Here is a 288,358-nt window from a genome sequence, read left to right as displayed (position 1 = left end):
GCATTCCCAGATTTGTAATTTCCTCATACAAATGCCTCCTTTTCTCTTGCTCCCTGAAAATGTGAGCAGTGGTGGTGGTGTGAGTACCATACACCTCCATGACTGCAAGCGTGCCAAAGGACTGCCAGTGTGCTGGAAGTTTCTTTTTTTCATAAAACGTGCAGGGGGTCATGCAGTGTGAGCTCAGTTGTGGTGTACCTCGGTCCCTGTCACTAGATGGGGCTCTGGGGAGGCTCTTCCTGGCCTCGCCACTTTCGTGGGGGCTGCAATTACTGTGACTTGCAGCTCTGCAATGTGTTTTATTAATCCATTGGCCAGACATGAACAAAGGAGCAATATCTGCACAGGTGGAAGGTGTTCCTCCCTAAGAAATGGGCTGCTTCATGCACCCAGCCTGTGTCCAACCTCCCCCTGCCTCTCCCCAGCCTTCTCCTTGGCCTCCCCACGCGTCTGAGGGCAGCCAAAATGGCAGCCTGCCCCAGGGCCGCTCGGCAGGCTGCAGGAAGTGGGAGATGGAGACAAACTACAAAGGGAAATTCCTAAGAGGCTGGGAGTTTGGCAGCGAGGACCGGAGTATCCTGACTTGGCTTGTGGGAATTAAGGGATGATCTCGGCTGAAGCTTGTGCTGTCAGACCTGCCCCTGTCAGCGTGGGTGCCTGGCACAGCCATCCCAGCGGGAAGCTCTGTTCCTGGGTCATTCCTGCTTTCTCCCATCTTTTATGCTCAAGCTGAAAAGAGGGTTTTGTGAGTGTTTGCTTCCGCTAGCAGACAACATGTATGCGAAGACGCATGTGTGGTACTAAATCAATCAGAAGATGTTACACGCTCCTCCCAGTGGATTACAAAATGAGAGCGGCCTCTCAGCAGTTTGCACATACGTTTTATCAAACCCCATCTGTCACTGAAACTTGGTGTCCCAGGTAGTCGCTCAGATGAACAGTGACATCAGTTTACAAGTTGCATCACGCTAAATTTTATTTAACGACTGTTTACTTACTTTTCAATGCCATTATATAAAGTCAGTTAGCAGCTGGTTTTGTCAGATCACTTTTGTGTGTGTGTGTGTGAAAAAATACCATTTCAGTTCTTATTCAAAGCCTCTCAGGTCTCTGGAAGAAATAGAAAGTGATGAAAAATAATTAAAATTATTAAACATAATGTTTGCCAGATCAAAGCAAATTGAATAAGCACAATGCGCCATCCCTAATTATTTAAAAGTAGATACTGTTCTCTACCTTTATGAAACCAAAATAATTCTTACAATTTGAGCAGGTATATTTAATTGACATAATGCAGAAAACCATTTTATGCACAAATCCATGCTTACGGACATTATTTCAAGGACTTATCCACATGAAATAACTACCTTGTTTTAAGGGCAGATCAAAGACAAAGGATTATCTTTGTCATCTACACAACTATTAATTCAAAAAAGCAAAAATACATTTATTTGTATCTGTGCATTTTATTCCCTGTTGTGTCTTCTTGACAGGGGAAGGCTTAATGGTGTGTTAGTAGTAAATAAAAAGCCTAAGGGTAACAAGCAGAAGAGACTGTGGTTTGACACATGTAAGTTGCTGTTTGTAAGTTAAGAGAAATGTATCTTCACTCGTATGCTAAAGAATCATATGCTGTTTTATGAGGGAAATCGCTGATGTTTTTATTCTGACTTGCACTTGTCCCGTAGGACAAAATAGATGCATCATAGCAGTGCTGTGGACTGCCTTTGTGTTAAAACATCACAGCAGCATGTGATAAGTTTTGCCACTATTTTGTAACCAATTACTACCAAGTATTGACAAATCTTGTCAAGCTATTTGGCATACATCCAAATTTGGCAGTACAGCAAGTAGAAGACGGCATTTTCAATGTGGTTTGAATTTTGCTGGTGTAAAATGTGGACAATTCAACAATTTTAGAAATGGAGAGTGATCCTAGCTATGCAGACATTATTCTGTTCGTTGTATAATACCCTCTGAGATGAAGAAAAAATAATTTACAGGGGTTTTCCATACAAGGGGGTTGCAGTTTCTTCAGTTCCCAGGAGATGGCATACATCTTTTGGAAAAAAATGTCTGCTCACTTCCTAAAGGAACAGCGAGGTGTAGGAGGAAATACATCAATGCGCCATTCAGTCCTGCGATTTCCACTTGAAAATTGAAAGTCAGTTGGCAAACCCCTTGGGATTTAGGAGAGATGGAATGGGGATTGCCATCCACAGAAGAGAATTTGTATGAATAGCTCAGCAGGAGGAGGGCGAAGAATCCCCACCCAGCAACCGCATTTTCTTTGTGGCATAATATATGTAAGACTATAATACAATGCCCTCCTACTTTCATCTTTCTATATTGCCACTCATCAGCATTACAAAGAATGTAGCTATTAAAAGAACTGCCTCTTGGCACCCAAAAGCCATAGCACTGTATTTTCTACAACAAAAAAACTCAAGCCTCTATTATTTGTTTTGCTACATTTGCAGCAGTCTCCCCATTAAGCTTGCTTCTCACAGCTCCCTGATCTCATTCCCTGTTGGATCTAGATCAGACACACCAGAGGTCAGGCTGACTTTCAAACCTTCTTGCGGGCTGGCAGGCATAGAAAAGTGTAACAGTAATAAGGATTAAGAAGTTCTCAGATGGGCCTACCAAAGTGGAAAGCCCCTCCCTTCCCCAGACTTGCCACCCTCTGAAATGCTTGGCATAAATACCAGAGCCAGAGTTATCGAGAGAGTGCGTATTAATTCCTGGTTACGCAGGTTGGTGCTTTGAAGCATGGGTAACAATACTGAAGCTCCTGTAAATACCCTCTGTGACACTTCAGTGAGATTTTCAGAGGTCCCGCAACTTGTTAGTGGAAGAGAATTGCTACCAGTTTCTTTTGGTTACCCCAAACTTTGGAAGAGTGATCTGAGGCCATGAAAGGCCATCTGACGTAGGTCCCATTACTGGTACACCAGTGAGAAAGTGTTTGTGGTAAATGTGAACTGTTATGTCATGAGTCATGATACACTGACTGCACATTCAAAGTTACATTATTAATAATAATAATAATTATTATTATTATTATTATTTTAAAAAGTTAAAAATTGCTGAAAGTGAGGTAATGTGAACCGGCAGCAATGGCTGTAAGAACCCAAATCCAACCTATTAGCAGTCACCTCCTACCTGCTGACAGCCAAGACATAAGTAGCCACAGTGGAGATAGCAGTGCACTATGTCAGTCACTGAAGAAAGCTACATCAAGAAGAAAAAAACAGAAATACTTAAGAACTGGTTGCCCCACTACCACAACCAGCATCTTCACCACATCTTGCTGGCAAGGGATTAGCTTGACTACAAGTGGAGTCAGGTCTAATTTCATCACAGAGGACACTTGAGGCTCCTCACCTGTGTGTTTCAGAGCAACATACAAGGGCACAGGCCTGCTGATTCTTCAGGTCCAGACTGTTACATTGCAGGCAACCCGGGCACTGCTCAGGGGACACAAATTGAACTCTCAGTGGTCGCTGCCACAGTTTTATGTGCTCCAGGTGATATGACTGGTGATGGGTGGTTGCACCACCCCATTCTACCCATAAGCACCAGGGCTGGAGCCACGTCCATGATCACATTATAAAGGCCCCTTAGGAGCATGCTTGGCTCCAGTTCTCTTTAATATGTTACTGCTGCCATTCATGGAGACAGACTTCCAGCTAAAGCCTTGATTGTTCAGAAAAAGGTTGCCTTGGGTCACTGCCAGGATTCCCCACCTCTTCGAGTCTTCATCCAGCTGCGAGCAGTGACTCTGGAGACTGAATTCAAATGCACCAAGACTCCAACAGGTAACCTGTCTTGCCGATGTAGAAAGCCCCCCAACTCAGGGCATGCCATGCTAGTTGTGGTGTTGTTGGGATGTGCATTTTGCATACCCAACTTGCCAGGAAAATGTTCCCTGCTGTGCATGGGCATGTCAGACTCCCACCAGATGGGTGTGCTGATAGTAGCTCATGTGCTCCAGTGTCTGGCCACCAGTTGTCAGAGATAACGTGGCCCTTCTGAGACACGCTGGTAAATCTTAAAACCACCTGACAGCACTCTCCTCTTAGCCTGCTTTTTTCCACCATGTTTGACACAAGAGAGGTGGTGTGGGTTTCAGACTTTGGGGGTTGCAGAGGACAGAGATGAGGCTATGCCAGCTCCACTAAAATAAAAGTAAGCAACACAGCTGGCAGCAGGTAGGTTGTTATTTTTGAAGATCCTGGGGGAAGTTTGAAGTGCACTTATCTTGATTTTAGCTGATAGTTTTAAAAGAGCTCCCTGGATTTGCTGTAGTCAGCTGTTTGCTTATTCTACCAGATAAATATAATACACTGCTCTTCAAGAAATGAAAGGTTAAATTTGGATGCCATCCACAGGAAATGGGAGCTTAAGGGTGAGCATGTATTTTGAAATACGGATGTTACAATTCCCTTTCTTGCTTGCAAAACAAACCCTGGGCCTATACCATGTCACTTTAATGATTTATTAGCCCATCTTTAAAAATCACTTATTCAGTTCCTCCCAATGGCTCTCTGCTACAGACGAGGCTCAGCAGCCTGCTCATTTCTCATGCTGCAAAGATTATTGCTTTTACCGATGGCCAGACTGTGGCTGCCCAGGAGCAGGTGTGAGAGGGAGGGGAGACAGGGAAGCTCAGAGCCTCCATCTCCTCGGGCACCTATTCAACAAGCAGCAGTCCTGATTGTGCTTGCTGAAAAAGAGCAGGTGAGCCCCGACACTGGTGGCACCTCACAGTTCAGATGGAGTGAATGCGTTTCCCTCCAGCACTGCCTGCTGGGATGGTTTGGAGATGCTTGTGCTGCATCTTGAGGCGTGTTAGTGAGTAACAGCTGCTCAAAACACTGCTCCCTGGACTTTCTGACCCTCTTCCTTTTTTCACAGAAAGAGAATTTCTGCCTTTTTTTTTAAATTTCTGCTAATTCGAAAGGGATGAGTCTTTCAAAAGTATCTACATAGTCTGGCCCATTGCTCAGGTCCCCTGACACCTGGAGATGGACTTCAGACACCCAGCGCTGCACAGGGGCTGCCCACTCTTTGAGCTCCGAAAATCAGACTTGTGAAGCACTCTTAACCTGAGAGGCTCTGAACCAGCAGGCAAAATGCAGCTGCAGGAGTTTTGCCATCTTAGTTACTGAGAACAGGAGCAGATTTAAGTACAGACACACATGCAGAAGCGTGAGTGGGAAGAATAAGTGAAAACAAGATCAAGGGCATGCAGATATGGAATTATCAAAGCATTGTTTAATGATTTAAGGTTTACTCTGAACAATACCAAAATTGAACAATACCAAAGTTGGGAAGTTTCTCATTTTTTTGAGACTAAAATAGTATATCATAATTTGTTTGACCAATGCAAAATCTAAACCATCCTTAAAGTATGGCTTCAAAAATAAACTTATCTGCCAGAATGCTGCCTTTTTTTTTTTCTTTTTTTCTTTTTCTTTTTTTTTTTTTTCTGTGAGATTTACTGTTCTTTAGAGCTGATGTATACGAAGGGGGACCTTTCGTTGGTTATGATAAATGGCTTATCTCTAACTTCACTGAAGCTATGGTATATTGCTCCAGTTTTTGAATATCTGACCTAAAGGGCTAGAAAAAACTTCAGGAGACCAGTGCTGAAACCTGCTTCTAACTGCAGATACTGCAGCAGTTTTTCTAAGGACTAGGAAATGTTCAAGGTTATAGGTATTAAGCTTGGAAAATGATGAGCACACTTCCAAAGACAGACTAGATTCCCTCCCCCACAACCTGAAACTCTTCTCATTGAAATGCATGTATATTTTTCCATGACTTATCCTTATTCTTTTTTTAAAGAAAGAAGTTGCTCAGTTTAGATGTTGAATACTGTTTTTCCCCTTTGAAATGGAATCATGTTACAGAGAATTAAAAACTTTCAGTGTCTTTGGAAAGGGCCTCAGTGCCTCTCAGGATTGAATTGACAATGATTAACATCATCATTTCAATGATTGCCAATTTACCCATCTCACAGATACCCTAAAGGTTTTGTTCTGTCCTGTAACCACAGCTGAACACTAAAAATGCTTTCCACTGTAGAAACAGCTATCTGAAGATCATTTTCATTTCTCTTTTTCACGTGCAACTGTTTACTCCATTCTCAGCCTTAGGTTGAAAAATATTTGTAAAAGCAGAAATGAAAGCAGTTGCAAAAAAAGAAAGTCATTATTTCAATTTGGTTAAAATTGAAACTTTTAGAGTTAACTCTGGCTATGGTAAGCAGCACCAGCCAATCTCTGGGGCAGAGTGGTGACTAAGAAGATGCACTGCACAGTGTCACCAGGAGACTATTGGCTGCTATTCAGAGGGAACATCTGCCAAAGCTTGAGATGATCAAAGTAAAGGTAGTCTGATAGAAAACCAATTCTATTAATGAATCGTTAAAGACCAAGCAGGGAAAAGTCACAGTTTTGTCCTGGCACAGTTCCTGCACCATACAACTTCTTTGCGAATTGTTTTATGTTTCTTCTGCAGTCTAAATGTTTTGATTACCAAGGCAGTGTTTCCCCATGAGGCGTATCTTAAAGAGATGCGGTGCCTGTACCAAGTGGGATGAGATGATAAAATGTAAGAATCTGGAACATGAGAAGGTTGAAGCTCAGCTGTGAAAATGTTTATTGGATAAACGTTTACTGTGCTGCATGCTTATATTTATTTTTCTTTCGAATCTTTGAGTATTGCTTCAGTGAGACAATTAATTCTTTTTGGAGAATATGACATGGTTAATTAAACAGGTGAGAGAAACTAGTTTCTCAACTGTCTGGAGATTCAAAGATGCAGTTGCAATTTACAAAGAATATATTAGAGTTGTCGACATCATATGAATCCTGGCTTGTCTGAGAATGATAAACACATGAGTGGTGTAGAAAATGCCATTTAGAAACTAGAGATCATGCTCACTGAGGCCGGTCCTCTGCTGTGCTAGGTGTCTGCACTACATTCGGCTTTTAGTGAAGTGATTATGCTTAATCCTAAAACCTCTTAAGGATTTTGTCATTTTTCTGTCCAAGGGGTGCCTGCTCCAAAAACCACTACACTGATGGTTAAGAACCAGATTCTGAATCCCATAGCCATTGCATAGCCATTTGTTCTTGTGCCCAAGTCGTTCTTAGCTTCAGAAGCCCATCTTTAGCCCTAATGTTAATCCTTTTGATATATTTATGAAGAGCAACTGCGTTCTCTGAGTCTTCACATTGCCAGCCCAAGCAAGGCAAGCCCATGAAGGGCTGTGCAGTGGCACACTGCATGGCTGTTGCATGGGCTGGAGCCCACCCAGCTCTGCTCCCCTTCACTCTCCTTTCCCACCCACCAGCAGGCACCAACAGAGGCTTGGAGATGTGCTAAAGAAGGCAGCAAACCTAAGCCCTCATAAGCATGGCTTGAGAAAGCAGAACTTTGACAACATTCGGACTGTGATATAGAAGGTAAACCCAGAAAATGTTGCAGAAATTGCAGAATTGAGGCTGTAAAAATGAGTCCAACCTTTCCGAGACACAGACTGCTACTTCCTCTATTTTTGCCTTGCACCTAGGATGATGTGGCCTTGACCAGCTGGTCTCTCAGTGCTCCTGCAATCTAAACATTAGGCATTAATAGTTTTGAATAGCAAAGAGTTGTAAACCGCAGTATATACTGTTATACTAAGGAAGTTAGTGCAGTTGGCTTTATTTACAGCAGGAGGGACTTAAACATGACAAAAAAGGCACCGATTTGGGTAGAGAAGGAGCTTGAGAATGCCCTGGCACTGACCCCTCTTTACTACTTCAAGCAGTAAGACGGGCTCTCCTTTGCCTCTCGTTACTGACTGCAGACTTTCATGGCTTTCCACATGGAGACATCAGGCAACTATGTGTAAATTCTTTATATTTGACTATTGTTCTAATGAATCTTTTATTTTACTGGTTTTAACATATTATCTGTAAACAACCACTACTGTTTGGCCAACTGTTCTGTTTGTTTAAGGTTACTTAAGTCTCAGTTATCTGTGGAATGCTCCTATATTCCTTTGGGCAGTCAGTACATAACTCACAATTATCTAATTTTGGGAGGGGGGCGGGAATCTCAGATCACTTTTATGAGTCTTTTACGGAGCTGTTAAGTACTATCAGGCATACATATATACATATTCACTTCAACCCCACCACATCTGCAGTTGTGGTTGAAAGTAAGAGGTTCTCTCTATAGCAACCAGCGCGTGTTCGTTTCTTTTTTTTTTTTTTTTTTTTGAATACCAAGAGCCAGATTTTGCTCTCAGGTCCACAGCAGTTTTGTTTTTCTGATTGTTTTATTCTTGAGAGTGAATAAAGTCCTGCTATTTTTCCACTACACGTGTCTCAAGAACGATCTGATTTGGGCAACTTTCTAAACAAACATTTGCTGATTTACTTCTTGATTAGAAATTATTAGTGGATCTTCAGGAAGGGACATGCTTCAATTAGATCTGGATAGAATTAGCAACGATGACACATTTACAGCAGTAAAGTCTTTCTAAAGAGCCTTTAGAACTAATTCCAAATGCATACATGACTTTTAATTGGATAATTATTGCCTGTTGACTTTCTTCCAGCTTTGTCCTGTAAGGCAATGTGTGTCAAGATTTCAGAGTCACTTGCATATCTATGTATTCCTATTTTTCATCTGTATGTGTAAACAACTATTTGCCCATGCAAAAGGGATCCTTAGATGTGCAAATACCTTATCTTCTGCATAAATATTTTTTGCAAGCAAATGTGTTTACAAGAGTGACTACATGAAATATAGATATGTTTGAAATGGAATGAAATACAATTAAATACAGATCTGTTTACATGAATGGTTACATACACAAAAAGAGGGCCTTTAACTCTGAAATTGGGGGCTTCTGTCTTGTATCATCTCTCAAGTTGACTGTATTTCTTTATATATGTAAAGCTACCTCACTAATAAAGCCGTTTTACCAGTGAACCCAGCAGATTAACAACAAAGCATCTATGCATGTGCTTAACTTTAGTGGAGCTAAGGACCCAAGCAAAGGTAAGCACATGCTTCAGTGCTTTTCTGAATTGGATTCACATTTCGATCCAGTACTATATTTTTCCAGGCTTCCTAATTTCCTGCTCTGCAAGAGAATCAAAAGTCAATGGAAAGAGTTTACAGTGGATGCAGTGTTAAGTGTTGTCAAGTATGTTTTGTAGCCACATTTCTTTTGTAGTCCAAGCTGATCTGAGAAATTCAAACCCACACTATGCACTGTACCATTGCCATAGTTAAGGAAATAGTGATCCCATTGATCTGCAGATTACCTTGCAGTTCTCCAAAAATGAAGTGACATTTACCTCTCCAGGAAAATGTATACATTGGCTTTTGAATGCTATTTGACAGCACAAATATTTATGTTTAACTGACCAACTTAATAATGAGGAATCACATTATTCAAGAATAATCAATGTTCTGCTGGAGGTCCAGGGTGCTGAGAGCTATTTCTGAAGAACACTACATCTGTCCTCGTTTCAAACCAGGACAGATAGTTACTGTAGAGCGATACCACACCTGATTTGTTATGCAGTGTTGTGTTGTTAAAGGCCTTGTCATCAAACTCCTTTTGCCTAGCCCCATGCAGAAACCGCATCTCCCTGATGTTGATGTATCAGAAGGCAACTCATGCTTTTCTTCATAGATAGTCCTTCCCATAGGTTATGTATGCACAAGGCAACTGCTGTCTTCTGGAAGTCTCTTGGGAAATGAAGAAGGGCAGTGGTAGAGGGGGGGAGAGGCTCTGTGTATGCTTCCCATTCCCCACTTCCACTAGGCCTTGGGCCTAGAAACTGGAATTTATCAGGGGGTGGCTCTACTGGACTAGGTAGGGCTGAAAATTTTATGTAAACTTGGAAAGAATCAAGAACATCCAATTGGCTTTATATTATGTGATACTGACTTCAACAGCACTTGAAATTAGAAGTCAAGTCTCATAACACTGTTCCATACAAAAAACAAAAGGCCTCTGGTTAGAAATATTGGTTAGAAAAATTGGTTAGAAAATTTTCCATTTAGATAAAAACTTTGTGTTTATTGTTATACCATACTGTTTTCCACCTTTGCTGCCCCTCATCCTTTTGCTGATTCATATGCAATGACTGCAAACTTTGTGCTAAAAAGATTACTTTATTTGTAACATTTATTTGTATTTAATTTGTATTTTTATATGTATTTAATTTTTATTTTTTTTGAAAATATTTCTATTTTAAGTTTGGTTTAGACCTAGCAAAATGTTTGCACATTTGGACCCCCTTTTTACATGTGCAAAGCTTTCTGTACTAAATTATTTAATTCCCTGTATACTTCCAACCCCCCCGCCCCCAAATACCACTTAGTGAAAAACAGCCACAAAGATAAACCCTGCTCAATGTGGACAGGGCCTTTGGATCGAGCAAGAAATAGGATAAGAGACTGTATGACTGTGAACAGATGAAATCATGTGACGGGCTTTATTGCTGGTGAAATCTGTTTCCACTTGCTGCCACCCACTAATTTGACAATAGATTGCATCATGTGGTTGCAGCAACTGAGAAGACTAGCAACCATTTTAAACTGCTTTCCTTAAAGGGGAAAACACTGTATAAAAACAGTGGAACAGAAAGAACAGAAAGAACAACTTGGTGTTGTGAACGTATTTTAAATCTTAGATAAATGCAGTAATTCATACTGCATTATATTAAATTTAATGTAAGCCAACTCTGCAATGAGGACCTAAGTATTAGCCAAAATTTGTTTATTGAGAGATTATTCTTAGTGGACAAAAACAGCTAGGAGATTTGTTAGAGTAATTTAGCTCATGCTAGAATTGCAGTTACTACCTAAGTGTTATATGGAAAATGCACAGCATTTTTAAAGCAGAAAAATAAATAATAATGAACCCTTAGCTTAAAAATGCAATTCTCTCTGAGTTCTTTTCTTGTGAAGTAAAATCTACATTTCAAAGGAATATTTTCTTACATATGGAAATGCTTATTTTCTAGCTACTGAAGATCTGCCAGGAAATATTAGAGAATATCATGTTCAGAGTTTTAGAAGGCAAATTGCTTCTGCATACACTGTATCTAGCAGACAAGCTTTATGGTGCTTCTTACCTGTCTGTCATAACATCATCAGGTTTTCCAAAGCACCTGAAGCCCTTGCAACTTAAGAATTGTAGCAGTGTACCTTCACACGACACATGTATTTAGCAATGCTAAGCTGATGAGCAAGTAAATACAAACAACAGATTTATATGCTTTAAACCCAATTATTAAATGTTCCTTGATGGAGGAAATAAACAACTTTGAAATGAAATAGTTGTGTCAGCAAAGAAGACAGATTTTAAAGAGCACTTATCAAAGTACCTACAACATGGCTATGCACCTTTAAAAATCAGTTTCAGCTGTACTTTATTGTCTTAATTTATATCCCAGGAAAGCAGGGAGGGCCACCTTAGCTGTGGAAGATTTGGCTTTTTGGATATAAACACCGACTTTAAAACATCTCAGCAGCATTTTCAAATTGTCATAGTGAGCAGAAACATACATGTTGTTAGCCAGATGGGAAATTTCATGTGCTTTTCTTAAACCAGTTAATTTTCTTGTTCAATGCAGAGAAGCCAAAAGCTTCTCTTGAATTGAGTTGAGGTCTGGGGCAGACTTTCAAATGTTTTTTCTGTCAAATTCTATGCACCCAGAAAGCCTTAGTCTTCTATTGATTTGTTTGCTTTTCTGTTAGAGAGAAAGCAGTGCATTTGTGGCAGTTTATTCTTACTCTGGCCTAAACTCTTCTGGTATTCTGACAGAAAAAAAAAAAAAAAAAATGTGTCTGAAACTTCCAGGAGAATTTGCAAAACTATTTTGGAGGTAGAAACTGAGCTCCATTTAGTTTTCTCTATAGAGACAAGTTTTAACTAATCAAGGAAGAGCTGTAGAAATGTCCCATGGTCATATCTTTGAGGAAGTTTCCATCACGACTGTGTTTACCATTTATTCTTTCTCCTCCTTATTTTAACAAATAATGGAAGAAAATAGCTCTCCTAACTCCATTTGTTTGTTTCTTGGCTTCTTTAATTCCCAGTACATTTTTCTACTTGTTTTTGATTGCCTCCAATCGCAGAGTGAAGATCAGTTTTATTTGGTCAGCATAATGCAAATAAATTGCTGCTGTTGTTTACTGCTAAATGCCTGCAAAGGAAAAAACAACCACCCCTCTCTCCCTTACTGGCTGTGAGCAGGACATTTGCTAACCAGCAAGGGGCGCCCTGAAACTCACTGCAAAGGTACAGGGGAGAACTGTTGAAGATAGTAATGAAGTAAAGCAGGTAAAGACTGCTTTTTACAGGAGAAGAAAAATGAATTAAAAAAAAAAAAAGTGTTGAGTGAACTTTAAAAAGTTCATGCACTGGAGGGAAGGAACATCTCCCAGAGGGACCTTGACAGGCTTGAAGAGTGAGCTCATCTGACTCTCATGCAGTTGACTAAGGCAAAGTGCAAGGTCCTACACATGGGTTGGGGTGACCCCCAATAATCAATACAGACTGAGTGATGAATTGATTGAGAGCAGCCCTGCAGAGAAGGACTTGTGGGTATTGGTGGGCATGAGCCAGTGGTGTTTGCTTGCAGCCCAGAAAAACAACCATATCTTGGGCTGCATCAAAAGAAGTGTGACCAACAGGCTGAAGGAGGTGATTCTCCCCCTCTACTCTGCTCTTATGAGACTCCACCTGGAGTACTGTATTCAGCTCTGGGGCCCTAAAAACAAGAAGGAAATGGAAGTATTAGAATGAATCCAGAGGAGGGCCACAAAGATGATCAAAGGGCTGTAGCACCTCTCCTATGAAGACAGGCTGAGAGAGATGGGGATGTTCGGTCTAGAGAAGAGATGAGGTTGAGAGGGTAGTGAGGCACTGGCACAGGCTGCCCACAGAAGCTGTGGATGCCCCATCCCTGGAGGTGCTCAAGGCCAGGCTGGATGGGGCTTTGGGCAACCTGGTCTGGTGGGAGGTGTCTCTGCCCATGGCAGGGGGGTGGAACCAGGTGGTCTTTAAGGTCCCTTCCAACCCAAACCATTCTGTGATTCTATAAAATTGTTCTTGCATATAGACCAGGGAGAAGAGTCGAGAGAACTACCAAGTACAATTTGAAAATGAATTTAATCAAAACCATGCTCTGTGGGACAACAGACGTTAAAATGCATGTGGTAGTCATGCTTAAATTTTGAAAGTAGATTTTAGCAAAATTCAGAACACCAAAGTCTCACGATACCTAATAGTGGGGAAAAAACACAGCTTTTGGAAGAAAAAAAAAATGAGGAAACCAAATTTGGAATTTGGAAACCAAAATTTTGAGAAATCTTAATCTTTTCAAAAATAAAAAAGTATATATATAAAAAAAAAAAAAAAAAAAAAACTGTGCTTTATTTCAAAATAAATAAAAACAGAATTGCTGCTTGAAAGGAGCCAACACATTTTGTAGCTTAACAGAGTAATAAAAGAAAACAAACAACAACAAAAATAAACCATTTCCAAACTGCTGTTACTACATGGTCTCTTGAGGCTTTTTGAACCAATGAAATATAATTGGAAGGGGGCAGAAGAGCGGGGATTTCCCACTGCAACTGAAATTACTTGTGTTCACAAAGAGGAATTTTGGTCATCTTACAGAAATGCCACCACGCCAAATAACTTTAAGCAGTGATTGACAGTGCGGTGATATCTTTACTTGCAGTGTACCACTTCGTGTGCTTCCACAATGCTACAGGTTTTGATAGCAACGATTAGTACACCTGTAATTCCAAGTGACAACCATGCTCAGCTTGGCTTTCAGCCAGCGTAGGAAAATAAAGGGTGAATTTCAGTGTGGTAAAAGATGCATGAAAAACTGGGGAACAAAATGAGATGCTAACTTCCTTTTAACATATACAGCCTGCAACTGACTGTTTAAGAAATAGAGGTTTTGCGTATCCTATCCTGAGATCACTGTGCGCCAGGTTGAATGGCACTGCTGATCAAGAGATGACTGTGACCCAGTTTTACTACTGGTAAGCTAACCTCAAAAGGTTCAGCAGATCTTTTCGGTTCACAGAAGGATCAAGTTACCTATATGCTTAGGCAGCCTTTGGTCAATTCTCCTGCAAGCCAACAGAACTACTGCTCAGCTTGTGTAGAAGGATTTTTAGGACTAGGAACTAATGTTTTCCCCAATTCCTAAGTTGAAAATAATGTGAATGCTGTCCTGTTTTTAAGGTAACTCCAGGATGGAGGATGGATTTGAAGACATAACTAACTTTCTTTAAAACTCCTGGGGGAGGTTTGGAAAGAAGTTTTAAAGAAAGTTAGTTATGTCTTCAAATCACTACAAAAGTCCTTGCAAGGGAAATTTTAGAGATTCTTTTAAAGTGCAAAATTGGTTCCATTTATTCCCTCAATTGTCTTCCACGATGAGCACAGGCAAGTGCATCTTATGCCTGTTTTTTCCTTGTTTTTTCATCTTTTGTAGGTCTTTATATTCAACAGTTTATGAGATACAGTGATCCAACACTATTAATACAGTAGGTCAAGGATGCAGCTAGAGCTTGAAAATGTCAGTTTGGATTTCTGCTCTGACAAGGACTTTACATATAGTCTTGCTGACTGTGTCTCTTCTGGAAAGTTTTTTCAGTTGCTAGCAAAGCAGTTGTGTTTCCTTGGGTTTGTATGTTTTGTCTTCTTGGGGCACATGAGCCAACAGACATGTCAGAGAGGTGCTTCCTTCTGCCATCTCTGCACAGGGCTGTCATGGGGCTATCACTGGGAAGTGCTGCACTGCACTGCGAGGACTCTTTGTTCCTCCCAGGAATTGCAGCACTTTTAGGTCTGGTTCCCCCAGTTCCTTTTATTCAGATTCTTAATTCAACCAGATATCAAACCCTTTTGTTAATTGAAAAGCCACAAAAAATATAAAAATATCCTAGTCAGTGTATATAGATGTTTAGATGCTGTTGCAATGCTAACTGTAGTTCTTAAGGACTCAGCTTACCTTTTCACTCCCTTGATTGATGTCTTGCACAGGCAATAGCAAAGAATGATTTAGCTATTCTCTGTGCAGGTGGGAGGTAACAGCAGAAAGTATGATGGTCACACAAAAAAGATGGTGGAAATGTCTGACCAGTAGGTTAGATGTTAGTGGGCTCAAAACCTTAATCTTGTGACAGCTGATCATTGTTTAAGAGGTTATGAGTATTTATAAAGCAGAAACACTTTATTAGATGGAGGCAGAAGGGTATAGGAAGTTTAAGCACAAAGGCACCAAAACCTCTCCAAATCCTGTGTGGCTGATGGTGATGAGAAAAGCTGACACTAACTGCTTGCCCCTGCTGGACAGAAGGCTGCTTTATGAATATGCAGTATGGGGCCAATAACTGTTCTGAACTTTTATTAATCTCACTAAGCAACTACATAATCACAGGACTGCTGTTTATTTACTGCTTCTTGTTTTACTCATTATATTTCAATTTTAAGGGAAGCAGATCTTGACTGAATACCAAAATGAGTCTCTCTTGCTCAACAAACATGTAAAATAAAAATAAAAACAAACAACAAAGTTCTGGTTGTTTTGATTTGCATCACAGATTGTTGCAAAGGTACACATAACACTTCTTATCAATCACTAGTGATGTACAGAAAGGACAGTGTTACAGCTCATGCCATCTCATGCCATCGTTCAGGAGAAAGCGCACAATGCTGGAACCTGGAAGATGCTAGAAACAAGAAGTCATCTACACAGTATAACTGATGGCACATCATCCTTTAGAAACTTGTTTTTTAATATTTTAAAGAAGTTTGTCATGGTATTGTATGAGTTGGGTGACACCTTAGTTCATGTGAAGATGTTTGAATTCACTTTCTCTGTTCTTCTTCCCATAAAAGCCCTCAATATTCCATTAGTTCTCTCTGAGAAAACCCTGAGTACTGTGGGCCTTGAAAAGCAGCATTAAATACATTTGCAGTAATAATTCTAGTGTTTCTCTTTCACTTTTAAGTTTGCTTTGACATTTTCCAATGTATTTTTTCTGTGTCCAGGTATTGGTTAGTGTATTTTTTATTGTACCGTTTCAGGCAACTACTCAAGGACAAGCTGCTTTGCATGGACCATTACTCTGCACTCACAAAGTTGGGGAAAAAAAGCATTTCTAAACCTCACTAGGGCTCTCAGACACAAAACTGATAATGACTTTAGTCCCAAGCCTCTTAGTTGAGGAGTAAGATTAGAGAAATCCCACAGAAGTAAGAGTGCAGTTGTGGGATTGTTAATGAAAAACTGCTTGTCGAGGGACAGGTAATGCCTACACAGGAGTGTCTACATGAGCATGGTAGCAGTAGGCCTGTGCTGTGCAGGTCTTGTGTTGCTGGAAGAACTGGTCTAACCCGACTGACAGAAGTTCAGGATTTTATCATCTGGCTTCAAAATGAAGAGTGCACGCAGGCACAACCTATAAAATTTTGTAGTATAAACATTAAAAAAAAAAATCTCAATTCTGCGTCTGGAAGATCACATTTCTGTAAAATAGTGATGTTTACCTGTCTTGAAGATTATCACATTGAAAGCTATGATTTGTTCAGAGAGCAATGTAATGGGGCTGGATAAGTACCATCCATAAACAGAGGCTTACTTTTAAAAACACTTTTCTTCTGAGAAGTAATGGCTGCTTAGTTTAGAGTTTCCAGCAGCTCTGAACAGCTGGCGTTGCTTTGCTTATAGCAGGCAGGACTTCTTTCTCTTAAGAGGCAAAGGACTCATCGTATTGCTTTGTAAAGAGAAAGAGGAGGGGCAGATGATTACTATTATTATTTGCAAGATTGTAAGAAGGGGAGGTTAAAAACCTTAAGATGCTTCAGATCTTACCCTTTTCTTTTTACAAGGTTGCCTGCATAAAGCCTTGTTTAAATCAATGGGCTTGAAAAAGGAGTAAAATAACTGTAAATCTAGTCATGTTTTGGGCAATGTTAAACAAACAGTACATTACAGCCTCAAAGTTCAGGAAAGGCACCAAGTCATCTTCCTGCTTGTGGTTCCTGGGCTGCTTTAAACCCATCTGTGCCCTGCTTACAAGAATTAGAGTTGATAGGAATGACTGCTGCATTTATGAGGGGTATGCAACCCGTAGTATAGAGAACATAGAACAGTGCAACCATTCCCTCTTCTGTCTCAACATGCCCCCATTCCTACCAATGCTGTGGGCTGTTGCAACAGAAGCCTCTATATCAGGCATAAAGATGAGCTTTTGAATACTTCTGTGAAATAGATATGCACACTATCCATTTCTTTTTGTTTGTTTGTTTCCTCTAACTGGGAGAATTATCCCAGAATTATTCCTTTTTGCGGCTCCTGTTTTGGGCATTTGGGCAGCATGCAGATTTCCCTGGTTGTATTATTTTGCCTATGAAATGTCGCAGTTAACTATAGTGACAATGGCAAGGCTGCATGTCATGGTACCTGTTGACCTGCAAAAGGTAGGATTTCTTTACGTTATATTAAAAACCATCATCAGGAATCAAGCTGCAGTTTTGTTGTATTTACTTGAACTTTCCTTAATGTTTCAGCTCTACAGTGGGTTCTTTTGATAAACAGTAAGTTAATCACCATGATACAACAATATTACCATGAGAATCCCACAGAAAGCAGAAATCTTTCCTTGCAGAATATTTTTCCTCTGACTCATTCTAGCATTTTTTCCTAATACATACCTGAAACTCAACACCTCTCATTATACACCTGAGAAGCGTAGATCTCCTAAAGAAGGTTGTCCCATTATTTAAAAATTAAGTGCGCATTAATTGAAAACAATGTCTCAGACTAGAAATAACTTATGCACTTACAATTTACAAGAGGTTATCTCAACACCTGTTTTTCTGTTAGTAATAAAAAAAAAAAAAGTCTTGTTGTTACCATAGAAACTGTCATATCTCTACCTACACTTCTCAAAGAAACACACCAATATATTCATTTGTTTTGTCTCTCCCTGCTCACCCTCCTACCCTCCCAACCCACCCAGTACTTGAAAGTAATCCTGGATCCTGTTAACAAATGGGGGAAGAAATGAAGCATCCTTAAGTGACAGTGTATTGTCATCAAGCCTGAAAATATGTAGGCAAAATAGTAGAGACACCTCACTGGGCAAAGTTGTTCTGAAGTTTAAACAAAGGTCCCTATCCTGCCAGCTACTTTCTGGTTGTCAAATCCCACTGCACACATGAATTTGCTTTAGGTTGAAATCAATTTATCCTTGCAATGACCATTTCAGCAAGATAACTGGAAAGAAAGGAAGATTTTCTTTCCTCTTTTTTTTTTTTTTTTTTTTTTTTTTTTTTTTTTTTTTTCAGAAGTACTGTTTTGGAAGGAATTTATAGTTGCTATTAACAGGTGAGATCAATAGTTCACATCACTGCTTTTAAATTTGATGCTCAAATGTCACATTAGTCAATTTTTCGTTATTTCCTTTCTGATATTGTTTCCACCTTCATTAGAGCAAAGTTCTCCCATCAAAACCTCTCTGTGCAGTGGAAGGAAATGATTTCAGCTGAGACAAGGAGGCACTTAAATCTGATCCCTGCTATATTTTTATTAATTCTGTAGTTTTTCTTGTCACTTGGATACCGTGTTGAAGGAAGGGAAAATGCTTAAGTTGTTGCTATGTAGAGTGTAAAGGAAGACATTTACAGTGGAACCATCAAGTAAATAGATATAGTTAAAGCTTTAAACATAACCTTTTTTTTCTCTCTCTCTCTTTTTTTTTTTTTTTTTTTTGACTCTTACTTTTAAAAACACATGTAGCCTCTACCCGTTCTGGCTATCCATGAACTGCTTTTTGTAACCCTTGGATTCTGTCCTGTAAAATGCTGAGATGCTTATGTCAATTTAAACATTTTTGAAGTGAGCAAAGGTAGAGAATTTTTATTTTGAGGATCTGCTTCCTCATACATTGAATCAGAGAGTCATGATTAAGGATAGAATTAAATTATATTCAGGACTCAGTAAACTCTAAGGGTTCTAACAAGTTTTAACTTTAAAAACTAAATAAAAATTGCATTACAGCATAAAAACATTCTCCATCAAATCTGGCTGAGCACTACAAATGGGTTATTTTATTTATTAATGTATTAATTTAAGCATATGAAATTCATAAATATTTCTCTCCATTATTGTACAGGAGGATTGCGTATTTTGGTATAGTAAGAAATGCAACATTGACCATATATAAACTCAAATGCCAGAGGAGGAAAAATTATGGTGTTTCTATTACAGAGTTCTGCAACTGGAGTTTTGAGGAGACTGCTGAGGTGGAGACCTGAAAGGAATCTTTTTCATCTCAGCCATCAATGACAGAGGGAAAAAGACAGCTCGCAAACCCTGCCTGCGTGACCTTGGTCTGTCTGTCCAGAAGGCCTTCAGGGATGTACAAGTAGGTACATATTATAGACCTTTGCAACTGGTAAAATGGATTTATGTGAAATTACTGAGGAAATTCAGTTGAGTGTGGTAGCCCCAAGAATATTTGTTTCTCACCAAGCCTTGGAGTACTTGAGAACTATGGGAAAGGAGAAGGATACAAAACGGCTGAGCATACAGCTGCACGAGACTGGCTATGTTGGATGGTAGGATTTTTTTTGCTCTAGGGATTTGCTTGGCACAGATAAATTATAGGCCAAATCCTCAGCTCCTTACATAACCAGAACTCCAAATGAGGGTTCTAAAAGACTTTGTGCTTAAGTAAAGACTGAGAGCAACCTGAGAGCCAAGGCCCAAATTAACAGGTCTCAGCTATTACTAGAGTCAGCGTTGCAGCACCTCACAGCAAGTACTGCCCTAGGATCTTCCTAGGGTGCACAGCTGACAATTGACTCCAGCCAGGGAGTGGGAAGGTTTCTAGGCTGCCTAGAAACTTTCTCAAACCCTGACTCTTCTTTGGATTTAGGACACAGTTTGCAGCCTGCGGTTTCATACTTCTGTATGACTAGCATTCGATACTTCAAAGTTTCCGAGTTTCATACACCTAAATTGGAGGAGACAGTGGCAGCCTTCAGTGCAAGGGACTGCAGGACTGGGTTTTACGTCAGACAGTGCTTGAACTCACAAATTCCACCATAAGTAATGTCCCCTACCTATCTGACTGTGACAATAACAAGATTGAGATAGTTTCCACGTCCCTATAACACGTGGAATGCAGGGCTCCATGATCCAGAAAGAGTAGGCATGACTTCTGCGTTGTCCTGAGGTGTGACTCCTGGACCTAGGTCAGGATAACTGGCAAGCAAACAAACAAACAAGCTGAGACCGAGTGAATTGTTTTGCTCAATTTTAAATGGGAAAAGGGCTTTTGATTTCAGTCCTCTCAGAAACAAATGACATTTTGAGCAAGAAAATTCAAAGCATTCCTTTAAGAAATTGTTGAGATTAAATGCCTTTGACTTTTCTTGCATTCCTTTTAGAATGGTCAATTATATAAAACTGGTATGAGTCAGTATGCATTTTGATGTCATTGAGTTTGTAGCACTTGCAGAAAAGCATTAATTAGATTTATTTTTTTCCTGAGCTTCCCTGAAAGTATATGCTTAAGAATTTAACTATTTGGCTGGTATGTTGGACTCCAAAACTCTCCCAAACTCAAACCTACACCCAGTGGAAACACTCAGGTTCCACCTAATTTCATGCTTCAACCATGCAAAACCATTAAGTTTGCTATAGCGTTTCAGCACAAAACCATAAATCATCCTGAGAGTGCTTGAAGGGCTGCAGAATTAGTGACCCTATTCTCAAGTTTTGAAATCACAATGGAACAGCAAAGTAGGTTTCATCTTAGACATTTTGTTCAGATTTCTTTAGACATTACCCACACTTTTACTGTCTCTTTGCATCTTCCAGTATTTAAGAGAACAAGCTTTCAGCAAACAAATGCTACGAATAAAAATTAGGCATACACTGTATGAAAGGGGCTGTTCATAATCTGTCAGAAAGTGAGTAGTTTAAAACTACTCTCATATAGTAATCCCAGGCTTGTACTGTAATTTATGACATCTCAGTAGGAGAAAAGATAAAAATTCTGAAAGAGAATCTCCCCCTGAAAAAGGAAAAAAAAAAAAAAAAAAGGAAGATCTCTTTCAGAAAGATTGAATGATTTAATATGAGAGAAAGAGAGAAAGACAGACTGGAAACACCAGGGTCTGCTCTATCATCAGTGTCGTAATGCAGTCAGGAGAGAGAGTTGCTGAGTCTGGTGTGGTGGGACATGTATTCCGAGCAGCTGAAGAGCTATTTCAGTATATTTGTCTCTGGGGATCGCATATTTAATACATTAAAATACGTTACTCTGAGTGTACGTGCATTTCAAATATGAGTCACGTTTGTTTCAATACATGCGTGGCATCTCCATGTAACGTGAGCATCAGCAGACAGGCAGCAAATACATTTTTGAATGTACATGTGTTTGGACATTGTTTAGACACCTTCAGAAACGGAGTATCCAAGTCTCCAAAATATTCTGTTCTATCCCACAAGGAACAGATTAGAGCTGTTAGCTGAATCTGTTCACAGTGAAAACATACAGAGTGGATGCCCAGTTGTAAAGACAGAAAGCCTGATTCATTCCTATTAAGCAGAGTTATGGAAGAAATCCATGTTGCTGTCCGCGTGTGGATAGCAACCATTCACATATCCCAGCCATCTCACGCTTTGACTGATGGGGAAAAAACATTTTAAGCATGCTGTAACTCCAAGTTGTTGCAATGCAGACAAGCCTCTGAACTTTTTACATGCAACCTTTCTGAGCTGCGGACAGAAGACTGTCTTTGCAGCCTCCTAATTGAACCAGGTGGGGAAAGATTCTTCCAGTCAAGTAGTATTTGCCTTAACCAGGAAAAATTACTGTTTGCTTGTTTTTGTATTTAACCAAAGGCAAATTGTTGTTAACAGATGCTGGCTGCCTGTAGCAAGGCAGCTTGAGAATATGCTAGTAAATATTCTTGACAACAAACTTTTTTACATAGTCAAGAGAAGAAGCCTTTAGTACAGCCAAAATAGCCACAAAATTCAGTTGACATGCTCAGATGTAAGTCATCTTCTGTTTCTTTAAAAGCAAAGAAACCACACAGTAAAAAAAGCTAAGTAAACAGAACTGCAAGAATCTTTCACAGTGTGCATTCGGCTAAATAATGCATTTTTCTTGATAAGGCTTAACAGCGGAAAACTCTTGCACAAGATTTCATCATTGCTACGTATTTCATACATTCAATTTAGTTGCATAAGATGAAAAAATCATATCAGCAATTCCTGTTAAACAAAAGTTTTCTAGTTAACAAAAACAAACTACATATACGTTAGAAGGAATATACCTTTTGTGCTGTACTGGTATGCAAGTTTCTTACCTGTAGAATTTTATTTTTTTTTTGTGACCAGCCACATAATCAGTGTCTGAATACTGCTCTACACTCAGTATAAAATACTGTGACCTTGATTTTAGGACTGCACGCGTGCTTAATCGTGGGAATACTCCTATGGAAACTGAGGAAAGCAGGAGAAAAGATAGGCAAGTCTGTACAGTGCTAATGTAAATTAAATGAATTTCTGCAAACATAAGAAACTCTGATTTTCATAGCAATTAACTTAAGCATTACTAGCACTGTGTCTAGGCATTCAGATATGCATTTAAGAGACTTTCTGGTAGCAAAATGTTTCATGTTTGCAATGTATGTTCACTGAGTTAAAAAATGCTGCTGTCTCTTGGTGAGACTCACATTCCTAAATCCCTTCAGGTTTAAGGGTACAGGCACTTGAAATTCATCACTGTACCTTTTAAACTGGAGACGGAATTTAAAATATCCAGCTTAACTACTTGATCCTAAACATGTGTCAGGGAAGGTACCTACACTTTCTTCCAAATTCAGTTGTGTAATTTCAAGTTTGCAATAATGGAGAACTGCTGTAGTGGATGTAAAAAAAAAAAAAATCTACATTGCCAACTAATACTTTTGAGACATGGAAGCAGTGTCTGTAGTCTTGTGCAAAAGGCTATCTGATTAGTGAGGAATAGAAAATGGGTGCATGATACTAAACGATTTCTCAAGAGGCTGATCCAAGGTAAAGGGAAGAAATAGCACAGTGTGATGAGTCATTAACAAATGTTTTAGCAGAGGTGAAAACTGCATTATGCCAGCACTTTGTTACCAAGAGGGGTGCATCTTCATTTTGTGCTTATTCTGCAATGTTAGTGGAAAAATATTTCCACTACAGGGGCAGTGAGCATATGTAATGCAAACATTTTGACAGTGAATGTAAACAGCTTTCCTGCATTTTAAACCATTAAATCAAGGACACAAATTTCCATGGTTTGCAGATTGCAATCTTCGCTGACTATAGGGAAGATGGTGTTGCATCTGTTTTGTGTTTATAATTGCACGTTGTGTTGTGCCACTGTGACTGAATTTTAATAAACATGTTGTTTTTTTAATTGTCATGGACACTAGGGTCTCCCATATAGCTACGATGCCAAGAATCAATAATAAGTTCCATAGGAATGTTTTTAGAGAAATAAACACTCATTGGGATGACTTTAATTTTGCTCTTGCTTGGTTGTGAGATGGAAAAGTCCAGCAGCCTGACTCCCGCTTGATTTGCGACTTCTTGCATTTCAATTTCAGCCGATTGGCTTAAGCCGAACATTTTTGGCTCCATTCCTAAACAGGAGGCTCTGGGGAGCCCTTGCTCTAAGCCAGCCATAACGAGGTGTCTGTTGTTATTCCCGTCGATAGAATATAACCCCCCCCCCACCGCTTTCTTCTCCATCCCTCCACACTGTCCCAAAATAGTTCTGCAGGGCAATGAAGGCGCATGTCAGGATGGGCCCCGTGTGTGCAGCAGTGGTGCCCCAGGGAAAGAAACAGCCGCAGACTTGTGGGGCAGGCGGCTGGCTTTCTGTGGAGGAGGAAAAGCTAGAGCCAGTGATTTGTGAAAGAGGTAATGTGACTCTCTCAGCTTAGAGGAAAAGTTTTCTTTTCTAATAAATTATTTCTCCCCCTGGTTAGTAAATCATTTCCCCTTCCTAATGCATTTAATTTGCTATTCCCTTTAATTATTGCTTGTCCAGGTGGATCTTAAAGGCTGCAACTTAAAAGAAGTCTCTTAAGCCTAGCAAAAAGTCACCCCCTGCCACATCATTAACTGAAAGACAATCATAGTCTGCCTTGCCTTATAAAAATAAAGAGAGGGGTCAAAATGCTGCAGTAAGTGTTTTTCTAAAGGTAAAGTCTTGCATTAATAGGAAGGACTTTGGTGGGTTTTGTATCAGGCCCATCGGCCCCTTCTTGAATGACATGACCGTGTGTTAATGACAGCTTGCGTCCCTCCGACAATGCATTTTCAGGGAGATGCACGAGACAGTATTTTCTTAGTCAGAGGAGAATTGTCTTTGCATTGTCATTAGTTGCCTATAGCTTGGACCAGTTACAATACATTAGAGCATAACCCTCACTTCCCACAGGAAGGAACAAATTGGGAACCTGCTTTTTAAGGACAAAAGAAGACGCTGTGTTTTTTTCCATCCTGTACCTAAGAGTGCTGAGCTGTGTTTACCTTACAGCCCTGCCTCTGTCTCAGCTTGTGGCTGGCTGACTTGTACATGGAGATTTATTTCTGAATCAGCTGCCTAGCGCTGTAGCCTGCCTGTTGAATACACAGCCTCACAGCTGGCCTGGTCTGATATTTTGAAGTAATTTCCAGTAGCTTATGATGTGTTCCCTGGATGTTTATATCTTAGGGGAAGGAGAAAAAGGGTGAATCCAGAGGGAAGCAACCCTCATCTCTTTTTGAGATGTGGTTTGCAAACTGAGACAGCCCCAAGTCCCACAGTTGCCTGATCACAGATCTCAGGAGTCTGCACTGCAAAACAAAAATTTCTTCAGCAGAGAAAGCAGCTGTTCGGTGTTTTGGAACAACATGGATCTATCGCCGAAGTGTCTCAGTGCCAGAAGTGTCTGTGTGCTGAGCCAGCTTTGCTGCTGCAGGGGAAGGTGTCTCTGGGTGAAATCAATAAGGATCAAACTCACTCCTGGTCAGTGAAGGAACTCACTCACTGCACTTCTGGTCAGTGTAGGATCAGTGTTCCCAGAGGCTGCACTGCATCTGTCCCCAGTGTCCAGGAAGCCCTCACATTTTTTGAGACATCCAGCATGGAAAGGATCTCAGTAATCATTCACTGTGAAAAAGAATAGCTGTTTGAGCATATGCTTTAGCTAGAAAAAGAAGCACATAAAGTCTTGCTTTTATTCACGTGTATTAGGATTCTATACTTTTCTTGCACTTAGATGCACAGTTTTAGAAAATCAGCATTTTGGTTAACTCCTATGTTAAGGATACAATTTTGTCTGCCTGTCCTTGCTAATTAGAACATTATGGAATGAGCTAGTTAACCAGCCTCATGTAGATTTCTTTAGTCACTAGATTCAGTGTTGCCTTCTGCCCCTCTTCTTTATTTTGTCTTTCAAATCACTCATGCGAATGAGATTTAAAATTGACTTAATGAAAAATTTGTCTCCTATGTTAACCAAAGCTGTCTGAAAATTTATTAAGAGGAAGTGCAATTTTGCAAAGTTTTCATGGAAATGGGAATGAAAATCAATTCCTAAGCACAGCTAGGTTCATCAGTAAGGATATGCACCTGTAGGTGCACGTATCACTGCATCCACTTAAGTGGTCCAAGCTGAAGTGACAAGGCCAGGTGGACATCATGTTCCAGCCCTTGCTGTCTGCAGAAGCTGCTGTAGGAGGACCACTGCAGCCCAGGCAAGCTGTGTGTATCGCCAGCCAGCCTGGTGCTGCATCAGGCCCAAAGTCCAGCAGGCAGCAGAGGTGGCAGGCAGCCTACAAGTGCTCGCAGAAGCACAGAATTTGGGCCAACTTCAGCAGTCCTGCTTCCAGGAAACAGGAGACAGAAATAGTGAAAAATGCATCCTTCTTTAAATAAAAATATCCTGTACAGATTACTTACACTGGATGTAGCTAGGCTTTCAGGTAGGATCAGAGTGTGCTTCTGCCTTTGTGTGTCTGCTGAGACACAAAACTAAATGGATCTTTTCACTGGGACAATGGTTGCTGATAAAGAACTTGCTATCAAATGTTATAAATGCGGCAGAATGCTCCTGTCTGTGGAATGTGCTCATCTGTTCTGCTGCATAAATCGTCCCTGTTACCATAAAATACGAGCATGTCACAAGATTTAATGTACTTATCCTTAAAATACCAGTATGCAACAAATCCCTCATTTCTGTGTGGGAAACTGGTCTGTATCATGAGGCGGTTGCCCTGCTTGTGGCTCTCAAGGCTAGGAAGCCTGGCCCACCCTCACTCTGTGGCCTCTTAAAGCGTCTTCATAGTCTTCTAGTTGCATCTTCAGATCTGCCATTAATGCTGGGCTCCCAGCAGACTCCCAGCAAGATCCTTCCTGCATCTGCTTATGCAGCGCCTCTGTTTCCCATGCATCCTGCTTTCCTCCAGAAGGAAACGCTATGTCATTATCCACAAGGCCATGGAATAAAAGGGGAAACAGAAAGCGATTACATGGGTCAGGCCTGGGAGTACAGTCTCTTGGCCTCCACCATTTCTCCCTCCTCAGCTAATTGTGCTTATATCTGTCAGCATTAATAGAGCAAGGCAGCAAGCATCTGGTATTATAGGCTTGGCTATCCTGAAAGCAGAAACCCTGGCAGTCCCTACAGGTTCCTTTTATTTCCCTGGCAAATCATCTGGAGGCCTGGACACTCTCTGAACAAAGCCTACACAACCAGTATGGCCTACAGCATTCGGATCTTGCCCTTGGGGTGCTTAGTCAGGGCTGTTCAGTCAGGTTGAGATGCACAGCACCAAACGACACAATTTAATCCCAGGGAGAACCAAACTGTCTCAGTTCTCCTCCTCACGTGGGCTGGGAGACATGCGCAGGACCCCCATGGACCAATGGCACTTCATGCTCCTGTGATCATCTGGAAGCCCTACAGGATGGGCAGAGAGCAAGGACGGTGTCTGCTGATCCATCCTGCTACCCCCACACCAAATACCAGGCAGATGCCTACAGAAAAAGCTGAAGAAGCCTTTCCAGGCGTGCCTCAAAGCAGAGGCAGGAGCAGAGTTCAGGTAAAATGCTCAGGTAAACAAAAATCAAACAGTGAGATAGCCAGATCGAACTGCAAGGAAAAGTCTACCACCAAAACCATTTTGCTTAATCCCAAGCACACTCTGTTGCTGCCCTGGTTGTGGAGAACTGCCATGGCTACTTTTTTGAGGTCAGCAATCCAACATTTATCCCTTCCTGAGGCCTGCCAAAATCCAGCCCTCAGTTGCTGTTTTTGTTCTTGCTTTGTACCTTTAAGCTACACCCATACAATAAAAAAAGGGAAAGCAAAACTAAAAGTCAGCCTTGGATTATCCTGCTGTTAGGTTGTTGAGGATTTTTAAAGCTCACAGTTTCCTTGAGGGGAAAGAAGTTGTGTCAAAATACATCAGGCCTTCTGATGTGGGGCAGGCCTTGCTGAGTTCACTTGCTCGCTGTTTAAACATTCGTTTGCAAATTAAACCTCTTCTAATGAGAAATATCACATTCATTAACTGGTAAACATCTGTTTAGAATATAGTGTCCTCCTTTGTTCTAGAAAGTGGCCTCACAAGAGAAGCTATCTTTAATGCCGGTGATTGTTAGCTGCAGTAAAAGTCTCTATTCTTACAATATTTAAAAAGAATTGATGTTTGCATAACAAATTACAGAAATTCGGACTGTGAATGCACACATCTGCAGTATGTCCTCAAGGCACTAACCTTACCCAAGAACACAAAGTCCTTGTTATGATATGCAAACTAATGAATCAGCTGAAGGAAGCATTTATATTTTGACAGTGTTTTAACTTTCTCTGACTCAAATTAGCTGCGACTGTGGCTGTTGCTCGGCAAGATTCTGTGAACTTTCTAGCTAAAATTAGCCTTTCCAGTGCTGGATGTTATCACAGAGAAAGTAATTTGCTGGAAAAGGAATAATTGATCTGAAACTATCTCTTTCACATTTTGGTATTTGGAAGAAACAAGTAGCAGATTGTCACTGTCTTTTTCATTCTTGCCCGTGATATGTTAAAACTGTACTGGTGTTAGCAGGTTTAAATATAAAATTAAACCATGTTCAGGTAACAACTCTGACTGTGTGTGGATAGGCTGTGCTCTTACACAGTATGGATTTTTTGTATATTAGTCCACAAACACTTAAAAAACCTCCATACCTAAAATCTTCCATATACATCTTGTTTATTAACTTTTCCTTAAAGTATGTAGTGTTGGTTGATGTTGACCATCCTGTCAGGAAGAACTTATAAAAGCCCCGAAAGTCAGTTTATCAACACTTCTAACATTTATTAATCACTGTATTGGGCATTTTGTGTAGTGGTTCCTTAGTGCTTTAAATTTCATCTTTAGATTTATTTTATTTTTCTTTATTTTTTTTATTATTTTCTTTAAACTTTCAAACCTCAAGGTCCTTCTGTCCTCTGCTAGACATCTGCTCCAGAATTCGAAAAGCATTTAATCAGCTGTAAATGGCTCTTCTTTTTTCTTTTAATTTTTTTTTTTTAAACAGGATTTGGCCTTCAACATTGGTTTGGCAAGCCCAAAGCTTTACTCCCTATCAGATTTGAAGGAAAAAAGTAGGAAGCAGTGGTCTTTGTCTTGTGACACACAGAAGTTTGGATTTGAGCTTGTACAGCTGTTTCCAACCTGCAGAAAAACCTGAGTTGCAGCATGTTCTCTGGAAACGTGGATTTAACACACTCCTGCGTGTGACTTTATTCCACCTGCCCGAGACCGAAGTTTTTTGCACTGTGACCTGTTTTGGGACCTGTACTGCCTGGCATAACAACCTGAGAACTGAGTGATGTGCTGTGGAGACACAGCCCTCTGAAATGTCTATATCATAGCATGAGCCCAGGTGGCTGGTCCCCCCACCATGAGAAGAGGACCATGCCCTGGGCCCTTTGCATGTTTAAGACTCATGGAAAACTCTCGTCTAGCTCTCCTGGAGGTATTATTTACAAGAACAGTTCGTATTCTTACTCAAAGATTACACAAACACTGCTGACAAGGTCAGTGTCAAGATGGATTAGCTGGCGTGTAAAGGCCAATCGCGTAAATAAAGCTCCCCAGGAGTAGTATTAACTTGCCTTGTAGTGCATTTATTTATTTAGCAGCTTTTTTCATCTCTTAATTTTATGAATCAGTTGTTTTATTTGTTTATGCCGGTTTCTACTCCTTATCTTTCTTTACCCTTCCTCTATCTCTGCAGTGTGCTAGAAGGTGGTGGTGCTAAGGGATATTTCTTCTGCCTTGTTCATGTGTGCTTCTGTTCTACCCGTTGCTTGTGCATGCTGTGGAGAATGGTGGCCTTTTTAACATTTGCATATCCAATAAATAAGTTGTGGTAAATTTGCAAAACACTGCCTAGAGATTGAATGATGAGCATGTTTACTCGCATGGACGTACATACACATGCAACCCTACCTTTACAAAGCTACCCCTACCTATACAATTATTTTTCTGTACTATAGTATGGAATTTCTGCAAGGGATCAGGATATGACTATAGTGTTAAGCTATTCACTCGCCATTTCTTTGTTAAAGCAGTTCAGCTCATGAAACCACGGCTCAGATCTCTGCAGTGGAAGCAAACACAATGCATATACAGATGTTTATTCTCATCCATTATAAAAGTATTCCATTGTTCATTTCTCACTTCATCACACTCACCTGTGCAGGTAGGAGGCTCTGCTGCTGCGGCTGGGAGAGGTTGTCCTCGCTCCCACTTCACTGCTGCTGCTGGCATCACTCATGCTCACTGGGGCTGGACCTGAGGCTGGCTCCTCTACTGCATCATTCCCCATATTTTCTTGATTTGTAGTGTCCTGTGTCGGTGTTCACAACACTGAATTCTCTTTGCTCCTTACTTGCTTGTTTCTGGTTTTCTTTTCTTTGTTTCTGGGTAACAACCACTCTATGCTAAGTGTACAACACAGAAGAAAAAGTCCCTGCCCCAGAGAATCTGTCATGCAACATTATTCCCATCTTAACTCCTTAAATAATTGTATTCATCTCTGTCTTTCTCACCTCTGTTTCACTGTGTAACATATCTCATGGCTTCTGTGGCTGCATTTGAAAGAGACTATATATGTCAAAAAATAAATTGAATATCTCTCATGCTAACAAAGCATATATTAAAGAACTGTATAAAAATTCTGTTCTTTCTCATCCTAGTGAACCATGGTAACTATAGCCGATATTTTCACTTTAGTTGCCTTACACTGGTTTTTGAAATGTATGTTTAAACTTCTATATAAATGGTGTACCACAGAGGAAGCTCAGTGTCTACAGTTTTGTGGGTACCTAGAACTTCCTCAGATAAAACCCTAGAAGTGTTTTTTTGATAAGATTTTGGTGCTAAACTAGGCATTTTCAACCCCAGCTGTCCAAAATCCATGAGTCATAGAAATCTGGAGATTGGATGAAGAGTTTTGAGATCAAAAGCAACTTGAACAAAAGCTGGCTGGTTTTCAATGTTTCACTTTGTTTTCTGATGCTCCAGTCTTTGAAGTTTTATTTCCAAGATTTTTTTTTTCACAACCAGGAGGGACAGCAAGTCCTTTATTGTCAAATAAGAGCTTGACAATGTCACGTGAATCCAGCTATGGCTTTTATTATTTTATCGTGTTTGTTTGCAATACTTAAGACTCCTCTGAGAGTTAGTAACAAGGGACTTAACTTTGAAAATTTTAGCATCTGCATCTGATTACATCTTTGCAGGACTTCTTCTTAAGGGTCTGAACTTTGAAATAGCTTCACATTAACTAGCACTGTGATTCTTCTGAAATAGGGCTCTAGGTTTAATTCTTCTTTTATACAACTCAGGTCTTGTGTTTCACAAAAGCAGCGTCACAGAAATGTGAGCTTGGAGGAGGCAGTCTTAGTCCACAAATTAGGTTCTTGGCTGTAAGATTTCATTGTTATCTTACTAGGTGAGAGTTATTTGGTGTCACGAAGGAGTACTTTCTTTAGTGCAGAATTTGGTTCTCTTCTGTTCCCTTGTGGGATTATCACTTTTTACTGTATTCTCTGGTATGCGTGACACTGTAGCTATGGTGCATGGTTTCAGCTGCTAAATCTGTGTGAATCAGCATGGACTAAAAGTTTGTCTTCAGCACATGAGATTCTTTAGTGTGCCATGTCATCTTCAGAGAAATAAACTGCCGCAATATCTAAGCTGCTTTGCATTTATTTTGCATTAAGACATTACCTCATTTCTGATTGTGTAAATTCAGATGGTTTCTGAACAGCAGAAGTAGTTTAGATGCTTACATTTTGGAAAGGTAAATGCTTATGTTTTAAATGTAAAACCCAAGCAACCTTTTAGGAGATCTCAGGGTTCTGCTTCCCTCTCTTTAACCTATACTAGCTCTGCTACCCTACAATAATCTCGGTTGCCTGTGCTCCTATGACTGTTTTGCAAAGGCTGCAAAATTCAATAATTCAGCCAATATTTCAATATAATCGATATGAATCGTCATCAATGGCTTTTATGAAGATGTATGTTTTACCAGTAATGCTGGCTTAACCATTCTTGTTTCCCACTCCATATTGTTTGCTACACCCCAGGAAAAAAAGAAAAAGAAAAAGAAAAAGAAAAAGAAAAAGAAAAAGAAAAAGAAAAAGAAAAAGAAAAAGAAAAAGAAAAAGAAAAAGAAAAAGAAAAAGAAAAAGAAAAAGAAAAAAAAGAGAAGAGAAGAGAAGAGGAGAGAAGAGGAGAGAAGAGGAGAGAAGAGAAGAGAAGAGAAGAGAAGAGAAGAGAAGAGAAGAGAAGAGAAGAGAAGAGAAGAGAAGAGAAGAGAAGAGAAGAGAAGAGAAGAGAAGAGAAGAGAAGAGAAGAGAAGAGAAGAGAAGAGAAGAGAAGAGAAGAGAAGAGAAGAGAAGAGAAGAGAAAAGAGAAGAGAAGAGAAGAGAAGAGAAGAGAAGAGAAGAGAAGAGAAGAGAAGAGAAGAGAAGAGAAGAGAAGAGAAGAGAAGAGAAGAGAAAAAGTAAAACCTATATGCTTATTTATTTATATGTTACTTACCTGTCAATTATTTTTTAGTCATCTGTGTTTAACCATTTATTTATACATTTGTAACCTGGGACAACTGAGCGGTGTAAGTGACCGCAAAGTCTGACAAAGCGAAGGGGCAGAGAAGAGCCAGTCACTAACAGCTGGAGATGGTTGATCTTTCACTTGGTGCTGCTTCTGGAAGAGTGATGAGAAGGCTTCAGAGTGTGCCTCCATATACATTTTATTGGCATGGGAATGTTGTTGTAGATGTTGCCTGTCCCGTTTTTCCCATAGGCTCCTGCTCTTCTGTTGCGATTTATCGCTCTCTGATGTGCGCCAATAAAACCGTAGGACTGTGCCATAAAACAGTGAAGGAAATGAGAGAACTTGAGGTTTTTGGAGGCTAATTTTTAATGATGAGTTTACAGCACAGCCTCTCAGACCGTTGCGTCAGCACAATCAGAAAAACAAAACAGAACAGTGAACTGCGGAGTGGGGGATGCAGGAGTGTGCAGGAGCAGATCCCATACACCAGCCTCAAAGGCAAAGAAAAGAAACGCAGAACCACATCCCATCTCCTGATTCAGGAGCATTGGCAGTTTTGTCCTGTACCTTTAAGGTATGAAATACATGAGCACCAAAAAAGCCCCTGTTTCTGTAAAGCAGTTAATTAAACTAGTCATATTTAATTGCTTTGGTAAAATAGCTAATAATTTAAACTTCTGGTTGCACATCAAAGACACCCCTTCATAGGAGACACACAAAATACACTCAGTTGGCACTTGGCATTGCTAATTTTTCAGGAGCAATGGGGAATTTTAGATGCAGAAGTGTCATTGATTTTCAATGGAGTTTAAACCACCAAATCGTGTAGATTCTTGAAAATTTTTACCCTTATTAATTTTCTTTGGTAAGTTAAAAAGCCCGCAAGCCACGAGCAGTTGTACAAAGAAAATGCTTACTGCACTGGATGCTTAGTCATAAGGATTTAGCATTAGGACTCTTCCTGTGTCTGCGTGTGTGTGGCTTTACCACACATAAATTATCCAGTTTTCCTTTTTCCTCTTACTTGGGGAAAAATATACGGAAATTTCAAAGGCAAGAGAATCATCTGAAAGGTGAACCCATTCCTTTTATTCACATTTTTGATTCGGGCAGGAAGATAGCCCCAGAACCAGCCCCAGTAAAAGAACTGCTTTATGCAAAACCAAAGAAAAGCAAAATAAAGCTATCAAGTTGTAAAAGCAGTGGAGCTGCAACTCCTTAGCATTCAAGCAACTATCTCTAGAAGGGAAGCAGATTATGCGGTATCATATTGCAAAAGGGCTGTTCGACCCTGTTGCGCTTACTCGGAGCTACATATTTACTTTTGTCACTGTATAGCAGCGATTGCATTATATCCTTCCTGCCAGGACACGAGGAGAAACAGAAGGTTAAGTGAAAACGGGGGAGGGGAATAGAAAGAGGGAGAAGCAGCAGTAAAAAGGCTGAGAAGGGAGAAAAGAACAGCTGAAGAGAAAAGAAAAAGTTCCTCACCAAGGCACGAAAAACTCCCAGAGTAACACAGAGAAGTAAGGGATCAGGCACGGCACATATGGGATTACTAACGCAATTGTATTTCATCTCTGATACGGCTGAAAGCAAGACTGTTTGGTCGTAAGAAAATAGATGCATTTTATTAAGCGTACATAAAAGTGGGAGGCACAGAGTCTGGCACCAGCATAGCCTAAAGGAATTTCCATGATTTGTGCCATGAATGCTGAATGGGAGACTTGTAAAAAGCACCTTTCTCTTAAGGATAGCCTGCTGGAATTTGTAAACATAGCCAAAAAAACAACAACAACAAACCAACACTGAATTAAAATACTAGAAAGTGGTGGAAATAGCAAAGCCTTGTTCTCTGGATAGAAAAAACTGCAACCAAACTCTTTTACTTTAGAGGGACCTGAGCAGTCCAGAGGCTGTGGAGGTCACTTGGAGCAATGGCTTTTAAAGTGATTAAAGTTAAAGGGGGACCATATGACATGACAAAGAGGAGGGGAGTGTCTCAAGATGGTGGTCAGTAACAAAAATGGCAGGAGCAGGAAGCAAAGAGGTCTGGTTTTGTAACTCTGGGTTTCCAAACTCAAGGGTTCATTTGGGGAGGGCGGGGGGGGCTGATGAGGGACACAACCCCACTGGCAAGCCTCCTTGCCTCTCCCGCCCTGTGAGCTGATGCCAGAGCTCTGGACAATGTAAAAACTATTTTCCCTTTGCTGGAGAAAGGGCTAGAAGGAATATTCAACCCATTAACAGAATGTCTTGGCTTGAGTAGAAATGGCATTTTTCTCAAAAATGTGTTAGCTAACTCATTTAACCACTATATTATATATTCTACTTCAGGCTGAGCAAGTAATGTTTTAATATGTGTTAGGCTGTGTACGTGAGCCCTAGGACTGAGCCAACTAAACCATATTAAAGTACAATTTGTCCTGTCAATAACAGGAGCCTAAAACCTGTTAGCTAACACACTTAAGGAAAGAGAAAGAAAACAAAACTCCTTTTATTCCCGTCTATCAGCATCTCTAGCAGTGAAAGAGGTTTGTTGATCTCAAGATGGTCTCAACATGGGAAACAGTGGAAGGCAGCCAAATGGGTACATTAAGTTACAACTGTCTATAAAAATATTGGTTTATAGCAGCACAGAAGCTTTTGAGTCTGGCTCTTCCAAATTAGCTGCATGAGGAGGTTAGGGATCTCTGCTAAGTAGAAGGGACACTTCAAAAGAAAACCCTGACTCTTGCTTGCGAAGTGCAAGTCCATAATAATTTTGAGGGTACTATAGTGATGGGGAGAGAGACGTTGTGGCATTGCTTTGGCACTGAGAAAATAAGAGTAACTTCAATGAACACAGGCAGACTCAGTCTTGTGCAATGGAGAAGAATAGCATCCTGGAGCTGTAGCATTATTGTATGTTGGGTAATCAGATTTTCCACTGTCTCTACAAGATAAATATGAACCAGAGAAAGAAGCTCTGCCTGATTCTGTTCTGCTCTGATTTGCTGTAGGGGTGGCATATTCGATGAGCGTTGCAGAGGTGTGCATAGCCCTTTTTGAACCACAGCAGTCCCTGGCATGGGAAGATGGCTTTACTGGGTCTGATCCTCTGAACTGGTGTCCTTCCATACCGAATTACACCTTTTAATCGCACTGAGAGAGCGCCCACTATTCATCAGTGTAGGTCTGGCCCGTATATTTATAAACTACAATGAGCATGCACAACATTTTATGTAACAAAAGGATCTTACAGCATAACCCAGACTGAACAAAGAAAAGGATCACAATTAACAATGCAAGGAAAGAGGAAGAATGAAGGGAAGAATGAGAAACCATGATGAAATTACTCTATACACATCAACCTTTACTTCCTTTTATTATAACGCCTTTATTTAAACAATGATCAAATAGTGAATACTTACAGATTTATGAATACTAAGTTTGCCTATGGAGCATCAGCAGACTGAGGAATTGTCATAAGAACAGTTATGGAAAGCAACAGCAGACTTTTCACTGAGAAATCCCCCCTATTCCCTTGCTTTGTAATTGTCACCTGTAATAAATTCACCTCACTTGCCCCTCCTAAGCAGCAAACAAGCAGGGATTAAGTTCTTTGGCCTCATTTTCTCTTGTTCTGTATCTCAGGTGATTGTTTTCAAGTAGGTAAAGCCCTACCACATTTGTATTGGCATAAAATAATAGCAAAAGAGACCGACTTCAAGTAAACAGGTGCTTCAAAGAAGTGTACAGAAGGAAAATTCCCGCTCCCTTCTTTATTTTTATACTCATGGCTAAAGCACAGCTAGGGAGTGGAGAACCTCCAGCATGGCCAAGTGAGAGAAAAGGTGCAAGTGATGCTGCCAACAGGAGATCCAGAGTGAAAGATGAACTAAAAGGTCAAGGAGGAAAAGAAAAGATGGACAAAGTACAGGGTTGGAATCCATAGCTAAGGGAAAGCACAAAGGGAAGAGGTCATGGAAAAATCATGCTAGGGAAAGAGTGTTAGAAATTGTTTATAAGGTGTAGACAAAAGCCCTGTCTGGAGGTTCCCAGCCCCAAATCCTCTGCTTTCATGGCTGGCTGCCGTGACCAGACTGACAAAAAGTGGCCCTTTTAGAATGAATGGTGTTATCAAGACCTTACACGTAATCCTAGCGTTGCTAATGGGGGAGGGCACACAGGTCCTTCAGCGTTGCTTCCTCCTCCTCCCTCCCTGATTGATCACAATTAACATACTTTGCGATGCATGCCAAAAGCTCATGCGATACTAAAATCTTAATTTTTTTTCTGGAAATGTATATAAAATGGGGAGGTGTTAAGAAACTCTTGCAAAAGGGAACTGCAATAAAGCATATAACATGGTAAAGATGGGTGATGGAGAGGAGAGTGGCAAGCAAGCTGTGCCTCACCACTGGGGGTTATCCGTAGTCCAGGTGTAGGAAGGGGCAAAGACTCTGTGCCCCTCGGTCAGGATTTGGGCATGGGACCTCCTCTGGATTCCTGTGTGCTTTTTCTGTTGTCTGTGGTCACTGAAATAGGTGTAGGAAAACACAAAACATTTTGATTTTTTCCTCCTCACTTGTGATTTAGGACTGAAGCCTAGATCTTGCAGTCCATGACATGCTTGCTTCATATTTGTTTCATAGGCAGAGGTTTGGCCACTCAAAATTGTGTTGGTTATGTGAGACACTTGGGCAATAAACTGAGTGAGGCTCCCTATGTAGTCATCCCTAGCACATGCTTTTGCCTCATCCCATTGTTCAGTTCATGTAACTTCACCTCCTGCATAGTCAATAACTGTGCACATGGGTCTTCACATCCAAATGGATGATATTAGACCTGTTAATTTATCATTTCTGTAGTGACTTTGATAAACATGTAGAGTTCCATCAACTCACTCTTCTCTGGAAAGCAGGGTTCTTGCCTTTAGGATTTATCCTGAAGACATAAAAACAAGGGTTGCTCTTATCAGCATGCTGATGACAGCACACAATAATTGTCATGGCAGAAACGTCCCAGGCAGCTGTCATACCAGCATCACCTCAGCAGTTAGCACTGTCCACTTGGGAAAGCCTCAACTTCCATGGCCCCTTGTGCATTTATCTCCTGGTCAGCCCTTCTGCCATCAGGTCCTGATCTTGGAGGGAGACGCAAAGAAATGTCAGACTCAGACTTGTCGCTGTCACTTACGACACATCCCGCATGCAGCATGCTTCCAGTAATAATACTGAGAGGCTGTTTTCATGCCTGAGCTGGCTCTGGATCAAGAGAGATGCTTAGCATTGCTTCGGTGGGTAGTGTTCAAGCCCTGGGCAAACAGAGTGACTCTGCAATTGCTGCTGCAGCCCACCCTCCATCCTCAGTACAGGTCGCTACATACATTATGTCCTGGCACACGTAGGTAGGTATCTGTGTATTGGCTTCGGTTTGTTCTCTTGATCTAATTACCACCAAGCACCTCATTCACGGCAGGGAAAAATAAATATATAATCTTATACTAATGGAATCTCTTGTGGACAGTGTAAATTGTCTTGCTTAGCCAGACTTTCTTGAAATTTTGAAATGAATGCTTCTGTATAATCCATCTTAAAAAGTAGCCCTCACAATATTGTGTTAGCAAAGTGATAATATTTTATAAAGATGTCAAAATAAAGAAAATATTTCTCCTGTTCAAGAATACTGTGGTTAGTCTGAATATCTGTGAGGAGACAATTACACCTGAATGTCTATAAAAGAAAAAAGCCAGACGCCAACACCTTCCTTTACTGCACCTTTGTCAAGATACACAATTCTAAATGTTTTCTAAAACTGTATTTCTTAGCTTGCTTTTGACTACAAGCAAAACCTCTCTGTTGATTTGTCATCTGGTATAGTAAAAAACCAGAATCAAATAGCATGTCAGGTGATGCTGACTTGTGTGTCTCTAGATGGGTGAATAAGTCATGTTTAGACCTTAGGCTCATGTCTGAGTTCAATCTGGAAGGCAAGTCGGGGATATCATTTGAATTTGGTGTTTAAAATCTTGACAGCTTTATAGGAATTTAGTATCTAGTGTCTATATCTAATATTGCAGAGGATATGGATCCTTACAATCAGGGTCAGTCATGACATAATTTGTGCTCACGATGCCTCTGTAACTATCAGCCCGTAACTCATCAAAACGGCCAAGGTAATTATCAAGAGTTACAAACTTAGTTGTCACCAGGGGTATCCTTAATGCAGCTGAGAAGAGTTGGAGCAGACATAGCTAAGTTATCTTTTCGTACCCTTTACATTCTCAGACTGTCAAAGGCTTTTTTCGTCCCTGCATAATTTAAAGCAGCCTCAGAGCACACACATTCTCTCCCTTTGGGTCAGGAGTAAAGAGAAAGTAGCTTGAAACTCTTTAGAGGCAAAATTCCTTCTGCTGTCTGGTTGGACAGCTTCGACAAGCAGGAGAGGTGGCTTGGAATACTCTATGGGATAACACCACACCTCCTGTAACAAGAGACCTGGTCAATGTCTTCTACTACACACAGTCTTGTTAAGCTACTAGAAACACATTATGTTGGCATATTCTGTGACTATTTTGTGGTTGTTGTAAATAGCCATCAACCTACACCACCTTGGCCTGAGTCAGTCAAAATGCTACAATTTCCCAGCTGTACCCGGGAGGGCCTATTTGCTGAGTTAATCTATATGATGGGTGAATGGAAGGATGAGGCTGGTTGCCTTTCTGTAGGCAGTGAAGAGCTGCTTGTGTTTGGGACCCTCATTCTCTTTCACGTGGCAAACATAAATATGATGCCACCATCTTGGTATTGGCCATCTTTATATAGGTCAAGAGTTGTCAATGCACAAAAGATGTCCTCAAAAAAACTTTATTGGTTTTGGTGTTGTTGTCTTTTGTTTGTTTGTTTGTTTTGAGACTCTGGGCACTGGCAGAAAAGTCAAAATCATTAATATAGTCTGTAAGAGGGCTCCCAGGTCTCCAGATGTTCAGTGGTGGTTGAGTCTTGCTTCTGTAGGTCTTCAGATTCTCTCCTAATTCCGTGCATGAGCTGCTGTTGTTATTGCTGTTGTACACTCCCTGTGAACATAGCACCTGAGAAGAATTGTGGGCAATAAGGAAGTTTATTATGACATTTCACTATCAGAATAATTGTTTAGCCATAAAGCTACATTATTTGAGCTGAAAGAATCAGGCATAACAAAAGCACTTTTTTCACTTCTTTTTTTCACAAAGCTTGGCTGGAGAATAGGTGGTTGGACTGGCAATTAGCACCATGAACAGAGTAAGTGGGAATGATTTTACTTCCATAATGCAGATGTATATAAGTTTTCTAGATGTCTTTTTTTTTTTTTTTTTTGGAAGGGGTGTTATCAGTTCCATGCAACATCCTTCCTTAAAGAGAAAGCGTCTTCCTCTAGGCCTCGTTTAGGAAGATACGTGGGTTGGACCTGTCTTAAAATAAGAAAATTACAGAACCCCTTTGCTTCTAGCAAATTCAGTGGGTGAAGTTCATTCTGAGGTCTCTTCAGGAGAAAAAAAAAAAAAAAAAAAAAAAGGCAGTATTTCACTGCCCTTGGTTTGACAAAATATATGCCTCCAGTCACCACAGGGCTCATTAGAGTGAAGGTAAAAATCCAACCAAGAACTTAGTTGACCGAGCTGGCTTCTTATTTGGAGTTTCTTTTCCAGTAAATTGTTGGGGGCTTTTTGGTAATTCAACAGTAAAATCACAATCAGCAGAAGTGCAAAGCTAAGATCATAATTTTAGCACATGTATCTAAAAAAAAAAAAAAGTGTAATTTTTTATATTTTTATCTTCCATTTTACTATTCAGACACATGGCACCAAGTAAAATCCTGGGCTTGAGGTGATTGCAGAGCTGACCTATGACTCCAACCTGAGGTTGTAATCGTGTTTTATATCCTGCCCGATCCAATTCATCAGATGTTACTGTCAGAGATAAAGGATAGCTTACTGGTTAAGGCACAGAACTGGATCATCTGGATTTAGTTCTCTGCTTTGCCATTGTTCAAAGAAAGCTCATCTGTCCAAAAATCTGGGAGGGATGTTACTCCTCTTTTAGTAACCCTTGCCTCCACTGATTTTTAAAATACAAGTTACACATCTTGGAGGATTTCAATCTTGAGCTTTTAGAAGCAATTCATCTCCTGTGAGGGTAAGGATTATAACTTCTCCCTCTCTCACAATGAGGAATAAGAATTAACTAGTCTGTGGAATGCCTACAGTGCCTGACAGTGATGGGCTTAGGGTGATTTCTCTCTAGTTAAAAAATGAGGTAGAAACTGGTATAAGTAAATAATCTGAGTACCGGGTTGATTTTCAATGGAAAAAGTTGTGGAAACATGAAATCTGAAAGAACTGTTCTGTATGGACTTGGAAAGACTTCATGGCAGCTTTTTAGAAACAAGTATTGCATTAGTGTGTGTGCAAGTTTCCCTCATCTGCAACAGCTTTTGTCCATTTTGGCTTTTGTCGTAGTGCTGCTCTCACGTGTGCTGGAGGTAACTACATTTCAGTAATGCTGAAGTGTACAGGAGGAGCCTCTGAGTTGGACAGCCGGCAGTACACAACCACACAGCATCATAACATCTGGGGGAGGCATCTTCTGTTTAAAACCTGCAGATAGCTGCCTTGTCCTCTTACCTGGGGTCCACAAGTGGTACTCTCCATTCCTTGGGGTAAAAGCATACAGCAGGAGCTCAAGCCTCAGCCCAGCGCTTGCAGATAGTCCTCCCAAGAATAGAATAGGGCAGCCCTTACCACATTGCTGCTGCCAAGCAAGATGACACACCACAGACACAAGCCTCATCATCTAGTTTAAAGACAGGTCTTCTAACCTGAAGTCTGGCTTAAAACTGTTCCCTGGTGTACTGGGCTTCAGCTGGAGGTACTTTAACAGTAGTAAAAACCGTACCACTTTCAAAACAACTTCACAGAAATACAGCAGGATCAATCTGCAGGTATATATTTTCTAGTATTTTAATGATGCATGCCTTTTGAATACACAGGAACAACGACTCCCTCCATTTAGGAGCCATTGCAATTGCTTATTATATTTTTGGTGGTATTGGAAACTGAAGTTCTAGTACTGCCCCTGTTTGGTATCATGATAAAAAAGAAAAATTTCTCATAATAGTTATTTTCTGAAAACTAATTGCATAATGTTGTCTGCTAACTGTCCTTCCATCTGTACATACATATTTAACACCACAGTAAAATATAATAATCACATATGTCTTTTCTGTGCTACTCTGATACAGAAAGCAGTCCTGAACCCTGTGGGTTGCATTTTAAATATCTATTTCAAAAAGAAAAACAATTCAGAGTTCCTTTGGTGACACATTGCACGAGTTAGATGTCACGACTGCATTTATTGCTTGCCAATACATTTTCAATTTACAAAATTGTTGAAGATACAGAAGTAAGAGAAATAGAGCAATAATTTACGGTAAGCACTAAAATGAGCTGCTTATGTACAGCTTCCCATTGGGCAAAAGCATAAACAGGGAGCTTCCCCTTGTTTCTAAAGGATTAAAAAAAATGAAAGGATGCTGGATACTGGTTTGCAGAGCAGCCACTAATAGGGACCTGACTCAGGGGCCAGCTAGCAGGATATGGTACCTTTTCCTTCCAGTTTACTGACTTGAAGTGAGCTCAGGTTGTTGGTAAAAATCATAGTAGTGCCATCTAACCTGTGCCCAGTGGCCTTTAGGTGCTGGCGTTGGTTGGCCACCAATTTCTTACAATGCTGGAACCACCTGAAGTGGCACCTTGTGGCTATGGAAGCAGAGACTCCAAACTTTTGGTACAAACTTTTGGGTACACAAACAAAATCTCAGTCTCCCCCTACCACAAGGTGAGGAGATGGAGCAGAGCTGACACTACACTGCTGGCTTTACTACCACCTGTTTTGCGCAGAGACAGGAATTTGGTTTCAGGAACTGCCCTTCAGCATCTTCTACTGACAGATCTCCTGGAGCACCCCCTAATGAAGATATGCGTTTCACAGCCTTCCTCATGTAAGAGCTGGTTCCTGGGCACTGCCACATCCCTCCTATCCCCTCTCCAATTTCTTCCTGGTCTTTCAGAACCTATTCTCCACATATTCCTGATTTATTGAGGCACTTAATGCTTTGAATAGAGTATGAATTAACATTTCCGCGTCTGACACTGAACTTATCTAGATTTTCTCTAGTGCACTGTGCTTTTTTGTTTCACCCCATCCTTTCATGAGCCTGTTCCCCTTTTGAACTCAGGGCTTTTGGGTTTCATCGGGCGGTCTGCTGGTGGCATAGGAGGTGCTGACAGTGCTGCAGGGACTGCAGCCAGGAACGGGGCCGGCACACTAGCAGCACCCACTGGGAGCCAGCCCCTGCCTTAATACTAAACTGGCAAGCCTAAAACATCCAGAGGGCATAGAAATGCTTTTAAGCTGTATGAAAAACACTGCAGGAATGAAGAGCTCAATCTGATCATTTTAGTAGTTTATTTTAAATAATACTGGGCTTGTAGCTGTTGAAATTCCTTACGCAATTCTTCTTCCAAGGTTAACAAATTCTCCAATTCTGATGTCTTTTATTTATTTTTATTTTATTTTATTTTATTTTATTTTATTTTATTTTATTTTGTTTTATTTTATTTTATTTTATTTTATTTTATTTTTTCTTATTTTTCTTATTTTTTCTTATTTTATTTTTTCTTATTTTTTCTTATTTTTCCCAGGGCTTTGTAATAGAGAAATTATACTCACACCAACTTGGAGTCCTAAGTTCAGTTAGTAGCAAGTACCATAATCTCACCCCAAAGACCAGCATGCTGACTATGCTGAAGAAGGCACTCAGAATACCTGAGAAATAAATTACAATTGCTATCCTGTTTAACAAAGATGATTTTTCATTTCCCAAGTTGCTCAGTCTTTTGAAGTGATACATCATAAAAGCAGAGCAAAGGTAAAGCTTTTCAGTGTCTTCTTACTGATAAATCTACCTGCCAAGATGCAGACTGGCTGGAAAAGCTGCAAAAATTAGATTCCTCCCTCGCAACCCCCCCCCCCCTTTTTTTTTTCAGTGTCTTTTATAACTTTTCATTTTTATGGCTGAAGAAAAAATAGTTTCATGCCTCATTATCTCTCTCTCCCATCTCTCCCTCTTATCCAAACTTTTGAAACATACTCTAAAGTAATCCAAGAATTCAGTAGTGATTTGAAATCTTATGATAGCCACGAATAATTAAGAATACCCATTCTGCCACTATTCAGGAATTTCATCTATTTTTTTTCAATAAGGACAGAGTAGGCAGAAACTGAATAATACATAAAGTAAACAAGGAGTCAAGGCTGATTAGGGAAGCAGGCATCAAGTTTCATTTCCCAAGGACATTACATTTGTAAAATTAGTATCTCACAAATATTTTGAAATGTCTTCAAACTGGGAAACCTATAAAAGAAATTCTCTCTTTTTTTGTTGTTGTTGTAGAGTTAATACTTCTGGGTATGAATTATTCAAGATTTCTTTAATGCTTGAAAAGATAAAGAATATCTTTTTAGCTTTGCAGATATGGGGCAGCAGAACATCTACTGCTACAGAAATAAAAACTTACCTGACCTGTTTCTTACTGTTTTCAAAATCTGTGCAGTGCCAACACATACTTTGTATAAAAATCATTCAGATATGTATTTTGCTAATTCACTTTCTAGGAGATATTATATCATTATGCAGAATATAATAGAAAACACTTAGTAGATGCCATTTTAAAACATCTGGGAAATTTAATAGTGAACTTAAATGGAATTTAATGTAAAACTGTGGTTTTTTTTGTTTTGTTTTGTTTTTCTAGACACATCAAAACACTGTGGAACAGATTTAATTCTTTGTTGCTTTCTTTAGCTTCTTACAGCAATTTTCGGTGGAAGATGTGTTTTCTGAAAGCTCATTTTTAAAATTTATCTTATCTTTTAATATTGATGCTAAAGATAATGTTAAGTTAAACAATAGTTGCTCAATTTCTAAGGATAATTACTTCAGGCAGTGTAATGGTACAAATTTGGTACTAGTGTGTTCTGTATTAAGTATAAAGACTTGGATCTCAGAGAATGTGTGCAGCTGGCAGCATAGGATTAAGGATGCAATGTACTCTAAAGGATCATGCAAGAAACAGAATCAGAAAAGGAACTGAATAATGACTGTGGTTTTATTTTATAAAGATTCATGCAAACAATGGCTGTTGGCTTAACTTTGAATACCTGTTTGGGGTGTCTTGGAAGCTTTAGATGTTTCTCTAAAACTCAAAACCAAACAAAGTTTGTGTTGGTTGCAGTTGGGTTATGGTCTCAGTATCACTGTGAAAGGCTAATTATCAGACATTATGCATTATTTCAGTGTATATATGCTCAGAGTGACCCTTTTTATATATCCAGTCTGAATTTCAAGGCATTAGTGAAAGGAAGAAGCCAAGGTAGTCTGAAAACACGATGACATCTCTGACCAGATGTCATCTAGGCTTACCGTTGGCAACAAATATACTGTTATAATATATACAAGTTATAAATCTCTCTGAACATGTGCAGCAGAGAGATAGATAAATACAATGCTTTCTACTTCTTAGAGGCACGGACTTCACTCTTCAGATGAAAGTCACTGCAGACATATGGCAGCAGGAGTCAATGAATGAGGAGCAGCAGACAGAAGTCTGGGCTTCTACTCCCAGCTCCACCTCTGATTCCTTTTCTGGCCTCAAATGAGTCATTTTGCATCCTGAGATATTTTCCTTAGCTATTATATAAGCATTGCTGATATTCAGATATGTGTTTGAAGTACCTCAAGGTCTCAGGACAAAAGCATGAAGTTCTATTGAAATTGCAATGTATTAAATGCCTTTTTTTTTTTTTTCTTGAACACTAAAGAAAGCCTAGAATCCACAGGTATAAATTTTAAAAAATAAAAATATAGAGAAATATAAAAATATTAAAAATAAATAAATAAATAAAAATATGAATGTTTTTTGTTATAGTAAAATCAAACACATGCTACAAATATAAGCGTGCATTGAAAATGTATAGCTTCTGCAGCATGCCAACTCTGACTCACAATGAACCAAGAGCTGCAGAGGTTTGATGCATTTTGGCACAAAGTTCCTCTGAGATACGAGTGGTGCTGCACATTCTACATGTGTAACAAGTTGATTATAATTACAAAAATGAAAGCTAGCCTTCCAGTCTGCATGGGTTGTTATGCTAGGCTTATGTGAAGTTCTCCACATTGGCTTTAGGATTTTGCTGAAAATATCACTTACACAATTCACATCTAATTTCAGGTAAAACAAGAAGAATGTCAAGATTTCTGTATGAAGAGTCTTAATTTTAAATAATAAATAAGTTTCACATTCAGGACAGAGTTGTAATTCAGAAGGGTTTTCTAATAAAAATTACATCTCTTCAGCAGCTGTGGTTTCTGGAGAGCTCTCTGAACTCCTGATAGCACATGGCTAGCACACAAGTCAGGAACAGGGACAATGCGAATGCTAAATAGATAGGATGGATATTGGGAATAGTTTAGACTAAAGCTGAGGTAGAGACAAAGATGAAAAAAACATAGAAGAGGCAGAAGAGAACTGAGCAAAGGGTAACAGGAGATATGGTAAGTGTGGAGACAGGGGAAGAAGAAATGAGAAACACATCTCATTCTTGCATAGTGTAATCCTATGCAGGATGGTGTTACCCATAATTAAGTTATTATCTTAGAGTCACAGTTGGAATTCAGGTAGTTCCTTAGGGTTGGGGCTGCCTTAAAGAAACCGCAAGTGCCTCATCATCTTGATGATGCTTTGTCATTAACTTCAACAGGTGACGTGAGGTGAGACACTGATGGTGACTGAAGTCCCACTTAGAACAGTGATGGGCAGCCCAGAGGGAAAGGTTCACAGGCCTTTTTCTGTGGATCACTCAGGGTCTGGACTGTGACTTAAGAGTGGAATAATAAATAAAGATTTCACAGCACATTTTTGGATAGTTTTACACATGGCTGTTGGTTCATGTTATTTGTATAGTTACACTCAGGTCCTTGTTTTAGAATACTGTTCTTGTGGGTAAGATCAATAGCAACTTATTAACATATAAAAATTCAATTTTTCATGCAGGCTGACCACAGAATTCTCTCCAGAGTGAAACAAAAATGTTATGTTTTGCTACAGTGTAAAACAGATGATAGTTTCCTAATCCAGCAAATTATAAAGTTTATAGAGCTATCATGAAGATGGAGAAGTATACATGAATATGTAAACTGGCTATCAGGCATAGAATAAACCATATTTTGTCTTCTAGTAAACACTTAAGCCTCAAACCATCCGATTATCACTAACAGGCAAAAATGTGAAGTTCTTGACAAGGTAGTAAAAGCATCTGGCAGAGGACAGAGATTTTTAATTTTTAATTTAAAGACTAACTATCCTTCTCACTAAAAATATCTTGAAACAATCGGGTGATCTTCAACACTCCAGATGGGTTAAATTTGTCACTGAAAGCTTTTACCAGCCTGCACTGTTCTGTCATGACTCCCTGCTCAATATGAATAGCATGGATGAAAAATGTGTGGTTTATTGGTTCACATATAAAATGTGTAAATAAGGGAGCAGAGAGGAATGTGTGTGTGTGTGTTTTTATCAAACTTCCTTTGTTCCACACAGAAAGTTTTTATTCTTGGATAGGGCATGCAGCCCTAGTGGAGTAAAATAATGTCTAGCATTCATTTCCCAGGAACCTGATGATTTCCTTATTTGCTGTGTTACCTATGAAGGGGCCAGTTCTGCTTGTTTATCAATTTAAGGAATGCATTAAGAGTAAGTTAATATTCAGTACTTCCAGAAATCTTGGATGAGGGAGAATGTCATTACTCCTCAAGCTTTAATTGTATACAGGTCAAGATCAGGCTTCATGTAAATAACAGTGGCATAAGTAGGTCCCTGGTGATTTTATTATCTCTTAGCCTCCTGTTAATTTCCATCCTGAAGTCAAACCTGTACTTTCGTGAACACCCAGGAAACACCTTTTTTATTCTATCCACTGATTGCTTTCAATGCTTTGGACAGGTCTGAAGTCGGTGCTTATATTACTTTTACTGAAAAACCATTAGAATGAAAGACTTTAATTTAAAAGTAAGAAATATGAACTAAGTATATTTTTAAATTACCATATACATTTAGAATGTGCCACACTTTAAGAAAGGCTTTTTCAGACTACAGAGTGTATTTTTAAACATAGGTTAGACATTGAAATCTATCTTTTGGCCCTGAACAAAATTGCTAAGCATCTGTGTCTTCTGTTGCTTTTATTCAGTAAGGTGAGCTGTACTGAGGCTTAGCTAATGTCACTTGGATGTCCAACCAGTGGCTTAGGAACTGAACTTGTAGCATCTGGGTCCAGCTGTGATAGCAAGACCTCCACAGTAATTTGTTCAGAACACTGTGGCTCTTACAGCTTTAGGGGAAAAGCGGTGCACTGCACCCAAGCCCATAGCATCAAGCAGACCTTGGAGGGCTGCATGTCAGTAGTAGAGACTGAACTTTGCTGTGTCTAGGAGGAAGGTAATAAGCCTAGTACAAATGCATATTTTGGCTGGGTAAAAGGGATGCTTTCTGCCTGAATGAGAGTGCTTCTTCATGGTTATTATACACAGACGTCGTAAAGCCTTGATCCAAAGGTATCAAATTCAGGTATCTTTCACTTGTGGATCAGGTTCTTAGAAGGAAGTAAGTTCTTCCTCTGCCTAAATATTTCACTCAAAAACGTGTGTGCTTAAGGGTGCTTGCTCCCTGCCTGATTGCCTCTTTCTCACTCTGCACTCTTCATTTAAGGACAAAGTGCTTACATCTCTTGGGTGCTATAGGAATTAGGCACCAGGACACCTTCAAAAGCTTATCCTTCAGTCTCCTGAGATGCTCTGTGCTCCTGGGGTGAATTCCTGAGCACTGTGCAAGTACTGTAGGTACCCTTCCCTGCTGCCCATGGTCCAATGCCTGGGAAGCTGGGAGGGAGGTTCAGCGTGGCCATCTCCCATGGGCTTCCCATCCTAGAAAGGCATCACCACTGCAGAGATGGGCAGGCTTTTTCTCTACATGAACTTTTGAAAGTCTAGTCTCCTCTTAACATCAAAGGACTACTGCACTTGGTTATTGAAGCATGGGGAAAAGAGTATAGTTAAAAAAGAGGAATCATTATGGCTAGGATTTTGGGTTTGAACTCATCTAGGTTAATTTTAAAAGCCAAACCAAACAACACAACAGAGAGTGAAAATAGACTTGTTCCTATAGCTGCTTGAAGAATGTGCAAGAAAAACAGAGGGAAAAAAAAGCCTTCCAAAGCCTTCCATTTCCTAGCTCTGCCTTTCTGTGACCCCGACTAAGACCTGTTTGTAGTCCCCAGGTCAAATCCTTAGCATTAAGAGATAAACTTTCATGGCGTACATCACGACTGACACCAGAGGGAGGAGATGGAGGGAGACAGGAAAGCATATAGTCACTGCCTGAGGCCCCTGCCACTGCAGAAGAAATCTCCACATAAATTATGGCCATAACCTTGGGAAAATTTTGCTTTTGTTGTCCCAAAGGGTTTGGTATTTTGTTAAACAAATAGGAATTAAGTGCATACGTTTTTTAATATCCTAGGAATTCAGTGTACATGCTGCAATGACACGGCAGTGGGAATATTGTCAACTTTAGCATGCTGGAACTCCACCTGCAGAGAGGACAATAGGAAGTCCAGACCCTCTAACATCTGCTGTAGGACAGGGTGATGATGTTATGAATCATGATGGGTACTAACTTCCTGCCTGCTAAACCCACACCAAAATCCACTTCATCTGTGGTATGAAAAGGTGTCTACATAATGGATTGTGTAATTTCTGCTATTTCTGGCTCTAGCGTGGGCTAGTATGTCTTTGGAAATTACCTTTGTTACGCAGTATACCAGTCATAATGTTGACTCTACTGTATCCTGAGCAAATATGAAATCAGACGATATTGTTTCCTCACTTTGAAGTTTGCAATCAGCTCTGTAGCTTTTAGGGACAAGCAGTCCTTCTACATTTTGTAAAAGTGCCTTCTTTAAAGAGATTAGAGATTGGAGCTGCAGATTGTAGCTACTGCTGCTGAAGAAATAATTATAAGTAATTAGTATGGGAATTCTACTCAAGGAAGAACTGAAAATAACTACTTTACCATCTACAACATATTAATATTAAATAGCTATGCAGTTTTAAATAAAAATAAATACCTGGATAATATAATACAATGCATATACACATTTCTTCTTCTTTACTTTTCAGTGATTTTTTTTTTTATGGAAATTACCAAGTGTGAGAGACTTATCATACCAAGTTTTCTACTTTTTAAAAATAAAGTAAAAACAAGCTGTATGAGAATAGTGAGACTTCTTCCTATTGCTCTTTCCATTGTCTTCACATTCACTGGTATAGCATAGGGAGCCCTTAGGAATGCATTTAATTAGTGCCATCTTTTTTTCTAGTAGTTAACTTGGTAAAACTAGTTGAAAATCATGAAATTCTGCCTTGTAAATTATCATTAACAATGTGTTTTAGTTTTGTTTGGCAGCTGAAATTTTAATGAAATGTTCTGCTGAAATTCTGAGATTCAGTCAAGTTTTAACAAGCTGTAGCTAGCAGAAAATTGCATTATATTTATGTATTTGTCATTAGAATTCTTGATAAATGTTGCAAAGATTCTCCCTATGAGCTGTTTTTCACTCTCTAGCTGATATTAAATACTTGCCACCACACCTGCATTTTTGATGGTGATTTGTCACATGGTATTGCTTCTGTTCCTAGAGAGGATGATCGCAACCTTCATCTGGTTTCTTCTTGAAGCCTTGCAAGAAATACATTTCAAAATTAGTCTTCAGCATATACGTGCATAAAATCTTCCATGAAGTACTAGTACTCCTTTCTTGCATGAATGTTTATGACATGGAGTCATGAAGACTTTTCAGCATGGGAGAAATGGAAATGGATACACGTTTTAACACCGAACAAAATTTAATAGAAAAAGTTTGTGTTGTTCACCCAACTGTGTATTGTTTTAGTTGACATTTATCCAGGAAAGCCACTCAGAAGTTTTAGAAAAGCGTGTAGACAAGGCTCCTATGATCCACAGTGGCTTTCCCAAGCCAGACAGCCTGGGAAGATGGAAACATTGAGACTGGTGGACACCTCATCTTAGAGCATATGAAGGTGCAGTTGTAGATTTGAAGGGGCAAAAACTGACTTTTCCTGTCTTTTGTGTGTATTCCAAAGTCTTAAGATGACAGGATCCTGATTTGCTTGCAAGCCTGGTTATGGTTGTTCTTTAAGGGTTAAATGAACCCTGGAGCATTTCTGGCATGCAGTACTGTTTGTCAACAGGTATTCCTTCAAGAATTCAGTGTGGTGACATCATGGAGGCTCCACATGTGCCAGCCTCTCTGGCCAATTGCTGTTACAGTAAATGGGAACAGATCAGTGGTTTTGTGCATCTAATTGTCCAAAACAAGTACAAAAAGATATTCAAGTGACTCCATGTCTGGATATGATCTTGACCCATCTTCTCTGCTGATCCCTGGGAATATCACACTTATTCAAGCTTTTCTAGTGTAACTAATCTCAGCCCACTGTGCTTAACTCATAGCAAGGACTCAGGGGTGTGGGTAAAGCTGGTAGTAAAAAAAAAAAGCTGGGAGCCCAGAGGAAACACACTCTGTGATCTCTGTGACCACAGCCACCCTGTCACCATATAGTCCCAAAGTTAAATCAACAACTACTGGGATGGCTGTTCCCAGGGTAGACTGCTGGGAGAGCAGACGAGCGTCACGCCTGCAGTGTCCTTTTGCATGAGCATCTGAAGATACTCTCTGACCCTGTCCTGCAAGCTTTATCAATGCATGAACCCAATTAAACATTCATCCACATGTTTTGTGTATGTGGCAGCCATACACACATTGCAGTTCTCCTGCAGTTAAGAAGGAGAGGGTTGGGTCTGTTTTTTTTTATTTATTTTTTTTTTTATTTTTTTTTTAGTCTGATTGTGGGGGGGAGAGTGGGATTTGCAAGATAAGGATGCTATTTTAAAGCTCTTCTCCAGTAATGATGATAATGAATGACGTAAGCCATTCCTTAAGATTGATGATTAATCCTAATGAATATGTTGCATACATATGTTTCACAGCTGTCATTAGGCTTCCATTTTCACCACTCTTCTCCTCTCCCCACTGCCACCCATGCCTGCAATCTGCAAACTCTTATTCCCTGTAGGTATTTTGATAGAGAAACAGACAGGTAACGATCCCGGTGTCAGACTGTAAGCCATGCAACTGTCAGTTCATATTGTGTCTGACAGTCATTGACAGCTTGCTTCTTCAATTTTACTAAGATTAATATTCTTCACATGTTTTATTTATATTTACTGATCTTGCTGCAGTGAATTTTTAAAGATACATTTTCATGTTAAAAATCCCCGCTTAAAATAAAATCTACATGTTCTTTAAAATTTAGATTTACATTTCATCGATATTGCTTGATGAATTTTTATGCGTTGCTAATAGCCTCATCAGATGTACGATGCTTTATTCACACACTGGTCAATATGGCTTACTCTCATAAACCCCCAGGATCACTATCCGGGGAACCCTCTCCTCCTCGGAAATGCATCTGCACATGGCTAGCTTGGCACAAGGCAGTAGCTCCACAGAAGAGGACTACTCAGATGCATAAAATTATTCAACTGTGCAAGCATTTGAAAGATTCAATTTCTGTCAGAGTACCATTGTCACTAGAGTAATGCTATTGAGCTTAAAGATATTCGCATGAGTAAATGATTGCAAGATTAGCCTTTGAACTCTCTGGTGAAACTCTTATACTGTTCTGTCCATGTTGGCTGATCTCTCTAGATGCTTGAGTTGAACTAGCACCACACTGGGATTTTGGAATTGCAAATACTTGAGCCAAAAGAATTTAAAGGCAAAAGATAGAAATAGTCAGAAATTGGGGAAAAAATATCTAATTTTATTACTATTTTATGTAAATAGCATCATATATATGTGTGTGTAAATAGAAATTAGTCTATTTTGTATATGATAATCATATATATCATTTATATGTATATAAATATATATTATTAAATTATTTGATAAAGACAGAAGCTGAATCTTAGTTTCTCTACTATGTCTCTTTAAAAAGTGCTAGACCAGTCCTCCAGTCCTTAGTTGAGGATTTTTATTGGTTGTCCTATCTGAGTGAAGGCTGACTTATTTGACCCAATTTAGGGAAATCCAGACCCTCATGTTGGACACCTTTGTATGTTTATGAATTGGAAGTTTTCCACTTCAAGACTCCTCTTAACCTCTCTGATCTTTCAAATTGAATGTCTCTTAACTTCACAGATAAATTAGCCAATTCCGACCTCATCGAGCCTTGACATGACCGTGGTGTTTTATCTTTTTTCTTCCTTTCTCTCCAAATCTGCATCATTGTGTTGTGTATTTTTTCTTTTTCTTTTTTTTTTTTTTTCCTATTGCCATGGCGATGCAGCTAAGTACACAGAGAGGTGCAACAAGCCAAATGCATGCTAAAAGTTTGAACAAAGGCAGAAATTGCGAACTAAACAGCTGGCATTGTTGATATGGATCCTGCAGGGATATCGGGGGTTTTCCCCTTTTTATCTTTTCCCCTTACAAAATGGTTACAGGTGAAAATCCAAACAGTAAGATGCAAGCTGACACATCACAGTTTGTAAATCAGGTATAGCAGGGGAAATCAGCATCAAATAATATTGCAGGAACATGAAAATGTGAGACGGTGTAGAGCTGTAGCAGCTTCTAATGAAAATACGGGTGATGCAGCACTTCTGAAAATAGCCCTGCCCCAGACGTTGGCAAGGAGGCTTGCTGTTCATGGGGAAATGGTGGCACAAACAATCAAGGGCACGGAACAAGCCCTCACAGAATCAGTGCGCAGCTCCCTCCATTCAGCCTGGTAACACTCTCCATATTATCAGGTGTGAAATGAATAATAATTTGCCCCTCAGTGACACTTCAAGACAGCTTCTCAAAGGAGCAATTTTTTCCTAATAATAATAATAAAGCAGTTAAACCAGATTCCTGTGATTGTTCCTAAAAGAAAAGGAAATGACCCACATCACCCATTGGCATGGCAGATGAATGGGCAGTAGCTTTTATACTTTTCTGGCTTGAGTATCATTCATATTTAATTCATTAATTATTTTTTTAAGGGAGAAAAGGTTTGTCTTATTTTCAGCGAAAGGAATGCTGATTGTTCTCCTAGGGATATTATGAGAATGTCAGGGAAAGCCATAAATATTTTATAAAGACTGATAATAGAGTTTTCTGTGCTAAGGAAAAGTCAATGGTTTTTGAAAAGGGATACATAATGATTTTCTGGCTAACTGCAAAAATGAGATGACAGTAATTTTAATATTAGTTAATAAATATTGACATTAGTATTTCAATGAGTGTAATCAGGCTTTGGTTGGATATTGGAAAGTCCTGATTTGTTCAACAGTATTATTAGAAAAGCTTGCCTATTTCCACTGCAGCTATTATACAATCTCTGCAGAAAGCCTCAATAACTCCTCAGAATAAATCCAGTAAGACTACGCAGGAATTACCATGTGATCTCTGCATCATATTGTGATCTCATCTATTTTGCCATCTGACTTAAAAACAACATTGCACAATAGGTTACATGTTTGTAGTATTCACATGTAAAATCAACCTTTATTGCAAGATGGTGTGGTTAAAATGACTACATCCAGCATATAGGTAATCCGATGTATTCAGCATAGTTTACGTTGTTGTATTTTGCAGTTATTCAGAAACTTATTGTTTAGGAATAATTAAAAAAAAAGGGGGGGGGGGGGGGGGGGGGCTAGAAAATATCCAAGGGTCACACAGAGTCTGAAATGTCAACTATTACTCATGTTGGTAGCCTATTGCAGAGTCTGTCAGAAAGTCATTATTCCGTGATGCATTTTGAGTTTTCAAATGCTTTTAGTCCCAAAGTTACCACCCTCCCTCCCACCAAAGCCAAAATTCAAAATGGGTTTCAGAACTGCTACATTTCTGGTGAAGGACACCCTTGGGATACCTGGTATTCGATGAACTAAAAATGACATCATTCTTGTTGGCTTTAGGATTGATAATTACTGTCTTCTGAGGACACTAAGCACTGAATCGTGGGAGAAGAACCAGAGTGAACTGAACCTTGGTTAGAAGTTCATTAACAGACGTGTCTGTAACAAACACATTGGATTCAAGAACTGTTGTTTTTTTTTGGTGGTGGTGTTTGTTTTTTTTGTTGTTGTTGTTGTTGTTGTTTGTTTCTTTTTCTTTTTTCATCAGGAAATTCTCAATCAGAGACACTGTTTCCTCAAAAAACAGTCCCAGTCTAAGCAATGTATTTTTTAGGGAGCAGTGCATCCTTGTCCCTGGATGCCCACTCTTGCTTCTGCTCTTCAAAAGCTTCTGCTATGCTGGCACAGCTGCCCACTGAGCTGCACTGAGCAGCAGATCTGTCTGAACAGTCTTCAATTGGATTAATTCCTGTTCAATTTTTGTTCAAAATAAATAGTGAGAGTAGGAGAAACTGAAGCTGGATGGTGCAAGAAACAGTGTCCCAATGCATGCTGCCATCCTCACCTTGGACTTGGTGATGTGTTTCCAGACTCTGCCCTCTTGCTGGCCCTGGTGCTCCCCTGACCTCCCTGTGACTCACTTTCAAGTCTCAAACCAGCTGAAAAGTAACCCAGCAAAAAAATGATGAGTTGTTTAAATTGGCTCAGGAAGGAGTCAGATAAGCAGCAGCACTAATGCACTCCTGTGCATCATCAGTATGGGGCATGGCCCAGGGAAGGGGTAGGGCTGTAGCTTGTTTGATCACTTAAACTGCCTGGAAACTGCACCCAAGGTGTCTTGCAAGGGTGTTACGCAGCAAGAGGAGCAACTCCTGAAGTACAATGTTTAGTTCTGGCTGATTTTAAAACCTCATGTAAAATAGTTGTGGGTTTTTTTCTTTTTTTTTTTTTCTTCCTTTTTTTTTTTTTTCTTTTTTAAGGGAGGGGATTTGTAACCCTTTCTTTTATAAATACACATGCACATACACGCAATATAAATTAATCTGGCAAATGTGCTGATTTATAAAGTGAGGGGAGTGCAAGGGAGAGGAAAACTACATAATCTCTTTCAGCCAGTAATATCAATGTCAAGCCTGCTTTCCTGCTTTCCCCTTGCTTGCTTCTTGGGGATGAAGATGTTAGATGATTTTGAGGGAGTGACTGGGACTTTATTATGAACTCTTTTCCAGTTTAAATGAGAGAGATGTAAGGATTTTAAGACTTTTTTTTTTTTTTTTTTTTAACTCCTATATATGATTTTACCCACTGAAGTTTAACAGCTGTTGCAAGGAAGAATAAAACATACTTTTTCCCACTGCATCTTCTGGTTCCACCAGATGAACTGAGTTTCTTTGGCATTAATTCTTAAAAATTAAAAAAAAATAAAAAATAAAAAATCCCAAATGCTAGGCAGATGAATTTTTGCCTGATATAATTCTGCTGGTTTAAAACTACATTAAAACAAAGGTTGGATTTGGCCAAACCTTTCAACTGCTCATGACCCCATTATTTTCTGTCTCCCTTTTCTCCCTTCTTAACTATTTGTCCCATTGTTTCACCAGATTTACTGGCTGGCAATGGCAAGGATTGCTCTTTTGCCCCTGTGCTCCTGTTTTAAAAATAACAAGGCAGGGGGATGGGGAGGAGAAGGAAACCCCAGAAGGGTGTGTTTGTTTGTTTGGTTTCCCTGCAGGTTGCTAGTGCTAATAGGGTGTCTTTTTAGTAAATATGGGAATACAAGACTATCCATTCAGCTCCACAGCACTGCACGTGCATCCCTGCAACCAGACCATCCAGTTGCCCTTTCAGCTGTCAGTCTCACTTTTATTAGATTTGTTTTTCTTTAAGCGATAGCTTATGGTGGGTTTCAGTTATGGCAAACCCATCTACCAACCGATTTTCCACCTTGGGTTCAGGGTTGGTATTCAGGGTTTATATCACCAGGAGATATATCACCAGTGCTGACTGGGATTGAATCTGACCCCATATTTACATCCAAACAGCACATAAACCAGCTGTAAAAATGCAGGAAAACAGAAACAACACCTTCTTGCACACCCTCTGCTGTGCTGTGATCATGTTCATGCTGCAACTGGTGCCCAAGCCATTTTAAACCCCAATTTTAAAGAATTTGAAGCAAATCTATTAAATGTCAGTCTTTGCTGAACCTGTCGGGAAGGATTTCTGCCCCAGACGGGAACTTTCCAAAAGATTTTGCATGGCCATTGGAAAGTTATGCAAGGTCAGAAAATATAAATAAAGAAAAGCAAAGAAAGGCAAAGAAACAAAGAAACAAGCGAGCAAGCAAGCCAACAAACAAAAATCAACCAAAACGAAACAGAAAGGGGAATGAAGAGCTACAGGCCAAGACTAGGGGATAGTAGGCCTCACTTCAGCCATGCAGGATCAGCCCCCTGGCGTGAGGCAGGAGGGAGTTGTGTGGGGCTGAGCTGGGGGTACCCCCTTAGCCCTAGGAGCTCAGACTCCAGTTTCTGAGAGTTTCCAATCCTGACTTCATTTTAGGCTACTAGTTTAAAAAAAATTAAAAAGAAAAAAAAAAGAAAAGAAAGGAAGAAAAAAAAAAAAAAGAACACTGTGCACTGTGGTTCAAGAGCAACCTCTGGGGAAAACAGGGGGACAGATGGACCTTCAAACCCGTGGGCTGGAACCCATCCTCCCATCACAGGCCCGTCCCTTTTTTCCACAAACATTAGTCACAAAAGCCAGGCTAAGCGAAACACCAAGGACACTCTGATCCATCGGTGCCTTTTTCAAAGTTCAGTGCACTGATGTGTTGAGGGTAGCTGGTAGAAGGCTGTGATTCCTGTCTTTGCCCTGGCTGATTTCTGGGGTGCTCCCAGCTCCCCTTCCTTGCAGCCTCCTTTTCCCTCAAATTGCGCCTCAGGCATCTATCCCAGTTCCTAGCTTCCCCCTTGTTAGTTGAATTGCAAACTATGTTCAGCTCTGCCCACTGAGTTAGTGAAAATTTTTCTGCCTGGTTGAGAGCTGTACTTTTGGAGGCCTCTGTTTGTAAATTCTGAGCAAGCGAATTGGAAAGGAAATATTAAAGTTTACTGGCTGTGGCAGAGAAATCAGATCAGCCACAAGTGACTTAAAGATTTCTCAATGAAACTTGATAAACACAAAACCTAATTTTCCACTAAAATTATTCAGTTGTGTGCTCTAAAAAGGTTTTGCGGAAAGTCTAAAAAATCACAGAATCATAGAAAAAATATCTATCTAAAAACATCTCCATAAAAAATTATCTCAAAACACAAAGAAACAGTCAAATAATTTAAAACCTGTGAGCTTAACTTCAAAGTGCCATAACCGTTTTGCAAGCTGAAGGCCTTCTGGAGCCAGCACAAACCCAAACCCCTGGGATGTTGAAAACTAAAGCTCCAGGTCTGAGGACTTTGCTGCTTGTGTGCTGCATCACAAACAATACCTTATGCTGGGGAAATAGCACTCCTGCTCTGTCCCAGGAAGCCTGGAGTGTATGGTGGCAGCAGGACATGAAGAAGCTGGAGCAGGAGCTGTATCTCCATCATTTCCTTGCTGCCTCTTGTGGAAGGCATGTTCCTTGGCGCTGTTTGCAATATTTCTATTTCTCCTGGAGTGATTTGATGAGCAACTTAGCAGTGCTGCCAGCAGCCTCTTCTCCCCCTTCCCTTGCCACTACTTCATGTTGTCCTTGGCATTGTTTGCCCAGCCACGTGGTGAACTGGGAGAGGGAACTGAATCCCTGGGAAAACAGCCATTGCTTCTTATATTTCCTATTTATTTTTCTATTTTTTCTTTTCTGGCTTCTTCTCCCAGGGGTTGTGTACCCCTTCCATCCTACCACACTGCCAGGACAGTACAGCAGGAGGGACACAGCAGAACTAATTGCCAGCAAAGGACAGTGCAGAGGGCAGCTCGAGCATCCTGTGGCCCACAGAGAGCCAGATCAGAGCTTCACTCAATTTAGAGACCCGCTGCCTGCTATGGCTATTAAATATATATTAATCAGTATGTCTGCAACCACATGTTCCCATCTGAACTGTCCCTAATTTACACTGCTGTTTTGACTTGCTTTGCACAGCTGTGAATACAAGGTAGAAGGCAGTGGAAAATGAAGCACAGAATAGCAAAGTATGTTATAAACAATGTCTGTGAGCTTAATTTAAATGTAGCTTATGTTATTAATGATATATTGTTTTGCTTTCTTAGAAACAAGTGGTAACGGAGTAAATTGACACTGTTAGCAAAACAACAAAAGAAATCCCTGGGGGCATTTAGAAGCTGTTTGAACCAGATTTACCAAATAATGTGAGTGTATTCTTCCCTGTTTGTGTGTTAAAGCATACACTCAAAGATATAAGCAATAGTAACAGGGCACGTGAAGCCACACGTCTGTGAGGTGCTGCGTGCTCGTGCTCTTCTTACTCATCCATCACTTCTCAGGGTACTCCCATGTGCCTGCTGCTTGGATGTTACCACTTTCAAAGGAATTATTGCAGACAAGAGGCTTCACTCTTTGCTTTATTGGCAGCTTAAGGCACTCAAGTACTGCAAGGATTAAGTCTCATGTTTTGAAGAACACCTTTCTGTTTCATGTGCTTGGGAAAGCCAGTGGTTATGAGAAGCATATGGACAGGTGTGTGACTGGCTTAAAAAAATGAAAGATTTTTCAGTATGACTTAGTGTTTATTTTATTTTTATATGTTTTGACTTGTATTTAACTCTCAGCCAAATCATTTTTCTTGTAGATATTCCAAGAAAGGTGCAAGGTTTTCTAAATTTCACTCTAATCCAATGTCTCCTCTCAGTGGTCCATTCCTCAGATATAACACTGCCTGTCACTACAGAACATAATGGACAAGTGCTTCCTAATATACCATATACCAAAGTATTTTCCAATTCAACGAATGAATAACATTTTCCAAACAAATACGCTAATTTTATGTATATAGCTTTTTGATAGGATGCCACAATTGAAAATTACCACACAATTCTTAAAACCCATGTTATTAATCTCATAATGAAAACATGTGAACTGCTCCATACTTCAATGTAGAAATAACTTTTTTTTTTTTTTTTTTTTTTTACTTTTTACTAAATGCAGGTAGCAGATTGTTTTGGCCTATTGGAAACAATTAAATCAAAGTCCATGGGGCTTTCTACAGCTGTATTTAATAGAGAAGGGCAGACTCCTTCCTGCTGGTTAAATTGCTTGCTGCAATGCACAGCTATTTTTATTTTTGTGTGAAAGTGAGGTTTTGAAACCTTAAAAATAGATGATGAGTTTGGCAGGGCAAAAAATACTTGGTTGTAAGTCAGCACAAATGTAGTGTGTGGTATTTACTCTGGGGTGTGTATCCGAATTTCTATTTTGATTCAGGAATTTACCCTGATAGATTAATCTATGTTTAGTTAGAGAAGCAACTCAAGCTACCTGTTTCAACAGTGAATTTGCATTAAATAAGATGGGTAAGAGGAAAGCTGAATACCCCATTTGCACATTAAAAGCTGATCATTAATCCTATATTTTAACTCTACAACTGTCAGGAGCCATTATTTCCCAGAGAGCCTGACAGTTCAAGGGATAAACTGGAGTGGGTCCCATTATAAGGGTCTATGAATAGACGTCAGAATAGTTTGTGCATCAAACCCCAAAGGCTATTAAATGTGATACTTTAAGAATCAATTTGTAGCTAAATTAGAGTGGAGGGATGTGAATCCTAGGACAGGTTTTAATAAAGCAGAAGATGTAACATACAGAGAGGCATCTCAAATACAACTAGGCAGATGTAAAGGTTTAAAAAAATGTATATGTATTATTAACCATAAAAAATGCATTGATTTTGAGCCTAGTTCTTGGAAAATTGTGCCACAGTTCACCACAGCAAAGAGATCAAGCAAGGAGGGGTGCTGAAATGATGCTTTCAAAATTATGTTTTCAAGTGACTCCAGAGTAGATCAATACGAGAGCTGATAGTTCACCAGCCTCTGAGACAAGCCAATGAATGCACTGAAAAAAAAAAAAAAGGAAAAAAAAAAAAAAGAGGACCAAAGAGCTGTCTTTGTACAAAAAAATTAGTTCCTAGCAGGATATCCTGCTGAGTTTTATCTGAGTTCATTAGGCTTTAAGACTGAGTTCTGCTAATTCCACATGAAAAGTTCCAGACATTTGCAAAACCAAATAAAATGCGATGCTGTACTTAAGCTTGTTAATAAGTTTAAGTTAACACTAAAACCTGCTTAAATGGGCTGTCAAGAAACAAGGCTGTACAAGCAGCACCATACTGCACCATTGAGCAAGCCAAAAGGAAATCACGTAACCTGTGCTGTTCTTGTAAGCCTTTAAAGCACCATGCTAGACTGACCCCCCCAAAATAAATCTTAGAGAAAGAACATGCTTCCCATTATTTTACTTCGTTCTTCCCCAAAGGACCTTAAATGAAGTTGGGAAATCAGGCCGAATATATATATATATAATGACAAGTGTGGAAAGATTGACAACCTCACTGTATCAGGAACAATTTTTAGCTGTTATCCCACATTTGTTTCATTAATTCATTTCTCTTAAATGCTTTATATCCGAGAGTCCTTGAAACAGGATGTGCTTTAAAAATTGTATGTTTTTCTGTGTGCCCTGAAAGTTAATCGTTGTTTATTATTCAAAGCAGGCTACTGAAATAAGACCTCATAAAACTGAAATCATGGTTCATTTCCATTGCTGAAAGTGGAACTCATCCCTTCCTACAGCTGGAAGAGGTGAAGGTAAAGAAAAGTTCACAGTAGAAAGACCTCCCCTGTTGTTCTGCTTAGAGCTAGCTGAGACATGAATGGCAACTCCGTAAAGCCCCACTTGGTACTTCACCAATTATCCCAGATTTTAATGTTCTGTGTGGGATAGTGGAAAGCTCCACACCATGGGTCGACCATAATGTCTAGTAAATGATTGGCTCTGATAACTTTGTATTAGTTATTCCTGACTTTTTCGTATTGTCAAATGCAATTAACTATTAACCACTGCACGGTCCATCAACAGTTGATTATTCTGGACTGGAGGCAAGCTGTCCATAGGCACATGCATTTCCACAAATGTGCCTGTGTGAATGTATAAACACACAGCACACATTACAGCAACCATGTTCTTTATAGTCCTCTTAAGTCATGTAGACAAAACACTAGATAAAATGCCACTGCTAAGGATGTCTGATCACTCAGCCCCTTATAATGTGTGCTCTAATCTTTAATTGCACAGCCACGTACTAACTTTAAGACAAAATATCATTTAAGTTTCAGGAACTAGCAGCAATTCAATATTTTGTTACTTTTGAATTTCAGTTTGTTATCCCATGCCTAGTTAGCTGTATACTATCCAGACACGTCTCTCAAAAAGAAGAATAATTAAACTCCTCTTGAGATTTTCCATGGTGGCCAGTTCTGTAATAACTGAATTCTTCAAGAACACAAAACTAATCTACTTCCCTCTTAGCAGTTGCTGTTGGAACTCACCCCAACCTTACGGCTGTGAGTTCTCACTATAGTGAATTTTGGCTGTGCCCCTGTAATCCATACTAGAATAATATATTCTAGCATGCAATAGTGAGGACACTGTAACTGAGGATGCAGCATATGTGGTGCAGTCAGCGCTACCAGCTGTGAGAAACCTGAGCATCCTCGGCTACAGCAGAATCTTCTCAGAATTTAGCAACTAAAATTGAACAAGTAGTGATGGAGCATGTGCAAACTGTGATTTTTCACAGGCTTATAACACAGCCAAATGTATAACGAGAATAGCAAAAGGCAAAGCCCTTGCATAGGGAGCCTCTTCAGATTTTTCAGGCTCTGGCTTCAAATTGTGACGGTGCTAGAACAATTCCAAGAGAAGATCCTGAATGTTTAAAGATGGGCAAAACATCCTAGTTTCTGTTAACCTTGGTCACAGAAACAGCTAAATATATTTGGCTGAAAAATTGATTAAAATTTTAGCACAAATCAGACACCCTGCATGCAAATTACAGCAGAATGGCTAAACTCTTAATAAAATTCAGCTGTCTGCAAAGAGAGGCTTATAAAGGCAAAGTGTCAGGCAATTTGGCACTGTGCATATATACAAATGCAAAAATCTCTTTACACGTAAAGTTGTGCATGTGATAATGAATGTGTATCTGCTATGTGGGTGTGAAAGTGCTTGTGTAAATACACTTGAGCATCAAAAGTTTTGCCCCGCTGAAGATTATTGCCCGTTGATAGCCGCTGTGTGTAATTGGGGATCAGCTATGCAAGCACACAAACTGGCTGCTCCTGAGCCACTCGGAAACAACACGAACACCGACTTCAGTGAGAAAGGGGTGGTTGAAATTATAATCTTTTTAAAGGAGAATAGGTTCAGAAATCATGTCCTAGTTTTGTTAAATGATTGCAAAAGTGATTTCATTTGATTGAGAAATTATAAATATTCCCATTAACACATCATTCTTCTTTAGGCCCATAAATCCAGGTATATAAAAACAAGCTTGTGATTATAACCCACAAAGAAGTTTTTTTCTTTTCTGTAGAGAGCCAAGAGTGATCAGCACAAGGTGAGATGACACAACCCAGCAGCGGTGCCAGCAGGAAAGTTCACTGTGGCGTGCCCAAAGTGCAAGAATATCTGCACTAGCTGCATGTGCACAAAGGTTTGGATTTGCCTAAAGCCAGCCCTGAACAGAAGGGAAAACAATGAGAGAGTGTATGGGTAGGCACCTACCCCAGCACCCAGGTCTGCCTGCTAGAGAGGTTTTGGTTTCATGGCAGGAACGCAAATAAAGCACAACGCTAAATAATTAAAGCTTGGCGTTAAAGGGCAAGTCATTTATTGTTATCAGGAGGGTATTTTTTTGTGCATCACAGGCAAAGCTTATTTTGCAAGATTTTTAAATATTTTCCTAAGAGCAAACATAATCTCTCCTAGCATTTGCAAAACTTACGTTACCCCGGGTAAAAAAATACCCAACAACACTGAGCACATCAGCTTATCTGAAACCTAATACTGTTATTGTAAGGTTTTGTATAGCTCACTTCCTGTCTTTATACTTACACAACAGGATATTTAAATTACAAAGACAATGAAGAAACCCAGCGAAACACTCCTGATATTAAAAATATTCCAGTTGGTTTTCGTGCCCTAATTCCACGCAGAACTAACGGGCAAACACAAGGCCACTTCGAGAGCCGTGCTGGCTAAACACACCGCAGGTTTTGCAGCCAGCCAGCAGGCAGGTTCACAGTTTGTCAGCCGTCCCACTATGCTGTGAAAAACGTGCAACTTGCTACTCCAATGGCAGCCACACGCCTGCCGCTGTTAGCAGTCTGTCCCTGCTTCCATTGTTAACTTGGTCTTCGGGGTTTAATATCTCACCTGTATCATATTGCATCAGGGTGAAGCTCAACACACAGGTGTGTCTGGGTATTGCTCTCCTATTTTTTTAACAACAAAATTAAATTTTATCCATCAGCACTGAGGAATATATATATATATATACGTATATATAAATACATTATTTGCTTTTTCAGGCAGTTTATTCCATCCATAATCTGAACAGAAACAAAACATTTCACTGAAAAAGCCCCATGCTGTCCATTAAATCTTTTGGTTCCTATTCAGTTTGTATTGAGGGGGATATTCTTATCTTAGACATCGTTACCTAAGTAGGCACTTCGCGACTTGCACTTTCCTGATCTACCACCTTGGAGTACTGATGGAAGCCAAACTAACCCATACTGGATCACCACTGGGGCCTGTTCTTTTCTCTGGCATGTCTTTGGGACAGACCTTTGTTCCATTCAAAGGATATTTCTCCTCCTTTAGCTGTGTGACCACCTCTCTCTGATTGCACAGCCAACTCAAGGCAGGTGCAAAACTGTTTCAGTAGAGATTGGTGCATGAATATTATCCTTGCTACGCACAATGTCAGGTAAAAACACTAAAGCATGATTCCAAGCACAGGAACAGTGCACAAAGCGTGCCACTCTTTGCTCAGGCTGGATCAGTAGAAGCCTCCGAGTATGCCATTAAACAAATGCCAGTCATGAGCATAGCTGCCTAAAGGCACTGACCCATTTTACAGCTGCAAAAATTGAGGCACTGAGAGAAAACGTGGCTTATTCTACATCAGTCTGAAAGTGAGAAAATCCCAGTACATACAGCTTCAACCAGAGCCAGGCTCAGCACAGTGCCTGTCTAGCAGAGGGCAGATGTGCTATTCTTGAAGCCTCTTGCTAAATCTCTGTGCTCCTCCTTCATCCCTGCTGCTGTCTCTCTCTCATCTCCTCCAGCTATGACTAATGGTGTCACATGGCAATAATTCCCTGGGCAGCGTTTTGGGTCCAAATGAGACATTCTGAGTCCACGCTGGGGCCTATGGGATAGAGCTGTGGCACAATCCATACAATGCCTGGGGAAAGGGCTCTCCTTATTCATCTGCTTGGCGTTGGATTCAGATGGGCCCAAGCTGTGCAGTGTGAAAAAGGGAAAAAGTCTTGCAAATGCTTGGTAAATTCTGAGCATCCACTAGTGCACAGCTCACGTGAAGTGCAATGTAGATGAATAGACGGAGTTTTAACCATGGTTTGCATTACTGATGAAAAAAATGCGCTAGTGTGTGGATGAATGTAATTCATTCATGGGTTTATGGGCCCAAAGGTCAGGGAGTGGAGGACTCTGCAGCAGCTTTGATGGCTGCATTCTTCCATTCATATCTCTGATTAAGTTCAAGTGTAAAACTCACAGAATTTCCTATTAACTACACATCTGAGAAAGCTGCTGAATGCACTTACGTGAGTCCAGATAAGCCAAAACTTTAGGTTACATAAACTAGTGACACATCCACTTGCTTTTGATACAGTGGCAGAAGCACAGCAGGATTTTATGTGTGCTAAATAAATGGCATGAGATGAACTAATGCCATTTTGGGAAATTTTCCACTTTTCATTTGGAAGTCATGAGAATCTGGAAAACCACTTTTTTTTTTTTTTTTTTTTTTTTTTTTTTAAATATGGTGGGAGATTATTAAATGAGAATGTTGGTTTCAGCCTCTTGCATGCAGATCTTACAGGGTCTGGAAGTCACCAGTGAACTTTAGAGAGAATCTTATCCTTAATATGGGCTAAACACATGTGGTAGTCAAGGGGAAAACACTTGGCTAATGACCAAGCAAATACTTCCTTTTAAAAAATTTGAAGGGAGCAAGTGAAAAATGAGATCATTCATGCAAATATCCCATTCACTGGCTTTTTTTTTTTTTTTTTTTTTTTTTTTTTTTTTTTTATAGCAAGATTCTGTCTACTATGCCTGCCCTGCAGCAGAGCGTTGTGGACTCTGAGTAGAAAACTCTTGAGAGAAAAGCCAGTATGGTTACATGCTCTTTACAGAAGCACTCGTGCTCCCTTTCTCTCAAGTGGATCGGGACACACTAAGGTTAGGAGTGTTTCGAGATGCTGCTTTTGCTCTGCTGTGTTGCCTCTTCCATGAGGCAGAGGTGAGAACAGAGCAGGTTTCAGGAGCCGATGTAGAGTGGCATGGCAGGCAGGGGTCTGCTAAAACAGATAGCTTTTTTGGGGTCCCCATACAACTCCCCACTGCCCAGCTGAGACCTCAGCTGCCTCCAGCTCTTAGGCAGACCTTGGGCTCGTTGTCATCTACTCACATCAAGCTCTGCATCCAGCTTTCTTCCACTAACCTCGCACAGACCTTGCACCAGGACAGTCACAGTGGTTGGGGCTACATGGCGAGAGCACAGACAGAAAGTTTCTTCCCTCTCTTCACAGCCCCTTCACCCCTTCTTTCTCTTCATGTCACCTCTCCTACAGACTTCAAGAGGAAAGATGCGTGGATTAGGCAAATTCTACCTAGGGAAGCCTTCCAGGAGTTAAGCACCAAATGGTGTACCCAGCTTTCTTCAATTCTGTAAAACAAACAAACAAACAAACAAAAGAACAAGTTTAGCTTTTAGTCACTATGCAGGCAAACCAAATGGAGGTGCCAGTACACATTCATATGCATCCTTCTTCTCTTGAGAGACAAAACATTGGCTTGGGCGTTACTGTCAGCATCATTCTGTGAGCACTTTTGGCAGTGTTGTTACCAAACTTATTTTTCAGTATATTACTTTTATTACACCAAGTCCCATCAAAATAAATAGGATCCTGAACTCCTTAGACGTTAGAGGGATTTGGCATGAAATGTTCTAATGTCTCAAGGGGAAATATCTGAGATATCACATGGCAACCTACTGCAGAGCAATAAAAGTATGGCTAGTGGTATGGCTTGTATTACAAGAACCTTGTTGTACTGGTGTTGTAAAGAGAAGATCTATCTACTGCATTTGACTTTATTAAGTATAATCCTTTTAATATATGAAGCTCCTAGGAGTGAACAGGATGGTCGCACCATTGATATCAATGGGATCCTCTGCAATAAAACCAGTACTCAGGAATCCTTTGTGCAGCAGAGGGAATCCAAGAGTTGCTGGCACACATGATAATTCCTTTATTTGGGTGAGATCATTGCTTGTGTCAGAGGAGCAAAAGAAAGTGTAAATAGAAGGAAAGAAAATGAGGCATCACTCAAAAAGAACAACATTCAAAATGAAGAAATATCTTCCAAATACCTTGTTGCTCTCCTTGGGAAGTGAGATAGGTATTCTGGCATAAAAGTGCTTCTTTTTCCCAAAGAAGGCACCCACACAGGGAACTGCTTCAGAACAGGTTTGGTTATTCTGCAAACAATTACGATAGCAAAAGCCTTGCCCGTCAGCTTCCTCGGGGAGGAGGGGGAGGAGGTCTTGCTACATCAGGAGCCTTTTGTTGGCCTGATACAGCTGTATTCCCTGCCACACTGGTGTTCAGCAGGGTCTCTGGGATGAAATGGAAATCCAAATAGCGCTTTCTGTCGACTTAAAAGTTTGTTCTGGGTTGAACAGAATTTGTGTACTTAATGGACAATCGTATATTGTAGTTTAACACTCGGCCTTTTCTGTGCTCGTTTGAAAACACCGGGGGAAAAAGCAAAGGGGATTACACTGTAGGAAACAGAGAAGCAAAAGTGCATGTTGAAATCCTGAGTATGCCACGTATTACTAAAATATCTTCAAATCCTCACCACAGAAGTTTCTAAAAACCTAGCAGCCTCTAAGTAAGGCCTTTGTTGACATGAGTGCCTCACTTGTTACTGAATGCTCCGGGTTTATTAGCTTTGGAGTTTAACAGAGGAAAAAGGCAAATGCCTCTCAAAGTCTGTAGCAGACTGACTTCCATAACTCACTTCTGCCTTTCCAACCAAATGGAAACAACAAAGTTGAAGTCTTCTGCAGTTTCTGTTAGAAGTGAGGATAATCCGATGCTAATCGTTTTTTGGTTAATAATCTTTATGTTTGTTTCAGCCTCTTGCTCTCAGGCAAAGAATTCACTCAGTTGATTTGTGGATCCAAATGTGGAAAAAAGAGTCATGAATTTTGTATGATTTATGGGTAAATTAGAAAAGTGGCCAATTTGGCATAAAATTGTACAGGCAAGAAAAATGGTCTATCAGCAATGAAAGAAATAGTGGGAAGGTTTTGGAAGAGTTCCCATTCTCAAAATAATTTTCCCCAGAATTGTACATCTTTATTATGACTTACAGTGTTGTAAACTATTGCATCTTCAGATGTAATCACAGAACTGTTACTGGTTTTTAATTTATGCTATTTCAGAAATACAGGCTGCAGCACACAATTTTAAGCATAGCAGATATACAACTACATCTTAACTACCCACCTTAATCTGGTATTTCATGATTTGAATTTAAGAGGTAGGTAGTAATACACTAAAAATAGGCAAATGCCACACTTTTCTGATCGGAAGGAGAACGAAAGTGTGGAAAAAAAAAGGCTTGGGAGCCTCTGAATCTCGGGTTTTTGTCTGACTCATTGAAAAGTTAGAGGGCACAGGCAAACTTTTTCTCCAGCCTGTGAATAGACCTTTGTGGACAGACTTCTGTATCGGTTGCAGCATCTGTGCAGTGAGATAATAAAATCTGGGATTTGGACTCAAAAGGATCTCTATTTCTTGTTTGCAGGTTTTCACGTGATTGCAGCAAAATAAATATCTGATGGTGGTTAAGTCTTGCTGTTTCTTCTATTGCTCGTCATTGGAGGTCCACATCCTAGTTCTTATGGCATATTATGTTACAGACAACCAACTAACTTCCTCTTAAACATGTTACTTCTACACTGTTGCTCATGATATTGATGGCTATTTTAACCTTTGCAGTTCTCTAATTACTGAATCCTTAAAATAGTACGTCAGGTAAAATATTCTCTTTGTGAAGTTCCTTTTTCCTTGCATGCCTGAGTTGAAAAACCATATAAACCGAGATTGTTCAAACACTTAGGCCACTGCACAGAACGTCAAGGGAAAATTTGTCAGCGAGGACAAGTGACTGGTTTGTTCCACTTTTACTTTTGAGGGATTTTTTACTCAGCAGAAGACAGTGCATCAATGAATTTGCCGTGCTGCTACGCAAATTGTTCAAAGCATTTCCATTACTGAACTCCAGGAATGAATGTTTTTGAAACTTTTATTTATTTATTTATTCCTTTTATTCATGTTTGTGAAGGTCTTCCCAATAGCACTTTGTGTTACAGCTAGCAACCAGTTTCTTTGGTTTGCTCGAGGGGTGCGTTCGGTGTATCAGAGGCCGTTTTTAGCTGTGGCACCCCTTTGTCTGGTCCAGTCTGAGAGGCGCTCAGACAGGCCAGTACTATCAGTTATGCTTGGAGGAGCAGAAGAGGGTCGGGGGGAGGGGACAAAAACTCAGAAACAGCCCATTTCTCCTCTCCGAGGGCGTGCGGCACGCCAACAGCCAGGTTCAGCCTGCTAGAAAATGCAGCGTTGCAATCGGTAGACAGCATGAAAAAGCCCAGGCCACCAAAATATGCCCTCCCAAAGATATCTTAAAAATCTCTGTAAAAGTGGCATCCTTATTGAATTTGTCTTCCTTGAAATTAATTCGACATCGTGGCCTAGTTCTTTTTATTTCTGAACCTATTATGGGCCACATCTGTGGAATCCTGTATCAGCTATGCTGAAACCAGCTGCTGCCGAGATTCTTTCAGTTAACTCGAAATTAAGAACAGGTTTGTGGGTTCCCTACCTGCTGTGAAGCCGTGATGTAGTTTATAAAATTACATATGGGTGAGAAAATCTGACTGCCAGGGCTGGAAAAGTTGGTACTATATACAGCGTGTAGCCTGAACCTAAAATAACCATGTATGCTGGGGCTGTACGTACTCTGCAGCATTAACTTGTTCTGCTCTCTTCCTCAATGTCATTATAAAAGCAATGTCAAATAGCTTGATGTAAGAAAATGTGGTTTTGAGAGGAGCAGAGCACAAAAATCAAAATCAGGCTATATCCTAGCAACTGTGTTGATGGTAGGGGCAAGTATGAAAGGCATTAGAGTTAAAAATGCTGCGTCTTCAAGAAAGTTCTCTGGATTATTTCTGCCGTAAGGAAAAGTTTTTCATGTGCCATAAATAAGATGGCGGAGACAAATGCAGGTCATATTTATCATTAGAGTAATTCCACTAATAGCAATGGGGCAACTTGTGTGATGAGTAAAAGGTAGAGAGGATACGACCACAACCTGACACCCCATCCAGTTTGTCATCAGATATGCCCAAGTCTCTTATTGTGGTTATGTGCTAATAGATTCCTCAGATCCAGAAATACGTTCAGCTCTTCAAATGGAAAACTATTTTGCAGCCTGTTTGCTGGATCAGTGCATGACCAAATTAATGGGGCACAAGAGCTTGACCTTACTCCATGCAGACCAAGTACATTAGGGCGCAAATCTTTGTTGGAGCATGGTGCATTCCCACAGGACAAACTTCAGGATTGGCCTCGCACCGTGCAGCAGACAAATTTTTGCAGTGCGCGTGAGAGAAGTTGATGCATTTTATCAGAGTGTATACATATTATTGATCAAAACCATTTTGTTTTAGGGGGAAATTTGTGCCCCCCACAGAAATTCTGAAAGCACATGAGTGGTAGAATGGCCGATTTTAACTGGAATCAGAAATTTGATTTTCTAGTTAAAAAACATCTCTGGGAGCGTTTCTGTGCACTGTTCTGCAGATGTACATGGGTATTAGTGGCATCTGTGCCCTCTAGTTTGCAAGTTCTACACATGCTCTCTATATTTCCAAATGTACTAAGAAAAAGCCTGTTTTAGAGCACAGAAGATTAGTGCAAGATTATTTGTTGTCAGACTTTTTTTTTTTTTTTTTTTTTTTTTTTTTTTAACCCAAGCAAGCAGACTTTGAAAGCAAAATCTCTGGTTTAGATTAAAATAAAATATATTGCTTTATTGGCAGAACTGGAGAACTAACTAAAGCTAAGGGCTGCGTTTAGAAGGGATGGTTGAGAGAGAAATATGAAGGGCGACACCAAGAAAAATGCTAGTCTGAGTCCTGAGATGGAGGGGCAGAATCCTTAAAAAAATCCCAAGAGCCTCAAGCCATCCTGGATTTGCATTATTTCCATACATCCTCTACATTTCAGATAGGTTTGTGGCAACAAAAAATACTTGCCAGCACAAAAGCTCTGAGCAAGCACCCAGTGAAAACTAAAACTGACTCCTCTAGTTACATTTCACTGAAAATATCTGTGTATGTGACACGCACACACACACATATAAAATGTAATTCAAACTTGGCTTGTTTGCCTGCCTTGAAGTATTTATACATGCTTTCAACTTTGCTTTTAGAGACACGGCCTTTATTCCTCGCTATTCTATTATGGTGTTTCTCAGGAACCTTTCTTATCTAAACTTCCACCAATCATTCCTAAGGCTAAGTTATGCAGACAAGTCATTGCACAGATTTTCATCAAAATGCCATTTTCCTTAACTTGAGAAAGCCGAGTCCCAAACGCTGAACAAATAATTTATTAGGCTATAGCAAAAGTAAATAAATGCTTTCCTGCTCCAAGTATTTCATTAGCCAGAATTATTATACATACGAGTCTATAAATAGCAAAACGCGTATTGAGCCATTAATATCACTGACATTCTCATACAAAATACTGTAATTTAAAGAATTTGAAACAGGAGGACATCTCCTGGAAGATTTCTGGCAAAGATAAAGTGGGTAAACAATGTCTGCAAACAGATTAATCACCCAGGGTAATGGCATGTTAATAACGGTTCGAAAATTAAGGATGTCTCCTCCACCTGAAATGTCTAATGCCATCGAGGATGTCAGGCCAAAGACATTCTGCGCGTCTTCTCGGCATATGAATTCTTACCCCCCTGTTCCAGGTTTGCTTTCAAAACTCAGAAGTGCTGGGATCAGCAGAAGAAATGTGAGAAAATCTCCTATTTAAAATTACATGGACAGAGGAACTCTGCTAGTGGCTTTCCGTGAAATTAATATACCGCTTGATTGTTTGTAAAGTCTCTGCATCTTCTGAATTTTTAATTGCCTTTCCATTAAAGTGGAATGCCCCTCACTTGCTGGGCTTCAGATGGGCTCTCCCGTCCCTTCGCCCCTGTAGCCCCACTATCCTTTTAATGGGAGCAAGGGGTGCAAGACTGGGCCGTATGGAAGCAAATATGGAAAATATTAAGCATTTTCAGGACTCTGTCAAGCAATACAGCAAGCACAGTGTTGAGTGTGCTCACAATTTACTGTCTAACAAAGAGAACCTACACAGACTATGAAAGAAAAGGGGTAGGTCATGAAAATCGCATTTCTGTGTAGAGGAGTTTGGAAGTCTCATGCACCTTTCATTGCTCTAACTTGTCAATTTTCACCATATGGAAATTATTAGCCTAATACTGTAGTTCTAAATACTGCCCAGGAATGCTGATTTATAATGGATTTTTTACTCTTTGTGTAAAGAAATGCTGAACTACTATATAAACTGTGATTAGGGGATCCGCGCTCTCATGTTGTATGCGTGTGCCCAGGGTGAATTCTTGAAGCTCGCAGCGGTGACTTCTGCTTTGGTCTCCACGTGGGTGCATCCACAATGAGCAAACACAGTTGTCCCAAAGGTTTGGGGCAACCGAGGCCAGAATTTGGCCTGGATTGCAAAAGTGTGTAGGAAAGATGCTGATGTATACATAAGGAACAAAATCCAGGCGATCCAGATATATTATTTACCATTGTGGCATTAAAAACACTGCCTTAAGGTAATGAAGGTGCTTTGGAAGAATAGGCAAAGGGCATTTTTTGGGGGGTGCCCTCTCTGTATTTTGACCAGCTGCTACTCATGTCCAGTAATTTTTATTTTTTTTTTCTGTGAATTAGAAGTAAACGTGATTGTCCCAAATACATCCCACTCAGGCATTCATGCTGAAAGCAGCAACAATTGTCAATGACCTTTAACACGCCTGCTATTCAAATTAGTGCAGATCATTAATCACACATAGCTTACATTTTATGATTCGTGTATCCTTCATTACCAACTTTCCCTCTCGCTTGCTTTCCCCCCCCACCACCCTCTCCCCTTTTCTTTATTCCGAGGGCTCTGGCAAGCCGTGCTGCAAACGGCCGAGCTCGGAGCCCCCCCTTTCCCTCCTCCCGGTCTTGTTTTGCTGTTTCTTGGTGTTCTTTCTTTTCTTTTTTTTTTTTTTTTTATTATTTTTTTTTATTTTTTGCAAGCGGTGCCGGAGCAGCTCACGTCCCGGAGCGCAAGACGGAGCCCGGAGGGAGGCCGGGGGGGGCGCGGGGGTCCGGCACTAGGGGTGTGTGGGGGGGATAAAGTGGGGAGCCTCCTCCAATGTGCTCCGTGTCAATTCGACGTCGTCGCACGTTACGAGACAAAGAAAGGAAAAAAAAAAAAGAGGAAAAAAGAGAAAAAAAAAATAAAGAAAAAAAAAAAAAGGAGAAAAAAAGGGGAAAAAAAGGGAAAAAAAAAAAAAAAAGGAAAAAAAAAAAATCCTCCCCACCCTTGATGTCTAGGAGCAAGCTTTAGCAGATTAAATTCGGGTTTTCCAGCCGTAGACTAAACATATTCCGGTCGCCTATGGCACACATATTTGGCGTGATTAAGGCGAGCTTCGCAAATACACAGGGAAATAGGGCTTGAACTTTTTTTTTTTTTTTTTTTTTTTTTTTTTTTCAGGCGCAGGACCGGGTTTACGTGTGGCGGTGGTGGTGTTGTGCTGTTTGTTGTTTGTTGTGTTTTTTTTTTTTTTTTGGGGGGGGGAGCCATATGGCAGATTGATTCGGTCGGAGGGCTTTCAACTTCCCCAGCGCGGCCGCTGAACGGTATCAAGGCTTTGATGTCTCTCGGCTGAGGACTTTTTGGCGTTGCGATGGGTCCGTAAATGTTGCAGCAGCGCCATTCGCTCCCCACCCCACCCCCCAAGAAAAAAAAATAATGAAAAGAATGAAAAAGAAATAAAAAGAAAAAGAAAAAAAAAGAGAAAGGAAAAGAGAAAAGAAATAATAAAAAAGGGGGAAAAAAAAAGAAAGTGAAAAAAGAAAAAAGGGGAAAAAAAGGAAAAAATGAAAAAAAATGAAAAAAATGAAAAAGAAGGGGAAAAAAGGAGGAAAAATGGGGGGGAAAGGGGAAAAGCAAAGTTTCTCTTGGCAATGCATCTGGGGCAGCCCCGCACCTTGCCGGGCGGAGGGAGGGCCGTGGGAAGCGGGGCAGCGGCAGCCCCCCCCCGGCGCCCCCCTCTCCCCCCCGGCACGGGCGCGGGCGGTGCGCGGGGGCGGTCCGCGGGCGCGGGGCGCGGCGGGGGCCGGCGGGGGCCGGCGGGGGCCGGGGGCCGCCCCCGTGGAGCCGCTCGGCGGATCATGTGCAGCTCCTCGCCGCCGCCGCTCGCATGCGGCGCTCGGCTTCACCTTCAGGGCGGCGGGGGGGCTTCCCCGCGGAGGAAAGCGGCCGAGGAAGAGGTGAGGGAGGGTACCCGGGGGTGGGGGGCAGCGCCCTTGGGGGAAAAGTTCGCCCTCCCCCCCCTCCCAGCTAGCACGCATGGGATTGGGGTGTCCGTCCCCCCCCCATCCCTGCTTGCAGCCCCTCGGGTCCAAAATGGGAACTTTTGGGGTGTCGGGGACCGGTGTGGCCGCTGGGGGGGGCAGGGGGCTCCGGGGGGGCTTTGCACGCTCGGGAGGGGGGCGCTGAGCGCCGTGTTAGCCCGTTAAGAGACAAAGAGCAAATTGCCTTCCTTGAAAGTAAAACGCTGCAGCTAATGAAGGTGGGTGATGGGGCTCCGAGCCCGAGGAGCCGCTTAAATTATTGAGTGTTTTCTTCGCCTTTCTTACTCTTATTATTATTATTTTCCCGATGGTGCCGGCTCGGCGTGCGCGTAAAAACGCCTCGTATTGCGCCCTTGTTCCCGAGTTGCTCGCAGTTGCTGGCAGATAAGTGAGTGCTCCCCATTAAAGAAGTGCACAGTTTATCAAAGGAAGTTGGGGGTGGGTGGGGAGAGAAAACAATTCTTCTCGCATAGACAGCGAGAAGGGCTCGAAGGACGGTGTCCCCGGAGCGATCCTTTCCAGGAGAAGGGAGAAAACAGCCCGGGTGGGGTGGGGGGAGTTGGATGTGGATGGCAAAAAAAAAAAAAAAAAGGGTGTGGGGGGGTGGCTGGAGAGGCAAGAAGAATAGAAATAATGCAGTTCCAGACATTTTGTGCTATAAAAGCTTTCCTCCTCCTCCTCCTCGTCCTCCCTCCCCCCGCTCCTATCTTCGGTGCTCATTAGCATCCGGCGGAGTTGCGAGCCTAATGCGAATTAAGCACCCGGGCAAGTTTAGGGAAAGTTTTCTATGGGGAAACTTTGTTCCGGGCGACCAAGGTGGGGGATTAAAGCGGGCGGGTACGTGTGCGGAGGCTTGTGGGGAATGACAGCCAGCCGAACCGTGTCTTTTTTTTTTTTTTTTTTTTTCAATTATTATTATTATTCTATTTTTTTGCTCGAAAAAGCAGCAAACCCCCGCAATTAACTGCCGTAGCCGAACCGTGTCCTCGAAGCTGAGGAAGTGCCGGGTCGGAGCCGGCACCGTTTATTTCTCAGGAGCCTTTACTAAAGCTGCCGGCAGCGGGCAGGGATCTTCGGGGCAATGCGCATTGTGCGTCCCGAGCCCGGTCCCCGCGTTGCGGCTATGGGCGCTCGACGTGCCAATGTAAAATTTGCTCGGGCTACTTTGGAAAACATTAATTCTGCTCTTTATTTAATCCAGATGCACGGCTCCCCTCCCCGCCCCCCCCCCCCTTTTGCTGCCTTATTGTTGGTTTACGTTTTCTGAAAAGGCGACTGGTGTAACCTGTGGAATTTGAAATGCAAATAAAAGCCTGTGGGAGTTGAGGCAGAACAAATCAGCATTTATAAAGTGAAAAAGATTTAATGTCTTTGAAAGCACTGCGAGATTTTTTTATTTATTTATTTATTTATTTTTTACAAGAACCGAATCGTGACGTCAGGTCGTTTGGGAAAGATTTTTTTTTTTTTTCATTATTTATTTTTTAATGTCTGAAACCCGGGTATGCGGAGTGCTTACAGGAAAAACAGATTACAAGATTAACATCTGTTAACATGATCGTTTATCTCCAGCCAAAAATAGGTCAGGCCTTTCTTAAGGAAACGCGATTGCCGGCCGCATGATTAAATAATGAAATTAGGCTGATGAGTTCATAAATTAACGCGGGTCGGCAGCATCTATAACCTGACCTGTGACAAAAACATGCAATTCGGGGGGAAGGGGGGGGCGAGGGGGAGCAGCGTAAGGTCAAAGTCCCTTTTTGGGGAGAGACTCGACTCTTTCCTTCTCCTCCTCCTCCTCCTCTTCCTCCCCGCCCCGGACTGCCTCCCCCCCCGGGGAGCCCAAGTTCCCTCGGCGGGGAGGGGCGCTGGGGGTGTCACGGCCGGGGGGGCGGAGGCAGCCCGGAGAGGGGGGGGGACAAGGAAAGGGGGGGGGGACACCGCCCGGTCCCCGCCCGCCCGCGGTCCCCACCCCGCCGGGGCGGCTCCCGAGAGCCCCGAGCCCGCCCCCGGCCCCGCCCGGTCCCGCTGGGGGGGATTTGGGGGCAGGATTTTTTTGGGGGGGGGGGTTGTCCGGGCGTGGCGAGGTGCGGTGTTGCCTTCAGCCCCCGGCGCATCCTCCGCCCCGGCCTCGTGATTTGCATCCAGGCTCCCTGAAAACGGGGGTGGTGCTTTTTTATTTTATATATATATATGTGTGTGTGTATATATATATATATATATTACATTATTTGTTTTGGGGAAGAGAGCGCAGAAGTACCCCAGCCGATTTCCCCCCCCCGGGCCCGTAGCGAAGGTCCCCCCCGCGCGTTGGCGCTGTGCCACCGGCTGTATTTCACGCTCGCTGCGCTAAATGAGTTAGCAGCGAGAGGGTTTTTCATTAACTCGGCTTGGCAACCACCCTTTGGTTGCCCCCCTCCCCCCCCCAAAAAAAAGCAGAGTTTTAGGTGCAGGTGTGTGCGTGCATGCGGGGATGTGGGTGCTGCACTGAGGCAGGTGTGTGAACACGTATGTGTGTGGGGTTGGGGATCACAGCTGTGCTCCCCCCGTGCAGCTCCCCAAGACCCTCAGGCTTGCTGTTGCCGGGGGATAGCATGTCAGGAATAACTCTATTGCAAGAGGTCTTGGGTGTTTTTTGGGAAAAGCAGCATTTGGAGCAAGGTTTTCATCAAGGTGGGGAGTATTTGGGGAGTTTTGCTCATGCAATGAGCTGGCATGGAAGAGCGGTGAGTGCTGCCACTTTGTTTTCCACCAATGCATCCTTTGGCTCTCTCTACAAACCCAATGTTGGCTGTCCCCTCCCTGCACACCTGGACCTGCCAAGGATGATCACTGGGATTTTAGGGAGCTTTCTGCCCCGTGACGCTGGCGGCCAAAGTTGTGCGGGAGCACCTGTGGCATGAGGAGCCCTATGGTTGGGTTGTTCAAGGGGACATCTTCAGTCTCACAGGATAAAACCTCCGTAGCCATTGCGAATGAGCTCCATGTCGCCAAGTGATTTTGTGGAGGGCTCGTTGGCTTTGTGTGATGGGCACCGCGTATGCCATTACCAGTGCCTGGTGTAAAATACTGCTCAGATCTCTCTGATAATTCTTGTCTGGGCCTCATTGTCAAGCCTCCAGTACCTTTAAAGCCCAGTGACATAGGAGGGGTACCTAGTTAGTATTGTGTGGCCTGCGTGAACAATAGGGTATTATTTACCACCACCACCACCCCCCGAGGCCCCCAAACTGTTAGTTGAATATGTAGGGATAATACAAAAAGAGGGGAAAAAAAAAAAAAAAAAAGGAAATATTATATTAAGTAGCAGTGGGAATAACATTGTTTTAAAGCAAGGAATGATGTAACAGGTTATCCAAAACATGCTTAAAGAAGGGAGTGGTGTTTGTGAACATGGCTCCTATCTAGGCGCAGCATGACCTCCTCAATTGCTGGCCGCGACTAAAACAATATGCATCCAGAGCTGCATGCAGTCCCTCCGTAAATATGTACAGCTATTTCTCTGCACATCACAGAAAAGAAAACAGTTTACATCACCAAGATGAAAGCTACCTATTGTTACTTGCCAGTGACCTCAGTAACAGTGTTGCTGGCTGGGATGGAGCGAGGAGGTGACATTTAACTTTTGGAGATTAAAGTTTTCCTGTGACAGTGACTAATGTCTTTGCTTTAAAAATTAGTCTCATTGTATGTTTTTATAGTTGGTCATAGTATCGTGCTGTCACTGAGATTTAATAATGCCAATTATCAACACAAAAGTACCCATCGGAGAGGTGAAAAGGGTTGTGCCATCCTCTGAACCGCTGCCTGTCCAACTGCCCTTCTAAGTGCAGTCACCCTTCGTTTTAGCACACAAAGATGTTTAAGACTTAATGTTTTACATGTCTGCTTAGGAAGCAGGGACGTTTTCTTCAACTGACTGAAAATATGCATACGCTTTAAAATGCACCTTGATGTGGGTGCTTGTGTAGCTGATGCCACAGGGGACAGCCCGGAACAGCGTAGCTGTATGAATGATATAGTCATGAACTTCTGCAAACTTTGGGTGGTCTACTTATTTGGGTCTGTTTTTAAGGGCTTTACGTGCAGGTGACTTCAAGAGCTACCTGTTGTTACCTGTGATATTGCCTGGTGGGTTTTACATTGAGATCCTATCTAGCGAAAGGCAGATTCTATATTTAGCGTGGTCCAAATCCAGTCAAATCAGTAACAACTTTGAAAGACCTCTCTTCTGAAAATGCTTAAATTCATGCTTAGCCAAGTACTTCTGTGACTTCTTTGGGAGTACATACTGTCTGCAGAAAGAGCAAACGCGTAAGATTTGTGAGACCGGTGACAAAGTCTGCGCATGAATACTCAAACTGGAAAGCTGGGTTTGACTGTCTTGTTTCTTAAAGTCATCAAAATAGAAAGCTGAAATACAAAGTGATTGCATTTTACAGGAAGTAACTTGTCTGAGCTCGCTAAATTTACAAGTAAAATGTGCCGGTTTAAATTTTTGAGACACAAGTATGACTTTGTAGATACACACCTTTTAAGCCTGAATGGGCACTGGATTTCGGCTCAGAAAGAGAAGTTGAGGAAATGGACTGCTGTTTTTCCTGATTATGTGGTGTTCCTCTGTTGGGTAAGAGTGTGTACAACCTTTCCATAAATTGACTTGCTGCTTGTGGGTGCAGTGCTGTCCCCTAATGAGCATGCTTGCCACTCCCTTTGACTACTGGGAGTTGCATGAGGGTTTCTCAGGGTGGAATTACAGTTTCTGTGTTTCAATAGCAGAGCCTGAAATCCTTAAGAATATTGATGCTTAATCAACTAAAACTTACTTTGGTGTTCTTTTTTTCTTATTACTCTTTCTCTGTAGCCATAAACTTCATCTGGATAATTAATCACAGCATTGCAAAAAAAGCAGCCAAAAAAAAAAAAAGTCACATTTATTTGATTAGATATCTGCAACATAAATATTTGAACCTTGGAGCAACATTGCTTTTTTGAAAGCAGACATCTTACATGCTGCGAATGTTTATACGTTTCAGTGCTAGGATAAAGCTGTTATGACTCAGTCACTTAAGGCAAAATTCTGATTTTCAGTTACCCACTGTAACTGCACAGTAACTCTGGGGGGGCATCATCTGCACAGAGCTTTGGAGTTAGGACGTAACGAATAGCAGCTTACTTGTTTGTAACTTGTACATGAGAAGTAAGTGAGACTTCCTTTCCTTTTCCAGCAGAAGTGATTCTAGTAAATATTATGGTAGGGAGCCTGCGTTAAAACATGCTAGTGGGTTATGGTCCAGGTAGTTACCATTGCCATAGCTTTCATTAGGATGATGACTTCATTGCAAATGTTTACTTTCATTACCCAACTGTTAGTCAGCAAATGTTCTGTCTCTTGATCTGCTGAACCTGCTTTGCTATTTGAAGCTGTTGAGCTTTGTGTTGTGTTTTCTTTTTCTTTTTTTTTTTTTTTTTGATGCAATGATTGCTCAACGTTGATTATTCATTTTTTGATGTTGTTTACATCTTGGTTATCTGTAGAGCCGCATCAGTGCTGTTACATGTTTCATGTTAGCAGTTTCTCTTTGCATTCCAGAAACTGTATTACGGCAACACTTCTTATGCAAACAGACTCAGGGAATTAAGCATATGTTCCAAGATTAAATTAGTGCATGGATGGACAGTGCTTGTATCCCTTCAGTTGCAGCCAAACTATTTATTGCCTAATAAGTTCTAGCAGGTATTTTATAGCAGTAGCACTTGGCTGCTGTGAGATAATACGTTTGTTTACTGCTCCTGAGTCGTGTGCTAATGTTGTGAATAGCATGTGGTGCAGGGGCACTGGGAAGGCGGCTATTTATGCGGTAATGAAGTCACATGTTCAGGTTTGTTAATGAAGACGGTGCGCTGAGCTGCTGCAGACCTTACGGTATGGAAGCAGAGGCTTTTACTGGGGATTCACAGTTGCTTACGTTTGGATGACTATTAAAATTCCCTTTTGCTAATTGTTCATTGAAATGATTGATTCTGGAAAGGAGTTAAATTCGTATTAGCAGGATATTGTGTAGCTTAATACTTGTTCCACAAAATCCATGTTTCATTATAGGCAGTGGCAGAAGCCATAGGCCAGGCATTGCTGTTGCACAACCGTCATAAAGCCAAGGTAACTTTAGAGTTGGGCTGAATTTACAGGGCTGTATGTGGGGATGAATTTAGCACACAGCACTTAGCTCCTAATTAAAGCTTATAGCATTACATCAGTAATCAGGGCACTCTTAGAATCTCTAAGAAATTACTTTTTTCTTTGTCTGCTCTTCTCCATTTTCTTGCTTACTGTCTCGCCATCCAACGTTGGGAGCTTGCCTCCCCATGCTATGGCTGTCATATTTACGTCTCGGAGGAAATGTGTTCCAGCAGTCTACTCCAAATTGCAAAGCAGGATAATTTTGTGGCTCCCCAAATCTTTAAGGACAGTTTCTAAAATGATCTAGCTTTTAATCTTCTTTTCAAAGTAAAATAGAAACTACAAAGCACATGTAATTACAATTTGTGGCTATTCTTAGCATCCTGACATGTTTAGTTTATACTGAAATGATAAAAACAAATACTCAGCACCCGAGGTAGGCAGACAATTTTCAAACCCAACAGCATCCGCTTCATCTACACTGTATGTTATTTCATACATTTGCTTTTTTTTTTTTTGTCTTCTGTTTTGTTTTGTTTGTTTGTTTGTTTGATTTGTTTGTTTTTGGTTGGTTGGGAGTCTAACAAAACTGTCTCAGTACATTACAGAGGGGTGCAGAGAAAATGAGAGCTCTGTGCATCAGGTAGTTCCGGTTTGGAGTGTTTTGCTGAAAATCAGATCATATGTCAGTGAGTTTTAATGTATTCCAAACACACACATGCTTTTCTTTTTAAGCAGGTAGAATAAAGGAAGAACAGTGAGTTGGCTTGCTGCTATTTTTATGCTGTGCGGAAACGCTCGTGTTGGTTTGTTGCAGTGATAAAGCTGCCTCAGTAGTATTTTTTATTTATTTTTTTTAAGTTTTTAACAAGATGGTGATCAGTCAAGTGGCATTCATTTTCAGGAAATAGACTGGTAGAAACAGAGGTGCTCACAAGTGCTTTAGTCATAACTGCAGTCTAGTTTTAAAATAATGTTTATTCATTAACAATAGGTTGGGGAAAGAAACTATTTTTTTTAAAGGACAGTGTGTGTTCAGTCACCATGTGGTAGTATTTAACCCGTATTGTGTGAACTGGCAACAAGTCGCATTTATGCTCTGACTTGTTTTAGCATTTAGACTGTTCTTTTTCTCAGATCTAGTACAATAAATGATGCATTTAAAGTTGTGCAATGTAACTATGTCTTTTGCTATTTTGCCTCGTTGTTATAATGATACCAGGTTCATGAGTAAGCGATTTTTTTTTCCTCCTGAAATAACTTCTTAAGAAATAGTTGAGCTCTGAATGTTGAAATGATTTGCGGGAAGTGTTACGAACAATAGCCCGTGGCATGACATGCTGTAAAGAATTGCGGGGCGAAGTGTTACTCTGCTGGCTGAAACTAGAGCTGCTCCTTTGATAGCTGAGGATGTGCTTGGAAAGACTTTTTTTTTTTTTTTTCTCCTTCCCTCCCCCTCCGTACAGTCTCACAGAAGTTGCTTATTTGCCAGTTTTAGTAGATACACTCTGTCTTCTCTTGCAGTAGACTGTGAGGCATCCACATTGGTGTGCTGGTACCAGTATTGGCAGCCACAAGTATGATAAAACCATGAATCAGGCAGCTGAAGGATTGACTTAAACCGTGCAATTAGGGAAATGAGGTCATTTATTTTCCCTTTGGATTTCAAGCCCCTAGTGGTTGTCTTTTCAAACTTTCTTTCTCTGTGCAGTCATAGGTATGGACATTTTGGGGGCTTCAGGAGCTGAGGCTCTACTGGGAAGCACCGAGATATGCAGTTAGCCACGCTTGGTGTGTCGTGTGAGAACTTCCAAAACTCATTGGTGCTCATTGATGAGATACCAGTTGCTCACCATCTGTCTCCTAAACCCACTTCTTTTAACCTTGGAATACAAAAATATTTCAACGGGGTTATTCACTTGTTTGTGCAAAGTGTTTATAATAGTACCAAAAAACTGCTAAGCTTCTTCCAGTTTCAATGTGGTGTTTGAATACCAATTTATAACAATTAGAAATGTCTAACGTTGTAATTTACAGAAGTTGAAGGGAGCATTAAACACTACCCTTCCAACATTAAATGTAGCTTTTCTTCCAGTATGTAGCTGCTTGCATGAAACCAAGGGTCTGTCTTCCAGATTGTTGTGCTATCACGTTGACGTATCCTTGAGTAAACTACCAGTCTTGTAAATTATCACGTCAGCTCCTTTGTGACATCCTGTGTATAACTGTACCTTTAGCTGATTAACACAATACTTTCTTGATACTGTTTTAAACAACTCTGTGAAAGCTTATTTTAAGAACATTTTAGAGAAGTATTTTCATCAATGCTGAGAAATGCTGCAAGAAATCTATAAATACATACTTCAATTAGGCTTGCTCTGTTTGTCTTTTTCTTCCTTTTTCCCCAGCTGAATTTTACCTCTGTAATGAATGCTGTGATCTTCAATGCATAATTTATATTGACATTAATAATGATACTTGGAGAATCTTCTAATGTCGGTTTGAGAAAACATTACAGTTTATGTTGTTAACCCTCATCCCATTAAATCTGAACTGATTTTAGTAGAAAGAGCAATGGCTATTGATGATAGGAGGAAATAATTCACTTCTTCTCCTTGTAGCAAGCATATTAGAGAGTTCGTGTTATCGTGAGTGGTACATACCAGGTGTCAAGTGACATGCCAGGCACACAGCTTTGCTTCTGAATGACTCCTTCCAATTAGAAAGTAATGGCTTTAAAGGGATAAAGCTGGTAATTGGAGTCTCTCAGTGCTCCAATGCTGGTACGTGTGCAAATGTTGTTCTTTATCTACTTTTTTTCATGATTTAAAAAAGTTTTGGTAACCTTGGGTAAATTTAGAGGGGAAAATACTATGTGGAAATTGTGGGATTAATGGTTTAGCAGTTGGGATTAAAAATAGTCTTAGCAAATTACCCTGTTGATACTGAAGCCAGAATCTGTTAATGGGGTTACAAGCAGATTGGTTTATCAGTCATTTATTTTCTAGGTTGATTAGGGATTATAGGTTGCCATGTATTTCTATCACAAAAGTAAGCAGTGCAAAAGGCTAGGATTTCTAATGTTTCATTTCAGTTTCACATGCTTAAAAGTCAAGTGTCTGGAGCTCGAAAGTGTCTTCTGGAGTGTGTTGCCCAGGTTTTGGTGTTCTGAAGTGGGTTTCCAAGGCGCCTGGGTGTTGTAAAGTGGTGGCTTGGCTTGTTCAGGGTCTGAAAAACAAAGCTAAGACACTAAGGCAGTTGGTGAAGCTTGCAGGCTACTAAGAGCTAGACTTGAAAAACAGTAAATTTAATAAATTAATTGTTTGTTGTTATGTTTCTTGCTGCTTCAATGAAGAACCTACAGCACTTTATAAGTCATGATAATATATGTGATGTAGGAAGATGAGGTGTGATCGTGGGATAGTTAAGTTGTGGACACCCTGTAGTGATCACTAGCCTTCCCCCTTTTTGAACAGCTATAAAGTTAAGATTAGTCCCTCTTTGGAGTTATGCAAAAGCTGCCTGGACGTGGTCCTGGGAAACCTGCTCTGGTCTTGCTTGAGCAGGGAGCTGGACCAGATGGTGTCCAGAGATCCCTGCCAGCCTCAGCCATTCTGAGATGGCACAGAGGCCTCTCATGGCACGGGAGCTGCAGTGTGCAATAGATTGATGACTTTTTTTCTGTCCTATTCTAACTTGCAAACAAACTGCTTTCATGTGTAACAAGATGTTCTAGCTGCCACCTGTATGTTGCAGGTCACATGTTCGTCTCTGAGCTAAGCAGAGAATTGCAAACCAGAGGATTCCCTCAGAAATTACCTAAAAAATAAATGCTGTGATGGAGTCCTTTAGATATTAATCTTATCAGTGCTATCTAGCTTGGGAGGTTCTGTGGCCTTTACACCCTCTGCTATAGTGTCCTGATGTTAAGTTTGAGATAACCTAGTGACATTTATTAGCTTTACAATATTTGCTGAGTGAAATGCAGTCAAATGACAGATGAAGACGACTTCTATATCTTTATACCTAGATCTTGGGCACTGGAGAAGATTGGTGGCGAGGCTTGCCAAGGCTTGCATCTCCGTCCTGAAGAGAAAGGCAGATGGTTATTCTCTTAATATGGCTCTTTTGGGTCTGTGTGAGTATTGTGCTCACAGAGGGTGGGAGATTGGAGAGAAAGCATGGTGGACATGGTCAAGGATGAGGAGTCCAGGGCAATGGCAGGGTCAAGAAGTTTGTCAGAAGTTTGCTTCAAGGCCTCTTGTCTTCCAGGTCCTTGTGCAGATCAGCATTGTTTAGTCTGCAGCATGTAGGGATTTCCAGCATTCCTACTGGTAGGGTTGGAAACATGGCCATCCAGGCTGGTATTTCCTCTACACCAGGAAGAAAACATGACTCAGGAGAGACTCTGCCCTTTGTCCTACCCATGGAGGACACACTCTGTCTTAAACACTTTTCAGCATTTAAGAAAAAAGGACATGGTGATCAGAAGTACAAGTCTGACAGCAAAGATGCTAGACATGAAACAGATTGGTGTTGTTCTTACAAAACCATTTCAGTCTGCTTTGTTGAGTATACTTTATGCTTTGGAGAAGAGAACAGTAGGGCTGAGATCCCACTTTGTCATTCTAATATCCAAACTGAAGTTTTCGGTTTTAATTTTCTCAGTAATCTGTTTTAAAAAATAAGATACATATAATAGGCACAGGGGTATATGAATGTAAAAAAAAAGTATGAGAAGTAATTTTGCAGAGTAATAAAAATGCTCTTTACGCAGTCACCCCTGCTTTCTTTGTGTGACATGGGAGTCTGATGGGTTTTAACTGGTAAAACTTAGTTTTCTCATGGAGTCTTACAGCCGCTCAGAGAACTTTGCTGAGTAATCGATGCATGAAGTTACTTCTTGTGGGATTCTACCCACAAGGTTATACCTTGCGTTTGGGACAGCAGAGCTGTGTGAGGATTAGCTGGTTGACTTGTAAAGATCTCTCAGCCATTTCACAACTGGCATCAGTGTTGCTCTCTGTAGAGAAACTGGAGGTGGTATGGGCAGCATCTGCTCTAAGAGCCTAAGGAAAACAGAAAACCAGGCTGTGAGGAGCTGAACACAACCTTGAAGGAAAAGGGGTATACAACAAGAATGCACAGAAATAAGAGGGGTGGGGAGGGGAGAAAAGGCAGAGGGAAGGGTGTTTCAGGAGGATCCATGGATGTCCAGGAAGACCGGAATGGTAGAGAACCACTCTCTTCCATGCCTTGGGACACTTGGTTTCTGTAGATGAGTTTCGGTATTATTTGTTTCCTCAGAAATCTCCATATCAGGAATCTGGATTTATTTGTGTTACAGTAGTAAAAGTATTACTGCCCCTTGGTGATGTTTTTCCTTTGTAAGCAGAGAGGATAAGGTGTCGACTGGAGCTCCTCCAGTCCAGAATCACTGGATGTCACTGCCTGGGATGACTTAAAATGGTCTGACTGAAATCTTTATTTCCCTTGGCACTGGCCTGCCTGGTTGCCTCCACCATCCCACAGCAGCATGGGAAGGAGGCAGGGCATGTGAAGAGCTGTGTAGATGTCTGGTGTTTGTGCAGTGCCTAGCACTGGGTGGTCCTGCTCTGTCGCCAGGGGTCCTGGGAAGAATTACAGTGCAAATAATTGTAGGGGGGTAAAGAGAGGAGATCTTAAGCAGAAGAGGAGGTGGTTGGCCAAGCATGTGTGCCTGCCTATGTGAGAAGTAGCTGGAGTTTTCTTTTGCACAGCTACTTTAAGGGACTTAGGACTTGGTTCCCATTGCACTGCTCACCTCCTGCCTCTCTGTCGCCCAGATCCGCTTTGCTCTGTGATCCCTGTCTACTGGCTGCTGTGCACTTCTGAACTTGATCTGGTGCCGACATTTAGAACCAGAACATGGCAGGGACTTGGGATGAGTGGGTGGATGTGGCACGCTGAGCATGTGAGGTTTTTGGGGGAGGAATATGAAGCGGAGCAGGTTTGTGTTCAGGATGAGGACAGGAGCAATCCGAGTGTTGCAAGGGGACCATGAGAAGAATGGGGCTATGCTGGGAACGTGGGGTGTTGGCTGGGAGGGTGGCAGACAGGCTGCTGACAGGCACCCAAGCCTAATCGATATTTGGCGCTGGCAGCAAACTTCCTAAAGAGAAGAAACCAAGAAATTCCTGAGAACGAAGAGAATTTGTTGGAACTAGCTAGGTTTGTGAAAGATGCGTGCCAGCAAAATCAGCCATTAAAAAGATATATATGTATTGAAGTCTGTTGTTCATACCTCGTCTTTTTTGTGAATACTCATGAATCTGATGAAAGTGCACATTTTCTAGACATGTCCTTTACTGCTATGACTTTAACTCTGATTACTTTTACAAAGAATGTGCTGGATATAATGTTTCTGATCTGTTAGAAAGGAGTAATAACCTAATGTTTTGAGCATTTTAAAGGGGTTAAAATGAAGACACACAGCGGTTTCTTCTTCCAAGCTTCTCTAGTTTTGATAGCTCTTCTTGCTAACAGTCATCCTATAAATCAAACCACAGCATGATGATCAGGTAAAGGTGTGTGGAAACATGCCAGGCATTTGTTTTTATCTGACACAAACTCGGTGGTTTAGGCTTACAAAAGATGATGATTTGTCAGGGCATTATAATTATAACTATTGTCATGTGGTGGCACCCAGTAGCAGTGATTATCTGTTTCTGTTGTTCCCGGGATGTGTACAAACACACAGTAAGAATCAGTCCCTGGACTCGATTGTATCTTATTTGTGTACATGTGGTTGTATGGATCCATTAACGGGTCATTAAAATTCTTCAAAGCATATCTGCTGTCAAGTTAAATGCTAATAAATGTCAGTTAATTATCATAGCCCTCTTCACAATAATAAGTTATTAGAATTAAATTTACTGTGCGTTTTACTAGAGAAAGGGGAAGCCAACTTCAGCATTTGATCCCCAGCTGGCATTTGAATGCGTATCCACAATATGTGGCAATAATTTGCCAACAGTCTTTCTGGTAGTGATCGCTGCTGCCTGTGTGTTCATGCTCTGGAAACGCTGTCTGCATTTTTCCTCTCCTCCGAAAACCTGGCTGGTGTCTGTGCAGGGACCATGGGCCACATCCAGTCCTTCCCAAAGCTTCCAGGAAAACTCTGCGGGTGCCCAGAAATGGAGGTAATGCCAGCATGCCTGGGTTGTCCAGAGGTTAGGGACCAGGAAAAACAAAGGTGGTTCGTCTGTACGCTAGCCCGCTTTGTATCAGTGGGGTAGTAGTGACAAAATGACAGAGAAAGTCCCATAAAAAGAGAGCAACCAGGAAGGAGAAAGTTTAGCATGACACCTAGCATGGATATCTTCATATGGGTGTAGTGCTTGCCCGTGGGGTAAGGTATTGTTTATGCAGTTTTCCCCTCAGTGCAAAGATGCTCTGCTTTCTCAAACTGCAGTGTCAACACTTTGGTTTTGGTCATGCAGCTTATTAGTAAGGGCTGTATGGCACAGTGAATATGCACAGATACAAAGCTCACATTTATGTGTTTTCTGAGCAGTGCAGTGCAGCTGGGAGTAAAGTGGTACCGTATCTCATGGACATGTAAATGGCTTTATAGTTTCTTGGGTATGCTGGTTAGAAAATGATACAAATCCCTTCGCTTTAGGAACTTGTATCATTTTGGCCCCTGGAGACTAACATTTTGAATTTCACTGGGATTTCCTCCCCTAGCGTCAGCCACATTAATTTAAATTTATGTCAGCATACGTGAAACCAAAGGTTGATATTCAGTGTGCTAAATATGCGCTGTGACATAGAAAGTGTAGCAGGATGGAAGGAAAATCAGCTAACAGAGAAATGCTAATGGAGCATCTCCCGTGCCTCTGTGCTTTACTTAAACCCTTGATCTGCCTGAGTCATGTTTAGTCCTAGCACAGGTAGGTACAGCCTACACCGACTCCCTCTGGGTCACAGAACAGGGTCGTTTGTCTCATTTTCTGACTGCTTTTCTCTGTAACCCAACCTGCCGTGTAGGCTGGTGATGAATTCATCGCTTTTGTGTAGTCTCATACGCTCCTGTGTGTGTGCACACAGACACACACATGCACTGCTACAAAATAAAATCTTCAAAGCCCTCACTGAATAATCTTTCCTGACATCACTGAGCGCTTATTACTCATCTGAGGAGTCTCACTGACCTCAGAGACACTTTCTCATGAATAAGAGTTTACCAGTGTTAGCAATGGTTTCCCAGTCTGGCCCCACTGACTGGTGTTATTACTCATTCTAAGCGTGGCATTTCTTTTGGAGACAAAACCAGGTGCTGGTGGTACCAGGTAATGATTTGAAAAATGTGAAATTGTTGTTTTCACTTCTGTTATTGATGCTGGCAACCTATTTTAAACCAGGCAAACGTAGTACCTATAGCCCCGTAGGTAAAAATGCCTCCTTGGTAGCGCAGCATCATGTAGAACACTTCATCTTTGTGACAGCACATTGTGATGCGTTTTTATCCCCCTGCCTCCTGTTCATCCTGGTGGACTCGATTCACTGTGGAGAATTGCCATCGCTACCCACTGAAGGGGAGATTTCGGGGGTGCAAGTCTGGCTAAGTTGGTGCTCTGCATGTATGGGACATGCACATGTGAGTCCCGTGAATGTCTTTGTTTAAACTACAGGTCCATTGTTAGGGGAAAAGTGGCACATGGCTTGGTAAGTAAGGGGAAAATGAAGGCAATGTTATTGTTATGACATCTTTAGGCTGATACAGAGGTTCTGTTTTCTTTACTTCCTCAAATATGCCAAAAGATGCCTGGCTAAGTATTGTTTAAGAAAATACACTTTCTTGACAGAATAACAGTGGGTGATACATTTAATGGCAAAGGCAAGAATGCAACTTAATTAATAGTGACTTAAGAATCCAGCAGTTTTTCAGTATTTCTGCTTTTCTTATCTTCATAAAGAGCAAAAGATCCCCTCTCCCTCCCCTCCCTTCTGGTTTTGCGGAAGTAGGTTGTTACTAATCCTCTATACTTCTGAGGTTATACATTAGCAAGGACCGTATTATTAACCCTTGCATGTTCATTGTTTGGAATATAGGCATATACTGTGCTTACACACATGGAAAAAAAGGTCACAAGATTTATTTTGAAGCTATAAAGGTGGATGTGTGGTGCTGGCAATAACCAGAATGTACCCTAAGGCATCCTTACATTGCCAGTTGGGATTTGAGCTTTTATACAAGTAAATTTTATTGTCTAGGTTAAAAGCCAAATTCATTGAACCAAATTAATCTCTGGTTCATTTCCAGTGTTGGCAGAGTTTAACCAGGGACAAATGTAGCTGTTTGGTTAAACATTAAAGGATATTATTGATTTGATATTTTAAACTAATATTAGAGTAAGCTCAAAATTTAAATATGTTTTGAAGTTTTTCTGTGGGGTTGCTGTGCTGCCAATATTAAAATGGATTTACTTTTTTTTTTTTTTTTAATCAACATACTTGCCAAGAGTACAAAGCTTGTAATTTAACACCCGTCCTTGATCTGCCAAGCTGATCCATCTAGGCAGATGCTAGTGGCCACTTGGAAACATACTGAACCGGTGGCAAAGAGTTGCTCGTGTGGGTCAGTCTGTACAACTGGGGGGTTAGTTTCAGAGGAAATTAATGACTCACTGTTGCCCAATTTTAGAACTCAAATAATTGCTCCATTTAATTATGAGGAGAAACTCTGCCTTTCTTTGAAATGTTTATAACAAGGATAAAAACCCAGGTATTGTACCTTACATTTCAGGGGAAACAATTTGGCTGTTAACTGCACGGCGATGCTATGTTTGCATATCAACATAACCCAGCCATTAGTTTACAGATTCAGAATCCTCCTGGAAATGCCACAAGTCCACAGTGCCCCGGGTGCTACGCTTAGCAGTTGAAGCTCAGATGTACTTTCCAGATCTATGAAGTGTCTGAACTTTTGCAGCTCCCCGCTGGCTGTGTTTTTCCAGGGCACTCAGGCGCTTGGTGCTCTTCCCCAAGTCAGCTGTAATTCATGCTTGGTCAGAAGAGTCTCAGGCAGCCCAAACGATAGCATTGCAATTATCCTCAGAAACACTGTCAGCTTCAAAACGGCAGCTGCCGGAGCGGTTTATGCAAGTTAAAGGCGTGGTTATGTCCATGATGCTGGTCGGGGCTCAGGTCTGGGCTGGGGACCTGCGGGCTGGGAATGTGCTCCTGCAACAGCTGTGGAGTTAGGAAAACGAGTCACCGGCAGGAGTGGGTTTTGTTGTCTGTTTTTCTAAAAGCAATGAGGAGAAAGTGAGGAAAAAAAGATTCAGGAAAGCTAAAATGTTGACATGAGTAAATGAGACAAGCAATGATTTAAATGACTTCCCTGCTAACCACCTAGGTAAGATTTTTCCCCTTCCTCCTTGTGTCCCATCGTGGCAGCACAAGGCGTTGAGCAGGGAAACACATTGCTGTCAATTCACCCCATTCTCCTCCTGAGCTCTTGTGCTGCAACCCCTATACGGATGTCTTTTGGCCAAAAATTCCCCTCTGGTATCATTTTAGGAAGCGTGTTTTGACAGAGTCGGCTTGCATATGCTCTTAGAGGCAGTCACTGCAGGTGTCACTGCAGATAAGACTCTTCTCTGGTGTGCAGTTGGAAGACTCGAAGACAAAGAAATCAGGGAGAATTACTTTTTTTAAGAAGAGCAACTACTCTTCTTCCTGAAAACAGCATAAATGTTAGGAAATGATGTATCAATGTTGGCTTTACCTCTGGGGAGTCTATTTGTTTTAATGACATGTTTGTTTTAGATGGTTCCAGGTGAAGGAAAATGTATTTGCTAATACAAAAGGTTTTGGTTAATCCGAAATGGTGGTTTAACGTCTGCAAAGAACTGCTCAGTGTAGTGTCGGGTACACTTGTTTTACCCAAACCTTGCTACTTTTTCATTGATGGGGGGCTTTATTTAGCTCAGTGGTCTGAGTAGGAATGTGCAAATGCTAAGCTCATAGGCAAGGCTAATATACTCACTAGATCACTTTAGAGACACATGAACAGGAAATATTCCTCATTATGTAAAAGGAGAAAATGTTCTGGGACTGAAAGTAAAATTCAAACACCAAAGTCATCTTCAGAGAATAATAAAAAATACACCCTCTTGCCCAGTCAAAAGTAGAAGTGTGTGGTTTTTGTTTGTCTGTTTGTATTTTTTTCTAACCACTATGGTGTATGCGCTTGGGCACAGAAATGATGCCTTGCCATGGCTGTTGGTGGACAGATGACCTTCCCAGAGGTCCTGGGCTGGGTTGCTTCTTCAGCCTGTTCTAGTCGTCCTTTCAGGAAAGAGATTGTATGAAATAGCTGAATCTATATTAAGAGATTTTTGTTTGTTTGTTTTTTCCTAATCTATCCACATTGTTTCTTTTGTGGTTTTGACACTCATGCCTGTGAAGACTGTATCTGCTGAGAGATTTTGTTAACACACAAGGTGTCCTATGTAATTTCACAAGGGGGAGGAGGAAAGGATTTGGCTGAGGTGTAGCAATTAGCAAGTATGCTCAAGTGTGGTAAGGCCAAGTTGATGCAATTACCAGGGTACAGTGCTGTGCTTGTTACTCTTCCTCTGGTTACTGACACTGGGACTCCGGTGGCATTGGCCGATGAGGCATCCCGTGATGTAGCAGGGCATCTGTGTGTATGAGCCAGCTCATACAGTTCATTATCTTACCAATTCAATAATTTGGAGCTGTATTACAGCATAACAAAAGGAGTTTGCCTACCTCTTCAGATTAGCAAGATCTGTCTTTTAAGACAGGATTAAAATGTAATTACTCTGTATTTATAAAACAATTGCTTGGATTGGTGTATGCTAGGTAGTTTATATAAACTTTCCTTTAAGATTGTTTCTAGTTACTTCATTTCTAAAAGCTATTAGTTGGCTGAGAAATTGGTGGGTGTTTTAAAATATAAATTGAATATAGGAGTATGGCTTTTTTTTTTTACTCTGTGTACAGGATTATTTTACTCTCTGCAGTGGTGGAACCTAGAAGGCATTTGAAGTGACTCAAAATTAGTTTATTTTGGTGCAGGCTGTTCTTAAATTGTGTCTATGGCTTGCATGCCTCATACTATGAGGATTTCTTACCCATCCGTGCAAGCCAGTGGGTCAAGCTCCTTGGGCAACCAAATCCCATGTAAGAGAACCACTATTCCTCACTGTGTTGTGTCTTTGTCACAGCATCTCACAGCGGGGGACAGATTAGGGAGTGGTGATATGGGGACCTTCTTGCCATACCTCCTAGGAAGGAGGAGAAGGCAGGGGTATGGTGTTGAAGTGGTGGCTCACCTCTGCTGGATGTGTTCAGGCGGTTTTGTTTGAGTTGAGAGCTTTGAAGTCTTCTGATGGAAACACTTCCTCCTCGCCCCCTGTCTTCACTGTCAGGTGGCTGGGTTTTTCTACCTACACTTTACCAGAAGTGTAGGTTTAGCTGCCATGCTTTACAAGAAGAAAATGTTTCCTGTTGAAAACAGAAGTTATGTACAGAAACATGTTTGATTTCTCAATTCTGAGTCTCTGTTCTCTATCAGAAAAAAAGTTGGGGTTTTTGGTTGTGTTTTTTTTTTTTTTTTTCTTGTTCCACTCATTTAGTTTTACAGAAAAAAGATTCAAATTACATTATTGAAGACCATGTAAAACATTTGAAATAATTTTCTTGGCAAGCAGAGAGAATCTTAGTGAGTTGGGAGGTGGCAAAGGAAGAGGAGCTAAAAAGTAATGGTGCAGTGAAATCAGACCTCAACATTTTTTCTGCCAAAACTCAGACAGCAATTTCATTTCAACTGTAGAATGACATGATAGTTGCCCCCGTTGCAACATCTGAATAACTGTGAGGAAACACCTGAGTATCTCTTGTTTGCTGACTGTGTCTTGTTGACTTCATGGAGTGACACATGCTTGTTCTTCAGTTCAGGCCTAAATGCCCACAGCTGCCCTTGCTTTCCTCCATCAGCAGGTGGTTATTTGTATGGATTACAAGGGAAGTGGTAACAGCTTTGTGTTTCTTGGTGTTCTCATTCTGCCTCCTAGGAAGCTTTAAGGAAATACGTATAGCTGTCAGGAATGTAAAAGACACAGAGTCTTCTTGAAGAAGAGATACTTGTATAGCTGATGAAATTGCAGCCTTTGGGTGCTGTGGAGAAATGAATTGAAGTCATTATGACATTATGGCAGAGAGTGCCTGATCTGCCAAACTGTCAGTTTTTGATGGACACGGTGTCTAGTGACATGATGTTGCACGAACGCCAGCCGGTTTCTCGTTCTGTCAGCATGGTGGTGATCTGCCAAGGGATTGTTACTCACTCAAACTATTGCAAATGCAAAACGCTGCCGATCAATACTATAGATGGACAATTTGTGTTTGGTGATTATCAAACCTCTATTGGTCTTTCAGTCGTGTGTGTGTTACATGGGGAAACAAGTGGTTGAAAGGACCAAAGTATTGGTAGCAGGTAATATTTGTAAATTAAACTATAAGCATTCTCAGCACTTTGTAACTTCCAAGATTACAAATAGTTTCCTGACAGCTTTCCAGCGTCAGTTTCATTTGGGAGAGAACTCACTGATACCCTAAAATTGAGAGGAAGAGAAATCAATAAAAGTATTGAAAAGTGTTGATTTTTATATATTTGGTGTGTTGTGTGTTTGTTTAACGCAGCACTTAGTGAGCATCCCAAAGAAATGATTTTACAACACTGCTGTGACTAAATGCCTCCCAAATGAGTCTGGAAGCAGGTTCTGAAAGTGGAGATGCAGCAAAAACAAAGGGAAAACTTGAAAGAGTGAACACTGACATTATGCAAGATAGCAGAAGAGAAATGTTTCAATAATGGTTACAAGCATTCATACAAAGGGAAAAAATAACACAAAACATTCCCACTTAATAGTATTGATTTTACATTTGAAAAATGAACTGCAGCTTATTGCTTCCAAGTCGTAGAGAATGCCATCCACAGATACAGGGAGAAGTATGATGGAGAAGTTTTTGCTATGTGCTTAGACAAAGTAATGCTGGAAGGATTAAAGGACTTTTCAGGTGAGGTCATCCTCTAATGCTTGTTGGGAAAGCACAGGCATCTTGTCGTGTTGGTTGAATATATTTTGAGCGTGAATCACAGAATTTCTAGGTTAAGATTGTTTAAAAAGAAGACCAAAGCTCTGGTCTTCTGTTGGCATCCTTTTGTACAATTCTTTGAAAGGGAGTGTGCTTTTTATTTCACTGTGACAATTCCTTGTTTTTCATGTGTGTTGGTTTACCATTGCTAGAACAATGCTCAAATTACTTATTCAGACAAAAACTGTAAAATCTGGATGACCTAATTAAGGATGTCTAAATTGGCAGTCCTGTGTCCTGGTATTAAGGTATTCCCTTACTCAAAAGAGCTGAGTACTTAGAAATCCCATTGCAGTCAACGGGAATTGCAGTAATAAGCACTTTGAAAAGCAGGCTCTCCTTGTTAAGCACTTAAACATGACGGTTTATAGAGATACCTGAGACTTGAAAAGTGTTTGCCTAAATTAGTAACCTAGTTAATATCTCCAGAGCCAATTAACTGTTCAGAAAATATTTGCACATCATTTTGAAAACTTCAGCTTTAATGTTAAATAACTTTAAATACTGTTATGCGTTTTTATTTTTTTACTTAGAGCAGATGAATAGAATTTGATAAAGTGTTTTAGTACTGCCATCTGAAAGAAATCTTGAAGTATCACACTGAAATCTCTGATTTCAGTTTTTGTTAAATTTACTGTGACATGATTCTACTAACACTTAATATGTATGAGTAGCTTTGAAAATATGAGCAGCCCCACTGGACTTAATCAGATTATTTATGTGTGTGAAGCTACTCAGTTGCGTAAGTGTTTGCAGAATTGGGGCTTGTGTAAAGTTTCAGTTAATGACTTAAGTTTCTTTTTTGTTCAGTTGTCTAATAGCTTTTAAAAAATGTCTGAAAAGCCTGCATTTACAGCACAGCCCACTCTCTGCATTCCGTTTCAGAAAGGAAAATCATTTTAAGGTCAACTTTTGTTTCTGTAGAAGGGAAAAAAAAGCAATGTGGAAATAGAAGAGATTTTGGCTTTCTGCATGTTTCGTCATTGTCACAATGGATTCATTCATAAACCTTTGCGAAGACGTGTTCTGATATTTTTTCTCTAATTGTAAAATGTAGGTGCAAGTTTTCCTGGAGAATAACAACACAAAAGCCTTAATTTAGAGTTGTAATTATGAAATGCTGACTTGACCATTCAGAGCAGTAAATGGTTTTATATGGAATGAGGAGATGGATGAGGCTTTCGCTAATGCAGGGCACTTCAGGACACTGTAATTTATGTGCATCAGATATTTGTATTCAGGCAGTATACAACAGAACATGTGGAAATGGTATGACTACATCTTTTAGAAAAGTATATTCATGAAATAGCAGTTTTAAAATAGATCCTGTAATACTGTGTTAGCGTGTGGACAAACCATGAGGTTCAGAACATCCTAGATTTCCTCAGACAATGTAAAATGCTTTGTTGCTATTAAATTTTAAACACTGCATGTCATTTAAAATAGACATTCTAGGTAATATCTGGAAGTTTAATGGTTTCAGGTGTTTTTTGGCTTGCTCTTCAGACAAAATGGGGCACTTTCAAGCAGCAGTTAAAAGTGTGCTAAAACCTTCCACACTAAAAGATGGACAAAATGTTACTTCCTTCAAAAAGTCGCTCTGTAACACCCCTTCCCTCTCCTTTTTTCATTCCTTCTCTGTACAAGAGAGATTTTTTTTTTCCCTTTCTAGGTGTGCATTCTTAAGTACTTTACGCTAAACTGGCTGATTACTCCTAATAAAAATAAAATAAAATAAAAGGGCATTTGAGAAGATACATAAAAACACAGCTGGTATTTCCAAGGGAACCTCCAAAATTAGCTGCCTAACTCTCCTTGGCTACTTTGAAATTTTTAATTTACAATTCTCATTTTTGTCTAATTGTTGTACACCTGAATACAAGTAAATACATGAAATATGCTGTGTTATAAAACTGACGATATCTCTTTCATGTCAAATGGAGAAAGAAAAGCGAGTTTTCCTTAATAAAAAGGACCAGACTGAGGTGAGACTTTATTTTACCAATATTTTATGGTGAACCTGCATAATAATAATTTGTGGAGTTAGAGTGATGCTTAAGTAAAAATATCAGGCTGGGTCACAAAAGATGTAGAAGAAAGAAATGTCTTCATGTGGCTGGATGCAAGAATGAGCTGACCTCTCAAAGACATTTGATCTAGGGAACTCACTGTACCGAGATGTTATCAGAGTAAAACATTACGTCTCAGACTAAGTAATGAAGAGGTTACGACATATGCCTTATGGCATAAGAGAACTACTAAGAGCATGAAGTTAGAAAGACAACTTTTCAAACAAGGATGCTGTAGCCTGCTTCTGTATTACTTTGCATCTCTACAGTTGGGGACATCATCTCGTGTTGCTGTTCCTGTGTTGTTGTGATGATGCTATTTTTACAAAAAGTTTTTTACATTTTTTTTTTTTTTTGTGAATCATTGCTATAGAGGCTCAAATTTTGACAAACTATACTCATGATGGTGCATGCTCTGTTAATCTTAGTGACAGATACAAACAATGTATGCCAAAAAATGTCTCTGTATTCCAATGAAATGTATTTAAAACAAATAAACAAAAAAACACACCAGCATAGCAGTTAAGTTCTAGATCAGCCAAAGTAAAGCCACAGAGTGCTTGCAATTTTTCTGGCTCCACTAGTTTAGATGAATGGTGAACTGGCAGCACTTGCCCTTGATTACTGTCTGTCTTAGAAATGTTTTGTATATGAGAGTCAGTTCGTATTAGAAATAAACACTGTATTTTTAGGAAGGCAACTAATTTACTCTGCAATCTGTATCTCATGCGCTTCATTTCAAGAACAATGTTATTAAACCAGCAATTCCTTGCAGATCTACTCTAGAGACCAAATCTGAGGTGTGGATTGATCTCGTGTGTTGTTTGTGGTGGGTTTTTTTGTTTTGTTTTTGTTTTTCCTTCAGTGATGAAATGAGCATCAGCAGCAAGCAGATTTGCTGCACATTGTTTCTCCATTCATGGAAAAGCTGAATTCAATACTATCAAGCCAGTTTCCTGTTTAAACGGCTGGTTTTTTTTGTTTGTTTTTTTTTTTTTTTTTCCTCTCTTCTCGTTTTTGCCCAGAACTGGAATTAAGATGAAGCAAGAACCAACTATTTCTTCCTGACCTTGACACATGTTTGCTTTTCTTGGCCAGATGAAAAAATGTTAGAACAAACTTGATGCGAAGGCACTAACAGAATAATTAAAACCTTGTATATAGTTTATCAGTTGTTGGTTATGTTTCTTCAGATAAGTGATTTGGTAAAAATAATTATAATGCTCTGAGGAAATCTGCCTGTGGGCGCTAGAATTGTTGGGTGAAGAGCTCTGGTTTTGTGCGTGTTTGTATTTCATCATCGTGGAGAATCTCCCTGGAAAGATTTTATTGTGCTGAATGAATGAGACCAACTTTTGGCTTCAGTCTTTGTTCTCCGTTGTTTTGTGAGGTACTTTAAGAGGAGTGCCTTCAATGCCTGAACAGCTGCATTTCTTCCTTTAGGGCTTTCACCAGTGAAGAACAATAACAATAACGTGGAGATAACTTAATTATAAAATGCGTAGATGTTGTTTCGCTTATTTGAACAATAGGCTGGAGACATGGGAATATGAACCAGTGAAGCAATAAACATTCCTCTAATAAGGAAGCATTTACAAATGAAGTAGCTTTTAATTTCTGTATTTCTGTGCTATGCCGAAGATATGTTGTGGTTTTATGCCTTGGCATTCAATATGTTTATGTCACAAAGGGCTATGGTAGTAGTTTAAATATTTTTGGGTTGCAGAGACCTTATAAGGAAATGTAAGGTGATACAAGCTGCTCTTTCAGTTGCACTTTCCAATTATTTAATGCATACGGAAACATAGTTCACTTTAGGTTTGTGAAAGCCATTAATCTAATAATATCAATAAGAAAAGCGAGTCTTCATGAAGTCACCCGCTGTGCAGTTAAAACTAAGCTGGAATATAAATTGATGTTTTTGCAATCCAAGGAGTTGTAATGCAGTATCACATAGCCTAGCAACAGCTCAGTATTGGCATAACTCACTGCCGTAATGAGCTGCTAACACATAGGTGTGGCAGTAAAGTGTATAAACTATTGCAAGCAAATCCCAGAATTTGCATGTGTTGCTTTCATTTACAATGCTAATAGAGATGACAAACATTATTAACTTATGGTAATTAAAGTGCACGTCTGTAACTTTATGACATCTCTACAGTTTGTTGTATTTTAGGTTGCAGGAAACATTATAAACTCCGAAAAAGCTGTGAAGAAAGGTTAATAGAAGTTACTGAGTATAATTCGAGATTTAAATGGGGAAGACTATAAAAGTATTCCTGTTTTTCTTATTCAGTTATTTCCATATATTTCATGGTTCCTAAACTATTTTTTTCAAGGGTATATCTGTGTTTGTGTATATTCTTGGTTAGGAGAAATGCTTAAAAATGACTGCTTAGATGTGTGTAGACAATAGATGTGTCTGACTCTTTTTTTAATGATTTAAAGTTGTTATTCAGTTAAATTAGACCTCATGGCACTGATACACATCTGGTCATTACTTTCTTTTGGCAGGATTTCCCTACCAGTTTGCCTTCATTAACAGCTACCAAGTGACTCTTAGAAAATAATTAAAATTTCATATGATGGTATTTCTAATATGATGGCTGTATTGTTGCTGGAAAGTGAAATCAAATGCTTGTAAGCCACAAAATCTCTACAGATGAGTTTCACTGTATCAAACAGAGAAACTTCTGGTCTTGCAGTGAAAGCTCTGGAGGTCGCTGTGTGGCGGTAAATACACTAATAGTGTCCTCTGTTTCTTCCTAGCAGTACACCATTCACTCAAGAAATTGGATGGTGTTGGGTATTGAAGCCTTTTAAAATTTACATCTTTTCAAATCATGTTGCTTAAGCAAGTAAAATCCATGTGATTTATTATGTATGTCTTTTTCCTTGATTTTTCCTCCTCCCCTTCAGCTAGAAGACACTTGACTTGGGTTTGTCACTGAATCCACCTGATTGAGATGCAACTAGTTTGTCTCTGTTATGTAGCTGCAGTGGTATCTGGCTTGCAGCAATGAAGCGGTCAGTGCTGCTGTGCGATGGGAAGCTGTGACACAGACACACACCAGGTAGCATTCACAGTAGGAGGAGGCGTGCTTGCTTTTCAGAGCAGTTTTTTATGTTCCGGGGAACCGGTGCTGTTTGTCTTCCCAGGTTGGAAGTGGTGGTGTCAGCTTTCCTGGAGACTGTTGACCTCTCCCATATGTTCATAAAAAAGAGGGAAATGGAGCCAGCTTCACCTTGGGTAGGTGTACTCCCACCATGCCGCCAGAGATGCTTGGCGTGTGCTGGGTGGTTGCAGCGCTTGCTGTTTTGCAACTCGCTGTTAAAGATAAGGCTTGGCCTGAAATTCTGCGGTCACATAAAAGCAACTTCCCCACCCTTAAACTGGAGGTGGCTGGGTTGTAAGATCTGAGCGCAGGGAGTCCTACAGCCTAATCTTGTGCAGCAGCAGATGGGTTAAGATTTGGTATTAATAGCCATGAGAACATCAGAAGGTCTGAACTGGCTCAGGATGAAGGTTCACGTTCTGCAGCATCCTCCCTTAGACGGTGCTCTGTGTCCAATGCTTGGGAAAAAGCATGAGATAATGGGACGACCCTTTGGTGACAAGCCCTCCTGGGGTACTCTAACAATTTTGACCAGTTTTCAGTTTAGTGACTTCCTAAGCTAAAGGTTGTGTCTGTCTTTTTGAAGAAGTGGAGCCCTCAATAGGATTCTCTTGCATGAAGTTGTTCATTTCCTTCTGTTCATCGTTTGAACCAGTCAGGTGGTGGTGATGCTAAGCAAATTGAGAGCTTTCTTAAAATCTTAGGTGTCTTGCTTTCCAGCTGATTTTCATTATATTATATTTTCATATAGTAGACTTGGTCTGGGTTTAAAAAGAAGTTTTGCCCTCTGCTGATGCGAAAGGAAGCAATTCCAGAAGTGTGAGGAAGATAAAATGGCAGCCTGGTACTTAAAAGCGAAGGGCTGACATCTCCTTTCTTGTGTGGGCCTAAGCGTGCAGTGACTGCACTGAAGTCAGTGCAGTAAATCCGGATTGACACCCATGTGACTCAGATCGGAGTTTGACTCATAGCTTGTAACAAAAACAGCTTTCAGTGTGCCTAAACCTCCTGTGAGCTGGCGATCTTTCTTGCTAGCCCTGAGGTGAGAGGTCCTTGTGGAATAAAAGAGCTATATAAAACTGTCAGGAAGAGGATCCCAGAGAAGACTTCCCCCGTGCAAGAGGTACCAGTGCTGCCCCAGGGCTACCCCTTGAATGTGTTCCTGTGAGAAGCCTTTTGTAGGCACATTTGAGTGAGATAATGGGTGTAGCTAGGGGACTGCCACTTGTTGGCTGTAGACCTGAAGTACCTGGCTGTTGCAAGCAGCTGCTGAAGGGCTGGAGCAGTTTTTGGGCTGGCCAGACACTGCTCCATAGGCTGGTCCTCAGGCCACACAGTCATCTCGGAGGCACAAAGGTAGCAGCATGAGATCAGCACTCATTTGTACCTCACGTCTATAGTTAGCAGCCTCATCTGCACAAGTTTGAAATTGTTGATAATGCTAGTGAATAAGATGGTGAAATAGATGCTAGTCCAAGGTAATATTGCTAGCGAATAAAACGATCAAATAGATGCTAGTCCAGGCCTTTCTTTTTTAACATCATTGGTGCATCTCAGTGAGTTGGCCTGCTGACGTGTCTTTCACAAGATACATAGTAATTTGGATCAAAACAACCCAATCCTTTCACTCTCACTGGCTGCGGCACTAGCAGATACCTACAAGAATACCTACGAGGCACTAGCTGTACCTATGAGAAACCAGTTTTGCAAATGACAAACCCAGTGAGACACTGTGGGGCTTATCTTAGTGTTACCCTTAGTGCTGTCCTATCTTCTGATGGTATTATCACCATCTATTCTATTTATATTCCAGGTTATAGTTTATGAGAGAGATTCTGAGAAGAGATCAAGTTATATTTATTATCTTTCAAGGTTTTGCGATGTCTGTGCTGCATTCACACTGCAAGGCACCTGGCAGATATGACAAAGGACTCGTGCCTTGTAGGAGGAGTGGCTGGGGCCAGGGAGAATGTGACACTGGATGTCTGTCATTGAGAATCCTTAATTTTTCCTGGTTATACAAACTCTTCAAATTAAGATATTTTTAACACTGTATTTTATCTTTACTGTTCTTAATTTTGTTAAGTGTAGTCAAAAGCATTAAGGAAGAAAATATTTATGAACTTATATTGAACTTACATTCAATACCTAAATCAAGTACTTTTTTTTTTCTTTTCTTTCTTTTTCCCCAAACAGAGATAAAATAGTTTGTATTCTTAGGCTTTTTTTTTGACACAAATCTTATGAAGTAAGTGGGAGCTATGTATGCTTTGTACATCTGACCTCTACTGAATGAATACATGGAGGGATTATTCTGTCACCCAGCATTAGATGCTTATAGGAGAGCTGCTGTAGCCTTCTCAGGAGAGTTTTAAGGGTGAAATGGATGAAGAAGGGGATACCATGTCTGTCTACTTCAGTTGTCATGTTTCTACTTACGATTTTGTCAATAGAAGGGATGGAGATTGTTTCCCAAAGGTGTTTTTTCTGCAGACTGGTGACTGCAAAACAAAAGATGTAAGCATCCAAAACACAGTGGTAAATTCTTATGCTTCACGGTTGTCGGAAGAAGCTTGAGACTTGACTGAGTGTACTGTAACAGCTCAAAAAGCAAATAAAAGAATCCACAGCTATATTATATTTAAAAACCTCTCCTAAGTCTTTGGATATCTCATGATTTGAGTGCTTGACTCATGAGGTTTAGTGCTTTGAGTCGGCAGTACTATAATCACAATCTTTATTGTACTTTATGTGCAGGTTTTAAATATACCTTGTTTTCTGGATAGTGTTTTTAAGTGACACCTTGTCTTCATTTGTTAATTGAATTAATCACATGTGGGAAGTTCAGGAGGTACTCAAAAGCCTATCAGTAGAGAAGTGTAATAGAATGAGGAATGAAATATAGCATTTAGTAGTAAAGCTGTATTTTAAGAGTGTGATGTCAGAACAAATTGCCCTACTTGATTAAAAGCCTGATACATGTTAAGAAGCTTCTTTATGTTTAGAAAATAAATTATATTAGATAAGGTACTATACTTGTGACTCTGTACATAGTAGCAATAATGGTACATGTATTTTTCCATCAAGAATGTGTTCTGTTTTACTTTTTAGCATTAGTTAAGTTTTAAGACTAACTTTTTATTGGAAAAAAAAAAAGTTTTTTCTTGCAAGGAAATCTTCTCTTCAGATTATAAGCAGTGACTTTGATAAAAGTACCCATTACCTAAGGAAGTAAATACGGGAGTGCTTATCTAAACCTGCTAAAATCCAAAATCCTCTACAAAGTATTAGCAAACAATGTAGCTGACTATTGTAGACTTGCCAAAATTAGATTACATCTACCTAAAAATGTGCTTTTAGTCAGGCATTTTCTGTAGTTTTGCTTGGTATTTCTACTGATATAAAAACCTCTTCATTTCAGTGGAGATTGCCCCCTTTTTATTTGTATGCTCTGTGTTCAGCACTGAAAGTAAAGTAGCCATGGAGTACTAAAGATTATGTATGGCTATAAATGGTTTGTTCTGATAGTAAGAAGTGTCAAGTAACTGTAGTGCAAGCAGTCATTTATATACAGAGCAAGTATAATACTGTGCTGTTACATCACAATTATTTAGCACTCTCTAAGGCGTGCATGTATATTAAGAAGGAATAGGTGAGTAATAAATGTGACACGCAGAGAAGTGGAAGCGATCAAAAGATATGTAGCAGAAAGTAGGAGGATGGTCTGTGCGTATGTGGCTAAGGCAAACTGCATTTGTGTGTGAGGAACAGAATCCCCAAACATCCCACAATGAGTCAGTCGTGCAGTAATCCACGCTTATTTGTTGTGTAACAGGTTTAAGGATTTAGCAGCGTGGCTCAAATTCTACTCTCGGAGTTGAAGTCACAGTTACACCGTACTTCTTGGATGGAAAATCGATGCATCTAAGCATTGCCTGAAAGAGTAAAGGAGTATTTGTACTTGCAGAACAGTGAAATGTGTAATATGAATCAGCGTGTACGTGCTGGAGTAAACTTGTTTTGGAAAGCCTTTAGATCAGAGCTGTAGTCCTAGTTATAGAAAGAGACAAACACCTTTAAGAAGAATACCTCACTGATGTGAGACTCGCTGCTGGGCATCTTAGGTCTTAATTTAATATCCTGCAAAACCCACCTTTTTTCCAGTTGCCTGTGATTTGAGGAAGTGGAGAGAAAAGCGTTTCCTTTGGTGCAGGGCACTTGTTTGTTATGATGCTTCTTGCTTGTTGTTGTTGTAAATGGGTGATACTGGCTGGAAACTTATGTCTTAGGCAATGAAGTGAGATGTTTGAGTTCCCTGCAAGAGATGGCTAGTAGGGTGCTTCAGGAAAGCATCAGTTGCTTCACGTCAGCCTGGGTGCCTTAGGAGAGCCTGAGAAGAGCCATTGAAGTTTGGCAGAGAGAGCCATGTAAGCATGGAGGGAAGAACTAAGAGCAATGACTCTTGATTTATGCTTTGCTCGTTTCTTTAGTACCTGATGATCAATGGAGGCTCAATAAGAGACAAATTCCGGGTAGACAACAGAGGGGATTAGTTTACTTTTGGGGGTCACGGGAATGAATCTTTGTTTTTCTGCTTTTAGCTGTGCCTGTTGATGAAAGAGAGTCTTTGCCTCTTTGAAAGATGAAGCTTGACTTTATAGCGATGATTTGCTCTTCAAAATTATTTGAAGTAAGAACACTTGGCACTGTATAAAAGTGTATAAAACAGTACGTATAAAAGATTTCAAGTCCCTGCCTTGAGGAATATACACACCAATTAAAACATGTAATATATGCTGTACGTATTACGCATTCGTGGAAATAAACAACACTGAGTGATGGATTTCATTTTGGAAAATAATTTTGAATCATTTATGGAAAATGTTTTTAAGGACAAATAAAAAATAATGGGAAAACTGGTTCTAAGTGCAGTGTTGAAACACAGTCATACAAGGGGAAAGGATACAAAAGATACATTAGGGAAAATGAATCACTGCCCAGGCAAAAGAAAATAGGGTAGAACTGTGGAGGTCCCTGAAGGAGATGAATGACACTTGAACTTGAGATGAATGGCACAAGACATTTGACCCGGGTTTTGGCATCCTTTGATATTTGGGAGGGTATGATGCTGTTAGTACCAGTGTTACTTGAATAGACCAGAGAGGACCAAGTTATGAGCTAGGTGGCTGGAGACTGTGCTGTAGTAGCTGAAGGCAGAAATGCCTGGAGAATGGGTGTCTTCTAGGGAAGAGGACAGAAGGGACAAGAAGGATTCCAGAGGCCCTGTATGTTCAGAAGAGGTACAGCAAGGCAGTGATGAATGCACGGAGTGGTAATGCATTACTGTCCTAAACAATTGTAGAGGAGGAGCAAAGGGGAGATGTTTAGTGAGTTTTTAAATACTGAGTTTGAAATGGCTGGCAGGGCATTCACAGGGAGACAGCACCCACAGAGAGGAGTCTGTGAAAGGGGAAAGGAGGGAGGAAGGGGAAAGGCGAAAGGAAGGAGGCTGCGTGCCTGGAGGCTGTGACTGTGGAGGCTGAAATGACCTTGCAAACGGATAGCCAGTGAGCCAGGACTGAAGCTGTGTAAGAGAGGGAGAGCCCAAATGGAAGAATTAGTCACAAAGGGCCCAAACAGGTTTGAGAGAGAGAAGAGGAGGAGGAGGTACTTTTGGGAGAAGCAGAAGTGCTAAGGAGAACTGAGAAAGCAGAGGCTGAAGGCTGAGCAGACAGAAAGAGAGAGGTGGGGAAAAGTGACCTTTAAACTATGTCAGCAGGATGGTGGTGGCTTGGGAGAGGTAAAGAGCATGGAAGCTGCATGCAGATGATCCAGAAGGGATTTGACAGCCTGGCCAGGCAGGCGGTGCACGTGGATAGCTCAGGCTTGGAGGCATTGCAGGTGATGAAGGCCGGGTGGAGCTGGGTGGGAGAGGGGAATTAAGGAGGTCAGTGCCACCAAAATTTGGTGTTTGCACACGAGGGAGATGGTGTGGGCATACACTGAGGTGGAAGGTGAAGTGAAGCATGTGTAGGGATAACATTAGGTTGACTTCTTCTCTGTCACAGAGGGTGTTTGTGGCTGTGTGTTAAGTAGCCGCAGTTGTTTGAAAGGATAAAGTCTAACTATAATATCTAGAGATGCAAACAAATTCATGTTTTGTGTGCCTTAGGGTGTGTGCGGTTCATGTTTGTTTTACCAGTCGATAGATCTGTCTTGGAAGTTGTAGTGTATCTAAAAGTAAGCAAACTAGTAACAGCCTGTGCAGTAGACCTTTTTTTTTTTTTTTTTTCTTCCCTGCAGTCTTGTTTGCTTGCTATATTTTGAGTGATAATTTCAGATTTATTTATTTATTTATTTATTGTTTCTTCTCTCTGGTAGTTCCTCAGCATTTGCACACAAAGGTTTCATGAGACTTTCTAAGTTGGGGGTGGTTTTTGTTCCTTTGCTTTTCTCTGATGTTAGGGCACTGGTCTGCCTTCCTGTTCATACTGCTGAAGAAAAATCTGGCCAGAGAAGGCTAGCAATGAGCTCAGGGTTGGTTAAGGGGATGGATGTCCATCTGGGCCCTTTTCTTTTATGTAGGATGCAACATGAATCACTTAGTGCACTTGGGTAAATCATCTGTCTGGATTTTGGGGGAAATTACACGTGTTGTATGTGAGGGATTGGCCCAGTGATTCATAGTCTTCGGTTAAATGGCAAGGTAAGGGGAGGTATCTGTACCTATTTATGTAAGGAAGGCGGAGTAGCCCTGAACAGAGTTGTCAGGGTTTATCTTATGATATCCACAATGTACTGACCTGCCAAAATCTGAAGCATGCCTTACATTGTGCAGTAATGAGAGCAAAGTTAACAGGGTTGGTAAAATGGGCCTTGAAATCATATTTATAAGCAATGCATGGAATCTGTTTGTCTCTGTGTGATACATTGCAGTGATGTTCCACAGAGATAGTTCAGCACTTCAGACCAAAATAAGCCTGGCCAACTGACAGCTGAAAGATTTGATTTTGGGTTCAGTTTCTCTTCTCCTGGCTGGGGGCTTTGAAATCCAGAAAAAGTCATCTCGTGCTTTGTATTCATTTGGCATACGGGGCTATTGCTTTCTTCCCATTGTGTTTAAAAAATGAAATAGTAAAAAGAGGGGAAAAATAGTTACCCTGCTGTGTAAGTCAACTCATGTTTTATGGTAACATCGCTTTTGTTATGCTAGCTGTACCTGTTTCCTTTCCTGTGCTGACAGTGACAGGCCAGTGCAAGGCTCAGTGTATGTCACAGTTGGATTTATCACATACATAATGGAAGTAGATCTTAACAATGAGAACTACAGAAAACTCTCTAAAATGAATTTATGGAGTAGAGAAACAACAGCAGACATCTTCTGGTCTTTAAAACTGCTGGTGAACTTAACAACTTGTGAGCTCTCACTTAAACTACCAGCAATCTTCTGGCTTATTACCAAGTCTTAAATAAGCTCATCATCACAAATTGTGGATTAAGTGATCTTCAGTGGTACTGCGTATGTTAGTGAAAAGAAAATGAAATCAAAATATTTCCAAGGCACTGGATATCTGAAGGCAGATTTGCCTTCAGTGCTGTCCTGTTCTGCATTGGGGGTGGTTTTGCTGAGCCAAAGCTGTGTGCAGTTTCAGTAACGCACTGGGTCCCGAGTCTCATCTGGTATGAGCCAGACTCCAGCTTCACTGGTTTGGGATCTCTAATGGCAGTGTCTGTGTCCTGGCGTGGGCATAGCCTGCGTGCTTGACATTCAGAAATGTTGCGGAGAATGGAAAAACTGTGATTGAACGTCTTGATTACCTGCTTAAGTTCTTAAATGTTTAAGAAAGCTTCCTAAAATAGAGCTAGTCCATTCTGTTCAGTGCTTTGCAAGAGCTTACAGGAAAATACTATCTATAAAATAAAGTAACCCAACAACTGAAAATGAGTTTTCTATGTTGTGTGTTTTGTGAGCTTTGTGTCACTTTTCAGTGCTAAACTGTGCTACCTCCAAAGGTAATGTTTAACAGAATGCTTTTATGGCTTACTTCATATAATTATCCCTCCTTGTATTTCAGGGCACAGTTCTTCTCCTTCCCCTGCCCCCCATTTCTCTGTACTCTTGTGTTGTTTTTGTGGGTGTTTTTGGTTTTTATTTATTTTTATTTTTATTTTTTTAAGCTCTCTTGAAAATGGGACTTTGAAAAGAGATAATACTCTGCAGGGGGAAAAAGTAAGCAAACAACTTACTGGTGTTCAGAATTATTATTCTTTTATTACACTAAGGCTTTAATAGTTAATCAAATAACAGTGCTGTAATTCTAAATCTGTTAACAGGTTAACGCTTGGCAACACTTATATTTATAAGGTAATGATTTTACTGTAGTAATTTGAGCAGTAGGATATATTAGGTATAAGAGAAACCGATTTATTACCTTGAATTTCTTAATTCTCCACGCAGCCTATTTCATAGCCATGTACCGTAGAAATAATCTTTACCTCCCATTGACCTGCTGAACACCTAGCTGTATCTAATAAATTTGCTTTGTACTAAAAACACAGCTTTTTGCATTCAAGGTCTGCTATGGATAAGCCATTCCAGTGCTGTATGCATGTTCTAAAGCACTGAAGTTTGTGCCTTGGTGTAATTGTGAGAGGGAGGAATTGGGGCACTTAGGACAAGGTTCTTCATGTACTTTTGCTGGGGTAGGAAATCCACAATTCAGCATGTTTACTTTTAATTACACACATGTTTTTCTTGCATTCAGGACTTGATTTACACAGCACGAAGGCATTCCAATTTTAGCTAATGGTATGGCTTCTCATTTGATATAAATTGATCTCATGGCACCGTGTGTGCTTCCAGCAGCCGGGGATGTGGTTTGTATGGGGCTTGCATTGATGGGACAGATGAAAGAGGGTGAAAGGAGGTGTGTGTGTGGTGTACCAGCAGGTTATGCCAGCTGATGATCCAGTCCCCATTCTTCTGCAGATAATGCAAATATAATAAAGTAAATATTTTCTTGTCACGATGCTGCAAATAAAAGCAGATATATATTTATTTTATTTTTTTTACCCCCCCGTTTTAAGATAGAAACTGAGCAGAACATAATGGAGCATATTGGCAGGAAAATGCCCTGCCTATACAGTTGGAAATCAGCCCCCATGCTGCAGATTTAAAATGGCCATGTTGCAACTCCCTGCAAATTGGTTTGCGGTGGAAACCCTAACAAGATCATTAAATATAAAAGCACTGTTGGATGCTGGGAAGGTACTGTGCTGCACATACATGTGTGCATCTCCATGGACGTGCATGAATGGACAGCATCAATGCCATCGATTTGAATAAGGAGGTAATATACGGTATTGAGGTGACTTTGCTTGTATTTGGAAATGCCTTGCGTTTATTTTGATGCTGTCAGAATTGTGAACGTTTCTTCAACTTTTTCATTTTTAGTACTTGAAAATGCTAAGACGCTAAAGTAACTCACTTGGTGTATGTGGCCAAATAAGAGAACATTATTGTTAAATTAAAGTACAATGGATTCATTAATTTTTATTTTTATTTTGTTAAAATTTGCTCTAATTTAAAACGAGGCTCGTATTCAGAATTAGCAATGGTATTGCAGCATGTCGAAATAAAAGCTTTTGACTTTCCAACATATATCATTAATGACCCTAGGAAAAGAAAAAATCACATCTGCACTAGTTCAGTTCTTGGCTTTTCTAGGGCTGATCAATAATCACATTGTGTATTCATTCCCCCCAGCCCCCTACCCTGCAAGGTCAACTTTAACTACTAGTCTTTATATTTCAGAAAAAGGACATAGACTGCCTTATACATTAATAGTATTGGTCTCAGTGTTTCCTTTGGATCTAATTTACTGTTACCCCATCAAAAGTCAGTAACATTTTTCCTTCATTTTTACTTTTTACTTTTTTTTTATTTTATTATTATTATTTTTTTATTCCTTATCTGCCATTTTTCAGGGGAGCTTTTCACCTCTCCCTACCTTCTGGTGTTGTGTTGAGATACCTAGGTAGGAATTTGAGGATGCTGAAGTTTGCTATGGTTTTGCTATTTAAATGGATCCCTTCTTCATTGTATTATTGAATGTGACCATAACAATGGGAGGACAACAATTTAAGGGCTTCTTGTCTGGATGGTAACACAGCTGCTGCAATAAAGTCTTGTTATGGTTGACCAGTCACATTTGGACAGTTATTTCTAATTAGAAGTTCTTATTTATGTTGCATTACAAAACAGTTTGAAACAAACTGATAGATATTTGAATGAAGTTGGTTCATTTTCTCCTCCTTGCCTTGCAAGATTAATGTTGCTTTTTTGTTTTGTCCTGCAGCCAGAGTAACTAGTCTTGAAAGAATCTTGCCTTTAAAATAAGCTTTTTATTTTGGACTAGAATGTGGTGGTCTTCTACAACTGCTTTAAAATAAAGGGTTATTGTGGGTGGTTGTGTCAGTGTTACATATCACCACTAGATTAAGCCTTGTGATGGTGGCATTTTGTGATTTCTGCGTTGTTGTTTTCGTTCCATGAAAGTACTGCTGATACTGGTTCCCTTTTATTCATTTCTTCATATTAGAGTGGAAATGTAGTTTGTTCATAATGGATTATTGATTGGTCTGAGAACAGCAGAAGCCCCAAGGCCTTGTCATCAATGGTACTTACTCTCCCAATAGTGAATGCATCACTTCATGCAGCTATTCGCAAACCCAGTCTGTAGGATATAAGCCCGTAATTGTTAATCTTGTACAGCGCCGTTTTTAGGGAGAGGAACTCTTCATTGTCATTATGGGATTTTCCCCCTCAATTTGTTCAGAGAATGGCCCCTTTGTTTTGCTAGCAAGATAAAGCTTGTGCTGGATGTTAATGATATATTTTAATTCCTTGCTCGTAATACTACAGTGTAACTAATAAAGCGCGTTGCTTTGTCTCCAGAAGACAAACATGCACAGTACACTAAAACACAAAATATGTACTGAGTGGGTGACAGCTCTGTGTTTCTCCACAAACCCCGGAGCAGTGCAGAGCAATCCCTCCCCTGCCCCCCGCGCTCCTGAACTGCTTCTGTAGGACCAACCAAAAAACTGGGTTATGCTGTTCCTATTGTCTTGCTGGCTTGGTTTCGAGAGAGGTCACCTCCCTGCAGATGTCTACCTCGAGCTTTTTCAGCCTTGGTGTTTTTTTTTATCTCTATTCCAGTGGATTCGTTCCCCTGCTAAGGGTGCGGCACTGGTTCAGAAAGGCCGGACTCTGCTTTCGCAGCCCTGGCTGCCGGTTTGGAGCCTGCTGCAAAATGTCATTAGCTCATGGAGGGAGAAAGACACGAAAACATATGATGCAGTCAGAGAAGCTCAAAATAATGTTTGACTGTTCAAATGGCAAACTTCTCAAGCGGGAGCAGCTTCCTCCGCTGCAGAGGAAGGCTGGTTTAAAATGATTAAACAAAAAGTATTGCAAAATGCTGCTTAAGGATTTTCTAAAACATCAGCTGAAATAAATTTAGGCTAATAGAAATTCTGCATTTTTCCAGGAGCTTTTGATTTTTCCTTTCCAGTCCTCGTGTCAGTTTTGGCAGGCTTAAACAAACTTCAGGAGGTCTGTTGTTAAGATGTCTGTTTGTAATAATTGAGTACATTTGAAAATTAGAGAATCTTCTTCCATAACTGGCTCTGGATTTTCTGATAACTTTTTTTTTTTTTTTTTTTTCCTTCTGGATTAGTTTGGATTACTGCCAAAAAAATCAGTTCTGAGCTACGTTGTGTTTACCTAAGAACAAGTTTATTCTCTAGGTCAGTGGACACTGGGATTTTCTGTAAACTTAAGGGTGGGCTGATTATTTCAAGACAATGGTAGATATAAAGGTATATAAAAGGCAGTTACCAGCTCAATGTTGGCAGTTACCAACTATAGACAAGTGATTGGTCCATAAGAGTCATCTCTGTAGGATGGGAGCCTAAATGGGGATGTCAGGATCAGATCTTTGGTAAGGCTGTGGACCAGTGACTCTGGGTGTTGAGAGAAGGAGCCACGTCCCCTCACAAAGAGAGGAAGAGGGCACTCAGATACTCTAAGGAGTACATTTGTGGAGAGCAGTGGCTCTGAAGCTTGAAGAGAAGATATGGAGGGGGAGAAAGGTGTCTGCAATTCAGTGAGTGTGAAGGCTTGCAAGGCAGCTGTAAAACCTTTCATCCGCTCTTTTTCTCCACTTAGCTGTCTTCTAGTGCCTTACTGTGAACAGCAAAGTTTCTCTGATTTGGGGGCAATCCGAACCTCCTCAAATCTGGCAAGAGTTGGTCTCCAGGCTGCCGTTCTTTGAAAGATACAACTTTCTCAAATTCACCTAGATGTCTGCCTGCAATATCATTGCATCATCTAAAAAGAATTTCAGCAAGATATTTTCTTCCACAAGATCACACCTCACAATGATGTGTGTGTTTTTTTTTAAGTCACTGTTCCTTTTGGCAGAGGAGCATGATGGAGTGATTGGAGTGCATATTCAAGCCTCTTGGAGATGAGAAGAGCAATATTTCTACAGTGCATTTATGCACTGTAGATGTGACTTGAAATATTTACACCCAAACAGAAAGCATTTGATTTCAAAATATACATGTTGCTATTTGAAAAGGTCTGTGAGGCTTCCTAAATTGTATATTCTTGTTTATTACCTATTGAAAAGTTCTCTCATCCTGCCACTCCAGCCCATGCAATATCATTTTTAAAGTCAAGTTAAATTGAGGAAAAACAAAGAGTTTATAGTTTTTTGAATGCTGGAATGGGAATAATTTTATCCAAAGTTTTTTTTCCATCTACACCGAACAAGATATTTTTATGCAAGTATATGACAGAAATGAATTTGCAGTTACGTTTTCAGTGTGGTATCTCTTGTGTTGTATTTTTTCTGAGTGGCACAGAAAGGCTTTAAGAGGGGTCTGTGTAGCCAGCTGTGGGGGCACAGCCTATCTCATCCTCTTCCAGAACGTACAAGTGACATAAAGAGTAGAGTATCAGGTATTGCAGAGTGCTCCCATTTTATTTAAACCACTGCTCCCTGCACTTTTAGCTGTGTGCCTCACTTTACAAGTAATGTGAAGGTCTTGCAGCAGCCACAAGGGCAATACAGCTGAGTATACCTGCTGCAGTGCTGGCAGGGTCTAATGGTCTCTTGGGGAAGCTGTGGGTGATACCGGGGCTCCCTTGTGGCAGTAGGTTGGCTTTGGCCAAATGCCTTTTCCCTCAAGCCAAAAACTCTTTCCAAGGTCGTTTTTTAAAATCGGAGCTTGTTAGACATTTTGGTGCCTACATGTTTGAAATAGAATCGATTTACATTTCCTTACGGCTTGTGCCTGTAGGGATCTCCATACCTTGGCAGCCTGAGAGAAATCTGCAGGCTTGATGCAACTCTGCTCTGAATTGTGTGTGACAACCTAAAGCTGAGGAACTGCAGGCTGAACTTGGACCACAGTGATGAAAGGTTATCAGTTACCACCTGAAATTACTTCATGCATTTTTAGTAGCCTTAGGGTAGCTGGAGGTGGCCGGATTCCATGTGTGCTGAAAGAGCATTATCTCAGAATACTTCCAAATTCGTAATTATGTCCAAATATCTTTATCACTGCAGTCAGCCAGAAATAAAGGAGGAAAAAAAAAAAAAAGACATTGCAAAATTTACTTGTTGCAAAGGACTAAATAGTGTGGTTTGGTTTACGAGGTGACATCTGTCATCTCTTGTGCCATTTTTGATGTTGTTGAAACAATTGTCTGATAACGAAGGTGGAAGTTACTAAGCTAAAATTGTTAGAATTCTTTGTTGTTGTTTTCCTTGTTTTGTATGTTCAGTCTCCGGAATGGAAGCAGTTTTCAAAGTTGTCATTTTTATTTAGTATTTGCTGCTTGTTTCCCTTCCAACGAACACCAGCTTTGTTGTTGTGCGAAGATCCCCTCTAAGAGAATTACTTCTAAGTGACACTCAAAGGATGCGAGGAGGGAGTTGTGAGCTGCTCCTGGACGGCTGTCAGTCAGTTTGCCAAAGCCTAAAGCAGGCCTACACATACTGCGTAAAGAAGACTCGGATTTGGTGAACATTCATCCTCCCCCAGGAATTTCTATCTGTGGAAGATCAGCCTTGAAATTCTGCTGGTTTAAATGCGTACGAATTCAAACAGTTCAAAACCAGGAATACTTTATTTCAACTCCTCAAGTTAGAAATCGCAGTGCGCAGGCCAAGCTAAAGTAACAAAGCTGAACCATTTTTCTCAGAATATTATGGTGAAGATGATACATTTCCATTAAGTATTTTAGATTAATGAAATCATTTGGTGTTTATTTATTTATTTTTTAGCTCTGACTTATTTTTCCCCCTCAGGCCTAATTGAATATAGGGCATGGGGAATCTCCCGTGAGTGGCTGGATCTCTCTCACAAGTAGTGCTTTCTTCATATTCTTGTTTTCGTAACGAAGCTTCATTAATGAAAATGCTATGAATAATTGAAGTGAAATATGTCAGGACTAAGCATAGGAAAGCTGTAGCCAAGCAAACAAAGGGACTCTAAAGCTTGGGATTTATATGTGCCTGAACTGCTGCTTGCAACATTCTCATCTGACTAAGTTTGGCTCTTAAAACTCTTCTGAATGTTAGGATAGGAAGCACTATAGAAAGTTGAATTAAAATGGGACCTACATTTTTTGTTTAAAAGTACTGTACAAGCTTACAGTTAAGGAAGCTTAAGTACTTGCTGGTGTAAAGTACAGAAAATGCAGAATGTAGAAAATACTATCTAAAATACCCAGAACGATCTGTCCCCAAGGCTTATTGTTTTTTTTTTCCCCTGCTCTACAATGGTGCAGAACATTTCAGAAGCAGCTGCTGCTTGTCCAAGTACACTGTAGTGTTAAATGCAAAAAACAAAACAAAAACAAAAAAGAAAAAAGTTGCTGTTTCTTTTTATTGTTTAATACATTTTAGGTCAAGTCTTTGATTATGAGACAATGTGGTTTGCTACTTGGCAGACTTGGATTATGGGTCAAATGAATGAAGATGTTACTTTGAGTTGTTTCATCCATCAGTATGCTGTGGAAAGCACATTTTTTATTTGCTGTTTTGCATGTTCGTACCGTCTGGTACAGCAACAACTTCTAGTGGCTGCCACTCAGGACGTTTGTTGTGAGGCTGCCCTTTAACTTGGTCTTGAGTAACAAATTTCAGGGATTAATTTAGATACTCTTGTTTGTAGCTTCATGCATATTTGGACTTCTGAATTTGTGATCTGATTTTTTTTTATTTTTTACCTCCCAAGGACTAATATGTTAGTCATACAGTCATGATGTAAAAATGCTTCATTCAAGAAATGAGATTGCATTTGTAATACATCTGTTTTAGATATTACTATCAGCTCTCTGAGGAAAAGGTTGTTTGGTTAGATGCTGTAGATAGCTCTTAATGTGCTGTACAGATACTAGATATGCGGAAAATCAAACCCAGAAATGAATGATTTTGTAGCAAATAAGAGGCCTAGATTAATGTAAACATAATGAAATTATTTTATAATGTGTAACTGAGATGAACATTGCATCAGTTTTACCTTGCTTTTTGTTACGCTTATGCTGTTGATGTGGTTAAACTGTATTTATTCATTTACGTATTGGAGAGACAGGTGAATACTATGAGAAACCTCAGTATTTGCAACTTTAGATCTGCAGCTCTTTATTTTTTGAGTCATAGATATCAAGTGATGGATGTGTGAATATACAGTCTTGTTATTGTTCTCCGTATTTTTAGCTAAATCTTAACATGCAATGTTTTATAAACGCAGTAATAGCTCAGTTTTGTTTATTAGAGAACGCAGTATTGTTTGATCTAGTTGTGTGCTGTTTGTAGTACTTAATGAGCATAGGAAAGGGGGGAGATTTTGTTTTACAGTTGTGGTAATTGGAAAAGAAGCCATCTATTAAAATCTAACCATTGATTTTTGGCATATGCAAGGTGGAGAATTGCTGGTGCATTGTATCTTGCATTGCTGAGGCAGATAGTGACCCTTGTAATTTATTGTGGCAAGATACAAATACTTCTAAACTTTTATTAATCTGTTGTTGTTGTTGTTGTTTTGTTTTGTTTTGTTTTGTTTTTTTTTAAATCAAAGTTGCTTCTCACTTTGTTTATGATTATGATTCTTCTTCACTGAGGTGGGTATTCTTGTGGTTTCCTGTATAGCTTGCTGACATAAATCACCCACTTTTAAGATGAGTTGATACCTAAGCACATTATCAGTCTACTTTAAGATGGAGACTAAATATTACACTTGGAGTTTTCTTCCTTGTTATCCATCAGGAGATAACTTCTAGTTATACAGAATGTTTTGTCAGACTCCGCGTTCTTGTTTTCTCTTTAATCAAAGTAGTAAGCGTATGCAGTCTCTGCGCCTGCTCTGTGCATGCCACATCAAGCACAGCAGAACTGTCTGAGACGCAAAGTAATGCAGTTGCCAGCAGGAATATGATATTTGCTAAAGTCTCTAGGAAAGCCTTTTATCTTTGGCAAGTAAGTATTTTACATGAAATTACACATGATGGTAAAGCCACAGATTTAAAGTGTAATAACCCCCTCAAGAAATGTTTTCCTCATTTAAGGTGTATTTTTAGTTGCTTTTGCTTGGTTTTAAAACAAAAATATTTTTAAAGTTCATGTTTCTTTAAGATGATGTGATGTCAGTGTATGGAAATTAATTATTTTTTTTCACTGTTGCTCCTTTTTGGATTTTGTTTATTAATGATCCTTTGAATACTTGACATTGAAGTCTAGAATATCAGTGAAAAGAGAAGCTGCTGCTTTCTGGTGAAATAAATTTTAGTACAGTATGCTTTTGAATGTTGGTGTGAGTGACAGAAACTGTTGAAGTCAAAATATTAATAGGCTTAAATATATTTAAAGAGTCTACTTACATGATTTTTGTATGTTTATGTGATTTTATTCTTGTTTCAGGTGATCTATCCTATTCACTAACGGAACACACTGAAATAAATCGGTGCTTTGGACTCTCTTGAGCAGCTGCAAGGAGAAACGTTACCCTGAGAATGAAGCTGTAAAACGTCTCCCTGCAGAACCGTATGATTGAAAACGCAGTCCAGCCCTCCTCTGCTGCCGGACATGCTTCTGTCCTCCTGCCCCTCTCACCCAATGTTGCAGTAGTACAGATGGATCGCAGCAGAGAGGCAGAAATGGAGTTACGGCGATCCTCCAGCCCAGGGAAGCTGAGCAAGAACGACATGGATGCTGACAAGACCATGTGCCACAGCTGCTGCATCTGCGGTAAAAGTTTCCCTTTTCAGAGCTCCTTATCTCAGCACATGAGGAAGCACACGGGTGAGAAGCCCTACAAATGTCCTTACTGCGATCACAGAGCTTCCCAAAAGGGCAACCTGAAGATCCACATCCGTAGTCACAGGACAGGCACTTTAAGTCAGGGACATGAGGTGGAGATGGGAGAGGCACAGCTGGGTGAGATGGGTGTTTCGGAGGGTCTCGGTGGCTGCACCAGTCCCACCAAAAGTACATCTGCCTGCAACAAGATCTTGAATGGCACTGCTCAGGTAGACAGCAGCAAGATCTTGTTGAGAAGCAGCAAGAAGGAGGTTGCAGAGGTGGCACCTGCTGAGGAGGATGGCAAGCTAACCGCTTATCCATGCACCTTCTGCAAAAGCAAATTCGAAAGGAAGAAGGACCTGGAGCAGCACCTGCACCAGGTCCACAAACCTTTCAAGTGCAGGTTGTGTAGCTACATGACCTTGAGGGAGGAGACATTATTAAATCATGTAGAGAAGGACCATATAACTGCTCAGGTCCCGAATGGGGAGGCCTATGCTGAGAACTGCAAGAGCGAGCTGAGCGCCGGCGAGTTTCCTTGTGAAGTTTGCGGCCAGGCCTTCAGTCAGACCTGGTTCCTGAAAGCTCACATGAAAAAGCACAGGGGCTCGTTTGATCACGGCTGCCACATTTGTGGCAGAAGATTCAAAGAGCCCTGGTTTCTCAAAAACCACATGAAGTCGCACGGCCCGAAAGCTGGGAACAAAAACAAACTGAAAAATGAGCTGGAGCTCATAGCCACTATCAATGACGTGATACAGGAGGAAACGATTGTGACGGGCCTGTCTTTGTACGAAGTCTGCACCAAGTGTGGAAATCTGTTTACAAACATGGAAAGCCTAAAAGCGCATAATGCTGTTCACTACCGGGCTCAGCGGAGCAGCACCGGGGATAAAGCCGAAGGCTTAATTGACGGGAGCCTGAGCCCCTCAGTAACAAAGCAGTTTTTCTTGCAGTGTCTCAATCTAAGGCCATCTGTAGGGCTGGATAGAGTTACAAGGGGACAGACTGGAAAAAGAGTAGCCGAGCTGGATCCAGTCAGTAGCTACCAAGCTTGGCAGCTGGCCACCAAAGGAAAAGTAGCAGAGCCCTCCGAGTATGTGAAGTATGTGGGGTGGGATGAGGCTCTGGCGGACGCGGACGTGACTTATGACAAGGATAAGAGGGAGTACATCCTCGTCAACCAGGAGAAGCGCAAGCGGGAGCAGGATTTGCCCAGCTCCTCCAGCAACCCCAAGAAGAAGAGTTGTCCCAGTGGGCGCCCAGAGAAGACGAGCAGTGCCCCGACAGGGGAAAGCTGCCCGCTCACCCAGGGTGACCTGGACTACCGTCCCTCCTCGCGGCAGGGCAGGCGGGCGACCCAGAACAAGTCCACCGAGTGCTTTGAGTGCGGCAAGGTCTTCCGCACCTACCACCAAATGGTGCTGCACTCCCGGGTGCACCGCAAAGAGCGGAGGAGCTGCCGTGAGGGGGGGACGGCCGCCCAGCCCGACCGCTATGGCTCCAGCAGTGAGGAAGGGGACTCGGGCTCCGTCAGCGGGCCCAGCACGCCTGGTTCCGCGTCTGCCCCAGAGGACTCGGCCACCTCTGGCTTGGGGGAGGAAGGGGCCGAGGAGAGCTCAGAGGAGGGAGCAGCTGACCCATCAATAGGTAAGATGGCTGCTGGCTGGCCCTGCTCTCTCAGGGCTGTGGGGACCTGTGGTCTCCATGCACTGAGCAAATGGAGCGGGCAGGAGGTGCATTGCTCCTTGTCTCAGCGTGGCAATTTCTTTGTTGCTGGTGCAAATAATAAAAATGAGATCTGAGGACACGTTCAGAAGGTACAGGTAAACTTGGTTCAACGAAGGACTCTTGAGAAGTATCTTAGTTACCTGTAGCAACAGTCACCTCTACTGTTACCCTAGGGACGGGGTGTCCTCCCTGCACATCTAAGGAGCTATTTTGCCCCAATTTATGGACACCCAGCACCTTATCTTGCCTTTAGCATGCAGGTGTGGTAAGGGTGCAGCCTTCATGGTGTTGCCCCCAAAGTGCATAAAGTCATTAATTGCCAGCATGAGAGTCATTTCTCTCCTCTCCCTTCTGCTTTGCTTCCCAAACTTGTGTTTATAACTCCAAGGGCTATAATTAATCTCTCTGGGTTAAAGCGGTCCTTTGAGCCCAACACTACTAAATGGAACAAATTATTCTCCAAATAGCAGCAAAGTAAATATTTGAAAGAACACTATTAAGCACTTTTGTATTGTTTCTTTTTTTCTTCTTCTGATTTTTGTTGTTCACCATTATTTGTTTTATAGCACATTTTAAATATGTGATATTAACCATTCTTTCCTTACTACCTTTGTGTGTTTTTTGTTTATTTGTTTTGCTTGGTAAGCATTACTATATTCCTCCTACTTTTGTTCCTTATTGTTTTCTGAAGAATTACCTTATCTGTAGAATTTAACTAATTTTCAAGATTATCTCTAATGAAGTAATTTGTTGTCTTCATTGTTGTTTCATAATTGTTTGTCTTCATTGTTGAAGAGGGTAGATATACTTAATTAGCTATGTTTTTGGGTGGATTTTTTATAATGTGACTTCTCCAGTGTCTACAGACCCTGCAACAGTAAAGCGCAATGCTTGCCAGGATTGTGTGTTAATTACACATTTTTCATAAAGCAGTCTTGGATATATTTTGTGTCATTAAGTTTCTTTCCTAAAATTTTCAGGGTTGTAGGACAGCTGAAGTGGGGGCCGGTGCTGCTTGGCAATGTTGCTTGCAATGTGTAGGCTTAGAGGGAAGAGAGAGCCAAAGGACTGAAACTAGGAGGATGAGAGGGGATGAAACCCACCTGTTTCTCCTTAAAACTTAAAAGAAGTGTCCTAAACTTGATTTTGCTACAGTTTGGATCAAGTCTTCCATGGACAAATTGGATGCACAGTAGAACAGAAATTTAAATTAAACTAGGAAATCATCTCTGCCATCCATCCCCCCCCTTCTTTGTTAATGCTTTTTTCTCCATTGCACAACTCTGAAAAGTCCTAGTGACAAGTTGAGAAATATTTTCACTGTGATTACTTGCACATTTAAAAATTTCAAAATTTGTCTTTCTCATGTACAGTTTGTTGGATTTGTGTCCTTTAAAAAAGTTGTTTATGGGAGTGTACTTGCTTTGTGTGAAAATCCTTCAGCTGCTGCCTGAAACACCTCCGTGCAGTTGACACAAAATGTAGTTGCAAAGCTGCAGCTTCCACTGGAGTTAAATGGGGCTGCTGTGTTTTACCGGTGTAATGTACCAGTGCCCTTATGGAAACCGCTGTGATGGAAAACCATCTCTCTGGAGACAGGCTGAAAACACTGGAACACTTTTCACACGATATTCAAACAGTAAAGTTGTTCTTCTATGCTCTCCCTATTCAGTACTTTATTTTTAACAAGAGGAGCTGTCTCATCTCTTTCTCTGTCCCAGTTCTTACCTCAGTTCAAGCTCAGCCTTTGTCTCATGAATGAAAGGTGAGAGTTTAAGTTGCACAGCAATTTCTCTCACAGGAATTAAGGTGACTGGATTAACCACTGTCTCTAGCCAACACCAGGAAACTCATTTATTTGGGTGCCAAATGGATTCTTATCTATTTTGCTGAGCATTAAAGAAGCAGCAAACTGATCGGCCTAAATAAAGGAGCAACTTGGAAAAGGGATGCATTTTGCATTGATTAGGTGAGAGGGTGGCTGCTGCATTTTATATTTAACAAGTGACAAAGACTTTTTAATTAAAAAGAAAGGTGTTTTTTATGTGTTTGTTTTCAGTAGGTCAAGATTCAAGACTTAAGTTTCTCAGTTTTCTCTTTCTGGTATCACATTTACTGAGACTGCTCTTACATAGTTTCCAAGGGGACTGTTGCCCTTCTGTCCAGCAAGCTGTAGGATTAGTTTTACTCTTATGCAAATTGCTGTTTTAACTTGAGAGGTTTTTTTTTTTTTTTTTTTTCCTCCTCTACTAACAGAAACATAAGGTCTACAGAATATAGGCCAAATTCCACCCTTGTGTATGCTCCCGTTAAAATCAGATGTTCTGATGTGGCCTTCAAGTCTGTTTTGTCCTAGAAGTGCTGTGGTTTGATTTCCTCTGCTGTAGCTCGTTTTAGTTATTCTTGCTGGTGAACCTTTTCTGGCGAAAGCAGAGCTCCAGTGCTCCAGACAGCAGCCACCCCCAGCAGAGGTGGGCAAACCGTGCTCTCAGTTCCTCTTCCTGACATGTCAGCTATGGTATTATTTTTACTCAGACTGTGGTCAGGAAAATCTCGTGTTACTCGTAAGATTATTTTAAATAATATATATATATACATTTTTTTACTTTCACATCTCCCCCCCATTTGACATTTTGGCAAGTTGCTTTGTTATGCAAGGTTAAAAAAGGAGCTTGATACTACCAGGTATTGAATGTTCTGGTCTTGTTTCAGCTGAATGTACCTCTTTGTGCATTTAACTCTTAATAATCTAAGTAGCCCTGGTGACACACAGGGTGGTAGGTGGCTTGTCCAGTGTCTTAGCAGCTGGCAAAGTACCTCTGTGGACTCATAGGGCCAGCAGATGTTGAGGCTCAGGGTGACTGGAGCTGGGGAATAGTGATAGGGTTTACTGGGAGAAAAGCAAGAAATGCACCTTGCATGTGAAATGGGATCGAGAGCCTCTAGGGCAGCCACTTCTTTACTCTTAACACATCAGTAATTTGTCTCTGCTGTGTATGTAGAGTAACATAATGATTTCTCAGGCATGAGAGCAGTGTTTGCAGACCCAGCGTATCAGTTGCCAGGGGGAAGCTGGCTGGTTACAAACTGCTTTCTGTCTTATTGGAAGGAGAGTAGAAAAGTAATCATTTTCATGTGTCACATAGGTGGAGTAGTGTGTGATACCTGCCATACAAAGTTGTCATATGCATGATGTAGATGTGCTTTGTGTGACAGCCACATGGGAAAAGGTGCCCCAGAGCACAGACTGTAAAGAGCAGACTGTGAATATTGTTGAGGTCTCCCTGCCCCAGATGAGTCTTCATTTTTATTTGGCATTCAAGCCACTAGCAAACTGTACCCGAATTTCCACTCAGATGAATCTGAAGCTTTTAGAGCCACCTGCAAGTTGTTGCTTAGCACTTCCCCAGTTTGAGGGCTCTTTTATGATTTTGATTTTTTTTAATTAGAAGAATCCCATGGTTATGACTGAGGGGGATTGTACATCGATAGAAGTGGAAGGAGAAATATATATTTAACAGTTTCTCACCTAAAATGTAGTATTTGCTGTGCTAAAGAAATAGTTTAGTCTGTGTGCATGTACATATGTGTGCGTTCAGTGGTTAGTATGTTTAAGGGTTAACATGGGCATCTACATTGTCATAGTGCATTTAGCAATTGGGGTATTAGTTTCTTACACTAGGCACTATAAACTATTTCAGTCCTGAAATGAAGAAGGAAGCATCATTTTGCCTTTGACAGGTGGGGAGATGAAGAAGAGAAGTGAAAACAACTCAAATACCACTTGGTGCTCAGCAAACACATAGTAACAGAGCAGGTCCTTGATATTGAAGTCTAGATCTTGGGAAAGGAAGAGAATATCATAAAGCTACTTCTTTTTGCATTAAAGCACCATTTAATAATCAGGCAGGAAAAAAAAAAAAAGTTAAAATTAATCTAAGAGGAGAAGAAAATCACAACCAAAACCAGGAATGTTATGTAGTAATAAAGGAGAGGAATGCTTCTTGTTCTCATCTGAGCTTACTAAGGAGGGAAGCAAGTGAAAGGAGTCTAAGGCTATGCCTTAGACTGGATGCTGCTTTGAGTGGAAATCACCTCCATTTTGTTTTTTCTCTCTCTGCCGCCTCTTTTTTTTTTTTTTTTCCCTGCTGTCAGACTCCTCCGGATTTTTGAAATGCTTTAAGGAGAAACTGATTCATTCTTTCTCAACACATGCTGTTTTTATTACACTGGCTAATGCAGGAAGGGACTGATTGCAAAGAAAAACCATTGTGCAAAGCCCTGTACAAATTCAGTTACAGGTTCAAGGAGTTCTTAGTCTGAAAAGATAAGATGGACACAAACGGATGGAAAGCACCAAATACCAAAACAAAAATAAAAACCCAGCATGTAGCCACATTTTTCTTGCATCAGAAATTGCCAGTGGTTTGCTGGGACTTGCTCAGGAGAAGATGAGCTCAATGGAGGGGTACGATGAGAGATGTGAGTGTGGTGCAGCAAGGAGAGAAAAGAGGGCGAAGAGAGGCAGAGAAGATCAGGAGGGTCAGCTTTGGAGTGGGGAGACCATGCTGAAGGGAGCAGCGCTGTGGTGGAGGTTTGGAAGAGGAGGCAAGACTGAGAGGAATGTGGGACAGCATCAGGATACGAATCTTACAAAGCAGGGCCAAGGTGTTGGGCATCCATGGCCGAAGCTGGAAAGACTTATGGCATCAAGGGCTGAGGTGGGTGACTACAGGAGGATTTCCATGTACAAAACAAAAGGTGGTGCATAATCTTGCAAGGCATTTGATTTAAAATAAACAAGAAGTAAAAATTGTCCAGAGTTCCTCTTGTTTTCCAGTAAAATGGCGAGAGTATAATTTGGGGGAGGAGAGGAACAGTAAGAATAAGGCAGCTAAGTAAGTGAAAATAGACAAATAAAACTCTATATTCACTCCAGAGAGAAATCAAAGAATAAAGAGAGAAAGATAGTTCTGGTAAGTATATTCTGTTGGAAAATTGAGTGCATGAAATACAGCTGCCAGGATCCAATACCAGAACTTCCTTGCTCTGCTTATATGAAAAACATTTCCTCTGTATACAAGGGAAATCCTCTCCACTATTGAAAAATCAAATGTTTTTGCTATATATCTTAATCAAATAATTACACTTTAGATACTTCTCATGCCAGACTCCCACTTACTCTAAATCAGTTTAATGCCACTGAAGGCAGTCCTGTTATGACATTTTACTCAAAATGTAGATCTTGTTCTGTGTGTACGATCTTAAGTATGCTGAAGTTATTTAGCAAATTTATTCTGCAGAATAAGTCTACAACAAATTGGAGAGTGTCCCTGCGGTGGACAACTGGTAGCTACTGCCCTAGAAATTAAATAGTTTCAAGACAGAACAGTGCCAGTGGCTTCTGTTAGATCCATACCATGAAGGTAACATTTCACTGTGATTATGCACTTTGCCCAGTTAATTTTGGCATTGCCAGGGAGTGGTTGTTGTAATCTAAAACTTCCTCAACTTTCCAACCCAAACTAATTGTTTGGGTTGTTAATGCTGGGACTTTCAAGTACAGCAGGTTGATGATTCAGATCATCGGGGAAGTTGGGCAGAGGCAAGCACCCTGTGCTTGCAGGAGTAAGATTCATTGGGTATGGTGTGGGATTTAGCAAAGTTCAGGCTGTTCCTTAGAACAAATTGGGTGGATCAGGGTTAAATCATCACCTACGTAGTTTCACAGTGCCTAACAATACCATTCACAAACTTCTTCTTTGTATGTACCTTGCTATAATGCAGGTAGTCAATTCTGATGCATATAGGAAAGCCACATGTGGTGTGGTATGGTCTTATGATCTGAAATTTCTTTGTAAAGCACTGCAAGTTTAAGCATCATTTTTGATCAGTACAGGCCTGTGTGTATCTCCACAGCAGCATTTTATTGCCTCTCCTCTCCACTTTGGACTCTAGTACATTTCTTGGGACCGCAGTGGAAATCTGTGTGTGAGCATGTTCATGCCATCAGCAATAGCATTTGTCTTCTTTAACTGGGGGACAATATGAATCGTAAGGAGAACTGAGAGAACAGAATAAAACAGAAATTATGCTGATCACCTCAAGGAAATGGATAGCCAGAACAGTTCAGAGAGCCAGAATCACTGAAGTGTGTGTCAAGGAGAGGGAAAGAGAGAAGAGCCATAGGACATCTAGAGATGTGGTTAAAAAACTTCCTTGGCATATGTACTTCATAAATGTGAAGTTGTTTAGCCCTTTATTTTAGGCTCACGGAGGGAGCTGTGCTCCAAGAAGCTCATGCAAAAAGTGATTGATTGGAACAGGGCAGCAATGCTTTGGGATAATGCAGTCTGTACCCTTTAATGCTATATATTACCCTGACATCATTACTAACTAAAGAACGTTTAACGATTGCCCTGTAGGCATCTTGGGTAATTTCCACTGTGTTCCTTGTTACTAGGTCCTGTTTTACTCAGTCTGATGTAATGTGGGTGGCCAGCCCAAGTGTTGAACAGTAATTCAAGTTCCTTGTGCAGCGGGGCAGGGTGATTGGGAACAGATAACGCAGTCAGCTCAAGTCAGAACTAAGGCTTGCTGGCTGAGCTTGGGATGATCCCTCAGTAAATGCACCACGTCTCCTGCCAGAAATGGTCTTTGTTGTTGCTGAGAGTGGATTTTTTTTGCCACATTTTGAATTTCCTTATCCAGCTGTTGGACTATTATTGTTCTTTGCAAATGTTTCAATGGGGGAGCTTGTTGGTTAAGTCCTGAAGAATTTGGTGTGTGGTATTTTGATGCACCATGTCAAGAATACTTCCACTGTGTTTAGTTTTGCTAGTCTTCCTTTTGTGCAGGTTGCCATACACTCTTAACAACTGACACAATTAGACCAGCATGTTGTTTAGACAGTTTACTGTAGCTGTAGGTACGTGATATGAGCAACCAAAACATGGCTCAACCTGGAAACAAATTTGTACCAAGATGCTAAGAGATAGTTTTACCCAGCCTTTCTTTCATCTGTCATGAAGCAAGGAGGGTGAGTGTGGTTTCTTCAAGGTGGGTGATAGTAGGATATACTTTGCCCTGAAGCTTGCGTAAGATGCCCAAAGCAAGATTAGTTATTCATACTTCTACAGTAGCTTTTGGAAGTGTCACAACAGCTGCTTTAAGGACTGCTGGTGTCTGTTGAATCCCTTCTCAACTGCCAACATCCATTGCTAGCATGTAAAAAAAAATAAAAATAAAAATAAAATCAGGGGTATGGAAAGCTATTAGCAATGTTGGCTGTAGTTTGTGCATTCAGAAATATCTCCCTTTATGTTTAATTCATTTGCACAGTGGGTCCAGTTTTCATAGCAGGCTTTTAGCTCTTCTTCAGCAAGTATTATAAACATCTGCAAATACGACTTCTACTTTTGAATGCAGCTGCTCAGTAAGTTACGCAGCTTCTTCAGAAACCTCACTCCTTTATGCTTACCCTAACCTTGCTGCCCTTTAAAAGCCGGTATAGCAATTCTGGTAGTTCTTAGTATTGGATTGTGTCTACTACATCAAGCTATAGCACATGAAATATTACTCTGTGACATTTATAGTCATAAAACCACTTTGTGTAGTTCTTTTATTTTTTAGCAGTTTCTGATTAGTTTGCAGAACTCCTCTCCCCCTTCTAGTAAAACAAGATTTGAACGATGCAAATTACAATGGTAATGGTTTTAATCCGATTTCCAAATATTTTGGTAGCACCAGGGCTGTATTGAGTGGGATTTTGCTGATCTGTAAATGGCCTCCAACAGGGGATTTGTGTAGATATCTTTGATGTTAGATCTTTTTGCCGCTCTTGGAGTTATGGTTCAAAGTCTGCTCTTGATCCATCTTAAACTGAGAGTCAGTTTTTTTTCCATAAGATGCTAGGGTTGGCAGTGGATGCTCTCAGTGTCCCTCTGTGGAGGGGGTGTGTTTGTTTTGGTTTCCACCAGCAGTCTCATTCAGTCACTGGATAAACCTGAATGGACCTGGCTGTGTTCTTGGTTGCCTGTAAGATTTATTAGTGGCAAACATGGATTTGGAGAGAGAGTAAAAATATATAGTGAATTTTATGGAAACTGTGGAGGAAGTCTTTCAATTTATAATTGTACTGATTATTTCAGTGTGCAGGAACTAGTCTTTGTATGAGACTTTGAGATTCTTCCTACACTTGATCTGAGACTACCACTGTGCCATGTTTGGCCACCTGTTTCTAGACGTTACTTTTAGTGCATAGAATGGATTTGTGAAAGTGTAGAGAACTTATTTTCATGGAGAATTTGTTTTTCTTCTTTATATACAGCATGGGTTTGAACTGGCACATTGCAGAACACTTTGGCACTGATCCAGCAGAACTCATAACTACTGCCCTGATTTTCAGCATCTGAGCAGTCAGGTCGGAGTCATTATTAACTGCTTTGTTGAACCAGTTGGCACCTAATGGCTTGAGGTTAGAGGAAAAATAGGGAAATATTTCTTTTCAGTAATCAATGCCAGTGTAAATTACATATCCTGGAATCTACTCTAGCATGCAAACATTACACATAAGGGATAAGACACAGGAGAGGAGCAAGTTTCAAAATTCTCTTTCATGGATACTCTGTTAACGGATTCACTTCTGGTTTAGTGATGCTAACAATAAAAATCCAACACTTCATCCATTTAAAGTGCAAAATCTCTACTAAGAAAATGTTCATGTAAGAGAAAAGTACTTCCTCAGTTGATAGCTATTGCAACTTGGGTACGGCTGTTTACTCATCACTGATGTAGAGCATGAGATGCTCCTCTTTGCCAGGATCACGTATTCTTTACAGGGCGTGTTGGGGAAGATTTGCCCTCCTGCATTTTAGAAATTTGTTTCCCAGGTTGGTTGTCTCAAACTTCAAATACTACTTCCTTATCTCTGTTACTTCAAATAACAGAAAAACAAACAGCCATTAAAATGATTTGGTTGTCATATCACAGCTGTAATTTTAGTTTTGTTTGGAGCTGTAAGTTAGGGGTGGTTACTCCAAAGAAGATCTCCCTTTTTTTTTTCTAAAGGAATAGAAGAACACTTAAAAAATAAAATAAAATTAAACCCACAAACTTTAATACTAAATTTGGATTTAATCTGCAATACAAGACACTCCCAAACCTTGTGTTTCTTTGAGATAACAAATTCATCAGCCAGTTGAAGGCATCAGCTACACCTAACAGTACTTTAGAGGTGTGTGTTATCTCAGAATAGCATATGTCTTGTGATGTCTTACTGCTTAAATAGCATTTGAGGCAAGCTGCTGTCAGCAAAAACTAAATATTTGGGGGGAAAGAACACAGCCACAAGAGAAAAACACAGGTTCTTTCAGAAACACGAACCTCGAGTCTAAACATAACTTTTTTTCCCCTGCTTGGAACATTTATGTGTTTTAACAATAGTGGTTGCGAGCAAGCGTCATGATGGTGAAAGAGTGCAATGTATCATAAGAATCAGGATCGTAGTGGGGTGTAAATGGCGTCTTCTCTTCCCATTCCCTCTATACCCCAAGGTGTGTGCAGCAGATGCTGCATTTTGGCTTGGCCTTTTACATGTTTTGTAAGTGTGTACCATCAGCGGACCAAAGGTATGTTCCATTTTCTGTGATTTAGCCTATACTCAGTAGGTAGTGAAGCCTTTTTTACTAGATAACGAAGCAAGGAGATCTTTCTCTTTCCTTAAAAGAGCATTCAGGAAGTACAGCTTACACTGCACATGGAACACATTAATTCTAACCCCCTTCTAATACTTTGCAGAAGTTTCTTGTCCTTATACATGACTATATCCACACGCACACCAGTTTCCCAGAAATGACTTAACCTTAAGTACTTCTGAAGCCTGGAGAAGCCTTAGAAAAAATTGTCAAACACGGAACAGCAAGTGAAGTTGTAACAGGAAAAAGTTAATTTTTATTTGGATCACTCTGGGACAACAAAATGGGTGCACGTCAGTGAGAATCACGTATTTGCTACTGTCGTGCTAAATACATTTGACACGGGAGCCTCAGTACTGTTATTTGTGTGGGAAATATGGGGTGTTGGTTTTTGTTTGCATTAATTTATACACACAGACATGGCATATTAGTTATAATTCAAACATAATCACTTTATTTTGCAAATGGAGTTGTTAGTTTTTTAATCTCTGATGTTATCAGCGTGCAAGTGCCTAATATTAACACTCAGAAATTAGATGTTATTAATGCATAATGAAATTTTTATGTGCAGTAAAATTTTCTGCTAGACTGACCTTTCTTGGTTGGTTATATTAGAGCCAGAATTAAAATCTCTTAGGATATATCCAGTAAGTTGAAATACTTAATTCACTTAACCAATGCATCATGGGAGGTACTCTTTGTAGAGTATTTACTCAAAGTCCAGTTTTGCAACTTTTGAGACCTGCAGAAGCCAAAAGAAAGGAGCTATGATACCTAGGGAGGTGAAGTCTGCAATGGCTCCAAAATGTAATTAAAAACTTTATCAGGCTGAAAAAGATCTCAGAAAGGCAAGGCAACAATTCAGGAAGTGTCTTTGTGTATAACATCTATACAGTAACATATATAAGTGGGAAAAGTCTGGTGTGTTGCTGGTAAGGATGCATCCAAGTATAACAAACAGCTTATTCTGGGAGCTTGTTAATACTTCTAAACAGACGTCCTCCAGGGATCATTGCAGTGGCAGGTAACAGAGGGCATGCAAAAGTACAAGCCCCAAATGCGGTCTTCTGCAATAATTGCCCTATCTGGGAATTTGCTTTCTAATGTGAATATATTTGGTCTGATTCACAGTATCACAAGTACCACACAACATATACACTGTGAGATAACCAATCTAAATTTCTTTTGTTGACAGGTTGAAGCATGAGTAAGACCGGAGTGCTATTTCCCACCTTATCTCCGCAGCACTGCCTGCGCATGTTGGGCTTCAGTGGGAGTTGTAAGGAGCCGGGTGTCCTGACAGCACCTTGTGGGATGCAGCTTTATGGCAGAACACTGCTTGCAATTGTGACAGCGTAGGTGGTTTGGGGGCACTTCCCTCGATCTAGCTAGCTGTGGTGGTCACACAGTTGTGGACCACATGAGAAGTGCTTTGGGGTTTCTCAAAAGGAGGACTAGAAGAGTTTACATCAAAGAGATGGGTTTGAATTTAGGCTAAATTCCTCAGTAAAACTGAGGAATATAGGAGACCTCAAATGCAGGAATAAATATAAATATAGGAGATACTATATAAATATAGGAGACCCCAAATGCAGGAGACATTGTGGGAAGCACCTGGCTGAACCTGGTGGAGTGGTCATGGACACAGCTGAGCATTTACTTTCCGCTCTCTTACAGAAAATCCCACATTAACCATTTCAGCTGCTCTTGTCAGCCATTAACTGTATGTTTGCAGAGGAATTGTAGCAAATGTGAGCCTTGAAAAAAATGGTGAATCTATGGCATAAGGAATTAAGCTGATGGTAAGTGCTTTATGTTTGTGTAAGTGGTGTCATGGCATTAATGGAAGGAGGGCCACGAGGACAGCCCGGCCCTGGACCAGCATGTGCTGGAGAGGTTGGCACGCTGCGAGGAATTAGGCTGCAAAGACACTGTTGGTAGGCAAAAAATTAGGGTTGTTTAAAAGAAGGAAATGACTGAGTGCACACAGAGAAAGTGGAGTACCAGGGAAGGCTGAAGATGAGCATAATCCTGGCTGTGTTGGGTGGGAGGTTTGTCAGCACAGGAGGTTTAGCAGAGCAGCTGCCACAACCCTGCAGAAACAATATCCCAGTGCTCAAGGCAGGGTGAGGAGGCAAACAGGTGAAAGAAAAACAGGTACAAGTTTCTCTTAGGTCCTGATAACATCAGAAAGTAAAAGAAAAGTGATAACAATAAAGTGTATAAATGAGGGATTGCATTTTGATATGTTCTGTATCTTAGTGTTTCATGTTGTGAATCGTAAGGGTGCCTGTATTACTTTGTACTTTTTCATCTGAGTGCTTGAGTGTCGTGTGGTAATCACTACGTTTGGGAAAATGCTTTGAAAGAAGAGATTTGCGATTCTCCATCTGTTTCATTTTCCTGGTGTGTGGGGAAATAGAATAAGCATTTTTTTAATTGAAAGTGTCATTGAGTGGGAAGATTAAAAATGATAAAGTAATGGACTTTGAAAACATGACTGTTAAAAGTGATGTGGCTAGACCTCTTGGCTTAAATGTAGCATGTCATTTCAAAGGCACTAAAGCCAGATACATAACTTGCCCCAGATGTTTAGATTCAGTCGAGCAATCCCATGTGGTCCTTTGAACAAAGATGCCTTACCCCTAATAATGGTTATTTTACAAATGATACTGTAATTTCAGATACTTTTCTTTGCCCGTATTTTAACACAAATAAGTTAGCGCTGATGGCAAGTACTGTGTTTGTCAAACCAGCTTCAAAATCATAATGTATCAGCAGTGTTATTTGTTTGTTTCTGATACTTCACGTTTTTTTTCTTTTTTTTAACTGCATTTCTTTCTTTCAATGAAATTTTAGTCTGTGGACAGCTAAGGTTGAACGCTGGATTCGTAATCAATTTTACTAATACAGAATATTTTATTTTCTGTTTTTCCTTTAATTTTAGTGACAGTTATGCAGTACCAGAACTTCCATTAACTACTGCAGTTTATTCCTTACCCTTAAGCTATAGTCTTTTGTTGCAGCATGGCAGTGTTGACCCTGGAACCAATTACTGTGTAGAACAAGCAGAAGATGATGAGGCTTATTCTGTAGCAATTGTTTTCCAGTAGTCTCGACATACGCAAGTCTCTTAGTACATGGAGCAGTATGATAGACCTGTTTAAGACCTTCATAACACTACCTGGCCAAAAACAACAGTAAAAGCCATTTAAGACAAATTAGGCTTTTTTTGCTGATCCTCCTATTTTACGATCCTGAAAGCGGAGCTAGGAAGGCTACAGAATTCTTCCTGCATGCGGGGAGTTGGGATGTTCTCCATTAGTTTTGAAGTCTGTCTCTTCACTGGAAGTGAGTGCATGTGCAAATGTCATACAGATGTTGTATAAAAGCTTAATTACGCCTCTCTTTTACTTTAAGCTGTGATGCTTTTCTGTTTTGACTCCCCCACTCCCCCCACCCCCAAAAGGCTTCTCCTGAGAATGGAAGGGAAACCATTTTCCCATTATTTCCTTACTCAGGAGTCAATTATATTCTGCACTGTGACTGTACCTCAGCAAAAGTTGAATGGAAAAACAACATTCTTTCAACAAAAGGCGGAAGTTTTTAGGATAGCTTAGATTTTCTGTTCTTTTTCAGGAATTAGAAGTTCTTATGAATTTCAGATGAAAAATGAACCCCATCCCAAAGTTATGTTTTCTACACATGCTTTATGTTTGAAACAGATTAAACCTATCTGCTATTTCCTCACATTTGGTTGCTTGTCATTGATAGCCAGCTCAGTTAAATTGTCACAGGTGCACCTGAAAGTGGCTAGTAGGGACTGAAGAAACACAGGTAATCCCACTTAGGAAATCATCCAGTAGCTTGGAGTTCACTTGATGCAGAAGGCCTAAAATACAGTTAGTGTTAGTAGCAGTTAAAAAAAATTATAATAAAAAAGGAAGGAAAAAAAAGAAAAAAAAAAAAAAGTAGATTGTGAATCAAAATTAAAGGGCAGATCTCTTCTGTTTTCTGGAGTTACATGTATTATCACAGCACTTCTGCATCTGTACTCCAGAAGCCATCCAGAGATAAATCACCTGATTATGCTAAAACATTGCCCTCCAATGCAACGAAACAAACCAAATCAGCCTTACTAGGTGTCTGAGAGCTGACTTGTTTGTATTTTCAGATAGGAAATAACAAGAATAGTCTTGTAATTGTTATGAATAAATGTAACATGGAATTTTTCTAGTCACCTGAATCAAGAGGTAGATTTACAAGCTATGTTAACTTAGAATGGATTTTGACACTTTTATGTATGTGAAAGAAGATGAATTGACCAGATATGAGATGCTTTTTTTTTTTTTTTTTTTTTTTAATGCTTCTGCAGCTTCCTGTCTCTTCATGGAAAAATTGTCAGCTTTGGGGGCGGGGGGGGGGGGGAAGGGGGATTTGTTCCCAGAGAAAATGAAGATTGAATTGCATTATTTCACATGCTATTTAAAAGAAAATGTTAATAACCCCTTACTGTCCATCAGCTCTGTCAGTTTCAAAATACTATTTTGTTTTTCTTTTTCCTTGGTTCTTTTAAAGGAAATAGTTTGCATTTTCACAGTATTATCTCTCTCTCTATTTTTTTTTTTTTTTACTAGAAGCAGAGTGACAATGCCACCAAATTTTTTTAAGTGCATTGCTTGGCAAAGTCCCCAAGGGAAAAAGTAGAAACAAACAAAACAAAACAAAAAACACTTTGAACAGTGAACAAAACAGAGATGTAAGGAGGGGATAATAGTATATTTGAGAACCACAGAAGTGTTTATGACCAAAATCTTCCAGCAGGATTTCCCACTGTGTGTTGCTATTTTTCAAACATACAGCTGTGTCTAATTATGTAAAGGTGATGTGCCATGCAATTAATTAATGTTGAGTGTCTGAAGAGCCAAATAACAGTACGTCTGACCACGTATGTGGGCAAATCACCCAATGTGGATGCAGTGTGTACATACAAATGCATGAAAGCAGACCTGGACATTCACAAACCACTGCCCACCAAGCTTGTGGCCTGTTACCATACACTGTACTCAGTATGGACAAAGGCATGTGGAAACGTAGTAAGAAGGCAGTGGAGAGAAAGCTGTTAAATTGGGAACGTTTAAAGTTCAGTGATATCTTAGTAAACGCATTTCTAAATTCAATTTCAAGCCATAAATAAAACAATCCAGCAAATGGTTACTGCAAAATTAGAGGCATTGTGACTTTGTAAAAATTTCTGAACAGCTGATATCATGACCCTGTATTCTTTGTTATTTATGGAAATGTGCTACTTGGCAGATTGTGGAAATGGCTGCCTGCTTGTATATAAGTTTTGAGTTGCTCATAAGTCAGCAGCTGCATTTTTATTAGAAGCTTAATAAAAACATAAAAGATGGAAAAGACAACATCTCTTTATTAATACTTAGACATGAAATTCTTTAAATGCTTTAAACACTCAAATCATTTGTGCGAAACAAAAAGGCTGGAAAAGCTTTCCCAAATAAATGACTGTCATCAAAGCTTCCTTCCATATAAGGCTCATATTTCAGATCTAAGCTTAACTAAAAAGAACAGAAATATATGATCATTATGTATTAATAAACGAGTGCCTTCTGATTGTGCAGTAATTTTACCGGGGTTTCTTTAAAGTGCAATTAGTTTTTTCTTACATTATGAAGTTCATTTGGGCTTTAGATCTTGTGTTTTGCTCAGATGTAAGGCAAAGCTAATCCTCATAATTGATTTACTAAACGTTGTTGTTTGCCTATCCACATCAAATATGGTACTGGTCTTTTGACCTTGGAACTAGCTAAGGAATGATGTGTAAGCTGCAGAGTTATGTTAGTGATACATTCTTTGTGTGTAATCAAATCTGTTTCCCCCTCTGTCTTTCACCACCCTTCCACCATACCACCGACTCAGCCAATTCAACTGCAAATTTCTTGGTGAAAACTGCTCAGTCTCTTCAGTTTCAGACCCGTGCCACCCACTTTCCTCGCTGTCTGTACCTGTAAGCCTTGGGAGTGGAGTAATAAGGATTTGCTCCATCAAAAGTAACCACTGACTGTCCATGTTGAAGGTGTTGACAGTCACGGGGGGCCTGACCACTACACACCAGAGCTTGGCGTGAGAAAAATATTCTAAAGTGAAATGGGAGTGGGGTTGTATTTTGCTATTTACATGACATGTAAGAAAAGGGGTGCAGTTGGTTCATTAAGGCAAAATGTTAATTTGTTTCTGGTCAAAAAGTTGCACCACAGAACTGATGAAAATGATGAGTGGGTGGTTGTAAGAAGTGAAGTATGATACCAGTGTTAGACGGTTTGGAAATCCAAAAGACCAAAGTATGGAGGTTCCAAAACTCAGTCAAAATAAACAGAATTTGTCTTCTGCCACACACACAAAAAAGTGGATACTTGAACAAAGCCTTCTTCAGGCTTGACTTCCTAACAGGCTGAATTGGAAAAATGGCTGTTGGTATGGAAAGGTTGAGTTTTTCAAAAGGACTGGAGTGTTGTTTTTTTTTTTTTTTTTTTTTCCTCCTGTTGGATATAAACCTGGAAATTTTGCTGTCTACACAATATATAATACTAATTTGCTAAAGCCCAAACAGGTTTTTTGACAATCCTTGCACTTTCAATATACTCTACCCTTCCGTATATGCAAAAAGAGAGCCTTAAGGCTGGTGTCTAGACAGGGCCTTGTGTTTCAGCAAAGGGAATTAAGAGCAGGCTCTGATGTCCCTGAATTTGTGGAGGAATCTTTCTTTCTGCTACCTGCCTTTCATATTTAATGGGAAAAAATGTTGCATTTCTACTGTGTTCTGGGATGTATGAAGATAAGGAAGGTGTTTCAGGTGTTGCTCGTCAAAGGATTTGACTACATTATGGCTTGTTCAAACACTGCTGATTAGCTGCTGCTGTAAGAATTAAACAGAGCTGCTCTTTTTAGACAATCCCATTCTATGTCTCAGACGGTCATTGTAGTAAAAGATTATTCTGACATTATAAAACAAAAAAAGAAGGTTCAGTGAGTTTGACCTTCTTAAATCTGAGATGAAAATATGAGTTGTTTTGTACCCTGTAGCATGTACGCAGAGTCCAAGATGGTGATTCTTCAGTGCAGTCACAGCGAACTGTAAATTATCACATCTTGCAAGTTAATAGGTATGTTAGTGGTTAACAGATTCCTATTTGGCACATTAACCTTGCTCCTAGTTCCAAATGTGTGTTGCCATTTGCCTACATTGGAATTAATGCCATCAGTGGAGTAAGTTACTTGGCTAACAGCTATGTCAGGTTTTATACAGTGTATGTCATTTTGCACGTTTTAGTTCCTTGGGCATCCATTTTAGTTTGTAAACATAGCTCTTCCTTTTTATTACATATTTAAAAGGTATCATCAAAACATTACCCCGTTATGGTAAGTCTCTTTATTCTTTGATTGTTGGTCAAAGTCACTTTATCAGAAATACACATACGAGGTGCTCAATGCCAAAATATGTAAGAGAATGTGAGTCAAATGCACTTTTCAGACTTAAACAACTAAGCTTTTAAGAGATTTAAGACTGAAGCGTCGGGTTCAGATTTAGTTGGTGTATTTTGTTCTTGACAGTCAACTGTGCAAAGTAGGTAGACATGAAGCACTGTTGTGCTGTATAAAATGGTAGTGCATCGGGTCTCAGAAAAATCCAGCTTTTGTTTTCAGATAATCTTCATTACCTCATCACCGCTTGCATCGTTGAAAATAGTTCCCTATAACACCCCTCCATCCTTCATCTGGAGTGCTCTTTGCTGTTGGTGAACGGCAGTTTTAGAGTTTTGAATAATAGGCTGGGACTCAAATGGATAACCTCTATCAATTATTCATGATAGATCTCAGAGTAGCCAATGTACAGCATTGACAACATGCATGCCTTTTTACTGTTGTATGAACTGTAAATGATACAGTGATTGACAGACTATGGGTGACCCCTGGTCGTTTTTATTAATTCCTTTTTCTGAGTTTTATAACCTGGTTTTCATTGTTTATGCTATGGAGCCACTGGGTTTTTAAAAACTGCAGCTGTCCAGAGCTGAGAGAGCCTCTGAATTTACTTATCTATTCATATTCTTCAGACCAGTTCTTCTTCCTTTGAGATTAGCCGTTTTTTCACCGGTGACTTCAGCAGGATCATAGCAGAATTCTTGTTTTACATACTTAGAATGATATTAGGTAAATGAAATAAAACATGGTTACATGGTTGGGAGATCTACTATGGCTGATGGTGTCAGCCATGGAGTTATCTATGGGGAGTTGTCTTCAACAAAAGCAGAGAAAAAAGTGTTTTTTTTTGGTTTTTTTTTTTTTTGTTTTTTTTCCTTTTGCTCATGGCCTGTTTCTGTGGTAGATGAATACAAAAAATGGACTGAGACGGAGGGTTGAGTTGTTTTGTTTCCTACCTGTATGCATAAGGGAGTTTCACTGTATAATCACACATTACGTAGGCTGTGCTGTGAAGAGACTTAGATGCAAATATAGCACTACAGAATAAGATGAAGTTTTAAGTGCATTTAGATCTGTTTACTCTGTGTCCTACTGGAACAGTGTTTTCTGAAGTCGAGAATTAGAAAATGCTCAGGTTTGCATTTGTTTTGCTTATAGAGTACAATGCTTACAAACAGTGATTTGGGTGTTTAGTAATTGGTATGAGGATGTGCTGTAGGTACAGATATACACTTATTGATGCATTTGAATATGCTATTCACCGGGAGTTCACATAAAGGGCGTGCTTAGAAGATAGGAGTAAAATTCAGCCAGACTTGAGAGGAATCAACACTGGGGCTTGTACAGGAAGAGAGAAGTGAGTGGGGGAAAGTCCCAGACCATGGCAAGAGCCAAAAGTGAAGCCCAGCTGGAGAATGAGTAGGAAACACCTCTTTCACCGGAGGCCTTGGTGCGGCCTGCATTGCAGGCCTTGCCAGCAGCATGGTCTGTTAGGTTTTAAGAGTGGTCACCCCATGGCTGGTATAGGTCTGGTGCGAAGGACCCCTGATGCAGATACAGCTGTCAGTCCGGTGGCACTTTAACCTGGTCTTCTGTAGTGGGAGGAGGTTTTGACTGTAAAAACAGAAGTGGCAGTCTTGCCAGGGTATCTCCATCCATACTGACGGTCCTGTGGTGTCTGACTTTGGCTCCTGGCATGGATGTGGCCTTGGGACTCTTGGCTTGGGGTACCCCACGGTGACACTATGGCTGGTCTCCCAGTCTGATCCTCACCTGCTGGGTGAGGCATCCTTCTCTGTGAGGGATGGGTGACAGGCGTGGTGGTGGCTTGTGTTGTAGTAACAGCTATGCTGCTTCTCTGTTGTGGGCGAGGGTGCTGTTGCCCTTGGTGTTTGCACAAGCAGGGAACGAAAAGCATTTGGAAGCCCTGCCTTGTGCGTGTTATAAATGAAGTCTCAACTCAATCTGAATTTAGTAATATTTATAAAAGAAATATTTATAAAAGGCAAGTAAACAGCACTGGGTGTGCGGGGAGTCTATGCTCCACCAACACGCACACATGAATATCAAACATTCTAAATATACAGAACATTGCTTTACATACTAAACCCGAGTATGCCTATACATACATACAATCAGGAAAGGTAACAAACGATCCTTTAAGTTCAATGACTTAACAGTCTCCATTTTCTTGATTACAAACAACAGTCTCCATTTTCCATTCCTTTTGAACAATATGTCTTGCTTTAAGTTGTCAAGCAACTCCGTCTTCGGGCCTTATGTATCATAGTCTTCCCAGATGGAAGAAAAGCATATCCATCTCCTTTTCAAGGCCAATAGGGCCTGGGTCAAAAGGCACGTCCAGGTCAGCAGTGGGTGTAACAGCAAAAGCCTTCGATGGCTGTAGCAGCAGAGGGGCCCATGGCGTAGCAGTGGGATCAGTAAAGGAGCCCGCGGCTCCCTCACTGTCTGGCAAACCACACGTTCCTGACTGTGGCCCCACAGGGCTCTTTAAGGCCTCAGAGACTGCTCGCCAGGTGCCGAGCGGTCCCACTGCAACCTTGTCGTTTTTAGTTGCAGAGTCCCACACCTTGACCTCAATTTGGGCCCATATTTCAGGATCATAAACTGTTAATAAGGAGAATAAGCTGTAAGGTTACCAGGACAGTCTTTATTTCTAAGGACGTATGATTCCCCATAATGCGCAACTGCTTAGCAGCGAGGGGCAGTTGTGTGCGTGGTTCTGCTTCTCTCATCTTGAGCTTCTTCCCAGCTCCGGTGCACCTGTTTCCAGTGACTTATTGATGACATAACTTCATCACATCGTGTTGCCTTTTTTATCTTGAGGACAGGCTCCCCTCTTATACCCTTCTCCCCACAGCAGTTCTTTTCAAAAACAACTTTTCATTGGTCAAACAACTTTGCATATAACAACAGCAGTAAACACCCAGAAACTTCCACGCCTTAATGGTTGGAGAACAAGCAACCGGAGACTGCATGGAGTCTCCTGAATCACCCTTCTTTGTTCCCTCTAAACTCTTTTACATTCCTAATAGCTTCATCGTTAAGAGTCTAATGTTATCATTAACCACGGGGCTTTTGACCCCCATGGCCACACTCCCGCATCTCCCCCTTCTTTATTAATATCAACCATTTTCCGACACGAATTACCACTCCACATATAACATGCGCTTACAAGGTCTCTTCAGTCATAGGCATTACACCAGGAAATCTCTTCCCTCAGTTTCTGCCTTCGTTCCAGGGAAAAATACAGGGCGGGGATTTGCTGTGCACACCACAGACATGCAGGAGACTAAACGTGATGTGTGGCCGAGGAGTTCAACCAGCACACCTGAGTCCTGCTCCAGTTGCCTTTACTTGCCAGGGAGCCCTGCAGTGCCACTCGCCCCTCCGCAGGGAGCCGCAGTAGTCGTGGTGGGTCGTCAGTGTAATTTAAAGTAGGGTTGCTCTCCACTCACCGGTCCACCTTAACAGAGCCTTCCAGGCTAACATATTTTGTTGATCAGTGTGATTCCAGCTCCGCAGTAATATGTAGACTAACCAGATGGAGGCTTGTACCTCTTGCGATTGTAAAATTAACCAGAATCATTGATAGTTACGAGAGTGATGATGGAGACCCAGGCGCTGTCAGAACAATGTGCTTTGAGGCATGCTTAAATCTGTTAGTAAAATATTGCATGTTTGTGCATGCTCGGTACACAATGCAAAAACACTGCAAAGCGCCTATGCCTCGCTTTCAGCTGTGAAGGTGAATAATGTTTAAAGCCTAATTGCTACTGAATTTGACTCAGCAAAGAAGGGGCAGGTCCTGCCTCATTCAGAGTCAAATCCAAGAAATTTTAGTCACACGTCCAGGTGTCTATAGTTTGTCTGCTTTTTTTTTTTTTTTTAATAAGTCAAAATAGGATTTTCTAGCTTTCTGAATAAAAGAAAGCTTTTGAATTGTAATCTAGCGTGAGAACTTCCAGGGAATCAGTGAGAAATTTCTAAGAAGCAACTGGAAATAACAGTGGAGAAGGCAGTGCCATCTCTATTCTGTCCCTGCCACAAAACCCACTGACGTACTGTGGAACCCTGTTCATTTACATCAGTGACTAAAGGACCTATTTAAATGAATGAACTTCATGAATTAATAAGTGCAGAGGGGGAAAAAAATGCATTACAAAAGGTACTTTGTTCTTAGATGTTGAGACTAAGAGTTTGGTTTGATATTTCATAACACAGTGCTGACTGCTGTTTGGTGTATTTTGTAATATGTCCCCCAGTAACATGAGATAGCACTACGGATTCCTGCTATTAAATGGTTATTCAAAAGTGTTGCGCTACAAGCCGTTTTTTGCTTGTATGTGAATTATTAGGTGTTTGAATTAGCAAAATGTGGATTAGCAAAGTTTTTGCTTCGCTAGGAGTACAGCAGACACTTAAGCCATTTGGTCGTCAGCTAGAGTTGTTCTGTGTTTGACCTTATCAAAATAATGCCTGCTAGTGGCTCTGTAATTAAACATCTGTCAGGATTTTCAAAATGCCCTATGGGTTTTCTTTTAGGGAGGAGGGAGACAAGCCCCTGCTCTTAGGGGTGAAAAAGTGGCGTGTGTAACAGCAAAATGCATTTTAGTCATTTTTGCAGGAGGGCAAACTTACGAGATCAGCAGCTTTTTCCTCCATTTTGGCTGATGTAAATAAGCAGTAAATTTATTGAGACATCCGGCGCAAAACTGGTGTGAGAACAGAACTTTGGGCCTCCTGTGGCAGCTTGAGCAGATGGGTGCTTCTTACTATTTCTTAAAAACTGAAATGACAGGGAGATTAGGGTTTTAAAATCACAGCTTCTGTTGCATGCATTAATTAAAGGGTTTTAGTGTAATAATTCTATCTTATTGTTCTAAAGCATACGGTCAACTACTTTCAGTTTTGTTTTTTTTTTTTTTTTTTGAAAGTACTCAGCTCTTCTCTGGGAGCCACGGCTGTTTGTTCAGTTAAATTCCTTCTGATTAAAGCTCCCTGAATAGCCATTGCCATCCTATACCACATTCGAGTCTGCTTCTCTATGCTATGCTGATAATGGGGTCACTGGGAGATTTCTGAATTATAAGTTGTAATCCAAGGTATAGTGCTTCAGGGATGCTTCGCTGCTCAGCACAGTCTGATGCGCCTCCAAGTACCATTGTAGCATTTGGGGCAGTGGCTCCTACATTTCTATTCCTGGCTTGTTTTGCTCACAGGGGAAGCAACAGCAATTTTGGTTATTTCTTATCAGGTCCAAATTATCTTTTTTTTTTTTTTTTTTTTTTTAAATATGAAAATGGATTGGAATCCAATCCCTGCAGTGTCCTAGCAGTACTAACGTTTTTCATTAAATATATATATAATAGCCTATCCTTTATCACTTTTTCCCTGCAAAATATAAACCTGCAGATTTTACTAATCTGAAAATGGCATGCATCAAGGGTGTTGATTTAGCAGCCTCTGGCAGGAGAGGTGGGGCTTCTCTGGGGTCTTGTGCTAATGGGCTATGACAAGATCGACAAGATCGTTTAAAGACAAAGGCCTTTATTGTAACTGTCACGTTGAGTATTATGTAAAAATGTCAATCCTATGGATGCTGTGGATTTGGCACCATTTTGCCTCTTCCAATAAAACTTCGTTCCCTGGAACAGCAGATGTTCCCTGGAATGAACTCCTTCTGAGGAATTAACTAATTAAGCAGGTCGAGCTTTTGCGTTCTTCCAAACCATGTATCCCGAGGCTGTAGCGCCAGTGTCAGGGCTCTTTGGCAGTGCTCGGTAGGCACATAGGTTAAGGCTGGGTGAAGACAGGCTGCCAAGCAGATGATCCAGTGCTGCAGTTCAACAAGGGAAAGGGCAAGAGCTGTCAGACCAACCAACAGCTTTTAAATTGATGAGGGGGAGATGTGGTGGAGCTGGCATCCACTTCCAGCAAACTGCTGGCTGGCATGTTGGAGCACCAGCGCAGTGGCTGAGTAGGCAGAGGTGATTTATCCTTTCCGTCTCTGAGCAGCATCACCTGTTAAACGAGAGTTTTGCATCTGGGCTATGCAGATATTGTCATCAGCTCTAAGATTGGCTTAGCACTGAATAGTAAAATGATGCACACCATTTGTGGTTCTCTTTTTTGTTTGTTTGGCCAAGCTGGGGAGCGCCACTCCCTGCAATTGGGAGCCAGCACATCTCAGGAGCTGGGTTGTTTGCCTTACTAAGTGCTACATCTCCCTGTAATGTAACAAGCTATTAAGTTGTTAGGGCAGGCTGATCTATCTTTAGACTGTATTGACCCATTATCACCCCCCCCCCCCCCAGTCTCCATGTCTTAGAGGACAGACCACACCAAATAAGGGATTTCTTAGATCCTCTTAGATGCAGGAAGGAGCTTGATAAAAGAGACAGGGTGGCACCCAACTCTCCACAAAGCACTCACAGTAGCAGAGGCCGTTGATAGCGTGTTTCTAGGTTTGGAGGAGTGGAAAACCTCCAAGGCTGTTTGAAAGAGAGGTGAGACTTCTACAGTGGTGGCTCTCCATTTTGAGGGTGCAGCCATCTCTTGCACAGTGACTGCAGGATGCAGAAAACAAAATCAGTAAGAATTTGGGGTTGAGAAGACTGGCAGAAAAACAGACAGGATCTTCACAACCCACCTTGAATTATTATGCATGTCAGTCTGTAATTTGGAAGCAACTTTAACTGAGTTAATGCTGATACATTACATTTATTTTCATTTTTGCAATGAAGGTTAGACCAATTTCATGAAAGCTCCTTAAAATGAGTCTAAGATCCCAATATGCATTTTTAAAAATACTGTTTTTTATAAGGACGATATTATAATTTTTAAACCACTGCTTTCCACAGAAAATAATTATTTTTTTGTGATTCAGTAATGTCGTTACACAAAGTATTGCTTTGTTGTTTTTCTCTCTTCTACCTAGTAACAAGATGACTCAGATAGTAACCTGGATAATTAGATGACACAGAAACAATTTCTGTTAAAAAAAAAAAAAAAAAAAAAAAAAGTTTTATATTTTTAACGCTACAGGTGAAGCCTGTGACCAATACAGTTAGGGGATCAATTTCAAACTGAAATAGGATATGCATAAAAAATTCAGCTCCATTTTTAAGAGCACTGCACAGTGTAAATACAGGAGTGCAACACTACGGTAACAATGAATTTTAAGGTAAACAATAGAGTTTTTTTTTTTTTTTTTTTTTTTTTTTATAGAAGAGCAGACCTGGTACTTGCACTTTAGACTTGTTTGAAAACAAGGGTTTTATTTTACCACAATGTTAAAAGTACTCCTTAGTTTTAACTGCTTTGTTTCTGTTGAGAAGATTTCCAGGATAAAACTTTACTTCACTTTGATGTCCAACACTAAACAACAAGAAGGTATCTAGCACAGTGCAAGTACCAGTAAAATCCAGTTATGTGAAATTCCTGGTAGTTTAATTGAAGTCTGAATTTTATGTTTAGGTGGAGGGAGATTGAATTTTTTTAGGAAAGAGTTATTGCCTAAAGGAAGTTTTTCTACTTACCATAAGCACAAATACAAATCATTGAAAAAATAAAGAAGTTGGGAAAAAAAATAAAAGTGGTGTGGAGAGATGGTGGGGGTGGGGGTGGGGCAGAAAGGTGATGGGCATGTAAAGTGCTGTTTATTTTAAACTTCTTTTTCATAATGACTGGGACTGTTTTGTCCTTGGTACTTACCTAGAGCTTCACTGCTAGAGTTAACTTGAGTGAAAAGAAGAAATAACCAGTCTACAGGCTCTGATCTAAATACCCAGTTGTAGTAAATGAAGACTGGCTTTGCTGAGAAGTTACAATTAGTATGGCTGTTCTCACTGCATTACATCTTTGAAAACTGGCAGTGCACCAACTTAAGTTTCCTGTTCTGACCGGGGCAGATGGGCAAGGAACCACAACTGAACTTATGCGAGAGACTACGTGGAGAGTTCAGTCAGTCAGAGGACAAATCTAATTTATCTGGAGTTAAGAGATGCTCTTACTTCTGAATAACAGTACTTCTATTCTAGAGGACAGATGACTTTAATCTCAGAGGGACTGAAGAACTATCTCGTGGTCATTTATGGTAAAAAAAAAAGCATGTGGTAAAACTGAAAATTGTAACTTGGAATGTCTTTGGATGACTTTAACTGCAAAACCATCCATTCTCTGTGATACGTTTTTCTTATGGAGCAGAGAGTGAAGCACAACAAAATTAGGGAGAAAGATTATTGCTGAGTAGCAAGAAGGATGTATTCTCAAGGTGGTGGAAGGATGTAGAGGGAAAAGCTCCAAAAGGCACCTTTATGGTTTTGACTAAGGCAAAACAAGCTGCGACTAGCTTTTCCACAGGCTGGATAATACAGAAAGATAGATAGGAAAATTCGAACAGGAAGGACAAGGGAGGAAATCATTAGAGTAAAGCTCTTTCATGAGAGCTCAAAAGAGATTCAAAGGTTGACTCAGCTTCATAGTATGCAGAAGGCACTTGTGCTGAATTCTGCATGGCTGCTGTGGAGGGTGGATTTCACACTTACGTCTGAAATATCATCCAATTAAATACAGAGCCTGTGCTAATGATCCCCTCCTCCTGGGGAATCCTGCTTGCAAACTCCAAACGAGGTGGAAAGAGTTACCTCTTAGTGTAGAATCTTTAACAGTTCTTTAAGAGTAGACAAAAGAAAGCTTTAAAGACTCTCTCTCTCACACACACACAAACAAAAAGTGTGTGTGTGTTAATTGTAGACATTGACCTTGGGAAAGTCAGTATTTCATCAACAAATATGTAAGACAGCCTTGGAAAGTCCCTTGTGAGCTCAGTGCTCATTTATATTCTGATTTTTTTTTTTTGAGGGAAACATTCATTCTGAAATAATGAAAGAATTATTATATAAATTAAACCTACACGTTTAAAGTTTTTTGTTTGTTTGTTTTTTGAGAACCCAGTTCAGAAGCATCTCTTTTTGTTAAACTTTCATGAAACATCCTTAAACGGCATGTTTAGTATTTGTGACTGTTCCTCTGAGTTCCTGAATACTCAGATGGCAAAGTGCAGCATTAAGGAAGAGTGCTTGTTTTGCTCTCATTCCTCAATAAGCTAAAATGGAAAATAGATGCCAATCAAAGTACCAAGTGCACTTGGGTGCCTAGCGACAGGTATCATTTCCAAGTTTTCAGAATATAATGATAGATACTCACTTGTCTGAAAGCTATGCCTTATTAATTAAAGCATATGAAGTATGCTTTAATGCTAAAACAATTTATATATATATATATATATATAAACAAACAAACAAACAAACACTACCCCAAATCCTTAATAGCCTTAACAAACCTAGGCCTTTGAATCAGAGACTGTTCTCCCTAAATCCTCTACCTATCTACTTATTTATTTATTTCTGCTGAGAATAAAGAGTTGGCTCTATTTTTCCTATTCCTGGTCTTTGTTTTAGGCTTGAAGTTGAATACCAAACATAAAAGCATAATTTTTTCGTTGTTAGATTTGGCAAAATTTGAAGGAATTTTACATGCCCTCTGGAAATATTTTAAATTTAATAATGTGTTGTTGCTGCATCTTAGTTTGTTTTCATCTAACTATAAAAAAGCAGTCAGAAATGACCTTGTGGCAAATACTGGATTCTATCTTCAAATATGTTTTGTTGTATGTGTTACTGCTCGTTGTTTTACCTTCCTGTTAATTGTTTTTAAGTAAAGCTTCTCCCCCTCTTGCAGCACTTTACCTTTTTATTCTGTAAGAATGCTCTCTCAATTAGCACTCTGCAGGCAAAAATTTTACACTTGTGAGGTCTTTATATTTTCTTCCTCCACACTTTTATATTTTCTTGAGTGTCTGATAGAAAAGTTCAGGCGATACTTTCATGCAGAGATGCATGTGGGCTGATTACCATACATCAAGACTGACTCTCTGAAAAGAAAGATACAGATTGGCATTACCTCATTCTGCTGCTGACTACACAAACTTCAGCCTGTTTTGACTGAGATCCTTCTACGTAGCAGAAGCAATGGACAAAAGTCAAAACCTTTGTATCTGTGTTTTTTTGTTTGTTTGTTTGTTTTTTTTCCCAAATATGTTGTTTCTTATTAAAGTAATCTGTATTAGTCTATCAGGGCTATTTATTTCAAGGGAGTTGTAGTTTATTTTCTAAAAAAGGGAGAGGAAAGGGGGGATAGTATAATATAGCATATTATGTAAGAAAAACCATCAAGGCTCTGTATTTCCTGTCCTTACTGTTTCTTTAATCACATCCCAAATCATTCGACCAGATACGTCTTCATCTACAAGAAGGTTTTTATACTCCTTGTGCTTGTGGTGGTCGCGTTCATGTTCAACCAGAATTAGTTTTGCTTATCATTGTTGAACATGTCAGAATGCCACTGTCTTCTGTAGCCATACAGAAGTACCATCTTCTCCTGGTTTGAAGTATGGAGATGCACAACCTCCATCCCACAGTGCCACACACTTTATTGTTAAATGACTTGAGTCCCATGATGCAGAGATATAAAGATATGTATTGTCAATGAACAGCAGGGAAGCTCTGTTTAGAGACTTCCTCAGGGTAGAGTGAGGATGATTTTCCCAAGTTGTTGGTTGGTGGAAAGTGTCATGGGAAGCTCTCAGAGCTGTTGGCTGCATGTTCTTGGTCCAGCTTCTCTCTCCCCCTTTTGGGAAAGTGAGGAACTTCCATATCACATGTCTGCAGGTGCTGGGTAACACACATATCCTTAGTCCAAACACCTCTGTCCATGTAGCTCAACCTCTGCATGGAGGTATTGTCCCAAGCAGAAGGTGTGCTGGGGAGGAACCTTGCTGAGAGCTGCACCTTGTGGGGCAGTACTGTCCCTGGGGGATACTTCTGCAGGATAAATCCCTCTTTATGCTTGTTTTGGTCCTTTTTATGCTTGCTTTGAGTTGTTTTCTGGGCAGAGGACCCAACAACGATCATGGGCATTCGTGGTGCCAGGGGTCACCGAGCTGTGTTTTGGGGGGCAGATCTCCACTTAGCAGTGAGGAGGGGGCGGTGGACATGTTGTGGGAGTGCTGTCCCCCGTGTTTTGTTTTGTTTGGGCTACTTTTGGTGCTGCTTGGTACTGTTTTGGAGCAGGAGGCCGAGGCCCAACACACGTTACTGTGAAGGCCTCAGCGCTAGGCCGCGCCGAGGCGGCGGCGGGGCTCATCCGCTGGGCGGCGGCGCCACCTGGCGGGGGCCGGGCCCCGGAATGGCACTGACAACGCTACTTTTTATTTTTCCTTTTTCCTTTGAATATGAAAGTCTCCTTTAGCTGTACTTTCCGATACTTATCAGCTACCGTAGTATTTTATTTTCTTCTTTTTTTTAAATGTGAGGTGCTGCGTTTATCTTTATTTGTGTAGCACAACATTTTAACTTCATGCAGAGGGAGTGCGCCACGGGGAAGTCCACCAGAGTTGTGGTGATTTAACTGTGTGTCTTATTTGGTGTGGGTAGGTAATGCCATTAACCACACCACCTCTCTTGTGACTGCGTGAGCCGCTGTTTTCCTCTTTTGACTAAGGAAAGGAAATCTGAAGTCAGTTTGATGCGACGTCTGTGCCACAAAAGTACAGTTACCACCTGAACCTTGTGCATAGCAGCTGAACTAACTCATGCATTAAATATATTTTAGTAAATGACCTGAGGAGGATTTACCAAACACTTCATTTTTCTGACATCAGTCTAAACTATATATTTGCTACAGTAATCATGGTAGTATTTCTTAGTGTGATGTTGGGGAGGGGGGGGAAGAGAGGGAGGAGGGGGAAGGCATGCAATTGTTTACCTCTCTCTTTTTGGAAATACCTGGCCGATCAAACATCTGTTTCTCAGTATGGTTTTCTGCTGTTTGAGAATCTGAATGAACCAGATGTATTTCTTAAGCCCACTATTCTTCGGGCGAGTTTTATTTCTGTTGATCTGGAAGCAGTTCTAAGGAGCCAAGGGGTTGGGATAGGGAGTGTCTGGTCTTTGATGACAGGAGGATATGAATAAATGGTAGGTAAAGTGATGTGGGTGATCTGAGGAGCTCTTTTTTGATAACTTAATCCTTTTTTTTTTTTTTTTTTTTTTTTTTGGTGGAGTTTTATGTGTGTAACAACAAAGCCCACAGCTGATACCCCTCTCAGGCATTGGGGCTGGGAGGTGGTTTGGTTACCCCTGTTTGCCTCATCCCTCCCCAATATACTGGTTAACCCTGCTGGAGCTCCTCTGACCCGCTGTGAGCTGCTGGGAGAGCAGATGGCGCCCCTGAGGTTCCAAAAAAATCAAGTTTCCTGTTAAGACCTGAACACTGGGGAATAATTAACACCAAAGCTCCTCAGGAGGAGAGGTGACAGTACTTCTTCTACAAAAATATACCAGACCACAGCTCTCGCCCAAGAAACAATGCATCTTTTCCCTGTTCTTGGTGGGATGTTTTACCTGAAGAAGGGTATTCCACTGAGATGGCAAGTGTCTTTCTATTTAAGGATGCCTCATTTCAATAGCTGATGATCAAAATTTTAAAATCTCCTTTTGTTAATCCTGTGGCAGGCACAGGGATTTTTCATGCTGCTTTGTATGGGCTTGCTCTCAATATGGAGGCGAAAGGCAGCAGTGAGGTTAACAAGGCCTTTCACCCAAAATGGTGTTTGCAGTCTGCCGCAGATGCTCATGAAGAAGCTCTTTTCTATCAAACCAAGATTGCAAATTGCCCTTGAATGTACTTTCCTGCTCTCTTGTAATGTACGTAACAGCACAAGGGCTGGGGAGAGGTAGGAAAGCTGAAGTACTTTCCAGCCCTTCTGGTAGTGTGTATATGTGTGCATTTTCCTAATCCTTTTGAGAAGGAGAAATTCCAAATTAAGCCAGCCCGTGGCAGTGTTTTTCAGCATTTCTTTTGCTTCTGCATTTAAAGCTTAAGCCTTGGTACTAATTGGAAAAGTTGGGAAGCTTCCTATGCACAATGTGCAATAGTTAATTCCGGCTTTTAACATTTTAGCATTTTAACACAATCCTTTATTTATTAAAATGAGCGTATGTTATAAATAATCATGACTCACAGGTGCAGAATTACTAGCTAGTTGTCTATGAAGCTTATTTTAAATGCAATGTGTTGCGATTCCTTTTTTTCTAATAGATTTGATTTCTCACCCCTTCCTCCTTTACCATAACAATGTTTCTATTATTTGAAAGATTGAATAAAACACATTTACAGACAGTTCTTCTTTTTTTTTCAATACATCTTTGAGACATCCCCTTGTCTCCTGACCTTTCTGATCTACATTATGCACCGTGGGATGATTCTCATCTGACTTCCTCCCCAAACAGAGGGCTTCCTCTTTCTTAAAATGGGAAGCCTACACAGCAGAGATGAATAGATGCTGGAATTTCTTGCATCTTTTAGATTACATCTTGAGAAATATGTTTTATTACTCACTTTGCAAATTACAAATACTTCAAAAAGCAAGAATTTAAGTCAGCCAAGGATTTTGGTGCTCCCATGGGCTGTAAAATGTACCTCTTGGTATAAAAGGAAAAGTGAGAGCAAAAAATTAAAAGCCCAAATTACTTTAAGAGCGCTGTTCAGCCTCAAACAAGTGCCTTTTCTGCGTTCTTGTTCGTGGCGGTAGGTTGCAGGGTTCTTTGTCTATTAGCTCTTCAGGGGGATTATGGAAGTTGCCAGTAAATGACTGATGTCTTTAGTGATCTCCGCAAGGCTGTCACAGAGTTGTTTCAAGCCTGCTCTGAAAGGCCGTTTACTTTGTTGGAAATGCCTCCCATAGTTATTGTGACCATTTCCTCTGTTCCCGCACAAAAGAGCAAGGGAGGATACTGGATAGAAAGGGAAAGGAAATGCTACTTACCTAGCAATTAACCAGACTGTGAATATCACTGCCATGCGAGGTCAACTGGAGCAAATGCCACCATTGGCGTGCTGGAGGCTCAGCAGAGGCAGCTGGGTCCAGCAGGCAGGGCCTCGAGCCTGTTTTCAAGGCCTTTGGCACACAGCTGCGGGTTTTGTGGCATGTGTATGACATGTTTGGTGGCTTGAACCCCATTCCCAGTGAAGGGTGTTGCAGTCATGACAGGCCACATATCATCAACTGCCCTTGTGGCTGAACCAACGTCCTCGCTGGTAGCCCTGGTTCCCTTGGCTTATCCACAGCAGAAGTGTTAAAAACAACATTTGCTCGATCCAGCAGTAGCTTGGAGCCTTCCTGCTGCTGAGCCTCACTGGAGGAAACCGTGTCCCATGCTCGCCTGCCCTGCCATGTCTTTCCCACCATGCTGGTGGGGAAAGTCTGGCTCCAGCAGCCTGGCCCCTAAATCCTTTTTCCTCTGATAGCCTGAAAGAAGTGGTGACATAAAGAAACAGATTTTCTAACCAAATACTGTACAAGTAGAGCATTTTTAAATACTTTTAATACTTTCCAAATAACAATCTAAGTTCACCTTTCAGTGAGGTACCACTGCATTTGACATGACTGACATACAGAGTAGAGATCCCTGACTGCTTTTAAGTCAGTGAACATAGGAACCAGGGTGGTAGCATGGCCTTTAGTATGAGAAACAAGGTAAGTTAGCTCACGCGGAGGCAGCTCTGTGTTTCCATAGCTGTGCTACCTCTGTTACCACGTTGGGCTTGTTGGCTGCAGCTGAGGTACTTCTGCAGAAGGCTGGCCTGCAGCACAGCTGTACCCTCTGCTTTTAGACTGAGCAGCTCTAGGAACGAGTTTTATGATGTATGGCAATATGTTAGCCATGCTTAACAAATGATAGGAGAAATGAAATATTGGCTGAGGAATGTTAAGCTGTATGGGGTAGCTGCCAGCCCCCAGTCCTGGCCTGGAAAGCCTTTTTCCTTAATACACTTGAAGGAAGAGGAACAGGTGGTGGTCAAGAAGACGCTCTGGAGCAGACATTGTGGCATGTCTGACTGTTGGAACGAAAGGGAAAATCTCGAGAAAGATTTACAGCTGTGTCATTCTGTGTTTGGAGTGGCTATACAGGCAGGCTGCCACTTGCTTAAAAAAAAAAATTAAAAAAAAAATCTGAGTCATAATTTTCCATCTCCTCTGCAAGTAGTTTTGTTGCATCAAAGCCATTTGGGCTTCTTTCTGTGCCTTAAATAATAATAATAAAACAACCCCCCTACCCAAATCTAACCCTCTCAAATTTAATTATGTATCCTGCTGTGTTAATAGTCTTATGCCCCCTTTTTTTCCCCCCTTCTACCTGCACCAAAGTTAACAAGCAGGGCCACACACAATGAAATGCCCAGCAGCTACAGTGCGCCCTGGAAGTACTGCACTTGGGTTTTGGGCCAGTTCATACAGCATTGCTATTAAGCCTGGAATTACGACAAAGCTGTGTTACAGTTAAATTGGTATCATCTGGCCTAATCACTTCCTAATTTTGCAGAGCATTCCAAGGGTTTTATATCCCATAATTTTCTTTAAGTACATTATGATCAGCAACATGTACGGCGATGCCAAATTGTACAGTTTTCATTTTTGGCATGCTGTCCCTGCAAGTGTTTTGCACCAGTCCTGTGTAAGTATTCATTTCTCTCTCTCCCTCTTTTACTCAAACTGTGTAGCTAAGCGCCTACCACCCCCTCAAGATCCAGGTGAAATGACTGTGAAGGTACCTGTACTTATTAAACCCTTGCGGTGCTGTCACTCTGGTTCAGTCCCTGGTGGGACTGGCGGATGTTTTCCTGTGCGTGCACTTGTGCCTGAAGTTTCCTCTGGGAAGAAAAGCCAGTTTGAAGGTTTGTGGCATGGAGGCAGAGGCGAGAAGGCTTTGTGGGATGTGGACCATTCACTTCCATTTCCCATCACCATGCTTTTCCTGGCTGTAGCTGCAGCATCCCAATGGGTGATGGGGAAATGAATGCACTGGGTGCTCGCAGGGCAAAGCAGGGATGTGAGGCACAGTGCCCTGCTCAGGGGCTTGCAGGTGGCACTGGCAGCACAGTGCGAGCCCCCCTGCTGTATTCCTTCTCCTGGTGACAGTCAAGGTGACCACACACACGGCATGTTCCAGGGCTCTGCTGGGGATGTGAGAAGGATGCAGCAGCGATGTGAGTTGCAGCCTTGCTGTGTGAGGCTTGGCAGCTCTTTGAAGCCTCCCCACGGCTCTCCATTTAAAGGACAGGCTTTCTTCTGAAGTGCAAACTACCCCTATGTCAAGCTGGTGTGGATGAAGGGTGAAAAAGGCACTTGGAAATACTCTGATAACAAGGGCTGCAGCTCTGCCTGCGGATACATACAGGTTGTTTTGTGGGTCTTTTTCCCTACTGCTGGGCAGCGATTACCCTCATGCACCTCCTTGTGAGAAACACGGAGGGAAGGGGTTGGTAAGTCATTGTGAGCTCCGCCATTGCCCCAAATTCCTTTGCACTATGTATCCAATACCTTACAAAAGTCCCAGTGAGGAGGTATGGAGTGACATGATAAACACTGAAAACGTAGTGTCTCTGTGGCGTGCTGCCAGCAGCAGCCATTTTACCCACACATGCACTTCTACTTCTCTATACACTCTACTGCAGATGCTTTCTCTCCCTCACCCTCAGATAAAAGCCCATGTTGACCCTTGTAAGGCTGATACCTTGGAGACAGGTCCCGAAGTACCTGGTGCTAGAAGAGAGTTTGTATTTGGACTTCAGCTCGAAGCTCGTAGCGCTGGATGAGCACCTGTGTGAAGCTGAGGGTAATAGGAAGATATTATGCAAGGGAAGAGTGGAGTAATTTGCACGTGGAGCTGCTCTTGCAATCAGTTGGCCTTTGAAAGGCTTGTAGCATCAGTACCCTAGATAACAGAGCCAAATATCCTGTGATGAAAAATTGTATACAAATAGCTGGAAAGAAAAAGTTCACTGTAAACTTCCTTTTTTTTGTTGTTGTTGTTGTTGTTGTTTTTTTTTTTTGTTTTTTTTTTTTTTGTTTTTTTTTTTTTGCTTTTTTTTTTGTGCCTCCAGTACCTAACGACATGTGCTGCAGACAAATTCTGGACCTGATACCCTTTCCCACTTAATTCCTCAGTTACTTTGTTGGTGCATATTCTCTGACAGCGCTTGAAGTTGCAGTAAACCTGCTGACAGTTGCATCTGTAGCTGTGTGCATGGAAGATGGTTTCAAGCCCCTTTAAAAACGAAAAGGAAAAAAAAAAAAGTGATCCTTGAAGTGTGACATAACTCTAAAGCATTTCTGCTGTGCAAAGGAATTTGTAATTTTACTGAGCTAGGGAATACCTTGCAGAAGAGGTCTTTTGTGTGCTTTACCGTAACTGGTCTCAGACTCAGATCTCACTCATATTAAAAGGTTAAGTTTCAAATTTAATCAACTAAAATTTTTGTGTTATTTTTCTGATCAGCTCAGCGACCTTTCACATTCTTTCCAAAATGCAAAACTAATGCAGTCGGTATCAGTGATAATGATAATAACGACCTCAAATAATCTAAAAAATCAACATGTGAAGTCCGGGACTGAACAAACTTTATTGAATTAGTCTGATGGTCGCCTATTCATGTTTTCTGCTGCCCAGATTGTAAGAGCTCAGTGGGTTTTGTTTTCACAAGCAGCAGGTGTCCTCCCAGACAATGCAGGAGAGATTAGTCAAATGGAGAATCAAGAGTGTTATGAGGGGCGGATTGGGCTGGCATTTTTCTCATTCATCTCGTGGAATGCCTCGCAGTTCTGCAGTGAAGAAGTGAGCAGTATAAAGGGCCCTTTGGCTGTTTGCATGCTGGGGACGTGGTTTCTGGAGAACTCAGGCAGCGTGATATTTTAGGTGCTGGACAGCGAGGCTAAAAAGTGACGTGCAGGTAAAATTAGAAGTTGTAGAGTGTAAAAATAGTAAAATAAAACAAGCTGGCCTTTGGAATGACTCCAAAAGCTGTTGTTCCTGGAACAGAGAGGGAACAGGGAAGCCTGAAAACAAATGTGCAAGAAACATAAGAAACATAACAGTTATAATACATGTTGAGTTCAGGGCTCCAAGTGTTAGTCATTTAGACAATATGGAAAGCGTGATAGTGCTGCTTGGGAACAAAAGAGTGAAAAGAAAAAAGAAAAAAAAAAACCTGTTACTGTAAAGTTCCTAAAAGGCTTAAAATTGCCTTGCTCACATAATATTTTCCCCTCCCTGGCCCCACTCTCCAAAACAGTAATACAAAACTGCAGTTCTTCTCTCTGTACTTGTGAGATGATGCTTTTTTTTGTCATCTGCATCCATCCTTAGGAAGTATTTAGTTGAAAGTTGGCAGTCACCGTCATGCATCCTTGTCTTGAAATTGTTGGCCAAGAGACTAAAAAAATAAATGAGAGATCATCTTAGAAACTCAAAGATTCAGATAGGCGAAGGGAGAATGGAGATCATGAATACCAGCTAAACAAAAGGGCATCTAGTCTGATCAGTATGCTAAAAATGGTATCTCATTATTAAGACAAATCAAGCATTCCCATTATTTCATTTGCTAAGGATGTATAAGCTGTTACAAATGCACTCTAATAGATTAGAAGGGAAAAGGTAAGTCCACAACATCTAGCCACGAAAAGAAAAGAAAACAATAAACTGCTGAAGAGCAATAAGGAAAAACAGCGTGCTATTAAACAGAAACAAACTTCTCATTCGTGACCAGATGACTGCGAAATTCAGGACTTCTTGGAGAGTCTGGGACTTGTTTCTTCTGTGTGCTGCTGGGCTCTGGTTCAGGGCTACGTTACTCCACTTTCCCCCTGGCATAGCTGCAGTGCAATCACTGCAGGGTGAGGTGAGTTAGCAGACTGATAAACCACCTCTATTGGGCAACATCTGAATCGCAAGAGTTATGTTGGGTTTATGCCTTGTTGAAAACCTCAAACTTTAGCCAAAAACACTCCTTGTTGTTCTAAAATTAGTTCAAGAGGAAGCAGGGATATTAGTTGATCATGTGCTTTCTGCCCTTTAATATTACCCTCTCATCTGCTAGCATGCCCCATCATGCAGTATTGAGTATTCCAATCTAATCGTGTTCATCTGTTTTTGTGAATTATCGAGGAGCTGTTGCAGCTGCATCTAAAAATGTCTAGCAACATATAAAGCAAGGTGAGCTTTGCAGATGAGAAGCTGGCTCTCATATCAAAGCAAAGTAACTTTTTCTTCCCAGTGTCTCATTGCAGCAAGTGGCCTGGTGCTGTAGGGAAAGCTGAGAGAGATGCAGGAGTTGTCTCTTGCCTCGCATCCTATTTAGCACTGTGCTGGGGTTCCGCTGTGTGATGCAGCTGGGGCAGAAAGTGGAGGAGGTGACGTATAGTGTGTAGAGGACATGAACTTGAAGAGAGGGCATCATCAGCATAAGACAAATCATCCTCTGCAAAACAGATAACAGGTCTGTCTGAACAGCCCAATCCATGCTTGGAGGATGCAACTGTTAAACAGGATCAGAGGCTCACCAGTGAATTCTCCATAAGTTCGTTCCTTGGCTAACCATGTAGGGATTTAGTATGAAAAGGCTGGGTTTGGCACGTGTCTACAATGCAGCTGTAGTATGTGGATTTAGCTTACAAGGGGTTTGGGGTTGCTGTGTGGGTAGAGCGAAGGGCAGGAGTAAGTTGTGCTTTCTGTCTCCTCGTGGAAAGGATTGAATTTTATCATGCATAAGCAGCATTTTGTCTGTGTAAGTTTCACATTCCACATGGTGTTCCACCTCTTCCCTTGACATTTATTCTACGAGCTGCAAATACACATAATTGGGATTTATTTTTTTTCTGCTCATTGTGAGTTTTCCTGTGTGCGATTATATCTTATTGTTGTGATACACTCCAGTGCTCAGGATGACATAATTCTCTTTGGGAACCTGGCACTCCTCAGGAGCCTGCAGGCGTTGGCCTGTCACCTTGCTGTCTTCCGCCAGCGAGGTTGGGGACGTTTAACTTTTCATCTTTATTTTGTAGTCAGTAACTTTTCTGTTGCAGTTCTTTGAAACTCCTTCAAAATTGTCCATATTTGCAGGTCAGCACCGATATTTTAAGTGCGTGGTACATTTTTGTTGGACCTTCCTTTCACAGGGTAAAATGCCTCAAATCTGTGCTGCAGAACTGCTTTTTGCCTCTTTCCCCTGCCATGTCATTGTGTCACTTATTGCAGGCTTTTGCATGCTGCCCATATTATGTTTAATGCATATATAACGATGCAACTGGTATGGCCATCATGCCTCTCTTTTACAGGAGTAGTTTTAGCTTTTTTTTAAAATTTATTTTATTTTAATAACCTGCTTTTATTTGTGAAAGCTAAGCTGAAGAACCTCACCTAGTACACTCATATTTAACTTGTTGTCTACTGTAACATCTGTTATATTCAGCATTGCTCCTTCCCAGATTTCACCCTCTCACTGCATGGGTTTTTGGATCGTTTCCCTTCACTTGTCTTAGCTTGCTTTTTTTTTTTCTTTTTTTTTCCTCCCCAGAATGAATCCAATTTGATTATTTTCAGACTGCGTTTCTATTCTTTGCAAGTCCCTGTGCATTACTTCCTTGTCCCCATTATTTTTGCAGCTCCTCCAAATGAGATATTTCCTGGAGACCTAAGTTAGCATGCCGTCTAGAGTCTCTTTTGGATCATTAAGGAAAATACCAAGTGAAATAGGACCTAATACAGATCTTTGCAATATTGCACTTTCTTCCAATGTTGTCCTTTGCATTTATTGTAATTTATTTTCAGTCAGTTTTCAAATCAAGCCAGAGCATTCAAAACTGCAAATCACTATCAAATGTTTACTGAAAATCAAACACACCACATCTGCTCCTTTCCCTTCAACTCCTAGTGTTGCAGTGCTAGCCAGAAAAGGGGCCAATTTCTCGACAGTTCTGCTCTTCTGAATAGAAATCACGGTTTCATTGTCCTCAGGCTTGTAGCCTGGTTTACTTTATAGGAAGCCTCATGAATTAAAACAGCTGTGCGTCCCGTTCTGAATTTTGGTTTTGTGGAGAGCGGAGCTGGGAGGAAATAAGTGGAGTTTGTGTATGTGAGAGGGAGGAGGAGAGAAGGGGTTGCGTGTGGGGAAGGGGAGCTATTTTCGTCTGCCTGTGTAAGGTACATGACTAAGGAGTGGCAGTTAGATATATTTCCGAAAAAGCAGCCGAATCCCCAAGTCTTCTTGTATTTCTAGGCCTCGGCTTCCCATATAGTTGAGTGTTGTGTGTTGTCCTGCTTTGCTTTCCTGGGGTCTCTGAAGCTAAGTCCAAAAAATCCCAAAGAGAAGCATTAAAATTTAATTTAAGGGCACTGATACCTAAAGCCAAATCCAAGCTGGAGGCATGAGGTGGCATCAGCAGCCAGCTCCATCCTGAGCACTTCACAAAATTCCTCCTCTTCAACTGTTGGCCAGGTGTCTGCAACACACAAAACCTGTAACACTTCAGGGCTGTGGTGAAAGGACCTTTCTCACTCAAGTATAAGAGGTAAAGTGCAGTTTTGGAGAAGAAACAGGAATTGAGACAAAAATGAGAAGATGACAGGGACTGAAGGGAAGACAGTGAGAGAGTGCTTTGCCAAGAAGTCTTTCAATGGGGAACGTGAGTTATAGTCCCGGGAGATCACGCAAAAGGCATCCCATTCATGGCTTTTTGCTTTGACCTGGCCATAATAAAATCTCGAAAGTTTCTGGTGACAGTAATGCCTGCACTGCACTGGTTAGAGCAATATTTTATACCAGTGATTTAAAAGGATTGTTAGTACCCCTTTTCAGCTGGGGCAAGCGGCTGGGAGCAGGCAGAAATAAATTTAATCTATTTTTCTTAAAAGGCTCTGACGATATCACTGGGTTGCGTGCTGGCTCCTCTTCCTTTTGCTGGCATCTTCTTCCTCCCCCTGGCTTTTGCTGCCTGCACACCAGGGGGATACAAAGGGGTATGGGGCAGCCTTTTGGCCTGATGGGTGTCTGCGGTGTCGGGTCCTGGGGAGGGCAGGAGGGGGTTAGGGAGACGTAGGCTGTGTTTGTGCTGTTGGGGAAAAGTATGGTTTGGCCTGTATGTGGAAAATGTGTGCAAAGCTTGGGGAAGACAGGTAAGGGGGTGTTTGTTTAGTGGGTATTTTTATTTATTATTGTTATTTATTGCTAGAAGTACAGCTTGAGCAATTAATACAAATAGTGCTATTGAGGCTTCTGAAGTAAGCTTTTAAAATGATTCCTGGTATGTTTGGTACTGTTTGTGTAAGACGTCAGAGGAACTGAATGCAGCAGGAAGCTACTGCAAGATTGTTAGGAGCTGTGTTTTGTCCTAACCTTACAAATTCTGATACGTTACCCTGGCAGCATCCGACTTCAGCTCTGTGGTGATTACAGGCAGCGCCCAGCGTTACCTCATCGCTGCCTCCCTGCGTTTTCACATTTATTCTGTGCTGCAGTTTCCACCTGGAAAATCCCTTTTGCTTTGATGACTGCACTACCCCAAGGGGGGTAAAAGAACTGTGGCCATCTCCCAGGATATATACCCACAGTCAGGGCAGAAAAACCGTCTGTCCATCTGCTGCTTCCTCCTCCTCCTTCTCCTCTCCTCACGTCCAGGCCCAAACCGAACTGTCTCCCTGCCTCATCAACAGCTCGCCTCAGTCAGTTTGGCTGAAACAGCATACTGAGTGGGTTTTGGCGAAGCCAGGGACCCCCAAAGGGTATCAGGGGTGGGCAGAGCTCCCCAGGAGCTGCTGGCCTCTGTGGAAGGGCTCTGTCATTGCCACAGGGACCAGGCCCGAGAGCAGGGCTGGGGGTGCTCGCCACCTCCCCTGCTCCCTGCGCTGGGATCTGCTTAGCCAGGAGGTTGGTTCAGCCCCCACGGAGTTACTGCTGCGATTGAATGATTTGTTTTTGCTTTCCTTCATTATTTACTACGATGATCAAAGGACCCGCTCCTTGTGATCGTAAAGGGAAGCCTTAAAATCTTATTTAAGAGCACAAATATTTTGGGCTTTGACAGATGTGCTTTGAAAATAACACAGATGTGCAGTGTCAGATTTCACTGCTGCATGCAGTGTCTTTGTTTCAAACTGTAAATTTAGCCAGTAGTGCTGGGCATGTGCTTTCCCAAAGCTTTGCCCCCTGTAACATGGAAAAACAAGTTTTGGGGTTATGTTTTTTTTCTTTTTTTTTTTTTTTTCCCTTGTATTTTTTTTTTCCTGACTTTTTCCCCTTAGAGAGTTTGAAAGGAAAATGATCTTAGCAGAGTGAGCACTCAGCCCTGCAGGACTGCAAATCTATGGGCTATTTTTAACCTAATTACCTCGAATTAAACAAAAGCTTACAATTTATTTATTATTATTTGTTTCTGGCTTGAGTTGAAGACGAGGTTAAAGGGACTTTATTTGCAGTGAGACTCCAGCTGAAGCCGTACTTCCATTGTGCCGTTTAGAAAAATGCCCGTGGCACTGCGTCCTGCTAAGGAACAGCACTTGATTTTCTGAAGCACTGCCTTTTCTGAGTTGATGGGAAGGGATATGCAGCGATAGAGCAGTTCACTCCTTTCCCATTCTCACCACTCCTCCGGATATGGTGATCGCTTTGGACTGGTGACATTTTAGATGGAGCACAGGCTCCTTACACTTGCCTGGCAGTGGCTCATTAACTGCATGTTAATTGAAACTGAAAGTTTGTCAGATGATTCAATTCAGTTACATGTTAAATGGATTCAGTGAAGTAAGCATTACTGCTGTGATGAAAATCTCTCTGGAATTGATTTGTGAACTGATTTGGAGGGATTCAACGACTTTATCAGCAGCTCTGAGAGAGGAACCTTGTGAGAGCGGGCGGAGGTAGCTGTGCTCCGAGCAAAACAAATCATACTCTTCTGTTCCCCCCTAAACTGCTTTAATTACTGCCCAGTATGTTCCCTTTCCAGGACATGTGTTAGACAAATTTGCTCTGGAAAGCTGAGAAGTGAAGAAGAAACTGGGAAGAACTGAGAGTCTGGTTTGAATTCTGTAATCTCAGTGGCTGAAAATGTTGAATTCCTTATCTCTCAGTGGATTGAGCAGTCATAAAATTTACCTAAAGTTTGACTCAAACATAAACGTATGTTAAAATAAAAATGTATCTGCTTTAAACTAACGGACAAAAAATTCAAAATTTACGTTCTTCATAACTCATCTTTTATATTGGGCCACTGCAAAAGTCCCTCTTAAGTGAGCAATTTATGTTGTATGCTGTATCTGCTTATATGCTTGGTTTCAGTGTGGAGCCAATTTTTATTGCTGAGTTATAAACCCTTTGGAAAAAAAAAAAAAAGGGGGCTTGTAATGGAAACGCTGACAGACCTTTAACTAGGTCAGTCTTATCTGGCTCCATTATCTTTGCTTTTGTTAAAGCATTAAATGGCTGCATATTTGTTTATCTTTCTCACAGTCCCAGAATTTTAACATGGGTATATTATTGAATTGTTCTTTCTTCAAAATGTCATGAACATTTGAGAGTTTATCCAGACTTTATGGTGATCTTTAAAAATAAATTGAATTGTTGTGTCTTATTCTGTGATTTTCTTGCTCGTACAGTACATCTTGTTTGTAGTATGTCATTACAATACTAATACAAAAGTTTGCTTTTTTTTTCCCCCCCCATCTATTATACACTATTCTTGAATTTTATTTTGTCTGTTGTGCTTCTTTTTACACAAAATGACAGTTATGTTTTTGTTTTGTCCCATTCAGATGAAAAGCCATACCACTGCAATTTTTCTGAAGAGGAAACCCCTATGGTAACATCTCAGTTGGAGGAAATTCCGAAGCTGGGAAGCCGCAACGCCAGAGAAAACGAGGCCAGTGAATCTAAGCCAGAGATTCCAGCTTTGGTGTCACTGGAGAGTGTCATCAAGGAGCCCTTTTCGAAATACCACGATCTGAAAGGTTCTGTAGACGTAAAGATGCCAGCATTTCACCACAGCCAAGGGCTTTCTTGCTCCAGTCACTTCGCTGGCTTTGTTTCGGGTGTGGGCCAGCCATCTTCAAACATGGTCATGGACTTGAAAACGTCACTTGAAGTGCAAGCTAGTCGCTCTAGAGAAAATTTGCTAGACTTACACAGGGAGCATCCTCTAATAGAAAAAGGTGCTGAAGCTCACGAGGCAGCTCCACTTGATTTGAGTGAAAAATCAACAAGGGATAATTCATGCAATAAAAATTTGAATACATCCTTGCAGGCTGCTTTAATTATCTACCCGTGTCCTTTCTGCAGTCACAAGACCTACTACCCCGAAGTCCTGTGGATGCACAAAAGAGTTTTGCACAAAATCAGCTGTAACTCAATGGTCCCCCCTTGGGTTCAACAGAATGGATTCAAGAGTATTAAAAACAACCTGGTTTTTCTGGCAAGGAGTGGGCGTACCGGCCCCCCTCCTGTTCTCGGTGGTAAGGAATGCCAGCCTTTGCCTGTTGCCAGATTTACGCGCACTCAAGTGCCAAGTGCATTACCGGGGTCCAAAAGCAGCTCTCTTCCTGTTGGGATGACTGCAAAGTCTGGGAGTACGCATCAGTCAAAGGACAGCCATGCATTCGGCCACTGTGGTCCACGCTTATCAGGTCTTGATGGGTACAGACAGCCCAAATTAAACCATTCCCAGGAGCAATACAGCATAGCAGCACAACAGCCTCCGCTGAAAAATAAATATGAAGCAAATTCCAAACTTATGCAAATGGGAGCCTATAGCAGAAGTGTAACGCCTACTCAGACGGTCATATCCAGGCCTAGCACACAGTCCAGCAACAATAAACAGGTGGAAAAGTATGTGGTTCCCCAGGGAAGTACTGGTTTTGTCCCTTCAGGTAAGCACTGTATGTCTGATTCTGTGAAGGCCAAATTCAACCCACCACCACAGTATCATCCCCTGTGCAAAAGCGAGCAGTACACTAAACACGAAGAGCCATCGGTGCCTCAGAGGGAGTCTCACATAAAGGCTGGGAACGAGATGAGGACATTGGCAAACTGCACAGCCGTGGCACGAGCAAGTCCTCTGATGCAGCCTCAGCCCAGCGCAGCAGGAATTTCTTCGGCTTTACACTCCAGCAAACAGGATCCAGGATCAGATGGGCATGAGAAACGTTTGGACATCTTAAATATCTTTAAAACATACATTCCAAAGGACCTCGCTTCGTTGTACCAAACCTGTGGTGCCAATAGCCCTGTCCTGGATCACACAGGTAAGATTTCATGAGCCCTTCCACAGCTGGGGATGTGGCTTGCTTGCTCCTTCATTTTGAGCCACAGCACGTTGTTTTGCAGCTTCCTCCTTCTCCTTTTAGCTGTTGGGATTATAAATTCATTGTTCTATCATTTCTGGTTAGGCTTGAATAGACTTGTTTACCGATCTTTAACATTGTAGCATCCCCCCTCATGCACTGTGTGACATTTCTGTCACAGGTTAAATGTAGTTGGTTCCACCTGGAGTATTCCTGTTGCTTCGTCCCCTCCCTTCAAGCAGGCTAGAGTTACACAGATGTGCTGTCACACTATGATCCCACTGATATGCCGGTGCTGGCAAACATCATAATCTTTTTGCTTCGGGCAGAATAAACATCCTCTGGGGCTTATCTGTGATGTTATTTTGGAGGTTTTGTTCAATTTTGTCTGCAAACAAGTCTTCCAACAACAGAGAGGTAATCACTTGTCAGTGTCCTTTGTCTTTCTTCACAGAAGTCTTAAGATCTCCTTGTCCATATCAAAAAATACTATAGTATTTTTCAAATGATTCTTTTGATCTATTTGTATGTTTATATTTAAAAAGAGGTATAGCTGAACATGTGCCTGCTAATTCACATAAGCTGGAAAGGCTGCTGTTCAAATAACCATTTGTAAAGTTTAGGGACTAAAAAAGTACTGCCACATTTAAAAAAAAAAAAGGGGGGGGGGGAGAGAAGAAACCTGTGCATTTGCATTTGAAACCATACTCTTCTGACTATCTGCCAAAATTAGTTTGCCTCAGTGGAAATTGAAAAATCACACTGATTTATTACTCTTGAGGTGGGTGTGTGGGGGTGGAGAACAGGAACCACAGTCCCTGCTTTTGCCTTTTGTAAATCATCCCATTTTTTAAGCACTTCTGTTAGTAGAAGCTGTGCAAGAACTGACTTTCACATACAAAAAGTACTTGTTTCTCACCTTTACTCCTAGAACTGGAAATGGCTAGTATGCTCACCTGACATAATGCTCTCTATTTCATCAAATAAGTGTGTGAAATGGAGCCTGTGACCCCACTTTGTAAGGGGGATGACAGGACGTTCAGAAGCTAACAGCTGAAGTTGTGGTCTAGGTCCCAGAAGGTGTATGCAAGTCGATTGCTCTGGCAGCTGTGAGGCATGAAAGGAGCCATGATGTTCAATCAGGTCTTTGTGGAAGGTCTTTTGGAGAAGACAGAGGCAAAATCTGTCTGAAATAGCCCATGAGGTGTACCTTTCAGCCACCCTGTTGCACTGGTAATCAGGTAAACAGTACTGCTGCGTAAGAGATGACTTTTATTGCTATTGAACAGATCATTCAGCAGGTGGTTAGAGGCCATGTAATTATTGTAACTATCATGAAGCTTTTGGGTTTTGTTAAGGAAGCAGAGGACTTTCTCGGTTGCTAGATACGTAGGGTCAGTGTTCCTGTTCTTGGGTACAGACTGCAGCTGACTTCCCTTTGCCATCACAGGGTGCAGGAATGTTGTCTTCCTGCTCTAAATACTCAATTATTCTACCATCAACTTGGGGTACCTTAATGTGGGTGAACTCCCTGATGTTACTTACGATCCTAACATGTCAACCTGCTCAGTGAAATCTTACTGATCCAGTGAGCTCCTAGCCTTGTTAAGAGGAATAGAGAGAAACATTAACAGCCACGAACTGGAAGCTGACTCAAGTGAACGCAGACAGCAGAAAAGCCACGTGGAACACTAGGGCAGGATTTACAAAGAGGTCTCCATTTACCTCTTTTTTTTTTTTTTTTTTTTTTTTTTTAGAGGGATTTTATTGCCAAAATGTTTTTTCTGGGCAGTGATTTCCAGAGACACTTTAACTGGAAGTTATTTAGTGCCTATCTCTGCTTTGAAATCTCTTCTTTTATTCTAAGTGTTTTATAGCAATCAAGTTTTCAGAACTTTAAACTTTTTTTTTTTTTTTTTTTTTTTTTTAATGTAGCTTGTCTTCATTTTATATACAACTTCCAGGTTGTTGATGGTTCTTCGAACCAATTGGCATGATGGCTGTTTTTCATAGCACTAAAATAAAAAGCTGCTGCAGGCAAAAGGAACAAGATCCTACCAACTGCAAATAGAGGAAGCTAAATGAACCTTGTCTGAAATAACACATGGTCCTAGACTGAGCCCTCTGTCAGTATGCATCATACAATTAAGTCTTCATATGGCAAAGTGAATAGGGCAATCATGACATAAACGACAACCAGAAATCCTACTTAGATATGCTATTTGTCACATGCTTTGTCCCACTTGAATGTTCCTGATAAACTTTACTAGGGTGTTTGGTGCTAATCTACCCACATCTTGGATGATATTAGAACATTTTAGTGCGTGGTTGTGCAGGGTATAACTTCCTTTATATTGTCTGGGTTTATATCTGGGATCCTTCTTTTTACATTTGTGTTTATTCCAGCATGCCCTTGGAAAGTTGTACGTGCTGTTGTGATGCAGCTGCAAACACAAAGCTTTCTGCACTTAGGCTAGGTTTGTTTCACACTGCCCAAACTTCCCAAATGCTTGCAGGGAAAATCTCATTGTTAGACATAATAGTTATTTATTTTGCTCATGGTATTTATATGAATTGCAGTATTAGGAAAGGATGGGTTATGGTAGCAGATGCACTCTTTTCCTGGGGCTCCTTTGAGGCCAACTTCGAGTCTTGTTTTCACAAGAGCCCCCATTCAGGTGGTCACCTCCAGCTGCCTAGATTTGCCAGCACCTGCAGTCATCCACCCTCTTTTGTTCACCCCATTGTGTTCTGAGTGATGGCTCAGGGGGGCATTACCTTGCAACAGCAACGCCCATAGCACAAAGCCTTCAAATCAAAATCAAAAGCCTTACAGGCTCCTTCAAAAATACAACAATGGCAAATGTACCTGGAAGCTATCCACTTTCTTCCACATATTTTTTTTAAACAACTGCCATAACATCAGTGCCAGGGATGGGTTGGATGAAAGTGCTAACCCATTCTCCTTGGCATTTGTATGCTTTTAGCTTACCACAGTGATTCTCAGCCTTCCCTCCTCAAAGCACAAGATGTGGGTGGGAACAACGCTTCCACAGAGGCCATGAGATCAGGCCTACAATGACTGCTGGGACAACTTTGGGGCTTGGTTCAGAGCCTGCTATTAATGCAAGTGTCTCTAGGGCCTGGCTTGAGGCTTCCCCATCTCCATGGTGCTCCTGGTGCTGAGGTGAGCAGGTTCCATGGCTGGAGGATGAAGGTCCTGTGATTCTGAGCTGTGCTCGCTAGGGCATATGAGCAGCATGTGTGGATGGAGCAGGAAATAAGCCTCACTATATCTGAAGGCCTCTGGGCTCTTGTGGTGGTTGTTCATGTTGTAAACAACAGGATAGGATGGTTCTGGCTGTCTTTGGTAGCAGAAAAGCCATTTCCTGCTTCCCAGAGTGCATAGCATCAAAAAAAAAAAAAAAAAAAAAAAAAAAAGAGTGTATTGGTTGATAGTCAGATGAATATGAGCCAGCAATGTGCTAAGGTGACCAAGAAGGCCAACGGCATCCTGGCTCGTATAAGAAGCAGTGTGGCCAGCAGGGCTAGGGAAGTGATCGTCCCCCTGTACTCAGCTCTGGTGAGGCCGCACCTCGAGTACTGTGTTCAGTTTTGGGCCCCTCGCTACAAGAAGGACATCGAGGTGCTTGAGCGGGTCCAGAGAAGGGCAACGAAGCTGGTGAGGGGTCTGGAGAACAAGTCCTACGAGGAGCGGCTGAGGGAGCTGGGCTTGTTCAGCCTGGAGAAAAGGAGGCTCAGGGGCGACCTTATCGCTCTCTACAGGTACCTTAAAGGAGGCTGTAGCGAGGTGGGGGTTGGTCTATTCTCCCATGTGCCTGGTGACAGGATGAGGGGGAGTGGGCTAAAGTTGCACCAGGGGTGTTTTAGGTTGGATATTAGGAAAAACTTCTTTGCCAAAAGGGTTGTGAGGCATTGGAATGGGCTGCCCAGGGAAGTGGTGGAATCACCATCCGTGGAGGTCTTGAAAAGACATTTAGATGTAGAGCTCAGTGATACGGTTTAGTGGAGGACTGGTTAGTGTTAGGTAAGAGGTTGGACTAGGTGATTGTGGAGGTCTCTTCCAACTGTCTGTGATTCTGAGGCCTGGGGTATGAAGGGGTTCAGGGCTTCCCCTGGGCCTGGGCTCTACTGGCAGCCTCCTGGCCTCTCCTGGCAGCAGAGCCCGGGCTGTCTCTACAGGCCGCTGCTTGGGGCAGCAAGCCAGCAAGGGCTGCTTCTGGTCCTTCCGTGCACTTCGTTTAGCTTTGGTCTCGAGCTTGAAGCTGTAGCTCTGGCCAGTGGAGGGGAAATGTTGGTAACATACGAGGAAATCCGCTTTAACCTTTGCTCCCACACGAGGCTAATCTGTCTCATTACTGTGAAACTCTCATTGAACTTGATGTGCTTGTGTGTGTGTGTGCATGATCTGGATTTGGCCCTAAATCACGATCTTGTATTTGAGTGCCAGGAACTTGTTGGAGATGAATGTTCAGTTATATAATATAGGCTGTGCTGCCATCTACAGGAGGTGCTGTTATGAAATGAGAAATCAGCTGTAGGTTTTTTTTTTTTTTTTTAGCCAGACTTTTCTTCGCAGTCTATATTGTGGTAAAAATCATCATAGGACACTTGGTGCCATACAAGCAGAGCAAGTGGTAGCCCATCTCATTTTCCATTCCCTTTGAGGTACAGATGTCTGTATTTTGGACGAGCCCTCTGGCATGCTGCCCTTGATTTTCAATATTTTTTTTTCTTGACACTTTTTTGCTCTCAATTTTATTCATTTAAAATGCTATAATGGGAGAAAAAAAAAAAAAAGATCGAAAAGCTGAAACTTCACTTCCGCTGACAACCCCCTGAGAATTTCTTTAAAAGCCAAAGTACTCCAGTGGCAAATGAAAACATCAACTCTTCCCTTCTGAGGAGGGTGTTTTACCAAAATAGAAAAGATGATGTTCAGCCATATTATTTTTTTTTTAAAAAAAGCCCAATAAAAGTCAAATGTGTCTTTTTTGATCAGCAGCAAAAAGACAAAGACCAGCCCTTTAAGTCAGATACTGTAAACTGACCTTTGGAGAAAAAGGAGAGGTTTGAGCGGTTTTCCACAAATGCTAATGGCCTAGAAAACATGTTTACCAAGGGCTGGAGGAAGGCTGCTGTGCCGCGACTAGCTCAAAATGTCCGGAATGACACTTTCATTCACAGATGTCTTTCGTCTGTGCCTCCGAGCTCCGGGGTCAAAGCAGCACCGGCAGGCAGGTAGGCAGGGGCTAAAGGTTTGATCAGTTTGTGATGGCTCCACTCACTCTGCATTTGTCTCTGAGGTATTGCCGCCCGGGGGGGACAGTCGGGCTCTGGTCCTACTCACTTCCTATTATCCATGTGACTTGTCTCCGCCACGCTGGAGTCACTTTGATTTGCCTGATGTACTGCTTGACAAAGCTGGGTGATGGCTGAAAAGTGGATCCAGCTGCTCTGAAAAGCGCACACCTGACATGCCAGTCCTGGTGCGGGCACATCATGGGGAGCATTTTTTAATTCAATGTAATTTATGCATTCTTGCAGTCCTGTGTGTGCCTGGCCTGTCAGCCAGTGCCTAGATGAAGGCTGACAGTTGTCATCCAGGGCCTGAAGGTAGCCTCACATAATGACACATTAGACATACTAATGATGTTTTCTTCTGGCATAATGTTTTCTTCTCAACTTTCCTCTCTCCTCTCCCCACCACCCCCTCCCTTCCTCCCTCTCTCCCTCCCTTCCTCCCTATCAACTACAGGGATGCTTAGGACACAAACACGCCAAGGAGACTGCGTCTGCAGGGAATGTGGAAAATGCTTTAACCAACCCAGTCACCTCAGGACTCATCAGAGGTCCCACACAGGTATATTTTCACACTTGCTCTTGCTTTCTCCCTTTCCTGTTTGCCTTCTTTCAGATCCAGCTGACAAAATGCCAAGAATTACGTTTCACGTACCACGTTAACCTCAGTAATTCCAATACCTAAATCTAATACGCAGGTTTTTTATTTTTACGACTATTGCTCTTGTTCTCCGGATATTGCTTACCTGATCCCCACCCGAACTCCATAAAATTGCAATGCATTTAAGATAAGACTGTTTGCAAATGTTTTATTTTAATTAGAGAGTAGGGTACTCAGAAATGAATATGCTAATGAATTCTGTTGCCACCAGCACAAATTGAAATCAAAGTACCCCTTTCAGCAGAACATAAGGCTTTGTTTTGCCTCATCATTGCTGTTGACAGGACCGTTTTTGCAGGAAACGAGATTTTCCTCAGACCGGTCGGTCAGTCCTAAAATCAGAAATCCCTACCAGCCGTTTTTAACCTGGCACAGTCTGTTGTTGAGACTGGGGGAGGCGAAAGCCACCAGTGTCGTTACCTCCTGAGCATTGCACGAGACAGTGAGACTAGCGGGCTCTTTCTGAGAAGTGTGAATGATGCATACATAAGCCAGTCTGATGCAAAATGACAGAGGCCAAATGGTAAGTAATGCAAGAAGAGGGTCCCTTTACACATAGACTGATAATTAATGTTGTCAGTGATTGCTTTCTTCAGCGCTGAAGTCTGAATTAAAAAGGGCAGTGGCCCTAGGCTGCCATTAGCACACTCTCTTACAGTAAGTGTTACGGTAAATTGGTATTTTCCGGCCACAGGCTAGTAGCTGGTGTCTTTTTTTGAACGTGGTTAATCTGTAATGGTCTCAAATAATGTACACACACTAACGAAGCTTGAATGTTCATCTGTTAACAAGCCCCCTTGTTCCCACAGTGGTGTTTGAGTCTAATGGACTCCGAGGTACTGAAGTTCACACCACCTCCGCAGATGCCCCAAAACAAGTATGTTTTACAATTAATTGGATGTTTGGTTTTTAATGTGGTAGCTGGGGATACGTTGCACAGTGATACTTATCAGTAAAGTACTGACTGTTTTACAACATGTATAAATAATAATGGTGTTGCTTGATATTTAGCTCTTAAATTTTTTAAGCATTTTATCAAAGTCTGTTATATAGAGAGTCAGTTAATTGTAGACCAGGTAGTTAGTGTTTAATTAAACATGTTACTGACTTACTGGGGAGTGGGTGGGATAGATAACGCTAATGCACAATGATATGTAGTAGTGAGACAGGATTTAAAGAATTCCTACAAATAGTTTGCTTTTACAACTAATACATTTTCTGCTGCAGCAATGCAATTAATGCTTAAGTCTGTATTTTTCTGAAGAGTCTTTATACCATAATATCCAGTATCTAGTCTCTGAAAGGCTCATCTTCCAGTTCCTGTGGACTTTGCAAGTTACTGCACTTTCCTCTTTCTTCACTAGTGTTTCCTGTCTTAACAAACATTTCTCAGCACGCTGAATTATACATGGCATAGCTCTTATGTAGAAAACCATTAAACTGAAATTTCATATATCCTGCGTCTTTGGAGACCACTGTCACACCTAGGAAGGTGGACCTTCCTACTCCATCTTCAAGCTTGGCAGGTGGGTTTCAGGGCATATCTTCTCATGGGCAATTTTCTTTCATATCGGAGTTGCCTCCAGCATAATTCACTCCTGCTTTCATCCACATTTTTAGTATAATTTTTACCACAAAGAAGTTCTACATACTGCCCTCCCATATCTTACTAAGCAATTGCAGATATTTTTTTCTGTGCTTAAAGAATGCAGCTCAATATCAGTCCCACCTTCATAAAGTTTAGGAACCTTTTCTACTTATTCAATAAGCATCCTCACCGTGTTGCTTAGTTCATGTGCTGCACCCTTTGTGGAGACCCTTGGCATCTTCTCTGTTGTGCTTGCTTCTTTTTGCCCTGGAGGCTACTCTGGGAATTCATCCCCTGCCGCAGGGATTATCTGACCTGCCATTAGGCTGTAGGAGTGGCCAAAAACTCTCCTCATAAAGTTTTCAAGATGACATAGCACTTCATGTTGTTCTGGGTGGTATTTCTTTTGTTTTTATGGGACAGTAGCAGCAAAATTCTGCTCTAGCGGGAGAACTAGATGAAAAATGCTCTCTTTGATGTTTACCTAACCAAATTGTGCAAGGACATCCCTCTTAGGAAAAGTATATGCCAGGGAGATAAGCTGCAGCTCTGCGAACTAGCTCAACTATTCTTTGTTTCTCATCCTTTTAATGATCTAGATTTAATAAACCTAAGCACCTTGAAAACGCTCTTTCATCTTTTCATGCTCACAGTTTATCTCATATGTAGTTGAAATTGAATTGTGAAAGCAGTGTTTTGTTTTGTTTTTCTTTTTGGTTGGTTGTTTTTTTTTTGTTTTGTTTTGTTTTTCTCTAAAAGGCAATGTAAGGTCAAAGTTGGAAATACAGTTCCGAAAACTTCTGAAGTGGTCATTTCTACCCAAAAAGAACTGTGGCAGCTCATCTGGACTCTTTTTGTAATTTGGGTTGTATTACTGCACAATAAATTTACTCATAATCTTGTCTTTGTAAACTACTGCCACACCACAATTTATTGACTAACTTCTTCCACAGCAAATGTAGTTTGCTGTTGCAGACAACAGTCCATGTCAATCTGTCTTCAAAGTATTTGATTAAATTACAGCATCTTTCAATACAGCAGAATACCGGGTAGAGGTTAGGCTCATGAATCGTTTTGTCTCTTCCCAATCAGTATTTCTCCCACAGAGGCTGTAGCATGATCACTTTTCCAGGAGATATCTTCCTTTCTTTTGTCTTATTTGTTCTTCAGTATCAGCCTGTGTCTCAGTTTGTCGGTGTCTGTGTCAGTTAGGATTACTCAGTTGTCTGCTGTTTTCCTTGTTCTCATCGCAAGCAGGCTTTGCACTCCCCCAGAAACCTCCACCTGCACAGTCCCTGGGTTTTAGCAAGGGAATACGTTCATTTCTACCTGCAGCTGCAGGGACCTTTAGAAGCACAGAGAGTAGCTCTCGCACCAAGAACAATGCCTGCAGCGCTCTGGAAACATTACTATTTCCCACTTTAAACATTGTCACTCTGTGTCTTCATTTCATTTTAATTGGGGACAGATCTGTTCTTGAGAGTTTACAGTGCAAAGTCAGTTCAAGTTACAGAAGTGCCATGCACATGCTCCAAGCGAGAAACAATAGTTAGCACGTACAGTAGCTTTAGAATGATTTTTTTTTTTTTAATGTTAAGTGGAAACGATTCACTTTACATAATGTTTCCTCCTCACAGGTGAAATATCTTCCCTGGAGTAGTCAGCTAAAGAGTGAAAATATTAACGTTAGTATTTCGCAGTTCCCCCATTCCCTTCAGTAGTCATGGAAGATCATCTCTAAAGGTTTCCTTTATAAAAGAAGGTTACGTAGGGCTTTTAAAATTCCCCAGCATAGTAGCTTACAATGGTGCTGCATTATATAGCAGTTTTCTCACAGAATAATTTTAATTCCGCATGTTAAAAATAGGGTCTGCAGCCAGGCTTTTTCAAAAATGAGCCAGCTAAATCTATATTTAGGTGTCCAAATAGGAAACCTACTTTAGGGTAATGAACTGCTAACAGGAGATGCAGGTGTGCAGCAGCACTGCAAAGTAGGCCACCTATAGGGGTGTGTAAAGAATTCCATACACACCCCATTTTGATAATATTAGCATTAAGCTACATTTCATGCTTTGGCATTAGCACCAATGAAATAAATACCTTATTTCCTACGTTTTGTTTATACTTCTTTCTTAACACTATTTGCTGTGTTCTTTTCTACCTGAATGCTTAAAAAAATCCATCAAATGAATTTCTCTTGAACTCTAGAATATTTCTTAGTCTTCTTTATCTAAAGGTCAAAAAATGCTTATTATATACCCCAAGTCAATACAATCTGTGCAAAGTCATGCAGATTCTCTTGAAATGCTGCCATATTAAACATACTGAATATTCTGAATATTCTTATAAATGCTAAATATCCCAATATATCCATAATTAAGCTTGCTTATCCACGATGAATATGTATCTTAATTTGGAATACACGAAGCAGCATCCAAAGACCTGATTTAGTAAGCATGAATTCCGGGAGCACACTCCAGTCGCTTGTACATAGCAAGACAAAAGCTGGCTCCCTCTCTGAAGGGCCCCTGCACCAGTGTGAATCTCAAAGGGGCTGCAGTTCTTGAAGCAAAGCTTTCCTAAACCTTGGGGTCATTTCAGAGGAACTGCCTGATTCTGTGATGTTGCAGCCAGTAGCCCAATTCCCAAGTGCACTCAGTGGCAGAAGAATTGGTCTGTAGCCTGCTCATGCAAAATGGTGACAGCACTGGTGGCAGTTTCTAATGCCTATGCCTCATATTTAACCTCACCTATTGTATTTTTAAAAACATAAAAACGTGGCCCACTTTAGAAATATCATTTATCAGTGACATGTCAAAAAATATGCTCTAAAAATTTTAAAGGACAAGTAATTGAATTTTTCGAAGGCATAATTTACTGGTTAGCACCAAGAGTTCTGTCTAATTAAGAGCCTATATATATATACGTATGTGAAGCATATTTACAGGGCTGGAGCCAAAGACATTCTAGTACATCTGTACATCTGTAGTTCTCTCTACAGATTTACTTTTCATTCAAGAGAAGCAAGCAAAACCCCCCAAAACTCAAACCATTGCCCTCTGCAAAAAAACATCCTTTTACTCATAGAAAATCAAGAAAAAGCTACCCGCTAGGGAAAAAAAGTAAACAGTTCGTATCATGGGTATTTCTGGCTGAAGCTTTTCACATGCCAGAAGGCAGTGGCTCTCCTTTTCTGTGAAAGAACTACAGACACTACAGTTTTGGAACGTCATTCTCAGAAAAGAGAGGTATGCAGCAGATTGTGAATCACAGGAGCATAACACCTTCATTGAGGTGTCCATGAGCTTTAGCTTTCTGCACTATGACTGTTTCAAAACATTTCTTTTAGTACTCAATCTTGAGAAAATGATGTGAGTAATCAGAATTTGGATGATAGACTGGAAGAAACCATCAAGAAAAAAAACTCTGTGCTGCAAAGGGACCTGGGATCCCTTTGCTGGGGACACGTTACCTCCAGTGTGTTTCTAGTCCAGCTACAGTACAGCCCTGCCTGTAAAAAGGGAGAAAGGGAGAAGCAAAAAAGAAAAAAAAAAGTTATTTAAGCCATTGGCTCGGTGTTTTTATTTGGATCTGAAATTTTGGCACTGTCTGTTAGAAGTCCTATTTATGACATTTGTTCATATGAAATGTCTTGTCCCAGTTCCTTGCAGAGTTTCTTCTAAAGATCATGATTAATAGTTCAGTCCTCATTATTGCAAATGTTATTTTTAAATAGTTATTCTGAGAACAAGAATTCCATTAATCAAAATAATAGATAATGAACAAATAAATGGCAACCTAATTTGTCTCGTTCATACATATGGAGATTATAATGCAAACAATCAAGGAATCATGGAGGCTGCTGTACTGGAATCTGAGTAATATGCGTGTGTTAGCTATCCATCAGTTTCAGAGCAGTATAGACAGGATTAGCAGCTGTAGGTCTTGTCCCTGCATTTTCCCCTTGTCAGCAAACTGGAAAGGTGTCCATGCTCCAAACTGATTATTGCAATTTATTTTAATGGCATGTCATGTGATCAGCTGTCTCCAATATATAAAAATGTGCACAGACTAATTTTTCTTTTTTCTAGTTAACTGGTGTGACGCCCTAGAATTCAAAATGAAAACAGCTTTTGGCATGGAAGCTATAGGTTTCATCTACTAAAAAGTTTTTTTTTTTTTTTTTTTTTCCCTCTCTAAAATTCTGGAAGTGAAGAAAGCTTACTTTTTAAAATCAGTTCAAAAACTGATGTGCATGCTAGCATATCAAAGAACCAAAGATTTAGCGGTAGTGTTTGATCTGCTGGAAAACCCGCCCTTGGTCCCACTGTGAAAGGGGAAAACGGGGAGGAAACCTTTATTTCCTTGGATGCCTACAGGGTGAGCCACTGGGTAGACTTCTGCAGACATAAAGCCTCCTGCCCAGGGAAACATCCTTTGCTTCCACCCACCTGCAGCCTCCTCCGCTTTGGGGAGGCCATTTCTGGAAGGCTTTCTTTGTCCTCCTTTCGCTGGTATTCTCCAGGCAGAAACCACACACTTGCATTTGCTAACTCTGTATTTCAACCAAGCGCTGAAGACTTCATCTCTCCCTCTCACTAGCGCCACTGCAGGAAAAGCTGCCTCCCTGTGGAGGAGGAGGACTTCTCCGATGCCAAGATGGCCAACGGGGGAGATCCCCAGTCCCAGCCCCCTTTATGGATCCCTGTTGTGTGGAAAGAAGAAAAATCTTCCCTTTTACATGCCCCTGATGCTGTATGGTCTGTGGATGGGTGGTGCCCGGACCCACAGGGCAAGCCACTGCTACCAGCACCCCACAGGATAGCTGTCCCAAAGAGCTCCCTGAATTACCCCTTTTTTTTGGGTCTTACCCAGGGAAACTAGGGCATGACGCCCGCCCCCCCTCCTCTCCACCCCCGGCTGGGAGGAAGCCTGCCGTGCTCCCCCGTGTACGGGGAGCTGGTTCGATACGAGATGTTTTAATGATGAATGCCTCCTCTCGGAATTGTGGCTCTGTCTCTCAGGCATGATGTAGCCGTGCAAAAATGTAAAGCATCTTTCTTAGTTTACTGCAGGAAATTCAGCATCCAACTAAGGAAGTTTTATCACATCTCTCATTCAGTTACTGTTTCCTACATTTCAAATATACTGCGCTCTGTACAGCGGCTTTTTTTTTCTTTAATTTTGTTGCAAATCTTTCCGACTTAAACCAAACTTTGACTGGTAAATGTCATGAATCTCGGGCCAGGTTTAATTAGGAATTTTCTAAATCTATTAACAAAAGAGATGCACTTAATACATTATGTCAACCAGAGCTGGGCTTTCTTTAGCTATTTCTAGGGCTGCCATAGGCACAGCTTGAAACTTGCTTGGATTTTACATGGGTGCCGTATTTTATGTTGCATTAATTTAAAATGGTCTGTTTCACTTCATCAAGACTTTAGCTTAAGGATAATGCATTTATGTAAGATTAATCTTGCCATGTTGTTTTAGGATCAGGATTGTAAACTGCATTGTTCCGACAGTGATGTTCTAAATGTCATTTTAAAGCTTTTCTCAGGAGCTGCAGGCTCCCACTTATTCATGATGTTATCTTTAATTTCACTTGATTTTCAGAATATCCCTTCTATTTTTTCCACGTGGTAATTATTCATGAAAATTGGCTAAAAAACTAAAAGGAAGATGACAAGGGGAAGAGAAAGCCTTAGCTTTTGACAGACCTGCACAAGAATTCAGTTTTCCTTCTCCAAGCGGCCTCTATGACCTTCAACTTCAGCCCATTTGAAACTCTGGTCTAGCTCTGAATCCCTCTTGGCTAGCACAAAATTCCTCCTTTTGGAGGCCTCCTTCCCTCCATGTCCTTAACTGTTTCTGCGTTGCTCCATCAGACGCTATCACTTGTTCTTCTGGTCCGTCAGAGACCTTGCAGGGGCCCAAACAAGCAAACACACGTGATACTAATTCGAGGTAATGAGCGCCAGGAGGGCTTGCTGGACGCATTGTGAGTGGGAGCAGCGACGCAGGCGCGAAAAGGATAAGGCGAGGAGGTGAGAATGAGCTTTTCCCTCTCTCCTTCTTACAGGGGAGAGACCACACCAGCGCCGACGTCGCCCACACGCTGCCTCTCCGGAAGGGAACCTAGAGCCCTGGCGGAGGAGCCTGCACCCCGGCTGCCCTTCGACCGCATCCCCTGCCCCGTGGGGCAGCCCCCCGCGATGCCGGCGTTGGAGCATCCCTGTGAAGCATCCCCTTGCCTGTCACCACCGTGTAGGATTGGGAACAGCGCTGCACTCTGCTAGGAGGGGGGTGCCGCCGCGCTGTTAATCATTTTAAAATAAATGAAGATGCTCCGTGAGATATATATAAATTGACGTACTAATCAGTCCCATGGTTCCTTATTTCCTTTATAATAAACAGTGGAGTTGGCAAGCACTGTGGCAGCACAAGGCATCTATATTAATCAAGAGAAGTTTGAGACACTGGAAAAATTAAACTTTATGTGATTTGGACAGCATGAAGAAGTTAAGCACTGTAACAAAAACCTCCCTGATGCTCACAATGACTATTTGATACATTTGAAAAACAGCAGTGGATTTGAGGGCTGGAGAAGTATTAATTAATGAAACTGCCACTGCCTGTCATGCTGAAAAGCAAATTAAAAAAGAGAGAGAGAGAGAGGAAGAAGGGGGGGTGCGGGGAAAAGGTGGCATTCGGTGCTGAGAAAGCAATGCTTGATGAAGGATTAAAGGGACTAAAGAGAAAGACCGTCACTCTGCAATGGTTTGTTTCATTACAGTTTGGGGACCACTTGCATTTCTAGTGCTCTTGTTCTTGACTGCGCACCATTAATAGTATGTGAATATGGAAATTGAAACACTTCCACAGAAAAGCTTCTATTCTGCTTTGGAAAAGAAAAGCTAGTTGAACACTAAGAAAAAACAGGCTTCTGTGTTTTACTCTCAGGACCTTTTTTGTAACAGGGCTACTTTCTTCGACCTGATCACAAAGGAAGTCTTCATGTTAAAAAAATAAAAATTAAAAAAAAAAAACAACCCAACAAGCGCTCAGCTGTCTAACGCCGCTGATCTGTATGTTTCTAATGGAGAAGGTGGCATGGAGTACCTCGGCCCTGATGAAGGCACCGTAGGCTCCTGTGTTTTGTCCAGCAGGCCAGCTACTGGTCCTCCCTGGGCCTGGTGACGCTTCGAGAAGATGAATACCTTCTTTTGTGGTGGCAGGTTAATGTTCATATAATGTGTCATGTCTTGTATTTGGTGATCACTGGTGGTGTTAGGAAAAAAAAAAAAAAAGAAAAAAAAAGCTTTATATACCTCTTCTACAGTAACTCTTTAACTGCAAGTTTTCGAGGTGGGGTTGTGGCACATAACAGGTTGTTAAACCATGCAGTGTAAGCAATTAAAAATGTATTCCACAGATATAAATATTTTCTTTTCTTATTGCTGTGACACTATGTGTGATGGTAATATTTCTGAGAGTTTCAGATTTTGCACATATAATTTTATGCATTATCAAAAGTTACTGCTGCCTTGAAAGAAAATGTTCTGTGAAAATTTTTGCAAAAGCTTTACTAGTTTTTTTTCTTTTTTTTTAAATTGTAACATTTTGTAAAGGCAGGAAATGGATTAAAAAAAAAACTAGCATGCTAAATATATTTTTCAAAAAAGCAATAATTTTACATGTACAGAAATGATGCTAACCTTTAATACAGGTGAGAGCAACAGTTTACTTAATACAATAATGGAATAGTGCTGTTTTTGTAGGGCTTCTGACACAAAGATTTGTTTAAAAAACAAAACAAAACAAAAAAAAGCTTGATCTTTCTGTTCTAACAGTTCTGGTTGGGGGAGGGTCTTTTTTAAAACAATCTAGTCAGTAATTGGTTCTGGATACTACTTGTTACTTGTTTTTAATTACTTGACAGTTTTTGTTACTTTGCAACACTTGCAACAATGCAAATTAACTTTCTTATGTATTTTTTAACTAGTTTTTCCTTATACTATTACACCAGATGTATACCAGAGTTCTCTGTAAGTCTTGGTGTAGGTAGGAATGTCTGTGCAAATGCTTAAAAGTGACTGTAATTAACTGTTCTGTGAAGTTATTTCGAGGGAGGTCGCATAGACACATTCCATTGTACACCAAAAAAAAAAAAAAAGAGAAAAAAAAAAAAAGAAATATTTTGCTGTGTTGCTTAATGATTATCATTTTGGGTTTGCACTAGCTTTTTTTTTTTTTGTTTGTTTGTTCTTGTTTTTTTTGTTGCTTTTCTGGATCATATTCTTCATGAGTTCAGGAATGCACAAAGCTAGTTGCTTAGCCTATTTGTTTGTGTTTTAGTTATTAAAAACTCTTGTGTACCCAAAATGGCATGAAAGTGTAGTGTACATTTGTAGTCTCTCTTTCTTTTTTTTTTTTATTTTTATTTTTTATTTTTTCAAGCTGATACAGAAGATCTTAGTTAATATTTAGAGCCAAAAGCTTCTTTCTGGAGCTTTTCTTCCAAATATCTGACAGAGAAGCTAGTGCTGTCACTGCCATTACCAGGGTACTAATCAGCAAAGTTTACAATCATAATTTAGCTACACGAAGAACAACAGTAGGGAAAATCAGTTTAAATAATTATATGCTGTGTATAGCACAGAAATGAGATTTTCACTTAATTAAGCAAGAAATAAGAGTGGGTGGGAGAAAGCCAACCTTAAAGACCATCTGTTTTCAGAAATGAATCCCATGATTTCTTTTTTCTTCTTTATTGTTGTATTGTATTGATTTGTTATTTTAGTTAGGCCTTAGTATTTAAATTGAGTTGTGTTCCTTATTTATTTAGTCAATGGGCTTTGATCAGCTCCTTTAAACAACGTGATAAGTTTTTTTTTTTGGCATGACACACTCCTGTAAAAGCCCTTTTATGACTGTTACAGGGACTTTCTACTACCTCTACCAATCTACTGTTTCTTCTTCTTAACAGGTTTTTATGGTGTTGCAAGTCTAATGTAACTTAGACAATAAAGGGTTTGATTATCTACACTGTAGATTCTCAGTGTATCTGCCATCTCTCTCTCTTTCTCTCTCACTCTCTCTCTGTTTTTGTGTGTTTCATTATAGCTAAAGTGCAGGTAAAAGAAAGACCTCTTTGCAATAATGTTTTTCTATCCCATACGTCCTGCGCTGACTGGAAGTTGAACTTGGAGAAACTTCTTCTGTAGGGATAATCAGCTACCACATTGTCATAATTCTGTTTGCATTCCTGAAGTTCTTTCTGTCAAAAATATTATGAATAAATCGTTACATAGTGCAAAATGGAAAGTGAATGAGCCAAAACAGTTTTAGTTTTGTATTTGAAAACCACTTAAAGCACTTAGTGAAAAGACTAAGCATAAATTGCCACCCCCATACTCTAGAAGACTGCTTACATGCAAACAGCTAGTTAAGACAATCATCCTCGGGAAGATAGCATCTTCCATTAGTGCAAAAAAAACCCTCTTCTGCTATTAACTGTTGGTTCAAAATCTGTTACTTGAGTGATTTCCAGGCTTTGACATCTTGTGGGTTCAGGATGACCTCTAAACATGTTGCCTTCTCCTGGTGCTGTGTGTCTTGGAGCGTACATCTGTTTGGCATGCTGGATACTTCAGAGTATGTATGATATTTTGAACCACTGTATGAAATCACGTCCTTCTAACGAGAAGGCATCCTCCTGTTTGCCTGGTTTCATACTTCATGGGTTCTTGACCAAGTCAGTAGGGTTTTTTCATTTTCTTTCCTTGCTGTACTCCTGTGTTAAGCTACTTAGAGTATACCTCAGCAGCTCCAACAGAATTGCTAGAATTCATTGGCACATTTTAGGATTTCTGCTTCAACAATCAATCCACGGTAGAAGACCTGGAACGAAGCAAGAGGTGACTATATTAGTTTTCTTCTATATAAAGTATGTTGGGTTAGAAGGAGGAAAGGTTGCATTTTATGTCAAATCAAATTTCCCGCTCATTCTGCAAGCCAGAACTTTAAGCCAGCAGTTTCATACAAAGCGCTGAGTTGTACAAAGTTGTCAGACAGTCACATATTTCAGTGCAATCCAATGCTCTGATGCAAAGCTTTCGTGGATTCACTTGGATCTTGGAGGTAAACACGTGTGTACTTAACCCAACATTTGGAGAGAAACTAAAAGGAAAGGGAATATGTTAATATAAATTTTTAAAAAATCCTTCAAATTTAGTTTTTCATTAATTCTATATTATGATTGCTTCTGGAACAGCTACGGGCATATAACAATTGAAAAATCATTGAAAGCATAGGTGTACTCCTCTGTTAGATGCTTTCTTTGGGGCTGTGGGCATGCTGGCATTGTTGAGAAGCATTTTAACCATCTATTGACAACCTTAGCTGTCTCAAGATAGGATGTAATCATTACAATTTTTTTAGAGTGTCATCTATATTTATTTTTCTTGATCTTCATTTGTGCTATTTTGGGGATAAAAAAAGAAAAACCCAACCCTAATCTCCCATCTGAAGTTGCCATTAGCTGGAGGCTGGTGGACAAAGGGCAAAGCATAGATGGGAGAAAAACCAACCAACCAAAACTGTTTGGACAATTATGGTGCTTTAAACAAGTATTGTTCCCAAATTGATCACCTATTACTTGATAAAATGAGGGGCACTTCTCCCACTGAGAGGGATGGGAAAGGATGTCATGTCAGGAGTAGGAAGCAGGCACAAATCAAGATCATTTGATTTTAGCTTGGGGTAAGGTATCAAGAACATGAGCATGACCCAGCTTTGTGGGTTTGAATATTGAAGTGGATGTTGCGTACAAGGCTATGGGAAAAAGAGATGGAGAAGGCATGTGAAAGTAGGGGGCTAACTTATGACCCTCTGAAGTTCAAGTAGATGGAAGGCAAAATCTGAGAAAGGCTAAAACTGAGGGTGGGACTAAGGAGGAGCCAGGAGTGCAACAAGAGGTTCATAGGAGAATCACCGAAGTCTTCAGTGTGCAAAGGTTGCCAAAAATGTTGCAGTTAACAGTGTGAGAAATAAGAGTTGTGGATATGGAGCTTCAGAAATTAATAACAAAATTTCAACTCAATGAATCATTCTGCAAAACTTTTGTGGTGTGAGCTTGAATGACAGAAAATAAGGGAATGCCTTTTTGGGTCTTTATTCTCTTGACTGGTAGGCGAACCACAGTTAGGAATATAATTATGAGTAGTTGAGGCTGGACTGAAGGGTGCAATACCCAGGGGGTTTTGAAAAGCATATTGCTCTTTTCAAGAAACAAGCAGACTCTGACTAGCCTCAAGCAGAATGAGAAAAAAAAAAAAAAAAATGGAAAAAAAGGAAGGCAAGAAGGCATAGTGTTTTAAGCAGATGCTGAACTGCAGCAATCCTTTGAGGATGCTAGAGGGTACATTCAAATAGCATTCTCTAACATAACATATTTAAAGATGCCTCATAGTATGCTAGATAGAAGAGCTGGGGATGCTCAAAGCTAATAAAAAGTACCCAATATTAAGATGTCTTCAAACACTTGGCTCTCTTTGAAATCCTTTCTATCACAAACTTCAGTTCTGGTGCATGTAAGATTGGTATGGATGGCTTGATTTGTTTGTTCCTATGTCATCAGCGTTATCTACAAAGGTGAGTTACTTTCAAGAGTTTAGAAAATGTGAAGTGCCCATGTTCCCCTTCTGTAAGTGAAAATCTGTGGCTTATTTCATCATCATCGTCCTAAGTATTACAGGGATCTTAGAAGATTTTTTCCAAGAGGAAAAAAATAAATAAATAAATATATATATATATATATTCTAAGTGTGTTCTTTGTTCTGGTGTGATATAATAGAAAAAAAATATATATATATATGTATATATATATTCTAAGTATTCTTTGTTCTGGTATGATATAAAAGGAAAGGGGCACTGTCCCTGCAGTTCATTTTACTGCCAGGATCCAGCTTTCTTTTCTGGGACACAGCTATGTTGTGCCTTGCCTGGGACAATTAAGGAACCGCTGCTGCTTCCTGAGACCCGTGGCTTCCCAACAGAGTACTGGAGTGGTGTTCCGGAAAACATGCTTCTGCTAGGAATATCCCTCCATGACGGTAGGTCACAAACTCCATCTTTTCCTGCTTTTAGCGTGAGCTTTCAGGAGAGCAGTGCTGATTTCTGCAGGAAAACTAGGTGTGCTCTTCCAGGAGGGAGCCAGGGATGGGAGGTCGCTTCAGTCAGCTTGCCTAGGAGACTGCCGTGATACAGGACTGTTAAACAGTGCCTGCTTTGCTGCCTGCTGCTTCCCCAGCCTTGCCTTTTTCACACGTTCCTCTCCTTCCCACAAAGAGAGCACAGCCATACGTGGCTGCTTGCATGATGGAGGAGGTGACGCTTCCAGAGGAGCAGTGGGAACTTTCTGTCGACAATGAACCCACGTCAGGGGCTTGCTGAGAGTCTTGTCCCTTCTGCCAGGGGTTTCCTCTCCTTCCCTCCCACTGCCAAATGGCAGAGCAGTTGTGTGGCTGTGCTCCAAATAAGGCTCAAAAACCTGCTGCAAATATGGGAATTATTGTTTTCTTCCTCTTTTATTTTTCTTTTCAAGTAGAGCATACCTGGAGCGCATTATTGCGGAGTCAGTCTGAAGGAAGCCTGGCGCAGATGCAGTATTAAAGCACTTTTTATGTACCTTGGAGTGGCAGGCCTACTGGAAAGGCTCTGGGGCCCTTTGCAGTGGAGGACTTGTGAAAATTTGCTAATTAGAAGGAGGGATTATGTGGAAATTTGCTTCGGTGCTTGGTTCCTGGTTGTTCGCCATCCTTGCTTTGACAGGAGCCAGTGGCCCCCAGTACCTGAGCTGGGGACACGTGCCAGGTCTCCCTGGGCACATGGGTGTGAAGACTGAGACTTTGGCCAGTGATTTCTGGAGAGGCTCTTGGCAAGTTTGTCTTCACCGTCTGCAAGCGTAAGGGCTCCCTAGTGTTTATCTGGAGGTCATTCATGGGCAGGAGTGACATGCAGGAAGCCTGTGGGAACTTCCTGAGCTAGGCTGACCGCAGCGCTAGGGTTAAATCCAAGCAGACCCAAGGGAAATTCCAGTGAATTCACCATTTGTTATTGCTGAGGATAATCTGATGGATGATTTTATAGATCTGTTTCTTTGCTCAGCGTTGTACGTGATGTTTGACAAAGCAATTTGCCAGTTACAGTGTTCAGGGTAGCAGGAAGGACAGATAGTGAGCAAGTGTCAGAAATGACATAGGCTTTTCACCTGCTGCGGGAGATGCTGATGATTTACCTCCCAGCACACTGTTTACGGTCTACTCCATTTCCTACACTGCTGCTGGAAGTTTTAGTGAATTCAGGGTTAGGAACATCTAAGGAATTCCCTGCAAAGTTACTGAAGTCATTTTTACTTTTTTTCTCCTTCATGAGCACAAGATGTGAGAAATTAGGTGGCTTTTAAGGTGAGGTGAGGAGAAGGGGAATAGTTCAAGCAGCAGCAGTGCTGCTGTCCTAAACTGCTACTTTTTCTGAGCACGACACTAAATTATTTGGTAACTGGGTTCTTTCTTCTTTGCATTGGTTCTGTTAAATAAACAGTGACTTTAAAATGAGACACAGCTGGAGACACCATTAAACCCGCTTGAATTTTGCTTCCTGGGTTGTATTTTCTAAGTATTTTGCCGAAAGTGAGTCTTTATTAAGACTTTGTGAGCTTTTAGAAGAAGACAAGCTCATAAGTTTAGAGAATTATTTTGGTTGTAGCAAGAGCTGCAGTGCTTCAGGAATTTGAACTTGCAGGAATTAGGTGGCATGGGAAGAAGCATCATGGCTGTAAACCTGCTTAATTTTTGATTTGGCCACAGTGGCACTGAAGCTGGTTTGGTAGATGTGGCTCCAGGGAGTACAGGTGCCTTGCAGTGACCCCTCTGATGAATATTCTTACTACATTTGGCAGAATATTATTTTTTTTGTAAGATTGCACTTTCCATTATTAGATAAAAGGCCTGTTAGGTAGGTGTCTGTCTGTGCCAGGCACTGTATAGCTGTATGTAGGCTGCCGTGCAGAAGTGACTGAGCTGGGCTTGAGGGCAAACCCACCTTCTGCCCACCTTACTTTCCTGCTTGAGTGCCTTTAAGCTGCCTTCAAGGCAAACGTCTTGCTGCTTTGAGAAGCGAACTGCAATGCATAGGGGTTGCGTGCAGTGCTCTAGAGGCGTTACCAGCCATGTGGATGGGCCCTGGCACATCTGGTTTCATTCAGTCTGCCCTTAGTTTCTGCTCTTACTGCAACCAAGATAGCAAACAAACAATGCTGGCTGGGTCATGGACATTGCTTGTCACAAGGGCGGCTGGGAGCTGTAGGCAGTCTGGCTTTGGACTGAGTCCAGGCTGCCTAAAAGGGCAGTTTGGATGGGAGAGAGAAGGATTTCATAGCTCAGGTAAATGTATGGACTTGCAGGATAGCTGTGGGGGAGTCTCACAGGTCCTTGCACAGTATGTCGAGCCTCAGACAACAGGGAATACACAAAGGATGTGATGAAGCTCTCTCCCTGCAAAGGCTCTCTCTCTAGCTGCCCCCTGCCCTACAGCAGTCTGTAAAGAAAGGTGTTATGTCCCTTTTATATATCCTAAAGATGCTCTAACAAGAGGATATCGAGCTGAGGGTCTGTGGAGGCACAAGAGCTCACCAATCTTAACCTGCCCATTTTGACACTTCACTGTTTCTGTAGAGCCTTTAATGGTTGTTTCTAATTATTCTGCCTGACTACAAGTCTTTGTCACGTTTGGTACTGTTGGAAGAATGCAAGGTAGAGACTAAAAGCCGTTGGTGTTCTCACCATCCTTCTCCAATGTGGAAAAAGGTCAAACTTTCTTCTTCCCTCCTGTGTGCATTTGAAGCAACTGCACCAGCACAAGTGGAATTTTTGCATATTGTATAGCTGTATGTGAGGATAGATTGACAAAGTTGACCTCTAGTCAGTGACGCACGGAAATTCAAACTATCCCTATTTCCATGCTTACTTTGCTAAGGGAAGGAATTAAAACAAGGACTGAAGAATGATCACACAATGATCCTGATGCCTACACACATCTGAGGAAACAGTGACACCAGTTCTGAAGCCAAGCTCTAGTTAAATCAAGAGATCAGCATGCAGCTAATGTTATACATTAACTCATCATGTTTTAACCAAAGTTTGTTCTTTTAGCAAGAAACCCATCTTGAAAAATAATAAAAAAAAAAAAGTTGCAATTCAGTATTCTTGGAAGATGGAGGTAAACAGGTATAGTTGTCCCAGTGAATTGATTGCAAGGAAGCAAGGAAAATGATACTTAATATACCTTAAAAGATTTGGCTTTAATATGGAAATGATAACAGTTGAAGTAAAAGCAATACTATCTACGTGGGAAAGTGTCATTGAAATATTCTTTCTTTCTGCCACTTTTTGTCAATAAGAGAGGCTTGAATTATGCATTAGCAAGCTATAGAGTTATGGAAGATAATACAGCAAGGTTATGAACCCAGAAGAAAGGAAGGGGAAACTCTAAGTTCAGATTGGTGATATATCACTCGGAGCATATATAAATGGTAGTAATGCTTTGCACATTATAAAGACAGTAGTCACATATTTAAATGACAACAGAGCCATTGCTTCGAGATTTTCTTCAACTATTAATTTGAGCATTGTAATTGGCTCTTCTTGAGAAGCCTTGCAATGCTCAGCATGTTTAGTGTTATGCAGAACGTTCTAGAAAATGACTCTTAAACAGATGTACTTGAGATGTAGGATTTTACATAGGTATACATTTGTATTCACATAAACGACATTTTGAATCGTTGGCTGTGAGTAGTCATCTCTTGAAATGACTATAGGAGAGGTCTTTGGACAGAGATGACCAAAGCAGTACTAATTTTAAATATCAAATATTTGCAAGAGAATCCATAAGCAAAGAATTATTCACAGCATTTTTTATTTACATCATTGATTTATTTTATTATGTGCCTTGCCCTATAAATTAACAAAGAGAAAGAATTTAAATTAATTGGCTAATTGATCAACTATCTGCCGGCCTTTATGAAATGCCATTTATGAAAGTATTTCTGTGAAGTCTTTCTCTTGCAGTACATTCAGCTGCTATTGTCTGCTGGGCGCTAGTGCTTGACTCCACCTTGGCTTCGACCCTACTCCATGAGTGCCCAATGCAGATATGCAGCAAGAAAGAAAATAAAGAAGCCCACATCAGCAGTCCCTGGCAGCCCTAGGTTTATTCAATATGTTGCTTTGTGTACACACATATATGAGGTGCACCATTTCCAGGTTAGTTTTGTTTGGAGCTAGAGCACTTTCTTTCCAATTTTCAAATATGGCGCAGCACAGAGCACAGAGCAGTGGGATATGCAAGGGGACAGCCAGGTTGGGATATATCGAGTTTCCTGGTGATTAATGGAAGGCTTCATATGACATTTCTCTGGGCCTGGGGCTCTTGCTGAGCACATAGGACAACCACAGGAGTGTCTGCAGACCATCCAGCCCAGCTTTGCCCTTGACTGGCACTTGGGCTTGGGGACGTGTAGGAATTGGGACTACTCAAGTCCCTATTCTCACTCCATGGAGCAGATCTGCTTCACAGTCGATATGGAGCAGGGAGGCTGCCATAAGTCTGTTGAGAAATGGCCTTTGTTTGTCTTGCTTGCCTTCAGAGACAGCCAGGAACCTGTCTCCCATGGTTCTCTATGCTGAGCTATGGAGAGCCTTGCCTTGTGATCCCAGAAGTGCTCCTCCTTTTGGGATAATTTCTTTCCCCTGCAGTGTAGTTAAAAATAATTGTACACTTTTGTTGCTCTTGCTAAAAATGTAGATTTTTTTTTTTTAATAGGTTTTTGGTCATAGATCAATTTAACCACAACAGGAGGTGTTTTTTTTTTTTTTTTTTTTTTTTTTTTTAAGGGAATTATGGACTTTGAAAACAAGGTTGTCCGATAGCTTAAGCTGTTTACTAAATCAATGAGAGACATCTCATGTGCATTCACAGTTCTCTGAGCTGTATCATTAAACAAGTATAACTTAACCAACCTTCAGTCCACTGTTATTTGTTTTTAATCACAGCTGAGGAGCTACTTAAGGAAACTCTTGGGAAAAGCAAACCATTTCTTGAAGGCAGGAATAGGGAGTCCAAGGTAAGCACTTACCAGTTGCCAAGAATCTTTAGATCCATTTAGTGTCTCATTATTTGGTGAATAAACCACCTGGCATTGCTTAGAAAAACATCAGTATAATTCCTTTCCAAGGCAGACCTAATTGTATAACAGTGTGTGGCCATTATTTTCTTCCACACCCAATCTGAGACTGGGAGCACATGCCATATAGTTTCATTCTCTTTTCTTTTTAAAAACCAATGTCCTTAAAAATGAATAATTGTGGGGAAATGGTACTATGCTTGGCTATTCACGTTAACTGCCTTGCTTAAGGTGCCAGCTGAGCCCTTACAAAAGAAGTAAAAATATACACACTCGTCCCAGCATTGTTTGGCTCTGCAATGACTGGTTGTGATGAGGAAAGCAGAGGAGATCTTGGCTTTATCCTTTGTGTGGTTACTTTTCGGGCTCACAGATGAGGTCTCCATAGACTTGAATTAGTCATCCAGATGCATTCCCTTCCCTTCCCTTCCCTTCCCTTCCCTTCCCTTCCCTTCCCTTCCCTTCCCTTCCCTTCCCTTCCCTTCCCTTCCCTTCCCTTCCCTTCCCTTCCCTTCCCTTCCCTTCCCTTCCCTTCCCTTCCCTTCCCTTCCCTTCCCTTCCCTTCCCTTCCCTTCCCTTCCCTTCCCTTCCCTTCCCTTCCCTTCCCTTCCCTTCCCTTCCCTTCCCTTCCCTTCTCGTTGCACAGCCATAGCCTCCCATGCACACAATCATGAAGAACGTGGCTCTCGGTTAGGGGAGGGGAGGCAGCTCCTGACATTTCATCATTCTCACTACCTGTGAGTTTTAGAAAACAGTTCTGATGTGTCTTCAACAGGAGCTGTTTGTGATGTTACAGTGTATAGTTCCTTAAAGTTATTTAGTTGAGGGGCTGCTCCACATTACACTGGGAATGGAGGCTTCAAAAATTTGGGTTTTAGCCCTGAGCATGTGGTGCTCTGCTGCTAATTAAGCCTACCAGTCAGGGATGCATGGGCCACTTTGAGTGACCAATTTCCACCTGGAAGAAAGAGCATTTTAGGGCTACCTGGAGATAAATGCGTCCTCACCCTTACCGTATAGCCAGTCCCAGGGCTGAGCGCTCAGGTACTGATGTTCTGCAAGTCATAAATTGAGCCAGCTGTTTTGCTTCTGCTTGTGCCTACTTCCCTGTAGACAAACTGTAGCTCCCACCAGTTGCCTTTTTGTGAGTTTCTGATTTCAGGCAGGCTCTGCAAGAATTGGGAAGTTGTGACCTGTGGTGAGATGATGGCTTTTTTTTTCTGAATATTGCTAGCTGTTTTGGTATGTAATATCATTGGGAGCTTGAAGTGGATATAGGATAGAAAGCATGAGAAAATACAACCTGTGCAGTCTGAAGGTGCACTACATTTTGTGCAAGTGTCCATCCATGAGAGGCTGTTACTAACTTGCTTGCTACACAGCCCAAGTTACGCCAGAGATTTTGTAAGATTTTTAGAATTTTCAAAATCTTTGGAAAAAAAAAAAAGTCAATTTATCAGAAGTAATGTTAAATTGCTTAACACACAGCTTAAGAATTACAAAAATGTACAGTGAGGATACAGGCAGCTTTTGGGTGGAAAGTAATTCATAATTTGTGTGGTTTGAGACCAGTTTTGGGTCTCCTGTAGGTTAAGGGAAAAAGCTGCTGCTGCTTTCCATAAAAATAGGAGCCCGTCCTTGCTCTTCATTTCCAGCACTTATTATTTTTACCGCATTCATATTTTTATATCTTGCTTTTGGAAGACACAGGGAGAGAATGCTACTCCCTTTTCCCCTGATCTTGCTGCAATCATCTAGCATAAATCTCCCTTTATAATCTTATCACTGGGCAATTCAGTTATTTTAAATGTGGGCCTTCTTGCCCACTAATCAGTTCATCTTCAGGTTTCTAAAAGCGCTATTTCATAATTCTGCACATTCCAATTGCTTCTGACTGTCCAGCCGAGTTTTGCCTTCACTTATCCCCTTTTCTTTCCTTTTAGACAAGGCAGGCTCTTTCTCTTGCTCATGGTCTTTGCATTCCTTCCAAGTTGATGCACATAGTCATTTGTAATCAAGGCTGTAAATTGTATTTAAAGCTGTACTCCACGCTATCTGTGGATATTTGAATCATAAATGAGAGTATTGTCCTGCCTGTACTCTCACTTATTCTTTCAGCCGTAATAGATCCTTTCATTTGTGCTCAATTAGCTTTCCCACTCTTGCATTCAGACCCTGAAAGTTTCCACTCTTTCCTTCAGGTCTTGAATGCTGATGGTGTGGCCACGTTTGCCTCTACCCCGTAATTTGTTTAGCTCTTTTGTGCAACAAATTTCACTGAGCATGGTTTGTTTGTTTTGACAAGTCCAAACACCATGACTGCATTGTGCCACAACTGTCTCATAGCATAAAAATGTTCCCTGAAATTATTGCTGGGGTACTAGGGCTCGGGGACAGCCTCTTGGCTGTTTGGGCTTTTTGCTGAAGTGTGGCTGGAAAGCAATCAGATTTTTTTTCTAGAAGTCTACCTAATGTATTAGGTGGATTACAAAAAATAATAATTAAAAAAAAAAATAGAGAGTTGAGCTGAGTCCCAGCAATGATGTGATGTGTCAGGAAGAGTCACTTCTAGCAGAGCACCCCGCTGTGTACACACCCCGCTGTGTAAGCACACAGAGTCCTCTTCCTTTTGCTGCAGTGCCCTTATGCCGGGCAGGGAGGGTGCAAGCCCGATGCGAAATACGTGGCTCCTAATAGCTGTAACCATTCACTCCCTCACTGTTGTATCTCTTTATGTTTGCCAGCATCTCCAAAGGTGGAATTAGAGAGAGCCCTGGTATCTGGTGCTTCCTTTTCCCTTCATTTTTCTACCCCCACTTTTCTTTCCTTTTTTTTTTGGTGTTTGTTTTCTGAAAACAAAACAAAACAAAGCCAAACCAAACCAAACCAAACCAAAACAAAAACTTAACAGAAAATTTACCAACATCATTTCCTTGCCGTGCATTACAAGACTGTACAGTATGATCAGTATGATCAGATTATTTTTATTTTTATTTTTATTTATTTCTCATCTCAATCCATAAATGTGGACAGATTTATATATATATACATATATATATTTATTGCTGTTCATTTCTGTTTTGAAAATATTTTTTAAGGGAATTCTCTTTCACTTTGAACAAAACTGGCATCTTCTAAGTATTTTTTTCTATTCTGTACAGAGTCCTGGGATAATGTTGTAGGCAGAGTTATAGATGCTTTTTTCAAACTAATGTCTGATGAATTATGTTGCAGGTAGAATTTGGGAGACAGTTGTGACTTTTCTTCCCAGGATCCCCCATGGATGGAGGGAGAACATACTTTAGCTTCCTCAGATCATCCTGGGTGAAGTTTGTCCTTAATACTTGCTGAGATTTTTAGTAGCTTTAAACTGGATACAACAAATGAACTAATCTAATAATTTCTCTTCCTATAAATGAGCTTCCTTGAATTTCCCTAAATTTTACTCTAAAGTTTTCCTGTCCTGTGATTCTTTAGAACTTAGAATGCAATAAAAAAAAATCATTTCAGTCTCCGACAGACTAAAATGAAGTGTTTCCCTTTCTGTGTTTAAGTGCACAAAAAAAATACAAAACAGGGAGGGAGCAGAATAAAGCCAGTGGAGGTGTTAGGTTATTCGTCAAGGATGGGAATCTGAGAGCAAGCTAGGAAAGCACCCACCTAGTAAGAACTTGCATTTGCTGAAGAGGGTTTAAGGAAAGAACTCCCTCCCTGGGTCTCACCAGTAGGAGATGACAAACTTAAGCAATAAATTACCATGCTTGGAGTGCTACATCACTGGCACCAGAGCTTGTTGGGCAAAACTGTAACACTTTCTAGAGTGGTCAACTCTAAAATTAACCCCTTTGTGAACATCAAATATAGCTAGATAGTCTTTTCACACTTAAGGATATACAAAGTATAAAACTATTACTATAGTAATAGTTTTGAAAATTCCCTCAGACCTCAATTATTTGACACTTTTCTTTTGACAGGTCTGAATTGTTGAATTTTTGTGAATTCAGTCTTTACAGATCTCCAAAGAGACCTACATAAATAAAAATCTGTGGCATTGCTTCTTCAAGCCTCTATATACATGTATAAAATTTTTTGTTGCCGTTCTTTTCTGTGAACACCTATCTCATTGTAAGGACCTGCTCATCTACACAGGAAACCTTATCTGAAATCCTACAATTTTCTCCTGAAAGGAAGGTTAACATGTGCCTCCACCAGTATGGATTTTTCCACATAAAGTGACCTTGTGCAGCATTGCTACTTAGTGAATTAAAATCAGTAGAGACAGCCAGCCATGTACAAGTCTCAGTGGCCTCATTTTATTGTGTGCACTTTAAGGATAGACTTTAGGAGGAATGTTGCTTGGATGATGGCTAATAGTGATTTGGGCAGACAAAGCACAGTGGAATCGCTCACTTTGCACCCTGATCTGCAGATTTACAAATCCTGTGCTATCCTCCTTAGTACGTCTGTACCCTGCAGTGTGTTAATGCCACTTGTATATCTCATACTACGGTTTAATATATACACTATCTGACACTGCTACTGATTAATTGTGATTTCTTTGGTTTTATTTTGGGTTTGACCATGGTCTAAGTTCCAGACTGCAGAGAATAATTCCCTGTTCTCAATCCAGGAGGCCGGAAGGTAACCATCCTCTACCATGACTAACCCCTACCAATGTTATAATTAGCTTGATATTATACTGCGCTCTAGTGAGGTTGCTCACTCTAAACACAGATTTGGGTGTTTCAAGATCTGTATTCAAGATCCCCAGAGTTTTAGGGTGGGATGAGAGAAAGGTAGACGGTGGTCGGGGAAAGAAGACAGCAGAAGAAAATATGATACACATCAACAAGCATCATTATCAGCAGCATGCCAGAAATGCATTAGAATAACTTGGATGTAGGAAAGTCTGAGCCTGGCTGGTGATATGGAAGAAAGGATGCTTCTTTTGAGAAATGGTCAAATACATAAAGAAAAACAAAACAATCCATTCCTGGTTGCTCCTGTGCTATTTGAAAGCATGCTCATTTCTGTTCCCTTTAGTATACGTCCTTTGGGTATATATCAAACTGGAATTGCCTGGAAGCAAAGTAGAATTTGTCAGGATATAAAAATGTCCCTACTTTGCATTTTCAAATTAAAACAGCCAGGATGTCATAAATGCTAACTGTCCATTACCCCTCTGCACCAAGGTATGGTGGCACATGCTGCACACTGCAATTCTCGCTGACCAGAGACCTCTAGGAGATCTTAAAGCAGAGATGAGGCATAAGGACGGATTATCTTACTTCTGTGAGAAAAATTCAGACTCTTACCATTATTTTATCATAGTGTTTTGGTATTTAATATACAAGGATTTGACAAAGTACTACTGTATAATCTAACAATACCCATTTTGCCCCATAAAATTATTATATCCAGTCTTAAAATGTTAAATATGTCACTATTAGGGTAGAGTATCATAAAATTCAGTTTATAATATTAAAACTCAAAAATGACACAATGTTATCAATCACATTCCTTGGTAATATTCAACTTTCTTCATTTTTCTTTAATTTTGCATTTTAGTATAACAAATTGAGATTAAAGCAGCAGCCTCCAGTTCAAGGTCTCTTGGCGGTGAATGGCAGTAAAGTTACAAGTAAAGTGATAAGAAAACAAATCACACTGAAATCTAATATTTAATAACATTTCAGACAGATTACAGAGATTTAAGACCTTGTGCTTTAATCAGCATTGGATCAGGGCAGATATTCTAGTAATTGCAGAGGGAAATGCTCTCATCTCCTTGAAATAAATGCAGATCATCAGTGGAAGACTTGAAGTGTACCAAGCAGCTAGTATAAAACTGAGACGTCTTTTCAGTAGGATTTTTAAAATTTCTCTTCTGCTCCCAGAACCTCCCTGTGAACTCTATGTTACGATGTTTTCTTTTAACTGGGGAAATTGTACGTTCCCCATTCCTGTCCATTCCTAATCAACTCTCCAATTGCTGCTGGTACTGCACATCTTTCATCTGGACTTTTACATTTCTTGAATGAATATAGGGAAAACTTCCCTAAAAATCAGAAGATCATCTCCCCAAACGTCTTTAAATGTTCTGATACATTTCTATTTATTTTCTCTTTTTTTTTTTTTTTTTTTTTTTTTAAATCTTCTCTCTCTCTCTCTCTCTCTCTTTTTTTTTTTTTTTTTTTTTTTTTTTTTTTTATACAGGGATATAACAAAATTGTATTTTTATTCAGCTAATAAAGGACTAAATCTCCTTTTGAAAATTTGTTCAACTGACAATGAACTGATGGCCGAGTTACACAATAATGAAAAAAAAGTTACACTTGAGTTAGCGGGGCTTTCTTTGCACATAATGTACATATCAATTACTTAGTGATGCATTATATGGTATAATCTAATTCAGCATGTCAAACTTTTCAACCTAATTTATAAATTCAGCTGCATCAGCCTCTGCATCATTTACACCAAGTAATTTTTAGCTTCTCTAGAAATCAGTTCCTATGGAAAATGGGGTAGATTTATTGTATGTGTTATACTCTGGGACCCAGTTTGCTCAGTGAGCAAAATGAATGCAGTGAGTCTCACACAGTAGAACCCGATATTGTGTATTGTATTTTGTATGCTGAGCCTTTTCTTTCTTCTCTGTCTCTCTTTTTTTTCTCCAATAGAGCTATCCAGTCTTGAATATGTCAGTATGCCTTGAATGTGCAGTCACATTCTGAGGTATGTCTTTGAACTCTTCAATGGTGCTTTGCATTTCTTTGAGACCTTTTATGGGAAGGAAATAGAGAATCGTGGACTAAAATACTGTGCGGTTGTCTCATTATTTTTCTTCCATTAAAAAAAAAAAAAAAAGAGTTTTTGTTAGACAGGGACACCTCCATTACATAGTATATTCAGCATCTACTGTGCATGGCTCCATACTGATACTTGCAGGCAGCATGGGGTATGGCGTACCAATTTAGAAGGCCAAGACAATAGGCCTATATCTGCTCTGAACAAAGAAATTACCATCCCCAGCTAGAAATTACTTTGACAAAAGGATAAATTGATTTTCAACACATATCTCATCCTTGGCCATTTTTTAAATTAAATTTATTGAAATAGTGAAATGAACCAACAACAACAATAACAAAACGGACAAAAGTGGAGTAATGTCTAATAATCAAAGGATGATAAAATGTGACCAGAAAAATTAGAAGGTCCCCTGTAGTTCTGATGAAGCCAACAAGAAACATATCTGGGGAAGGATAGTGGATGGGATGGGACATGTTCCTCTTGGATGAAGGATGAAGTTCTGTCACCTTTCCCAAGACAAAGTCACATATTAGTACCTTGAGCAGGGCTTGAGCAGTTGGTATCTGAGAATGAGGTCACACTATTGCATTAGGTGACTTTTAGATAGAAAATCTTGGGGAGCAACACTAAATACATGATACTTGGGCTATCATCAACTGCCTTTGTACTGCAGGGATGCTAAGATTGAGTGCCACCAGCCAGAGATGCACAACTTCAAGATATTTAAAGAGAAATCTTACAAAGGATTATTTTGGCATATAAATAGGAAAGCCAACAAAAGTCTGGTATAGAGGAATACTCATAGAGATTGTACTAATATATTTTATGAGATTTAACTAAATTTTCATTTCAGAGATTTTATTTCTACACATGTTAATCATGAAAAGAGGACACTCTGATGTAGATTTTCTAGAACTGAGACAAATTTTTGCCAAATCATTGTGAATGTAGCCTTTGCTCAGCAACTGTGTTTATCTTCTAAGTGGTGGGCAATATGGGATTACTATCTCAGTTAATTCTCTGCTCCAACACCCATAAAGTATAATGCATTAAACAAGTTTAATTTTAAAAATCTCTTTTGCACATGCCCTTTTGACAGGGATATTCCATAAGCAGCTATCTTTTTATACTACTTGGGGTATGGTGTCTGACAGAGATTACTGTATAACCTGAAATAAAAGTAGGGGTGTAAAATACAAGACTGTATATGTGGGATTTCATCCAGAGCACTCAGCCAAGAGAAATACTGAACCACTGCTAAATCATCCTAATGAGTTAAGTATTGTGTGTGGTTTTGTTATTTTAAGCAAATGCACTTGTATTTGTTTCTGGAACTGTAAGGGATCAGTCAAGCAAATGTTTCCGTGAAAGGAAAAAAAAAATATGTTCATAAAACTTACACTGCCTTACTTTCTTGGTGGCAAAGTATTTAAAATAATTGTTCAATGAAAGACTAAACATTTTATTGGAAAACTCATTTAACTCAAGAATCAGCCATATAGAGCGTCCACTTCACTGTACAAAATAATAAACTTCATTCTTTCATTTTTCTGTTTTACCTTTAATATGTAGACACCTTTATAAGGTCCATATTTTACACATAAGTAGGCATTTTAAACTGAAAAAAATAAAAAAATAAAACAAACACACCTTACCCAACTACATAGAATTAGACTTGCAGGCCTAAGAAAAACATTTGATTGGTTCCCAGATTAAACTGGTGATGAGGGAGAGGAGAGAGGGGGCAAGGTAAAAAGGAATTGATATATATCAACTTAGGCTTACTTGGTTGGTTGCCAAAACAGGGGCTTTCAAGAGGAACCAACAGAAATGCCTCAGTCTTTTCCAGTTTTCTGTGGGTACAGGAATTAAGTAGCTACTGCTGTTGATACATGAATGTTGTCCCTCCCATGAGATGTCTTCTAGACAGGAGCTTTTGATCACCTCCCAGTCACTCGTATTGTGATGGGTGTATTAATGGGAAAACAAAAGGGGACAATTCATGGGCATTGTTTTTTTGGTTTGGTTTTTTTTTTTTTTTTTTTTTTTTGAATAGGTGTTGGATTTTTTTTTTTTTTCTCAATATGCTTTGCTTTTTGGAGGCATAAGCACAGAACAGCATCTGTCTATTTGCTTAAATATGGTAGCTGTGTGTGTTGCCATTAGGTAGAAAAGGAGATTTGGTGGGTAGCAGACCTTCAAAATGACTCTGGTTCATAGAAAGCTTCCAGCCAAGGAATATCTGACAGTCTATGACAGTGGGGAGTGGGAGGCACAGCAAAAAATGACTTTATTATATCTTTTGAGGTCTCCCAAATCTTGCATCACCTGGAGGCAGTTCATTCCTTGTAGAATTTAGGGCAGTGACATATCTCAGTAATGACCAGTAATGACTCAGTAATGACTCCAGGGCATTCTCCCATCAACCGCATGTTGCTGGAGTCCCTTGAGATGAGACCGTGACATCTCTGGTTTGGAAATACCACCCACTGTCTCAGCTCTCTGTTAATCATGGATTGTTCTCTGGAAAAGCCTTCGGATGGTCATTTATGGCAACATGTTAGACTAGAGGTTTTCTCTTAGTCTTCACCAGGCAGTCTCATTCTCGGTTCCTGCAGCACTGAATTGCTCATACCCAGTATATAAACAGATTGTTCTGGCTGGATTTGCTGGGTTCTCTCACCCAGGAAGATTCAGAAGATATTTCACTGAGCCGTATCTACAGCTAAAAGAAATTTAAGGAATTTATGATACAGAAAGACCAAAGCCAATGCAGAATAGGTTGTTGTTGTCGTCATTATTGTTACTACTATTACTATTTGATTTTCCTTATAAATCAAATGCTTCTTTAATATTTTTAAATCATATGTTTATGGGATTTTTTGCAATAATCCTTTTTACCTCTTTGAGATAAAATAAGTTTCAGCTAAGTGTCTTATGGATATATATATTTTTTCATCTGTAGGTAAAAAAAAAAAAAGAGAAAAAGACCTACTTTGGCAAAGATGTCACTTGGAAAGAGCAGAGACCTATAAACATGGAGAGTGTGGTTTCAGCTTTATCATTACAAGCTAAAGCACAGTATGTCCATTACTGACAACTGGAAAATGAGACACTGACTAAAAATGGCATTATTGTGTTTCTCATGGATGTTTTACTGGGAAAGCTCAGAAGGTTGGAGACACTTCTGATAGAGACAGCTCAACAGGGATTTTTTTTTACTTTGTGTCACGTGATAGTTAAAAAAAAAAAAAAATTGTCCAAGATATGTCAAAAGTGAACCAAACAGCTTGTGTCAAGTGCAAAAATCAACACACATGAATTGTTTAGACCCCAACAGTGCTCAGCAATATATGCGCGTGCCTACAAAGTACAAATACACATTCCTAAGAAATCAGGCACTTGGTGTTTGTCCCCTCCTTCCTCTCTGCTGCAGGTTTCTGCGTTGTGGTGTGGTCAGCAGGTGCAGCTCCTGCAACCTCCTTTTTGCAGGGGGCACCAGCAGGGCCCCACCTGGACCCAGCACGTTGAGCAGCTTCACTCTCAGCCACCTCCTGAGCAAGGATGTTCCTACAAAGAGCCTCTTTCAGGCAGAAGTACTCTTGCTACCCATGCACTGTGCTAATAATCCCCAGAGATTGTTAGCTGCTGCTGGGTGCAGCACTGCTAAATGCAGGTGCTTGCTGGTCTTCAGGGAGGGCGACTGAGTCAAACCATGGCAGCTCAGATGGAAGGTGGGAAATGATTGAGTAAGCCTGCAAAATTTCAGAGAAACTGTACCTCGTGTCTGCTCCAGCTTCCATACTTGAATGCTTCCTTTAAGTGTTATTGTTTTAAGTGAAATCTAACCTTGATTAGGTGGCTGGGACCTATTACGTTATTTGGCTATCGAGTGCTAAATACATTTGCAGTACGGTATTTGATTATAAAATGTTAAGAGTGCTTGCGGTATTACCATAATAGCTACAGATCTCAGCTGCTGACAAGGCCTTACTGTGTCACTCGCTTTACAAACGTGGAGTAAAAGACAATCCTTGTCTCTGAGATTGTGAAGTTTAAAGAGAGCCATGCCTGAGCACTGAAGAGAAATTCAGTAACTTGCCTGAAGTCTTAATACCCAGTCAGTAAGAGAGCCAGGCATAAAAAAACCCCACAGGTTTCCTGAGCCCTGGTCATGCTGTGCTTACTTGATCACTTCATTTTTTAAATAAATCTGGGGTTTAAATAGCTGTTGATAATTATTGTTCTGAGGCAAGTTGATAAGGTCAGTGCACAACCACCTAAGAGAGAGCAGAGTTAGATTTGAAGGCACTGTAGTGCATAGGTAGTGCAGACATAGACAGCAGTGGTGAATTTTGAGGAATGGCGGTGTAATAAACTGAGCTAACCTGTGAAGTAGGCAAAAATCAGGCTTTTGTGTCTGAGCAAGTGTCAGGATGTGGGGGAGTGCTGAAGCAAAGGAGGGAAAAGCACAGGGGAGAACATATGGAAGCATCTTCTGCTCTTGCATTCATAGTCTGCTATGCAGGGGAAGGTCACAGTATTCTTAAACAGAGTAAAAATGCTGCAGCTGTAAGGCAGGCAATCAGAGTAATCTACCAAAATCTGCATGCGTATATGGACATACATGTATCAGTACATACAAACACAACACTTTCACTTATGGTAGAAAGTTGGCTTGAGTTGTAATTAATTCTATATATTTCTATTTGTTTAGATGAGAGTATTTGATCCACATTACTGTTCCATAAGAAGCTAAAAACACCTCATCTAACTAAATCCCAGTAGGTATCCTGTATACCACAAATGTGTAGCTGATGGGATATGGTAGTGAACTGGTGGCAACTCTTTGCAGTTCTAGCCTCCACAGCAGCACTTCATGCTCAGTATCAAGGACCAATCAGTGCTTGAATTTATCATTTTCAGCTTAAACATGAACATTATATCAAATATTATCCAGATTTTTGTAGTTTTATAAAACTAGGATTTGAGGAAAATAGTTGAAGGGTAGAGGATTTACTTGAGGAAGAGATTACTGTGTTTATCTTATTAAAATGATTTCTAAATTAATTTCATATTTTTATACAATTTATAACTGTGCAATATTAGATTAAGTCTTCTCATGCGGAAGCTGATGACAGAGCATTCTCTGATTTTTGTGTACACAGACGGTTTTCTTGAGGCTCATTTTAGCAAGATATATTTGTTCTAGCTTAACTAAAGTTGGGCTGAAGACCTGTTGGTGTCCAGTTGTCTAAACTCAGTGCAAAAGCTCTGATTGAATGAGGATTAATTCAAATACAAGAAAACAAATTCCCTTACAAATTACTGGAGCTAGCCATCTTTTTCATCACTGACCCCTGTGGAGCAGAATTTGTGGTGTCATTCCAGTCCGCGGTCTTCATATCACCAGAAAAGATCTCTGTTTTGGAGTTCTGCTCCCTCTGCCCATTTGAACTTTGAATAAATGCATGGGCCACAGGCAGCCAGAAATCATCAGGCTCAGGGGTATCTGTAGGCTAGCCTTCTTACTTGTGCTGACAAACAGCTATATAAGTCAAGGAGTGTCCGTATGCCATCTGTTCTTTTCAACTAGCCAAGTGAGAAAGAGTTTGCTTTCAAAGTGGTTTTACTGCTTTGATCCCATGCCTCCATGTCTTTTACTGCTTCTTACTCTCTATTCTCTATTACTTTTCATTGTTTCCCATTATTAATCCTTCCCTACCCTTGATATGTCCCCCAGGGCTCTTATTCTGCGGGTGGTGAGCATTGTCCCATGCATGAAACTTCTTTTATCATTGGGGGATGACTGATGATTTTTTTTTTTTTCTGAAATCTCGTGAAAGCACAAAAAAATCAGCTCTCATCTGTGTCCCTAGAGAAAAATATTAACATCTACTGATGCACTTTTAATGTGTTTACTCTAGGTATTCATGTGTGGGGGGACAGTGCCACGTCTGGATAAGAGTGGCAGAGATTGTGCATTTGAGGCTCTCCCCATGTCATGTGTACCAGAAAACATGTTCACCTGGCAGTGTCCTGCCTCCTATGAATTCTGACTACAGTGTTGGAGAGCCTGAAGCATTTCAGGCTTTCATACATGAATGGGAGACATGGCTAGATCCTTGATGGTATTTTCAGTCTGGAGGTATCCTGTGGTTGATCATTCTCCATCTCAGTTTCTTATTGGAAATGTCCTCAGCTTTGCTCCTGAGTGCATGTTATTGCTGGCTTTGTTATACCCTTTTCTGATTGTGCAGAACAGAAAATTATTATCTGCCTTTCTTCTGTTTTTTCAGTAGGATATACAAAAAGTAAAATAAGATGGGGCACATGTGATTCCACCCAGATGAGTTTGATAACCTGGGAACTTATGAAGCCACATCAATCAAGGTAGCCATGTCAGGACAATGACATTTCCTAAATAGGTATTTCTTCTGTTTACATATAAGATTCCTAAAGAGGTGTTGATCCTGTGGTAAGAAAAACAGAGCCAAAGAGAGCATGTGGAGTCTCCCTCTTTGGAGATCTTCAAAAACCATCTGGACGTGGTCCTGGGTAACCTGCTCTAGGTGTCCCTGCTTGAGCAGGGTGGTTGGAGCAGATGATCACTACAGGTCCTTTGTAACTGTAACCATTCTCTGAAAGGGTCATGTTTCCTTTTTGGGGTATGTCCAAATCTGAGCCCTCAGTTTCAGCCCCTCTAGTGCCTTGAAATACTTTCTTGAAGTAAACACCTCAAGTTTGCTGTCACCTCAGACACATTTCATGTGTTGACAGTCTTTCCCCACCACTGTGAATTTAAAGGTGAGATGTGTCCTATTGAGCTGGAAGGTGGGCTGATTCCAAGTCACTGCAGCAATCATCTAAATGTGGAGTCTTTCTGCCTTTTATGACTGAGTTTAAGTCAATTAGAAGATAAATTTAGGTACTTGACCTCTGTCCTCTAGGACTGCAGCCTTCACATGAAACATTGTGCAACCTTGACATCAAAAGTCAAGTTTTATACTCAGAAGGCCAGGTCATTCAGATGTTCTCAACTTGCTGCAGGAAAGTCAAAGAGTACCTACAGAACTGGACAACTGGCAGTATGTTAAGACACGTCATACACTTGCAGAGTTGAAGCCCACTTTGTTGATCATAGATCATTCTAAATTTATGAAACAACGAGTTGTCTGGAAATAATGCTGGATTTGTCAGGGAGGTGGCTGAGACTGCTGTTTGAACACAGGACTATAAGACTAATTCTAGGTGTAAAGTAATGCTTCGAACTGTTAACCGCTATCTTGTTATGTGTTGAGATTGTCCATCTCCTGGCTCCTCATCTCTTTTCACCTTTTTTTTTTTTTTTTTTTTCCCCCTTTGCTCAGCATGCCACCTCTTAATTGGATTGTACATTAAGAGAAAACGTGGGCCAAAGTCATCCATCAGCCTATATGCTCGTGCACTGATTTCATGTAAAGAGGTACACCCCAAATATATATATAATTGAAAATAAGGGCAAAAAAAATCTCAAGCTTTAGCTAGAGGGTACATATAAGCACCAAAAGTCAAAATATATATGTGGAAAATATCTCTGACAGGTATTCTGGTCACTGTGTATTACCCCTCACTTTGATCCTAATTAATTACCTCAGCAGGAAGACCATAGTCTAAACGGTCTTCTGGGTGTCATTTAATTGAACTCAAAGGCCAGACAGCCTGGTGAAGCTCTGTGATGGTATAGAGGAGCCCCCCCCTCCAGCAGACTACCACTTTTGTTATCACTATTAGAATTTGTATCCAGATAAGAGGGTCACAACACTGCCTGAAGAAAACATAGATGGTCTGTCACTGTGTATGACTTAGAGAACTTCAATTCACTTGGAGTCTTCTCAAATGCACAAATGACTGGTTCTAGTCATGCACTGTGAATGTTATTCCTCTTTAAAAATGTTTTCCTTGAAATACCTTAGAATACAGAAGAATGCCCCAAGTACTTGAATATCTGGGAAACTAGCTTAGCATTGTTTGACAAATCCTCACTGCAGAACTAAATCAACCAATTAGTCATGCTAATGCTTGTTAATGGTATTTCTGTTAGAAGAACAGTGTAATTTGGCTTTATTTCCAAATTCCAGCAACAAAAAAATAAGTTGTATTGATCCTGTATGGGAAATGAATGATGTTTCTGTGCTACTGAAACCCAAAAAGTACATGATGGGTTGCACCTTACTACCATCTGCTGAGGCAACGACTCAGTAGTATTCTCTCACCTTCCAGTAAAATTTCATGATATGGATCCCAGAAGAGACTATTAAATCAAACTTTGTACTTGCATGGCTACTTCTTTGAGAAAAAGGTAACAGGCCTAAAGAAGTGCTACCAGTTGCACACGTAACCTGAACCTATTAATTGTACCATCATCCACCTCCTCTTTGTGCTCAATTACGAGACCACGTTGAAATGGTAGTTTGTCTTTAATGGGTTAACTGATGCCACGTTAATAGAAGAGCCATAACACGACAAACAAATATAGTTTAATGCACCCTACTTTGAATGCAGAGTTCATATGTATTCCAGACAAAAGGCCAAACAAATTTACAACACTTCATGCATTTCTATAGCAGAGCATTTTTTACTGAAGGATATGTAAATCCTGCACTAATCAGAGGTTCTGGAATTCCAAATGCCACTAAAGGTTATGACCTGAAGCCCTGCTAATAGATGACTGAGGGCGTAGACTAAGTAGTTCTGAATGACAGCAACCACAGGGTGTTTTGCATGAAAAGTAACCTCTAATAAATGACCTCTGCTTTTTCCCTTTCAAAGCTATGACAGTAATGAATATGAAAGGGGGAGCTTTGTACACACCAAGTGTTATTTACACCTAAACACTGCAAGAGTGTGGATCATGTGTGCGGGTTTCAGTTCAGCTGGAAAAAAAAAAAAAGGAAAAAGAGAAAAAGGGTGTTTTCACTGCTTTAACAAACATTGCTGCACTTCTGCTGGCTTCATTAATAACCCCTTTCTTAAACAGTGGCACCACTCAACAAGGTCACTTTATTAACGGAAACATTTCCTCCTTCATTATATACATGCATGTGTGTAAACATCTATCTGTACATATGTATGTAGATGTGTTTATTGGTTGGGTTACAGGCTTTGTATGAAAATTCTTGGGATGCTGAGAGAAGCATTCAAATTTCTGCTGTTTCGTGACCTTTAGTTAGGCAGAACACTATGTCTTTGGTGGTATGAACAAAACAAGGATGTTTTTAATGGCAGAGTCTCTCCTAGTGGGTGATATTTACCCTTGCACTTTTTACAGAAAAACAGGTCTGAGATTTTTTCTCATATGTGAGCAGGACCAGAGTTTAAAAAAAATATATAAAAAAAAATATTTCATTTGAATGATGGTGATCAGTCAGTGAAACTTCTCACATCTTGCTGGAGACACTGGAGGACATATAGAGCTATTAGGAGAAGACCATCTTGTCTGTGCTCCTCTGTGCAGCCAGGACAAGTGGTGCTGTGTGTGGAGCAACTAGCCCTCCAACTTGGCATGGCACTGCAGCTTCCAGTTCAGGAGCTTGCTTGCTAAAATCCCATCTCAGGCTTTCTTGACACTTCTGCCCAATAGGCATATCAAGGGCCCAGCGTCTTTGAGATGCTTAGGTGCCATTCTTGTTGCTGAAAAGCTCATCCCTGTGCGGTGTCACCCCTGCACGCTGCTGTGCACAGACTGCCTCAAGACATGTCATGTGTGGTGGTAGGGCAGCTCTGACACTCTGCTTGCCTCTGAACCTCCTTGGCTTCCCTGTGCAAAGCCTGTTTATTTGGGATTTGAGCATGTGAGCATGCAGCATTTGGCCTATTAAGGGAGTCGTCCTAGTCTCATGCACTTCATACCCCAGGAATTTTTCGTCTGATGTTCAGTACAAGTTTACTTTCTTAATATTATCCAAATATTTTTTCATTAGCTAATTTAAAATACAGATGTTTTATTTGCAGATGGTAGTTATGTTTGTTCAGGTATGACTGGCATTTTCTCAGGTGGCAATTTTGCCTGAGTAGGGAGGCCAAAGCAAGGCTTTAAAATGTACTCCTCATAAAAAATTAAAGACCTATTCTTTATTTACATATTTACACAACACTCAATCCATCGTGTAAAGCTTTCTCTGCCTTAAAATCAAATCTCCAGGGTGTACTCTGTGCCTGGGGAAACTGGATGGCTCAGTGAAATGATAAAGAGATATCTGTCCATCCACCTATCTATCATTTTTTATACCGTACTCATTACCGTGGTCTCTGAGCTCCTATTACATGTATGGAGCCCTTCCCATTTTGGTACAGAGCTGGTCAGCACAGACAGTGAAACCAATTCTATTTTCAGAAGAGCACACGCCTGTGGAAGGGACCGGTTGCTCAGTTTGCAGCAGGCATTTGGCAGCAGCCAGTTTGCACAGAAGATGAATCCCCTTTGTTAGCTGCCTGAGAAGTCAGGTTTGGCTTCTAGAAGATGCAGTTCAAATGGACTGTGTGCTGAGAGCTAGCCTTAGGTATCAACATTGCTGCTCCTACATTCACTTCACATCACCTCTAGAGAGAGGCCACCTCCTCCCCGCCTCCGTGACAGCTGTGTACCGGGAGGGGGACTTGAACTCTGAAACAGCATCAAAAGACCTGGCAACTTTAACTTGGATAGACTGTCCAAGAGACTCTTCAAATTAACAGAAATAGCTTCATTTCTCATCCTCTTGTATGTAACTGCTTGGCCACTTTCAGGCCATGTCATCACACATTTGTCTCATTCTTACCCTGGGGTCCACCTGTTTCTCTGCAGAATTCACTTATTGTTTTCTGACTGGTGCTTCAATTTCAAGCTTTGGGGACGGCAGCTTTTTATTGGGTTGAATTCAGAGCCAGGCTTGGTGAGGGCCTGATCCTTGACAAGGACCTGTAGGCACTCAGCAGACAAATGTTAGTTAACACTGATCATTACTAAGAATAAAGTAACATCAGCACTCCACAGCTCACTGCAAGGCTGACTCTATTACAGCTGCTATTGCCAGGGACTGTACCAGCACTATTAGCCATCTTGTTGTCCATTTGTTTTAATCTGTTTTTCTCCTGTGTTAGAAGGAGATGTTTCAAATCCATCCCGGTTTTGCCTGCCAGCTCTGCCAGACATACAGTTACAGCCTGTAGCCCCTGTGCTCTGGGGAGGGCTCTTACTGGGATGGAGTAGCGTGGGCTCCAGAATCTGTAGGGTGGATGGATGAGCCACGCAAATATCTTCTCCTTTCCCTGTTCCTGTGTTGTGGAGCAGCAGGGAGAGGAATGACTTTGTTCCTCTTCTGTTGGTAAAGAGCAAAGAGTGGTCTTCCCCTAACCGAAAATGAACATAGAGCCTAAATCTCTGACTCGTTACTTCTCTACTGCCAGCATTCCCCCCATCCCTCACATCCCAGCCTGGCTCAGACATGCTGCAGTTTACTCTTAGCCTTAATTTAGAAATAGATGCAAGCATCAGCAGGAGTGGCAGCTGGGATTCAGTTCATGAAATATAACCCAGACTAAAAGAGGAGAAAGATTGTGTTTTTGAAATAAATTTAGGGGAAAAAATTATAAATGGCAAATGAAGAGCTGGAACCCCACTCAGGCCAGATTCTGACATAGCTTCTCGGATCATCTGCATCTAAAACTGGAAAGTTTTGGTTCAAGCTTTCCTGTTCTTTGTTTGCAGAAATCTTCTGGCACCACTACAGCAGAGGGGAGCCAGGACAAAACTAAGAAAGGGGAAATTAGTTTAACCTGAAATGCTTCATGAAAATGTTTCAGGTTTGACAGGTTTGTGGTGGAAGCCTCCCCTTTCCTCCTGGTCAGCTGTCAAGACCCTTGGCTTCTAGCCACAGTTTTGGGATTCCTTTAAAGCTGGAGACTGTTGTAGCCTTGGAGGATCTTATTTTCAGACTGATGATGGATTGATGCTCCAAGAAGAGACCATGCGGCCTACTGCAGTACGTTGAAATAAATCTAATATTTTGTTCCTTTTTATTTTCTCTTCTGAGCCTATGGTCATCTTATAGAGGCAACAAAAATTAATTTTCTGGTAATGTACAATAGAAATGCATTTTCTTTTAAAGATTGCAGGCCAGATTTTGAGCTCTTTCCAACCAGCCTAACTCAATTGATACTTTTGATTTATGCCAGCCTAAGGAAGAAATTGGACAATTTAAATTTTAACTTCCTCTCCTAGGAACAATCCTTTTGTTCCTGAAATCTGCAGATGAAGAATGAAACTCTAAAAAATCTGCTCATCCTCGCCATGGCTTGACTGCAGGACCCTGACAGCAGCAGCCTTGCACAGTGTGGTAAAGAGGCGATTAAGAGTTTTACTATCTGTTTTATCATCTAGGTTTTTACAATAAAGAGAGCTGTCATTGGTTTAGGATTATTTTACCTATGTCTATTCATTTCGTTTCATTGTCTTTACAAGTCTCACTCCCATTTCGTGCTTCTTGGGCTCTGCCCTTTTCAACTCCTTATGGATGAGCGGGGAAGAAAGAACAGACCGGCCAACAAATTGTGCAGGTTCCTCACCTAGGAGGAATGAAAACACATGAAGGGAAGCAGGTGAAGAACTCTGGGGCAGTATGGGGAGGAAAGTGGTCAAAACAGAGAGAGAGAAAAAAAAATTAATAATCTAATGTAAAAAGTAAAAGGACTGGAGAATGTGGGTGGAATGGAGTCTGAATTAGTAAGTAAATACATGCCAATTACCTCAGGGAGCAAAATAGTAGCCTTGCCAGCGCACCCCATCTGTGTCTCCTTGCTATTGTTTCCTTCTGACACTTTGATTCCTGTGAATTGTCTATATGTTGCTGTAGACATGGATACACTCAGTATTAAAAATTAATCCAGAGCTGAATGAACTAAAATCCCATCCTACAAGAGCTTGTCTAGGACTAAGGATTGGTGGTTTAGGTGTTTCTATTGCTCTTCTCTGCCTATGACCTCCATGTGGCCTCCAAAAGGTGACTGATAGATTTTGAAAAGCTTTTCTAGACTCTTAGAGATGCAAGTAGATAATCAATAGCATTTTAAAAGGTACCTTTGTGTGTCTTTTAACCTGCTTTGATATTTTGGGAGATCTCAGTAAATAAATATTTGTACCATTAGATGCCTAAATTATTTCAAAGTTCTGCATATTGTATCTTTAAACATTATGCTTAAAATAGGAATAATCATGCTTGAACTTACAGGCATTGTTTTTTTTTTTTTTTTTTAATTTCAGACAAAAAAAGTTCTTAAAATAGTCAGTTTGGGGAGAGAGAAAGAATGGTATGTTTTCCAGGTGTCATGCAAGTTCAGGAGTCTTGCAATTTAAAAACATGGCTAAATACTGAAAATCTGTTCTGGGAATATTCATTCCAATTTATTAAAGAATTAAGGCCCAGCTGTGCTTACTTTCCACAATCGTTTGCTTTTGGGACATTTTTCATTTGCTTTTCCAGCAGTTTCTGTATCAGAAACATTGTTTTAAATGTCACAGTTGTCAAATCAATGAACTAAAACAGTATCACATGGCTTAATTTGAACAAGTAATGCACTTGGAATTTCAGATTTGGAATAACAGTCTTCCTGATCTGTTCACTGTCCCTCAGCAGTTGAAAACAGAGAAATTGGAGTAAGGTTAGGCTATGCCCTGTCCCATGGGACTGCGCAGAAGAATGAGGGGAGGAGGACATTTGCTTATGCGCTTAGCCTGGAAGTATCTGTCTACAATGAAAGTTCAAGTTCCAGACAAAGAGATGCTTTTATGTCTCTGTCAATCTACCTATCTATCTTTAATTTTATCTCTGAAGGATTTACCCAAAGTCCATCTAAGTTTCAATTTATGTGGATTAGAGTTTGATGAGGCCCTTATTGCTGCCTACTGAAAAAAACAGGAAAAATTATCAGTGTTAAGGGGAGTAAGGTCTTCTGCTTTAAGCTTTAAGCAAAAGATGATCTAATACCACTAGAGATAGGCCTTTTGCCTGATATATGGTTTATTTACTTGAGATATTAGGAAACACTTCAAGGTAGACATCCTCAGGCTGAGGCACCCATAACCAATGTCCACATTTGAAATCTAGGTAATCAGAGTGGAGTGATAGGTGAAGGTCTTGTAGCATTCCTTATTTCTCCAAATTATTCTCCCCAACCCATCATGTCGCAGCTCTTTTACTTCCTCCTCCTTTTCTTCTCCCATTTTCTTCACAATGCTTGCAACACTTATGTGTTGTTATAGTCCAGAAGAGTATCACAGAATTTTACATAGCACCAAAATCTGCCTACCTTCCCTACACTGCTTTCTTCTTGTTAAGGATGGTGTCTCAGGGATGAACCAACCAGGGACAGCTTAATTCATGAGGAAGTATGGGATGGTGTGACTACTGAGATGCTTTCAGAAAGGAATTTTGCTTCAGGTTTTTCTTCTGTTTTATGGAGTGTGGTTTAAATGGGCAAAATATATCAGTTGCACTAAAGCTTTGGAAAATCAAAACACTAAATAGGATTTTTTTGGGTTAATCTTTAAAATTCAACATGTCAACCCGATGATTTAACCTTCATTACATTAGGGAAATATTCACCAAGAACTTGGTTGGTGTCATCAGAAGTACCTACCTTATCAATGGCCTTTGTGTGTGTGAAATTCTTGTTCTAATAACAATATAATTATTAAGTAATAAATGATGTGCTGTGTACGTGTTGGTTTTGAGAAGAAGAGTTTTAAAAGAATGATTTGGATTAAGGTGGTAAGGACAACATTCAAAAGATTACAAATGTTTTTAAGAATTAAAAGATTTGAGTTCATTTGACCTACCTGCTGGTATCTTAGTCTGCAGTGTTCACATTTTCAAGCTTTAGCTTGTGGTTATTACAATTACAAGTTTATATAAAAAAATAGTACAACTACCAGACAACATAGCTCTTCTTTGCAAGTGGAGGTTTAAGGTAAGGTGGTACACAGTATGAGCTCTGATTTATTATGAAATCCTTGTGGGAGAAAAATTTTTTACTAGGGAATGTTGGGAGAAAATGTTATTAATTTTATTTATTTATTTATTTATTTATTGTAAATAGTAATATGCATGCTCATTATAATCACAAAGTTTCTCTGACTCACACTAGTCCAATCTCATGTAAATCCACTGAAGTATGAAGTCTGTATCCTATGACACAAAATAAATGAATATAGCCATTCATCATATCAAACTGCCAAACTGCCAAACTTTACCAAATTTTCCAACTTGTCTTCTACTTTCCCTACTATTGTAATTTATTTATCAGCACTAATCCCTTAGCAGGAACAAAGCACTTTCAGGCTGGTACAGTACTACTACAGAAAGTCTCTTCTGAGCAGAAATGGTGTGGTGTAGTGCCTTGTGTCATGACATTGTTGTGCAAATAAAGGTGCATTGAACTAGGTTGAGAGTTACTTGAGAGTTCACACAACCCACAAGAAAAATGATTAAACTACTGAAAACTTGTTTTGGTCCATGATGCGGTGATCAAACTCCTGAAGTCTGGCCATCAACAGGGTAAAAATATCCTTTCTTTAAGACACATTTAGACACATTTAGATTCCGACTTAAATATATAAACTCAAAATCATGCCTACCTGACAATTCAGTCAGACATGACCAACCCCAATTCTTTGTCTGCAGTTTGAACATGCCTTTGATATACAAAAACTCTTCTTCAAACTCTTTTTTTTAAAAAAAAAAATATATATATATATATATATTTATTTTTAAGCAAGCAGTGCAATTAAGGTTCGAAAAGTGGCTAATGCTCAATTAACTTTATTACATGTATTTGCTGGCTTTGGAGAATGGATCACCTTATCAAAATGTGAACTATTATGAATTTTTGTTTATGCATTGTGCATTACCCTGTCTCAAAGTAAAAGCCCCGAAAGGATTTTTGATTTCCTAAATATGTGCTTGCTGATTAGATCACAACAAATCTGAAAGGATCATAATATGCCTAATATAAATTATTTAGTTTCAAAGGAATTATTATAGTTAGCAGGTAAATATGCATCAGTGCCTTAGGGAAATACAGAAATTAAGCCATGAAAAGTATATAACCTTGAAGGTCTGAGTAAAATTCAAGATATCAAGAAAAGAAGGCTGAAAAAGTGTTCTGACACCATCTTCATGTTGCCCCATGCTTCCTTTACATGACAAAGTTTCCAAAGTGTGCATGATTTAACCTGGTGCAATATAAGTGCTGCCTTTAATTTGAGGTTATGATAGCATGTGTTAAAGACAAAATGTCATACAGATTGGATTTTCAACTATGAACACACTTGAGGTTAAGGTTTTAAGTCAGGGCTTAACTTTCACTGTGACAAAGGCCTTTTTTTTTTTTTTTTTTTTTTTTTTTTCCTTCTGTTGGGATGTTTAATCATATGAAACTGAATGCTCAGATGAGTGAGAACTGGTAAAACTTTTCTCATCCATAGAACTAGGACTGCCTTTGTATTCCGTTAAATTCAGTACCAGTTTCATTTGTACCTGGCAAGACATGGTGTATGACTTTTCCTTCCTGAGATGGCACAATTGCTCATATTTTGTACTCTTTTGGAATACATGGTGTTTGAATGTGTTAATAATAATAATAATAATAATAATAATAATAATAATAATAATAATAATAATAATATAAAGCTCAAGCCAGTGCAGAATACAAGAGGTATTAACTGCGTGTCAGTAATTCTGTAGTCTGAACTGTCATCCAGCCTTCATTTAGTCTTCAGTTAGGTTTGGTGTGTTGGCTTTCACTGATGCAGTTCTCAGTAGGTGACGGACTTCTTTGGCTGGGGGACTTCCTTACATGAAGATTTCCACGGCGTATACTTAGGGTTGACAGAAGTGGTGTCACATCTGAGGTTCCTTCTGTGGGAATGAGATAAAACAACAGACTTGCCAGGTTCCTGGAAGGCTCCTTGCTCTAACATTTTCTCCACTCTGTTTTACTAACTCCTAAAATCATCTTCTCCCACTTATTGTTCAGCCTGTGTCATAAGTTAGATGCCTTGTTAGTAATTTTTTACAATGCATTGTGTACATTTAGGATTTTTTTTTTTTTTAATTGAGAGATAGGCAGCTCTCTCTTTGATGAATACATAGAGATGCTTCTTAGCAATGGGATTGTGTGACCAGTGTAAGCCATTAAGTGACATAGCTGCATTGTGATAACTTTGGGCACTACCAACTGGCTGCTTAGAGGCAGAGATAGAGATAAAGTGCACATATCTCATCAAGGATTTTTTTTCACCACAAATAAATCAATAGGGAGCTGATTTCATCATTCAGATTGTCTGAAAACTCACATGCATGGTGGTATTGTTTCAAGCCCAGAACACAAATTTAGGCAGACAGAGAGAGAGGAGAGGAACAGTTACTGAAATGAAAGGGTTGCTCTAACACTCTGAAGGCACTGACCTGCTGGGGCAATTCCTCAGAGACCTTCTGAGAAAAGCACTTTTGCAAGCCTTTTATACAGGAACGTATTCCGTGGTCTTTCTTCCCGCACTGCCCATTGAAATGGAGAATAACATGGGCGCAGTGAGGTACTGATATCACAGTAGATGTGTGATTTTGTGTGCGATACCAAAGGTACTGGGTGTCGATGCTACACCAGTATTTGTAGTACTCATCTCTTTCCCTGGCCTTCACCAATCCCTTTCCAAAGAGCTGAGGCAATCATAGCTCTACAATCTTTCTGTATGGCAGACGAGAAAAAGGAGATGTAGCACAGGTTAGTGGGCACCAGTTTTCAGAGATTAATGACAAATGTGCTTTTAACACATGCATAGCATAGGTGTTTTAAAAGTTCCCCTGTGAATAAACTCTGTTTGACATTAAAATATCTATTCTAACCAAAGAATGTTCAAACTCTCTTTGTGTCATGCTTGGCTTCTTTGATATGCTGGAGGCAGGCTGCTAACTATGGTGTTATCATTTATGTTAAATTATATATGTGTATGTTTGATACGTAATCATTAATTTTTAAGACACATGATTATGAAATAGTGCAACTAGCTGAAAAAGTGTTATTTGTGAGGGAGGTCTGAGAAACCTCTTAATCCATTTATGTTGCAGGAGGAGTGAACAGGACCTCAGGTGAAACTGAACTGGCTCAGAAAGAAAGAAGTCTCTTTTCCCTGCGGCCACAGAAATAAAGCTGTAGTTGCATTATTCTTAGCCCCAGATAGTTCTTGCTTTAAAGAGAACCACAGGGAGGAGACGAAGAAAGGTGCAGTGGCTCCTAGTAGGCTTAAGAATGGTCTCTTTTCTGTGTATCTGTTGATTTAAGATCACATTCAAGATATTTCCTTAGATTGAGGGGTGAGCCAGGAAGAAAGCCATGTTTCTTGAGAAGATACTTCAATAATTTCTCTACACTGAACTGAAGATGAGATGGCTTTCCCATTATATACCTAGACATTGTATCTTGAGTGAAGAGCTCTGCTCTGAAAGGCCATACCTATAAATAATCTTCATTATTTTTCTATTTTGTGACCTTGTTTCTGATTTTGTGATCTGTCATCTGAACATTTTGCTGGAGTGAAATCGACTTCCTTTCTGTCCTTAAATCTTGTCAAACAGCAGAGAGGGAATAGAGTGGTCTGATGGACACCGGGTGCTTTGTTTGAATCAGCTGCGGCAGGAGGTGGACAATGTTCTGGTGTCTACCACTGGAGATGACTTTTGGATGTCCAAGGACTGTTTACACTCCTTCTACCAGGTCCATTGGGGGTTAATAGCAACAGGTTATGAACCTGGCGAGGAAAAATCTGTGTTAATGTCTTTGAGCATGAACACAGTAGTGCAGCAACCACCACTGCAGCTATTGACTGCCTAGCCTGCACTTGCCCTAATGAAAATGCTGCCTGATTTTGGGTGGTCTTCCACCTTTATTCTTGCCAGCTCTGTACCAAGGATGCATGAAGGGTCCCGGATGTCTCATTTAACATCCATTTAGTTCAGCATCTGTATGTAATAAAGGTATAATAAATAAATAAATAAAAATGATACGTGGGTGGGTTAAAGTGTCCTAAACCTGCTTTCCTACTGCCATTTCAGGTATTTGTGACTATCCCACCTGGCAACCAGCCAATTCTCTGGGAAGATATTCTTCTGCGGCTCCTGTCATATCTTTCAGGTCACACAGACACCTCAGCAATCCTACAGAAGCTAAAATAATGCAAAAAAACCCCTTGTGTTCGAAACCCTGAAATGTCCCAATGGTGTTCAGAAGGGGAAAAGGCTAACCCAAGACTCACCGTCAGGCACAAAATGTTAATGTATACCTCCAATTTGACATACCCTGGCGAGCACAAAGCATACAGCCTCCTCCTCTACCTGTGAGAGCAGCTATGCTACAAAGCTTTTCACTATTTCGCGTTTGTTTATTCAATACCTCTGGGGAGAGCAGGTGGCGGTACTGCACCGCTTCTGAAGCGGGAGGTCCATTAGCCGAGGTCATGACTCTGCAGCCCGCCCTTTCCACCACTGGGCCTTCTCTGCCGGCAGATCAAAGTTTACAGGCATTTTGGGGGGCAAGGAAGGGAAGGATTGTTTTTAGTTTGCCGCCTCGGCTCGCAGAGGCCTGCTGAAAGCTTGTTTCTGACAGCAGTTGCAACAGCTTCGGCCTTTTTGGCACAGGGATGCGCTGTCAGAGGAGGCCTGGCTTTTGGGTTCTTATGCCTGTTCCTGACCGAACAAAAACATGAGTGAAGACACACTATCTGAAAGACTTGGGGCAGCACCAAAGTAAACAAAAATAATTGAGGACAGGCTTGCGGAGGCCCAAACCACATGCGCTGTAATTCTGTTGGCCCAACAACTGATATCTCATCATCACCTACTCTGCCTAAATAAAGCCATCTCCCCACGAGCATGCTGACCCAGAAACGGCACCGGCACAGAGCGCCGTGCCATGCCATTGTCCTCCCGCTCGCTGGAGCGCTTCGTTTCCAAAACGGGGCTTTTCTGCGGACCCAAGGGGAGAGGACGGCCAACTTCTCCCCGACTCGCCCACCTTGCCCTCAAAGGGCACCTGCAAGCCTCCCTCTCTCCTCTGCTGCTGTCTGAAAGGCAGCGAAGAGGCGAAGGTCCCCCCCCGAGTCCCCCGGGGCCCCGCGGGGCGCTGCCGAAGGCGGCCACACGGTGTCGCCCGCACCGCTCGGCTGCGCGCAGCCACCCGGCCCCGGCCCCCGGCCGCCCCTCCTCGCCTCGGGGGCTCCGGGGAAGTGCTGATGAGCGCTGGGTGCCAGAAGAAATCCCTTTTTTTTTTTTGTTTCGTTTCACTTTATTTTACTATTTTACTTTATTTTATTTTATTTTATTTTATTTTATTTTATTTTATTTTATTTTATTTTATTTTATTTTATTTTATTTTATTATTTTATTTATTTTATTTTATTATTTTATTTTAATTATTTTATTTTACTTCATTCATTTCTATTTGCTTCTATTTTATTTTTATTTTATTTTATTTTTATTTTATTTTTATTTTATTTATTTTATTTCATTATCTTTATTTTATTTGTTTTTATTTACTTATTTTTATTTTACTCTATTCTAATTTTATTTATTTTACTTTACTTTTGTTATTTTATTTTTAATTTTTATTTTGTTTTGCTCTACTTTCATTTTTTATTTTATTTTGTTTTGCTTTATTTTACGTTTAACTTTATTTCAATTTTATTTATTCCATTCCATTCCACTTTATTCTACCTTACCCCATTTTATTCCCTTTCACTTTATTATTATTATTACTATTTTTTTGGCTCGGTCCCAGTGAATTTCAGTCACCGCCAGAGCTTTCGGGGGCTGGCTGCGTGCCCCAGGCAAGGTAAAACAAGGGATGAATGTAGGGGCTTCAGTGCTTGTAGGACAGTCACAAGGGGGAGAAGACACCAGCTCCTGCTGGTTAATAAAGTTTATTCATAACCTTAATTCCAGTTTATTAACTTTAGGTATAACAAGTTGTGCGGTAATTGTGGTTGTTAAGGGAGCACTGGGCAGTTTTTTCCTAGAGGGTATCAAATTCTGTGTTATTATTATATATGCACTAAATCTCCATTAAAAGGCTTTCTGTAAATGTTTCAGGGCTATGCCAGATAGAAGGGTACTTCATCTCGGTTTCCAAATGGGGTATTATCTATTTTAAACGTCCTGCAATAACAGTTGCCTTATTTGTCTCTCACCAAAAAATACGGTGCCGTACGAGCAGCTTGTTTTTTTGGAAGAGGAAAGACATAAATCGAACTTTCATGACTGCCGTGTCAGTCTTTAGTGAGCCTGAGTTAAAATGTGCACTCTCTATAGAGCCTGGCCGCAGTCTTTCATAGCCCAGCAAAATCAGGAAACTACAGGATGGAAACTCACTGAGCCTAACTGTTCTGCTTCCTTTTATTTTTCTCCCTTTCATATAAATCACACCCTTTTGAAGCCACTGCTTTTCTTTCACGGGCACAAACCCCTCATCTTTTAAAGTCTGCCTTTTCAAGCTAATTGTTTCAACAGGACAAGCAACTTGTAAAAGACAGCTCCAGCTTATCTCCAGATTGTCTTTCCAGGAATGTTTGTAAGAGAAATACACGTTTATACGATAGGCGCAACGGCTCAAAGGCTGGCTGGCAAGTAATATTTTTAACAAGATTAGTTAATGGGGTTGTTCGGCACCTTGTGGGAAGCATTAAGTGCTTGCAGGGCAGAACTTGAGCGGTGGGGTCCAAAGCCTGCGGCAGGTACTGGACGGGCTCCCAGGGATTTCAGCAGTCTCTGAGTGAGGGGCTCGGCGACAGATAGAAGAAGTTGAAAAGTGCAGGCGGCAGCACGGAGAAATAAAATGGAGAGCAGAAGGACAGATGCAAGCTAGGACCAGTGATGTGTGAGCCTCAGGAGGAGCTGTTTATGTTTGTTGTGAAGGTCCCTGTGACTGAGTTTCAATCTGTTGGTGCATTTTAACTTTATTTATTTGTTTATTTATTTATTTTTAGAGAAATACGTTTGCAGGAGAGATCAGAGATCAGAGGTGCCCCAATGTTTGATGATAGTGAAGTATCGAGTGAACCTCGGCATCTTAGGGAGATCTGGTACACTTGAAATTAAAAAAAAAAAAAAAAAAAAAAAGAATGATTAGACAAGACTTCGTGCTGTTTTTGCAAAGGCAGTGGAGTAAATGATTCTGCTGTTATGGAATTTCTGGCCTATCAGAAACCAAATCTACCTGAGTGCTATGTGTGTTTTTCAACCCACTTTTTGGATCACAGAAATTTGCAATTCCTTTTCAAAAAAAGTGTTCATATTTTTATTTCTAATGATAACTCATCACTAGATGTTTTAGGATCTGATCCCATTACACTTCTGGCAGCATTTTTTACTCCTGTTGTTGAGGCCAATGTTCTGCTCGTGCTCACGAAGCCAATAGGATTACTCACTCAAGTAGGGTCTAGATATGTGAATCAGTATTGTAAAATGTGGCTCAGAGTCTGGAAATGGAAAACGTTAGATCCAATAGGCAGGCTATGTGTCTGGTTTAGCTCTCAACTCCATTAATATGTCCATTACTTAAATGAGTGAGATAACAGGCCTGCCCTAGAGTAACAACTTCCCCACTATCCCATTACACCAGGCCTCAGCATCTTGTTATTTCATCCCCATTCAGCAGCCTGCACAATGCGGGATAAGGCTGCCGGTGACACAGCCACAACTTATTTCCGAGGAGCAGGATTTTCTAAATGTGTCCACTAGATAGCACAATAAACTTCCTTCTTTTCTTGTTGAAAAACTTTCTCTCCCACCCAAAGAGCCATTAGCTCAGAGTCTCAGAGTAATGGTGCTTCAGGATGAGATCAAAGTTTCTCAGATAAGTGTTCCTTTACACAATGTTACTGACACTCCACTTTGTAAACAGCCTCCTTTTTTATGGTTAAGAAGGACATATAAACATGCCAAGTGAGATGGATAGACTGTCACTTTTTCTTTTTCTTTTTCTCTTTGTATGTGTGTGTGTTAACTGCTCAATGAGTATCATGGTTGGGTTGTGCTGATATCATTGAATGTGGTCTGCCTTTTGTGTAAACAGAGGAAAGAAAAGAGAATCCCCAGTGCAGCTTTCTTACTGGAGTCGCTGTGGCTCCAGCCCCACTTTATACTGCCTTTGATGGAAAAATGATGATGTTCTGCTGCAAAGGGTGGAGATGTCAGCACTCAAACCCCCGTGTGCCTGCAGAAAGCCTTGGTACCTGCCTGTGAGGACATGCCAGGCCCATCTTTTTTTTTTTTTTTTTCCTCAGGACGTAAGCTAGCCATTGTAAAACTTAAACCTGAGGCTGCTGCCTCACATAAGCTTTCCAGACTGACTTGGTTCCCTTCCACTTGAAAGAAAGAAGAGAGTGAGGCCCCTCCAGAGGCTTCTGGGGAAAGCCCAAGTTCTCCACTAGAGACTGTACAAAGAATCTGGAGCCTGCTGTTGGGCAAGTCAGAATGTCTCCATACCAAGTGTGTGGCCAGCTACAAATAGCCGATAGGAAACCTGAGAGGTGGAGGGAAATACTCCAGTTTAAGCTGTGTGAATACCTCCTGTGAAAGGTATTGTGCAAGAACTCTTCCATTCAGCTCAAAAATCTGAATGCAGATTTGCATTTTGGTTCTGTTTAAAATTGAGTGAAATCGGCAACTGCTCCTTTCTTGCTCCATAAGGAGAAGGCGGCTTGCAAATGTAGATTTGATTCTTCCAGCTGGAGAAAAACACGTGCTGTGGCCTCTGCTTGTTATCTTGTCACGTAGAGAACTAGGCAATGACTTCTCCTGTAGCCTGGTTAGTTGTTCTGATTTGAGTAGCTTGTATTCTGTCTCTTCTGTTACCAAACACTCTACATATGGTAAGAAAAAGAGGAAAATAAGAAAAACAAAACAAAACAAAAACAAAAGAACCCTCTTCTTTTCTAGTCTCCCAGAGACTTTTTTGCTTTTCTACCCAAACTGTGAGTTCCTCAGGGCAAGGACCAGGGCTGCATGAGATCCCAAGCAATGCCCATGCAGCATGATTGCCCAGTGCGCATAAGGAAGGGGCAAAGTGCCTGCTTACATCTCCCCTTTCAAACTTGGGGCCTGAGATTACTGGGTTCCCGACTTAAGAAGGTGATGACAAGACCCATATTGTCTTTCATGATTCAGAGCTAACTATAGACATGAAATACACATCTTTAAAAACAGGTGGCACGAGGGATTTTCCACAACAGCCTTTCAAACTAAAGCAGGGTACCTCTGTTCACAGGTTGAAAACATGATGCACAAGCTCCCTCTGACATGAATGTGCTACTTCTGCACTAATTAGACATCCCTAAGGGTAGTGGCACCTAGAAACTGGGGTCAAAGATTTGACACCCTCCTCCACCACCACAGCCAAAATGAAACCAAACCAAACCAAAAAAAAGGAGTGAGAAACAGAGAAAAAAGCAGACTAGGGATCACAAGGTAAGAGAGAGACAGCTATGGGCAGTGGTCTCAGCTCAGTGGTGGCCTAATCACCTTCCTGGTACTGTGAACATCACAGCAAAGAGAACTTTACAGAGAGGTTTTTATCTGCAGATGAAACTGCAGGGAATACAGCCCTGAAGGGTTGTGCAGGTGTCAGTTGAGATGCCTATCTGTAACATCTTAACATCTCTCTGTTCTTTAGGGAAAATATTTGGATATTTCCTATGTTTCCCATATTGCATATTTCCCATATTTATAAATTGGAGGGACAGTGGTATCACCAGCCTAGCTAAAAGCTTCCTAAAAACCTATCTTCTCTTCTTTTTCCTGCCATTTTGTGTCTACAGGCAAGACTATCTCAGATCTCATCTTTTACGTGCTACAACTGATCCATCAAATAGCTTCTCATAGACGTTTTTTTCAACTTCATGGAGTAGAGTTGCTGAGTGAGAAAGGCATGAGCTGGGCTCTCACTGCTGGGACTTCATCCAGGCCAGCTTGCAGTCCTAAGAAAAATGAGTTGGATGGTCTCAGCTCTGTCCCCAGTGAGCAGCAGCAGTAGATCACTTTGCAGAAATGAGCCACGCGTAATTTGGCACCATTGACAGAAGACTCACTAGCAGCAGCTCGGGGCCTTGCAGGCTTGAGATAATGTGCTGCTAAAATCACCTCTTGACCTTAACCCAGGAGGTTCCTCCAGGTCACAAGGGAAGAGGGAGTAGCAGGCCACTGTGAGATACCTTGATAAATGTACAAGCCCACATAAGACAGCCTGGCATGCCTGCACCAGTGCGAGCCACTCCGTTTATCACAGCAAGAAGGATATGCTCCCTGAGTTTTGTTAGAGGACTCCAGACCTCTAATTTCAGCTGCCTCCTCCTTTTTCCCCTCCAGTGCAGCCAGCCCACCGTCGTGAACCGGTGGCCCTGACGGCGCACAGGAGCAGGCTGCATGCATCTCCTTGTGATGGAGCTGGCAGAGAAAATCGGACACTGGGACAAACAACCATAAATCAGGACTGTCCTGATTAAATCAGGCATGGCTGGCAAGTAAGTTATTAGCCGCCTGTGAAACTAATTGTGATACTGATACACTCAATTTTGCTGTGTCTTTCAAACACCGGTTGTGATGGGAAACAGCTGTTAGAACCCGAAAAAAAAAAAAAAAAAAAAAGAGAGAATGAAAAAAAGAGAGTGCGCTTACGATTCAGAATCATAATAAAGTCTGTCTTCTCTATTCCCTTTCACAAAAGCTCTTAGATTCTTCTATTCTCCTCTAGACAATTACTCCCAGCAGGCAGGGTCACTCAGGATGAGCACACTATTGCATTTAAAGTTCATCTACTGAAGGGGGGGGAAAGGCAGAGAATAGAGTAAAAAAAAATATCTTCCCATTAATGTGTGAAAAAATGGCAGGTTTAAAGTGGGTTAGAAATTCAGGTTAGAGTGAAAAAAAATAAAAAATTGTCACACGACATCAGTAGGAGAAAAGATTTTGTTCAGCGGTATTGTTTGACTGAACACTTCCTTCACAATAACACTAGTGCCGGCATATAAAAGCCAGTGTTTATTTGATGCCTGGACCAGGCAACTGTTATGAGCAGTCAGCAAAGAAAAAAAGAGGGATGTTTTGAAATGCGTCCAAGGGAGAAAGGGCCTGATCCTCCTCTGGTGGAACTGGCTGGTGAGCCTCCTGCGTCTCCCATGTCAGCTCCTGGTCCATGCTCAGGGCAGCAGAGTCGAGCCAGGATTGCAACGGGGCTGTCGGAAACCTACTGCTGCTGCGAGCTTGCAACAGTGTCTGGTGTTCGTAAGGGCTGAGAGGGAGTTACTGGGCTCAGAAACAGCTCAAAAAACAAACCGATTTTGAGTGTATGAGTTCTTCTTCACATCACGAAAGGAAGCAGTAAAGCCTAGCTTGAAGTTTCAAGTTTCAGTCCTGAAGAAAAGTTTTGAACCCCCAAAGCCTTTTCACATTTTTTTTTTCCTTTTTTTTTTTTTTTTTTTCCTCCACAAAATACTTAGGCTAGTAAAAACTATTAGCTCTCCCTTTATGCTCACCATTGTCAGCATAACTACACATACCTGAAAAACTCACCCCTGCATGGTGCCAGACACCACTTTTATGTGGAGTTTGAAGATGCTTCTGCAAGGGAGAATTTATTCTTGCTGATTTTGTGCCTTCTGCTGAAATGTCTAAGATGGGCCGCTATTGGATGTTGGACTCCTTTCTTTTGGTTTGAACCCCTGTAAACCCCTGTAGCCCCAAATACTTTATACCTCCAATTCATTCCTTTTTTTTTTTTTTTACCACTTCTTATTTTTCATCTGTTTATTCTCTCTTTCTTTCTATTGCTGTTCCATTACTATTACTATTACTATTACTATTACTATTACTATTACTATTACTATTACTATTACTATTACTATTACTATTACTATTACTAATTTAGTTATATTTTAGCTATGGGAGTGGAGAGAAAAGGAAATGCATTAGCTAATAACAATATGACTGCACCACAAGCTTGGGAAAGATGGAAGGAAAAACAAATCACTGGCATTTCAAGAATCTAACCCCATCCTCTCAGCTTCCACAGTAATATTTCTGGCTTCCTGTTTGCAAACCAGAAATGTTTATTTACAACATCTTTCAAGACAGCTTTTCAATATATAATGCTCATGTCATTACATAATGGGTCATAAATGATGCTGGTTGTCACAGAAAAACAGAAAGTCAAAGTCATCAAATATTTTCTTGTTTTGTTTTGTTTTGCTTTGTTTGTTTGCCTTTTGTGGCAGGATTCAGAGTCAGCTGCAGTTGGGAAGTCTGAAGGTAAATCATTATCCTTCCCGTCCTTCCAGTAATTCCAGCTCCAGTGTGTTCAGTCTGCCAGGAGTTTATTAATGAGGTAATCCTGGTGCTAAAAATTTTGGTTGTATTTTTTCACAGCGGCCCTGCTGTTTCATGTAACCCATCGGCTGTACACTCTGAGAAAGACAGTCAAAAGCCATTTTTTTTTTCATGGTTTTCTGACCATAAATGGAATGACACAATACAGATACAAAAATCCAGACCTTGAGCATTTATTGTTTGCATATAAAAAAGTCAAGCATAAGGCTATGTGTTGAAACAGAAGGCTGTCAGACCCTGGGAGTTTCTACTTCAGCCCTGCAAAACTACGATGATGGGTGGTGCAGGCTTTCAGGGAATTTTATGGCATTGCAGCAGTAGGGACACAGAAGAGTGCAAACTTCACAGCACTGAGATGCCCAGCTGCCTGGTCTAGCTCCTCTTTCCTGTAGTTAAATGGGGACCAACGTGGTGTAGGGAATATTCCCAGAAGGTAGTCTTTATTCCTGACTTCAGCTGAGACCTGGCTGTCTGAGACTTTGAGTTTTGCTTCTCTGAGCCCTCATCCTCTCCTTCCAGGAGTTCATTTGGCAACGTTGCAAGTTGTCTCTTGTCTCAGAAATCCATGAGGAGGAAGCAAGCAGATGATAAACCAAAATGATGGGTTGAAATTTTGCCTATGCTTACACCAATGTGTGCTGAGTACAACTCCCCTGAAGCTGGTGGTAGAGAGGCTATTCTTACATCTGAACAAATCAATTCCTAGCTCTAAAAATAAGTGGATTAGAAAAGAGGTAAAGCTACCATTTATAAAATAAATGTGTTTATTTGGTAAACATCGTGTCCAGTATATGAACTTCATCAATATTAGATCTACCTAAATTCTTCTTAATTGTATTAGGGAAAAAACAAAAGGATTTTGTATATTTTACTAAATCAGGAGAGCTTCTTATTCTCTTGTTCAGAAAAACGACAAATAAATCACTCTCAGGGTAAGTGACAAATGACAAAATGTTAACAGAAAAGACATGTATAAACTCCACTTTCCTCATCTGGGATAGCTTTAAAGCAACTGTTCCAGTGCCCAGCTACATGGGATAGGTGGGGCAGCTCTCCAAGGCACCATCAAGGTATGGAGAAGTGTTTCTGGACTGCAAGAAATATATGACCCTCATGTAAATCTGTTTATGTCAGAGAAGCTACATCTCCCATACATCCTGCCTAGAAAGATAATGGGAAGAATAGGGTCCCTTGCCCAATTCCTACAAGCACCAGGGATTGTTTGCTGTGGTCCCCTGGCATTAACGCACAGCAGGATGTCAGTGAGCATCTGATACATTTTCCAGCCACACACTAGGAAATGCTGGACTAATAAAGTGCTCCTTTAGTGAGCTGCATAGACCAAAGACTTCATCTTCTCCTCCAAGGAAATATACAGCTCTCACAAGTCATAACATTGAAAAAAATTCAGTTACTATGGAAGGTCGGATTACCCGAATCTCTCATTAGCTAGGTGGGTGATGAAAAGTTGTTGAGATGTAGCAAAAGTGAGGCCCCAGTTTAGCAAGGTGATTAAGCAGGGAGTTGACTTTGCTGGGACTGTCTGCATATGTTGAGCCAGTCGTGGGCTTTAGTAAGCTGCTGAATTGAAAACTAAATTTCAAAAAGTGTTCTCGAATGCCATCTTGGAAACTAGATACTCACACATACAATTGGTAATCATAAATTGTGTCAATATTATGCACTAGAGGAGTTTGTGTGTGAAAAGAGAAAATGTGTGCAGAGGAAGAACAGGAGCAAATGTTCTTCTGTAGTATGTGCCATGCATTTTGCATGCATACGTTGCAGCTGCCTGTTATTGGAAGAAGACTTCAGAGATGTGCATTGCATGAAACTGCTACCCATTCCTTATGCCGAATTTTTATTACATAACTGTACTTTACAACTTTGCTAACAAAATAAAATAATAAGGAATCTGAAAGTACCAGCCCTGCTATGAGTTCCAAACACAGTTCTCATTTCAGAATCCTGGCATACACTTGTAAAACATTTAAATACTTATTGGTGGATAAGAAAATCAATTTACTTGTGAGGTGACTAAGTAACAAAACATATTAGAATTGATGTTACAATTAGGGAAAAAAAAAGGAAATAAATTGTTTTCTGCTCATTAATATTTGGATAAATATTTATGAATGTATAAGACAAGGAACCAGTGCCAACACTAGATCTTTATTATGCCAGGCATAGGAATAATTCAAGCATTTAGGCAGTTCCAGGTTGAACTTAGCCCCACTAGCTGTGCAGTTCAATTCAATCTTGCCTCAAGAAGACTTTATTTCTGCAGCAACTCAGATTATGTTGTTCCTGTGTGGTTTTTATTTGGGAATCATTTAAGGAAAGGAGCAAGACCAGTTGCATGTAGTGGGCTTGACCAGGAACTGTGCTTACCTTGTGGGACGTATGCCTGGTGCAGTGATGCCTGTGGTTCAGGACAGGACTGGAGGCTGGGAAAGTGTGGGGCTAGAGGACATGGAAGAGGTAGATGGGGAAGTGTGGGGAGGAGAGCTGCATGGGGACACACATCCCTGTGTCTGCACCACTCCCCTGCAGACAGAAAGGGTTTGCAAGGACTTGTCTTATCCAAATGAACACTTTCAGCCTGGGAGCAGGGGCAGGCACCTCCTAAGGACAGACTTTCCCCCAGGAAAGTTTGGGTTCTTCTTCTCGTTAAAGTTCTCAGATGCAGGCACCTCAGTGCATACTGCACTTCTGAGCACTTTCACCTGAACATGTTCACTTGCTTGCTCCTTGTGCAATTTTTCTAACACCACAGCCATTTTATTGTTCAGCCTCTCCCACAAGCAGGGAAACTGCTGATCCTGCTGTCTGGCAAGAAGGGTTTTGTGGATCCTGATGGGAGGAGAGGACATTTAGAAGAGGGAATGACCTCAAGTTGAGCCAGGGGAGGTTCAAATTTGGAAATCAGATCAAATTTCTTCTCAGAAAGAGCAGTCAGGCATTTGAATGGGTTGCCCAGGAAGGTAGTGGAGTCACCGTCCCTGTGGTGTATTAGGAAAGGTTGGACCTTGTACTTAGGGACATGGTTTAGTGGGTGACATTGGTGGTAGGGGGACAGTTGGACCAGATGTTCTTGGAGGTCTCTTCCAACCTCAGTGATACAATGATTCTCTGATTTCATTTGCTCTGCCTAAATTTATAGATCTGTCCTATACATGTATAGTCAGGCACATGCTGCAGGGAGGGGTGAGGGTGGGGGGACAGAGAACAAGATGAAGAGAGCAAAGGACAGGATTGGTTGATTCAGAGCAGAACTGGGATGAAATTATCATCCAGTGCCTCAGGGGCAACGCCAGAGATGGATCATCCAGCACAGGCGATGCAAGCAGTGGTGAAGAGCCCAGCGTGATGGTCATGCTCAACAGCATGTTGGATGCTCTTCCTCAGGAGCCTTGTCTGGTGTGAGCAGCATCCTAGACCAGGCAGGCCGTGATCTGACTGCCTATGGCTGTTTTTGTGTTTTCCCTGGTTAAATCAAGTTAGATTCTTACTCTTAAAAAAAAAAAAAAGAGAAACGGCTTCATTATTTCAAAATGATTTTTGTAGCCCTGATCTTTAGCTCAGAACGTGAACTAGAACAATAGATATTTTGGAACCTGAGGAAAAAATAGCTCACTAATGTGGCTCAAAATGTAATTTTGTAGAGGCCCACATCAATAATGTAACTACCATTTCATACGGATGTTACGCAGGCAGCCCTAATACGCATGCATGGCATCTGGATTGACAAGACAGACCATGATGGCTCCAAAGGGTCAATAAAACATGCACCATGAAGGATTTACACAATAGACAGTAATGGCTTCTTTGGAGCTGTTACGGTCTATTGGGTCAATAATAATCCACTTTTTAAAGAGTGCCAAAATATGAATTTACACAACAGGCCATAATGGCTCCTGATCTATCAGATAAATGATATGAATTATCAGCATTAGTGCCCACACTGCAATGCACGTTTACCTATTAGAGTGGATAGAATAAATACTAGGAGCTTGAAAATATGCTTTCATATTCAAAAGAGTTATTTCTAAAAATATCAGGGGGGAGGGCAAAAAAGCACAAACTCTCATCATTAAACTTGTGAAATAAATAGCATAGATCAGAATATTCAAATCTGAGATTGTATCTAGAAGGTTATTGGGAGTTTTCACTCTATGTTGTTGTTAATTAAATACAGTAAAAGCCTATACCATGCATTTTTAAACTCTCATTTATTTTCCTAGCAAACTCAGGTCTATGAACCAGGGGAGTCTGTGAACACTTGCCCACATTGGTAACCTTTTCCATGCAATTTCATCTATTCTCCTTTATTAAGAACTAGTTTGAGTAATGGCTGGCAGGATCCAGACTGCATGTTATACAAACAGTTTGGTCTGAATATATGCATTCAAGACCAAAAATCTGTTTAAATAACATATGTTCTCTTTGTGGCCACCTATCTGTCTCTATCAAGGAAGATAAAAGTCCTTGTCTACACTGTTTCATCTGTGCAATCAAGATAGAAACCCTCGACTGATATTTGCCAGCAGGTGGTGACATACAGCAACAAGCTCCAATGGCAGCAACATTTTCCTGCGAATCTGGAGAAAATCCAGGTTTCAGGAAAATGAAATATGCCTTCAGTTTGGGAAGAAATAATGATGAATGTCCATCAGCAGCACATGTGATGATTTAGTCTTGTTGCATGGCAAGAAGAAGTATGTTCAGTCCACAGCAGGTCAAAAGTTTTCCTTGCTGTTTCTCTGTGTTTCCTTCTTGTTATTATTAAGCATTTGGCTTGGCTGTGAAATATACTTTTAATTAAAAGATAGGAAAATCATAGTAAGACAGCAGCAGCAGAGAGCTGTTAGAAAGCCTGCTGTCTTAGCTCTCATAATAAACATAGCACGAAGGATAGGTGCACACAAAAACTGAAGCGTTGCAGTAAGAATATGTACAAACCAACTTATGCAAGTCCTTTCAAAGAGAAGTGTGAAATGTGCTTTCTGCTTGTCTGTGATTTCCTCATGCTTTTTCAAACTTCATGCTTTATTTTTGCCTTTATTTTTTTTTTTTTTTTCCTGTCTCACAGCCAGGTATGACCTGCTGTTTGTAGAAAACAACACCGTTCAGTTTGAAATTGGTTGGTGGGCAAGTAATTCTTCCATAATATACAAGAAAGAAGTAATAAAGAATCCTGGCGGGATCATGCCAGAGTTGCCAGGCACCAGGAATTCCCTGGATTTTGTGTACACAATTGGTATACACATTACTCCTAACTTAGACAACATGCCCTTTAAAAGAATATTTGGATGTTTGCAGCATCTGAAGTGTGATAACGCAGGAAAATACAAATCTCATCTTGCTTAGCAGGGAGCTGAGAACAGACGGAAAATGTAAAAATACTGAGAATCCCCCCCCCTTCCCCCCGCCTCTGCTGTGTCTGTTTCCTGCAAGTATCTACCATCTACAGTATTGACTGGTTTATCAGGCAGCAGGTATCTCTATCGGTCTATCTTGAATCGTCATCCAACAGGAGATTAAATGCTGCCTGCCTCCTCCTTGTGATTTTCAGTCTTCACATCACAAAGTTTTCAATCAAAGTGCAGTCGCGTACATTTAGCTTAGGGAACTCAGCGTACTTATCTTCCTAAAGCAGGTGATTTAGACCATGTTTACCTTGCACAGCTCTGAGATATCTCTCACCAAACCTGTCCACGTTTTAGGCCTTGAAATAGGCCCTGAGTTCTTTTTCTCTTTCCCCTGCCACCCTTCCTCTTTCTCTCTGCAGCCAGGCTACTGGCCAAATGTCACCATGAACAGCTTGGGTCCTGGATAACAGACCAGTGCCACTCTTTGGAGAAGTTACATCGAAGCAGCAGCCTTGTTAGCTCTTAAAATGAAAGCAATGTAGCCGCATACAGCATTGCTCCAATCAACTTGCTCATTAGCAGTCCTTGCAATGCATTATCACAGTGGTGGTTTCAGCCCGTGAATCAGCTGGAGCACGGGAGGATGTCAGCTGCACGCATTTCTGGGCTCGCACTGGGTACCTGAGGAAGTTGTGGGCTGTGAAGTATCCTGTTAAATAAACTGCAGCTCCATTTGTAAGGAATCCAGGCTGAGCAAGCTGACGTTGAAAAAAAGAACTTCTCTGCCAATTAACATATTTTCCACATAGGATTTTGATAAACAGACTAACTAGAATTTGAATAAGCATAAACTTGAGACTAAAAAAATGCTGGAAAGGCGATTCAAAATGATCCAGCCAGGCAGGAATTCTGTGGTGTGTTCTCCATGCAAAATAGTTAGAATATAATGTAACCAAAAGCAGTTCTGCCAATGTAAATGAATGGAGGAATTGGGAATTACAATTAGAGAGTCCTAATTAATCTCTCACCACCAGATTCTTTGAAGGAGCGGGAGTGCAGCAGTCAGGGCAAGATCCAAGAGCAAGATTTGTGCCCCTGTTCTGGCTTCTTAGTGCTGGATAAAAAGGTTATGGAAGGGTAAAATGGTCTGTGCACCATTACAGGCCATGGTTCTGGCTGAAAGCAATCCAGGTGCAAACATGGTACCAGATGGACAGAACCTGTTTTTGAGGACTCCCTGCTTGGTGGGAAAGGGAACGGGTGCTTGGATTTTTGTGTTGGCATTTGGGATGGGTGAATCTACCTGAGCTCTGCACCCTCAGGGTGGGATGGGTAGGACAAATGTGATTCTGGGTACTGTTGTTACAAGAAGGATGGGATTTAGTTTAATCCCAAACGCCTGCTTATTGCAGAAGGCCCAAGAGGTTGCTGCAGTAATTTGATGCCAGCTGGGAAGAGGCAAACTCCTCTCAAGTCAGTGCCTTGGCCAACAGCCTGATGACAACAGAGGGTTCCCATCAGGCGAGGGAAATCTTCCAGAGGGTGATACCCACTAGAGTTCATCTGCTCCATGCTGTCAGGGCAGTGCAGAAGAGAGAGAAGTGACGGGCGAGTTGGCCCAGCTGCTTGCTCATGAATGTCTGAGATTCTTGCATAGTGTAAACGGAAACTATAAGCACATCAAAGAGGAAAAGGCACTGCAAATTGCAAGGCTCTACGTAGATGTTTTTACAGAGGTCAGTTCGGCTCAATTTAATGCAGTCTCTACAAATGCAGAGTGGGGAGCAGTGAGGAATGTGAAGGAATGAAACACAACTGCTTTGTAGCTGAATATGGAAACAAATTATGCCTTTATTTTCCCTTTTACCCACACTTTATGCCTCTTCCTTGCCTTTCCAAGAGCACAAGTGAGCAAACATGCCTGGGGCCAGTGCAGTGATGAAGCCTGTGCAGGACCATCCCATAGGCAGGGGTCCATGGAGGAGTGACCGAGTGTTAAACTGGTAGTTCCACCAGTCCCTGTTGCCCGGCTTGCTCAATAGTGAGTGCAAGCTGTGCACTGATACACAAGATGGAAATGACCATTGCTTTTAGAAGTACTACTTTCTCCTTACCTGAGGGTGTCTTCTTACTAAACTGAAGTCCAAAGGCACCCACTGTAATCACAGTGTTTGGGAACTGGTGCAGATGTTTTGGGTTTAAAAAAAAACATTTTCCATGACTACAGCAAAGTAGAACAACTCTGTCACTCAGTGCTATCACCCCACAGGGTCACAGAAGCCAGGGTCCCCTTGAGCCCAGGGGTAGCAGAAGGGTACTTTGTTAGATGGGATGATTGGGTTGTCTGTGCCCCTGATGGAGATCTTTGAGGCTCTGCTTGAAACTCAACTGAGTCCATATCACAAACTCTGACATCTCTTTCCCTAGAAAAAATACCTGCAGGTTGGGGGACACAGGATGGAGGACACGGGCTTTCTTGAGGTCTAGGGCCTAGTCCCAGAAGGAGAATCTGCATGTGCTTGCACTAGCTTGAAATGTTTATCTTTGTTTTATGTTCTAGTCTTAGACACATGAACACATGTAAAACATATTGTCTGTGTTTAAGCCCAGCTGCTCTCTCTGTACTCAAACTGGCTTTACTTTCTTGACTCTAATTCTTATGTTGTCCTCAGCCCTTTTTGGTTTTAGCCCATATATTTGTAGTGCCCTGAAGACACTTTTCTTCCAATGGGACTTGTAGAGTTCCTGATCCCATTACCAACTGGGATAATCTTCTGAGTTGCAGGTGAGACATGTCCATGGATGTGTATATTGTTACTGTGTTGAAACATGATCTGCAAGGCTCTTGCCATTGTGGGTCAGTTATGAGGCTACAGCTAAGGCTGTTGAATACATCACCATTAGTATGATGTCTTTTCAGTTTTTATACTTTCATGTTATGGACTGAATTCTAAAACATTTATTTTTTTTTGTCTCAGATTTGAATTTTTAGAAAAGAAACATGAAAAAAAGGTTCAGATTCAGATAATGTGGGAGGGTGATACTCTTAGAGCTTAAATCCCGTGTGAAAATCTGCCCATGTTTCATTGGGTTGTAATCCTCTATAAAAGTCTTATTCTCACACATGTTTAGCAGAGAAGCAATGAAGTTTGGCAGCACTCTGTGTCCTACCCCTAGCAGAACAGGACCTTCCTTAGGTTGCTTGTGGCTACCACAAGGTATAGTAACATGCCTGTGGTTCTAACTCCTGCTTACCAGAGGTATGCTTCAGCCACGGGACAAAGAATGAGAAGACTTGTCCCCTTGTTCCCTCAGTGCCTGAAAATCTGAGCATAGGGGTGCCGGAGGGGCAGGAGGGATGTGGGATGCAGGAGCAGGATGTGCGGGAGAAGCATCTGCAGGGAGGCTCTGGGGTTCAGGGAAGGGCTGAGAGGGTTTGGGGGCTGTGGTGGGGAGAGAGCAGCTGCTGGGTGTGGGGACAGGTCCACTGGTGCAAAAGAAAAAGGTGAGCAGTGGTAGGAATGGAGCAGTATTTGTTGTACATGTGAGAAAGGCAAAACAGTATGTTTGCATATTTTGAGTGCTGGCTGTGCAATTTTGATTTCTTTGAATGTTAGTACATGTGTGTGGATGGGAGGAAGAGAAATGAAAATTGGTATGTACATTGGTATTCTAATATTAAATATATCACTGGCATGAATGAATATGGCGTATGTGACCCCTTTAACATGCTTAAGCTGGTACACAAATGTCTGTGCTGTTCTTCAAATGAGGTCTGAGAGGAAAAAAAAGTTTAAAGAATCAGTGATCTGGGCTACTGTTTTTTTCTGCTTGTTCTGTGTCAAAGTAAACAGGACATTTCTTCTATAAACAGATTTTTGTGGTTTCCAACTCAGCTCTCACAGTAGCACTTTTACTGAGGATCTCAAGCTCAAGCACTGGAAACCCCAAGGCAATTCCCTGTTTGGTCTGATCAAAATAACACCAGCAACATCCTCCCAGTGTCCTCATGCTGAGTGCACCCAGCTGTCGGGGACACAGAGGTAGGACCCACTACCAGGGACATGCTGAGGGAGGTGCACACTGCTGGAAAGGAGGTGGGCACAGAGGAAGGGGAAGAGCCCTGCGCTGCAAAGCCTGCAGTGGGTGGCATTCGTTTCTGGACAGTTTCCTAAATCTCAGATCAGAGCAGGGTATTATACAGGGCATGTTTTGTTAGTGTTGATTCCTGTACTTGTCTCTTTCAGTGCTTCAGAAAATGTTTTTGAATGTGGCCAAGGTATTTCAATTTGACAAATAAACTAGGCTGTGGCTACTTTCTTGGTGTGTTTTGTGTCAGGGTGCTAATTTCCCATTCACTTGATTGGGATACAATGATTTCATGATGGAGTCAGTGCGGGTCTATGGAAAAGACATTATGGTGTCAAAATGAAATGAAACAATGTTAATTTGTCTATGGAAATGGTGCTACACTGCCAAATTGAAACATAACCTTCAACTCACCCACCTCGAGGCTTGGCGCTGCAGCACTGCTGAAGGACCCCACAGAACTGGGTGATTTTACAGCAGTACACTGGAAAACTACAAATCTGGATTAAATATTAGGGGAGGTAAGACTATTTGTTTTGTTCTATGAAATCACAACTGTATAGCATTTCCGAGTGTCATAGGGACCTTTCACATGTGCTGCAATACCCAAAGCCCAGGGAGAAGGTGGGAATTGAGGAGAGAAAAAGCGTTTTGGCAACCTTTACTCAGATTTCTTTTGGCTTCCATTGGCTCTCAGCACGCCTCATTCCTAGCAATATATTAATGGATTTTTTTTTTTTTTTTTTTTAGGTGAGAAATGTTATTAGATTTTACAGTGTTCACAGCACCTAACCAACATCTGGGACACTAGACCCAAATTAGGCACTTTCCTAAATCCAATTTGGATTTTAATTCCACCAGGATGTAGCATTTCTAGTAAAACAAGAACTTGAACATAAACCAGAATTCAAAGTGTAGGGAATACAATAATGAAAAAGATTGCTAAGCAAGCTGAAATCCACAGACAAGTGCTGAGGGAAGGAAGGAGCAATATAAAAAGGGCTATACAGAAATATAAACACACATTTTCTCTGTTGTTAGGGGTCTATGCAGAGGTAGGATCTACATATCAATCACAGTTTGTCTTTTATTTTGTTTTATGCTCCTGGACAGTATGATCACCTTTGAAAAAGGGTGATCTTTGTTCTCCTGCCCTGGGGTGAGCATCGGCAGATGTTCTTTTGTTCTTCTCTCCACATTCAGTGTCCCTTACCTCCCAGTGCATTCCCCAAAACAGACAGGTTTGCCTCCATTTGGTTGCAAAGAGATGGATTTAGGCTAAATGTGACCTGAAACCCACAAAGTGGAAGGGCCTCCCAGCATGCTCACAGACTGATGGGAGAGAAGGCTGTTGTAGCATCTGCCCTTCTGGGAATATTAGGAAATCACATACAAATATTGAGGAGAAAAAGACTCATCTGGTTTGTTAGGTGGGACTTTAGCACCTTTTTTCATCCTGGGTGTAGTTCCAGGGTGATTCTGGCTGCTTAGTTTATCTCTCTCTCTCTTTTTTTTTTTTTTTTTTTTTCTCCTTATTTGTGAAATAAGCAAAATAGCATTTCAGTGACTCTTGTAGAAATTAGGAAGAAGAACTAAACCACAGATTTTGTGGTGCCTGGGTGGTACTGTAACGATGGTCATGTCAGTACATGGTTGTGAGCCAGGGTGGGTGGAAAGGCTAATCATACAGGTGCTATATCTTAAGAAGGCCAATCCTTCCTTTGCATGTGCCTCAGCTGGCATTAAAATCTGACACTGGTTAATGAAAATAATAAAGCCATCTGATCTTATTTATGGCTGTTTAAATCTCTTGGACATGAGTGTTTTTGTGTTCTCTTGTATACCAAAGGTCTGTGCATAGCATTTTTAAAAGCCCAGTCAAGTCCCAAAGCTAAAGGTCCTCCTGAGAGTACAATTACTGCTTCACTCTTACTGTGTGAGCTGTGCATATTTCTGGTTTGCATGGAGCTCCTTACATCTTTCCCTCCCTAAGCTTTCATTCAGACAGTTTGTCCATCCTTGCTTTCCCAGAGGAGGAAGGCACAAAGATCTTCCCACATGTTCTGCAGAACCCCCGCTCTCTCCTTGTGACACCCATCAGTGCAGCAACATTTCCATGAGCCACATGCACGCTGCTCCAGCCACAGCTCTCCTCAGAAAGTCCCAGGCTATCTGAATGCCTAGGAGGAAGCTTTTCCAGACACTATTTATATGTTATTTCGAAGTAGCTCAGGTTGCAGTAGTTATAGTGTTTAAGTTGTACAACCTATAGCTGAAACACGGAATCCAGGGAAGAACCACAACATGAATTATTGCAGACCTCCCAGTTTGTTGCAAAGAACTCAGACTAGTCATTGGACTGAAACTTTAACAAAATGACCTACTGCAAGGCCAGGGACTAAAACAAAAATAATTTGTGCTGGATAAGGAAGGAAAGTTCAATATATTCTAAGTGGGTTCTATTCATTGTGACTAAGAATCTCATCACTAAATTTTACTGATAAAAGACAGAAAGAGATCTTCCTTTCCAGGACCATCTTTCTTTTACACATACACATGCACACACATACACACGCACACACACACGCATGCCTTTTCTGAGTATAAGCATGGTAGACATCTGGCTGCCAGGCTTGGTCTTCTCCCCCACAGACACAGAACGACATCACTGTTTGAATATGTTCTTTAGAGGCTGACATTCGGTGTATTTATCTGCTCTCCCCCAATAAGTGAGAACATTCCAACAATTCTGTGCAATGTGCAAACTGCAGATTAATTGCACAAATTATACAAATTATCCTAAAACTTTTGGGTAATGTTTGCCGTGTCAACAATGTAATTGAGCTGACTGGGCATGTGGAACGCCTGCATGTGACAAGTGACAGTCCATGGTGCAAATGTAAAGGTGACTTGCATCTACCTCTGCTTAGAATAAGTACTGCAAGGACAGCAGTCTGCAAGCAGAATAGATAATGTGATAATAATAATAATAATAATAATAATAATGAAACGGGCTATAGTCTTTCACATTACTGCATAGTATGGAGAGGTCTATGTCCCTCTACCAAATTATAGATGAACAACCTGTGTGTGTGGTGGTAGTGGTGGGAACAAAAAGAAAGGTAAAGGCTCAGTAGTTTCAGCAAAAATGTCTTCCTTGTTTGTGAAATCAGCCACAGTAGGAAAAAAAAGCTTTTAACTGATTTGTGTCCATGTCAGCTGAACTCCACTCTCTGTGGTTTGGGCTAAGTGGTGACTCCTCACAGGAGGAATCCCACAAGTCATGTCAAATTTGCCTTGCCATTTCAGAAGATGTGTTAGTGTAATATCTGGATTTGTGATAGAACAGAACAGAGCAATGACCCTTTCAGTCAACATGCGCAAGGAAAATATCTGTAGCAGAGCATGTGGAGCAACCTCCTAGAGCTTATGTTTAAAGTGCTGAGGACTCCAAATATTTAGGATTCACAGGCAACTGCACCCCCCCTCCTTAAAGTGGAATAGAAAACAGAGCACAGGGTGGTGAAATGTGCCCTGAGGAAGTAAAGGGCTTGAGGAAAAAGCACCCACTTTAGGTCCTGAGGAAGCTCTTGCCTCATATACACACTGTGTGGCATAATGTTAGAAATCTCTATTTGCTTTGAAGCAATGTCAAATGCAGCCAGCAAAGCTGGCTTAACCATTTACCTTCCAATACAGTATGCATTTCTTTTAATTATTATTTATTTTGTACTTGTCTCCTTTCAGAAGACCACTGAAATCTTCTGTTTCCAGCAAGTCTTGAAATGGGACAAGAGGGCTGTAACAAGAGGTGATTTGCAGGAACTCTGAAAACTTCAATTGGGTTTTCCCAAGTCTGGATAATTGTTCTCAGAGTCAGTGGAACAGTTCCTGCTTACCAACAGTAGAGGTGTGTCAACAGTTATTTGATGCATTTGTGTAAATGAGGCTTTTGGTAAATATCTAGTGCTCAAGCTTAGAGCTCTGCAAGACATGGAAGAATGATGCAGGACAGAAGGCAGTGCAAATGCCTAAGCTGGATGAGACTTGCTTCTAAAGGAATTCCACTGTGTCTCCACATGTCTTTAAAGAAAGGGGCAAGTGAAAACTTGATTTTGTTTCAGCGAAAGAAAAAATTCCCATCAAGTTCAACAGGGCTGGGATTTCATCCAAGATCCCCGCATCACTCTAGGACACTCATGTAGCCCACATTTCATCTTTTACAAAGAACATTCTGTTTCCAGAAATTATCAGTTTTCTAATTTCTGACTTCATCATCTGCAAATCCTCTGTCATAACTTCTTTTTATACAACACATTTTTGTTCTTTTTTTTTTTTTTTTTTTTACTCCTTCCATCTTGCGCATACTATCGTTATGCCCCTAAAGATCAAAGAATCAGAGCATAAGGTAAAAATATCTCATTGCAAAGAATAAAGACATCCCGTTTTATAAACTTTATTTTTACTTTAGTACTTAATAAAGTAAAATACCTGGATAAAATCTGGCAGTTGGAGAAATGTGAAATACGTTCCTCATTTGACTGGGAACGGGATTTCACCCCACATTTTTATGGTGAATATTTAGCGCACAGGCATTCCAGCCCCCTCGTATCCTCCCTCTCTCCCCCCCATATTTCAAAGCAAGAACAGAAGGCAACGCAAAAGTAGCTGCCACCATCCACCAGATAATTCTTTCAAACATCTCTCAGCATTCTAGACCATAATCTAAACTTATGTCCACATAACAAATAACAGCCCTTTGAAATGAACTGAGAAACTGTAAAGCCATTAAGAAAATGTGCCATTAAGGAAAGGATTTTAGCATTTCCTATGAAAAAGGTTCACAATGTATGTATTTCCACATGTTCAGAGAAATGATTAAAGTGTTTATAGCTTTTGTAATTGGTCTCTCTCAATTTAAAAAATATAGGCTTTTTTAAAGTTACATTCCTCTGCCGCTCTTTGTCTGGAATAACATTAATGAAGTCCCATTTTCTCAGTTGCTGAAGGTGGAAAATAGAGAAGCAATGTGTTTAAGAGAATGCATTCTTGAAACCTGCCGTCTGTCTGCCTGCATCCCATGAACACAGCCTCTGGCTCACAGGCCCATTAGGCATAGCACACTCCTGCAGGGTCTGGGGCTGTCCTGGGTAACGTGGCAGTAATGTGGTGTATATATGGCAGCAGGGAAGAGGGCTCATTGACCCTTCCAGGTCACCTTTCTGCATGCCACTGTCCCTACTGCTACAGAGGATTTGTAGGAAGGTAGGCAAAGATTTTTTTTCCCACAACATTTACACCCCTTTTGGGTTCGGTTGAACTTGGTCAGAGTAGTAAGAAAGTTAAATGCCACTATTAAGTACCTAAAAAGGGAGAAGAGAAGAAGAGGACCAGTAAAGATCTCCCTTTTCCAAGCACAGTTGGTGCTTTCTAGGAGAGCTCACACTCTGCTCAGCTGAATGTTATAAACACACCAGCTCCACTGACAAAAACCACATGGCCATGTGTTCACTGAACTGGTGAATCAGCAGCGGGTTGGTCCTAAAGTCCAAGGTCACTGTTATCACCTGTAAACCACAGCTTTTGGGTTGCTTGTGGCACATCCAGGTCAGTCTGGAAGAGAAAAAGGAAGAGTTTCACCCAGTTTCCAGATGAATACATTTGTTTTACAGATAAGAATATATACACGGATGTATAACATTTTTTTTTTTCTGTAGCAACTGTCAATCAGGTCACATACTAATTTTTTTCATTCTATTATTTTCTTTTATACTGTTAAGCTAAAGCTTTAGGTTTTGTTCTAATTGTAAAAGCATATATCAAATGTTTCGTTATTTCTTTTCATAATACCCTGGGAGAGGGTGTTTTACCTTTCCTTTTGTAAATTAGCTTAAGTAGAAATTGTCAATCTGGAATTGACAGGTATTTGTTACAGTCAACAACGCATTGTTCACATTTTGCTTCATCCACCAACACAGGTGCTGCTGTCAGGTGTCACAACAGTGTGGAAACTTATTAAACTATAAGGAGCAATAATACCATAATATAAAGGCAGGAGGGTAAAAATCTGAAAGTTTTTTTTTACTGGCTTCAGCTAGGAAATTCTGTCCTTTATGTAGCTAATCTGACAGCTCTCTGCCTCTTCCCTCCCTGCTCCTTCTTCCAGGACTGCCCTAAAAACCATGGGTACCCCTTCATCCCTCCTCACATAGCTATTAAATGACAGTGAGATTTAAATCAATCCAGGAAATTTCTCCTCATGTGTTGAACTGCTGAAGGAGAGCTGGCATGGATTTTGGGGAGGCCATGATTACTCTGTTCTAATCACAGCAAGGCTGGGCCAGTTGTTGGGTTATACTGCAGAGCGTATTGTGATGATGCAAGTGCTCACAGGCATTTATTCTGTCCAAATTTGCCATAGCTACAGGGTATTTCCTAACTTCCTAAACAGTTCCTGTTTTGTGGACTTGTCAAATGAGAAGACAGTGGTCTTCCCTAGGTTGGTGGTGTTATAGACCCTGGGCACGGGAACTGTTGACTGGAGATGGACGTATTCCAGAAATGGGTCTGAATGTGGGATAGGCTCAACTCACACCACCCAAATTTGGGGCTGAATGTGAGCAAAGCAGAGCATTGCCATTTTCAGACAGACAGAAAATCCAGTGTATTCTTTGTGCTTTTTTCTTTCACCACAAAGAATGACAATAGCAACAAAAGCCTGAAGAGGAGAGAGAGGTGACATCATATGAAAAAAAAAAAAAAGAAAAAAGTTTTGCTTTTTTTTGCCTGAAGGTCTTTTTTGACTTCCTGATGAATCTCAGGTACATACAAAACGTGACATTGGATTGAATGCACCAACTTCATATAAGTGGAAATATTTATGGTTGTGCAAAGAAACAGACAAGTTATGCTGCCTTTTTTATATCTACTCAGGTATTCGTAGAGACCAAACAGCTTCTGGCCTAGCTTCAAATAGCTGAGACATTGGTCAAGTAATTTTGGAAGTGTCAGTCTCAGTGGGAGAATGGCAGTGGCTGGGGTTAAATGCAATGCTGTTCAACATCCCCCTGCTCCCACCCCTCCCTGCTCTAGCCCATCACTGAAACCTGGTCTTTCCTCTTCTGTGGTATGGGAGAGCTGGTGATTTGGAGCCAGCTATGTATGCTTTATGTTTCCTGAAGATTAAAACCAGTATGTAATACTCCATAGCCTGTCAACAGCCAGCTTGGGAACGAGACCAAAGACTTGAGAGCCAAAACTGGGCTGTTAGAGCAATCAAGGCCAAGATGTGCTTCTCACTCAGAAAAGCTAAAAGAAAACTGGCCAGGCAAGAAGTCTGTCCTTTACAGTGTTGGAAGAGTGCTGCCCCCCATCTTGTGTCTGATTCCCCCTGAGTCAGACTATAGACAAGTAAGTCTGCAAGAGAAATATTGCATTTATGTTTAAAATACCTCTGTGATCAGACAGGGAGAAGACTGCTGTCTACAGTAAATATCAAGACTTGGGACAAGTAGCCAATAATTTGTGTTCCCTTTGCCTTTTTTTTTTTTCTTTTTCCCTGGGATACTATTAAATAGTTGTCTGAAACTATCTGCTTGTGTAGAAGAACTGAACAAAGTGGTATGTGTTCCCAAACACTAAAAACAAGTTGTCAAGACACATCCTCAGAGACAGAGGGTCTTTTTTGTTGCTGCCCAAGAATGTCTTATTTAAAATGCAATTCCTTGTAAAGATGCAAATGCTATTTTTAAAAATGTACCAGTACTGAGAATAAAGCAAGCAAAAGAGGAAATTAAAACAGTGACAAGGGAGGGAGGTCTGGCAAGTTGGCTTTCAACCAAATGACCTCTTGATAGATCAGCTGGGAGCCAGGAATGCATGAGATTACCAAGAACTAGAGAGATTTATAGTTCTTTGTTTGGTCTCTTGGTAAGTGTCCACATATAGTCAGTTATATGATGGGCAATGTCAAGGGAAAATGGTGGGAAAAAAGAAATCCAGAACCCCAAATATTTATTACAATTCCATAAACAAATATAAAAAAGAAGGAGCTATTTAAAGATTCAGAGCATCTGTTTATTTTACTTTAACAATAAACACCCTTACTAAAGGGAAATTTTTCATAGCCTCCAAAATCTCTCTTAGTAGAAGCTATTTGGGCACTGCAAATATAGCCCCAGACTAATTCTGCACGTGAAAGTAACACAAGACCCTCTCTGTCATGGCAATGGGTGTTTGAGCTACTGCAGTTGCTACACAACCTCCCCTGAGCTGCCCACCTGCAGAGAGAGCATTGCTCTGTGGAATGCATCAGCTGATCACATCTATGGATTGCCCCAAAGCTCTTTGGAAGATTGCAACTCTCACAGTTTAATCTACAAAACTTTGAGTAAGTATTTCATCATCCAGGTGATGAGGAACATCTGAGCATTTGTGGTTTACAGTATCCAGATTAAATATTATGGTGCATTATGTGCCAGGGAGAATAAAATACAACAGTGAATGGTTTACAAACTCTAATTTATGAAGTTATGCCAGTTTGGTAAGTAGCATCATCAAATGGTTCATCAGTGTACTACAAATAGTTACAACTGAGTGTATCTTGAAAGGGCAACCAGTAACTGTGAATCTAGGAAAAAAAAATAAATAAAAAGAGAGAGAGATCCCAGGGTAGGGACATGTAAACCTTGGCAAGTAATAAAGCACACAGTTTTCCATTGGGTTGCAATATGCTCTTTAAAAATAACAGGACCCTAGAATTTTGAAACAGGAAAAATCCTTCAACTGACAAGTAGACCTTTAGACAAGGCAGAGGCTCTGGCAACAGTTTAGATTTAAAATGTAATGTAACTCTTTGCTTCTTTTCCATATGCACCATATACATCATGTGGGCATATGGTATATTCACTACCATTGCCACTGCTGTGCATTATTATTAGTATTTAGTTCTAATAAAATCATTATTATGTATTTTTTTTTAAGTGGTGAAATTGTACTTGACTTTATACCAGGTAAATATAAATAAATAATCTTACACCCCAGGACAATATTGTCCTTAATGACATAGTGATGTCTGTAATGTGTCATTTACAATTGTTGCATACTATCCTATTCTTCCTTTATGTTAAACCAATGAGTTATATTCTCCTAGTAATTTATTCACTTGTCAAAACTGAATGTTAAGAAGTCCTAAGGTTTGCCTTAAACCTATAATAGAATTTAAAGGGCAAGTATTCAAAATTCAGTTTCAAGGTTTGGACATTTTGTACAACCTTACAAGTGCTTTCTGAATGTTACCATTTTGTCAGCATGATTCTGACCTGATTTACCTTCCTCACATTCTTCTCTTCAACAGGTTTGAGTTTGCACATGTAAGATACAAGTTATTGCATGCAACAGTTGCTTTGAAGGTACTCTGCACATGCAAAATAGACACTTTTTGCTGAACATTCACCTTTACAACAAGAGGAGGACCGACAAAACAGAAAGGGGTTTTCAAACAGAAAAGTCAAGACCCATGGCTTAAGGCAGTTTTCCAAAAGCTGACAGTAATTTCTAATAGTGTCCTACTTGTGGCTTGGAGATCCTGACTTTTCAGAAGATGTTAAGGAGCTCAAAAGGACAGTGTGATTTGAAAATATTACTACTTTGGCACTGGGTGACCTGATGATTTGGACAATATGAGATGTTCTCTTCACAGAATCTGGAAAAAAATAAATGAAAAAGTGAGATGATATTGAAGGCCTTCCTACAAAAGAACGTGGCCATAAATTTTCATGAATATGAGGCTCATCTTTAAATAATTCAGAGCCAGAAAGAAAATTAACTTCTGTATTTTTAGTCAGATGCAGTATACAACAGCATACTATTTTTTTATCTAGCAAGAAGGAGTCCGTCAAATACAAATGTAACATGTACGGCGATCCTTCATTCTAGCTCTAACACAGATGGTTATCCCTATAACAAATAAATAGGCAGGCTCAGAATCAAGAAAGGATAAGAAAAATGATAAGCGGAAGAAAAAAAGAAAAAAAGGCCCAGCGCAGATGATCTTGTGAGACACTACTTGATCCAACTCTCCTTAAGACCTCATATCTCAAAATCACAGTGGGATAGCAAAGCCTGGGAGCGCTTACTGGGGAATACAAATACGGATAAGTGCAACTCAAACTACCTGTTAAACACACAGTCATATAGTATTCTGTCAGACAGGTTCAGGGCAGCTGGGTGCTTTTAGCTCTGCAATACACACTGTTTCCTCTGTCGCCTTCCAAGTCATTCTCTTTCAGGTTCCTTGCAAACCTGGGCACTCAAGCATTTTTTTACCAAGCTAACTAACTAACTAATAACAATAAAAAAACCCTTACTTATTATGGTAAAGGTTGTGTTCAAGAATAAAGGTAACCGAAAAAAGCAGTTCTCCCAGTTCCATACAACTGGAAGTTTTAGTCTTTGTTTTCAGTCTCCAGTGAAACATTTCTGTGAAGTAGCTTTACGTTCAGCTATATTCAAGTCTGCCAATGTTGGCAAGCCTGCACTGATGAGCACAGAGAATGCCAAGGTTAAAATCTATGCTCTGCATTTATACACCCCTCTAATTTTTTTTCCTCAGTCATCACGTGAATTCTTATAGTTCTTATCACCAAAATCTTCAGTGTTTCTTAACACTGGTGCATGAGTGCTGTAAGTGAGGAAGATAAGATTAAGACATTAACATTGTCTGGGATTGTGTTGAGGGAATCAGACAAATCAGAGTGCAGCATGAGAACACTGTCCTTGTACCTCAGGTCTGTAAGCTCACAGAACCACCTCTCTTCCTTCCTTGAGTATAGGATGTCTGAGGCAAACATTGAAATCTTCTCATTTCCATAGATGGTCACTGTGGACTACAGGAGAGTTGTATGGTTGAAGCATTTCCTGAGATTCTGGACAAGCGAGTCCTGTCCTCTTTTGCAAACTTGTGGGGTGCTCTAACATAGGTTTTTTAAAAGACAGTGTTCAAAGGCATGCCTGGAAACGTGGTAAGTGACAGAGAAAGGTATTCATCCGGGAACACTTAGAATAAGTCAACTGGAGTCAGGATTATTAAATTCTGCTGTCAGTGACTTGCAATGCATAACTTGCACTGATTTGAGTAAGATGCTTCATCGTGGCCTCTGTTTATATTCTGGTAGTCAGAACCTGTAAGATCTTTATTAGGCAAGTTTCATAACAGGTATAAAGTAAATTAGTGATGTAATCTACAATTAATAACATTGAAGTAATATCTTCACCCACCTATAAAGATTGTGTGGATAACTCAATCAATGGATTTACAAAAACAACAACAACAACAAAAAACAAAATCCACACACACACACACACACAAAAGCTACTATTTTAACTAGTTTTGCTGTATGAATGAATTAAACAGCTGACATCTTGCTGGTGTGTTCATCGCTCTGCTCCTTTTGCTCCTGCTTCCAATGCAGTTATGCTTGCTCTTCCTCTGGCTGCATGCATGGCATCGTTTTTTTTCCAAAGCTTCCTTTCCCAACAAGTTAGACAAGGGAGACGCTGGAACATGAGGTGATCTTTCAGGGCGATTCAAAGACGTGTTTTCTTATATGATTTACTAAGTGTTCTCAGAAATATTGTCTCATTCCATAACATCCCTGTGTTTTTTGGCAATCTTCTTTCTTAGTACAGTGGAGCAGGTTTCTGAATGAGGCTGATGAGATATGTAATATACCCTGAGTTAATTTAGACAGCAGGTTAGTCCCCTCAACAAAACTGTGGCCCATATACAAGTCAAATCTGCTTTTTTCCTTGGGCAATGATTTATTTCCCTCTTAAATTGGCTGGACCAGTTAGTTTTTTATTTTTATTAAGTCACACTATTCTTAAATGAAACTATTGATTTAAAGTCAGCTTAGTGAGGATTTAATTTGTTTTCAGGGGATTAGAGCAGGTAACATGGGATAATTTTACAATAAAGTGGAATAGAAGCATTCCTTCACATTACCCTCACCTTTTTTTCTTGCCAGGCTGCACAGACATTACAAATTTTCAAGTGAATTGTGGAAATACATTCATAAATCAGGCCTAATTCCTCTGCCTGCTTAAGGGCTATTCTAAAGAATATTTTCCTTTGACCTTGTCCATGTTTGTCCTTCCATGGGCAGATGCATCTGATAATTCCACACAAACATAGATTCACACAAAATATTTTTTGTGTCCACAGTAGGAATTGTAAACAGGGGCTTTTGTTGAGAAATACAAGACCAGGCATGCCTTTTAATACAGTGGATACAGACTGCTTTTCAGAGAGTTTTAAAATAGCTCTATATTGCTCACAAACACAGGGATAGTTACATTTATTTCTGGCATGCCTCTATAGTGTATATAGTGGATATGTCGTTTTTTTAATATAGTATGTTGTTTTTAATCTGTGCTCCATGTAGCTCCACAAAACCTCTTCCCCCTTTGTCATTCTGTCTTTCAAACAAATCTAACACACCTGCAACCATTTCAGAGGTTTCACTCGATAATCTGCAGCCTGTTTTTGTGGTTATTGCACACAGTGACTTGAGAGAGAGCAGGCTCTACAGTCCCAGCTACTGCTACTGCTACCCCAAAATCAGGCATCCCCCTTCTGACTATTTCCATTTGTTTGTTTGTTTGTTTTATTTTGTTTTGGTTGGCTTGCTTGTTTCCATTTGCTGTTCTCTGCTAGGATGCACCACATCCTAGCTAGGAAGTATTAGAACGCTTACCCTGCATTGCATCTTTCTCATGTGGATTACTTTCCTGCTATTTCATCTCTGCTTTTAACTTACCTGCAGGACATATGTGCTCTGCCACGTTGTGGGAAAACATAATGTGACCAGCCTTTGCTGCAGCACTGAGCGTTGTGTCCCAGCCTGGGCTCCCATACTTCTGCTCTCAAGTTGTCCCAGTCCCTGGGATGCGAGACTGCACCACCAGGGTAACTCAACTGACTGCACATTGCACATCTTTTGTGCTTTTCTGTTGTCTCTGTCTCTCCTTCTCTGTCTTGCCAGGCATGAGCATTTCTCCACAGTACTACCAAGTAGAGTAGGAAACAGGAAAGGCTCAGATTTTATCCTTATTTCCTTACTGAGCAGAAATAGTCCCACCATAACTTGTTTACTGGGAACAGAGATTTTATTTTGTTCTCCCCAGACTCATTGTAGATGTGGAGATAGATTTAGATGGACTTATCTCAAATGTCCATAAGCACAAAGAAGAGGAAGGACAAGTGCAGGATCCAGACCAGATATCTGGTTAGGAAAGTGCAGAAGCCCTACCTTCCCCAGGGTGAGACAAGTCCAGGATGGGAAACACCTGCCCTGCTCATGGTACCCTGTCATTTCTAGGCCTCTCATGGCTTATTTGAGAATCAGAGATCCCTCCACCTTACCCATCCTTTTCTTGATAGTCCCATGTTTTTCTGCAAGTGAAGGCTACTCATGCTCTATTCTTGTTATGGTACCCAGGACTGCCTGACTTTTGGGGGTAATTTTCTGTCTCTGTTAACATAGTTGACTTCTGATTAGACTTGCTCTTGTAGGTGCTGCTGATAACATTTCAGCAGGCACACATGGGCCCAGCAACACATATATTTTAACCAGATGCAGCTCACTGGCTGGTTTTTTTTTTTTTTTTCTTTTTCTTTTTAGTCCTATTTTTTTTTCTCTCTCTCTCTCTCTTTTTTTTTTTTTTTTTTTTTTTTTTTTTTTTTTTTCTGCTATGCAAATGTGAGATATTAAGTAGAAGAGAAAGAAGAAGGATTTTTTTTCTTGGAAGACAGACTAAAAAACAACACATATTCTCCCTTGCCCTGCTTATAAGGACTGTGTTTTATTATTATTATTTATTTAACGGGCAAGGAAAGAAAAAAAAGGCTTTGCACACACCGCACTCTACAATTTTATGAGATCCACATCTGGAATCCAGAGCATCTCAGGAATCAATCTATCAGGCCCTAGTCAATTGTAATAGTGCACCTGGGGTGAAATTCTGGCTCCATTAAAGTCAGCTGGAACTTTGCCATTGCAATGCAAAGAGTGATGGCTGATGTAGGCTACTCCACATTAACTCTTGGGCAGAGTGAGATGGCCCATAAGTTGCCAATATTTCCAGTTTTGGCTTAAAAGTCATAGAAAAAAAAAAAAAAAAAAAAAAAAAAAAACCTCAATCCCATGTCTCTATACACAGTGAGAAAAAGTAAGAGTTATAATGAGGTCATAGTGATTGTACATTTTGCTGTTACTGGAATAAATGGTCTAAGTGCTCGTGAACTTCTTATTTTTAGGAGAGACTTTTAGGTTAAAACAAAAATATTGTTTGTTTTACCTCAGGGTCACCATATATATTTGTGTGCATGCATGTGTATGCATGTAAACCACCCAAAATCTGCTATTTCCCTCTGCTTTTTCAAAACCTTCCACTAGAAATCCATTTCCCACTGTAAATAGTACATTCCCATTACCTACCCATCAGTCAAATCAACTCATTTCTGAAATTCAATTAAAAGGGTCTCATTGCCATAAATCGAAAAGGATGTTTTATTGTTACTTTGTAAATTGGAAGAATGAAAATTAAAATAGGGGCTCTGATGGAAAGAAATGGGTACTAAATCATAATGATATTTTGCAGTTTATCTGCTCATTGCCATTTTATTCCAGCTATTTTAGAGTGGAAGGACTATGAAGTGAGTTGTGCACTCTATGTTAGCTTTATTTATTTTTTTGGCTACTCCAAGTACTTGTCTAAATCTTTTTTATGATTGTTTATCTAAGTTTCTCCCAAATGTTTCATCAATTGCTATCCCTGTTCTTTTATTCCATATGTTAACTGCTTCCTGTGTATAAAAGACAGTTTGCTTAAATTCCTTCGGCTCTTGACCTGTTCTTACCCTTGGCAGAGATGCTCTGTAATTTTGGGATTTTTTTTTTCTTTTTGCTGAGCATCAATTGAATTGTCTTAGTGTCAGACAAAATGAACAGAAAGGCCACATATATGTCATTTAACTTGTGAACTTGGCTAAAGATACAATAGATTTCATGGGAGGGGTGCGAGGTGGGGGACAATCAGAGGTTGAAATTGAAGTTCCCAGGCTCTGACTACTGATGAAAATTGAAAGGAATAAGCATGCTAAGAGGCATATATTATCAACCACAGTGACTTGTATTAAATAATAAAAGTACTGCTCTGAGGAAAACATGAAGCCAAATCTATTACACATCTTTTAGATTTAGCAGGAATTTTACTAGTGAAAAAGACCCATTTCAGTTTTTCAGTTACATGTTGCTACAGTATAGAGATTACAAGGGGCCAAACACATTGTGTCTGGTTTCAAACCCCACTCCAGCATCATAATATTGAAAGTTTTACTTCTGCTGAACTGTTATTGCATTCTGCTTAGAAACTTCTGTGGAAAAAGAAGAAAAGACCCACTTGAAACCCAAAGTAAAAATGAAGTTACCAGCTGGCAAAGTGAAAAATCAAAAAGATTGTGTGTAAGGAGAAGAGATGAGGGTAGAGCACATTTAATAAAAAAATTAATATAGCATAAGTGCCTTACACAATATATATAGTAGAAGGACTTTGGCCTGTTTGGTACAAGATATTAGCCAAAATGCTATACATAATTAAGCTTTCATTTATGTTGGATGCAAACATTTGCAAGCATGCACATAAACATGACATCTCTACACATTGAAAACATGGTTTTAAATTAAACCTGGGAGAAAGATTTATGCAGCCATCTCTCTGGTAAAAACTGGTGTAGGTCCACATAATAACGCCTACCATAAAATCTGGTTATCTCTAGTTACCATGCCCCTTGCAAGCAAAATCTCTGGGGGTCAGGCAGACCCCTCGAGATCTCTTTGTTGGGCTCTACGTACCACAAGAACTCCTGTTGACCTCAATGGAAGGGCTGTTACCCAGCACCTCTTAAGAAGCATGGTGTTAACTGGGTCACTCCCAGTGCTCAGCACTGTGGCTGAAATCCATGTTTCCCTTCCCTTTAGAGGTCCCGTCCCCCCCCCCACCAGAAGAGGATTTTCCCTTCCTTTGCTCTGAAGATTAAGCAAAAAAAAAAAAAAGGTGTTTTCTGTACAGTGAGGTGCGCAGTACAATTCTGCCTTCTCTCTAGCTGATGTACTAATGTGTAACTGTAGGGTTTAATTTTACTTTACATTAATCAAAGAACAATAAAGGCCATAAAAACCCCACTAAGAAGCATTTAAAGTTAAGATCCAAAGCTAAATGCCATGGGATTTTGCCTATTGTCTTGTTTAGTCCCCCTATAAAGAGAGCTAGATAGCACGAGAAAGAAAGAAAAATTGAGCCCATGTTTTTTGCATAGAGATGGAGAAAACACATAATAAATTAGGGGGAGGGAGAAGTGAAATAAAGGCCAGAGGTAAACGACGTTTAATTGTGTGAGCTGCTCTTCCTCTTGTGGTTCCTGCCAGCTGCTGCTGCTATTGCTACCTTCCTGTTTTAAGATGAAAGCAATGATGGTAGACACGTGCAGACACACAAAAGAACCTATTTGGACTGGTGTGTCAGCTCATCTTTATCAAATGTTGCACAGGTATATTTTGTTGCCATGCTTCATTACCCCAGAATGGCGTGCCTGAAATGTTTGTCTCTTCTATAAACCCAATAGCTTTCCCAGCGAGTCACATTTGACAGAGCAATAGACAGGTATTCGCTTGCTGGCATCCGTTTGTAAAGCCCGGGCAATTATATATATATGTATATATGTATATATATATATATATATATATATATTATTAATCCATCCATCCATATATATATACACACATACATATACACACATATAGAGGAATACATATATACATACATGCATGCATATATAAATGTATACATATATGAAGAACATAAGAGGGAGATGTATTATTCTTATTATTCATATATATAGAGACTAGATGTGTATATATGCACTATATAAAGGATACCCGGCACAAAAAATGCAAGTGTACATAGAAAGAAATTTAAATGAAGTAAAACTCATACAGAATTAGTACAAGATAAAATAAATTATAATATGAATTTCCTAATCAAACGAATAAAGAAACTTCAGTCAGGAATATGATATGAAAAAAAAAAAAAAAAGTGGATATTCACTTACAAATAATTTATTTATAGGGTTTTTCACAGGGGAAAAAAAAATAAGACACATCACTTTAGTCAGGAACTAATGTTAACAGTAGCCCAGTTCAAGAGAAGGAGGAAATGAGAGTCAGAAGAAGAATAAAATGAAGCATTTTATTTTTTCCTGGGGAAAAAGGCATTATTTGGAGGAAAAAGCTGTGAGGGAGAAATCAGCCCCAGCTGACATGCTCTGGGGGCCTCCTGCACAAACAGCCAGCCAGGAAGGATTTGCAGGCATGTCTGCAGAGGGAGAGGAAGATTCAATAACAGCTCGGCCACCTTCATTAGTCTGAAACTAATCCACGTGTTAGTGCTCGGTATATTACTTAAATATATCAGATTGTTCACCTGTAACATGCCTCCTCCATGGGAGGGTGCGGCTGAGGGCCCGCTTGCTTCCCTGTGACGATGCTCTGGTTCCAGCTGTACTGAAGATGCACACACATCAGCACACATATGTCGCTATAGCAGAGGAGGGAGGACTAACCATGCTGCCAAATACTCCTTTAGGTGGAAAGCAAGCTGCAGACACGGGAATTGTGGGTTTGGTGCTGCTTCCCTGCCATCCAGGGAGAGGGCTAATGGCACGGGGGTGGGGTGAGCCTGGGAGCTTCAGAGCTGTAACCACACAGGACTTGCAGGGTGGTCACATCCCAGCGTGGTAACAGCACTGAAATGACTTGATGGATACTATTTTCATTATTATTGCTTTAATGCACCACTGTGGACACACCGTTCTGTGCAGTAAAAAGTAACACAAGCAAAACACAGGCCCTATATATGCAATTACATCCACTGCAGCTCAAAAAGAAGACAATTAGTGTAGTGCATTCCCCAGAAAGCCATCCACTGAGGTCAGAGTTCGGGTATAACATTTCCTTTCTCCTCTCCCCTCCTAGAGAACCAGGCATTAGCAGCATCAAATCATCTGCAGAGCACTCTAACTAAAAGGAGCACATTATGGGAAAGTAACAGGCAATGTAATTGCCTAAACAAACAGAGTTTAGACAGAAAGACTGTGGTCCTGGTGTTCCTAAAATGTGGTTGTGTTTGGCTATTTTTGTTGTTCTTGTTGTATATTTTCAGTAAATTTTGTTGTTGTTTCGCTAGTGCCTAATGTTAAGAAACAGCATAATACATAGTTACCTTGATTTATTGCCAAAATTAAAATATAAATTTGCGCTTTTTTAGTGAAGTCATAATACATGCCTACTAACAATTGAGAGTCAAAAATGATCTGGACTCCCATATTTGAAATGATTTTTTTTTTTTTTTTGATTATTGAAAACATCTGCAAAGCTAACTTCTCGCCTGTTTCACTATGCCCTAGTAATGCCTGACTCAAACGGGAAGCAGCTTAGACAGCTTGTGAGATGCTGTCCTTGCTGTAGGAGTGGAAAGGAGGCCAGAAATACCAGAGCTTTTGTAGCTCTGCTACATTTCCAGCCCATTTGAGCAGACAGACATGATTTCGATGGGGTTTGGCTCAGCATTTTCTGGGAAGTTGGAGCCTGTGATTCCTCCCTCCTTTCCAAGTGCCGTGCTGCAGTCATCCTCCAGAAGCAGTGTGGATGAGGTGCTACCTGTTACTAATGACTGCTAAGCTGCTGCTGCCTCTCTGTTTTTCACCTGTCCACTCTGGGGCTTGCCCGTGTGAGGAAGGTGGTTTGTCTGCAGCTGGGGCTGGCACAGGAGACCACTAAGAGCTGGGGGTAGATTTCCCTTTGGGAATAAATTCAGAGAAAGGACATGGTAGCTCTCCTGTAACATTGGCACTAAAATCATTGCTTGGTGGGCTTGGAAGTTCTCTCTGATGTTTGTTTCTCTCACCCATTTTCATTGCAAACTTTCAGGATACGGTCAGTCCCAGACAGCTTGTTCCCAGCACCAGGGCTTTTGATCTTGGTTAGTGTGAGGCATCACCATCCTTTATGTGTTCAATAATAATCTCATATTGCTGATCCAATTGCCCTCCCTCATATGGGGAAACATCACATCTGGAACCCCTTTTCACGAACCCTAGGTTTGAGAGAGGTGCTTCAATTTTCACTACAGAAAATCCCCAGCCCTTTAAGATTTCCTCCGTGTGTAAATTCATCTTTAAATAACCTGTACAAAATCAAAAACGGGGTGGGTTGTAGGAACGGGGGGAGAAGATTATGGGCTGAGAGGTGGAGGAAGGTGCTGAGAAGAGAGATGAAGGAGGCCATGTGGAGCTATAGGGTGAGCAGGACATTTGGGTTAAAACTGTAGTACCCAGTGTGTTTATAACCAACATAATGGAGATTTTCTTCAAAGAAAATCCTCAGGTTACATAGGTGCCCAGTTCTTTGTTTGATGAGGTTTTTAAGAGTGAACAATAATTAAAGCACTGGAATCAAAGGCAAGGGAGCAAGAAATCTTCAGGTGCCCCAGCAGCTTGTTGGTTCAGTGTATAACCTGAAATACAATTGATAGGGTGAGCTTTATTTTACATTACCTGTATATTCCCCTCCCTTTAATGATCTCTCTTGTGGTCAGACGTTCAGGGAGGCTGATGGAAATTGCTGTGAGACCCTTCCTAAGCACAGATAATGGCAGACGCAGTACTGTGTTGGGTTAGTCTTCAGCCCCGTGTCTGACCTCCATGTGTGTGTGCACCTAATAACAAATATGTATGCTGATAAGTAGTATTTTATGAAAGAATTATTTACTTAAGATATTATGTTGGCCTGGACATCTGCACATGGATTGAAAACTGGCGGAGCAAAACAGAGTAATTCTAAAAGGTATGTGACCATATAAAGCTGGTGTGAGGGAACGAGTTGAGACGGTCGTGGTGAAATCAGATTGGCAGAAATAAGGGTTGACACGCTAATCAGAAGAAAGTGGACAACTGATAACATAACTGTGGTATGTTAATGATGTTAAAATGGTTATTATTAACTCTATTTATTTTAATTTGGAGGCTTGAAAATCTTAACAATTATGTAGAAGTCATTTTGGTCTCTCTAGCTTTGGTTGGGTATTTTTCCTTGTTTAGTTTTCTTTTTTGTAAGGCAGTGTAGGTTGAGTGAGCTTCAAGAAAATGAAGTACCAGGGAGAGGGCAGAAAATAGTGTCTGTTATTTCATGTAGCCTAAGAAAGAAGCAACACCTTGGAGGTGAATGATAGATATTATTATAAAAGAGTTGTAGCTCAGGGCAGGTGAGCAGTGTGTTAATGAGGAGCCACCTCCTGCTTTCTGACAGATGACTGTCATTGTTCAAATGCTGCCATCAGATTGATTAATAACTGGGTTGTCCTGCCCTGCAGTTGGAGTAGACTGTCTTCATTCTTCCACTGATTTCTCTAATCTGCTGACCTGAAGATGACCCAATAGAGGTGGAGCTGAGATTAGCATTTCATTTCTTGTTGAACAACAAGATAAAATTCAGAAAGGAGGAAAAAAAAAAGAACTAACCAAAACCTCAAAAAGGCTGCTACTGCCCCCTGTGCAACCCCCGAGCCTATTCAGCATGTGTGAGAGTAAAAGTCTCAGTCTTATGAATAGGTAGTTTTAGTATTTGAGACATTTATATTTTTAATAAAGATTTAAATCGGTCGTGTTCGTTCCTGCAGTGTCAGCTTAACCTATATGGAAAGATGTATAGGGTCTCTTCAGAACACACAAAGGAATGTAAAGACCTGTGTATTGAGGGGCAGGGGAATGAGCTGATATAACATAAAAATGCTTGCTTTGCCTTAATGTCTCTTAATGTTCACTAAATTCACTATTAAAAGACCAAATAGTAAACAGCATGCTTTGACAAGTGAAATACAGGCATATTATCCCAGATGACTGTTATTATGTGGAAAGAATGGCAATTCTCCTTCAAGATTTGTGTAATTTTCTCTCCTTTTTTGATTTAAACTCTTCTGAAAGCAATGGCATGGTGAGTTTACCTTTTTCCTTGTCATATGTTGGCAAGGTGTGATGGTTCTCATCTGCTTCAGGAGCATGAAGCACAATATAATAGTCAACTTGAGCCAGAGGGATCCTCGTAACTAATTAGGATTCAATTTTCAGACTTTTTGGAACATTGCTTTGGCCAAAAGTTACATGAAAATATCCTTCAAATAGCTTGTGAAATTGGCTCATTTCTGGCACTCTTTTAAAATTACTGATCCTTCTATTACATGGACCAGCTCCGCAATTTAAGACTTTTTTATTTAAATGCAACATTTATAACATTTTACAAGAGTACCCTTTATTCCTTCCATCTTTGTGGAGGACAAGGTCCCCCCCACTTTCTCATTACTTATAAAAGCAACCAAGCTTTTCTATGCTGGAAATCCACAATAGAGGAGAAAGCTCTTATGGGATTTAGCTAATCAGGTGCATAGACCTAGAAGCGCTCCCATTTGATTGTGTGTACTTTGTTCATGTCTACGTACTTTGTAGAGTACTTTTAGTTGACTTAAAGTATTAAGCCACTTCTGAATTAGCTGTATTGTTTCTAGAGAGGACAACCTTCCCTTTTTAACTCAGGCTTATGTTTTCAGATATAAGCAACGAGAAGCCAAAGCCAATAATTATCAGCTCCAAAAACAGCTTCAAATCTCCACACTACAGTTCTGAATCATGATTGGTGTTTTAAACACACTCAGCCTTGCAGCGTGGAAGATTGCTTTATGCTCACAAAATACATAACTAGGTGTTAGAACAAAACAAAAGCCAGGAGAAAAGGAAATAAGAGGTTTGTCAAAAGAAAAACGTAGCCAGCTGCTCATTTCTGATACTTAATATCTGTAGCACCATAGTTCAAGTCATTTCTTTGCTGCAGAGTCATTTTTGAATGGTTATCTCTGCCTGCAGAATGTTGCTTAGAACAGGAAAGGAAACTTTAATGTAGGTCAGCCTATAATAATAAAGGATTTTTGAACACTGAAGATTCCAAATAGAAATAGTAAATCAGTTTGCCTTTTACCTAAAGCTGCATGTCTGTAATGTATTCATCCTCTCCTGTGCAATGCATGTAACGTGACGATTTATTCAATGCTGGGAAACCACCCCATGTCTCCACATGCAGTCTTGGTAAACTGGCATTACTTTTCAAAGAGCTTCAACTTGGAAATATGTTCTTCATCCAAATGGATGAAGAACCTCAGGCAGGTGTTGCTGTCCTCTTGTGCAAAAGAATGGGCTTGAAATCACTCTCAGTTTGTGTAAAAGAGTAAGCAGGTGGTTGTTTTGTTGCTACATGGGTAATATTTAGCATAGGCCTCCAATGAAACTGGCTGCCTCTGAAATCTAGGCATTAACACGTTATCAGGAGGCACATTTGAAAGGGTGCCTTGGAGTTCTGTGAGTTCAGGTGAGCGACTTCTAAAACCCTTGAAGTAACTGCTATGGAAATTCTCCATTTAGCTAAAGCACACTGTTAAATCAATTCTGCTACATAGAGCTATGTTCGAGTAACATAAAAGCTTGGCTTTAAACCCATAAAAGCCAGGAAATTCAGGGTTAAGGCTGAAAATCCTGGCTGCAGCTCTGGCCTTAGCACATGGCCTTATGCCAAAAGAATAATAATAATGCAAAAAAAATTTGCATTGAGGCTGCAGAGGTATACTAGATTTCAAACTCCACTGTGGCCTTTTTTCTTTACAACACTCGTCTCTTCACTCACTTTACTCTCTTTCATTACAGCAAACACTTCTCACATATTCTGCTTTAGATACCTGAGGTAATGGATATCTTTCTGTATATAGAACTGGTGATATCACAGTAACATAATCATCGTGAAATGGCAAATGTTGTCTTTTCAGCAATGCCCTTTCAGCAGTCCTTAAAATTCCTATCTTAGGACTTGACAAACTGGTATGCTGCTGCATCTGAAAAATGATTTTTTTTATGTTATCTAGGAGAGCCCCTTCTACATAAGCTGTAACTCAGAAAGGAGGAGATCATCCAAGAGTTCCAGAAGGCAACGGAGCGTTTTGGGAGAGAGAGATGAGTTGCATCTGCTTTCAGGAGTGGGACAGACTAATGAAGGAGAAGGAAGTTGGTACTAGGAGAGCAATTTAAGAGTCATGGTGCAGGCTGCAGAGAATTCACAAAGAGGATTCAGAACAATCCTCATTTAGATGAATAGCACAATCCCCATTGACCTCAAATGGGCCAAGTTTTCAGCCTCAGGCCCCCAAGTTTATAAACAAGATGGTTAACATTGCTTTTGCGTATAGGCAATCTTGAGGTCCCTATCTGTTTATTTTAGAGCCCTTTCCTGTAAAGATTTTTTTTCCCCTAAAGAAATATAGAAAATCAACTTAACACTTGATTTATTCTGATGTGTCTTCCAACATGTCTTCTTTGATTTGACACTTTTTATATTGGCAATGCGAGCACTAACTAAAATGGTGGAAATGGGGACATTGTATGGAACTTCAGCTGGATGTTGGAGTCTCTTGCAGTAACTAGCTAAGTATTTGTTGCTGGTTTCACGAGGAAATTGATTTGGCATATTTAACGTTGTTTCTTTATTTTATAGGTAAAGGACTATTCCCATAGCTCTGTTATAAAATAGTGCATATATATATATATACATATCACAGATTTACAACTCTGCTGTTTCACTAGGGATACACTTAATGTGGTATAAGTCTCTGTATATGACAATTAAATTCACATGACCCACAGACTACCTCACAACCCAAAACTGCCCTTTACATATTACAAGAGAACAATGATTACCCTCTAATCACTTATTAAATCTGCTTTTCCAATGAAATTTTGTCTTTCCAGGGCCTAAAAAATGAAAGGAAAAATCTGGTGTTTGTAAGAAAAAACAGTAATGTCACAGTGCCCATTATCTGTACTTCTGCTAAGTATGCTCTAAAGGCCATTATCATGTTTCTTCCCCTTCACAAACTTATTGAAAGAAGAAAACCTTTTGTTCAGAAGGGTCTCTTATATGTTTAAGTGTCTAAGCAACACTGGAGATGGGTCATTTGATGTGGTGAATAATATTGCACTGAACTAGTAATTAATTAACGTTTGTTATGTGCATAAGTTATCTTGTGCCAGATAAATGAGTCTTGGTCCCAATGATGACAAAAGCAATCTTCCTGTTTTTGAATTGGTAATAGGGTGTGGATGAGCAAATGTATAGTCTGTAACAGAGAGAATCTGAGCTCTGAATCTGCCATCACCTTGTGGTTTTGGAACGCTCAACTGCTGGAGAAATTCAAAGTCTTACCTGGTGACTGGTTTGTTGCAACGTTTTCTATCGTTGCCATAAGCTATAAGTGCAGGAGCACAATGCTTTCTGCATTACACTTGAGATGCCCAGAGTCTATAAAATGAGAGATTGAGGCTTGGCTGAGTCAACTCAACATTTCATTTTCCTGAAGCTGATAAATGCACTTTCATTTAATTTACTGTGGGAAAGTCTTTAAAAGCAAGGTCCCATGGCACTTTTGGTGGTAGCAGATTTCTGCACCTGGGTTTTTGGCCAAGGTTACTGTGTACTAGCTGTCCCCTTGACTGCCATTCTTCATCCCGGAGGTGACTGAATTTCAGTGATGGGTGAAGTGATTTTTCTGCTTTGACTTAGGATATCTTTGGAAACAAAGACTAAAATAAATGTTAGATATAATTAAACACACAGTGCAGATTTTATTCATGGGGGAAGGGATAGGTAACCAGTCTGTTTCAAGCTAGCTTAAAAAGGAAGTATGTTATGCCATATTTTCTTCCTTCCTTTCCATATGACTTTTTTTTTTCCAAATGAAAAAGAATATTTTTTCTAAGGTAGAAGTGAACTACCCCTTTTTCTGAGGGCCATAAAATTATCAAGGAGAACTCTTCATATCCTAGCATGCAAATAAATTTGTTCTGTTGTCCTCCTTGTCTCAGAGCTGACTCTGATGGGCTTTAGCTTCCCAGAACATGCAATTCATGACTAAATGGAGGACATCGCCTGTGCTCCAAAGGCAGACCGGCACTTGCTAACAAGGTCTGCAAGGTAAAACATTAAGTCCCCCTCCAGGATCCAGACTTTGAACTTATCTTTTAGCAGCATCTTAGACCAGTGTATTTCTGTGGGTGTTCAGGCCTCCAAAGCCTTCACAAATAGCAATGGGCAGGAAGTATTCTTATGAAAAAGAAAAGGAAAAAATGTCAGTTTTCACTGGGTGAAACAACGGTTTTCTGCATACTAGTTTGGGACTGAGCCAAAGCTGTGAAAGCTGACTATGGTTTTTGACCCGTCTCATAACTACTTTCCTTCATCTGTAGAGGTGAGTAAAACCATACTAAGTACACTGCACCTTGAGGCTCTGATGGGGAGGGTCAAATAAAACCTGTATATAGAATTTTTAATGCTGATATGGCTAAGATTAACCTCAGATTGAGCCTGAGGTTTGTAGTTGAGATCAGCTACAGCTGCAACACCTGGACCAGAGTTTCACTGGAGTCAGGGGATCAGATTGCTTTGGCTTGGACCTCTACTCTACTGTGAACACTTTTTCATTAGGCTGATCCATGGTCTCCCAGATTGCCCCCAACATCACCCCAATTTTGTGCCATGGTTGATGAGGTGGTGTTGCAGAGCTGGAAAATACCCTCAGATCTCAAAAGAAAGATGCAAAGTCCTATAACCAAGTTATGCTTATTCCTACATGCTCACACTCATAGTATATCAGGAACTCAGGGAAGTCAATTTTTCAAGCTGTGCTAAAACATGTATTTCACATTGGCAAAAGGGAGGGACACTGAGCACTTAACCTTGCTCTTAGCCCTCCCCCCAGTTTTCTCTTTCTTGAACCAGAATTCAACGGGAAGCATTATTTTTAGAGCTGTTGAATTTAACCTCAAACTCATCCACCCTTCCAGAATCCTATTGTTGGGTCACAGTAATGATGTAATGCACAGTCATCCCATAACCAGGACTTGTACAGCACAAAGCCCATTTACACCCATCAGAGTCTGCAAGGCAGCATCAACCATAAGTCCCTGCACCATCCTTTCCACGTGGCTTGCAAGCACATGTATTATGAGTCTTTACCTCTGAGCACCCATGCACTGCAGATGCTTATGGGGATCCATTCAACATGGACATTTTCCTTACCTGCCTGTGCTGAGCTTATGCTGGTGGTAAAGTCTGATTTCTGTCTTCCTATGATGAAGGAAAGAACCTTCCTTAGTGGAGGAGTTCTTTCCTTTTTTCTCTATAGGTGCCTACCAACCCTTAACCTGTTTATTTTCCAGTGTAAAAATGATCTGGGGTTGCCAGCCTGGTTAACAGACTGGGTTTGATCCAAAGCAATGTAGATTTGGGGCACTGAAGACACAGCTCAACCTGAACCCTGAAAAGCAAAGCCTTGTTTTTGGGAGCCAGGAGGCTTGTACCACATGGGCATGTGGTACCATGTGCTGGTACCATGCTGTCAGGCTGGGGATAGGCAGCAGAAAGAGGCTGGAAGGGCCCATGTTTCACTTATCTTGCAATTCAAACCCACTGTTTGGCAGTCTGTAAAATCCTCCCTAGCCTTTAAAAATGTCTGTGTACAGATGGATCCCTTCTCCAGGCCATCAGAGTTCCTCGGGACAGGACCCCTCTCATATCTGGAAGTGCTCTATTTATTCCCCACACAGAGACAGGAAGCAAGCAGGGCCAGGAGCTGAGCTGAGCCTGCAGCAATCTGATCACTAATGGAGGTTGATCCCCACCTGACTCTTCCCTGATGGGGTGCAGCACCTGGCCAGGGTGCCCTGTCCATGGGCACCCATGGCGGTTGCCAAAAGTGTACATCAGTCACAGGATCTGCGCCTCGTGTCACACCCAAATATAGCACAGGTTCATTTTGCAAGGAATGAGCAGGCATATTTCAGCATTGGCATCAGTTACCGACAGGCTTTCAGTAAAGAGATTTTTCCCACCTGCATGTTATAAAACCATAGCAAATGGAAACTGTAATCTCTCGACATTAAACAAATGAGGAAGCTGCATTCTGAAACTCATAAGTCACCACCAGCCTTTACCAAATAATAACAATTGCATTGCTGATGGCCCTGTCTCTCGCTGTTAGCACGCTGAATGACAGCAAGTAGTGTGTGCTAGCGAGAGCACCTCATTTGCTCCAAGTACTGCGAGCATTCCTGTAAATCCACAGAGGCTCTTGATAATCTTTTGCAGGTGGTCAGATTTTAAATATTAGAAAAAAGAGGAGTAACATATTAAAACAGGAAGATAAGCATTTCCTCTGTTTGTTTTCTATTCATTTACTAAAGAAATGTATCTTATTTGTGTCACCTATTAGCTGGTTTTGTGAAATCCTGATGGACTGATTTTTTTTTTTTTTAAATAAATCTGATTTGCAACTCCACAAAACTGTATCTCTAGTGCAAAGAATAGACTAGAGAAGCAAGATAACTACTTTCCCAACAAGACCTGATAGCTTCTAGACACAATGATAGTAACATTTAATCTGAATAAGTAGCAAGATTTTAAAATGTTGAGTAGAGGTTATTCAGATAAATACTACTTCTCCCAACAGGCCTGCAGAAGGGGAAAGGCTGCCTATTGATAATTACTAGAAGATTGCAATCCAGTTATTGTAGCTGGTGGACCTCTACCTGATTCACATACAAAGGGAACATACAGGCATTGCATGTTCAGGAGGCCACGTTCAAATCTCATTTAAGGGGCTGTAACTTTGGGTACAAAGAAATCTCTCCATCTCTGGCTTAGCTCTGCAGAAAACACTCTGCTTAAGAAATCTACCCAGGCCAGATGATCTGACACAAAAAATACATAGACGGAAAATATGCATGGCAGCGATTGAATTTTCCCCTTCCAAATGTTTAAAATATATCAGAAATATACATCTCACCCTCTTGAAATAGGTCCATTGGAGAGAATCTTCAGGGTTTCTGTTTAGTTTGCATTTCCTTGTAATCAACAATAAGCTATCATGGCAAATACCCTCTCTAACTATTAGTGAGCATGGCTTTCCCCATGACCCGGACAGGGTTTATGAAGGAAGGAGTGTCTGGGGATGGATTTCACACTAAGCAGTCACAGTCTTTTACCACCCTATTGTACCTGATACACTTGTCTTTTTAAAAGTCTTTCACACACATAACTAATTTTCAGTGAAACACCTGGCAGAACTCATTAGCCTAAGTTTATGGTGTAATTTGGCTAGGAATAAAGTTTCTGAGGCTACCAGTTAGAAAAAGGAAGCAGACCAGATGGAAACTGATAGAATTAAAAAAAAAAAAAAAAAAAAAAAGGAAAAAGAGAAAAGGGGAAAAAAGTCAAGGTTAATTTATTTTCTAGTGATATATATATAACCTAGGACACATTTAAAATGCCAGCTATTTCCTCTTGTAATTAATGATTTTGCAGAAAACAAACTTTACTTTTTCTTGTAATCTAATTGTGAAAGAAAGGATTGAAATGTTTATTGTGTGATATACTGATTTTTCCAGAGATTTGAATGATATACCAGAGCCCTGAGACAGATTATCTTTTCTGAGATTTACCTGGGCCTTTTTCTGCTGATGCCAATGCAGTATATTAAATTGTTGATTTTAAGCAGAGGCTGGCAACCTACATATGAGAAGTCATTTACTGAAAGCCATCAAGCACTTGGGGCCTGTTAAGATCATTCCTGTTTTTTTTTTTTTTTTTTTTTTTTTTTTTTTTTTTTCTGTTATCATGTATCATCATTTGGTGTTATATGGGATACTCTGGGAAGGGAAACCTGGGGCTGAAGGTCAGGCCCTCACTGGTGAAGCAAAATTGTTACTGCCGCTTAGGTGTACACAGGAAATCAATAAGGTTGCTAAACTGTCTTTTCTTAAGCAGGCCACTTAAGTAGCCATTCCCTCCCTCTAAATGCAAGTAACTGTTAATTAATTAATTTACCATGCTATGAATATGGCTCCCTGTCACTCTGATCTTTATTCCTCATAGCGCATGGTGTTAAAATCCATGCTTCCTTGCATTTCTGGCCACCTGAAATGAAGTAAGCCTAGTCTGGGAACTCTTGATGTGGAATTGGAAACAAAGAAAGCAGGAAGACATATTCTTCTGTGGTACTTTCACTAACTGTGTCTTTATGATTGGATTGGTCAAATTAGACCTCTCTCTACCCTTTGGTATTAGTCCTATCGCTTTTTTTTTTTTTTTTTTCTTTTTTCTGGCAAATATGGATAATAAGGTTTTACCTTAAAGGCATGAGGTTGGACATTAGATGATGAGAGTTTGTTTCTTGGTCCCCCATTAAGCAAGTCATTTTATCATTTTGCCTTTCTTCTCTCTATCAAATGGAGATACTGTTTTTGTCTGCACTGCCTGCCTGGAAATGCGAACTCTGGGGTGCATGTTGTCTTCCACCAGCAAAAGAAGAGTCCATTTTAGGATTGAGCTGTCAGCTACCTTTAATCTGAAGGAGTCTGAAATGGAAAGCCTGGAGAGTGATCTTTCCAACTTTGTTGCCTGGTCTGGGATGAGCGTAAACTCTGTCTGCAAGACAGGAAATGAAAAAACTGCTTGAAACAGGCATCTACCCACACTCTGACCTGAAACACGGGTCAGAAAAGCCAGCAAGCCTACTAATACCTCCAGAGGAGACATCTGCTTGTGCTGGTGCAATGTGGGGGAGGGACGAGTGGGAAAGATTGTTTAATACATTGAACGTATTAAACATGTATGTTTAATACGTGCTGCTCCTCTTCAGTAGATGTGGTGAAAAATTTGAGGTCAGGAACAGTCATCTTCTAGTCCGATTCCTATGTTAGAACTGGTGAGGCAGCAAATGCAGACTGGAGCAATAAGATGAATGACAATGCTGTTCCTGTGTCTTGGACCCTCAGCTATAAGGAGACCCCCATCCTGCAGAATGACGGAAATAACGTTTTGGGCATTTTGTTTTGTCTCCCTATCTGGTCACTGTTGCAGTACGAGTATTATTAAGGCCAGTCTTAAAAATGTGTTTTCAAAGTGCTTCTTTTTGAGATATCTCATAATTAAAGTTCAGTGAACAAGTTGAGTGATAACAGGGGAGTTCTGGTCTGTTTTATGAGGCAATACTCTAGTTCCTGAGTGGATGAACTGGGAGACCTTTCTCTCTTACATGGGAATTGGGTAATTGGTAGGAAAACCAGAGTCATGCTCCTTTTGTTACTGTACTGGAAGCTTTTAAAAATAAAGTAGCTGGTCTTTCTCGAAATAGTGACTTTCATAGAAACTCTGGTTCCCAAAGTTGTGACCTTCAGGCCGCTGGAGTTACAGGAAGGGTCCACTTCCAGGCTCCACAGCTGGCCAGTCTGGCTGTGGCTGTTCAAGCCTCTGGATCCAAGTGCACAGGAGGCTGAAGGGATTAGGGATTCCTTGCTACTCAGATGCACTTCTAATTAGAAAAGAAATACCAAAAATATTTTTTAGGGAAGGAAATGGAAGCCTAAAAGCAAAATGAAATTAAAGGTCAATCTTCAACTTAGTGGGTTGATGCGGAACATGGATTTAATAATAAAAAAATCCATTCTGAGGAGGAAACAAAAAAAAATCAAAATTACTAGATGGATAAAAGACAGAATGGCTTAATATGTAACAGCATCCTCTGAAATATAAGGCAGAAGGAGAGCACGAGTGAGTTCAATAACTTTAAAAAAATAAATAGAGCTAATAGTTGAGAAGCACTGGAAAAGAGACTGGCTACACTTGGAGGCATCTACGGTGAGGTAAAACAGCAGTGGGAAATTAAATATAATATAGAATCAAATTTTGACAATATAGTGGTTTTTAAAAGAACAAAGAAAGAAACCTGCTCTACAGAATTTAATTTGAATCATTCTTGCTTCCTTATAGCATTTAAGCAAACCCGGTACAATTTCACATGCTCAGTTCAAGCTAATCAGAAGATGATTTATTAGGTTTTTAAATATTTCTTGGTTCTTTTGACATTTCAATAATACTGTTTTCCGTACCTATACTGCTGTTAGTTTGGAGCTTTTAGATACTGAACCTTTAAGCAGGCTTTAAGTAAGTCTGAAGCCAACAGAACATCATTATTTACTTTTATTTTCCTTTAAGGACAATTCAATCTTCCTTTCACAGTTGGTGCAGCAGCATTAATAAATTCTGAATTCTCTGCATTCAAGACAAAGCTATCGTTACTGCCCAATATTTTGGATATCTTGGCGAGGGGAATTTCCCAGCTCTCGTGCTAAGCCACAAGCTGCAGCCTCGTGAACATTTTTGCTGTGGCCTATTAAGCTTCCCTCCCCATTCCCAGGCAGGGCAGATAGCCAGCAAGAGGTGATGAGTGCTTTTCATGGTGAGGAACAATACACGAAGACTTTCCAAATTAATTTAACATTCACCAGGAACGCTGTTGGCCGCATCAATTTAAGATATTCTGGCAAGCAGGAAATTATGCTGCATGTTGATGATGTTTCTATCCCTCCCCTCACCACTCTCAGCAGCCCCCTCCCCAAGACCCCCTACAGTGAGATGGAGAAAGAGAGGTTTCATCTTTTCGCAAAATCTAATTGCAGTGTGTGGCTGGGGAGGGTCAGTTCGGGGGGAGGCTAGTCACACAAACTGCAGTGGCAAACCACAAGACACCTCCTGGTTAGTTTGGACCCCGCGGTCCCAGTGTCACCCTTGGGCCTGGGGTCTCATTTTGGGGACACCATCCATGAGGAAGGAAGTGGGAGATGGGCTGGCCAAAAAAGTCACTCCCCAGTGTTGTTCCCTGTGAAGGGAGGCATCAGGTCTCATCCTCTGCCAGGGCTAAACTCACTGAAAACTTACTATGGTTTGCCATGGTTTTCAAGATTTTCATTTCTGAGCAAAGTGAACATCCACCTAGAAGCTACCTCCATGCCAGGTGTGAAACAAAAAGGCTGGAGTTCTTCTGGTGGCCACATCTCTTGAAGGAGGTGGCGGTGGCAAGACCCAGGTGCAGGACTCAGCACTTTTTGTTCATGAGGTTCCTGCCAGCCCATTTCTCCAGTCTGTTCAAGACCTGGAAACTGAGGTGAATTGAAGCTTTGCACGATGAAAACAGGAAAGGCCCAAAGAAGAGGAGGGACAGGGTCTGTGCACATAAGGTCCAAAGTATGAGAACTGCAAAATCAAGTGGGAGATACCCTGAGATTTCTAGGGGCAGTTTTACAATGGATTTTACCTTTGAACTGCATGGAAGCAAACCAATACTACAGTGTTAGAGGTGACGTAAAAACCTCAGTCAATTGGATCAAGTGCATTTAAGACATTTTGAGGAAATATGATGTAGAAATAATTAGGAAAATGGCTAACAATCAGAAAATCATTTACTGTTTATATGTAATATATACCTTCTCGTTGTGCTTTGTCGTGTAGAAAATACAGACCCCTAATTCCCCATGTTATTCCTAATTATACAGTCCCTGAAATTATCACCAAATATTACATAATCAGTCAAAAAAGACCCAATTTCCAGAGCTTAGCCGTTAATCTTATTTCTTAATTTCTTCCTACTATTTCTGCAATTCTTTTTCTTGTTGGGACTGCATATTGGGACTGCAGCATGGCTTTAACTAAACTCTGCACTCTTGCAAGTGCTTTGCATTTATCTCTTGACACCCTGTGGCCCGTGAAAACTTCTTAAATCAGCAGTGGGAGCATTTCAATAGTAAGAGTACAAGACCTAAAAGCTTCAAGTTGAATTCAGATGTGCAGTCTGGCACAAGTATTTGCACATCTAGTTAAATTAGCCTTCGGTTAAACCATGCAACATGACTTTTGCTCTTACTGTGGTCACTTGCAAATGTTGAGGTTTTGGGAAAAAAAAATCTAGTAAAAATGCTTCAGTGTCAAAATGCTTCAGTGTCAAAAAGTTGGGTCCCTCTGAGTGACTGCAGTTTAGGGCTCAGAGCTGCAATTGAGTTACTGCAGTTTAGCAGGCTACCATGCATCAGCTAAGCTGCAGAAACAGTTCGTGTGTGTCCTCTTCGCCTTTGACAAATGTAAGGTGATATGACTTAGTTTAATCTATTTTCATTGCAGGGTAAATTGAATTACCTCATATTTATGATGGGCTATAAGGGCACTCAAAGAGAGTTATCTAGGTTCAACTGATCTCTGGTAACTTGCTTAGCCATGGTAGCCTGACTGTGGGTATAAACCCTGAGCCACCTTGTGCTCATAGGAGAGAGCTGACATGACTTCAGCGGACACAGATTTATAACTCCCGACGAAGTAGTTTGGGATGTGGTCAGCCATTGACAGAATGGCTGGAATTGGCTTTCAAAGGAATAGAGCCGTTGGCAGGATGCTTTCTTGATGGGTTTTTGATCCTGGACCATAGTTGTCTTTCCTGGTCTTCAGAGTCTCTATTGGATTGAACTGCAGAGGCCCAGAGGCTTGCTTGCCTTTCCTTTCTTCTTTTTTTTTTTTTTTTTTTTTTTTTTTTTTTTTTTTTTTTTTTTTTTTTCAGGTAGACATTTGGGATAGAGTTGGGCTGATAGCTTTAAGTCCCTGTGGGTTTTCTGTGAGGGTGCTTTGGTAGAGTCAATTAGTTTTAAATTTGGTTGTTCTGCCATAACCTAAGTATTCTAAATTTAAATGTTAAGTGTAGCACTAAATGTTTAAATAATTCTAAAAGCACTTGGAGCATGGGATAAGTGCTGTAAAAATCTAAATAAATGAGTAAATTAGTTAACAGCATATGTGGTAATGCGAACTACTACATGTGTGCAAAGAGACAGAGCTATGCTTGAAATGGTTGCCAGAGCTTAAATTTCCTTGCTACATGTGAAACCTCTTTGCATTAGCAGGGTGATTTTTTTTTTTTTTAGCATTTAGCCTACTGTATAACTGGAAGAAGAAGATGAAGTTGGCAGTTTAGACTGTCAAACAGAGGTTTCAGCTCAGCAGCGAGGTTCAAAGAGATTAATCTGAACTCAGCTGTTTAAGTTACTGATCTCGTACCAGCTGGGTTTGTGGCATTAAGATGTCAATAGTACAACAGAATTTAACTAACAGTTTCATCACTGACATCATCTTTTCAAGGTACAGATGATTGCCTCCTTACGTACCAGGACATATTTCTTTAGGACAGGACTCTTTATATGTTTTCACATGGGAGGGAGACTAAGGAGAGGGAGGTGGTAAGAGTCTTGAAGTGAAGCTAATTAGAAAATGTCCTAATACGTAGGTGGCTTATTTAATCAAGCTCCAGCAAAAAGGTGCCCATTTCCACCTGGCATAAAAAGCCTTATTTTTTTTTTTTTTCCTCCAAGTTCCTCTCCCTTCTTTCAGCTGGCACCAAAACAGAATAGCTAAGGTAATAATAAACTGCCCTATGTGCAGTGGCATTATTATTTTTAATGGTTCAACCTTGAATGGAGTAGCAAAGCTTCTTGGAAGGGCAGGAGGAGTTGATAATGGAGTTTCTTCAAATCAATCCCCCTCTCCCCCCAACTCCATACAATAATTATTAATCAAAGGTAGGTGGACTGTCTTTTCATGAGGCTCTTTTGGTAATTCCCTTGGTCCAATGTAGGCTCTGTGTGGTATTCAGACTCAGTGAAGATGTCATTGATTTGGCAGTCTGATCACCAGTGTTTTTTTAAAAGGGCAGGAAAAGAAAAGATGAAAATACTAAAAAGAAAAAAAAAAAAAGCATCCAGTTTAAGGATTTGAGAGATTATTTCAGTGGGAAAATAATTTTATTAATAAAGCAGACTTTTGGTCTATTCTACTTACAGGATCAGTCTCTTGTTGAACAGGCTTTGGTACTGTCCCTTGGTGCTGAGGGGCATGGTGGGAGATGGAAATGGAGGGGAGGACGATAGACTTTCAGGGAAAATAAGTAAAGCAATGCCCAAATGTGAAAAGGTTTTCTTTACCAAATAATGATACAGCGAATTTTGACTTAAGTGTTCTCTAAAAGCCTTTTCCCCCCATGCTGTAGTGGCTGCTGTACCCCCTTGAAATGCTGTGCCTTTGAAGGAAATCACAATGTAATCCTTTGGTTAGGCACGTATTGTCCCTTAATGACAGGCATTACATTTGCACAGTACCATAAATCAAAGCTACAGGGCTGTTTTAAATAGGCTGCAGATGCATGTGGAGGTTGGCTCTCTAAGTGGCACTTTGCTGGAGGGAGAAGGGGGGAGCTATCCCACTACCGCCTCTCCAGGTAGAGTGGAGCCAGCTTGAGGGGGTGCCCATTTCCACAGTACTTTCACCTCACCTGGGATTTAGCTCTACATGAAGACCTGTTTAGCAGAAGGAAATGCTTTTTGACTGCAACCTCTGAACGGTTTAATTGGGATTTAACTGTGCCTATTTTTTCCACTCCATGTGGGAGTCTGGAGCTCTGTTTACAAGGTGTGTCATATCCTCTCAACCCAAGTCCTTCTCCCCCCTCCTTTCTTTTTATGTTCTGGACAAATAGGCAGAAAGATACTTTTAAAGCAAATGTGCGTAGAAAAACCCACAATTACTGTCCCTGATTTTGCTGTGAAAACTTTACAACAGCCGTACTGAAAAATCTTCCCCTACCCCTCCTACTCCTTCTAAGAGAACGAAAATATCCATCAAATTAACACATCAATGAGTTGATTGTAATCTCCAGGGTTCAGTGTAGCACTTTCTAGCCTCTCAGACAGGAGGCCAGCATGATTTATCAATGCAAACCTAATAGCATCAATATGAATCTAACTAAAAATCAATATTTCATTACCAAATTGTTAGTGAGAATGAAGAAAAATTGCCAGAGTCAGAGCATTCTCTAGGGTAGGAGCATCTGGAGTTCAATGTGACAAGATGAGTGATGCATGACTCGGGGCCTGGGGAAGGACACTGGGAGGACAGGCCACTACGTAAGGCCGAAGACTCACGAAGAAAGCACTTACTTTTTTTTTTTTAAAGCTTTCTCTAAGAAGAAAGAAAATGTCTGAGAAGGAAAAATGGAAGGCATGCTGCTGTTTACTAAAACTGATGCAAAGTAGCTCAAACAACTGAAATGAACCGACCAGTCTCTTCTGTGGACATCTATACAGAACTGGGTTTCACAGGAGACAAATGGGGAAAATAAATTCAGTGGTCCAAATCCTGATTTCAGATACAAAGGACAGAAATTTATAATAGCTTGCACGGTGGAAATACTTTGGTTTCCTGTCCTATGTAGCTGAAATTGGATTTGGTGACCTTACTCTGGATTTTATGAAATTTCAGGTTTGTGGTGTGTCTCAATAGATTGCAATTGAAATGTAGACTGAAATCTGCTATCAAGAAGGCAGCAGTGCTCAAAACAGTGTGTTTGCTTAAAAATGCACCCCAGCAATTAATGTACTTTTTATTTAAGGAAACAGAGCAAGAACTGCGTGGAACAGTGCCAAAAATAGATTCAAAGCATAACTTTATATAGCATTATGTCATACGTCTATTCTGGCAGCATGGTTAAGAACTTGCATACAGAACTGTGGAAAACAAATAACAAAAGCACTGAAAAGTAACTTTTATTCAAGTTTCTTAGCCTTGTTTTTACAATGGTTTGACATATATTGGCAGATGATTGGTTGAAATTTTTGTCTTGGTACCTTTTTTCACTTGGGATGTCTGAAAATTATCTGAACATAGAGCAGCTCTTGTACTATTTAGCATTTCTGTTGGTTTGGGTTGGGAACAACCATGCTATGAGACTTGTGGAGCTCTCACTCCCAGTATCTGTATTTTTATACAACTTTTAGTCTTCTGTGGGGAAAAGTAGGAGCCTTTCTGTGAACTTTAAAATCACAACTCTGGAATCAGGTTATGGGTGATCCTCTCAGCTTTTAGTTTTCAAAGAAAAAACATTGGGAAAGAATGGTCAAAAAATGCTTGGAAACCAAAAAGAAAACATCATCTTTTCTCCCAAACTATTCTGAAAAGTACTAGTTTTTTTTTTTTTTTTTTTTTTTTTTTTTTTTTTTTTTCCTTCATTAAAACTGCAGTGGACAGTTCTGAGGTTTCTGTAGTTCTTCTGTGTCCTCATTTGGCTAAGTCTACTCCAAACAACTCAAGTAAAGTCATTCTTGCTTTTTTTTTCTTTTTTTTTCCTCTTTATTTTTTTTTTTCTTTCCTGGGGATGGGGGTTGGTGGGGGTGGGGAGAGAAATTCCAAGCGAGTTGAATGTATTGCTCAACAAAATTTGTCCTAGTCCTTGTGTTTGTAATTCTGGCAGCCTGTGATACATCAGTAATCTCTAATTCCCTTACTCCCTAAGAACTGTCATTATTTTATGTATTGACTAATACAGTTGTCTCAGGGTAAATTTCCCCTGAAATCGAAGTTTACTTCTTGCATTAGAAGTGAAGCTTACTCCCTTTTATAACTGACAGACTCCTTTTATAACTTTGCATTTATTGGAGGCAGTCAAACTAGAAATGTATGTGTTTTTTTTGTTGTTGTTGTTTGTTTTTTAGTTTTATGTTTTTGTTTTTAATGAGGTATTAACTGTACTTTAAACTGAGCAAATAGGAAAGCCAAATACCTATTTGATATATATATATTTTTTTTCTGGAAGATGAGACCTGAAGGTATCAGTAAACAGAAAAGTCAGAGTCATTGTAAACAGGAATGCCTTGAAAGCACTGATGTCAAAAAAGCTACTATTTTGTTTCCATTAAGATTTTATGCAGGCCCAACCACCAAATGCACGTAATATTTTATATGAATTTAGAGTCATTCTAATAGATACTTTGCAATACAAAAAGAAAACACACTGTTTAATTAGGCTTGCCACGTTAACTGAAAACACCCTTAAATCAATTTTAATGAAAAGGCATAAATAATACCACCTTATTCACCTCTCCAAGCACCCCAACAAACTTTTGAGGGATAACTTAGTTTCTTTCTTTCTTGTTTGTTCTCTTATGGTTTCCACTTCGTACTCCTCTTCCTTTAAAATGTCTGCTCAGGTCTCTCCTGCTATAATTACAATAAGATTTGGTTTCTATTATGTTAGAATTTGAAATCAAGCCTTTTGACTCCATAAATATAAACGAATTATTGGTGGAAAAATAGAGACAATAACTTTACCTGCGTGCAGAGAGCAAATGGGAACAAATATAAGACAAGTCAATTGAGATGTTAATTTTTGTTTATTAAGAATTTTCATTTTTATTAATTTACATTTCCCACTTTGTTGGTAATGTTGTTCTCATACATGTCGAAATTTTACCTGGAGTGAGTCTGAGACTGAGTGATTTTGCTGCAGGTGAACCGGTTGAAAGCAGAAGACAATCAGACTAATTTGGGTATACAGTCAGGACAGAGTCTTGAATATTCACCACACATTTTTTGGAAATACTGTACTGTGCAAATCCTTGCACTCAGACTGATTGATACCATCTGCCAGCCAATCATCCTTAGTGATCAGTGAGAAACAACTAAAATGATTAGAAATCTAACATCCATAACCGTTTCAGGAACTGCTAAACTTAGAGGGGGAAAAAAAAAAAAAAGGAAAAAAGGATCAACCCTTAAAAATCATCTTGCATCAGCAGCTATGTGATGTTTTGATGGAAAGACTTAGTTTCATTGCAGTACCTTGCATAATCATTTGCTTCAGTTTTGCAAGGGGAAAGTTCCATTGGTGCTCATATCACAGAGGCTGAACAATAATGGGGAATGGTAGAAGACAGCTACAAGATCAGAAGAAAAACACTTGAATCCAACACAAACCCAAAAATGATTGCTTCTACTGTTTGGGTTGTGTTTGTCTCTGCTTAGCAGGGGCACTGATTTCCTAGGTGCACTGCAAACTTGGAGGCTCTATCAGCGTGCTACAGTCGGATGGTGGGCAGTCAGGGGAACCCCTTTTGCCTGTGCCTCTCTGCTGCCTGGGTTCTTCATTTCCAACATGTGGGAAGACAGAAGAGCATGGGCTATTTCTGAATTCAAGTGCTGGCATCACCAATGTGTGAGGACATGGCAACCAATTAAACTGCAGGTACTTTATTTCTCATTACGTCAGAAACGTGCCTTCTGCCTACCTTCAACCTGTGCTTTTTTGACACCCGTGTATGGGCTAAGCACATAAGGAAGAATTATCTTCTTAGCCTTTCCTTGGTTTCAGAACAGTTTAGTTATGACTGCGGTCACCCTTCTCAGAGACATTTGAACATTTGACATTTTTGTTCTTGTGAATGTGCATGGAAACTAAATACTAGGCCTATAAGCTAGAGTGAATGGAAAGATGGATTTATTTTTTCAGTTACAACTGCTTTAAATTTGTGGAGACAGAAAACTTTAATTGAGATTTTCCCTTCTGATCGAGGGAGGAAATCTAGTATCAGAAAATGCAGGGAAACACCTATTTAATAATAACAGCTAATGATAGATATTGAAAGCTATATTGTGACTTAGAGCCATGCCCTCCAAGGGGTAACCTGTAGTCACCCTACTCATTCAGTACTTATTATCTGCTGTCATGTTATCTGTAAACAAAAGCTGGGTTCAGTTCATTCAGTCTCTTAAGCCTCTTTGCCTTCATACCCTTCGTTCCACTCAGTGAAAAGTGAATGGACTTTCTGGCTTCTAACGTTTCAGTGCTATGCTTTCAGCTCCTTGAAATCAGTTTTTGTTCACTTTAGCTTCTTGAATCTTTTTCACTCACTTCCATCCTATTCTTCTCCCCATCACCCTGTCACCTCTTTACATTCCATGTTCCTTCCAACCTCTTAAGTTTAGATTTTTGTTTTATATCTTTTGGTTCACTCATAGTTTTGACCTTCTTGTTGAATTCTTGGTATTTTAATTTGATTCCTTGATTCTAACCAGGAGTATCTGTGGTTCTCTAACCTGACTTTTTAGTGTTGCCTGGGAAGTGGGTAGGAAATAGGCCAGCTGAGAAGCTTATTCTTGATAATGAATATACGTCATGGTATACTTGATAGAGTCCTTGATAGGACACTTTTACAGGAGGGGTAGCTAAAACATTGTGTTCTGTGCAGAGTAAACACTTTGGTTCATTGCCAAGTTCCTGTTTGATTATAAAGAAATTGGAAAGGGACATCCATCTAGGTCTAATAAGGCAATTGTTCATTTCTTTAGGGAAAAAAAAAAAATGAGGGGGAAAAATACTATTAGGATAGCTGATACATTTGGCATTTTATGTATTTATTTGCATATCTGCAAGGCTTGTGGGTAAAATAGACACCTGCTAAATGTATGGTGTTACTGATGGTAAAAATGGACTCTTTTCACAGGTTTGTTCTTTACAAGCAAGCAGACTTAAGAATTTTGTGATTTACATAACACAGCATAAATTGTTTCACAGTAAATCTGCTTAGCAACTTTATTTATGGAAGAATGACATGTGCATTTTCTATGACACCTAATACTTTGGGTCTTTATTTTGACAAAATTGTGGTTTTGCTCCCTTTTCCCCCAGTTGTTTATAGTTGAGACTCATTTAGAAGTTTGTCTAAAAGGTAAGTTTCATTAGAATTCTGTTATAGTATAGATTTTTGTGTTTAAAGTATTAATGTGTGGTATTTCTATGCAGTGCTTTTTATTTATTCTTTTCCTGTGGGCTTTCAGATGCAAAGTAACATGAGATCTGGCCTTTTAAAAGTATTTAATTGCTGGGATGGTGAATCTGTCATGAAAAATCAAGCCACTTTTATTATTTTGGTGCTAGACAATCTTTTCTTCCCATTTTAGACATACGTCCATGATTCCAGGTCCCCTCTCCATTGGTGCAGAATAGGCTTACTGTTTGTATTGTTGCAAGACTCAGAGTTTATATTTGGGGTCTGGTTGGGCTAAGCATGAAAACAAAAAAAAAAATAACAAAAAACAATGGAAAGGCATTAATTCCTGATCTCTCTTGTCTCTGACATGTAGAAAAATCTTTCCTTTTCTTCCTGTACTTCAAAGTTTCTGCTGCCATACAGTTAGCTGATGTGCTTCAAATGCTACCTTGCACACACCTCACGTGGAAGAACAAACTAATCCTAGCAACAGTTTTTCCAGCACCCTGAGTCTTTCTTTTCTGCCTGTCTTCCTCATACACAACTGGCTGATGTGTGCACACACACAAGTGTGCATGAATAGCTGCGCGTGTTCTCCCCAGCTTGATGTAGCCCAGATATGTTTTCTTTCTGGTTGGATGCTTACTTGCCTTTTTCTCTCTCTCTCTCTCTCTCTCTTTTTTTTTTTTTTTTTTTTTTTGGTTAAATTTCTCTTGTATTTGAGGCAGGTCACTGAATAAGCTAACAGTGGGACTCTGGTGGTTATAAGCTCATGTTCTTGAGTTGTTCTGTTGAACTTGGTTGTGTTATTTGCTCTTTTGACATGAGAAGGCTTTTTCCAAGGGCTTTTGAAGGTCCCTAGTGGTTTGCCAGCTCCTTACAGGTACTTTGTATATTTGTCTTCAGGGATGACTTATCTTCTGGAGCACTGAAGGAATTAAGTTCTACTGAAGAAATTATTTATGAAGATTTTCCAAGTTGCTCAGAGCTTCAGATGGAGGAGGTAGTAGTAGAAACACTGTACTGAGAAAATCCTCTGACCATTCTGTCATGGATTAAAAAGGATTATTCTTTTTCTTTCCTTCTACTCCATTCTTCTTCTATTTATTTATTTATTTATTTTAAATTCTTCATTTGAAATATTTCCTGAGATAAACCCAAGTCTTGCCCAAAGAGTCTTTTCTAAAAAAGCAACAAACAGTGTCAGGGTCTTCTTTTTCTTGAAGGGGTGAATTAACCAGTGCTAAGCTCAGTGCTGCATTACTGCATGTAGCTAAATGATAAAAGACAAAACTGTTTCTTCTTACAGCCAGCTGTAGAACTGCTTGGTTAAGGCAGGTGTGACTGCACAGTTGCATGGAAGTGAAGGCCTTGCTGTTTTGCTGCACTTTCTAGCTAGTTTACACTGTTGTAACTTCTTTGCTGCTGTGTGAAATTTAGCAGGGAGCAACAAATCCTACTCTGCTGTCTTTGGGTAAACACTCCTACTGATGGAGGTGTAAGGATGGACTTTGCACGGAGATTCTCATTTCTGACTTAGATGGCTCAGGTAAATGATTTGTCCAATACCACTACTTGCTGGACTTGAGGGGAAAGATCAAGATTTCTGTACCAGAACAACATTTAATATTCTAGTCTGTGTGGTCTGACTAATGTGGTGTGTAAGTGTACAGGGTAAAGAGGAATATGCACTTTCAGTTCTAAAGATGAAAAATGTTTTAAGGGCAAAGTATCTTTAAGAGACTCATTAACTGACAAGAGGATTGGATGATTTGTTGATCTGGAAATAAGGCATTAGTCTAAATTTCAGAGAGACTCAGTATAAGTTACAATTGTAGCCCTTATTTTCTTTGTTGATTCAGGCATGCCACTCTAACCATAGCGTTGCCCACCTTGAAGGCTTTTCTCTCTGTGAGAGTGTTGCACAGCTTGGAGCTTTCTTTATCATAATTAATATTTACTCCCCTTGCAGGAAGCTGTTCTTAGGAAAGGCAAGTATCTTTCCTTTCCTCCTAATTTACTGGCTTCTATAAAACCCTGACTGGGAGTCCGGAGACACAGGAGCAAGAAGGCATGTGCCATATTGGGGGGGGATTCATTTTCTGTAGAGAGAAGACTATTTGCATACAAAATGAAAAAGACGATACATGCTATATTGGTAAGACTCTGCTGAAGGAAGTACTTTTGTGATGTAAGCATCACATCTGAAGTATTTACTGTCCTTGTGGACATAAATTTAAACAGAATTGGCTCAAACCTCCACCCTTTAGGTGTGATAAATGGCACATACGTGTTCTTTGCAGCTTTTAAATGGGAAGCATTTTAAGACATGACAGTTTGTGTGTTTGAAATAGAAAACCTACAATGGACCGCAGAAGACATAGACTCTTTGTCAGACTTTCCCCTTTCTCTGCTTCTCCTGTTCAGTAGTGCTGTCCCTGCAACATTCCTGCATGTCACATACCTGCATCAGCTCATGTGCGACTCAGTTTTCTGGGCACAGAGAGTGCAGAATGATTTGAAATGAAAGTCCCTATCTACATACAGAAATTTGGAAGCTTTGCTTGTGTGAAGAATGGTTAAGAGGGTAAAAAAAAAAAAAAAAGGCAGAAACCTTCTACTGTACTCTGGCATCTATATGCTTAGCTCCAAATTCAAAATGAGGGAGGGAAAAACAAAAAACAAACTTCCAATTTATCTTAATAGATGACCATAAGTTGGCAAGTCTTTATTTTTATTACTCTCTACTCCAGCTTCCTCAGATAGGAGTCAAATAGTTGGCACAGAAACATCCACTTTTCTTGGTCTCGTTCCACTGTGCTTCCAGTATTAGCTTGAGGACTCTACACAGGATTAATCTAAAGGCGGGGGGAAGGGGGGGGGAAGCATTAAGCACAGCAATAAAGATAATTAATCTAAGTTTGAAAGAGATGCTTTCCCCTTCATCTGCCATTCCTTTGCTAGAAATGTGCAAATTTATTTATTTATTTATTTATTTACTTTTTCCTACAGTGGGAGGTTGAAAGGTGTTGCTTGCTTTACTGGATTATAGCATTCTCCCCATACTCCCATCATCTCCTCTCCACTCTATTTGCCCCAGTCTTAAGGGCTGTCATCAAGGACTGCCTTATATGTTACTGGAGTTCACTGTTGTCTCACACTAATCTTAGATATCAACTAAGGCCATCAAATCAACCATGTGCAGCTGTGCAGTAAGTCTGGGAGGACTCCACTCCATTCTAAATTTTTCATCCTTTTTAATTTTTATCTTTTGGTCTTGTTTTGTTCATGACATATTTATGATCTGCAGGGTTGTGATGAAGTCTTTATGTACACACATGCAAAAATCGAGGCTATACTTTTTTTTTTTTTTAATGATATTTCATTCCAACAAGCTCTTTCTATCTAGCCTTGGCTCTGCTTAATTAGATATTTAAATGATTGGAGCAATGCTGTTTCTTTAACTTCTAACTGCGACAAACACATACGAAACATACTGTTGGCGGCATTTAATCAACAGCAGTCAATTTATCATTTTCACAGTTTTAGTGAGTGGTTATGAATCACTAAAATCACAGGTATTGTAGATGCAGCGTTGTGGCACTATCATTAACAAATATACAGTGCACAGAGGGATGACTTGGTAATTGAGTGGGACTAATAAGAATACATCATTTAGCTGTGTGTGACAAACTGTGCCTCAAAACACAAGCATGGAAAATTCACGTTTTGCTTAATAAATAAATTACACAGCCAATGTATTATACATAATTTGTGTCCTCATGGATTTGAATGATATATAATGCATGGTCCAAGTCATTTATTTATTAAGACTAACTATATATGTTGTAGGTGGGGAATTTCAAACTCTAGAGTAAGACCTGCATAGGTAACTGTTAGAACTACTGAGTTTTAGCAGCAAATGAGGCTGTGCATATGGGGAACTGCAAGAGTTTCTAATGTTATGAGCTCTAGTGTGTTTACAAACTTCACCTTCCACCATTAGTTTGAGGGATAAGAGGAGTAAAGCTGAAGTCTTGCTGGAGAGGTTGGTTGCATGTTGCTTATTCAGTGAAGGAAAACAAAACATTGCCCTAATAAAAAGAAAATACTGATTGAGGCAAGGAGCATTGCTGCAGTGGGGTAAAAATCAACAATTCTCTGTAATGTTTTGGAAGAAGCAGTTTTATACTTGTGGACTTCTAAGCCTGTTGGCCAATACAAAAATGTTAGCAAATAAAACATTTTGCTTTTCTTGAGCATCTTGGAGCAACAATAAAGGAATATTTGACCTACAAATGCTTTCAGAATCATTTTCAATAGGTGCCCTAATGTTTTTTTGGCTAAAATGCTCTGTTGCTGATCTATAGAATTTTGTTTAAAGACTTCCAGATTTCTCTGATTTTTTTTTTTTTTTTTTTTTTTTTTTTTTCTGGTGCCTGTCAACTCTGAAGTATCTGCTTTCTTCTACCTGTCTGACTGAAACATAGTATCTTGTAGGACCATTTTTTCTAAGTTTAAACATATTCTAAAAGGTAATCTGTTAAAGAATGTTTTTATTTTTAAAATTAATGTTGTGAATTTCCAATTAAAGGAAAAAATAAGCAGTAAATAAATAGCTCTGACTCACTTGTATTGAATGACTATTATTTCAGGTTCATGTTGTAATGTATACAGAGAGTCAACAATTTCCACCTTGAGTTTCCTCTGAAACATTATATATAGACTGATTAAATCTGCATGTAAACAGGTTTCTACATGGAGACTAGAACCTTTTTTATTTTTATTTATTTATTTATTTATTTTTTCCTGACATTGGTGGAAAAGGTTGCCATGCTAAAAAGAGTATGCTGTATGAAACCATTGAAAGTAACCTAGGCTAATCTGTCAGAGGGGAAGTACCAGCCCTGGGAATACTGTCAAGACTGACTTCTCAGTGGTTAATTAAAAATAAATAAATAAATAAATATTTATTCTCCTAACCTACACCAAATCTGTGATTTTGTTGCATTTTTTAATATTTGTAACCAATTTGAAACCTTGCCATGACTTAAAGCTGCAGAAGCTTGATCCAGATCAGAATTTCCTTGGCACTGCAGAGTTGTCTGAGTTTCCTGTTTGCCCTTTGGAAAACAAACAAACAAGCAAAAACAACCAAGCAGATGTAATTATTTCTTTGCATCCAGTTTTGGCATAAAATTTAGCTTCCCAAGAGGATATCATCTTTGAATTTGCTTTGTGTGTCAAGACTGAGATTCACTCAATAGACAACCTTGAGCTATTGCAGATTTGCAGGCAGCTAATAGGTAATAGTTGGTTGTTTCAGGTAAATTTTCTTTTTCTGGGATTTTTTTTTTTTTATGCCTTAAATTTAAAGTGAACTGAAAAAAAGGAAAAAGTTGGATAGAGAAGAAACAAAACCTTACAAAACCAACTTGCCTCACTGGGTACAGTTTCCCTTCAAAACAATGTATGCCAACTTTTGATTTATTCCTGGTAGGAAAACTTCCACAGAGTGTTTAACATTGCCTTGGATGGTTCTTAGTCAGCTGTTACTGAAAGACAAAACTGGTGGCATAATGCTTCACAAAATTAGCACTGGTAGCTGTCAGCTCTCTGTTAAATGTCATCCTTAAATATCCTAGGTTCAGTGCAGGTATTTTCTCGTTTTTTAAAAACAATATTCTTGGTCAATAACTGTGATTACTTTAGCTGAAGCTTTTCACAGCTGAGGGGATCACAGAGACATGATAGCTTCCTACTATATGGTTGTGCACATGAGGGGAAGTACCCTAATATCTACCACTATTTTCCCTTCATTTCAGAAGTGAAACCAATGAGAAGTTCAAGCATGTTGATCTATTGTTGAATATGAGTAAATGGATAATATGAATTTCCCAACTTCCTAGAGAATAAGAGCACGTGGCCTTTGGGAATTTCACAGCCTGGTTGTGTCTTGTATCAGCCCACAGGTGTCATTGACTTGGTTTCTTAAAGAAGGTTGTGCTTTATTTTAAAGTGAGCTTTTAATCTTTCCTATCTGTGGGGTCAAGATGAGTTGGTTGTGTAACTGATTTAATTTAAATTCAAATTGAAGCATGAGTATATTTGTCAATAATTCATTACAGACTTTAGCCGCTAACTATTCCCTGATTTGTTTTGTCAGTGCTTTTGCATCTTACATTTGGCCCTACTGCACTCTCTTCTTTCTTCCTCTACTTGAAAGCCACTATAGCTGAAACTTCTAGAGAAATGTTACCAAATAGCAATTATTTTACAATATTTCATTAGAGGTGCAGGAGCCAAAGTTTTAAATTTTTATAGCTCCAAAACATATCAGTGGGAATATCAGACACACTGACCCTTTAGTGAAATCAGACTAGTGTTCACATGCAGTGGGGCTGGATGGTAGGTTACGAAAACCTTGCATGCCTTGGCACTGAATATGTTCCATGGGCAAATGACTGCAATGGTCTGTGGAAGTAGTGAGAGACAATGTTCCGTGGTGATAAACTTACTTCATCTTCCTTCTTGGTAATTTTTGGACAGCTTTCAGCAGCAGAGTAGGCTGCATCTGTCTGCTTCCTCCCAACTCTACTCAAAGAAATCAGTGAGACTCAGAGTAAGACATAGAATTAATTGCAATGCATCGTCCCCTCTTTTAATGCTTGTAACAAGCCAATGAGCACTGAAAGGACCCTTGGTATAACAATGTGTAAAAAAAAAAAAACCTGATTAAGGCTGCTGGGTAATAAAATGTCCTTGGTATAATTTGAGTCATTTCTCTTTGTGGTTCTATTATTAACCCTACAAGAGCCAGTGTATATTTGGTGCACCATTTTGGAGCACTGTCTTGTTAGTCTAGCTTTTCTGATCCCTTAGAATTAAACCTATTCTAACAGGACTGCAAGATAAAAATGCAGGCACAGGGATGGCTAGGCCCCTGCGGTCACTGAGATAAATTAAATAATTTAAATTGACCTAGGGGCCTGTGTGTAGAATAATCCTCCACTTAGATGACCCAGTGATTCTTAACTCATTTCTAAGTCTGTATCCAGTCAATGTGAAAGTGTTAATGTTCCTGTATTACAGTACACTGATTACACTTATCTTTTTCATACCCAATAACCAGAGACAATGATTATATTATTCATAAGATATTTTTACCTGGAGTAATAAAGCATGCAGCTTTAGTTATTATTTCCTAATCCTTTTTTTTTTTTTTTTAAACTGTACCTTTTTCTCCAGCCCCAGGGATAACCCTACAATTTATATTAAAAAACATTCTTCCCTTGCACACCTTTTTTTTTTTTTTTTTTTTTTTTTAATCTCTGTCTATGCTAAACTGGTATAATTGTATCAGCAATGGCATGTTTATGTGAACATTCTTGTACCTTTTGGGGAATACTATCCCTGCAGGGCTGGCTAAAATGTCTTCTCTTTTTAAATTGAAAAATAAAATTGGAGAGGGTTAATGTGGGAGAAAGAGCTTAAATCAGCACATCTTCTCTTACCTTAATCAGGTAATACACAAGATAAAAATAGTCTGACATGTCCACAAACAGTTACTGTGCTGCCCCACCATATGCTGCCCTAGTGTTCCAGATGGACTGAGAATCTGTGAAAGTCATGTTTCATGAGCATTCCCTTCAGGCTCCTGGGAACCTCCAGGACACAGCTGGAGATGTGTATGCACACACCAGTGCGGCAGTGTGGGGGTGCCTGTGTGTATGTCTGTGTGAGAGAAAGAGCATAGATGCTTGGTACATAACCAGACCAGTTTTAAATAACTCTTGATAGAACTAAAGGAAGGAGAGAAGGGGGGAGGAATAAATCCTGTGTTTGACTTCATGTGGCAGACCACAAAAATGTCCATGTGGGATTTCTAGAACTGACTTGCCCTCAGATTCCTGAAGTTGGGAGATTGTCTTCTTTATTTCATTTGTAGGGATGACTCCACATAGTATACTATGGAAATACACAACAAATGTGCGGGCAAGTGATGCATAGGGCTAATTACTTCCCCAAATAATCAGACATGAAAATTATTGTTTTCCTGCATCTTTGCTCTCTAGTGCTACTTACAGTAAAAGTACTTCTGGTCCAAAAGCCGAAGGCAAACAGAAAACTCTATATGATCATCAGCAAAACTGGGGGTTACATTTAAACAAGAACATCCTAGGGTTTCTCTCTCCTGGGACTTTCTGTTGTGCTCTACAGTGCTAATTAGATTTTTCTCTGGCCACAGATATTGGAATACAAGTTCTATTTAACATATTTACTAAGAGTTGTTTGCTCTGCTAAAATCTGCACGTGACTTTGTGTTTGCTATAACACAGCTGACCGCTGATCTGTGCATCCCTGGGTGTACGTGGAAAAGAGCTTGTGCCAGTTCTTTGTGCACCCCTACTTCTTTAGATGCTGTAGCAGCTCCCTGTGCTCATCCTGCAGGTGGCCCAAGGAGGTCTGCTCTTTACACAATAGGACCTTTTTTTTTTTTTCTTTTTTTTTTTTTTTCCCACATGTGAGTACTTGGACCCTGTTTTTGCCTTGCAGCAGGAGGGCAGAAAGTTGGGGGAAGGTGTGCTTCTCCATCCACATTCCTCTCGCAGATATGCTGCATGGTGAGGCAAGTGAAACCCCAGTCTTATCCTAGATGGTTGCAGGCATAGACATGGCAGTGAGGAATACTCAGTTGCTACAGTACTTAAGGGTGTTTTAAAGTATAGGGCTACCTCCTCCTTTCATCATAGGTCTGAAGTTATAGGCAGAGAGCTGTCTGTAGAAGTCCATAGGCATGGTAAGAAGATGTCCACCTCTTTCACTGTAGTTAAGAGTATAGTTGTTTCCTATGATATGCTCTTGTGCTGTGTCATTTTCAGGAAACTAGTGAACCCCTTTGATGGCCATGACATTAAATTAAGCTTGAGCTAATTGAAATTTCATGGGCAAGAATAAGCCTTTTGTTGAAAATTTCCCAGCTAACTATATTCTTAACCAGTAGCATAATATAGAAAAACATGCAGTTGTTGAGTGACTTGGTGCCAGCCCTTACCACTCTATGTATAGTCTGGCCTTTTCAAATGACAGTGTTTTTACAGCTGATGTTAACCCAAAGGCAAAATACAACATAAGTTCTCTGTATTATGCAGATAATCAGTGATGTTTGCAAGGTTATGTTCAACATGGGTGGCCTAATTGACCATCACAATTTTCTGTATAAACTGCAGAACAAAACTGTGAAAAACAGCCCTGGAAGATATTCTTCTGAAAGAAATGCATTGCATCTCCAAATTACAAAACAGAACAAGTTTATTAAGACACATCTTTTGTAACAACCACCTGCAGCTTCTATTGTGCAGAGGTGCTCACAAGGCTCTTATTCGTGAATGGAAGGTGACTCCCTGGCTTTTGTAGGTAAAAATGCTTCTGTGAGCAAAGAATTTATATATTATTACTTGGCAGTGAGCTCACACCTCCAAATTTGCACTAGAGGTAACTGAGTTTAATTGGGTTACAAGTGGTGGTGACAGAGCTGTGCGTGTCTTGTGGCCTCTCCTCCTTCTCTGTGAGGATAGTGCTGGCACCAGTGGTGGCCACTGGATGGCTTCTCACCCTCCTCAGGGGAAAAACAGCCCAAAGAAAGAAGAAGAAAGCATCCTCAATGAGCTCTTGTTCAGAGCTAGGAGGGGGAAAAGAGAAAAAACTCAGTGAAGGACACAGAGGCCGATGAGACAAGTGCTGCATGTTGATATTTATTGTGGCTACCATGGCCCTGAGGCACTGCCAGCTCTGCCTGTCCCTGTCTGGTCCCTGGGTCTCCCACATGGCCCAGGCTGCCATGTCAGTCCTGGGGCCCCAGCAAGGCCCTGTCAGGGCTGGCCTCCAGCTACCCACAGCCCTGCCCTGTCTGATGGGCCCTGCCCAGCCAGGCCTAGCTGCGGGTCCACCTCTGGGCTTGGCCTTGGCCTCTCTCCTTCCCCAGGGAGGTGCCCAGTCCCTGGGACTGAGGCTTCTCTGGTGTCCCCAGCTGTTCTGATCCTGGTGGGGTAGTGGGATGGGGACAGGCTGACAGACCCTTCTCTGGTGGACCCTGTGGGGAGTTCCTGCTGCCCCGACACACCTGAGATAATTTATCTTTAATTCTGTACAAAATCAACACATGCTCTCGTGCAGACATTAGGAGTTGACATAGGAGCTGAAAGGTGATATCCTGGCCATTTGTTTTCTGTAATCTGATCATATAAACAGGGATCTTATTTTAAAATTAAAAACAAACAAACAAAAGCAAAAAGGAACAAACAAACAAACAAAAAAATCAATGCAACTTTCCATTTGTTCTCATCAGAGAAGAAAAGGCCTTGGCCTCATCTACAGCAAGCTTCACCCCCCTGTAAGGCACTATAGCCTTCGCCTTCCTCCCCTGCTTCCAGGGGTATAAATTAATATCTCATCATTGACCATAATATGCCCTGTAACTGTGTTTATTATTACTGCATATTTTAGACAGGTGGTAAATATTGGCACTTTTTATTATGCTGATAAACAATGTCGGACTGCCAGGTAAAATGTGTTGTCAGGAGTGATTTCTCACCTCCCTGTAGCCGCCTGTGGATTTCTCCCTGGGCTCACATAGTCAAAACCTGGCACACGGAGGCCTCTTGCCAGGCTCCTCCTGCACATCCTTCCTCACACCAGGCTCCATGGCAGGAGGGGGGGACAAGGAGGCTTCCCCCAATCCTTTTGCATGGACATTTTCGACCAAGCTAAAGCAGCAGTAATGCATTACACCAAGAGTGATGAATACAAATACACTCCTCTTTCCTGCCTCCAGTCCTTGCTATCCTCATGAACTCCCCTTCTCCATAGTATCCTTTTCATTTACTCTACAACTAAGAAAGGCTTTTAGCTTTTCTAAGAGTTAGAAAGCAGTGACTCTTAAAGACTGTTGTGTTAAGAGGGGAAGGTTTTCTTGTTATTTAATCCTGTTCCTCCCCTGTAAATGTGGTATTTTAATAAATGGGGGTGCATCTGTTTCTGAATCTGTGCCTTCAGGAGACCTAGAGTGGAAGCCTGGGGAGGAGTGGCAAGGATACATTGATATATTTGGCTATTTAGCGAAAATTCTTAGGCATACACACTCTTTACATGATGCTGCCTGACGTGTATCAAGTTCACACATAGTATTCACACATACGTGATATTGCCTCGTGTGTATACAATCCTTCCTCGAGTGTATTTTAATCCCTCTTCTTACAGAGTTGCATATATTTACTGTCTTTGCTGCTCAGACACCTTGTAGCATGCCACAGAAGGTGTGTGCAGCTGTGCAGTATGTCTGTGGTGAGTACTGCAGGGAGGTACCTGAGTGAAGTTCAGGCAAAGGGGAACAAATTCACCTTGATTGTGCTGGTGACACTAACATGGTTATGTTGCTTCCAGTTCAGAAATTAGCTTGCATATGTTTCCAAAGCATGCATCGTATATAAAAGTGTACAGTGTCCTATCTGGCAAGAACAGCAGCCATTTTTCCTGTGCAACCTACATGTTCAACTAAGAGACGAATGTAAAGAATTTTATGCAGCTTATTTATAGGCCCAGTTTTATCACACCTGCAAATCGTAGGCACTAAGTGAAAAACTGATATTAAAAGAATATTGGTTTACAACTTTACAGGAACACTTAGAAGTTAGTAAATACCAGAGCTTGTGCTCATGAATCTTCTTTCATTCGATCACTTTGTGCATATGCAGTAATTCATTACTGAAGCATGACATTTTTTTCCTTCCTTTACAGGTTGAATATGACCTCTTTAATGAAACAGGCTGGGATGTCATGAATGAGTTTAAAGGTCACAGGAAAGAAATGTTGATATGTGATAACTGACTTCTGTTTGGACTTAACAAGACTGATTTTGGTTTTCATCGGGGGAAAACAGTATTTTATTTCTTCTGGAAGGGCAAATAAAACTTTTCTTCACGTTCATTAGGAAATGGTTGACCAACTTGGAATTAATTAATAAAATGTTATAGATGGAGTCCAATGTTAATTTTATCTGCTGCAAGTATTTGCATTACATTTTAGATTTCATTAATCATATATATACCATCTATAGTCACTGTTCAGGTGGCTAAAGCAGGAAATTTGTGAAAGACAGCAAGAAACAAAATCTAAGGTCTCAGAGTTCCTTTCCTTTCCCTATAGGCTGCTGCTGTGAAGTTTGAAGGGTGTCATGTAACCAGTCTCTCTTTCATTATCATATGGAACACTTAATTCCAAGGTTGCTTTATGTTGTTTGATTTTTTAAAATTATTTTTTATTTTTATTTTTATTTTTTTTTCAGAGGACTTTGTTTTGCATTCTTTTTGAACCACTTTTATTTCAGCAACTACTGTTTTGGTAGCTATAAAGTTTAAAAGAACCAATACTTTGGAAAAAAAATAAATATGTAGCGTATGAAGTATAATACTGAGCAAGGGAAAATGCAGCACCGTGGTTCATGTGGGCTCCTGTCCTAGGTGTATCTCCTTTGGTAATGCTGTACAAGTCATGCTGAATGAAGTGAGGCAAAAAAAAAAGAGCATGACAACAGGTTTAGGGTGGGTAATAGATGTATGTATGTATGTATGTATGTATGTATGTATTACATAGTCTGTTTAGTGGAGATTTCCTGGGCCTGCAAACCTTTGTTCCAGAAGTAAAGCTACCTACTCAATTGATCACAAATATGGTGAGATGCTTATGCCATGTGATGTGCTAATTAGAAACCTAGAAATTAAATCCAGTCTTAACTCTTAGATCTTACCATTATTGGGGGAATTCTGCATTGTGATCCATCTGGACATGCTGCCTGCTTTGGGGAGAAGGAGGGACTGCTCTGTGCTGCCACTACATCACTTCATAGCACATGTCCATCGGTATTATGGAAACGTTCTGGTGAGGGATGCAGTACCCTGAATGTGGAATTCTCTGATAACTGGGTGGCTAAAAGCTAGATCTGGATTTTGATGCCAGCGGCCATCTCTATTTAAAATGCAAGATAAATTAATCTCTCCCCCCAACACTATCAGAATCCCACAGATGGTGTTATTATAAATAAGTTCAGTTTATCTAAAAGTATTAGCATTTAACTCTAGGAGGAATGTATGGTTCAGATCCTTATAGATGCTAGGGGTTCCTTTTGCCTCCAGCAGGATGAATATACAAAATAACACAAACAACAACAAGAAAAACAAACACCCCCTCCAAAAAAAAATCCTACCTTGCTTTGTTGGCATTTACAATGTCTTCTAGTCCATTATTTATGAATATTTAGCTGAGCAACTGAAGTTATTAAAGAAAAAAGGTGTCTTTCATAAGACTACAAATAAAATTCACAAGTCGTTTAGGCTAAAGCCTCCATGCTCATTAGAATAGATTGGTAATTTAACTGGATGTAGAGAATGAGCTTGTTGCAGAGGAACATGGGGGTTAAGAAATCATTTTAAGGATGAGGAGTTGGTAGGTGGTTTGGGCGAAGGTGGTGTTGGTAATGAAAAAACCTCCTGAAAGAAACCAAGTTCCAATCAATTTTTAGACAATTCTGTAAAGAAAATGAGGTAATCCAATCAAGGAATGCAAACAGAGCCATTTGGTTAGATGACCAATTACACTGGGGCAACAGTGACTCATTAATATTTGTGCCATATGTTTATGAAGAATCCAAGGGGTACATTAAGCAAACTTGGAGCAACTGGGACTTAACAGGTAACTCATGGAGAGAAAAAAAGGCCTAGCAAAATGATTAACTTTATTCACTGGGAATGGTATGCTTTCCTTTCCAAACAAAGTCATACTCAATGTCCTTGTTCTGTTATATTAATGGTGGGCTTTGTCTCAGTGTCTACATTTTGCTCTGAATCATTTTGGATAACTCAGGTTGATGAGCTTTCTGTTTTCCCTTGAAACGTAATGTGTTTCCTAAATGAAAGGAAATGTAAAGCTCTTTACATTTAAGCAGTCATTAATTAACTTGCAACAACGTAGTTGCACCAAGGGACTGAGTGTGTTAAATAGACATCAAAGTCAATGACAACTTTGACTAACTTTTCTGTTTTTTGTCACTAAAACACTTAACCGTATTTAATTGAACTGGCTACCTGAAGTAATAATGATATAGTATCATGTATTAAGACCAGTCAAGTTTCTAGTTGGTCATATTGCTTTCATAGTCCACTTCATATTTAATGCCCTGTAATGCACTTCCACCCCAGGTCTCAAACCAATTCTGAGAAGCATTGTGTTCTAGAAAAGTCCTGTGTTGAGCATAGCGTTAGGGATGGGAAAACTAGTTTCATTGTCCCTTGTAGTTTGCTTCCCCTTTGCAGCAGAAACTACTGAGCTGAAGAAACTGAAGCTCAAACAGTGCTTCCTGTCAAGGTATTTGATATGGTCACAGAGTTTGCTGTTCAGAGGGACAGAGGGTCAAAGATGGTTCATGGGTGTAGAGAGCCTTTTAACAAGGAAGACTTCCCTGATATGGATAATCCAAATTCAGACATTGACGATGAAAGTAGAAATCAGAAAAGCAATACTGTTTCAGGGATTTATGCTTTTGTTTGCTAACATTATAACTTTGGGAGGGGGAAAAGCTGTGTGACTAAATGTCTCTTTAGATATTTGTGTCTGACATTAATACCTAGAGCTCTTCTCTGGTGCTAGATACCTTTAGATTTCTTTTGTAGATTTCTGTTATTGACTGTATGCAAAATCAGCTGTCTTGATAGTGTAAAGGCACTTTGGGCTCTTCCTGTGCCTAAACCCAATCGGACTAACATACAGTATCTGCAACTAGGATTTAATACGGTAGTCATGCTTTGAAAGCAATAAACTGCTCAGAAAACATAATATGTAGGTAATTATACCTAACTCTTATGGCTTAATTAATACAGGCTGTTTAGAGCAGCCAACTGGGATGTGGGAGAGTCAACCCCCACTCTTGCAAAGCAAGGATTTGAGCTTGGATTTGTTTCTTGGACATCCATACTCTAAGGAGAGTTACATGGCTGCATATCCCAAGGGGAAAGAAATGCCAAGCTTCAATACTGTTTGAAAAGCAGGTTTAATGCCACTTCTTTTGCTTATGGGCAAAAATCCCTCAAGCTTTCTTAGTTTTTTTGGCTGACAATGCTGGGTTCTTTGAATTCCATCTGTAGGCAACTACTGACACCTGACCTGTAGCTGGCATTTGCATTAGGTGCCAAGATATCTGAAAGCCAGAGTACTGAGTCTCACCCCTCTTATGAATCTATCTCTTTTTTTTTTTTTTTTTTTTTTTTTGCCTAGAATTAGTAAATGCCACAGAAGCCTTCATTGGGCTTAATGTTTTTTTGGATTACTTCTCTTTTTCCTTTACTACAGACTCTCTCTGTTCTAAAACTATTTCACAGTCTAACAGACTTTACTCCTAGGAAAACGTTTCAGGGAATCAGTCTACATTTTTGTTTCTTCTTGAAGTGAAATAATACATCACCATACCTAGGGTTTTGTATCCTCATCCCAGCCTCATTACTGTAAATTTTTTCCTACCCTAAAGAATAATGCCTTAGTGTTGACACACTTCAATCCGCCAGATGTCAGCTGTTAAGACCTTCTGTGAAGTGAGATCATGCTCTTCCAGGCCTGTTGTGTGAGTCAGCTGAAAGGACTCTGCAGTGCTGGTGGGGAGGGGAGGAGGACCTTATTTTCATCCTGCGACAAAGTTGTTTTCTTCCTAATTAAGACAGTGGAAAATTTTACTTTGTCTTCATTGTTGCAAAGTAGAGGACACAAAAAGAGAAAGTTGATTAGAACCTTCTACATACAGCCTGCCAAATAAGCAAAAGGTAATTTTTTTCTTTTAAATGTATCTTAATTTTCTTCATGTTCCTGTAAAACAGTGGAAGCTGAAGTAAAAAGATGAGCCACTGACAAACAATGGGATTTTATCATTGTTCATAAAGAACAATATATTGATTGATTATTTTTGGTTTATATAAAGGCAGTCAACTGAAACTTCAGACACAATAGCAATCATTGTAAAATACAGAGACTTTAATAGTTCAGCATCTGAAAAAGTACTCCAGCAGAAAGTTCCATAGTGCCTCAGTCTGCCTCCATAGCCTCCTCAGGAAAAGCCAAGAACAACAGCAAGGTTTTGCAGCACGACTTGAAGGTCAATAAATCTTGGCTCTGCTCAGCTAAGGAGGGAAATAAAAATTCTGGAACCAGGAACCACTCAATTAGAGAGTCCTGTGGCTGTGCTTCCTCCCAGGTAATTCAGGGGTCTATCATTCAAGACAATTCAACTGAACAGATGCCTGGGTGGCTAAAGCTGCCCAGATCCAAATCTTTTAGGATTGGCTGACTGGGGCTGAACGAGGAGGCAGCAGTGATTGCAGAGGCATATGTTGTATGCACTAGCAGCACCAGTTCTCAGTATGGAGCTGTGCTGGGTTAGGGGCTGATTGTGATCAGCAGAGCAAATCTGAAACAGAAAGTTTTTTGGTCAGCAAAATATAGGGGCTCACAGGGTTTCTGAACAGCAAAATGGGAAATGCTGTTAAGAAGGCCTTCTCTCAGACCACCAAACAGTCTGAAGATAGTTCTCTAAAATTCAAGCAGGCTACTGCAG

At 40.5% G+C, this 288,358-nt stretch overlaps 1 protein-coding gene and 1 long non-coding RNA gene across 5 annotated transcripts; both read left to right on the top strand.

Annotated features, from left to right (window-relative positions):
• Positions 1 to 6,307: 6,307 nt before the first annotated feature.
• Positions 6,308 to 29,229, top strand: LOC119716028 (uncharacterized). The gene is made up of 3 exons (XR_005263651.2): positions 6,308 to 6,398; positions 19,332 to 19,488; positions 28,690 to 29,229. It is a non-coding gene; the product is annotated as an uncharacterized lncRNA (long non-coding RNA).
• Positions 29,230 to 74,159: 44,930 nt separating this feature from the next.
• Positions 74,160 to 179,118, top strand: ZNF516 (zinc finger protein 516). 4 transcript variants are annotated; one of them, XM_027451885.3, is made up of 6 exons: positions 74,160 to 74,315; positions 116,938 to 118,968; positions 160,976 to 162,460; positions 168,279 to 168,383; positions 169,292 to 169,359; positions 176,153 to 179,118. In XM_027451885.3, the coding sequence occupies exons 2-6, from the start codon at positions 117,063 to 117,065 to the stop codon at positions 176,210 to 176,212; spliced, it is 3,624 nt and encodes a 1,207-aa protein (XP_027307686.2). In that variant the 5' UTR covers positions 74,160 to 74,315; positions 116,938 to 117,062; the 3' UTR covers positions 176,213 to 179,118. The 4 variants fall into 4 exon arrangements, with proteins under 4 accessions (XP_027307686.2, XP_071890938.1, XP_071890937.1 ...); XM_072034837.1 differs by having other exon boundaries at positions 175,687 to 179,118; XM_072034836.1 differs by lacking the exon at positions 74,160 to 74,315 and adding an exon at positions 89,127 to 89,221.
• The last annotated feature ends 109,240 nt before the right edge of the window (positions 179,119 to 288,358 follow it).

Source organism: Anas platyrhynchos, chromosome 2 (assembly GCF_047663525.1).
Source record: "Anas platyrhynchos isolate ZD024472 breed Pekin duck chromosome 2, IASCAAS_PekinDuck_T2T, whole genome shotgun sequence".
In the NCBI taxonomy this organism is placed as follows: domain Eukaryota; kingdom Metazoa; phylum Chordata; class Aves; order Anseriformes; family Anatidae; genus Anas; species Anas platyrhynchos.
This window is presented reverse-complemented; position numbering and strand designations above follow the sequence as displayed.

Coding starts and splice junctions, on each gene's coding strand:
- ZNF516 (XM_027451885.3), top strand. CDS start 117,063: ATGATTGAAAACGCAGTCCAGCCCTCCTCTGCTGCCGGACATGCTTCT. Junction 168,384..169,291: donor TCATCAGAGGTCCCACACAG/GTATATTTTCAC, acceptor TTGTTCCCACAG/TGGTGTTTGAGTCTAATGGA. Junction 169,360..176,152: donor CCGCAGATGCCCCAAAACAA/GTATGTTTTACA, acceptor TCCTTCTTACAG/GGGAGAGACCACACCAGCGC.